Raw genomic sequence first — 243,686 nt, 5'->3', positions numbered from 1 at the left:
AGGGGCCGCGAGGTAGAGATGGAAGAACCAGAGGAGGATCTTTCTTTCCGGTGCGAGCCCCTCGAGCTTCCCATGCAGCGTCTTCGCCAGTGCAGTATGCTTGTTACAACCTCCGGCCCTCTAAGTATGAGCATGGTGTTGTCATATTCGGTGGGTCTGACGATGATAATAATGCCGTGTCCCTTGCAGCATCGGAGAATGGTCCATGGAGGATGTTGCAGCCCCTCCCCCCAGCGAGGGTGAGGAGCACGCACCGGCCATTGATACGAGATATTCCATGTCATTGTGTGGGCGGTCGAGGAGCTCGGCTTTGAGTGGTCGCCTCCTGTCGAGCCTGAAAATTCTCATCTGAAATTGATTCCTGCACACCGTCTGCTGCCAAAAGACCGTGGTTTGGAAAGCAGTGTCGTTCTTCCCTGAGGTTCACACGGAGCTTACTGAGATCTGGCACAAGCCCTACTTGGTGCATGCCCAGATCGTAGGGGCTGCCATCCTCAGGCAAATTTTAGCATCTTTGTAATGTGACGCAAATAGCGTTGTCAGTCTCCAGCAGGAAGAATCCCCCTGGAAGTATAGCGTTTATAGGAATCTAGAGCTCCTGCCTTTTTATTTTATGTTTCGACTTGCCCTTCCCTGCTATTCTCGCCAGGAATGAGTCAGTTTTATTGCAACGCTTCCTTGCATTGCTTGAATAGTGCACGTACCTCGTAGTGGCTGCTCGACGCGAAAAAACTCTTTCTTCCTCTCCAACCAAACTCTCTTTCCGTGATAACCGTGGGTGATTGGTGTCTATTGTTAGCTCGCTCGAGCCTTTACACTATTAGCGCTGTGCACAGATGTGTGACGTGCTCTGAGTGAGAAGCTGCCATCTGATAAGCGGTAGCTATCCGTGCCCGTTATCCGCACCCACTCGTGTGATCGCGTGACGTGCTTCTGGGCATCTCAGAGAAAAATCAATCCACACTCCACACAAAATGCTCCCGTCTTATAAACGGCAACTCCCCTCAACACACGCACAAAACTTGACCCACCCGCGCATTATGTGGTCGCATTCAGTGTGTAAATAAAACAAAAAACTGTAGTGTGCGGTTATACAGTGCATCCGGAAAGTATTCACAGCGCTTCACTTTTTCCACATTTTGTTATGTTACAGCCTTATTCCAAAATGGATTAAATTCATTATTTTCCTCAAAATTCTACAAACAATACCCCATAATGACAAAGTGAAAGAAGTTTGTTTGAAATCTTTGCAAATTTATTAAAAATAAAAAAACGAAAAAAATCACGTGTACATAAGTATTCACAGCCTTTGCCATGACACTCAAAATTGAGCTCAGGTGCACCCTGTTTCCACTGATCATCCTTGAAATGTTTCTACAACTTGATTGGAGTCCACCTGTGGTAAATTCAGTTGATTGGACATGATTTGGAAAGGCACACACCTGTCTATATAAGGTCCCACAGTTAACAGTGCATGTCAGAGCACAAACCAAGCCATGAAGTCCAAGGAATTGTCTGTAGACCTCCGAGACAGGATTGTATCGAGGCACAGATCTGGGGAAGGGTACAGAAAAATTTCTGCAGCATTGAAGGTCCCAATGAGCACAGTGGCCTCCATCATCCGTAAATGGAAGAAGTTTGGAACCACCAGGACTCTTCCTAGAGCTGGCCGCCTGGCCAAACTGAGCAATCGGGGGAGAAGGGCTTTGTCAGGGAGGTGACCAAGAACCCGATGGTCACTCTGACAGAGCTCCAGCGTTTATCTGTGGAGAGAGGAGTACCTTCAAGAAGAACAACCATCTCTGCAGCACTCCACCAATCAGGCCTGTATGGTAGAGTGGCCAGACGGAAGCCACTCCTCAGTAAAAGGCACATGACAGCCCACATGGAGTTAGCCAAAAGGCACCTGAAGGACTCTCAGACCATGGGAAACAAAGATTGAACTCTTTGGCCTGAATGTCAAGCATCATGTCTGGAGGAAACCAGGCACCGCTCATCACCTGGCCAATACCATCCCTACAGTGAAGCATGGTGGTGGCAGCATCATGCTGTGGGGATGTTTTTCAGCGGCCCGAACTGGGAGACTAGTCAGGATCGAGGGAAAGATGAATGCAGCAATGTACAGAGACCTCCTTGATGAAAACCTGCTCCAGAGCGCTCTGGACCTCAGATTGGGGCGAAGGATCATCTTCCAACAGGACAACGACCCTAAGCCCACAGCCAAGATAACAAAGGAGTGGCTCTGGGACAACTCTGTGAATGTCCTTGAGTGGCCCAGCCAGAGCCCAGACTTGAACCCGATTAAACATCTCTGGAGAGATCTGAAAATGGCTGTGCACCGACGCTCCCCATCCAACCTGATGGAGCTTGAGGTCCTGCAAAGAAGAATGGGAGAAACTGCCCAAAAATAGGTGTGCCAAGCTTGTAGCATCATACTCAAAAAGACTTGAGGCTGTAACTGGTGCCAAAGGTGCTTCAACAAAGTATTGAGCAAAGGCTGTGAATACTTATGTACATGTGGTTTTTTTATTTATTTTTTTTATTTTTTTATATAAATTTGCAAACATTTCAAAGAATCTTCTTTCATGTTGTCATTATGGGGTATTGTTTGTAGAATTTTGAGGAAAATAATGAATTTAATCCATTTTGGAATAAGGCTGTAACATAACAAAATGTGGAAAAAGTGAAGCGTTGTGAATACTTTCCGGATGCACTGTACATTATGGTTCGCGACGTGGCTGCCTCGCTTCAACAGCGTTCTATCCTCCACGTAACAGTGCAGGACATGCCCATTCTGCGCTGAGGTAGTAAATCTCCTTGTGAGAGACGCAATAGGGGTCATTCCACGTATGGTGCACAGAGAGAATATTATTATTTTCTCTTTAACACGCAGAAAGACGGTGGCTTCTGGCCTATCTGCATCTGTGACTTGAACTGAGCCCTCTTTGGGTTCTGTTCATAATGATCACATACAAACAATTCTCTATCTTACGTTTGCACACTCATAAACCATACCATACCTTAGTGTACTTATTAACTTTGGCTCAGGCCATTCTTGAGAATTTGCCTTGCTTCCCCATTTCACACACTGGGCACAACCGTTTCCCAATGGTGAGCGTCAAGCTATCAAAATTAGTGTCAAATATAAAGCTCATGGGCATGTCAGATATGGTGCTAAAAATGCCAGTTCGCATGCAGACTGCCTCACTTCAACAGCGTTTTGTCCTCGACGGTTCCGTCATGGGCCGTGCCTGTATTACATGCAGAAATTCACAATCTTGCAAAAGATGCAATAGAGATTGTTCCGAGTTGCCACACCCACAAAGGGTTTTATAGCTGCTACCATTTCTTTCCAAAGAAAGGCGGCGGACTTCGGACGATTTTAGATCCGAGACACTTGAACAGCGCGTTTGAAAAACGCCCATTCAGATGTTAACTCAGAAATGGATCTTATCGCACATCTGCCCACAGGACTGGTTTGCATATGTAGATCTAAAGAATGCATACTTTCATATCCGAATTGTACTGCATCACATGCTATTCTTCAGAATCGCATTCAAAGGGATGACCTATCAATTCAAAGTCCTTCCCTTCGGATTGTCTCTGGCCCCAAGCACGTTCACAAAATGTGTCGATGCGGTGCTCGCCCCTTTGAGCGCATTCTGAATCAACTTGATGATTGGCTATTACTGGCCTGATCAGAGGATCTGCTATGAGAGCACAGGGGCTTGATACTTCACCATTTGTATAGCCTGGGTCTCATTGTCAACTAGGTGTAGGATCGGAGTAGCCCGACAGAAGGAAATTAAGAATTAAAACAGAATTTCACCAAGATGGCCTAAAACACCGGAAATTCTCAAAGCCATAAAACTAAGAGATGCCAAAATGGCTCCCTAAAGTCTGGCATGGCCAAGCTAAATAAGATGAACCACATCTGGCCAATAAAACAAACAAAAGAAGATCTGTGAATGCAGAGGACCCCTTCTCGTACATGTCGTAAATCATGGAATATGACCCCTATGAGGTAGATCACACTCCCTGGAGGCCCCGGGAGAGGCTAGGACACTCTACTTTTGTCCTTCAATATAAACCAATTTGCTACACTTAAACTAAACTGATCAGAAGACCCCGAGACATCTGATCATTATTCTGCAAACAGCAGCTAAAAAAGAAGTCCCTTTGTTTCATCCATTAAGTAATACACGAACACTAAAAATGAGACATTTCATGTATCACATGGCCATCATCATTGTTCAAGACACAGAGATTGAACTGACTGGATCTGAACAGTTGAACTTCTCTTTAGGAGGACAAACTAATGCTCATAACTCCAAATGTACAAATGAACTTTTCAAGTGTATACAAGTGTATGTCAGGACATCTCATCTTAATACAGAAACATTTCACACAAAATCACAGCACTTCGCTGAGTTAACCCTATAAAATGCACAGAATGCATTTGGACCAAAATGTACACAATACCTAGCCTTGCTAGATAATTCTGAAAATGATGTTATGACCTGTGATCACTTTTATAACTGACAAATTAGTGATTATAGCCTGATGTACCCTTTAAAATATGTGTAGTGATTTGTAATCACTTATAACTGACAAATCGATGATTATAATCTTTAATCTTGTTATTCATGTCATTTGACTAAGAATGGTACCTATTCATGATAACGCACATCATGTTGTAGGGCTTTACTGGTTGTTTAGATCAGTGTTACTGTTATTAATTAATATTTAAATTAATCAATTGAATCTAACTCATTAAAACCTCATATGGGGCTCCAGTAAATGTAGTGTGCTACGTTTAAGAGCAAGTTTGGTTATTAGCAATAATTAATAATTATCAAAGATAATTATTAATTATTAAAATCAATAGAACATTGATGAGAATCAATGTTAGCTTTTTTAAATGCTTTAAATCAACAATTATCAAAGATAATCGTTAATTGTTAACATTGATGAAATATTAATTAAAATTAACACTAGCTTATTGATCATTCATCAATTATCAAAAATCAATAGAATATTAATAAGGATTAACATTGACGGGGCACCACCCTGAAATCAGGGACTAATAACCAGATAGTAAAAAAGTCTCAATATTAGATTGTTTTCTTAGGAAAATCGACATCCGAAGAATATCGATTTTCCAGAAAAAACAATGAATGAAGGTTTGAATCCGAGCACTGACATCCCGTCAGCATGACACAGGCGTATGCAAAACAAACCAAAACACTTCTCTTTGTAATATAAACAAAGTTTATTTATGCAGTAATATCAATTAATAATTAATACAATGCAGTCAATAAACTTCCGACTTACAACTACAAACTAAACAGTGATATGATTAGATATGGAAATAAAATAATCCTATAACACATAAGGTGTGTGTGTGTGTGTGTGTGTGTGTGTGTGTGTGTGTGTGTGTGTGTGTGTGTGTGTGTGTGGTTAGTACGAGAGAGAGAGAGAGAAATGATGGCCCTAAAGCCGATTTCGTGATAGTGGGAGAGAAAACAGCTGTCAGTTTATCACTCAGAGACACGGTGGACGGCTCGTAAAAGTCCTGCATTATTTGACTCTTTAATGGATGAACTCAGTTGCTGTCTCACCCGCGATGGCGAAATTGCACAACAATCCAATTTGGTTGGACCACAATACAGCAAAACAAACTTGTGATAATTAATACCCTGAGTATTAATAATGAGCGGACATGGCGGTCCGTAAACTGTACAAGCAAAAACCTTGAATCGCAAGAACAACACACTATAATATTCTATCTCCGCCCCGACGTAAACCTCTTACTTGAATTGCATGAGGACACAGGTAAAATATGTTTTCCTCCGTCCTTTAACTCTGACCCGGTTCCTTGAGGCTCAGATGATGACGGGAGGCCGTTTCCTCGCTCTGTCGGTGGGCGGTACGGCTGTTGATTCTCGGCGGGCTGGCGGAGAACTCAGAAATGTCGACTTGATTGAAGATGGAAGAGAAATCTTTAATGTCTTCACTTCTGTAGGCAAACGGATGAAGATGCGAATTGCTCGGTGGTCTCCTTCGGATCCGTTAGAGTGTTCGGTTGAACACAGAGTAATCTCAACTCTTCCAGCGAGATGGAGATTGTATGGCTACAGTTTCAAGTCAGATGTTACTTCCTTGTGCCACGAGGTTGCACGTGAGAGCAGCGTTGAACTGCGTCCACACACTGCAAGCAAAGTCGCTGGAAGTGAATTCCGGAAGCATTTCAGAGGTATTTCAACTCCTGATGATGTCATGTTTGAGGGACGTTCTGTTATGTGCCTCATCCAATAGGAATTGAGAGTTCGATCCTTTAGTGAGCAAGGCTTCATGGATTTGTAGTCTGTTTTGGACTCCCTTTGTTTGATTTTGGCGTGATTTTTATCAGTAAGCTTTACGACTTGGAAGGTGGGGCCTTGAGTTAGGTTTTTATGACTATGTTAGGCCTGCCTTTGTCTTCTATCTGAATACATGAGGCCCAACAATGTTTACTATCATTGAGATTCTTTTGCATTTCAGGAATGTTTATTTTAATACATTTTGATGTATTCAGTTGTATCCAAGATATAAAATGTATGGTTAAAACGTACTATTTCAAGTGGGAATTTTTAAGAATCCTTTACACAAAGGATTGTAAATCATCTTTGAAAAGGAAGGAGGGAATTGGCCATGTGACTCTGAATAACCGTCTCTGACTGGCTTAGAGCCTCTTTGGGGTGTGAACAAACCGAATGGGTTAAAAACCAGCTTAGACAACCCCAAGTTGAGTTCTGACTTCTTCTCTTGCTCCGAGCTCTGGCCTTCATGGCTTGTAACTTCTTGTCCCTCAAGTTCCGTGCAATGTAGAAGTCCAGGAAGGTTCGGAGTAAAGCTCAGAGGAAGCCTTCTCTTCTCTGCGCTACGACACACACACATGACGGGAGTCGCAAGTCTTCCATGCAGAAGACCTCGCTTCAAAGCCCTCCTCCTCATCCATCGACGCAACAGACAGCAAACTATCCACGATCTTAACAGATGTCCCAAAACATCGATGACAACCCAAACTTTCTACAAAGAGCCAAAGTACATGCAAGTGCAAGTACATCTCCAGACTCTGCTGAAAGTGCTGGTGTCTCTTTAATATAATTAGAGTTACCCGATTGCAAATCGAGTTAGACTGAATTAAGTATCAGTGGTTCTCAAGGCATTGTCTACAGACTCCGTAAAGTTCATTTTCTCTGTATAGATCATTTTCAGTCAAGCTACTCTGTTCACTTTACTCACCAACCTGCTTCATGTTTGTATGTGTTAGATTAGTTTTATGTTTAGATTAGCAATAAAGTCTTGTTTGTATTCAAAGATAGTTTGACTGTGGTGTATTTTGATAAATAATCTTGTCACTGATTTTAAAAGATCTTGCAAAGCTCAGAACCATACTTAAAATATGTGTGATATTATTTTAAATAAGTCAGGGGCACGTGGCTTCAGCCCATTCTAGTTCTGAGACGCTTGAATTGCACGCTCGTGATTCACCCATTCAAAATGTTAACTCAGAAACAGATATTATCGCACATCCGTCCTCAGGACTGATTTGCGTCAATAGATCTGAACGATGCGTACTTCATGTACCAATTGCACCGCGTTACAGGCGGCTTTTTAGATTCGCGTTCAAGGGAACTGCGTATCAATTTAAAGTCTTTTATTTCAGTCTGTCTCTGGCTCCCTGCATGTTCACAAAATGTGTCGATGCAGCGCTCACTCCATTGAAAATGAATGGTGTGTGTGTGTGTTTTGTATTACCTACAGAGACTTTCTGCTTTGCCACATGGAAAATCTGGTCTAATGTCAACTGGCAAAAAGCACACTTTTCCTCAGCCAGTAAATCTCCTTTTTAGGAGTTCATGCATGCGCATCTCATGAATGAGTGCATACAGACCATTCTTTGGTGTCTGTTTCAGTTCAAACTGAAAAAACATTGCCACTGAAAACATTTTATTTTCATGTGCATCGAGGTAACTCGACACTGTCTGGCTGCTCTAGCACCGTGGACAGCACCAGCCTTCTACCAACAGGGTGTTATGCTGGGTCAAGTTTTCAGAAAGAAAGTGCTGAACACAAATGCATCCAACACAGGTTGGGGTGCAGTGGTAATGGATGCCCGACTTTCAACACCTGGAAACAGGTGTGAAACTGCCGTGACATTCATCCACCTAGAGCTACTGGTTGTCTTTCTAGCTTTGAGAGCTTTTCATTCCGATATTATGAATCACCACATTCTGATTCGTTTGGGCAACACAACAGTAGTGGCGTATATATGTTGCCATGACACGCTGGCGACATATATGTATGGCCGGTGAAACGCAAGTATGCGCTTCCCCCGGTGCACCTCCTTCATTCTAACATCAGTAAAGTCGGAGTGGACATGGAAACAGTTCTGTTAATTGTGCCAAAATGGCCCAATCAGCCATGGTTTCTGGAAATGATAGAGATGTTATACAGCTCACCATGGGAAATACCAGTGAGGAGGGATTACCCAGTAAACTTCCCCATACATGAAATTCTCATATTTCTTCAAGAGCTATTAGACGCAGGACTCACTCCGTCAAAGTTTATGTGGCGACTATATCTGCGTATCACTCACCTGAAGCTGGCACCACAATAGGCAAGCATGATTTAATCATAAAGTTCCTTAGAGGAGCAAGACGATTAAATCCACCTTGGCTGACTATAGTCTCAACTTGGGACCTAACTTTGGTCCTAAATGCTCTTGCAGGGCCCCCCTTTGAGCCTTTGGACTCTGTTAATTTGTCCATGCTCTCCATTAAGACCGCACTACTGCTGGCTCTGGCCTCAGTAAAATGGTTCGGTGACTTACATGCATTATCAATTGACAATTTATGTCTGGAGTTTGGCCCCAGTCTTTCAAAAGCCACTGTCAGACCCAGAAAAGGTTATGTGCCTAAGGTTCTTACCACGCCCTTCAGAGCGCAGGTGGTTCACCTTCAAGCTTTATTCCCTCCTCCATTTAATTCAGATGAGGAACAATCCTTGCATTTGTTAAGCCCTGTGCAGTCGCTACACGCATAGGTTGAGCACACCCGCCAGTTCAGACTGTCTGATCAGCTCTTTGTATGCTATGGAGGACGCACGAAAGGAATGTCCATCTCCAAGCAAAGGCTTTCTCACTGGATTGTTGATGCGATTGCCCTGGCTTATGAGACGCAGGGTAAGATTTGCCCAATTGGTGTTAAAGCATACTCAACTAAAGGCATGGGCTTCTCATGGGCAAGGATGAATGGTGTGTCTTTACAAGACATATGTTTTGCAGCAGGATGGTCTTCTCAAAACACATTCACAAGGTTTTACAACCTAGATGTAACATCTCTCTCTTCACAAGTCCTCTTTGTTTAGAGCGCTTGCTATTCCGTTTGCCAAACATATACTTATACCCCTCCCCTTAAGTACAGGCTTCCCATCATTTTACACAACTGATTGCATTCAGGCCATTGTAATTTACCATAAAGTCACAAGCACTTTCATCATAAATAAACTCCCTTCCCGACTGGGTTCATGAAGTGGTTAATTCACACTATATGACTATAGTTCATATATTCATTCTGAGTGCTCCCCCCCTGGCCCAACATGAGGGTCAATCACTTGCAGCATACTCATGTCGGTTGCCGTCCCGCGGGACTGTGGCGTCATGTTTCCTCTCTGGAAGGATATGTCGTGTAGTGCGGTGTGATGGGATTCTGTCCCCATTTGCGTTAGCACGCAATGTCAAGTGTACTGAGTTGTAAGGGAATGTCTCAGTTATATACGTAACCTTGATTCCCTGAGATGAAGGGAACAAGACATTGTGAATGCTGGCCACACTACAAGACTCAGAGTTCTTCTGAGGTGTGAGCAATGTACTCCTTGTCCCTCAGTCAGAAAATTCTGAGGAATGGTGTTTGCGCACCTGCTTTTATATCAGACAGCTTCGCACCTAAAAAGGCGGGGCTCAAACACTATAGCCAGTATTAGAATATTGGCGTTATTGTAGAGAGGTTTCAACTAGGTTGTGTGGAAGGACACTCCCCATATGCGTTAGCACGTAAATGTCTCATTCCCTTCATCTCAGGGAACCGAGGCTAAGTACGTAACCGTGACATTTTCTTCCCCACGAGCACTCATTTAATATCTTCCTCTGAAGCGTGTATTCTATCGGCCAGAATCAAGAACTTAAGGGTCAGGATCAAAAGTTCCCCTCATTCACAAATCATGACGGTCCGTCTGTGACAATCCAAGTAGACGATCTAGGCCGTTTAAACTATCAGGAGATTGAGGCTCTTGGTGGATCCGCACAAGTGCATGAGTGCAACTTCAGAAAGCATCCTCCGGAGGCAGCATTTTCCGAAACCAGGAAAATGCTGCCTCTGGAGGCTGTATACGGAGGTACGATGAAAATAAGGTGCTTTTCAAACTGTTCAGAGATCAGGGGCCGGTTGCACCAGCTATACATACGTTACAACTTAGCCTAGTTGTGGCGTAAATGGGCACTAAGTCACAATTTACGCATTACTAAATATTTGAGCGTTGCACCATTAAATTTAGGTAGGATGTAACCCTACGTATAAACTAAATATTTACGGAAGCCTCCGACCAGGAGTAATGGATGGAAAAGCAGACTCATGTAATTACATCAATGAGCTCATGTTTTGCATGACAGGCATCAGTCATTTCGACATATATGATGATGTTGGCATTTACACTCATTTACATTTATGAGAGAGAGGAAAAAACGTACTTTTAAGTGGCTCTTCAGTATAAAACCATTCTAACGGTGCGGTTTTCAGGATGCGTCACCGGTGTCAAGTTTCAACATATACGAAATATTTAAGATATTAAAATGAATAAATTTCTATTTTTCCAGCCTGGTGTATTAGTATTTATTTATCACCCCTTATTTATTTTTGATACAGTTCCTATTTATTGTTATTTACACAGGGCAAATATACTATTTATCAAATGTAGCTATTTTTATTACGTATCGTATTTTAATGGGGATATAATTTATAACATCTGACAGTTACGGGTTACAAGGTTTGAACATCAACCGTAATTATATAATACTGAAGTTCACTGCTTTTTAACACTTCTGTGTACAAATTTGAAGGCTGCTTATTGGATCAATACAGGTAAACGTCATATTATGCGACTACGCATTACTTTAAGGAGAAATTACGAATTACTAGTTAAGTCTTGCCTTAAGAACAGGTGGTGCAACCAAATTAAGCACTGACTTAGTTACAAACTAACTAGTAGTCACTAAGCCCTTAGTGTGAACTTTACGTCTTAAATTACGTGAGAACTTACGCACAGCTGGTGACCCTACCCAGTTTCCTTAAGAGTTCCATTCATTCAAAACAGCTGTCAGTTAAGCCATAACTGAATAGGTAGCAAGTCAGCTGCCTACATTTTCGGATGCAGCCCAAGGTAAAAGCACTGCACGTGTGCTACAAGTAAATGTCTCATTCACTATGCCCTGTATGTACAGTTGGATTGACTCTGTATTTTTTTTGAGTAAATGCGATAGCTAACTTGGACATGCCATCCATGGTTGCTGGACTACTGTGTGTACTGTTATTTCCTTCTTCCTAATACATTAATAATTTCTTCATGTGCAAATGAATTACTAAAATTTGATGACTATACAGAAATCTGAAACAATTGCTATCTACCATTTAAAATACAATATTATTTTTATTTTGTGGAAAATTGAGTAAATATAGTGCTAAATAAGAGTTTACAATTTAAAAAAAAACAATTTTTTTTTTTTTTTTTTAGCAATTTTATGTTTGTTTACTTTATTAAATGTTGTGATATATCGGCCATCCTGCTCTCTGGATATCGGCATTGGCCATTAAAAAACCCATATGGGTCGACCACTAGTCTCCAGATGTGTTTTTAAAAGCTCGTTATTTTTAACGTGACAAAGCATCTAAAAAAATGCGCCGCTCCTTCGTGAAAAACAGTGCAACGATCAAAGACATCCGTCTAGCGCATGTTTACATAGAAAAACTATTAAAAACATTGCAAACCGACACAAATACGTGTTCGTATTTAGTTCATAAGTCCAGAATGCTTTAAAACGACACCTATATTGTGTTGAGTGAGTAGTTTTTAATTAATTAACTAGCAAATCCAGTTAAGGGTTAAAACATAAAAAGTAAAATTATCAGTTTGGGCCTTTAAAAGCTGATAGTTATTTGTTATCGGTATTTGCCAAAAAAAAGACCATAAGATTCTTCTACTGACTTTTAAATGTCATTATTGTGTTGGCCCTAAAATACCCACTGAGTGCATAATATCATCATTTTTTAAATTTAAGTTCCATAATTTCAACATAAAGTGGTTGTAAAGGGCAGAGACATTAGACCACATAAAGACCACAGTAAAGGGCAGAGACATTATTTATTAAGCACTGACAGTTCAGACAAATAAATATGACAACTGATAAGAGCAATGATGTCCAATATATTCACCACTGAAGTACCAATAATGTTTTAAAAGCAGACTGTTTCCTAACAATGGTTTTGCTTTTGGTTTTAGACTGTTCCCCCTCCAATATATTTGCCAACATCAAATAATTAGGTAACACTCATTGTATAGTGCATGGCAGCTCGAAGTGTAATCTTACAAATATCCTGTAATACAAGTACAAAGTGACAGAAATCCTTCTTTGTTTTAAAATCGTCATGTGACGGGAAATCAGGATATTACAGGAACCGGATACCAGCCCCAAACTGCACTCCATCACATATCCTGAGATACAAGAGATGTCAATAAATTGCATCACAATAACTATAAGTCAAGATGAAATAGAAATGCTAGTATGTTACAAAAGGTCCAGAAATGGTGAAGCCCTGACAAGATTTTTGATTGATGGTGTGTGTGTGAAAGTGTATACCTGTCTCCACTCTGGACACCCATGGGAATGCAATAGTTGAGCTCCAGTCGAGCGATGTTCCCAAGACGCAACACAATGCCCGCTCCATAAGACCAGCGGATACGCTCGGCCAGCTTGCTTAGATGTGCTCTTGGCCCTTCCCCTAGTGGACCATAGAAAGTATAGCAACAAATGTTAAAAGCAATAGCATGATTCATAAAGCAAGAGAGAGGATGGGAATCATGTGATATACCATGTATACAAAAGTGTGGGCACAAATTGCCTCCTCTGTAGCTTTATGGATCTCACCATAGTTGAGGTTACACAGGTTTCCTGAATTGAGAAAGAAATGTGTTCTGAAAAGGTCTCCAAAGCCACCTCTGCCTGGCCTGAATGGGAGAGGGGTGTACAGATGAAGCCCCCCAGCCCAGAACGCTTCCCCACCAAGGTAATCGCCTATTGCCAAGATGAGAAAACAAACCTTAGTCACAGAGATTTTAACCTTATTAACTAAACATCCACATTTTCTATGAAAGTACATTCTAAAATTCTAATGACCATACCTTCACTTTGAGGACCAATGCTGTACATGCTGAAGCCCCTCACACTAGTGGGGCCACCCAAATAGAATCTACAAAAAAAAAAACAAAAAAAAAAACACCATTACTTTAAGTGAATGATTTTGCCAACTTTGTCTTGTTGCTTAGGGAGAAGAGTTTGTGAGTCTGTTTTTTATTTTTACAATGACACTGGTATGAAAATGCATTTCGGACTATACGATTACAAGTGGCAGCGCTAAATGCAGGTGTAAACAGAGTGCAAAACATATGCATGTATAATATGTATAAACTATGTAGGTAGTCAAAAAAATGTGATCACATTGCATTTTAGGTGAAAATGCTAATCCATCCCAGACAGTATTATTTTATGACCAAGTGTAAAAACCTGTGATCGAATCACCCAAAACACATCTTCATACCAGGTATAAAAAGGACCTTACCTGTCAGCAATGCAGGACGGCTTATCTCCGAGGGGCAGCAAAATACCACTCCACAGAGAGGCAGAGAGCACCTACAAGCGAGATAAAACCCATCTCAGAATACTTATTACACAATAAAAATCAGTTTATTACAACAAACAAGCTTTTAAGAATTTCCAAGTCTCTTCTGTAATCTACTGAGCAAACAGACAAATGTTACAAAGTTTCTTCCGAAGCATCTCACCGAGTCCCAGAAGAGAGTCTTGTTAAGTTGAATTTCAAAGTCTTCCTTCAAGAAACTGACATCTCCTCCACTGTAACCTGCCAGTTCCTGACAGACCATAAAAATTAAGTTCATTTTCAAGTAGAACTATGTTTTCAAACATCAAAAATCCCTTGAGTTTGTTGATCCATACAAACCTGGTTGATCTTCAGTAAGGCACCTTTCCTTGGAAGGATGGAAGAATTGCGTGTGTCGATGATCATTGCATGCTGCCAGAAAAACATTGTATTTAAAGTCACATTTGAGCTACATTTAGTCTCAGTGACTGTAATAACAAAGCTGAGACTTAACACGATAACATATACAGATAATCTGACAGAAAATTATAGAGATAGGGTTCCCAGTGTTTTGAACCTATACATTTCCATGATCTTTCTATGACATTTCAAGTAATAAAAGGTATCTCTTCAATGTTTGTCAAGTTTTAGACAGACTAATGTTATTGTAATGTTTTTACTCACAAAGAGAAAGTAATATAAAGGAGACGTACAGAGAGTGAAGACTTCAGAGAGTGACCACTCTCCTCCCTGACAGCGAAGGAAGCTGTTCGGGCCAGGCAACCCAACTCTCTCCACACACCCTCCCACTTCAGAGTGTGGTTTGTCCTCCAGATGGGGAACTAGTGATCACAGTTCAAACAATAGATAAATTCAACTATAAGATGTTATACAATTTACCTGTGTCTACATATTAGCAGCTTATGTATTATATAATTTACTTAGTGGAGAAAATAAGAGCATTGTAAAAATATTCACGTAGAAAGTCCTTACACTGAGCTCTGTTGAAACTCCTCTGTCGGTCTCTCTGAGTGAGCTCCATGGGAACTGTCCCGTAACTTTATACAAGTTAATGGCAAAGCTGAAAAGAGTAACGTAAATGTCATAGCAAACACTGGATTGGTTTTGTAGATATTCCGATTACAGAGTTGCACAGTCAGCCCCTGCTGGTAGATGAGTAACTGCGGGCAAAAAGCATCTTTCTCCATGGACGGCCATTCAAAAGTTGCATATTCTGACAATTTTTTTCAAGCAGTATATAAATTGCAAATATTTCATTATATTACAGTAAATGTTAACCATTGGCATTTTTGGAGGGCTCTTAAAAGCATGAAATGAACTTATATTTTTGAATATTTTTCCATCTGCTGCCTTTGATGGCACAGCTCATGCACTAGACTGGAGCAAGGAGTTCTAATTCTGTAGTCATCCTTGAAACAACCAATTAAATCTGATTACCAATTTCCTACCATGCAATACATTTTCATATATGTTACATATCATATGTGTAAACATATTGAATAAAATGTCATTTATTTTAACCTCTTCAACTCTGGGGTATATTTGGGCTACCGCCTTCATCTTTCTACACTAAAATTTAAAAGCTCACCATTTATACACACTGTGCCAAACATTGGTCTTGTTTATAAAAAAAGAAAAAGACTGATTATTCATAAATAATATTGTATATGTTTACAATCTTATGATGAATAAAAATGTATTTTTTATTTATTTTTTTGTCCAAACTTTGTATGTATTCTGGTTCCGTTCACTCCAACTCCCACCAAAAGGTCTTATTTTATTCCACTAGATGGCAGCAAGTACTTGAAATATTTTTGTTCCTCTATCACCCTCCATCACAAAATGCCGATATGAAATGTAGGTGGTGCTCTAATGCATTTCAGCCCTCACAGATGTGCTCGTCCACAGACATTCAGTCCAATTTTCCATTCATTTGCGACAAATGTTCTCAGGCCTTGTTATTTTATGTAAAATAAATGCAGAAGTGACATTTATCTATGAAAAGTTCAGATTCAAAGCTTTCAGACGATACCCAATATATCTGACTTATGTATTCGGAGACTTGAACATTTTAAGTGTAAACTTTATTCACGACATAGCGTCCCCTTTTGGACCCACCGGTGAGTTCGCAGAGATGAAGAGGTTAATCGCAATATAGCAGTTAGGTGAACTTAATAGTGAATTTTAAATATTTAACTTCTTACAAATACTCTTTTAAATAATGAAACTGTATATGAATTGTAAACTGTTAGTAATCTTCGCTGCCAGGCCAAGAAACGTACTTCCGCTCAAAGTGTCCAGGCTGGGGCTTGAAGAATGACAGGCCATATGATGTTTCCTTAGTGCCATAAGAGAACTGGAAAGTCAGCTTCTCAGCACGACCAAAAACATTGGGCAATTTCAGTCCCAGCACCTGAGATGAGAATCACACCAGTTCTACTTAAGTGAACCATCCATTTAACAAAATCAAGCAGTAAAATAAAAGAAACAAAGTATTTGCATCTGGATGCAATGATGTAGTCATCAGTAGCTCACCATGCTTCCCTCGTTGTTCCCAACCATGGTGTTGTAACTTCCTGTCATCCTTCTTAGCTCCTTCACCTCAAACGTCACATCCAGCCCATTATGCAGTGCATCAGCACCTAATGTTGTGCACATTTTGAGAAATTCAGACTTTGATGCATCATTGTGATTATCAGTCTGAGATAAGTTGTCCTGTTTGAAAAATTGCTGTACCGTCAGCCGTATCAATGACAACTTCCACCTGTCTGAATATTCCCATACGCAGGAGCCTCTGTCTGGCCTCATGGGATTTCTTCATTACCTATAACATAATTGTAAATATAAACATAGCTGGAAACAGATAGCCCCGCCCCAAACTCACGCCAATGGTTATGTCAGGATGCTCAAAAAAGGAGCAATGTTTTGATAGTGCCACAGAGCCACAGTGTTTGCACTTTCCAGGGAAATCAGCCTACAAAAGGCTTACTTACAGAAAGCATCTTATTGAAAATATTACACCAAATGATCCCAAGCAACTTTTGAACAATTTAAATTCTGTTATAAGTAAAGTGTATACACAGAAAATGCAAACTTAGAATACTCACATCAATCAAGTTTTTGGCATGGAAAACATCTGCAATTTCATACGTTAAAATGTCTTCCTTTGTTCTTCCAAGACCGTCAATATGCACATGTTGTACTACAACCTAAACCATTGAAAAACATTTGAAAACACAAGTATGCCTACAGAAACAAACCTTAAACACATGCATGCGTGTACAAGCATTAATATACCAATCATAAACACCTTACATCTTTATTCTCAAGAACTTCTTGTTTCTCCTCGTGCTCTGGTTCCCCCAGGTCCATGTCATCTGCTTGAACCCCCAGTTCAGGTCCTTGCATAGGAAGGGGGTCCAGACTCTGGCCAACAGATATTTAAAGTGAGTGAGCTATAGTGTTATTAGACCTACAATATTATTATACAAAGCATAGTAAGAGAGTGTGATTTCTCCAAAAAATTAGGTTAGAATGAAACATAAACAAATGCCAAACTGAATATATACTATGAATGTCTGCATATACAAAGACCGTGACCATGAGGAATGCATTTTACAGCAACTAGAGATTGTCCAAGCACATATTAACCTGTTTTATAAACAAATCTGATCTATGTCCCCATTGATCAATCCATTTAACAGTTGTAATAATCTGTTGAGCTAAACCTCATATTGATCTCGGCCTGTCATTCACATACTTTTTTAAGGCTGTTCAGAGGTCATTGCCCTGGCTTTTTCCGATAACTCTGAAAAAATGTACTTACCCTGGCATGCACAGTCCCCATATTTAAAAGTCTTTTTACATTCAAATGTCACCACTATGACAATAAAGACAATTCAGTCTATGAGAGAAAATATCCACGCACGGTCTCTCTCCGGCACACTACCCTACAACAGTGTCCCTGCCGCCGCCATGACACTTGGTAACCACGCCCAACAGCATATTGATTGGCTGAGGAGGAAAGAACAACTTTACGTCACATTCTCTTCACGGTAGTAATTTTTTAATGCATTTATTTTTAGAAGCAGTACATGTGTATAAAATACAGCAAAGAGCCAGACATTTTTTAACTAATCATCACATCATCACAGTGTTCTATTTTGGGGTAATTTTCAATGAAGGCTGCAAAACTTGGGCTTAACTAAAGGCCCAAAAGATGTTCTGACACCTGAAAAAAGAAAAGAAAAGGAAAGGCCATGTTTTAAAATCCATAATCGAGTCAGACTAGAGTTTTATTTGTTGTGCTAACTATAACCATACAAATGTACACACATGCGCGTGCATTGCAAGCATTCCAGTAGGCGGGGTCACCTCCTGATTGACAGACAGTTGACAAACCGTCTTCATGGCAACATTGGAGCGTCCTTGGTTGGGTTAAGTGTTATGGTAAACTTGTCGCCTTCAGTTAAGTTACAGTAGTAAGTCTGAAACAGGACTCATGAATTTCAAACAAGAATTCAAGAAACCAATGCGTCCACAGTCAGCTGTGGAGAGTCGGGATAGATTTTTAGCAGAAGATGAGTAGGGTAAACAAAATAATAGTACTGCCAATGAAATAGGTTATCTTATAACCTTACTGGTAATTGGTCAAATGTTAATAATTAATTGTTTGGATTTATTTAAAATGTTTGTACATTATAGACTGATATAAATAAAGAAACGACAAAATTATAGAAAGAAAAAAACGGGCCATTTGGATCTGAGGCCTTTAACACTACAGCTTACCATCAAACCCAGAGCAAAGAGTGCCTCATGAGTACTCCAGATTTCTCCAGAAGGAACACTCTCAAATCTGTCTCTGGTATGGACTATTCTGTTTTTTAGTAGATTATGTTGAGGAAATAATCCATTTTACATCCTTTTTTATTTTATTTTTTACAGCCTTCTCTGTGAAGTCAGTGGCAGATGAGAATCTTTCTTTGGTGGAGATTGAGAACCTACTCTTGGAGAGAATCAAGGACCAGAAGGATGACTTGAAGGCTGCTTTTAAAGCTTTTGACTAGGAAGGCAACAAGATTGTCACCAAAGGAGAGTTCAGACGTGTAACTGAGGGCTTTCTTGTAGCTCTCACAGAGTCTCAGTTTAAGGGTCTGTTGGCTAAGGTTGGTTATATTACAACAAACACAGCAACTAGTGCACTTTTTGTATTATATTGCTGTAGCAGAAGTTTTACATGCTCAATGTATCTATAAATATTTCAACCTTATACATTTCTTTTTAATTATTATATTAGGTTGAAATAATAGAAAATGGAACAGTTCCCTATATGGAGTTTCTTGGGAAATACTGCAAGGTTTCATCTGCTTTGGGCAGGTATGTACTAATGCTATTGTAGATGTTTCCTTCAAATATTTTTAAAATATTTTTAACGTTATGTTTTAGAAATGAAGATGGCATAAAGATGGTAGACCCGTTTAGAGAAATTTGGTGATATGTCTCTTAAAATGATAGTTCACCCAAAAATGAAAATTCTCTCATCATTTACTCACCCTCATGCCATCCCAGATGTGTATGACTTTCTGTCTTCTGCAGAACACAGAGATTTTTAGAAGAATATTTCAGCTCTGTAGGTACATACAATGCAAGTAAATGGTGACCAGAACTTTGTAGGTCCAAAAAGCACATAAAGGCAGCATTAAAGTAATCCACATGACTCCAGTGGTTAAATCCATATCTTCAGAAGCTATATGATAGGTGTGGGTGAGAAACAGATACATATTTAAGTCCTTTCATTTTAATATTCTGTCACTTGTCATGTTAAATTACTTTTACTATTTTAAGCTTTGATTATGGTGGCACATATTTAGTTACTGTCTCAATCAGAAGAGATTCTGCGCCAGCAACTCCAGACATGAACAGTGCTGAAGCAATTCTTCCAAGACTGTGTCAACAAATACTTGATAAAAAGTCTCTTCTGATGGAAGGTTTTCTGGAATTAGACAAAGTAAGTTTGGGGTTTTATTAAATACATATATAAATACAGATAATCACAGGTGTTCGTACTGTATTATAACTATTCAGCTTTTGTTTGTGTTATTCCTGTAGAACAGGTTTCATCAGTAGAAATTAATTGCATAGGGCTTTGGAGAATGGTAAAATGGTCTGCACTTATACAGCATTTTTTTTAACCGTAGCTGTTCCAAAGCGCTTTACACTGTGACTCGTTCTCCCATTCACGCACACACTCACACACCAATGATGGGAGAGATGCCATGCAAGGCACTAGCCTGCCATTGGGAGCAACTTGGGGTTCAGTGTCTTGCCCAAGGACACTTCGGCATGTGGAGTCATGTGGGCCAGGAATTGAACTGCCAACCCTGTGATTAGTGGCCAACCCGCTCTAAAACCCGAGCCACAGCTGCCCCATATCAGCTTTTGTCTCACAGATGAGAAGTTCAGAGTTCTTCTGGGTGCAGAGCATGAGGATGTCATCATTTACCAACAGTTTCTCGACTTCCTCCACCAACAAAGGCCAATTGTGGTATAAAATGTGTCAAGTAATTTTTATTTGTATAGCGCTTTACACAAACCACATCTTTTCAAAGCAGATTTATCATGCTTTAACAGAAAATGTAACTGTAATATCTATAAAGTCTTAGAGTCATCATTGTGTAGTTTGATTAAATATGATTGTAAATTGTGTATAAAAATAAATAATTAAATAATAATGGTATTTAGACCCCTAGTGAGCATGCCGAAGGCGACTGTGGCAAGGAACACAAAACTCCATAAGATGTTGGTTAATGGAGAAAAATAACCTTGGGAGAAACCAGGCTCACTGTGGGGGCCAGTTTCCTTCTGGCTAAACAGCATGAATATAATGCCAATATTAGTTATTTGTGTGCAGTGCAAGTCATGGTTTAAAATTTGTAAACTAAATAAGTGTTACGGGCCAATGTTTAAACAAAGATTTTGGATGAACTGTAAGATTAATGTCTTTGAAGTCCATCCTGGATTAACTGCAGAAGTTCACATAGATGCAGTGACCTTTGTTAGTTGGCTGATGAAGGCTTTTGTTGGCAATTAATTGATAGTCTGTGTATTCCATTTCAAGAGTGTAGTCCATCAATAGACAAAGGTGATGCAGGCAGAGATCAAATGAGGTGTATCGCAGTTCACCCGGCAGGTCATTTCTGTGAGGTTCAGTGGGGTCCATCCTAAGTCCAAGATTCAGGCAGTGGCATATGAAGTATCCCATGTCTTACAGTTGAAGTTGGCATCAGTTCATCCTCTGAAGTTCATCGTGAAAGACTGAAGTGATGTCTGGCTATCACCGGCTGCAGTTAGTCGTCATCACTCAGCGACACATAGCAGTGGAGTCCGACACCAAGCAGGAACTAAGCTGAATCTGATCGGCACTGGTAACCTTGGGATATGAATCCGGAGGTTGAGACAGGGAAAGAAATAGAATAATATTAGTGTAGATGCCATTCAATTTATTGCAGATTTATAGATTATGAGAAATGTTTCTGGTTCCGGCAGACCTAACTAAAGCAGCCTAATTGTGAGTTGATGGATACATTAGGTGTATGCCTGGCTAAATAGATGAGTCTTTAGTCTAGACTTAAACTGAGTGAGTGTGCCCACTCCCCAAACAGTATTAGGGAGTCTATTACATAGTTTTGGAGACAAATAAGAAAAGGATCTACCTCCTTTTGTGGATTTTGATATTCTAGGAACTATTAACAGGCCAGAATTTTGTGATTGTAATGAACGTGATGGAATATGACGTGGTAGAAGGTCACTTAAGTACTGTGGAGCTAGACTATTCAAAGCTTTGTTTGTAGTTAACAGAATTTTAAAATAAATACGAAATTTAACAGGTAACCAATATAATGACGATAAATGGGGCTAATATGATCATATTTCTTGTTTCTAGTCAGAAATCTGGCTGCTGCATTTTGAACCAATTGAAGTTTATTTATTGAACTTGCAGTACATCCTCCTAGTAATGCATTACAACAATCTAGTCTTGAGGTCATGAACGCATTAATTAGTTTTTCAGCATCAGAGAGCATGTGTCATAACTTAGCAATATTTCTGAGGTGGAAGAATGCTGTTCTACAAACACTGGAAATTTGATTTTCAAAGGACAGATTGGTATCATATAACACGTAAGTTCTTCGCTGTAGAAGATGATGTAACAGTACATCAATCGAGAGTCAAATTATATTTTAGCAGCTTATTTTTAGAGGTTTTTGGTCCAATAATTAGTACCTCTGTTTTGTCGGAATTGAGTAGAAACAAATTTCTGGCCATCCAATCTTTGATTTTCATTGATACAGAATTGTGAAATTTCGTCAGGTTTAGAAGAAATTTAAACAGTGGTATCATAGGCATAACAGTGGAAACTTATTCCACGATTCCTGATAATATCTCCCAGGGGATGCATATATAAGGAGAAAAGCAGAGGCCCTAAAACTGATTCCTGTGGCACACCATACTTCTGTCTGATCTGACAATTCCTTGTTTACACAAAGTAGTAGCGGTCTGCTAAATAGGACCTTCATTCCTAACCAATTTAGCCACAGTACTGAATAAACACCTAGAATTGTTGTGGTTATTTTCTATGAGTTTGCTAAAATATGCTGACCTGGCAGCTTTTAGTGCCTGTCTGTAGCTACAGACGCTATTCTTCCATGCACCACTAAATACCTCTAATTTTGTCTTCTTCCAATTGCTCTCCATTTTCCGAGCTGCTCTCTTGAGAGCATGAGTGTGATCATTGTACCATGGTACAGGGATTTTTTCTGTAATTTTCTTTAATCGAAGTGGCGCGACACTATCAAGCTTGCTAGAGAAGACTGTATTTATATTTTCTGATATTACTTCAAGTTCTTCTAGACTTTTTGGCTTACTGAGTATGTGAGACAAATCTGGAAAATTATTAGTGAAGCTATCTTTAGTGGTCAAAAGAATAGTTCTACCTATCACTATTAAGACTATGAGCCAAATTACTAGAGAGGAGAGCAGCACCTTCCCTGGAGGGATTGGATGGAGTCTGTGTCTCTTTAGCAGGTCAGGTCTACCCCAAAAACTCTTCCAATTGTCTATAGATCTGAAGCTATTCTCCGGACACCACTCAGACATCCAGCCGTTCAGTGACCCTAATCTACTATAAACCTCATCACCACGATGAGCAGGGAGGGGGCCAGAGCATATTACAGTGTGTGATATCGTTTTTTGCAAGTTCACACACCTCTTTAACATTATCTCTAGTGATCTCTGACTGGCGAAGCCGGACAACGTTAGTGCCGACATGAATAACAGTTTTAGGAAATCTACATTTAGCATTAGCCAGCACTTGTAAATTTGGTCAGATGCCCAAGCCCCCGAAATGCATTTAACAATAGTTTCTGGAGTCTCTATTTCCACATTCCTTACAATAGAATCTCCTATAACAAGGGCGCTTTCAACATGATTCTCAGTGGGTGCATCACTAAGTGGGGAGAATCAGTTGGAGACCCTAACTGGAACGGTAGAGTGGTGTCACTTTGCTGAGCGAGTATGCAGCTGAGACGTCACCCAAACACCCTGCTTTGAGGGGTCTACAGCCAGAAGTGTGTGTGTTGCTTGCTGTTCTACCCGCATCCAAAACAGTATCTACCGGCTTCTCTTTCTCACTGACCTCCACTAGTGTTTGGATGCGTGCCTCTAACTCATTAACCTTCTCCGTCAGCCTGACTAATTCCTTACATTTATCACATGTGAATCCCTAACTACTGATAGAAGAAGCTGTAGTAAACATGTGGCATGCAATGCACGAAGCGATAACATGAGCGGATGCCATGAATTACCACAGTTGTTTGTTTGTTGTTGTTGTGGTGGTTCTTGAGCAGCGAGGATTTGAGATTCAGATACATTGCAAGAGTACTTGACTGTAATACCTCAACTAACACATTTTGAACATCACTTACACAGGTGCATAACTACATGTTTGGGCCACCTAATCGCAGTGCACTATTTTGTATAATATGAATATATTAGTGTTTATACCTGCTATATGAGTGAAAACTATGTATGAAATCCAACAGACACCAAAGCTCAGTAAAAAGGCTCCAATGTAGTTGCCTTCCACAACAATAAATACACAGAATGCAGCAAGTATCCTGCATAGCAATGACTATAATACATTTGTCACCAATTTTTTCTGCTTCTTTTTGTTTTTACTCAGGTATAATTGTGTTATGCATACCGGATTTTATTATCTGTTTCAACGTCCAATATTTTTATTAATCAGTGTATGTGACTTACATTACTCCATAATCATGTATTACAGTTCTTGAGAGACTAATTCACCCTTGATTTATCTATGATCAGTCTTAGTTCTAGCCTATATCATGTACATGATTTTATCTCTATTGGTGGAAGGGATTCTGAAGGAGAAACTCACTGAGAAGTATGACATGCTGATGGAATATATCAGCAACACAACCTAAAGTCAAAGTGCCACCATCCCTTTAGAAGACTTGAGGAGACTGATCCAACAATACAGACTACCGCTGACTGAACACCACTTCAGCAAGTGAGTCTCACTTCTCTGCCCTCAGCGTGTTTTCAGGATCCTCATACTGACTAATTTCTCTCTGTTTGCTCTCAAAGGCTCTGTGAACCATTTTTGGAGGATGGAAGTGTAAACTACAACCTGTTTTTGAAGAGCTTGTGTGTTCCTGAAAAGACAGGGAAAGAGAGCATCGACAAAGCACTCAGTATAATTGAAAGGTCTGTATTGTCAATGAATATATTCAGGAACTTATAACTCCCAATTTTGGGTTGCATCCCACCAGTTGAGAACCACCTATTTAGCTTACAAGATAAATGACCATGTGTACAGAGAGGAAGAGGTGCATAAGGCTCGCATGTTGAACATAAAAGCACAATCAGTAGAGGACGTTGTTCTGAGGAAACTTTGGGACAGGCTTCAGAGGTGAGGGATTGTCTTCATGACTGTCTAATGTCCACCAGCATAACCTCGACAGGAGTGCTCACTGTCAGAAATTTCTGTAAGGTAGGGCCTGAGACTGGATGGTGAGAAGCACTATTTGTCTAAAATATCTTTGTATTTAAATATCTTTGGGGTAGTTTAAGATAATTGTACATGCTTTTTAGGTTCTGGACAACTGTGGTATTTTCTTGGAAGGATCCTGTTTTCAGATGCTCATCGAGTCCCTTGGTTTTTGCTGTGGACAGATTTCTGTTACTGACTTGGTGGCTAAATATGAAGGTTAGATACAGAACAAACAATCTGTTGTGAGAAAGAGGTCATATCATGAGGAATCAAACTTTCCTTGATCTTTTGAGATAAACGTTTTCATTGCACTACGAAAACATACTGTAATTTTCACAACTCGAAACTTCCTCCCCAGTCTAAAATGACCATTTCACGAGTTCACTGGTTCTAATAGTCCTGGAGCACATTAAGGTAAATGGATTAGGTGTGTTGACCATAATGGAGGGGCTCAAGCACAGGACTGGGCTTGAGCTCTGAGACCCTTGGATAAACAAGCTCCTCCCAAACTTATCTTTGAAACTTCACTTATTGAAAATTGGTTGCGAAAATGACTCGTTCTGAACTTTTGCAACTTTCTGGTTTTGCAAAGAGGCTGTTATTTAAAAATATATGGCAGTAACAAAACTATATATTGTTTTAGGACCTGACAACAAACCAGCAAACTGTGTTTTACTGTTTCTCATTTCACATGTGAGGGGGGCATTTCTTAAAGGCACAGCAGCCAAAAAAAAGTGGTAACCTGGAATTGTTTCCTCAAGGATCTGTTTCTACTTGATCTAACCTGTAAAAATAGCTTTCGTTGGTGTAACCTAATTTTCAGGTAAATTTAGCCAGAATACATTACATTTTTGAATTAAATAAAACCAGTAAATTTTACCACATGAAGCACATTATTTAGGTTACCTCACAAAAAAAAAAATTATTTACAGTGTATGCATGCAAAATGTTCATAAATATACATTACTGATGTCTCACCACAAAAAAGACTTTGTCTAGCATAATAAGTGGACCTCATTAAAAAAAATTAATAGTCAAAACATTTATGATATGACCCCTTTAAAAAGCATTTGTCACAAGCAGGAAACACAAATTTATCTGTGCACTCAGCCACAGCAAAGAAGAAGAACGAAGAGCCAGACACAAGGACCAGAAATGTACAAGCTAAAACCCTTTTGTCTGCAGAGGACTGCTTAAGTCAACTTAAAAAGAGGATCCAGGGTATCAATGCAACTTTACGCATTTACAAGTTAAAGGTGCAGTAAGTGTATGTTTTTATGGAATGGTATGCATAAAATATTCCTACTCCAGCACTAGACTGTAAATAGTGAACAAAAATGTGTCCGCAGGCACATTTAGTAACAGAGCTCTGCAATTACATACAATACTTACTAGTAAAAAAATCAGATGTTTAATTGCAGAACTCTAATTGCATCACACAGCTCTGCAATTACATTCTTACAAGTAAGAATGCAATTGCAGAGCTTTGTACTTGGAATTCTTTCTAGTAAGGATGTAATTGTAGTGCTCTTTAATTTGATTTTTTTACTAGTAAGAATGCAATTGCAAAGATCTTCAATTGAATTACAGAGCTCCACTAATACATTCTTACTAGTAAGAATTGCAATTTAAGAGCTTTACAATTACATCCTTACTAGTACTAAAGTAATTGCAGAGCTGTGTGATTCAATTACAGAGCTCTGCAATTAAACATATCTTTAATGTGATTTTTTACTAGTAAAAATTAAATTGTAGAGCTCTGTAATTAAAATTATTACTATCACATTTATTCAAGAATCGTTTACTGGGCTATTAACATCATATGCGTAATGTTATAGAATTCTGTCTGTTTGTAGGAAGTGGATCAGGAGTGACTTTGAGAACGTGAGTGGAAGCCTTATGGCTCTGGATAAAAACAGAGATGGTCACGTGACCATGATGTACCAGCAGTCTCTCCTGCACAGACATGGCTTTCAGTTAATGGAAACACAGTTTACACATCTACTCAACCTGTAGGTCTAACCTTCAAAAACAAAACACATTAATTAAATCAAATGTTTTCTGCATAAAATAATTATACTGTAGCAACCATATTTGTCCACCTTCTTTATATTTTTTCAGCCTTGGATTTGATGCCTGTCATAAGAAGCTGCCATACCTTGATTTTGTAAAGCAGCTTGCTGGACCTCCAGTCTCCAGTGGTTCTGCAGTTGAATGCCCATCTGAGGGTTCTCCAGAACCAGTGGAGAATGTAGAGAAGCTAAGCCCTGAAAGAGCCATACAAAAGCTCCGGGAGCTGCTTACTGCTTCCTCAGATACTCTCTACAAGGTACAGACCATTAATAAAAATGTGGTAGTATTAGTAGAAAGGTGTTTGAACTAAAAAATACTGCAATAACAGAGCTTTGTGTAAATATTCCATCCTTTTTTCTTTCTTTCTTTTATTTTTTAATTGGCAATTGAAAAATATAGGCAATTGTGTCTTCCAAAGTTCAGTGGATCAAGGTCCATGCTAGTGCCTGAATTTGTGTTCAAGACACTGATTCACATTTTAGGGAGCTAAGAAGTGAAATGACACACCCTAACAAAGTAAATGTAAATTAAGTGCTTAGTTTACCAGTTGGCTTTCAACTTGCATTTAGAACAATGAATTTAGCCCTATGTAAAACAGCATCAAAGTTGTTCCTCATTAGGGGTAGGAAAAATATAGACTTAGCAAACTTAATTTGAAAAATCTCGATATCGATTCTTAAATCCCATGAACGATCTTTTACTCTATGCCCAACACTTCACTACAATGAGAGAAAAACACTCACATTTGCAACCAAATTTCACGCTATGCGACTAAAATGGCAACTAGCTGGTAAATGTTTACATTTCACTCATCAGTAATTGTGTAGTATAGTGGTGGAGTATTCAGTAGCAAGATCCTTTCACTGTTTGTTGAGAGTAAAAGTTGTTCCATATAATGTGTGTCCAAAGACAAGATCCACTTGACATCCATTTTTCATTAAATAATGTCTCTTTTAATACCCTTTCTGCTGTCTACAGTCAGTTGTTGATCAAAAACAACAAAAAATAAACATTTAATTCTTATCATGAATGGCACATTTACTGTGCAAATGTTTTAGGCACTTAAGATGTTTCACAAAAACATTTGTCTTAAGATGGTTATTTATATCTTCAGCTTTAGTGTATCAATAGGAAAAATACATTTTAGACTCCCAAACATTACTTTTGCAAATAGAAAATATTAGAATAGAAGAACAGGGCGCTCTGCAAGAGATGGCATTGCCCCCACAGAGCCCCCCACTGAACATCGAGTCAGTCTGGGGTTACATGAAGGGACAGAAGCAATGAAAACAGCCTAAATAGATAGAAGAACTGTGGCGAATTCTCCAAGAAGCTTGGAACATCCTATCTGCCAACAACCAAGAAAAACTGTATATAGGTGTACCTAGGATGTTTTAAAGGCAAAGGTGGCCACATTAAATACTGATTTAGCTTTTTTATGTTTACTGGACTTTGTATGATGTTAACTGGTATATGAAATCTATTTATGGCATTATTTTTGAAGACATCCTCACTATGCAACATTTTTCACAAGTGCCTAAAACTTTTGCACAGTACTGTATGTCACTTTTTTTTAATCTTTTTTATTTTCTAGGCCTTCTCTTCTTTTGATAAGACTGGAGATGATATGATACAAAAAGTAGAGTTTCGTCAAATGCTGAACCATTTCTGCGTGCGTCTCTCAGATGTGCTGTTCAAGAAGCTGCTGTCCAAATTTAGTCTGAGCAAAAGGGAGGAGATTATGGTTGACTGGAAGGAATTCCTGCAAGTCTTCAACCTCCACAAATAGGAGGTCAGATATATTGCTGGTTATAATTTGATAAATTATTTCAAACCTCCGTTATATTATAGAACCTATGGTCTCAGTTGCATGCAAAGTAAATTGAAGTGCAATGTGTATTGAATGTGTGTTAAGTTTACTTCCATGACAAACAGCAGAAGAATGGCTGAAGAAAATCCATCAGATGCGCTTGTCCAACCAGACTCGCCCTTATTGATCAGCGACATCCTGAGGCGGATACAGGAAGTAGTGACAGCCCGTCTCTACACCATCACAAAGAAGATGGTGGACCTCGACTATTACAATATAAATGCGATCTCTAAAGAGGACTTTAAGACCATTTGTGGTCGCCACTTCATGAGGTTTACTGACGATCAGGTAATTCTAAGACTTCTTATGCTGTAAGCTCAATTTACCTCCAGCAAGTCTCAGACTACATATCTTTACTAGTTCCTTCAATGTGTTATAATTTAAAACATGATAATCCCTTCCAGTTTCAAAACCTTTAGAATATGCTACCAGTTAACCCCTTTGGAAATCTGGAGTATCGAGAATTCCTGAAGAAGTTTAGTGGGGAACAGAAAAGCTTGGAAAATGTTGGTAGATCTTTACCAGTTTCTGCAAGATCAACATTGGATAGACCAATGTCCCTCCGACGGCCCAAAACAGCACCCTGCACATTTGGACACTCTTTGGTACAGTGCATTACTTCATTTTCTAATATTGGTTATTTCCTCCCTTTAAAGTTAGTTCAATTAAACGGAAATGTGTTTGCTCAGCTAGTGCAATGTCATTTGTATCACACCAATGGTCCTTTACCCAGTCATTAGGCTCAGAGCAGTTCAAGAGGCCTTCCACCTCAAGCAGGGGGCAAACACCACTGCTGAACTGTGAGGATGTGGAGATGAAGTTGCGTCACAAGATCCAGAACTGTTGGAGGCAAATCCAGAGAAGGTGCAGGGAGGCAGACACTGAGAGGACAGGGGAGATTGATGTTGATACCTTTTTAGGTAAATTTTTTAGGCCAAGTAGGCCAGATACATTTATTTAGAAGAAACATAGCAAAAACCTTTCAAGCTAAACATTTCTCGTAACTTATTAGTTATGATTGTTACAATGTTTCTTTTGCTACAATGTGAATTTTTCAGAGATACTCCAGCACCATCTGTGCTTGAGCAGCTGGCTGTCAAATATGTCATCAACAACAACTGCTGTCTCTCCTACCTGGACTTCCTGCGGCACTTTGTGGTGATGATCAGTCCTCAGGTCAACACCTCAACCTACAGGCTCAAACTGCATCCACCCAGGATGCTAGTGAGTTCACTGAGTGAATTACTCTTACTTTTCCAATTGGCTGCTGTAATCTTGAACTGTTATGGGCCAGTATATGTGATTAAAGCAATGTTCTGGGTTCAATGTTGAGCCGAATCAACAGCATTTGCAGCATTTTGATTACCACAGAACACTATTTCGACCTGTCCCTTGTTTTAAAAAAATAAAATAAAAAGCAAAAATCCCTGTTACAGTAAGTCACGTACAATGGAACTGAATGGGGCCATTCTATAAACTTTAAAATACATACTGTATCAAATGTATACGTAAACACTAAAGATAAAATCACACTAAAGGGTTTTGGAGGGATTACTGATATTGCTTCATGACAATTAAGTTGTAATATTGAATATAACTTTACACAGATAAGGTTAGAAAGCGATTTCATACTAAAATCATGTTGATGTACAGTGTTTATGTCTTGTGGCTATATTTTTGAAAACAATTTGTATTTTAACCTCCTCAACTCTGCGGATCTGCCAGTGGGTCCAAAAGGGGATGCTATATCGTGAAAAAGTTTACACTTAAAATGTTCTAGTCTCCGAATACATAAGTCAGACATATGTGGTATTGTTTGAAAGCATAGAATCTGAGCTTTTCAGTCACTTCTGCATTTATGTTGCATAAAATATTAAAATAAGGCCAGAAACATCCGTGTCACAAATCAGCGCCACCTAGAGGTCATGTGGTAGAAATATTAATATGAATATAAAAGTATTTCAGATAGCACTTAAATAGACAAATCATATATCAAATGAAAGCTCTTATTTTAGGAATGTACAGATTACATTGTTACATTTTGTTTCCCTAATATCACAGTTTGAAAGATTTAAAAAAAATCACAAAGTAAAATATGATATCTGTTTTTTCTATGATAGCATTTTTTTATGTGCCAATCGCTGCTGCTGTAAGCCCCAAATAGCTAAAAACTCTATATCTGCTTTTACTTTTCTACAAAATTTGCCATTTTTACTTGTCTGTGAGCTTGTTTGTGTGAATAATCCAATGTTATATCTTAGATTTCCTGAGCAAAATATGTAGTCCGGCAGTAAAAGCATGCTAAACAAATCATCAGAAATATATGTGTGATGAGGAGGAGGGTGTGACCAGGCAGCGAGGATGCACACCCGGCGCTGAGTTGCCCAATCAGTGGGAGAGAGATAAAGGAGGAGCCGGGGATGCCAGAGAGAGAGAGAGAGACACACACGGAGCTGTGTGTATGTGTTGATGTCTGTTGTTATGTTTCTGTTCAGTGTTTGTGTTGATTAAAATCTTGTTAATTGTTAATCCAGTTCCCGCGGGCACACCACCCACCCAGTCCTCAGCATGCTCCTCCACCCCCTGGCAGACTACAATGGGCTTCTCCACCTCCTGCTGGCCGGCAGCGGCTCCTCCATCCCCTGACAGATGGCAGTGGTTCCTCTGCCTCCCAGCGGACACAGCGTATCCTTTGTCCCAAGGCGGACGGCAACGGCTCCTCCGTCCCCTGGTGGACGGCAACAGCTCCTCCACTTCCTGGCGGACGGCAGCTTCTCCTCCATCCCCTGGTGGACGGCAGCTTCTCCTCCGTCCCCTGGCGGACGGCAGCGACTCCTCCATCCCCTGGCAGACGGCAGCGGCGACTCCATTCCCCTGGCGGACGGTAACGGCTCCTCCGTGTCCTGGCAGATTGCAGCGGGCGGATGGCAACGGCGAGTTCTCCCGGACAGCATGCTCTTCCTCCCTTCCCGGGTTTCGACACCAGTGTAGCAAGGTACAGGAAAGGAGGAAGCGGAAACCGGATTAAAAATGAACAAGACTTTAATCAACACAAACGCTGAACTGAAACATAACAACAGACGTCGACACACACACACACACACACACACACAGCTATGTGTGTGTCTCTCTCTCTCTCTGGCATCCCCAGCTCTTCCTTTATCTCTCTCTCTGGGCAACTCAGCGTCGGGCGTGCAACATCGCGGCCCGGCCACACCCTCCTCCTTGTCACAATATGTTATTACATAATGTTATAAAAGCTTCTAGTCTAGTCCACTCAGAGGCCGAGATATTCGATGTAACAATGGGGGTGGTGCATGAACTGAAAATTAGACTGAATGTCTATGGACGAGCACATCTGTGAGGGCTAAAATGCACTGGAGTGCCACCTACTTTTCAGATCGACATTTTGTGAAGGTGATAGAGGAAACAATATTTTTTCTAGTACTTGCTGCCATCTAGTGGAATAAAATAAGACTTTTAGGAGCAAGATGGAGTGAACAAAACCAGAATTACAAGCTTACAAAGATTTTTTTATTATTCCATTAATCATAAGATTGTAAACATACTGTATACAATATTATTTATGAATATTGAGTCTTTTTTCTTAATTTGGGGGGGTCTGAAAAAATTTGACAGATTTTGTCAATTAGTCCACAGTATGTGTAAATGGTGAGCTTTTACATTTGAGTGTGAAAAATTGCAGGAGGCAGCCCAAAAGTGCCCCAGAGTTGAAGAGGTTAATGTTTATGGCTGGCCCCATTCACCTTCATTTTAAGTGCCTTACTGTAACCGTGTTTTTCTCTTTTTATATTTTTTAAATGAAAGAGAGAACTTGTATTGAAACTGGAACACTTCATTTGATTGTGCGTATTTACACACCTGGTACAACATCTCTGTCATTCTCTGCCTTTAACCATTAGATGAGTGCTGGACTACTGAGTGGCCAGTGTGTTGAAGCCATGCTGAGAATTTCCAGGCCCATCCAGCTCTTTTGGAGGCAATTGAGGCAAAGATTTGTCTCCTTTGACAAAGAACGCACTGGAAAGGTCTCTCATCAGGACTTTAGAAAGGTACATGGGTTAATTCTATTTAATTTATATCACTTTCAGTTGTTTCATGTCTTTTCTCAACTTTTTTTGACAAAAACATCTCTGGAAAGATTTCATACAGTGATTTTCTATGTATTTTCCTAAAATGAGTGCCAACTCCTTTATTTCTGACTATTGAATGTGGGTCTGCACCGATTTAGCTGCACTGCTCACATATTTGGTTTCTTTTGTTTTTATTCATACCATGAAAATAAGTTTTTTGCTCATAGTGTATTAAACATTTTAGACTATGAAACTATTAAACTATAAAACACTCCGGTTATGCACCATTTTCTTCAGAAATTGTAAAAAAAATAAAAATAAAAATCGTATGCAGTAAGTAACAGCAAAAAGAATATAGCAGCAATTTTTCTGAAAATGTACACATGAAAACTTAAAAAAAAAAAAAATTGACTAACAATAACAGTTTTTAATCATTCTCTGAGATGTATCTAACAGTAAATAATTAATGAGAGCCATTTCCCGGAGAGAAACGTTCCATCAAAACACAATTTAAAAAAATAAGTATATGGGAGGGTAAAGGGCAACATTTTCAATAGAGTTCAGAAATGTTCAATAATGATTTGAAAAACAAAATCAATGTCCTATGATAGCAGTGACCTCACCACAGAATGTTGTTTGTACAGTATATGTAGCCTGACCTCTGATTTCAACACTATGGGTAAAGCTCAAATATCAGAGTCATACCCTGTACTGTTACGTAACAGTAGAGCATTTCCAGATGCTATCAGTGCTACTGACAGACTTTTAATTGGACTCATTTGACTTGCACTGCATAACCTCAGATATCAGATGTTGAAGAACATGAAGGAGTCTGCTAAAGAATGGAATATTTCTTTTGCCGGCTGTGGATTTCTGATGGCGTACTACTGTGGAGTTTATAGCTGTTTATTTGAACGTGCACGGTTTCTACTTGAGGGGGTGACAAAGATTTGTGGGGCTTCATCTGGTGCCCTCATGGGTGTAATATTAGCATGTCAAATGTCTCCAAGTAAGTTTCAACAATTATTTTTGGTTTACAAAACTTTGTAAAATTATTACTGCAGTAGGCATTTGTCATGATACAAATGAGAAATCTTTCACATAGACAATTCAATTTTATACATACATATATATATATATATATATATATATATATATATATATATATATATATATATATATATATATATATATATATATACATACATATACATTTGTTACCTTAAGTTATTTCTACCTGATCTGACCCTTAAATATGACTTTTGTTGGTGTAACCTAATGTAGTCCTGTTGATTTTTCAATATTAAATTATATTTAGACTTTAATTTATATATGTTACCACATAAAGTACACTATAAAAAGTTGGAACCTGCAGTTTCTACCTTAAAGGGATAGTTCACCCAAAAATGAAAATTCTCTTATCATTTACACATTATCACCCTAATGCCATCCCAGATGTGTATGACTTTATTTCTTCTGCTGAACACAAATGAAAATTTTTAGGAGAATATCTCAGATCTGTAGGTCCACATAATGCAAGTGAATGGGTACCAACATTTTGAAGGTTCAAAAAGCATATAAAGGCAGCAAAAAATTAATCCACAATACTGCAGTGGTTAAATCCACACTTTCACATTCTTCTTTTGTTTTTGTCAATTTGCATTCTTTGTGCATATAGCCACCTACTGGGCAGGGAGGAGAATGTAAAGTAAAAAAGAACTTAAATATTGATCTGTTTCTCACCCACACACCTATCATATTGCTTCTTAAGACATGGATTTAACATCTGAAGTCTTATGGATTACTTTTATGTGGCCTTTACGTGATTTTTGTAGCTTCAAAGTTCTGGTCACCATTCACTTACATTGTATGGACCTACAGCGCTGAGATATTCTTCTAAAAATCTTAATTTGTGTTCAGCAGAAGAAAGCCAGTCATACACATCTGAGATGGCATTAGGGTGTGTGAATAAGAGAATTTTCATCCGACTAAATCAACCTGACAAATTAGGTTACACCAACGAAAGTAATTTTAGATTAGATTAGATTAGGTAGAAAAATCCTTATGTTAATTATTGCAAGCTACCACTTTTTTCAGTGATGTTTTTTCACTGTCTGCATGTATTAAAAATCAGTAAGATTGTCTCTTGCACAGAGTCATAAAAGCTAGAAAACACCCTTTTTAATTCATTTTGATGAACATTATGGTGATTAAGATTGGTGGTCATAAAGGAAGTTCCTTTTTGAAGCCAAATGCTGTGAAAATTTGCTGGAAATGTCCCAAGAGGCTCGAAAAGGCACTCTGGGTGCCGTACATCCCTCCTTCAACTTGTTGAAGATAGTACAAAACTTCCTGACCCGAGATCTGCCTGACAACGCCCACATACTCGCCACCGGACGACTGTGTGTGTCCCTCACACGTGTGTCAGATGGAACAAATGTGTTGGTGTCCGAGTTTGACAGCAAAGAAGATCTCATTCAGGTGAACCCAGTTCTCTGTCTACGTCTATGCCAACTCTCAGGTTTTTATTTCTCTGATGAATAGATAAGGTTTAATCATGATCATTTCAGATTTGTGATTCACACTTTGTTCCCTGTCTGCAGGCGCTGGTTTGTAGCTGTTTTTATCCACTGTACTGTGGCGTGATACCTCCAAGCTATCATGGAATTGTATGTAGCCATTTGACTGTAGGCTATTTTTACTAAATTTTTGGTATAAATTTTGCATACATTTTCAATGTCATTTACCAATATTTTTTTTCACCCTCCATTTTTCATGCTTTTAGAGGTATGTAGATGGAGCATTAAGTGATAACATGCCTTACTCTAGTCTGAGAAACACAATCACCATCTCCCCTTTTTCTGGGGAGAGTGACATCAGTCCTTATGGCAACCCCTTTTACTTCCATGAAATACATTACAATAACGTCAGCATTCACATCAACTTCATAAACGCATATCGAGTGGTCATTGCGTTTTTACCTCCAAAACCAGAAGTAAGTTTCAAATCCGTTTGATTTTACGTACATTTTCAAAAATCATACACGAGTTTATATAATTTTGTTGTGCTGTCTACTAAGGTTTTGGCTGACATGTGTCAAAATGGCTATAAGGATGCTTTCATATTTTTAAAAGAAAATGGTGAGTAGACCTTTTGGGTGTGCTTGTTCATGTTTTGGTTCCTTTTGGTTAGATCTAATATGGTTTTTCTTACCAGAACTTCTGAAGGTCCAGTCACCGCTATCTGAGTTGACCTTGACTAATGACTGGGATCATTTTCCATCATCTTGGAGAAATGTTACAGAACACAAGCCAACAAAAGATGAAGATTATTATATTACAAGTTGGTCAAAAGTGAACAAACATTCTAAAAACATCCTTCCAGAGTCCATCAAAAAAGGTAAGACGTCAAATAATTGACAATTGCCACAATGAACCTCTATGCTGAAAACTATTTAAAAAAAATGTTTTTATTTTTTTTAATCCAATCTAGTGTTTTGTAAGGCCAGGATGAGGGAAAATGAAGAAATGAGATGCACTCTCTCAGGAAAGCTGAGTTGCTTTGTAATGTGGTGCATTCTGCCAGTGGAGATGGCTTACCACATGCTGCTTAGGTAAATCTGTTAATAAGCAAAAAAACTCTTAAACTCTTAAAAAGTTCAGTTCTCTGGATACATAAGTCAGGCATATGTAGTATCATTTGAAATCTTAGAATCTGAACTTTACATAGATAACCATCACTTCTGCATTTATGTTACATAAAATAACAAAATAAGGCCAGAAAACATCTGCATCGCAAATAAGCACCACCTAGAGATAATGTGGTAGAAATATAAGTATGAATATAAAAGTCTTTGAATGTATTTTAAAATATGCAGTTCAGCAGTAAAAGCATGCTAAACAAATCATCATAAATACATGTTACTTGTTGACTATTGATGATAAAATGCTATACATCATCGCAAAGGGGAGGAGCTTTCTCAGCTTTCTATTGACACCTAGACTGAGCTTCTAGTCCACTCAGAGGCCGAGATATTCAATGAAACAGTGCATGAACTGAAAATTAGACTCAATGTCTATGTACGAGCACATCTGTGAGGGCTAAAATGTGTTAGAACGTCACCTGCATTTAAGATCGGCATTTTGTGATGGAAGGGGATAGAGGAAAATTTTTCTTGCACTTGTTGCGCAGTTCTTTTTTCCCACACTTGCTTGCCATCTAGTGGAATAAAATAAGACTTTTTGGAGGGAGATAGAGTGGACAGCACAAGAATTACATGCTTACAAATTTAGGACAACAAAAAATAAAAGTTTATTATTTCAATTCCTAAGATTGTAAACATATACGGTATTAAGAATAATTAGTAGTCTTTTTTATTTAATTTTTAATTGGGGGGGTTTTCTGATAATTTTTTTGGCGATTAGTCCACAGAATGTGTAAATGGTGAGCTTTTAAATTTGAGTGTGAAAAAGGAGGCAGCCTAAAAATGCCCCAGAGTTGAAGAGTCTGCTGAATTACATTAGATGTTCAGACTGTTTTTGACTGTATTCAGGCTTGCTGAATGGTCTCCAGAGATGTGGTCTGATCTGAGGTGGATGTGCCAGATGACCAGTGAAGTTATTAGATGGGTGTGGAAGAAAGCTTTCTCAAGAAGGTTCTAAACCAGATTCTCAATTATCTAAATATATCCATATACAAAGAAGTCTCAAAGGTTGTTCTGTGTGATAAATCTGTGTTTTCTGCCCTCAGTCATTTACAAGCACACAAGTCTCCAGTTCTTCATCACAATGGCTTTTCATCTTCTGATTCAACTGACTGACCACAACAACCCCATCGGACTAGTCCTTCTCTTCCGATATGCTGCATCATTAACTTTTTTGTAATATATAAACAATCTATTTTATTTCTCTTCAAATCTAGTCTTTAATATGACTCCCACAATGCTTCACTTGCAAACCCATTATCAATACATTTGGCTCAGCCATTTAAACAGGTTTGAATGGCCTCTAAATCAAAGATTACATACAGTATAATTTAAAATATTGATGCCAAAAACAACTTCTTGGGTTTTCAATAGCAATTTTTTTATTAAGTCATAAATTGCTATTGAAAACCCAAGAAGTTGCAATATAAAAGCTAGGTGTTTGTAAGAACTGGATACATCACTGATCACTTATATAGGGTCTAATTCTAAATTATATTAGAGAAATAAATGTGCACAGGCAGAATTAGCGATAATTGTATTTTAATTAACAAAAAAGATAATCATGTTTACAGCAAGTAAAAAAAGCACCAAGCAAGAGCATTTGGTTACTCAATTATTCAATGTCTGATATTCAAATTTAGTTCAGCCATCTTCACTTGTATAATCTGTCACACCATATTGTGATTTACAGTACTGTAGAAGGCAGAGAGGTGGTTGTGAACAGTTTTTAAACTTTGATAGCATACTTCCTCACATGGGACATGGCTAAATATAGTGTTAAAATGTACAATCATACTTAATTGTAACTTTGTCTTACTGTGGCATTATAAAAGTTACCATCTAAAACCAAGGTGGCATCTTCCAACATGTAAAAACACCTATTTGTCACATGACACTTTAAAAGAGAAACAAAAAAATATTTAAACTTTATCCAGAGGAATTTTGCATTATGATGTAAATGGTCTTTAAGATTGAGTCCTTAAAAGGATTGTGTAGTAATATTTGAAATATAACTACACAAGCATTCAACAGTACATCCCATCTAAAAATATCAAATGAAATACTCTACTTATAAACAAATCAAGCTAATCTCCCTGATTTCACATAATGTAATAAACCAGTGCTCAGAACTTCATACACTATACTACTAAAAGTAACAATGACTCTAAACCATTAATGTAAAAGATGAGTATATATTCCAATTCCATAGAAATGCTACTTCCTAAAAGTTCTAATTGTAATTAATTGCAAAAACAGTTTTCAAAGAGTGTCTTCTTTGAAAAAGAGATATCCAAGATCTTAAGGGTCTCCAATTGAAGTTCTGAGGTTCAGTCTGAGCATAGCAGCTATTGAATTCTCCTTGTGCAAGTTGATTTACTGTGATTCCTTGAATGATTCCTGAAATCCCACCCATCTACTCAATGTGGCGTACCACACCGATCACAGATTGCGTAATTAAAATGTAACGGGCTGTCACAGTAGAGCGCAGGAGAGACTCTAAGACTCCTGGGTAAAGTTTTGAGAAGAGCTCTTCCTGGAAGAGCACAGGAACTCCCCCAAACAGGCTTCATATGAAATCCCACACCTTGGCCCGTCTTCATACACCCCAGGTTTGGCCTTGAGAGATGCTGCAGATGTCTGGGATCTGATCAGCGAAAGACTGTGTCATCCACTGACCATCCTGAACTTGGTCGACTGGGTTTGGGTTCGTAGGTGGCCTCTCAGCTGCTTGAGCTGATGGTTAAAACACATGAACAGACATCAAACTTTGCCACAATGGCCCAGTAACAGCTATAAATGTTTTAGAACTGATAAAGATTTAAAATGCAGTAGTTTCAACACTCTTGACTGAATTTATGTTTCTCTTGACCTTGAAAACCTTATGATCTAAAGGTTTAAATGCATGAAATTAGTTTTGTATATACAAAAATAAATTGCATCCAAGTATGAATTTCTTTACAAAACACATATTTGAATAACTATAGATGGTATTTGAATACAGCATCAAACAAGCCCCTGCCGCCATGACATGGGGAAACATCAGTAAACATAGAGAAACATTGTGAACGCTAAAATTATTTAATTGTATATTTAAATGTTGGATAATATTTCACAAAGGTGTTGTGAGAAAATAAACTTAAACTTAATTGGTGGATTGGATCCTCCCAACTTACAGTTCTGGTACAGAAATTGACCATGTGCTACGATATACTCTATACCTGATGCACACCGTTAGTGCTCAGGAAAGACATTTAAGTCTCTAAAATCATGTATTGATTCATCTGTGGATGGGTGCTGGACATTACATGTTTTCCAGTGGGTTATTATTTATTTGTAATTTGATGCCATATCAGCAGTAATGGCTATATTCAAGGCAAAAACAACAGTGTTTCAATTTAAACACTGTTTACAATAATTTAACAATTTTATCTTAAAAACAATACAAATATATACATTTATAACAATAATAACAAAAGTAATAATAACAATTATATAGAATCTTTCAGTTTAATATATGATAGAAATTCTAAAATTATTCCAGGAGAAACCTTTTTAAAAATGTCCATTAATATATTTTCTGTAATAAAAACACTGTCTAATATCATTTAGATATGGACATTCTATTAAAATATGTTTTACACTCAAGCAATTCTTACATAAATCACAAACTGGTTTCTCTTCCCCTTTCAATAAGTATGAATGAGTGAGTCTTGAGTGACCGCTTCGACATCTCGTATATATGACCTGGTCATATCTATTTTCAAAATAATAACAAACTCCTTGATTTAGTACTGGGTTCACCTCATGTAGTTTGTTATATATGCATTCATTCCATTCGCCATTTGTTGTGAATGTAAGATTCAATATGGGTTTAATGTCAGATGCTGGTATATTACATTCTGTAATTTCCAACTGAAGTGCTTCCTTTTAAAGAGTCCACTTTTCCTGTTATGCTAATAACTGTAGGATGTTCAGTTTTTAGAGACTCAAGTGCTTGCAGACAGGATTTAGAATCTGTGCAAATAAAAAAAGTGATGTTGTTGTTCCTTTTCTATTTGTTCTAGAGCTAGAAGTAATGCACAAGCTTCAGCTGTGAAAATTGAACTTTGTCCAGGGATACACTTGCCAAAACATTTTGGACCAATCACTACTGCTGCAGATACATGACTGTCTGACTTTGATCCTTCTGTGTACACTGGTACATGGGATGGTAAGTTGCATCTTATGTCCAGAAATTTCTCCTGATAAGACATTTGGATGATTTATCTTTTTTTTTTTTTTATACTGAGCCAGGTTCATCATGATAGTTGGTTTTTAATATTCCAGGGCGGTATAGGGCACAGATGTGTCGATGTTAGGATTGTTTTACAGTGGGAAAGAACAATCAAGAAGAGAACCGCATTATTGCCACAGCATATGTATGTTACTAACAACAACACATTGTAGCTCACACTAAGTATTAAATAATACAGCTAAATGTTTCTTCTTAAAGATGTGTGCAAACTTTATTTATGCAAATGCTACTCTGTACAAATAAAGACATAAAAGATGTTACTCTGTCTGGCCTATGTATTTGTTAACTTGAATTAATTGAAATCAAAACAATATTTTAATATTTCTATACTGAAATATCACTTTTGCATGTTTCTCAGGTCAAATGCCTTCCATGGGATCCTCAATTGTAAATGTGCTGTAAACTGTTTTATTATGTATAGATTTAGCTTTGCTGTACACTGTTAGCTATCTTAATTGACCGAGTTGTAGGTCTAAACAATGGAAGTGAATGGTGACTAAAACTTTGAAGCTCCAAATAGCAGATAAATGCATCATAAAAGTAATCCATACGACTCCAGTTGTTTAATCAGTGTCTTCTGAAACGATCCAGTCGTTTATTTTTGATCATGATCAAGCTTGATTACAATTCTTAGCGCCATCTAGCTCTGTGCATGCATCAAGTGCTAGGAAGTGTAATCAAGCTTGAAATCATGATCGAGCCTAGAGACTGCAATGACAAGATGTACAGTAAAAATGGAGTTACATTTTGGTCTGTTCTCACCTAAAACCGATTACATCTCTTCAGAAGACACTGATTAAACCACTGTAGTCTTATGGATTACTTTTATGCTGACTTTATCTGCTTTTTGGAGATTAAAAGTTTTGGTCACCATTCACTTGCATTTTATGGAGCTAAGAAGCCGAGATATTCTTCTAAAAATCTTTATTTGTGTTCTGTAGAAGAAAGAAAGTCATAAACATCTGGGATGGCATGAGGGTGAGTAAACAATGAGAGAATTTAAATTTTTGGGTGAACTATCCTTTTAATGAAGTACTCTGATCCCAAATATATAGTCATAACTCTTACGAGGCTACCAACCTGTCTCCTCGGATGTGGAGAAGTTACAATATCCATTGCTTTGGCCGATATCAGGAGCAGGATCTCCATAAGTTCCCCCAAAAGCTGCCTCATAACCAGGATCATACTGCTCCTCCTTGACGGCAATCCTTTTAGCATCCTCTGAAAGAGAGCGAGAGTAAGACACAGTGGTCAAATACAGTCCATAATTGTATGAATATGATTAATGATTCTTACTACCTATGTAAGAAAATGATGGGAATCATAAAATAGACTGACTCAAGAGCAATGCATTTACCTTTGGCCAGGCCGAGATCAAAGCTATAGTTCACTTCCTCAATCTCCTTGCTCCTGATTACACCCTTCAGTTGGTCCCTGAGCTCTCGCAACTTGATGTAGAAATGCACTTTGTCCTGAGCACGTGGGAACTGAGCACAGCGGGCACTGGAAGAGGGCATCAGGTACAACGCCTACAAAAAAGCAGAGGATTGGACTGATATCCTCCACAGAAGCTAATCAATGGGGAGTTTTGCTCCATTGCAAATTTTTCATGTAACGAACCAGTGAAAATGGTGTCTTACTGTCTCAAAATCCGGAATCTTGTGAGGCTGTAGGCCAAATTCAAGTGTTTTGGGCTTTTTCCCAAATATCTCTCTACAGAACATTTCATAAATACCTGAAACAAAAGTAACCATTGAATGAATGTGTTTTCCCCCCATCATGTTTATACTTCACAATCAGTATCTATGGATAGTAATGGAACGTTTAAAGGGTATATTCCGGGTTCAATACAACTTAAGCTCAATCGACAGTATCTATAACTACATTTCCATCCAAGGATTTTTTGCGAAAAAAGTTTTAGCGCATCAGAATAAAGCTGATGGAAATGCAAATTATCGCTAGAATTGACAAAATATTTTTGTGTTTAACTCTAGCGCATAAACTCTATGTCAACGATACTTCAAATGTCGTGAAAAACTGGTTTGGAAACACTTTTTGTAGAGAAAATTGGCATTAACACAAAAATGTCGTGTCACATGACACAATTTACCCCAATCGTTAGCCTGTGTTAATCATGATGACAAGGTATATATCCTTGAAAGCCAATTTATTGTATGTGAAGAATTACTCGCACTGATATGGATTGGTCTTAATGCATACCTGCACAGATCCAATGCTGCAAACAGATCTGCGTCATGACACTTCCAGGAGTGCCAACACAAATATCTCGTATCATGCACCTGTCATCGACAAGTGCACGAAGAACAAATGAATGGCTACTGTTTGCGATTACTTTAATCGCGGTAGCCATCCGCTTATTTATTAAAGTTGCTTTTCCACACCATTCACAATAATAGACGGCAGTCACGGAATTAGCCCACAATACAAAAAACATATAATTTCTGTGCACAAAGATGTTTTAAATTAAAAATAAATACACAATAAGAGAAAAACATCAGTGTGCTTTTTTGGAACACTAACAGCCCAATTCTATTAAATTATTGATTAGCTTACTTTTGAAAAAATGCAGGCAAAATTCCCTGTATTAAATCAAATTATCAAACGAAAAAAGCATTAAATTAAAAAAATTACCAAACAAAAAATGTGTATTTTTAGACCTATATATGCCTTTTCTTTACACAAACTTAAATTAGCCTTACCCTAGACGAAACAAAGTCCGCTGAATTACATTATAAGAATGTTCTGCACTTTTTTCAAGACTATAAACCAGTAGCGGATTTAGGCATGGGCGACATGTGCAGTTGTCCAGGGCAGCATCTTGCAGAGGGGCAGCACGAGGCAACCACACAGAACCCCCCCCCACCCCCCCGGTCAACAACTTTTATACAATCACCCCACCGTCAACAACTTTGGGGGCGTGTTGAAGTGGGTTTCGTACAGGGTGCCATACAAGCTAGAACCGCCACTGCTATAACCTATCAGAACTATTTGTCCAATGCTGAGTTCACTTTCAGAAAACGAGCTTTTGTACATTTTAAAACTTTTAAATATTTTAAATCTAACCCTCTTTACCTCGGATCACATTTGCTGAGCTTCTTCAGAAAATGTAAATTGCATTATGACGCTAAAATTAATTTTAGATGACAATCAATTTCAGTTGGTCGTTAAAAGTTGCTGGACAAATATGCGGGACATAATGCAGTTGTGATGATAATGCTTTAGATTAGATGATTATTCAAAATAGCCTATTGAATATCAGGAATGTATCATATGTAAACCCTGATATTACACCACATACATTTTTCTTTAACAACTGTGCACACAGCATATACACATCGATGGATGGTCCTTATACTAAGACCGAAAGTTTCCTCCACTACTTGGTGCAACCTGCGATAGGCGCAACATCAGGACCAATATTACAGTCCTATCAGAAGGGCAACTGCTCCCTTTTGATTTCAATTGCTCTTCTTCTGATTTCATTTATTTGTGAAATTAAAATGACAGTAAGCTGGCTAATTTCAATAAATTGTCTCAATACTCTCCCTATTTCACCAAAACTTCGGAGGAAAAAATTAGGGACATCTGGGAGGCGAATTAGCGATAAACACACATTTCTGTATGGAAACGGCTTAAGGGCAGATTTCTTTTGCGATAAACCAAAACTTATGCAACAAAGTGTTTTTTCAGGCATGACGTCATCACGCACACCATTTGTATCGATAAAAGGCCATTTGAATGGAAACAGGCAGAAGACGGCAAATTTCGCAAAATTTGTTTTATGCATTTTCACTTTGTCGATAACAAAACAGCTCGAAAATGGGATGGAAACTAGGCTTATTTTATAATGTTGATTACCACAAAAAATGTTTTGACTCGTCCGTCCTTTTCTTTAAAAAAAGCAAAAATCTAAGTGACATTGAGGCACTTCAACTGAAGTGAATGGGGCCAATTTTTGGAGGGTTTAAAAGGCAAAAATGTGAAGATTATAATTTTATAAAAGCACATTAATTCTGTTAAAACTTGTGTATTATCTGAGCTGTAAAGTTGTTTAAATCATCACTTTTTAAGTCATTTTAGGGTTTAGAGTGTCAAATTGGATATAGCTTTACACAGAAAAGGTTAGCAAGCGATTTTATCGTATTAAAATCATGTTAACACAAAAATAGTTTATGTCTTGTGTCTATATTTTTGAAACAGTGAGTATTTTAACGTTTACAGATTAGCCCATTTCACTTCCATTGTAAGTGCCTCACTGTAACCCAGATTTTAACTTTTTTTAAAGGAGGAGAGACAAGTCAAAATACAATTTTGTGGTAATCAACATTATGCCATAAATGCTGTCGATTGAGCATAATTTGTATTGAACCTGGAATATTTCTTTAATCTGACAATATTTGGGAGTTTTGAGATTATCGCCATCTGCAAATTAATAAAAGTGCTCATTTTGCATATTGTTCGTTGCAAAATCTACCAGCAGCCTTTTGAATAGTGTGCACATTTTGGCATTTAAAATTTGTTTCTGTGAATTTTGAGTAAATATTGTGTATAGTTGTTTAATTTACACCATTTTTTGTATGTCTCATTTGCTAACATTAAATTGTAATTAATGTATTAAATCAGCATCGACCACATACTTACATTTCCCATTAAAAACTGCTATGAGTGGCTTGAATTTCTTTAATTTTTCCACTAGGATTTTTCCTCCTTCTCGAAGCTCTTTACTGCCAGGAGGTGAATTTAAAAAAAAAAAAGATTAGAGGAATATTACCATTTCACCAAGTCATGAATGAAAGCCGCACATGTTTCTTGAATTACCAAGATTACCATACCTTGAGAGATCTTTGCTTCCTGGCGTTGCTCTTTCCACCATATTTGTAAAGCCGATGCTGTATTTCTCAGGCAAACTCTGATCATCCATGTGATTTAGCAGCTTCTCAGTGAATCCTGACAGGAAAAGACACTTCCCTGAAAGACAGACAAAATTACAGATTTTACAGATTATGGGTGCTTAGGTCCAACGATCAGTAGAGTACTAGCCAACTTACAAAAGTGGTTTCCTGGTCCAGGGAACCATCTTCCGATGTAGGCTGCCATCAACCCTGGATTAATTCCAATCTATATCGTTAAAAAACAAGTAATGTGTCATTCCAGTCTCTCTTTGGGCACACTTAAACACAGTACATATTTTACCTGATTCAAAAAGTTATTCCAGACTAAGAAGAATGTAAACTTACAATGACATAGTCAAGGTTGTAAGTAAGGATGTCAGGCAGTGTCTTCTTCATGACTTCCTCCTCTGACATTCCCTTAAAGCGATCGACTTTCCTCTTCACTTTCTTGAAGGTCTCATCAATCTTTTCCTGTCCCTCAGCAGGTGGGGCCTCCTTATCGTCCTTGGATTTTTTAGGCTTGGGTCCAGGTTTAGCTTTAGCTTTAGGCTCTTTGCTTGCTGGCCTTCCTCTCTTACCTTTAGCAGGTGCTAAAGGAGGACAAAAAATGCCATCAAATATTGATATGCCAAATTAAACTACATTCTACTGAATTAACATATACAAAACTGGGCAAACTACCTTGCTGTGGAGCACCAGGTTCCTGTTGAGCAGCATCTTCTGGGTACACAGGCATCTGCTGCATGCCCCTCTCTTCTCTTGGTCCTTCCATCATAACGGCAGCATTGCCATTAGCCATGTGGGGATATTGAGCCTGAAGGGCTTGCAGATGCTGCTGAGCTGACTGAACCCTATTTAAAAAATAAAACAGGCCCTAAAGTCATCAGTCCAAATTAAAATACCATAAAACATACAGTTAAACATTACAATCATATACAGTACTGTGCAAAAGTCTTGACCATCTTAAGACAAATGTTTTTGTGAAACATCTTAAGTGCCTATTTACTGTATATCCTAAGCTTTAATGTGTCAATAGGAAATATACATTTTAGACAAACATTCCTTTTGCAAATAGAAAAGAAGAACAGGGAGCCCTGCAACTGAACATTGAGTCAGTCTGGGATTATATGAAGAGACAGTGGCAATTAAGACAGACTTAATAGAGAGAACTGTGGCAAATTCCCCAAGAAGCTTGGAACATCCTATCTGCCAACAACCAAGAACATTTGTGTCCAGGTGTACCTACTGTAGGGGAATTGGTGCTGTTTTGAAGGCAAAGGTGGTCACACCAAATATTGATTCAGCTTTTTTGCTTACTGGACTTTGTATGACGTGAATTGATAAATGAAAACTATTTATTTCATTATTTTTGAAGAAATCCTCACTTTGCAACATTTTTCAAGAGTGTCTAAAACTTTTGCACAGTACTGTATGTTACATGAATATACTGCCTACATAATATATAGAGTTAGACCGATATATCGGTTTTACAGATTAATCTGTGCCAGTAGTTGCTTTTTGGAACTATCGTTATCAGTAAAAATCTATGCTGATAGTTTTTTATTATTTCTCAGCGTTCCTCTGTGGCTGGCACTATTTTGATTAGATAAGTAATCTAAAACATTATAATTGGGATTTTGGTTGAACAATAAATTGAATCTGGGATTTTATTAATTTTGGACTCTTGCAGCCTCTTTGTCTGTGACCGTTATAGTATAGTAATTTTTTAACATTCTTCAAATCTAATTTTAAAACTCTCAGCCGATTAATCTGTTATTGGCCCTTTCCTCCACCTTAGTTATTGGTATCTGCAAAATTCACTATCAGACGAGCTCTATAACAGACGGGGTTGGGAGGGTTACTTTTAAAATGTATTCCACTTCAGATTACAGAATACATGCTGTAAAATGTAATTTGTAATGTATTTCATTAGATTACTCAAGGTCAGTAATGTAATCTAAATACTTTGGATTACTTCTTCAGCATACATGTTTTCACTTGTTTTGACCATAAGCAGGTTAATAACAAAGTGAAAACAAATATGCCAGTACAGTAAGACCAAATACATATTTTATGCAGTGTTGGTTCTAAAATAAGATGAAGTAAATGTATCTTGATTTAAGGATTTTAAGACATTTTGTACAAGAAAACAAAACAAGAATAAGATTTTTGCTGCCCTAATATCAAAGGTCTAACTAGAGGGAAAAAAATTATATAAAGTGGATTTTTTTGATAGAAAATATTTAAACGTGCCTGGTAACAGGTGCATGTAAAAGGGCTAGAAATAGCATTTTAGCTTAGCATAAAGCTAAATGTTCACATGGCAATTTACAAAAGGTTAACTATTTCTGCTGCTCCAAACTTACTTCACAACCCCACAGAGTGTACACAATGACATCTTTTTCTGATCTTATGTGGATGCTCTCTATTAATCTCCCAAAGGAAAAGTTCCTTAATGACGTCATATTTTCACTCAACAGTGTGAGAGCATACTGTATGAAAGTATGAATGTAACATAAACATAAGAAACGGTTTTCCCGCTGTTTAAACAGTCCTCGGATCATATCATCTATAGAGATAAATGTTTGAAAAGACTAAATATTAAATGAAACAAATGACAATATTATGCAAAGTAATCTCTTCAGTAATTAAAATACTTTTTGAATGTAACTGTCATCTGATTACCAACTACTTAAAATGTAACTGTAGTGAAATACAGTTACTAAAATATTGTGTTTTAAATATGTAATCCCGTTTCATGTACTCCGTTACTCCCCAACCTTGATAACAGATATAAATGTATAGTTTATATAACTGATATAAACTGGGTGACACTTTATACTTTGAGGAATGGAATTATTAAATTATTAATGGAACATGGAACTTATTTTTGCTGCAAAATTAATTCATGTTAAAAAGCATTTTATGTTTAGGCAGGACCACAGCACATCAGTAATCCTGCAACCAGCATTTTCAAAACACAAACACAACTGGCAACACAAGTCAATTTCCTTATAATGTGAACAGGGCAGTAACTGTTGTTTTTTTCGTGCATGGTGACATAGACTGGTTAGTAGCATACAAAATCAGACAGAAATGCTGAATGTTATTGGGTAATTCATGAAACTGGTCAAGACAATGTCCTGGTCCTATTTCACTCCAAACTAAAAAAAGAAATAATATGAATAATACATTAATTAAAGTAAAACATCCAGACATGTTACATTAACTAGAACTTGGGAGTAAAATATGCTTAACTGTGCTGAAAATAATGTCACAATGCAAACAGTCTTAATAGTGCTTCAATTTTTTTATCCAAAATATTACTTGTGTGTGTGTGTGTATATATATATATATATATATATATATATATATATATATATATATATATATATATATACACACACACACACACACACACACACACACACTGGCAGCCAAAAGTTTGGAATAATGCACAGATTTTTATCTTATGGATAGAAATTGGTACTTTTATTCACCAAAGTGGCATTCAACTGATCACAATGTATAGTCAGGACATTAATAATGTGAAAAATTACTATTATAATTTGAAAAAAAATGTTCAGCACTTCATAAACTACTACAAAGAGTTCTCATCAAAAAATCCTCCGCGTGCAGGAATGACAGCTTTGCAGATCCTTGGCATTCTAGCTGTCAGTTTGTCCAGATACTCAGGTGACATTTCACCCCAAGCTTCCTGTAGCACTTGCCATAGATGTGGCTGTCTTGTCGGGCACTTCTCACACACCTTACAGTCTAGCTGATCCCACAAAAGCTCAATGGGGTTAAGATCCAAAACACTCTTTTCCAGTTATCTGTTGTACAATGTCTGTGTTTCTTTGCCCACTCTAACCTTTTCTTTTTGTTTTTCTGTTTCAAAAGTGGCTTTTTCTTTGCAATTCTTCATATTCATAAGGTCTGCACCCCTGAGTCTTATCTTTACTGTTGTACATGAAACTGGTGTTGAGCGGGTAGAATTCAATGAAGCTGTCAGCTGAGGACATGTGAGGTGTCTAATTCTCAAACTAGAGACTCTGATGTACTTATCCTCTTGTTTAGTTGTATCTGGGCCTTCCACATCTCTTTCTGTCCTTGTTAGAGCCAGTTGTCCTTTGTCTTTGAAGACTTTAGTGTACACCTTTGTATGAAATCTTCAGTTTTTTGGCAATTTCAAGCATTGTATAGCCTTCATTCCTCAAATCAATGATTGACTGATGAATTTCTAGAGAAAGCTGTTTCTTTTTTGCCATTTTTGACCTAATATTGACCTTAAAACATGCCAGTCTATTGCATACTGTGGCAAGTCAAACACTTGTCAAACACAAAGACAATGTTAAGCTTCATTTAATGAACCAAATAGCTTTCAACTGTGTTTGATATAATGGCAAGTGATTTTCTAGTACCAAATTAGTAATTTAGCATGATTACTCAAGGATAAGGTGTTGGAGTGATGGCTGCTGGAAATGGGGCCTGTCAAGATTTGATCAAAAATGACTTTTTTCAAATAGTGATTGTGCTGTTTTTTTTACATCAGTAATGTCCTGACTATACTTTGTGATCAGTTGAATGCCACTGAATTAAAGTACCAATTTCCTTCCAAAACAACAAAATCTGTACATTATTCCAAACTTTTGGCTGCCAGTGTGTGTGTATATATATATATATATATATATATATATATATATATATATATATATATATTGTATTGATTTGGGGTTAAATATGACCAGAACACTTCCTTGACATGTTTCGTGGGAATCACTGTATTATCACAGCATAATAAAATTAATGGGATCGTAATTAATCTTGGCGCCAACTGATGACAAATGGGGGACACTCACTCACCATTGTTGGAGGTATTCCGAGGGGGCATTTGGCAAAGATCCATAGAGCCTTTCATCCATCTTTACGGGATTTAAATAAATCAATATTCGTGTTGATTTCAAGAGCAATTTCAGTGGTATTCTCATAGGGGAATTCTCATGTCTAACCAGCCTTTATATATAAGTGGCACTTTAATGGCCCCATATTAACTATACTTTTCAGCAAAAACAGTTCAATATACTAAGTATATTACTTATAACTTTATATAGCATATATATATATATATTTTTAATAAATAAATAAAAAAACATATACAGCCCCGGGTGACCAATAAGTCTGTTACAAAAACAGAGGTTTGATATGTTGGACACCACGTAGTCATCCTGGACATCTCACACATCTGATCCTGATAGGCTATTTTACCTACCAACTGCTAGTATATGGCGATATAAAACTACATTTAGCAATTACATATCAGTGCAGCATTAAAAACACAGGTAAACTTCAACATAATCCTTTATTTCACGTAAACAAAAGCAATGTGTTACAATGTTTAGCATGCTCGGCTAACACTGGCCTAGTGTGCCAGTTCATTGAGTACAATGAATGATCGCTAACTGTGCAAAACGCTTTCTATCGAAGTAAAATTCCTTTCCATAGTGTTATTAATTCAGTAAAACTATATTTGGTATGAAAAAAATAATACATACCGTTGTGATATGATTAGAACGATAATCCAATGAAATGCTGATTTTCGTGTTTTAGGAACAAAACCGATGAGAAAGCAACAAAGACAAGACCAACATCGAGAAATCAGTTTGACAGTGGAGTGTACCAAAGCACGAATACAGGGGGTATACTGGGAACAGCGGGCACTATTCTTTCGGTTATATGTTATAAATAAAGTTGAATTGCATTTTTATTGTAGCATTTTATATTTAAAATTCCAAACGTATAACAAACATTCATCGTATTAATTTTGTCTCAATTTCTTAATGACATTGAAAAATCGTCCCCCCCAAAAGTGTTGGTATATAAACACCATCTCCTATGACGTTTAAACGGCTCAAAGCGAATCTCCCATTGGCTACGCTTAGATCAAGAAGAGACGCCTGTTTCCCGTTCAGCTAATGTCAAAATAAAGCTTGTCAAAATAAAGTTTAGCGGTGGCCACTCGTCGTCTTGCTTGCTTTAAAAATAAATAAACGACAAATTAAACGTTCGACTGAACAGTGAAATGTATTATCACGTCATTTTAGATGTATCAGAAACAGACATGGACCGTCCTAAATAAATACAATTCTATGGAGTACTTGTTATAGTCATTAATTTTTGTGTTAGGTGTAATGTAATTACAAAGCAATTAGTAACTGTAATCTAATTTCTTTTTAGTCAAAAAAATACAGTAATGCATTACATTTTATATTGTAATCAGATTACAGTTACTGACTTGTCAATTAATTTAATTATAAGTACTTTATAGGGTTATGCTTATTTCTAATAATTAATAATAATTAATAATTTAATAATTGTATTTATTTATCACACATTATACATTTTGCACATATACAGTGAAATTCTTTTTTTCACATATCCCAGCTAAGCTGGGGTCAGAGCGCAGGGTCATATTATTATATATTTAATAATAACATATATTATTTATGTAGAATACATGAATTATGGCCCTTAACGAGTCATTGTGAAGGAGAAATGTAAGGTGCTGAGTGTGACTTGAGTGTAACAATAAACAAGGAATAAATATAGACATTACTTTGAATTTGTTGAGTAGAAAAGTATTTTAGAAACTTAAAAGTAATCAGTAATGTGATTACTTTTTAAATGAAGTAATTAGTAAAGTAATATGATTACAACTTTAGAGGAAATTCATTAGTAATTTGTAGTAAATTACTATTTTTATGTAACTTACCCAACACTGCTTATTTTTGTCTTACAAAAATTACCTTGGTTTTGTCATAGTAATTGTGTTACTAACTATGGTACTTTGGTAAAAATTACATTTGTGTTTTGCATTTAATTGCTGCATTATAAATGTACAATGTACAAATATACCAATGAGAAAATAAATAGTTAATTTTCATCATTTTTGTTTTTCCCATATGTTTTTATTTTCCAAAACAATCCATCAGTAGGCTAATACCAACATATAAAAAATAATAAAATACACCTTAAAGAATGACATACATGACACAGAATGCATTCTCACAAGCAACAACAATGCCAGATTGTTATTATGAGGTAACAACATGGATATAAATGCTACAAAACACAGTTATTACACATAATACAGGTATGCACTCTGGTTGTGTCCATAACAATAAAACACAATTCTAAAAAGTCTAAAAATAACATTCAAATTGAGGTAAATTGTAGTCATTAATATTAAATAAGCACCATAATGTAGGCCTGAGCATGCCATCTGCAGTACTACATAAAAAACATGCATGGAGGGCATGCACAGTGATACACCTCTAGAAGACAACTACCTTCTAGAGTCCAACAGTGGCTTGCATTAGGGATTTCTTGCACTGACAGTCTCTGTGTGCAAACTGTAGGAGATCCTTTCCATCTATAATTTCAGTATGATAGACATAATGTATAATGTATAAATTCAGTACATGTGAAACTGTCTAAAACAAAACAAGATAACTTGTTTTAACCTGTCATATTCGAGGGAAAATTATAGAGAGGTACAAATTGAACAATTCATTCATGTTAAATCCAGCTTTCATGGAAACAAAGCTTTGTACCTCCACACACAAATTGAAAGCACACATAAGCAAACGTACCAAACATAAAATATCAATAATAATAACAAGAAAAAGTTCTTGTTGGTCCTCCTCTATACATGCAGTGTAGACAAGGGCATAATAAGCCTTTTTCCAATAACCTCTTTTCTCAGGTAGTTCCATTGTTGCTGCTACATCTGATGTCTGGAATCTGGTCTGCAAACGGCTGCAGTGTCCACCTGTGGTCCGTTACCTGGTCTACACATACGTTTCTATTATTACTAGCACTTGACACATGAAAAAACGATGAGTCAAAAATATTTATGATGCAAACAGCATAGGAAACTAGTAACTTATTTATTTATGTTCATTCTGAATCAGGGTTCCCAGTTTTTAAACAGTGAATTTCCATGACTTTTTTATGGCCATTCCAGTTGTAAGTGACTATTGGATAATGATTTGAAATCTTTTAGAGATTACACTCACAAGAGCAATTTCTAGCAAATTAAATATTCTAAGGCTGAGCATAACAATAAATAAATAAATAAATAAATAAATAATAATATATATATATATATATACAGTTGTGCTCAAAAGTTTGCATACCCTGGCAGAAATTGTGAAAATGATTTTGAAAATATGACTGATCATGACTTTTATTTAAGGATAGTGATCATATGAAGCCATTTATTATCACATAGTTGTTTGGCTCCTTTTTAAATCGTAATGATAACAGAAATCACCCAAATGGCCCTGATCAAAAGTTTACACACCCTTGAATGTTTGGCCTTGTTACAGACACACAAGGTGACACACACAGGTTTAAATGGCAATTAAAGGTTAATTTCCCACACCTGTGGCTTTTTAAATTGAAATTAGTGTCTGTGTATAAATAGTCAATGAGTTTGTTAGCTCTCACATGGATGCACTGAGCAGGCCAGATACTGAGCCATGGGGAGCAGAAAAGAACTGTCAAAAGAACTGCGTAACAAGGTAATGGAACTTTATAAAGATGGAAAAGGATATAAAAAGATATCCAAAGCCTTGAAAATGCCATTCAGTACTGTTCAATCACTTATTAAGAAGTGGAAAATTCGGGGACCTCTTGATACCAAGCCAAGATCAGGTAGACCAAGAAAGATTTCAGCCACAACTGCCAGAAGAATTGTTCGGGATACAAAGAAAAACCCACAGGTAACCTCAGGAGAAATACAGGCTGCTCTGGAAAAAGACGGTGTGGTTGTTTCAAGGAGCACAATACGACGATACTTGAACAAAAATGAGCTGCATGATCGAGTTGCCAGAAAGAAGCCTTTACTGCACCAATGCCACAAAAAAGCCCGGTTACAATATGCCCGACAACACCTTGACATGCCTCACAGCTTCTGGCACACTGTAATTTGGAGTGATGAGACCAAAATAGAGCTTAATGTTACAACCATAAGCACTATGTTTGGAGAGGGGTCAACAAGGCCTATAGTGAAAAGAATACTATCCCCACTGTGAAGCACGGTGGTGGCTCACTGATGTTTTGGGGGTGTGTGAGCTCTAAAGGCATGGGGAATCTTGTGAAAATTGATGGCAAGATGAATGCAGCATGTTATCAGAAAATACTGGCAGACAATTTGCATTCTTCTGCACGAAACCTGCGCATGGGACACTCTTGGACTTTCCAGCACGACAATGACCCTAAGCACAAGGCCAAGTTGACCCTCCAGTGGTTACAGCAGAAAAAAGCGAAGGTTCTGGAGTGGCCATCACAGTCTCCTGACCTTAATATCATCGAGCCACTCTGGGGAGATCTCAAACGTGTGGTTCATGCAAGACGACCAAAGACTTTGCTTGACCTGGAGGCATTTTGCCAAGACGAATGGGCAGCTATACCACCTGCAAGAATTTGGGGCCTCACAGACAACTATTACAAAAGATTGCATGCTGTCATTGATGCTAAAGGGGGCAATACACAGTATTAAGAACTAAGGGTATGCAGACTTTTGAACAGGGGTCATTTCATTTTTTCTTTGTTGCCATGTTTTGTTTTATGATTGTGCCATTCTGTTATAACCTACAGTTGAATATGAATCCAATAAGAAATAAAATAAATGTGTTTTGCCTGCTCACTCATATTTTCTTTTAAAATGGTACATATATTACCAATTCTCCAAGGGTATACAAAATTTTGAGCACAACTGTGTGTATATATATATATATATTCACTATAGACATTTCCATGACTTTTTAAGATTTTTTTTTTTTTCCATGACTTTTCCTGGCCTGGAAATCAGCATTTTAAATTTCACTCACATTTCCAGGTTTTCCATGAACATGGGAATATGTACCTGTCCCGTTAGAAGGATGGACACTAAACATTTGCTGTTGTTCCCCCCATGATCCATGGCCACAGGTCTCCTCATACCCAGGGTCATGCTGTTCCTCTTTGATTGCTAATCTTTTGGCATCCTCTAGAACAAAATGACAACAAATAGTTGGCTAAATCTGATGTATGCATATTTCATTTAAAGAACTAAATACATGTTTAAAGGGATAGTTCACCCAAAATTTAAAATTCTCTCATCATTTTGTCATTGCAGTCTTTAGGCATGATCATGATTTCAAGCTCAGTTACAATCCCTAGTGCTTAACACATGCGCAGAGCGCCAGATGACACTACTGGAAGTGTAATCGAGCTTGAAATCATGATTCAAAGGAGACTGCTGTCAAGATGTAAAGTGAAAAAGAGGTTATATTTTGATCAGGTCCAACCTAAAACTAACTGGATCGCTTCAGAAGACATTAATTAAACCACTGGAGTCTGATGGATTACTTTTATGCTGACTTTATCTCCTTTTTGGAGTTTTTGGAGTTCTGGTTACCATTCACTTGCATTGTATGGACCTGGAAAGCAGAGATATTCTGCTAAAAATCTTCATTTGTGTTCAGCAGAAGAAAGGAAGTCATACACATCTGGGATGGCATGAGGGTGTGTAAATGATGAGAGAATTTTCATTTTTGGGTGAACTATCCCTTTAAATAAGAGGTACAAAATATGTGGATTGGATATATCTAGCATCTGGATTAGGACATGATTTTCCCTGATAATAGCTTATATATACATATATATATATATATATATATATATATATATATATATATATATATATATATATATATATATATATATATATATAAAAGAGTTACGAGATGAGAAGTAAAAATAGAACTTTGAAATTCTAAATACATCAAGACAATCCAAAAGTCTTAATCATCTCTTTACCTTTGGCCAGAGAAATATCAAATGTGTAGTTTGTCTCTTGGATTTCTTGAGTCTTGTCCATTCCCTTCATCTGATCTCTGACTTCTTTTAGCTTAATATAGAAGTGCACTTTATCCTGAGCACGAGGGAACTGTGCACAACGTGGACTTGATGATGGCATCAGGTAGCAAACCTGGACAAAAGAACACCATATCAAATCAATTCACAAGAAGTGGTATTAATGCAGGGCTCTAATCCTACCACCAAAGTCTTTTCAGCAAGTCAGTCCACTCAGCTTCCATTTTTGGAAATCTCTCAGGCAGCTATTTTTCTATGTAAACAAGCATTCAAGTGCAGCTTCTATCTCCTTAAATGAATGAAAAAATGGCTATGGGGAATACACATAATGTCTTGTGCTTGAATTATTTAATTATGTTTCCTTGGTCAAAGGAAACATTTGGGGGCATTTAAATAGTTGTTATTAAGAATTCATAGAGGTTTTAGCTCTTTTGAAGTATTTTTTTTTTTTTAAATAGTTGTTTCGTGTAATGTCACCATTCGAGTGATTTCACCAGTCAAGTTGTACCCAGTTAACTCAGTTATCTCAGATATCTCAGTTCTCCTTATGCATGTGCATTTCTGTGGAGAAATAAATTTATTTAATGATTAACCTAGAATCAGTAATAATCTGTAAACTGATATTTAAGCTGTTTTATTCTATGACCTAATTTTGAGTCCATTCAATTAAAATTATGAAGTAGAAACAACAACATTTAAATAGCAAATCCGAGTTGAGTCTACTAACTTGCATCTAGTTACCTAATCTTAAATAGTTAAGTTAATTCTATATAATCGGCACGTAAAGCATACTTAATTACACAGGTTATGGAGACGCCATTACTCAATGCAATTGAGTAATGTCAACTTATATTAGGGTTTCGGTGCATGAAGTAAGAAACTCATACCGTCTCTGTGTCTGGCACTTTGAAAGGCTGCAATCCGAATTCTAAGTTCTTGGCCTTCACTCCAAAAACCTCCTTGCAAAATATTTCATAAATGCCTGAAATATCAAACAAGATTAAATTATAGCTTGGATAAAATGAGTATAAATGTTGAAATATCAAAACGTTGTAATCAAAGCCTTACCTTTGCCATTAAAGGCAGCAATTAACGGTCTGTACTTCTGAAGCTTTTCCAAAAGTTGGTGACCGCCTTCACGAATCTCTTTGCTGCAGAGAAATAACCGTTTTGAGGGTACACCTTAAAGTTGCACTATGTAAGATTTTTTGGTTAAAAATAAACAAATTGCCATTATTGATTGAGTACATAAACAATCAGTGTTCAAAACATTGTCCTTACCATACCCCGATTCACTACGGTAAGCCTATAAAATGTTTTTGCATTTTGAGCTGTCAGGTTCGATTTGGTGCAAAATCACTGGTTTATGACGTTCATCCTTGCGCTATTACATCATGTCTGCACACACAGGAAAGAAGTGCCGGCTGTCTCATGTTCCAGCTGGAGAAACTAACTATGCTGTTCAGCTCAGTTCAGTAACACTCACGCAGTTCAGGACAGCATCGCTGCAGTCTAGAGGGATGTTTATCTGTTATCTGTTTGGCGATGTTGTTTACCTGCTATAATGCTTGGATGTTTTCTGGTAGGGTTGTTGAAGTTAATATTGCTTGTCATGCTTTTATAAATCGAACTTTACTCGTGTGTCAACCGATCACGATGTATCTACGTTGTCCGGTTAAGTTACTGTGACATGTTTAATATTTATGACTTCTGAAATTGACTTCTTGTAATTGTTATATTGCCTATTTAAGCATATTGTTTTTACATTTAATAAAGTATATTTTATCCCCATCATTATTGAATCCTCTTTTTAAGTTTTTAGTTTACGTGTTATTGTGTGCATTGCATAGACATGCTATTGTAGTAACTGGACAATATAGTATAAAATAATAAAGTCTTCTATTGAACCCGTATCAGCCATATCACGAGTTTAACCTCTTAAATTGAAAATTGTAGTACAATTCAAACATTTAAAGTAGATAAAACATGTGAATAATCATATTAAGATCTACTGGTGGTGGCTGAGGAGAGTCCCCTGTTCTCTATTTAAAAGTGCTTTGAGTGTAGTGTCAGAAAAGCTATTTAAGTGTAAAATTCATTCAAATATGTAAATAACGGTGTTGTTCATCTTCATCAAAGCAAGTAATATTTCCATTTCAAATGTTCAAACATATAACATAATATCAACATGAAAATAGCATGTTATGACTCCGGCTCCAGTCATGATCACACATAGGCAATGTCCAGGTAAAGCTCAAATTGGGAGATTCATCACCAGAAGAGCAGTGCCAGAACACGACTGACGTAATGTGTTCTTCCGCAAATTGCTTGCAATTTTAAGTTTCAACCACAGATGTCGCTAAAGAGTACAAAGGTACATAGTGCAGCTTTAATCAGCTGAAATATTTGCTTATTACTAAACCACCCTCTTAAAACATTAAACTCATATCAACTCATTCTCATTCACTGCTGATTTTACTTAGCCTTTGGAAAGACAACATTATCGAAACATCATAGTTTCTTTACATATAACAAGGTGAGAGTGTTACATTTTTACTTTGATAGGTCTTTACTTCCTGGTGTAGTCCTCTCCACCATATTGGTGAAACCAATGCCATACCTCTCAGGCAAAGTCTGATCGTGCATGTGATTAAGCTGTTCATCAGTCAACCCAGAGAGAAACAAGCACTTCCCTATGAAACAATCAAATAAACATTCAGTAGATTTGAAAGGCATGCATAAATATATAAACATCCTTTGCAAAGAATAAGATCAGCTCTATTAAACATACAAAAATGGTTCCCAGGATTTGGGTAATGCCTCCCTTTGTAGGCTGACAACAGTCCAGGATTGATCCCGATCTATGAAAAAATCGTTATTATATTTGTTCATTTCAAATATTGCACAATAAATATAAGTTAAAGTCACAGACTAGGTCAATTATGTGGTTACAATGGAAACTCACAATCAGAATGTCAAGATTATGGGTGATGACGTCTGGCAGCTTTCTAGCCATGACTTCTTCCACTGACATTCCATTGAATCTGTCTAGTGTCCTTTTAGCTTTCTTTGGAGAGTCTTCAGCCTGCGCCTGCTCCTTTCCTTCACCTTTTGGAGGCCGCCCTCTTTTCTTCCCCTTTCCTGGTGTTGTCGGAGGGGCTACAAAACAGATATTCAACGAGACACATAGTTGAGCTGCAGAAATGTCACAGTTTTAGTTACATTTGCTGGAAGGATCAAGGTTCATACCTGGTGGCAAGGCCATATCTGGTGGCTGGACAAAGAGTTGATTGGGCTGTTGAGTTTGATCCAGATATGGATCTTGATGTACTGCCAAATCAGTCATGACTTTCTCCTCCATGGGTCTCTCAGTGTATTGGGCATTGTTAACCATCTGGTGGTACTGTGGCACCTGCTCTGGCTGAAACTGCTGATGAGCTTGGTACCTGAGAAAACAAAATCGCAATGAAAAAGAGAGAGAAATATTTTTTTTTTTGATGGCATAAGAATAAGTTTGGAAGATTACCTCGCCAGTGTTTTCCACATTTTTCTCTGAATAAATGTAATACACCTACTCATCAAAGTTTCCGGATGAGCGCATTTTTTGGATTGGGTTAGATTTCTTAATCACATTATATGAAAACACTGACGTTTTCAAAACAAGTATTAGAGAAAGCGGTTAAAGAATTAATCAAACTTATTGAGCTGAAAACTCAACTGGGTTCTTTTGGAGCTATGCAAACTCACCAGTACTGAAGATAATCCATAGGAGCCGTCAGAGATGAATACTGCCTTTCTTCCATCTTAATTGTAGTCTTACTTTAATAGATTAATATTCATGTTTATGTTACTCATATGCCAGCTGGTAAACCACATCTCCCTTTGTTTAACTGGTTCTGGTGCATTTCTCTCATTTTCATTCGTAGCATTTTAAATTAAAAGGCAGAACATTATATTTTAAATGCATTTTAACTAGAAACATACGGACATTTAACCAGTTGCTCAAATTTTACACTATTAGCAGCTAACTAGTAGCTCATTGCACTCAATAAGCTAGGAGCTATGTGTGAATCCGTGACTTCATACAAACATAAAATCACTCATTTTGATACCTATAGAGACATTTGTGGGCAATACAATTGCAATTCTTACCTGCCATATATATCCTTCAGACCTTTTCTGGCACATAACAGAATTTAGAGCAGAAATCTATGGGCCAAATTGATGCTACACATGATGCATGAAGCCGGTGTACGTACAAATGTCAACAAAGCTAAAGGCGAAATTCAAAATAAAAGTCCCTATTTTACCTCATTTTATTTTTTTTATAAAAATCCCCCCATTCTATATTTATTCATTATATAAAAAGATCGACTGGTATGCTGTTTATTTTAGAAGAACATAAAATAAGATAAGAAAATAAAGGGATAATTCACCCAAAAATGAAACTTCTCTCATCATTTAATCACTTTCATGCCATCCCAGATGTGTATGACTTTCTTTCTTCTGCAAAACACAAACGAAGATTTTTGGAAGAATATTTCAGTTTTGTAGGTTCATACAATGCAAGTGACTGGTGATCAGACCTTTCAAGCTCCAAAAATCACATAACGACAGCATAAAAAGTAATCCATACGACTGGTTTAATATATGTCTTATATGTCTTCTGAAGTGATGCAATCACTTTGGGTGAGAAACAGATCAATATTTCAATCATTTTTTTACAATAAATCTCCACTTTCACTTTCACTTTCAGAGCTGAAATATTCTTTTATAAATCTTTGTGTTCGGCAGAAGATAGAAAGTCATACACATCTGGGAAGGCATGGGGTTGAGTAAATGATGAGAGAATTGTAATTTTTGGGTGAACTATCCCTTTAAACAATATATTTATGCTTTTTTTGTAATGAAAATAATAACAATAAAAAAACTCACATTCTAGATATATTTAGTGTATGAAACAATCGACTGGCATGCTGTTTATGTTAGAAGAACATAATATAAGACAAGAAAATAATGTAATTATTAGTAGTAATTGTGGTTCAATAAAGTCTATGCTTTTATACTATGAGGCATTGAGTTAAAAATGTCTGGCTTCCTATTTAGCCAACCTGTCGCGACTTTTTGGAGCGTACCATTATTTACAAAGGGGAGGTCGTATGTTTCTCATAATTCTTTTCATTTCAAACGCATTTGTGGTGTACATGGAATTTTCTGAAATATTTAGGTACGTTTATATATTTGTAGTAATTAAGATCTGAGTGTTTCATCAATTAGTTAGTTTTGTTTATGTAAATAATAAATTGCATTACTCCCTCTTATGCTTACCGATTAATAATTTTCCATATGCGAGCTAAACATGCGTGGCTCCACAGCAGTTGTGAAATGAAAATAACCCCTGTGCAACCTTTGCTGCTGCTGAAACATACTTGTATAATTTTACATCGGCTAAACATTACAGAGGTTAGTATGCATTTCTGTTGGATTAAATGTGTAACTTGTGTCAATTGTAATAGTATATTACAAGTTAATAGCACATATGCACTTGTATGCACAGTTGTTGCAAAAAACAACTGATTTGACAAATGAGTCTCTTTGGCAGCGGCGCATGAAATGAAATTAAAGGTTCATTTTTTAATTCTGTATAAGCAGTGACTGTCTTTCATGTATGATATTAGCTTTATCAAGTATTTTTATGATGACACTGTATTTACCCACTTGCTAGCTGTGGTGAGTTAATATTGTAATGGTTTATGTGAAAGTATCAACATTACAAAGACACTGTGTGGTTAGCAGGGCAATTATAAGTGTTTTCTTTCCTTAGGTATAAATAATCTCCTAAGTGGCAGAACCAGTCAACCAACTGTGTTTCAGAGATGCCAGCTGGTGTATCTTGGCCAAGATACCTAAGAATGTTTGCTGCCAGTGTGCTGTCAATGTTTGCTGGAGCACAGGCCGTTCATCAGTATTACCGTCCAGATTTGGTAATTATCCAGATGAATTATTGTGCATTTCAGTTCCATCCATAGATGTTTATTTGTGAATGTTTCTTCATTAATTAATGTGTACATCATAAACGATGTTCCTCTGGCATTTTAGACCATTCCCGAGGTCCCACCAAAGCCTGGAGAACTGCGAACAGAACTTCTTGGTTTGAGAGCAAGACAGACAGACTCAGAGAAATAATGACCCACTGACCCATTTGGGATTACTGTATATATGAACAATGGTGTTAAAAATGGCAGATACGTTTTTCCCAAAGCCTGTGTAAAATTATAAATAATTCTTATTTATACTGTGAATAAAGTTATTTGTACTTGTTCTTTGTCTTCGTTGTCATGTAAAACACTTCATAGTTTGAGACTGTTAGTTTGAAGATTTGAGTTAATCTGAAATGAAAATAAATAAATGCAGATTTTTCCGTTGAAAATCACTGCCTAATTATATTGTGTCATTTGCAGTTTTGTGGAAGAAGCCAATAACTCTGTTTTTATGACTTAATTATTTAATTTAAAAGGTAAATAATTTATTGAATTAGTCCAAAAAAATCCATCATAATAGTAAATATACAGCATATTTATACTTATGGGTGGATGTTAAAACATAAAAAATGCAATTCACAAAAAAACAATTATTTAAATACACCTCTACTATGATGACATTTTTTTTAATTATAGTTCAAAGTTACTTCTATATTTCTTTCCTGTGGCTTAAAGTCAAAATTGTCTTGGTGTAACAATCCAGAGACATTCAGAGACTTTACTTTTATAAATAATAATAATATTAATAATAATAAAAGTCTAATTAAAAGCTGAAATTCTTAAAATAAATTAATGTTTGCTTAAGTAGTTCAGAATAATCTTTGATGACTATTTCATTAAAAATAAGCAGTGAAACAATTTTTTTTTTAAACTTGAATTCTTGAAAAACATTTGTCCACACAATTAAAAGTCAGGTGGTGTAACTAACATTCAGGTTGCAATTCTGTAGTCATGTGACCCCCCCCCCCAAAAAGTAGACCCTCATGACTGTGTGTGTGAAGTTAAAAATAAAATTAAAAAAAAAAAATTAATGTAAAGGTGCATTCTGTTCCAGTCAAATGGTTTAACCCCAAGAAAACTTGTTGATAAACTTGACTCAAAAATTCACGATATTAAATTAAACTTTTTGGATTGAATTTATTTCGTTGTCTTTATTCATGTGTATTCAAAATGCAAGGAAAGTATTTAATACCTTTTTCACGATGGTTACACCACTTGACATTTTTAAAATAATTAAACAATTTATAGTTGAAAATGCTATAAAGTCTTTTTCAAAAATGTATGACACCGACATGGACTCAAAGGAAAAACTTGACACATTTGTTTTAAACTAAATTTGTAAAACATTTGTCATTTTTTTATTCGTCAATGACCCATAGATCAAGATGGGACCTTTATTATGAAAAATACCTATTCAATGTGAAAACGGAAGCCTGTAAGCTGTTTTGTACATTGACCAGCACTTGCCTGTTATTCTGAAGGCAGTTCTGGTACGGTTCCGAAATATGCCGACCTTGTTCTTGCCCCTTTCAAACCTTGTCCGAAATAAGGATAGCTTTCGGAGTCTAATAACACACTTTAAGCATCTGCACACTAGAAGCAGGACATGGTCTGTAAACAGCAGCACGCCGTGGATGATTCGCTCCAGGGGACAGAAATTTGGTCCCGTGTCCCGGAGACAGGTCCCTGTGGAGCAACTGACAGCAGCGAACATGTGCACCGGCTCCTGTAGTGAAGAAGACAAGACCAGCTGGCTCTGGTCCGTTTACAATGAAACCAAAAAGCAAACGCAAGGTTAGTTTTATTATATGTCAATTGTCAAAGGTGACCATAGAGTATATTTTTTGGATATTGTAAATGGCAATACATAAGAAGATTAAGCAAATGTTATAGAATATTTCAGAACGTTTTAGTGGGTATAATCATTGAAGTGAGATCTCTACGGAAAGCGTGAAAAACAGATTAAACAAGCCTAATACTGGTTTGCTCCAGTCTGGTCTGGTTGGCTGGTTTTAGAGGGGTCTTGGACATTTTTCAGCTGGTCAGGCTGGAAGACCAGATAGACCAGTGTAGCTCAGCTTAAAGGTATTTCACCCAGAAATTAATCTCATAATTTATTTTCTTTCTTCTGCTGAACACAAACGAAGATTTAAAAAAAGCTCTGTTGGTCCTCACAGTGCAAGTGAATGGTGACCAGAACACTGAAGGTCCAAAAAGCATATAACGGTAGCATAAAAGTAATCCATATGACTCCAGTGGTTAAATCCATATCTTAAGAGGTGTGGGTCAGAAACATATAAATATTTAAGACTTTTTTTTTCTTTTTTTTTTTTACTATAAATTCTTCTCCCTGCCCAGTAGGTGGTGATATGCAAGAAGAATGTGAATCTGCAAAAACATAAGAAGAAGAAAGTTCACATGATTCACATGACAGTGGGAGTGAAAGTGGAGATTTTTATGAAAAAAAGGACTTAAATATTTATCTGTTTCTCAGCCACACCATCATATTGTTTCTGAAGACATGAATTTAACCACTGGAGTCTTATGGATTACTTTTATGCTGCCTTTATATGCTTTTGGGACCTTCAAAGTCACCCTTAGGTATACTATTTAAAGGTCATGATTGAAAATCATGTTGATATATGAATGTAATACAGTTATGTACTTGCAAAATGACTTAAGAGCTGTTTGCATAGCAACTCATGAAAGCTATTCAAAAATCTTCACATAAGTTCTTTTTATAAAGGTGTTTTTCTTTTTTATTGCATTTTTAGCCAACAAAATGTAGACGTGAATGGTCAATTATTTATTTACATGCAAGTTTGTTCCTCTACAGATTTAATCCCTGTCATATCAAACAACTTTGTGAACCCCGACACCATTTTTTCTAATAATGAGATGAGTCTGCAGGACATAGAGATATATGGGTTTGACTATGACTACACATTGGCTTTTTACTCCAGTCACCTACACACCCTAATTTTCAGCATCGCCCGGGACATCCTCATCCAGGAGCACAGGGTGAGAACTGTAGATTTATGCTTAAATTAATAATGTTTATACAAATCATTGTTAAATCATAAATATTACACTATTATTATACCACAGGTATATTATCAAATGTATAGAAATATGTGCATATTAGTCATATGTCAGCTGTGTAAACATATCTATGATGGTGTAATTACTGTAAATTGCATTTAACAAGAAATGCATGTGTACAAACCGTTTTAAAAGCAACTGAACAACTCTGAGATTTATTATCAGATTGTCCCATTGCTTTTGCACAAATAACATATTCAGTTACTAATGTATGTGTACATGCATTCGATTACTAATGTACATGTACTAATACTTAGTGCTAATGTTCTAACTTGGACATTACACAGATATTTAGCACATATGCAACAAAACCTGTTGTCAGTTTGACAACAAGTACAGTTTTAAAGAAATAAAATGAGTTGATACTTTCAGCAATATCTTCTCTCTTTTTTGTCCTCATCAGTATCCAGAGGGACTGAGGGAGTATGAGTACATCCCTAATTTTGTAATTCGTGGTCTACATTATGATGTTCAAAAGGTACAGTACTTGTCCATTTCTGCTTCAAATGCATCAGTCATGCCAATTTTTTCTGAGGTTTAGCTAATCTTTACAATCTTTGCTAATCTCATCTGGAACCAGGCCTTACTGATGAAGATTGATGCCTTTCATTATATCCAGTTGGGTACAGTATACAGGTAGGGTGCATATTTACTACAGTGTCCAGGTCATACATTATTTGTCTAAAGAGTCTTGTTTAGGTATAGTGTCTGGTTGCTGTTGCTCACTGTCATGTGAATTTTTCCATAGAGGTCTTAATCCTGTGCCAGATAAGGAGGTCATCGCTATGTATGAGGGTTCCCACGTACCCCTCGAGATCATGAGTGACTTCTATGGCAAGGTCTGTAGTCTGGTCTATCATCTAAAAATTTTAACAGATCTTTGTAAAGAGACCTAAAGTTTGAGAACACTTGTGAAGCTTCTATATTGCTTTTTTCTAATTTAATATTTTTTTGATTACAAATTACAAGCATAACAATATGAGTGAAAAGTTGCATTGAAAATGTGATGTGAACCATATCCTAATGTGTCCCTCTTAATCTCTCGCCCCATACAGAGTTCTCACGGTCACACCATGAAGCAGTTCATGGATATATTCTCCCTGCCAGAAATGACACTACTCTCCTGTGTTAATGACTACTTCATGAAGCACAATATCGACTACGAACCTGTTCATCTTTATAAAGACGTCAAGGTATATTTTCAAGACAAAGCTGTCATTCATCTCAACTTATCATGTATCAGACTAGGAAATGCCAGTAACACTTTACAATAACGTTGTATATTAAGATTAGTTTATAATAATACATTTTAAGTGTATAGCACCTTTCATACATCAAGTGTGGCTCAATTGCTTCACATATCAGAAATTAAAAGTCAAAGGAAGTGACTGTTTGGCCCGTGCCGAGAAAAAAATTATTATCAAAATATTAATAACTACCGTCTTGACCAACACAAAATAGGTATAGTTGTAAAGCTTAGATGCTGTACTTTCAAATGCATGTAGGCATTATTACCAAAACTAAACAAGTGGTTTGAAATTTGCAGACAAATCAGAAGTGTTCCGTTTCAATAATTTATGAATAATTTTGCACTGTACATATTATTGTAATCAGGAAAAACATCAAACTGATCAAATAGCCATGTGTCATATGTCGTTGGAAAGCTCTCAAAGAGTAGAATACAACAGCCTATTTGTTTTACAGAAAAAATATAGCGAGTAATAGCTTAGTACATGTTTTTGACATACATGTTACATGTAAACAGTTGTTGCTTTTAAGCTGCGTTTTCAGTTGTAACTTAAACAGAACATAAAATAGCACAATATGCATATAGCACATAACATTCCCTTTCCTGAATCAGTTTGCTTCATCGGACATGAAGTAGTACGTTGTCCAGCATCATGGGATGCTAAACCAATCATATTAGGATTCAGATCACTGCAGTCAGAGGTGGAAGTCATTCAAATATGGGCAGGGAATCTCATATATACTGCTACTCTAATGAGTGAGTGTTTGCTAGCCCTTGAAGCATGACAGAGTGGCTTTTGGAGGGTGAGTTTTGGCAATTCTAAGCATTCATGAATTATTTAAACTTTCAGACATGATGTAATTCACACGAATATGCCGTTTTGTTTTTAAAAATGTGTAAGAATTACACGTGTATGAATATTAATTTGTGCATTTTCTAGAGTCATTACGGTAGTTATTCTGACTTGCTGCACAGTGAACAGGAAGAGGATAAAGAGGCTGCAAACGGGTATAAAAATTAAACAACAAATAAACATGCAAATACAAATCTGAGTACACGTGATGTAACGCAAGTCGTGACAATCAGACGTTGTGTTGAGCGATAGAAACTGAGCCATCGTGAGCACTTTTAGCTTCACTCCCTTCAACATGAGAGCTCTCGGTGTCAAGTCAAACATGCATGCTCTCAGTATCTCATCAGTCACTCATCTCAGCGCTATTCTGTGAGGATCCCAATTTAAATCAGATTAATGCTGGTTTTAATACCACTTATAACAGATGTAACTGTTTAACCTTCAATAACGGCACCACGTCTTCAAGCATTTCCTTAATAATTAGTGATGTGTTACAACAAAGGCATAAGACAGTAAACAAATCATAGATATTAATGATTTCTCACTGGTGCAATTTTAGAGCTTGTAATGGATATATTTATATTCTTTTTGAAAGTATCTCTGCTGTGTGTGATGCTCTCATGGTTTTTACTGGATGCCAGTGTGTCACAATGACCTTTTGATATTTACAACAGAACTATTCATAACTGTTTCAAAACAAATAAATGTTAGCAATTCACAATTAATGTAATTTCGATATAATTTTGGTAACACTTGATAAATAGGTTTCATTTCTTTAACATTAGTTATTGCATTAGGTATCATGAACAAACAATGAACAATTTATTTTTACAGCATTTATTAATCTTAAGTTAATGTTAATGAATAAAAATAATATTGTTCATTGTTAGTTCATGTTAGTTCATAGTGCATTAACTAATGTTAACCTATACAACTTTTGATTTTAAAAATGTAATAGTATACACTACCGTTCAAAAGTTTGGGGTCACTTGACTGAAATGTTTCACATGATCTTAAAAATGTTTTGATCTGAAGGTGTATGCTTAAATGTTTGAAATTAGTTTTGTAGACAAAAATATAATTGTGCCACCACATTAATTTATTTAATTAAAAAACTAAAATGTTATTTAAAAAAAAAAAGGTTTTGAGTAAAACCCTTAGTTCATAACTAAGTAAAACTAGTAAGTTCATTAGTTCATGTTAACTGCAGTAATGTTGTTAAATAATGTTAATAAATGGAACCTTTTTGTAAAGTGTTACCGTAATTTTACTGTGTGGGGCATAAACATATAACTGCAGCATATAACTTGCAAAAGTGTGGCAAAGGGCACTTTAAAAAAAAAAAAATGGTATCGGTATCGGCTGATCTTAGTGTTAAAAAATCAGAGATCGGTATTGGCCTCAAATTGTCTGATTAGTGCACCACTAGTTTTATTTGTTTGGAGAGGCTTTTAGACACTTGGAGACGTTTTTGGACATTAGGCAAAATTATTTTTGTAATGCTATAACTTTTGATTGATTTGTCGTGTCATAACAAAATTTCACTCAGTTACAGGTGACATGACTGGGAACAAAACAAAAGTTTTTAAGAGCTATCTTGTTTAAACCCTGAAATATATCATTTAAAATCTCTTTTTACTCAAGTTTTTCTTTTTTTCAGCAGTTTCTTAGGCTGCGAGTCTCAGAATTTATCATAACCTATATCATTAAAGAATTTGAAAAGTTTTCTTTAAAATTATACCAAACAGTTGACCCTCTTTGTTTTATTTGTAGAGTTATAAGGATTTAATTTTGGACATGATACTGAAACAGAAAATCTTTAAAAACACCTTCAGAGCTTAAAGGGTTAATGTTAATTTCTACATACTAATACATATTTAACATTAAAAGTCATTTATGTTAACATTAGCTAATGTGTTATGAACTAACAATGAACCATATTTTATTTTATTTTTACAATAACCAAGATAAAAAAATCATGTAAAATATTATTATTAATTTTTACTTCATGATACCTAAAGCATTAACCAATAAGGTGACATATAGACCCTTATTGTAGTGATAAGTGTTATTGCCATGATTCTTGTTTCCAAGGAGACTTAATACTGTCATTTTAGGGTACTGCTGATGTCAGAACCCTCTATATTCCTCCCTGAGCACATATTTTCAGGTTTGGATAAATATGGCTCCTGATGTTTCTATTTAAGTTTGTCGTGAGCAGCATGGAAAGCAACAGTCTAATTTTAGAAAGAATGTTTGGAAGCACCATCTGTCTCAATTGCCTGGAGAGAAACGCCGTTACAGATGGGTTTATATCTTGTAACGGGACTACAGATATGTGAAAAAGACACACTTGTCTTGCTCTTGCGTTCAGTTATAACCATCATTAGGAAATAACAAGTCCCAAAGGTTTGTTTGCAAAGTCTCCATGCACTGTCCCTAGAAACATCATTGTCCCCAGATCAAATTAATGAGAGCTTTCACAGGAGGTGACTGACATCATGCCCTTGTGTGCTATTTCACTGAAGAACATTGATGTGCATTCTGTGCTTTGATATTACGCATCTGGTTTGTTTCTCCACTCTCAGGAAGCCATAGGAGACGTCCACGTCAAAGGAATCATGTATCGAGCGGTAGAGGCTGATATTGGTAAGATTTTATTTCTTTCTTCTAGTTCTTATACCTGTTCCTGCATGTGTCAATCAGCATCCAGAACTAGAACTATCTGTTTTAATGTATAAAATATTTATTTTGTCATCATCACTGAAAAAGACACAATAGAGATGCTCTCGTCACACCCTGTTTACTTTTTTCCTCAGAGAAGTACATCTGTTATGCTGAACAGACACATGCTGTTTTACAGAAGCTCGCTAAGAATGGAAAGAAGATGTTTTTGATTACCAACAGCCCATTTGATTTTGTGTAGGTGCAACCGAGACTAATTTGAGAATCAAAATAACCACATTTGTACTTCTCAATTATAGACTGATATCACTTGAAATGGACCTTCCCACAAGACACAGCCATTGTGACTAACTACTTTTCGTTTAATGCTCGCCATGGTGACTGTGTTTAGAATGTCTTTTGATTTCCTTATTGTAGAGATCGAGGCATGAACTACATAGTTGGAAAAGACTGGCGGGACCTGTTTGATGTTGTCATAGTGCAGGCTGACAAGCCGGGCTTTTTCAACGACAGGAGGAAGTAAGTTCCGAAAACCATGGTAACGCCCTCTCCGAGTCAGTTCACTGGCTACGAACGGTGAATTAATCATACAAATGTCAATAAATGTTTACGGCCTATTTACGACATAATTATGGCCTTCCGCACAGATTTTTTAAAATAATAACAAATGACCTTCATGAAAGTATTAAAAGTCAACATGAAGTCAAAATTGACCCTTTTACCCTCTTAATATGTGTTCATGTTCTTGTGCACAATTAATCAGTGCACGTTATTTCAATGAAAACAATGCTTGTCTTCATAATCTTTTTTCAAACTTGCTCCGCCTCTGAAACATCTTTCCTTTTGGGATGACATCACCTAGGCTGAGTGGGCGGGGAACATAATGCTAACCAATAGCCAAATAGCTCTTGAAGCATTGTTTTAAGCTACTTTTCTAGGCAGTGCATGCTTTCTTAAATTTTGTCAATGTCTACATGCTCTCGAGGGATAAAAATCCAATCATTTCCCAATATGTTTTTTTTGTTGTTGTTTGTTTTGTGTTTTGTTTTGGTTTTGTTTGTTTTTTGTCGTCTTGTTTTTGTTTTTTGCTTTTTTGGTCTTGTTTTGTCTTGTTTTTGTCTTGTTTTTTTTTGTCTTTTTTTTGTGTCTTTTTTTGTCTATTTTTTGTGTTTTGTTTTGATTTATTTTTTTTCCCCCTGAATATTCTCTGTTACATTACATAAGAAAAGTGCTCTGCAAACACAGTTTCATATTGACTTTAACCATGCCAGCTTTTCTATGAAAAAAACAACAAAACAATAACATTATGCTTTATGCGGTTTTCTGGTTTCTAAAGGCCATTCAGGCGAGTTACTGATAGGGGCGTGTTGTTATGGGACAGAATTCATCACCTTGAGAAAGGGCATATCTATAAACAGGTAAGGTTTTATGCCCCAATGCTTAACTGCAAGCTTTTTCTATTCAATATTAAAGATCAAGGAATGTGATCTGTTCAATTTGTCTGTTGCCAGGGAAACCTGTATGAGTTTTTGCGGCTTACAGGCTGGAGGGGCTCAAAGGTCTTGTACTTTGGAGATCACATTTATAGTGACCTTGCAGTAAGGATAATTTTTCTTCTATTTGAACTCAAACAATATTTTGCTGTCGAAGCTGTTAGCTGAATCAGTTTTGAGAAATTAGGCCATTTTTGTGCTTTGCTGTCTGATTTGTTCTGTTGTGATGTGAATATTTATTTGATATGTGTCTAGCAAAAGAGTGGTAGGTTTTGGCTTATTACGAAATGCAATTTACAAGTCTACAATCAAATGTGTCTCAACAGGGCCTATACAGATACAACAGACAATGATTTGGCTACTCAGTGCTTTTGAAGGCATTGTTTTGGGTGCATGATTTTAAAAACAATTATGTAATGAAAGTTATGTAATATATGATGTCTCTACACATAGGACCTCACCCTGAAACATGGTTGGAGAACAGGAGCTATCATTCCTGAGCTACGAAAGGAGATAAAAATCATGAACACTGAGGAATATGTCCACACTATGACCTGGCTGCAGGCCCTGACCGGGCTGTTGGAACAAATGCAGGTCAGGCCACCAGGGGGCGTGCTTAAGGAAAACAAGAGTTTAAAATCACTTGCTTTAAACAAGAGTTTAAAGTCAACATGCAAAGAACATGCAAACCCATTTACTTGCATAATCTGATGGATTTTAGAAAGTAAATGGGGTAAATTTTATTTCATATTGACATTATTGCTATCTCCCAGTTCGATCTAATGCAAATACCTGATAAACCTCTTGAAATTGATATGATTATTCATATTAGTGTGTTTGTCTTCAGTTTTCTTGTGGTCAAAGCATTTGTCCACTCACTTTAATACAAAGCATGACCAGTTATCAGTTTTTATCTTCCACTGTTTGACGGTGCTTGCCTGATCTGCCCTAGTTTTAATGAAGTTGTGTATCTGTCTTTATCTGGCAGGTGCACAGAGATCCTGTGTCACAAACAGTGATTCAGCAATGGATCAATGAAAGGGAGGATATGAGGTAACTAATGTTTAGACTTTAACGCATCACACCGAAAAATACACACGTTTGGTTTTATTATAGAGAAACATGACATTTAAAAGCATTAATTGATTACTCTTTCTTTTACCAATATATTGATGACATAGAGTAAATGATAAACAAAATTTTATAGGGATAGTTCACCCCAAAAACTTAAATTCTGTCATCATGTTCTCACCTTTATGTTGTTGCAAACATGTTTGGCTTTCTTTATTCTGTGGAACACAAAAGGAGATGTTAGGCAGTAAATTTCAGACTGCTTTCTTCCTCCTTTTGTGTCCATGGAAGAAAAGAATTCATGATTTTGCAACAACATGAGGGTGAGTATGAGTGAACTATTCCTTTAATTGCATTGTTACTTCTATTAATAATTGTACACAAATTTTCCTTGCTTTAGCCCATATGATGTAGTTGTGATATCCAGTCCTTGTTTTGGCAGGTTACGGACTAAAGACATCTTCAACGCCCAGTTCGGGAGTCTTTTCCGTACGTACCACAACCCGACCTACTTCTCGCGTCGTCTCTCACGGTTTGCAGACATCTATATGCCCTCCCTCAGCTGTCTGCTGAACTATGACTTCCAGCACACGTTCTACCCTAGACGCACCCCCCTGCAACATGAGTCGCCCATCTGGCCAGAGCAAACCAGCCTCGGAGCAATGAACATCCCCTTCCAGAACCACAGGACAAAGACTGGATCAGAGTAGAGAGACTCAACGGGACAGTTCACCCAAAAATCATAATTTATTCACTATTATGTCGTTCCAAACCCACAGGACTTTCTGTCTCAGTCACTGTCCCCTTTCATTGTATGGAAAAAGGATGCAATAAAAGTGAATGGTGGCTCTCATTCTGCCTAACATAAAATGGGTTTGGAACTACGTAAGAATGAGTAAATAATGACAGAATTTTCATTTTTGGGTGAACTATCCCTTTAATTGGCAGATGCTGTATATTATGTGAACCACAGAACAGCAACTATTATGTGTACTTCAGTAGATAGACATCAGATATCAAACTCGGAGTCTATTATCAACAGTTTCGAGTGGTATGCTTTATGTGGTAGTGGGAAATTGGTTTAGGCATTACTACGTTGCTCAAAAATGTGTTTAATATCTCCATTATGTTATATTTTGTTATAATGAGGTAAATGCTTCACTTTGTACATTACTCATACAGTTGGACAAAATTGTCAAATCACAGTTCAAAGGGGCAGTTCACCCAAAAATGGAAAATCCTGTCATCTCATGTCACTTCAAACAGATAATCCTGGTAGAGCCAATGTTGCTATGTTGGGCTGGTCAGGATGGGATAGGAGAAATTTTTTTGAAGGGGTCATGACATGCCTTTTTAAAAAAAATAATTTTAATAAGTTCCTTGAGGTTTACTTATCTTACAAGTATTTTTTATTTTATTTTTTTTGTACAAAAACAGTCATATATTTGTAAAACATGATCATTTTCCACCCTCATTCTGAGCCTCTGTCAGAAGCACTCTTGTTTTGGTGCTGCTTTTCCTTTAAGACCTGATAGTAAACACCCACTGTTCTGATTGGCTCTCTGCTCTCTACTTGCCATTGGGCTATGGATGTGATTGAGCCCATTTACATGCACACCAATATGCTGATAACTCTCAAAAATCAGCTTATTTAAAAAAATCAAGAAATCTGCGTTTACATGACACTTGAAATAATCACGTTATTCTCTACTTTTGACATCAAACCGTGATGAGGCATGTGCTCAATACGAGCGCACATTGGATGAGCCGATAAGAACACCGGGTAAGGTGGCATGCAATATTGGCATAATGGGCAAAAATCTACCCTTGTTGATCGTGTTATTCATATGCCGTTTATCGCCTTTACGGCGATAATTGAACATGGTTTATTGCGTTTACATGACTGCACGCATTATCGGCTTATTAAGCATAATCGGTGTAAGAACGTGCATGTAAACGCTCACTGAAGGTGAAGTAGTCTTTGATGTGTCATTGAGGAGGTGGTCAGATGCAAATGTCTATTACAGTGTGACATCACAATGTGGAGGAAGTAGAAAACGAGTCATTTTGGCAGCTTGGTTTCAACAAATGCTCTTTTTGCAGTGAGGAGGAAGTTTTGAGTTCTGAAACTTACAGTATGTTTTTATAGTACAAAAAACAATTACCTCTTATATGTCAAAAGATCAAGGAAAATTTGATTCCTCATGTCATGACCCCTTTAACAAAAAAAATAATTACACACTTCACCTTTAAGAATCAGATTCAACTCTGCTGGGACACACAGGTATGGAATTGAACTGTCAATAATTTTATTTTTATGTTTGAAGTTCTCTTGATACCATGTTAAACAGTTGGGGATGAACTGACTGAATATGGACAAGAGAGTATTTGACAATTGTTTTTGCTGTTTAAGAGAATGTGCCTCATCTACAGTAGTTTAGATTAGGTTATTTATAGTTTTTATATGAAATTGAAGTAGTTTTGCTTTCATCATTGGCCTTCATAAGTCCACCTCCATTATCTTTATACAAAGAATAAGGGAGTGAATACTTGATGTCACACATGCCAGACTGCTTTCTTGAGTACTTGCTGAAGAGCAAAAAATGAAGTCACCTCTGAGCTAACCTTTGACCTTTCCACAAATAGAAGTAATAGGTTTCTGATTTCTGGGACAACTAGAAGAGATTTCAGATTGCTAATGAAGAGAAGGCTCTATTAGAACCAAAAGGGAAACTCAGGAAGACTAGCAGGCACTTTATACAGTGTATATCTTGAAAGGATCAAAGAAAATTTCAGTGTTCAATGTTTTAAAGGCCTTACATACTGTGTTTTTGCAATGTTTGATAAGGTGTTCGATAGGGTTGAGGTCAGGGCTCTGTGCGGGCCAGTCAAATTCTTCCACACCAAACTGTTGCAGCATGACTGTGCCTCAGTGCACAAAACAAGGTCCATAAAGGTATGGTTGGATGAGTTTGGTGTGGAAGAACTTGACTGGCCCGCACAGAGCCCTGACCTCAACCCTATCGAACACCTTTGGGATGAACTAGAACGGAGATTGCGAGCCAGGCCCTCTCGTCCAACATCAGTGTCTGACCTCACAAATGCTCTTATGGAAGAATGGGCAAATATTCCAACAGACACACTCCAAAATCTTGTAGAAAGCCTTCCCAAAAGAGTGGAAGCTGTTACAGCTGCAAATGGGGGACCAACTCGATATGAACGCCTATGGATTTAGAATGGGATGTCATAAAAGCTCCTGTAGGTGTAATGTGTAGGTGTCCCAATACTTTTGTCCATATAGTGTATATTTTTGACTTTTATTATTTTCATTTAACAACATTGAACACGGTATTAAATTTTCATCATACTGTAAAGATGCCATCATTGGATGTATCTTGCTTTATTGAAGTTTGAGATTGCACAACAGTTTTCTGTCTGTTTTTAGTGAATGGGGTTACCTTTTTTTGTGATACCGAAGAGTGAATTGGACTTTTTTTTATACATACACATTCAGCATTGTTCAAACTGTTATGTTTTTTTTTTTTATTATTTTGTGTTAATGCTTATTTGAAGTGTATTTGTGATGTTTATTACAAATTGAATCAAATTCCTTCTTCGTCTCTGCTCTGTTGTTTTGTAAAAGTTTGATATGTGCTGTTGATAGTGAGAGCTGAAATATAACATCCAATCCTAGATGGTATGTCAAAGTGCCTTTTTCCAAGGCCGATTTTATTAATAAGATGATTTATTAGGTAACACAATGTAATTTGACAAATGGCTTGTAACTGAGATCAAGGGGATAATGGTGACCAGATGCTTCAAATTACATCAATGCTTTCTACTTATATAATGATAGATATCAGGTATTAGGTGTAGCCAATACCTGATCCCATTATTAAATCCAATAATATGATGGCCTGATCAACTCAAACAAAACACGTCCATCTGACTTCAGGGTTGCCAGGCTTCAAACTCAATCACAGAGAGCATAACTGATATGGCCATGATGGTTCGACCTACGATTTTTCCACGTGTGGGATACAGCATACTTTCGTACCTCATGTTTATAAACACATTACTTTCTGTGTTTAATAACTCCTTGGTGATCACCGTAATGCTTAAAAATAAGCATTTTCTCAATGCGATGAATGTCATCATTCTCAGCCTTGCCGTGTCAGATCTTATGATTGCCACCTGCGGCTCTGCGATTGTCACCATCACAAATTATGAAGGATCTTTCTTTTTAGGTCACGCATTCTGTGTTTTTCAGGGTTTCGCTGTGAACTACTTTGGTGAGTAATTATCTAACTTTTCATTTATTTTATTAAAAGTATTGTCACCAGTTTCATGAATTATATAATGAAATTGTAGAAAACAGACAGCATTAAGTCACTGACTCTTGTAAACTTGAAACAATACTTTGTCTTATTTATACAGTAGACTACTGTTATGTAGGTAAAATGAAAAACATCTTTTAGACAACTGTTAATGTCTTCTCCCCAGGCCTGGTGTCTCTGTGGACTCTCACACTGTTGGCATATGAGCGATACAACGTTGTCTGCAAACCCATGGCAGGCTTCAAGCTGAACATCCGCAGGAGCTGCCTGGGTCTTGTATTTGTCTGGCTCTATTGCCTCTTCTGGGCCGTCCTACCTTTGCTGGGCTGGAGCTCGTATGGGCCAGAGGGGGTCCAGACGTCATGCTCTCTATGCTAGGAGGAAAGGTCCTGGAGCAACTACAGTTACCTCATCTTCTACACCCTTTCCTGCTTCATCCTACCCACTGCTATCACTGTATACTGCTACAGTAATGTTCTTATCTCCATGAATAAGGTATGGAGACTCATTTGATCATGCTGATGCCATAAAGCAATTACCATATTAGTGAGGTTCAGCTTGTGTGCAGAGTCTACAGTATATGTGTTTAAATTCAGGTAACTTATTCATTCCTTCCTTTCCTGAATCTTTTTTTTTTTTTTTTTTTTTCCCCAAGTCCTCGTGGTCGCGTTGTGATTTGCCTCAGTCCGGGTGGCGGAGGACGAATCCCAGTTGCCTCAGTGTCTGAGACAGTCAACCCGCGCATCTTATCACGTGGCTTGTTGAGCACGTTGCCACGGAGACATAGCGCGTGTGGAGACTTCAAGCCATCCACCGCGCAACCATGCTCAGCTCACCACGCGCCCCACCGAGAACGAACCACATTATAGCGATCACGAGGAGCGACCATGTGACTCTACCCTCCCTAGCAACCTGGCCAATTTGGTTGCTTAGGAGACCTGGCTGGAGTCACTCAGCACCACCTGGGATTCTAACTAGCTAGCTAGCGAACTCCAGAGGTGGTAGCCTGCGTCTTTACCACTGAGCTACCCACCATGCCGCCCCCCCCCCCCAAATCTTGATTCCTGATTCCTGATTCCTGATTCCTTTCTTTCTTTCTCTCTCTCTTGATATGTTTCGTCCTTTTCTTTTTTGTTTCTTTTTCATTTTCATTTATTTCTTGATATATTCCATCCTTTCTTTCGTTCTTCCTTTTTGTTTCCTTCTTTCTTTTTTGTTTCTTTTTTCCTTCCTTCTCTCCTCCCTTCCTTTCTTGATTCTTTTTTCCATTTTCCTTCCTTCCTTGATTCTTGATATGTTCCTTTCTTTCTCTTTCTTTCTTTCTTTCAGACAACTCTCATACTTCAATGCAAGTGATATCCCATAATTCTTTTAAAGGGATGTAGTGAATGCAAGAGGTGTCACTCATGAACTTTTATTAGTTCCATTCCTTCCCCATCTTTAGATCAACAAAAGCATTGAGCTTCAGGGAGGTAAAAACAGCCTGGAGGAAAATGATCTTGTGACCCGGATGGTCTTGGCTATGTTAATAGCTTTCTTTATCTGCTGTCTGCCTTACACGGCCATCTCGGTTGTTGTAGTTGTGGATCCAAAGATCTACATCCCACCTCTGGTGGCCACCATGCCTATGTACTTCGCCAAGACTAGCCCCGTTTACAATCCCATCATCTACTTCCTGACTAACAAGCAGGTTTGTACAGTTTATTTAGCTTGTTTCTAAATACTATGTTGTACATTATGTTTATAGTTATTTATAGTTACAGTATAGTAAATTAGGCCATCTATAGAATGGAATACCTAATACTCCCAGTTATGCTCTTTTCAGTTCCGAGAATCCTCTCTGAAAATCCTGTCCTGTGGTCGACACATACCCCGAGACACTGGCACAGGCAGTCTAAAGATGTGCAAATCACAGAAGAGCAGCAGGGTCATTCCAGTATGATCAGAGGTCTGTGGATTACATACTACTCTATGTACCGCACTGTAATGCTTCCCTGATTTAAAGTCTGTGAAGCTGAACTATGGATAAAGCTGAACACCATGTTTTTGATTATGAATTTTTATAAGTAAATAAAGACACTGCATGGTAATAATTTCATAGAACTTATCTTGAATTATATTATTATTTATAATTATTAATTACATCACATTTTGTTGAGCCAAATGTTCAGTTTTAAAATTTGAACTATTTGTTTTATAAAAAATGTTTTACTAAAAAACTAACAGTGTAGACACTTGTAAAAGAATATTAAAAAACAAGTGAAATAAAAGGTTTTGAATATATTAAGTTCCAAATTATAAATGTACTACACTTATGGCAAAGTTATTTTATAAAATGGATGCAGAGCAGTGACTGAAAAGGTCACAAGTGAGCATCTTAATTCCAGATTTAGAACTAAAGAAGTCTTCTTGCATAAAGATTGTAAAACCTTTCCTAAATTAATCTCCTCAAAATAAGATTACCAATGTGTTCATCACTATGACAACCAGAGCATAAAATACAGCCATCATTAAAGATGTTTGCTAATTATGTATATTCTGTTGAGAATACAGTACTTGTTCACTTTTACATATAATGTTTTCATTTAACTCAATTCAGAAGTGTGAACTTCTTAAGATAAACAGAGAAGGGTTTATTATTTCATAGTTAAACTGGTGTATATGAATACATCAAATCAATTTTACAATAATACAATATAAAACCTCAAAGGCAGAAATACTGGAAGGGGAAAAATGATTAAATCACCCCCTTGGATTGTGCTGTAATTGGCATTGTTCTGTCTGGATATGACATCTAAAAACCAGCAAGTTGCCTGATAAAAAATAAAAATCCCTGGTGACCAAGTACCCTGTAGGGTGTTAATTGAAAAACGCAAACAACTTAGAGCCATGGTGATGTCAGTTAGCAAACTATCTTTTTCTCTGAAAGTGTAAGGTAAAATTCCTCTTACATGTGATAAAAGGAGTGACAGAAAATGACAAAGGTTGAAGATGTGCCTTTTAGGATATACAGTATGACTGAAATTTACTGTACATCTTTATTAAATGTAAATTGAAAGTAGGCTTCATTATTCTTTGTTTTGCCTTAACATTAAATATAGATATGTAAAGAAGTAATATTGTTCTGAGCAGTTTCATATAAGTAGGAAGGATGTTGGATAGATGCCTTCTTCCATTAATAGCATCAAATCTTGACAACATTACAAAACTAATTGTTCCCCACTGTATCTTTTATTGCCTTGTCAAAAAACAGTTATGTGTGATCACAAAGATTCAATTAAAAATAGAAAATAATTGTCTTTTTCAAATAGTTAATACAGGCCTGGGTAGCTCAGTGGTAAAATACGCTGGCTACCACCCCTGGAGTTCGCTAGTTTGCTAGTTCGAATCCCAGGGCGTGCTGAGTGACTCCAGCCAGGTCTCCTAAGCAACCAAATTGGCCCGGTTGCTAGGGAGGGTAGAGTCACATGGGGTAACCTCCTTGTGGTCGCTATAATGTGGTTTGTTCTCGGTGGGGTGCATGGTGAATTGAGCGTGGTTGCCGCGGTGGATGGCGTGAAGCCTCCACACGCGCTATGTCTCCGTGGCAACATGCTCAACAAGCCACGTGATAAGATGTGCGGGTTGACTGTCTCAGACGCGGAGGCAACTGGGATTCGTCCTCCGCCACCCGGACTGAGGCGAATCACTATGCAACCACAAGGATTTAGAGCGCATTGGGAATTGGGCATTCCAAATTGGGAGAAAAAGGGGAAGGGGAAAAAAAATACAGGTCAATGTAACATACAAGTACTTGTAATCACAAATGATTCACTGTGCAAATGCCTTCAATTGATCTCTCTTTGGAAACTTCATACAGTAAAATGATTTAAAATACAAGTAGCTTCAGTTAGGGACTGTACCAACACACTAATTCCTAAGTGTGCATTGAGAACACTCTAGCTCAGCACATAAAACTTGACATTTTCTTTTGCAAAGTACCTAATAGGTTAATAAAATATGTATTATTTTTAACCATAATAAAATATAGTTTTAACTATTATTTCTGTACAGTCCAAAATAAAATTTCTTTGTGCGCCTCATTTTCAATAAAAGCATAAATTATTTAATCCATTTACAAAAGACTGGTTGTGACACTGCATATACACAGTAAAGTGCTCAATCAGGTCCACTCCTTTTGGAACAGAATAGAACAGTTAATGATGTTACAAAGGAACAAATATTAATAGAATAACCGAAAACACACAGTAACACTAACATTAATCGCAACATTATAGTAAAATCATACACTGGAAGCAGTGAGCTGAAGTAGCTTTTCCTCTCAACAGCCAGCAGGAGATGGGGCGAAAAAATACAGTGCAAGAAGAATGAGATACACCACCACCAGAGCAGAACCTGTGAATAAATACACAAACAAAGGAAAATAATTTTACCACTTTGAAAGCTTCTATGAAGCAAAAAAGGCAGTAGAGAACAACTGTGGTACTGAAAAAAAAATACTCTTTAAGCTACATTATGGATATATAATCACAAGGGCACTTGTAATATTGAGTTTAACCCAACAACTGCTTTATATTTCTAACTGTTAGAAGTCTTGATTAAATCAACACAGGTTTACAGAATACAACTATTACCTTGAAAGTAATCCGACTTTCCGTCCATAAAAATAAAATTCACGAGGATGACGCTAAAGATACTGGCCCACAAATGCAGGTCACTGAAGATGAGTACAAACCCAACATCCTGTTATGGAAAGATCACTTTTAAACACAATAATGACCCTTATACACACATTACCCAGCAATATACCACAAACAATAACATTGCTTTGGGCTTTTGATATTTGCGACAGTGAAATACAGTATATTAATATTTAGCTAAATAAGATATATACTAGATGTCTCAAATGTGTAAAACAAAACACCCAGGATTAGAAATATACAGTTGTTGATGAATTTGAACCAGTAGTTAATGACTGTTTTTAAAAATATGTGTAAGAAAATGGGATTTCCAAGACGACTTACGTAAAAGAAGTTGAATAAAATCAGGATGGGGATCTGAATCATGCACACCTGCACGGCAATGCAGCTTCCGACTTCTAAACTGTAAGAAAATTACAAAATGTAAGCATCTGTGTCTCTGGCTAGATTGCCACAGTGGCTTTAGTGTAGACTTGAAATAGACATTACACACAGACATATACAGTGGCAAGAAATAGTGGCAAAAGTATGTGAACCCTATGGAATTACCAGCATTTATATATACATTTGTCTTAAAATCTGGTTTGATCTTCGTTTAAGTTACAGTGAATAACACAAAATCTGTTTTGACTAATAACACACAAATTATTGTATTGTTCTTTTAAATATTGAATACATCATTCAAACATTTACAGTGTATGTTGGAAAAAGCATGTGAACTCCTAGGCTAATGACGTCAACAAAAGCTAATTAGAGTCAGGAGCTGGCAAACCTGGCATCCAATTAATGAAACGAGATTGGAGGTGTGGGTTAGAGCTACTTCGACTTATAAAAAGCACTCAAACATTGTGAGTTTGCTATTTACAAGAAGCATCTGCTGACATGGACCATGCCTCGCAAAAAAGAGATCTCAGAAGACCTATGATCAAGAATTGTTGGTTTGCATAAAGCTGAAAATGGTTACAAAGTTACCTCAAAGATCTTATATATTCATCTGTCCACGGTTAGACAAATTCTTTATAAATGGAGATGATTTAGTATTGTGGCTACTCTCCCTAGAAGTGGCCATCCAGCCAAGATGACTTAAAGGGCACACTGCAGAATGGTCAATGAAGTAAAAATAAAAGCCTACAGAATCATTGGAACTGGTTAAAATCTCTGTTTATGAGTATACTATATGGAAAACATTATACAGGCATGGTGTCCATGGCAGGACACCACGAAGGAAGCCGCTGCTTTGCAACAAAAACATTGCTACACACCTGAAGTTTGCCAAAGACCACCTTGACACTCCATAATGCTACTGGGAAAATGTTTTGTTGGCTGATGAAACTAAGGTTGAATTGTTTGGGAAGAACATGCAACACTACGTATGGCATAAAAAGGGCACCGCATACCAACATGAAAACATCATCCCAACGGTGAAGTACGGTGGAGGAAGCATCATGATTTGGGGCTGAATTGCTTCAAGTCTGGACTGCTTGCCATCACTAAGGGAAAAATTAATTCCCAAGTTTATCAAGATGTCCCACAGGATCATGTCAAGATGGCTGTGTGCCAGCTGAAACTTAGTATAAGTTGGGTGATGCAGCAAGACAATTACCCTAAACATCGAAGTAAATCCACAGAATGGCTTTAGAGTGGCCCAGTCAGAGCCCAGACCTTAATCCAATAGAGATGCTGTGGAATGACCACAAGAGAGCCGTTCACACCAGACATCCTAAGAATATGGCTGAGCTGAAGCAGTTCTGTAAGAAAGAATGGTCTAAAATTCCTTCTGAACGTTGTTAAGGTCTAATCCGCAGCTACCGGAAATGCTTGGTTGAGGTTATTGCTGCCAACGGAGGATCGACCAGTTATTAAATTCAAGGGTTCAGTTACTTTTTCCACAGCACTGTTAATGTTTAATGGGATGTGTTCAATAAAGACATGAAAGATTATAACTGTATGTGTGTTGTTAGCTTAAACACATTGTGTTTGTCTATACTTGTGACTATGATGAAAGTGAGATCACATTTTATGACCATTTAATGCAGAAAACCAGCTAATTCCATACACATACTTTACATACACATACTTTTTCTTGCCACTGTAAAAGAGGAACCAGGTCAAAGTGCATCATTCTAAAAGAGGAACACAAACACTATAAATTAGATCCAACGCTTAAGTTTTAACTCTGGAGTTTATCAACTGTAGATTTGAAGAACAACCGACCTCAAACTGATTTTATTCTGCAGAGCAAACTGGATCCCATTGACTATTTCTGGTATTTCCGGGACCATGGCTAAAAGAGTCACACCTATGAAATACTGATACAAAAAAAAGGGTCAAAACATATCACTATAAAATAGTATGTTTGTGTGTGTGTATGTGAGGAGTACTAACCTGAGATATAGATGAGTGGCTGAGTATTGGTTGAATGTGTTCTGAGGTCAGATCAGCACAGGCTGACATCAAAACTGTGGCAATGATGAGAATGAGCAAAGCTCTCCATCGAGACCAATGCACTGATGCTCCGTGATGACCTGCTGTGCACACATACATTCAAATGCCATATTTATTATGGTGGGGACCTCCCATTGACTTCTGTTTTTTTTAATTTAAGCTAATTATAATCACTACTGCACCCACTACTGCAAGGACATTCTTATATATGTCTGCACTATTTTTTAATTGTTGATCTAAGTAAACATGCATTCACGTCTTTGACCGTTGCAAGACATCTTGCGCCATGAGTGCTGTATTTTTTTATTTTTTTTTATCACCCTACAAATGGCTTACTTTTAGATGTCTCTGCATATTAAAACATACTTCAGCTTTAAAGGGATAGTTCACCCAAAAATTTAAATTCACTCATCATTTACTCACCCCATCCCAGATGTATATGGCTTTCTTTCTTCTGCTGAACACAAAAGAAGATTTTTCAGCTCTATAGGTCCATACAATGCAAGCGAATGGTGTCCAGAACTTTGAACCTCCAAAAATCACATAAAGGTAGCATTAAAGTAAACCATAAGACTCCAGTGGTTTAATCCATGTCTTCAGAAGAAATATGATAGGTGTGGGTGAGAAACAGATCCATATATAAGTCCTTTTTTAACTATAAATTCTCCACTTTCACTTCCACATTCTGAAAAGGTCAGTGAAAGTGGAGATTTATAGTAAAAAAGATTTTAAATAATGATCTGTTTCTTAATCAAAGTGACTGCTTTGCTTCAGAAGACATGTATTAAACCACTGCAGTATGGATGACTTTTATGCTGCCTTTGTAAGATTTTTGAAGCTTCAAAGTTCTGGCCACCATTCATTCGCACTGTATGGACCTACTGAGCTAAGATATTCTTCTAAAAATCTTTGTGTACAGCAGAAGAAAGAAAGTCATACACATCTGGAATGGCATGAAAGTGAGTAAATGATGAGAGAATTTTCATTTTTGGGAATCCAATATTTCTTTAAGGTCACTTAATATTGAGCATAGATGTCAAAGCACCCTATCAATTCTTTTATTACAGGGTTTAACAAACTAACCCGTTCCATCTCCAATTTGAATATCATAGATGTGTGAATGAGTTTTCAGAGTAAAGATGAGGCCAATGATATAGGAAACCGGGAGGAGAACAGAAACAGTGTACACTAGAGGCCTGAAAGAAATAAACACACAACAAACAGACAAAAAAAAAAAGTATAATGACATTAAATTACAAGCTTCTAAAAATATTGCATCTAGAACTTTGACTATAGAGACTGATAACATTTTCTCCCTAAGAACTTACTCAATGTGACTGTGAAACAGGCTGTAGCTGTTTTCACTCTAGTGAACCAAAAAGAAAACACAAACAATGTATTGAAAATGACTTGGTCTTTCATATCTCATGTGCAAAAATGTATAATCACTGAACATGATGCATGTCTGAAATCTCACCAGATCGTAGTGACAGTTTTTGCACATGAAGGACCCACTACTGTTGGTCCCTGTGGAGTTAGTACAGTCCTCACACACTAGATTCCCATAGGCTTTAGAGAAGAGTGTAGGGGCAAACACTCCTACAAAGACATCAACAGTCATAATCAAAAGTAAACCATTTTTAGTAATCCTGTTTGCAAAAATAAAATAAAAAATAAATAAATAAATTTTCACATTTTGGGACATTTAAAAGACAACATGAAATCAAAATCGACTCTTCTTGATAAATGTCCCTGGTATAGTGTACAGTATTCTACAGGAAAAAATGTTTGTTTTCATAATTTTTCGTTGAAATGAAACTTTTTCAGTGTCTGAAACAACTGGAAGTTGTAGGGCATTATATCCACGCTACTCTTTTCCATACAATGAAAGTGAATGGTGACCAAAGATTAGAGGTCGACCAATATATCGGTTTTACTGATTAATCGGTGCCGATGGTTATCGCTATTGGAAAAAAATCAACGGCAATAGTTTCTGTTTTTTTGTTTGTTTTCTTCCCCTGTGGCTGGCGCTAGAGGGGTCTACAGTTGAAACTCCTTGGTTCTACAGTATAATAGTGCCCTCTAGAGGTTAACCCTCCTATTGCGTTCGGGTCATTTTTGACCAAGGAATGGTAGATAATAATTTTTAAATACATCGTTTTTTTGTACAGGAACCAAACTTTGTGACTTTTGATAATTTTTTAGTTATTTTTTTTATAAAATTGTTTGAGATATAACCATTAAAAAAAAAAATCATATCTTTGCTTTGCAGGACAGTTTTGTACATCAATACATTCGATTTGTTTTTTTTTATAAACACCACTTACATTTAGAATCTTTCCCATACTCTCTCACACACTTTTTCTCTCATTGGGACTGCATCTTGTTTGCAAATATGCACACACACATACAGTCACACACACATTCCTGTACAAAACAGACATTACAGATGTAACAAACACAACAAATAAACTAATAAAAGGTACTATGGGCTAAAGGGGGTGTGGCAAGATTTTGTTCATGCACACATTAGTCTAAATAGAGCTTGAAAGATGAAACTGTCCACCTTTTACTCTGTAGCCATCTGATGGCGAACCAGCTTGCAGCATAGTTGCGCATCAACATTCGGCAGTTCATGCGAGTAAATAGAATAGATTTTGCTTAAAAACATAGTAAAGAAGTATTAATACTGTAAACTTGAGTTTTACAGTTGTTTTGATGAAGTTTATTTGACAAAGAATATGCTCGTTTTATAACTTTTGACCACCAAGTTGTTTTGAGCAGTTATGAGTAATAGGAAATTCATTAAAATTACTAGTAATTCTCACATTAGATGTTAATATAAATTGTATATTATGTTATATTTAGATAAAATTCCACAGAAATGTTGATAAAAAAGATGTCTTTACATCAGGGGTGAGGCCAGAAATCTCCAAATGAGTGGACCTTGGTGAAACAGGGTGGACCTCTATTCTGTGCCTAATGTCATCGTGAATATAATGAAGTGTGCCCCTTTCCTCAGCCGTTATTAGTCAATATTCGCTCATTTACACTTACCTTAATATTACTAGTTGCATAATTACAGGTACAATAACAATAATTATTTGTTTTTGAACAATTATTAAGTTATTAATAAAATCTAAGTAATTTAACATGCAATGAAAAATGAAATGACCATAGAAATAAATACAACAAATTAATAAGAGATATGATGCAATAAACATTATTATTAGAAACATTTCAGTCCTCCTGCTTTGCACAGGTGTTGGCTATTTCCCCAAAGATCGAATTTTTAATTAAGCTGACTCTTTTGGCTGACGTTCTGGGTTTCGTGGAGCTGCTGCAATGTCGCAAAATATTTATTTTGAGTAATAGTCTATGTACAATAAGAGGTCTGGTGAAAAACGAGAGTGAATAAGATGTTCTATTTAACAGCTGTCCTATAGATTTGGGGAATGTTACATTCAAATGGAGGCTAAAGAGTAGACAAGCACAGAAGAGAAACTTCTTGTTCAAGAACCATTTCTGAGGTTATAGCTGCTTAATTCTGACACATATGACAAATCACCTGTCATCCCAATGTCATTGCATCATGAGATGGTCAGAGATCATATTCAGTGTTCTCATAGATGACACTATTCCTGCAAATTGTTCCCAGATTATGGACAGAAGAAATAGTGAGAACTAGTGATATGCACGTGTTTCGCGAGACACGGTGGCCAATAAACCTCTGAACACAGCGAATCGGAGACACGCATCGATGGCTTTTCTTCTGTTTTTCAAAATATGATCAATTGTGCTTCTTCAAATGCTTGTATTTGTGTCTAACAGCGTTTCTTGTGATTTGTCACTCTGAGATGTCTTACAGGTCGCCTGCCACAGTTGCGGGTAGACAACGAACAAAATTACCCACTAATTTCATATCCTGCCATGTCATCTACAGAAAATCTACCACACTCCCACATAAAATAATAATAATAATAAAATAAGTGAGAGATATCATGGATAAATTATCTTGGTGCTAAGCGGATCTGTTTACAGGCATGACTGTATAGTGCTATGCCATGCAGAGAACATGAGCAACTTGGTGAGAAGTTCACCATAATCATATCAAACTTTTTATTTGAAATAAAAAACATATTTTTCAAACAGCATGTGAGCTATTTTGCATGTGACAAATGCAGTTTCTTTTTATTTGCAAACTGTTAGTATATTCCTGCAGTTTTGATTGGGTGGACCAGCCGTCAATCTGGGTGGACCAGTGCCACTCTGGCCCTTATGTGGTCTCACATCTGCTTTACATGTATCACACTGGTTTTGCTGTAGTTAATGTATATTTTGACATGTCAAAGAATTTCTACATTTTATTATTTAAAAAAATGGCATATTAATTAATTTGTCAGTAAAGATGCCAAAAATATCAATATTTTTTACATGTATTAACAGTTAAGAACGTATTAATGACTTACAATATAGTTTTAGAAGAAAACCATTGGGTTTCAAATTATTTATAAGCTTAAATTCCACCGGGTCAAAATTGACCCGCGAATGTAAAAGGTGTATGCAGATTCTGAACGCAAAAGGAGGGTTAATTAAAAAACAAAGTCTGACTCCATGTGAAGTTTGTTGTCACTTGTCTAGACTATGGAGAGAGACGGACACTTCAGAAGCGGGTTTAAAACATTGACAGAGAAATCCAAAGTATGTATACAGTATAGTACATGTTATTATTACAGATAGTCATGGTATAATAAATAAATAATTTAAAACAACCGAAATTTTATAGTAGGTGGTTTGATAATTCATTTGTTTATAACAAATTGCTGCACTGGAGAACTGCATTGCCGACAAACTGCTTACAATGTCAAATCTGTTAGAAAATAATCAACATGAGGGTATGTTAATTTTGTTATAAAGTTCAGCTCTATTTTACATTGAGTGGAAAGTTTTCATTGAAAATTATCGTCCGATTAATCGGCTATCGGCCTGTTTTCCCACCTTTGTTATCGGTATCGGAAAAACCCACTTTCGGTCGACCTCTACCACAGATGTCAAGCAAAGGGGCTGGGGAAAAACTGACAATTTTTCTTCCTTTTTTAAGCTTGACAACCCCTAATCCACATCCACGTTGTTTGAAAAAGAGAAGTGTGAACATTCTGCCAAACATCTCCCATTGTGTTCCACAACATAGTTTCGGTGAACTATTTCTTTAACCAAAAGTATTGCCAGCCCAATACAATTTATCCAATTAAAACTGACCTATGAAATCAAGTCCCTTTCTACATTATTTACCACCAAAAATGTCACATTATGTATGTTAATGAATGTGAATACTGTTTCATATAGTCTTTACTTACAACAGAATGAAAGAGAAAACAATGATAAGTGACAGAGGCAAAATAACAAGCAGGGTTGTGCCAGCTCACAGTAAATGACATCTTACCCCCTATTGATATGAAGAGCAGAGAGGAGCTGACCCCTGCTGAGCGGCTGTTAAACCTCTGCTCTGTGTACCTGAGCCCTCCAATTATCATACAGATCCCCTGAGAAAAAGACAAAAATATATTGGTTGTGTATGGTTCACTATAAAAGAGTCTTATTAGGTAATCTAATAAATGGCTTATGGGTAACAGATCACATACTGGTATAAATAGGATGCAGCCCAGCAATGTTCCGGTAAGAGCAGCCTTCACTATCTCATGCAGACACTTATTTCCCTGGTGATGACCTCGGAGCAAGGCTGTGATGTAAAAGCTCAACTCCGTAATGGAACCGAACGTGGCGTTCACCACTGCCCCAACAGCAAAATTACTCTGAGCGGAAATACTAAGAACAGTACAGTACTGCATTTACAGTTGTGCTCAAAAGTTTTCATACCCTTAGAGAATTGGTAATATATGTACCATTTTTAAAGAAAACATGAGTGAGCGGGCAAAACACATTTATTTTATTTCTTATGGGATTCATATTCAACTGTAGGTTATAACAGAATGGCACAATCATAAAACAAAACATGGCAACAAAGAAAAAAAATGAAATGACCCCTGTTCAAACGTCTGCATACCCTTAGTTCTTAATACTGTGTATTTCCCCCTTTAGCATCAATGACAGCGTGCAGTCTTTTGTAATAGTTGTCTATGAGGCTCCAAATTCTTGCAGGTGGTATAGCTGCCCATTCGTCTTGGCAAAATGCCTCCAGGTCATGGAAAGTCTTTGGTCGTCTTGCATGAACCGCACGTTTGAGATCTCCCCAGAGTGGCTCGATGATATTAAGGTCAGGAGACTGTAATGGCCACTCCAGAACCTTCACCTTTTTCTGCTGTAACCACTGGAGGGTCAACTTGGCTTTGTGCTTAGGGTCACTGTCATACTGGAAAGTCCAAGAGCGTCCCATGCGCAGGTTTCATGCAGAAGAATGCAAATTGTCTGCCAGTATTTTCTGATAACGTGCTGCATTCATCTTGCCATCAATTTCCACAAAATTCCCCATGCCTTTAGAGCTCACACACCCCCAAAACATCAGTGAGCCACCACCATGCTTCACAGTATGGATGGTATTCTTTTCACTATAGGCCTTGTTGACCCCTCTCCAAACATAGCACATATGGTTGTGACCATAAAGCTCTATTTTGGTCTTGTCACTCCACATTACAGTGTGCCAGAAGCTGTGAGGCGTGTCAAGGTGTTGTCGGGCATATTGTAACCGGGCTTTTTTGTGGCATTGGCGCAGTAAAGGCTTCTTTCTGGCAACTCAACCATGCAGCTCATTTTTGTTCAAGTATCGTCGTATTGTGCTCCTTGAAACAACCACACCGTCTTTTTCCAGAGCAGCCTGTATTTCTCCTGAGGTTACCTGTTGGTTTTTCTTTGTATCCCGAACAATTCTTCTGGCAGTTGTGGCTGAAATCTTTCTTGGTCTACCTGATCTTGGCTTGGTATCAAGAGATCCCCAAATTTTCCACTTCTTAATAAGTGATTGAACAGTACTGACTGGCATTTTCAAGGTTTTGGATATCTTTTTATATCCTTTTCCATCTTTATAAAGTTCCATTACCTTGTTACGCAGGTCTTTTGACAGTTCTTTTCTGCTCCCCATGGCTCAGTATCTGGCCTGCTCAGTGCATCCACGTGAGAGCTAACAAACTCATTGACTATTTATACACAGACGCTAATTGCAATTTAAAAAGCCACAGGTGTGGGAAATTAACCTTTAATTGCCATTTAAACCTGTGTGTGTCACCTTGTGTGTCTGTAACAAGGCCAAACATTCAAGGGTATGTAAACTTTTGATCAGGGCCATTTGGGTGATTTCTGTTATCATTATGATTTAAAAAGGAGCCAAACAACTATGTGATAATAAATGGCTTCATATGATCACTATACTTAAATAAAAGACAGTTTTTTTTGCATGATCAGTCATATTTTCAAAATCAATGCCAAAATTTCACAATTTCTGCCAGGGTATGCAAACTTCTGAGCACAACTGTATGTCGATTTCAGTGATATTTGTAACCTTTTGATGCTGTGCTGGCATTATCACTCACCTTGCAATGCCCATGCCAATGTAATATGACAGTGGGATGATGGAGCTGACTGCTGTGGCAAACTTGACTTCAGAGCTGGCAAACTGGTTTGTTTTGTCCACATAACCAATTACCAATGACACAATAACTAATGGTAAGAGATCTACAAGAATTATATATAAGGAAATAAATGAAAAATGTCTTGCCTCACAAAGCATTAAAGGGATAATTCATACACGTCATCATTTATACACTCACATGTCATTCTAAACCGGTATCACTTTCTTGCGTGGAACACAAAAGGAGTTGTTAGGCAGAATGTTTGTCTCAGTCACCATTCATTTTTATTGCACTTAATTTCCTCTGCAATGACATGGAATGGTGACTGAGGCTAACATTCTGCCTAACATCTTTTTTGTGTTCCACAGAAAAAAGAGATTCTGGGTATGGGTTCGGAACAACATGGGGGTGAGTAAATAATGACAGAATTTTCCTTTTTGGGTGAAGTATCCCTTTAATCATAAATAATAACATTATTTATGATTAAGTATTAATTATTAATTGTCATCATTTTCGGTAACACTTTACAATAAAGTTCCATTTGTTAACATTAGTTAATGCGTTAGGTATCATGAACTATCATTAAACAATACTTTTTTTTTTACAGCCTTTATTAATCTTTGTTAATGTTAGTTAATAAAAATACAATTGTTCCTTGTTAGTTCATGTTATTTCGTAGTGCATTAACTAATGTTAACAAATAAAACTTTTGATTTTAAAAATGTATTACTGTATGTTGAAATTAACATTAACAAAGATTAATAAATGCTTTAAAAGTATTGTTTATTGTTAGTTCATTGTAACTAATGTAGTTAAATAATGTTAACAAATGGAACCTTATTGTAAAGTGTTACCGCATTTTCATGCTAAATGAGTGTAGTCTCTCTCAGATAACATAGTAATAACCTCACAATCTTCTGTTCATGCGACATCGAGACGTTACAATCGAGACATTAAAATGGCAATTCACTTCTATGTGTTTGTAGATTTGACGTTGAGGATACTGACAGCAAAAACATTGATCCCGTCTACTGTGTATTTATAGTAGTAGAGGTTTACTGCATGGTAGCAGCAAAGAATAACTTGGCATTCCTGCTCTTGAGCCTAAAAATAAAAAGCAAATAGAAATAATCAAGTTCTTATTAGTCTTTTTGTAGCTATAAGACATATAAATATTTCAATTTATTGACTTCACTGGTTTATAATGACAAAATTGTGCTCTAACCACTGAAGCTGCACTGATCTGAATGCGTTCAGGAGGCATGAGTAGGATGCTGTGTAAGGTCTTGCTGCTCATCTTGGCCACAGGGATGGTGAAAACCAGAAGCCAGGAGAGCAGACACACTACAGAGTGTGTGAGGGCCAAGAGAGGATAACCCACCAGGAGCCAAACATATGTGCTTATACGACACTGAAATTAAATGAGATACACACAGAGGACATATTTGAATTGAGTTTCCCTGATACTCAAAGGTTAAGTGAAGTGCATAAGGGAATGGTGATAGCTCATTGATTGTTACTTGTAAGGTCTGAGCCTGCAACTTTTTGGTTATTAGCCCAGAACCATTACAAATCTTAAAGTATATCAGTTTATGTGGGTCGTTGACAAATAAGGTGATAAAATTAGAAATCTTTTAGAAATGTAGTTTAAAACACATGTATCAAATTCATAGAAATGTAATATAGTATATGTGGTTAAATTGATTTCAAACATTTTGGAAAAATATTCACAGCATTTTCTAAAAAATAAATAAAAATAGTACTTTTCAATTTCAAGGGGTGTAACCATCAGTTAAAAAGTATTCATACATTGCTTGCACCTTGAACATATGCAAGTGTATATGCAACTTAATTATGAATTTCTAAAAATAAATAAAGATTTCAAGGTACTTTTTTTTTATTTTTATAAATATTCATTTTTGAGTTACGAATATCAAGAAGTTGTCTTAGGGTTCCTTCATTTGACCTTAACAAAATGTGCCTTTTCATAAAAAAATCTAAATATCTGATATTTAGCAGTAGTGTAGTCTAGAGCAGGGGTTTTCAAAGTGTGGGGCGCGCCTCCCCAGGGGGGCGCTAGAGCATGTCAGTGGTAAAGGCGCGGAGAGTGGTAAAAAAAATTATTAAATAGTTAAATATATATTAAATATTAAATAGAGTTGAACTATTACATTATATTTAAAACATTATTTAAACAGTTCTGAAAATAATAGGCAAATCTTTGTGAAGATTCTCTGATATTTGTCAAGCCTGCCAATAAAGCAGATGTGATGTATTAGTCTGTAATTACAATGGAGCGGTTTCTGAGACCACCAAATTCGAATCCTTCAGTTTCAGGGATCAAACACAAAAGACGACGATACAATGAGCAATATTTTAGTTTAGGATTTACATGGACAGGATCAGTTGATGCACCACAATGTTTATTTTTCGTTCGTCAGGAGATTTTAGCTAATGACAGCATGCGACCTGCTAAACCCCGCAGACACCTTGACACCAAGCATGCTGAGGTAGCGGGAAAACCTCCTGAGTTTTTCCAAAGAAGACTTCAAGCCTTTCAAGGTCAGAAAAATGTTGTTGGAGAATTTGTCAAATTAAATGCAAAGGCCGAGGTCACGTGACACCATGTGAGGATCGGACGTGTGTACGGCGAGCTCTGCGCACTTTGCTAGTTTTACTTTTAATGATATAAACCGGTGAGATTCGATACACTCTGTTCCATAACTGTTCTAGTAGGACAATATGTAGAAGAATTTAAAATCCTCGGGCTCTGGAGACATTAAAAGACACTTACATGCTCAAGTTGACACCCGAGCAGGCCACGAGCCAGGGAGTCGATTTAGACGGGGAAGTGCGAGAAATGCGGCGAGAGATGTTGAACATGTCGGCAATGCAGACGAAGGTCGTTGCTGACTTGGAGGATCTTGCTGTGATACGTCGATCTTTCACCCCCATGGAGGCGAAGTTTACTGATGTGGTTACAATAGTGGGGGATGTTGAGAAATGGATCGATTACCTGTAGTCATCGGAGAGGGAATTATCTGCTAATCCACTAGCGGCCAAGGTGGATTTGGAGCATATCTGGGAGAAGTTGGAGGACATGGAGAACCGTAGCTGGCCGAATAACGTCCGTATCGTCGGAATTCCAGAGGATGAAGAGGGACAGGATATGATGAAATTCCTGGAAGGGATCTTACCGAATCTGCTCAACATAACAGGCCATAAGCTGGAAATGGAGCGAGCTCACAGGGTTCCTGTTCAGCGATCCGCGGAGGGAGGCAGGCCCGATCAATTCTGGACACATTTCTGAGATCATTCGATAAAGATCTTGTGTTACATGAAGGCGAGGAGTAAAGGAAGGCTTTCTTGGAAGAACCACAGCACTTTCTTGTTCCCAGACTTTGCGAATTTGACGAGAGAATTCAATCGACGTGATCGATTCAAGGAATGCAAGAAACATTTACATCAACGGAAGGTCGCTTTTTCACTGATATTCCCGTCCAAATTGAGAATAGATGCTAAGGATGGCCGTAAAACATTCACATGCCCACAGCAAGCGTTGTCCTTCATAAAGTCAATGGAGTGAGTAAGTCATCTTGTGGTTCTCACGTTGCAGCCGAGAGGACTGGCACACTGAACATTCGCTTGACTGTTTGGGAAAACAGTTTTTTGTTTTTCTTGGTGGTTCTGCCTAGCGGCTGGAATTTATTATGTGGAGTGGCACAAATTTAGGACAGTTCTATGGATGAATCTACACCCTCTTTGTACTTATTCCTCATTTTGGCTGGAGTTTGTTTTATGGAGTATTTCTTGCAAAGACATTGGAGTGATTAAGTCATTTGTTTGTACTCATGTTGCAGCCGAGTGGACCGGCTCACTGAACATTTGCTTGACTGTTTGAAGAATCTGCGTGCCTTTTTTGTGCTGGTTCCGCCTAGCGGCTGGAGTTTATTTTGTGGAGTAACACACCTTCAGGACAGTTTTGTGGATGAATCTACACGCTCTTTGTGTTTATTCCGCCTATTGGCTGGAGTTTGTTTTATACATTGTCTTTTGCCGTGTAATTCTGTCTGACAAAATTTGTATAGAAACACGGACTTGAGTAATCCGACGGCAAAGTTGTCATGGGGGCTCTCGTAGGCGTACATGGACTGTTTGAGTTTGGAGGGATGGGCACCAGTTGGCACTGTCGTGCGCGGGGTTGAGCACGTTTTTCTTTTTTCTATTTGTTTGGTTTTGGGGGATGTTTGGGTTCTAATGGTTGCACTAATGTTGGAATGCGATCTTTATAATTTTGTTTTTGACACACAATCTATTTTTTCTTATATGTCAAAATGTCAAATGTTAATATGAGTGGATTGTCTCTCTCCACGTGGAATATGAATTATCTTCTTTAGTGTAAGAAATATGATATAGTGTTTCTTCAAGAAACACATCTTTCTCTGCAGAAAGCTGAAAAAATTGGGAAGTTATGGGGTGGGCATTTTTTTTATAGTGCTGGCTCGAGTAAGAGCAGGGGAGTCATTACACTGATAAGTAAACATCTACAATTCAAATGTCTCAAACAGAGTAAAGATAAATAAGGAAGAGTCATTATTGTTTTAGCTGAAATTCAGGGACAAAGTCTTATTTTGGCTAATATATATGCACCTAATGTTGATGATCAGGGATTTTTTATAGATCTTGAAGGGATGTTGCAAGCTGCTGGCACCCCCATGATATAATATTAGGAGGAGACTTTAATCTTTTGATGGGTTCAGTCCTTGATCATAGTGAAGCAAAAATGTGCAAGCCCCCTAGAGCAACATTGACGCTCCACAAAATCTTGGTCTTACAGATATTTGGAGACTTTTGAACCCATCTGGTAGGGACTATAAATTTTTTTCATCAGTCCATAAGACTTACTCTGGAATATATATATATATATATATATACAGTGGTTTGAAAAAGTGTTTGCCCCCTTCCTGATTTCTTATTTTTGCATGTTTGTCACACTTAAATTTTTCAGATCATCAAACAAGTTTAAATATAAGTCAAAGATAACACAAGAAAACACAAAATGCAGTTTTTAAATGAAGGTTGTTATTATTAAGGGAAAACAAAATTCAAACCTACATGGACCTGTGTGAAAAAGTGATTGCCCCCTAAACCTAATAACTGGTTGGGCCACCCTTAGCAGCAACAACTGCAATCAAGCGTTTGCGATAACTTGCAATGAGTCTTTTACAGCGCTGTGGAGGAATTTTGGCCCATTCATCTTTGCAGAATTGTTGTAATTCAGCCACATTGGAGGGTTTTCGAGCATGAACTGCCTTTTTAAGGTCATGCCACAGCATCTCAATAGGATTCAGGTCAGGACTTTGACTAGGCCACTCCAAAGTCTTCATTTTGTTTTTCTTCAGCCATTCAGAGGTGGACTTGCTGGTGTGTTTTGGATCATTGTCCTGCTGCAGAACCCAAGTTCGCTTCAGCTTGAGGTCACGAACAGATGGCCGGACATTCTCCTTCAGGATTTTTTGGTAGACAGCAGAATTCATGGTTCCATTTATCACAGCAAGTCTTCCAGGTCCTGAAGCAGCAAAACAGCCCCAGACCATCACACTACCACCACCATATTTTACTGTTGGTATGATGTTCTTTTTCTGAAATGCGGTGTTACTTTTACGCCAGATGTAATGGGACACGCAACTTCCAAAAAGTTCAACTTTTGTCTAGTCAGCCACAGAGTATTTTCCCAAAAGTCTTGGGGATCATCAAGATGTTTTCTGGCAAAAATGAGACGAGCCTTAATGTTCTTTTTGCTCAGCAGTGGTTTTCGTCTTGGAACTCTGCCATGCAGGCCATTTTTGCCCAGTCTCTTTTTTTATGGTGGAGTCATGAACACTGACCGTAACTGAGGCAAGTGAGGCCTGCAGTTCTTTGGATGTTGTTGTGGGGTCTTTTGTGACCTCTTGGATGAGTCGTCGCTGCGCTCTTGGGGTAATTTTGGTCGGCCGGCCACTCCTGGGAAGGTTCACCACTGTTCCATGTTTTCACCATTTGTGGATAATGGCTCTCACTGTGGTTCTCTGGAGTCCCAAAGCTTTAGAAATGGCTTTATAACCTTTTCCAGACTGACAGATCTCAATTACTTTCTTTCTCATTTGTTCCTGAATTTCTTTGGATCTCGGCATGATGTCTAGCTTTTGAAGATCTTTTGGTCTACTTCAGTTTGTCAGGCAGGTCCTATTTAAGTGATTTCTTGATTGAGAACAGGTGTGGCAGTAATCAGGCCTGGGTGTGGCTAGAGAAATTGAACTCAGGTGTGATAAACCACAGTTATGTTTTAACAGGTGGGGCAAACACTTTTTCACACAGGGCCATGTAGGTTTGGATTTTGTTTTCCCTTAATAATAACAACCTTCATTTAAAAACTGCATTTTGTGTTTACTTGTGTTATCTTTGACTAATATTTAAACTTGTTTGATGATCTGAAACATTTAAGTGTGACAAACATGCAAAAAAATAATAAATCAGGAAGGGGGCAAACACATTTTCACACCACTATATATATCTTAGTCCCTCATTTCATCTGTTGTTGACTGCTCAATTGGAAACATTTTAGTCTCAGTTCACACCCTGGTGTTTTTAGAGGTGTTGCCACATATTCACCAAAAAATCCAAAGCACAAGAACTTGGGAATATTAAAAGTGCTGAGGCAGAGCTGAAGCACCGAATTTCGTCTAATGGCCTCAGAGAATTGACCAAATTGAAATAAAAATATAATAAAAATTATTTTGTCGCGGAAGGAGGAGTTTTGGCTATTCAGGGCAAGATAGTCATACTTTGAGTAGGGGGACAAGGCAGGAAAACTTCTGGCTAGATATATAAATCAGAGAGAGTCTTTTTCTACCATTCCCTCAGTGAAATCTGCTGGTGGTGAAATATTTACCTCAGCCATTGATATTAACAATGCTTTTAAAGAATACTATCTTGATCTTTATAGCTCCACGTCTTCGTCTACTGAAGAGGATATTAGAAACTTTGTGGAACCAACTGACGACTGAGCAAAAAAATTCTCTTGATTCTGAGATAACTTTGGAGGAGCTCTGCGAGGTAATTAAGGCATTGCCTACAGGCAAGGCTCCAAGGCCAGATGATTTTGTTGCTGAATTTTTTAGATATTATGCTACAGAACTGGCTCCACTTTTGTTCGAAGTTTATAAGAATGTTCATCATTAAAGAATGGAAAGCTTCCGCCAACCATGACACAAGCCCGGATCAGTCCGATTCTTAAAAAGAACAAAGATCCAAGGGAGTGTAAGAGTTACCGTCCAATTTCCCTGATCCAGCTAGACATAAAAATATTGTCAAACATCTGGCTAACCGATTAAGTAAAGTTATGACATCTCTTATACATACAGATCAGGTGGGGTTTATTCAGAGCCGCAGCTCTTCTGATAACATTTGGCTCTGACAGCATACTGCCCGATAACGGCTCTTCAGCCAGGCGCCTTCCAGTGGCCCAAACAGGGCATTGAGTATTTGGGTATTTTATTCCCAGCAAATTTGCGTGATTTAGTTAGAGTTAATTTTGACCCTTTAATAAAAAGGTTTTCGAGTGATGTGGGCAGGTGGGCTTCATTACGTTTATTGATGATTGGGAAGGTTAATGTTATCAAAATTAATTGTATTGTAAAATTCAACTACCTGCTACAGTCACTCCCTATAGATGTCCCCCACTCTTATTTCAAGCAATTTGATAGCATAGCGAAGTCCTTCATTTGGAATGGGAAACGTCCCAGATTACATTTCAGTAAGCTGCATAGGCCAATTGATAAAGGTGGGCTAGGCCTACCCAAGATTTAGTTTTATTATTATGCGTTCGGTCTCAGACATTTGGCTCATTGGTCGCTTCCACCTGAGAGAGCCCATCCCTGGTTTTGTATTGAACAGAAAGTTCTTGCCCCTATTTCGCCATTGCAAAGCCTTTCTATCAAACAAACCAGAGAAGTTAAATTACACCCCTTTATCTCGCATTTACACCCGGTATGGACAAAAGTGTCCAGTGTATTTAATTCGGACATTTATTTAAATGTTGCCTCATAATTATGGCTTAGCACCAAATGATGTATTAATAAATCCACTTTCTGCTGGCCAGAGTGGATTGTGAGGGAGGTTAATACACTCGGTGACCTATATGAGAGCGGAGTGTTGAGATCCTTTGAAAATCTGATTCAACATTTTGGGATTCCCAGATGTCAGTTCTTTAGATATTTACAGCTGTGCCACCTGCTCTGTACTATATCTGGGAGTAGCATACACCCCTTAAAGCGGCAGATACTCTGGGAGTGGTGATTACTGCTTTTGGAAAAGGTCATAAGGCATCAGTTTATTACTCCATGCTAATTTAGAGTCTGGGGGACGGAGCTTCAACTTCTCTCAAGAGATTATGGGAGAAAGATTTAAACTTGGTATTGGAGGAGGGAGAGTGGGCTAGGATTCTAAAAAAACATCAAGTCTGCATCTAGAGATGCAAGGGTGTGCCTTAAGCAATTCAAGATTTTACATCGATTTTATTGGACCCCCTCTAGATTGCATAGGCTTGGTCTTAAAGACACACCCACCTGCTGGCGATGCCAATCAGAGGATGGAGACATAACCCATGTCTTTTAGGGGTGTGTTAAGATCCAGGAGTTTTGGTTGAAGGTTCAGAGTCTTGTGTGTGATGTATTGGGCACTCGGCTTTCATTTTGCCCCAGACTCTGTATTTTGGGCGATGGGGCGGTCATCGACATAGAGAATAGACACATAAAGAGTTGGGTCCTAACTAGCGTCATGATCACCATACAGATTTTTTTAAGGGGTTTGAGGTCGGCTGGAGCGCCCTCATTTCAGGAGTGGTGCTCGGAGATGGGGAGGGTGGCGGCCTTTGTAGAAGGGTCTTTTAGAAGACTAGGAAAATGTCATTTGTTTATGGAGAAATGTGGCGGAAATCTGACGTTGCTGTACGTGTAATTATTATTATTATTTTATTTTTTTATCTTTTTATTTTTGTGTGTGTCTATAATCATGTGTGTATACTCATATGTGACCACAGGGATGTTTGTTGGGGGTCAGGGCGGGGTTGGGGATTGAGAGGGGGAGGGGTGGTTGTGGGGTTTAAATGTTGATTCCATATATACAGTTGTGCTCAAAAGTTTGCATACCTGGCAGAAATTGTGAAATTTTGGCATTGATTTTGAAAATATGACTGATCATGCAAAAAACAAAACAAAAAGAAAACTGTCTTTTACAGTGCATCCGGAAATTTATTTCCCTGCTACAGCGCTTCACTTTTTCCACATTTTGTTATGTTACAGCCTTATTCCAAAATGGATTAAATTCATTATTTTCCTCAAAATTCTACAAACAATACCCCATAATGACAATGTGAAAGAAGTTTGTTTGAAATCTTTGCAAATTTATTAAAAATAAAAAACGAAAACAAATCACATGTACATAAGTATTCACAGCCTTTGCCATGACACTCAAAATTGAGCTCAGGTGCATCCTGTTTCCATTGATCATCCTTGAGATGTTTCTACAACTTGATTGGAGTCCACCTTTGGTAAATTCAGTTGATTGGATATGATTTGGAAAGGCACACGCCTGTCTACATAAGGTCCTACAGTTAACAGTGCATGTCAGAGCACAAACCAAGCCATGAAGTCCAAGGAATTGTCTGTAGACCTCCGAGACAGGATTGTATCGAGGCACAGATCTGGGGAAGGGTACAGAAAAATTTCTGCAGCATTGAAGGTCCCAATGAGCACAGTGGCCTCCATCATCCTTAAATGGAAGAAGTTTGGAACCACCAGGACTCTTCCTAGAGCTGGCCGCCCGGCCAAACTGAGCGATCGGGGGAGAAGGGCCTTAGTCAGGGAGGTGACCAAGAACCCGATGGTCACTCTGACAGAGCTCCAACGTTTCTCTGTGGAGAGAGAAGAACCTTCCAGAAGAACTACCATCTCTGCAGCACTCCACCAATCAGGCCTGTATGGTAGAGTGGCCAGACGGAAGCCACTCCTCAGTAAAAGGCACATGACAGCCCACCTGGAGTTTGCCAAAAGGCACCTGAAGGACTCTCAGACCATGAGAAACAAAATTCTCTGGTCTGATGAAACAAAGATTGAACTCTTTGGCCTGAATGGCAAGCGTCATGTCTGGAGGAAACCAGGCACCGCTCATCACCTGGCCAATACCTTCCCTACAGTTAAGCATGGTGGTGGCAGCATCATGCTGTGGGGATGTTTTTCAGCGGCAAGAACTGGGAGACTAGTCAGGATCGAGGGAAAGATGAATGCAGCAATGTACAGAGATATCCTTGATGAAAACCTGCTCCAGAGCGCTCTGGACCTCAGACGTGGGCGAAGGTTCATCTTCCAACAGGACAACGACCCTAAGCACACAGCCAAGATAACAAAGGAGTGGCTACAGGACAACTTTGTGAATGTCCTTGAGTGGCCCAACAAGAGCCCAGACTTGAACCCGATTGAACATCTCTGGAGAGATCTGAAAATGGCTGTGCACCGACACTCCCCATCCAACCTGATGGAGCTTGAGAGGTCCTGCAAAGAAGAATGGGAGAAACTGCCCAAAAATAGGTGTGCCAAGCTTGTAGCATCATACTCAAAAAGACTTGAGGCTGTAATTGGTGCCAAAGGTGCTTCAACAAAGTATTGAGTACATGTGATTTTTTATTTTTTTTTCTTTTTTTCTTTATAATAAATTTGCAAATATTTCAAACAAACTTCTTTCACATTGTCATTATGGGGTATTGTTTGTAGAATTTTGAGGAAAATAATGAATTTAATCCATTTTGGAATAAGGCTGTAATATAACAAAATGTGAAAAAAGTGAAGCGCTGTGAATACTTTCCGGATGCACTGTATTTAAGGCTAGTGATCATATGAAGCCATTTATCATCACATAGTTGTTTGGCTCCTTTTTAAATCATAATGATAACAGAAATCACCCAAATGGCCCTGATCAAAAGTTTACATACCCTTGAATGTTTGGCCTTGTTACAGACACACAAGGTGACACACACAGGTTTAAATGGAAATTAAAGATTAATTTCCCACACCTGTGGCTTTTTAAATTGCAATTAGTGTCTGTGTATAAATAGTCAATGAGTTTGTTAGCTCTCACGTGGATGCACTGAGCACGTTTGATACTGAGCCATGGGGAGCAGAAAAGAACTGTCAAAAGACCTGCGTAACAAGATAATGGAACTTTATAAAGATGGAAAAGGATATAAAAAGATATCCAAAGCCTTGAAAATGCCAGTCAGTACTGTTCAATCACTTATTAAGAAGTGGAAAATTCGGGGATCTCTTGATACCAAGCCATGGTCAGGTAGACCAAGAAAGATTCAGCCACAACTGCCAGAAGAATTGTTCGGGATACAAAGAAAAACCCACAGGTAACCTCAGGAGAAATACAGGCTGCTCTGGAAAAAGACAGTGTGGTTGTTTCAAGGAGCACAATATGACGATACTTGAACAAAAATTAGCTGCATGGTCAAGTTGCCAGAAAGAAGCCTTTACTGCGCCAATGCTACAAATGACAACACCTTGACACGCCTCACAGCTTCTGGCACACTGTAATTTGAAGTGACGAGACCAAAATGTTTGGAGAGGGGTCAACAAGGCCTATAGTGAAAAGAATACCATCCCCACTGTGAAGCGTGGTGATGGCTCACTGATGTTTTGGGGGTGTGTGAGCTCTAAAGTCACGGGAATCTTGTGAAAATTGATGGAAGAATGAATGCAGCATGTTTTCAGAAAATACTGGCAGACAATTTGCATTCTTCTGCGCGAAAGCTGCACATGGGACGCTCTTGGACTTTCTAGCACGACAATGACCCTAAGCACAAGGCCAAGTTGACCCTCCAGTGATTACAGCAGAAAAAGGTGAAGGTTCTGGAGTGGCCATCACAGTCTCCTGACCTTAATATCATCAAGCCACTCTGGGGAGATCTCAAACATGCGGTTCATACAAGACGACCAAAGACTTTGCATGACCTGGAGGCATTTTGCCAAGATGAATGGGCAGCTATACCTCCTGCAAGAATTTGGGGCCTCATAGACAACTATTACAAAAGACTGCATGCTGTCATTGATGCTAAAGGGGGCAATACACAGTATTAAGAACTAAGGGTATGCAGACTTTTGAACAGGGGTCATTTCATTTTTTTCTTTGTTGCCATATTTTGTTTTATGATTGCGCCATTCTGTTATAACCTACAGTTGAATATGAATCCCATAAGAAATAAAATAAATGTGTTTTGCCTGCTCACTCATGTTTTCTTTAAAAATGGAACATATATTACCAATTCTCCAAGGGTATGCAAACTTTTGAGCACAACTGTATATATGTTTTGCTCTTGTATATATGTTTTGTAGGAATCAATAAAACATTTTAATTACAAAAGAATGTGAAATGTCAGAATAATAGTAGAGAGAATTATTTATTTCAGCTTTTATTTATTTCATCACATTCCCAGTGGGTCATAAGTTTACATACAATTTGTCAGTATTTGGTAGCATTGCTTTTACATTTTTTAACTTGGGTCAAACATTTTGGGTAGCCTTTCACAAGCCTCTCACAATAAATTGCTGGAATTTTGGCCCATTTCTCCAGACAAAACTGGTGTAACTGAGTCAGGTTTGTAGGCCTCCTTGCTCACACAAGCCTTTTAAGTTCTGCCCACAAATGTTCTATCAGATTGAGGTCAGGGCTTTGTGATGGCCACTCCAATACCCTAACTTTGATGTCCTTAAGCCATTTTGCCACAACATTGGAGGTATGCTTGGGGTCATTGTCCATTTAGAAGACCCATTTGCGACCAAGCTTTAACTTCCTGGCTGATGTCTTGAGATGGTGCTTCAATATATCCACATAATTTTCCTTCCTCATGATGCCATCTATTTTGTGAAGTGCACCAGTCCCTCCTGCAGCAAAGCACCCCCACAACATGATGCTGCCACCCCAATGCTTAACGGTTGGGATGGTGTTCTTCAGCTTGCAAGCCTCACCCTTTTTCCTCCAAACATAATGATGGTCATTATGGCCAGAAAGTTAAATTATTGTTTCATCAGACCAGAGAACATTTCTCCAAAAAGTAAGATCTATGTCCCCATGTGCACTTGCAAACTGTAGTCTGGCTTTTTTATGGTGGTTTTCGAGCATTGGCTTCTTCCTTGCTGAGCAGCCATTCAGGTGGATATACATACTTTCTGTTTCCTCCAGCATCTTCACAAGGTCCTTTGCTGTTGTTCTGGGATTAATTTGCACTTTTCGCACCAAACTATGTTCATCTCTAGGGTACAGAATGCATCTCCTTCCTGAGCAGTATGATGGCTGCGTGGTCCCATGGTGTTTATACTTGCATACTATTGTTTGTACAGATGAACGTGGTACCTTCAGGTGTTTGGAAATTGCTCCCAAGGATGAACCTGAGGTCTTGGCTGATTTCTTTTGATTTTCCCATGATGTCAAGCAAAGAGGCACTGAGTTTGAAGGTAGGCCTTAAAATACATCCACAGGTACACCTCCAATTCAGTAAACCTCCCATCAGAAGCTAATTGGCTAATTGTCCAAAGGATTGACATCATTTTCTGGAATTTTCCAAGCTGCTTAAAGACACAGTTAACTTAGTGTATGTAAACTTCTGACCCACTGGAATTGTGATATAGTCAATTAAAAGTTAAACAATTTGTCTGTAAACAATTGTTGGAAAAATTACTCGTGTCATGCACAAAGTAGATGTCCTAAACGACTTGCCAGAACTATAGTTTGCTAATATTAAATCTGTGGAGTGGTTAAAAAATGAGTTTTAATGACTTCAACCTAAGTGTATGTAAACTTCTGACTTCAACTGTATATACAGTATATATATATATATATATATATATATATATATATATATATATATATAATTTTTTAAGTGTACAGTGATTCTCTCGAAACGTGCACGGAGCTGCGGGAGCGCAACTGATGGCACTGGCAAGACAGAAAATTTGACTAAGCTGATCCACCAATCAGAATGTTCATTTCAGACGTGATTGGATATTTGCTAACCAATAATATTTTCTGTTTCAGTAAGGGGTGGGACATTTCCAGCATCTAATGCACTAGCATCTCTGGGGTAACCATAATTTGCACTGTAAATTTATTTCCCTGCCAAATGTAAATATATATATATATATATATATATATATATATATATATATATATATATATATATATATATATATATATACATAAATATATTTCAATGTAACTTATGTAATTAAACTTGAAAATACTGCATGTTTTTGCACCCCTGCTAGTTTTTGATGCTCTTTTTTGCCTTTTACTGCTGTTTGTGGTGCCTTTTTTGCATGATATCAAATCATTTCAATTTATATTTATAAATAGGCAAACAATTTCACTATACACAAAAAAGCACATAATAGTACACAAATAAAACAAACAACCATTAATTTTTATGTAGGCTATATATGTTAATACAAGATAACATGTTAACGTGAACATTACTACACTCATATTAGCTACAATGCTTAACAATTTATTATTATTATTATGTATTATGTATTTATTGGGTCTTTCATAAATTCACAGAATGCCCACCTCTTCAAACACTACTACACCACTGGTCATAAGAGTCTAAAGGGGTTCTACCAGGATGTTGGTCACATTACCTGACTTGATATGATGGAAAAAGGTATTTCAAATCTTATTCAAATATTTTTATTTTTTTATTTTGAATCGGGCAGGGGAAGAGTGTGACGAGGAGGAGGGCATGGCCGGGCCATGATGGTGCACAGCTGGCACTGAATCAACTGATCTAAGGGAGAGTGAGATAAAGGGGAGCCGGAGGCGCCAGATTGAGAGAGAGAGACGCACACGGCCGCGTTGCATGTGTGTCTGTTTCCTTATGTTTTATGATGTTTTAAGATCATTTAATTTTACGTTGACTGTTCAGCCGGTTCCCGCCTCCTCCTTGCCCATCCTTATACTGTTACACATGCTTTTTGCCATCGGATGGTGTAGTTACCAGCAGGTGCTAACAGGGACCTGCTAACCAGCCAATTCCTGAACCCCTGCGCACGCACCACCTAGATTTTCTTGACTCGTGCATGCGGTCCTCGTCTGTGTGCGTCGTCTGCACATGCACTGACCATTGACTGTACTAAAAGAGTGTCACAAAGTAGTTGTTGTGCGCATGCGTCGAACGTGTTCCTATTCGTTCGCGGTCAGAAAAGTTTACTCACAAAGGCAACTCGGTCGACCGGGCGCGAGGCGATCTCGACAAGCAAAAACGAAGTAAAAATGGGCCTTAACGCATACTAGTCTACTAGACAACATCACCATGCTTTAATGGTGATAGAAACAAGATACAGGGCTGCACACACAGACCTTAACACTTGGTGCATAAAACACGATGACAATAACAATCAACATGTATTTTCGATGTTTTTCATCATGAACAACTTTAGACTTCACAAAACAAGAATTTACCAATCATAACAACAAAATCAACAATAAAATGGGTGTAAATCAGCTTGCATACAGTGAAACTATGCAAGCTCATTAATTATTGAAGCTCGGTGCATGCTGGGAAAAACAGCTTTGAAAAGTTAAGTAAAAGTTACTTATTTTATTTACCTGTGAAACTTACTCAAATTAGTAAATAAACATGACAAAGTTTTCTCCTTTAGGATTGATACATGATGATGCATTGTAAAGATAACAAACAATCATAAATAATATTTACTTATGAGTTAGAGCATACATTTTTACATGTTTGAATTGAGTACAAATGTAGAATTGACTTAATATTTTCAAGTTCACATATAAACTAACTTATTCAGTGTAGAAAGAACTTAATCTTTTAATTTTTTTCTGCTATATTTACTTTACCACAAAATATATTTTTTTCAGTGTAGTAGAGGTATATTTAAGTAATTGTTTTGTATGAATTGCATTTTCAATGTTTTATGAATAAATTCATAGATCTGGACCAAAAAATGACCATCACGTCACTGAACTATATACATCTCACCCAGAAGCGGTCATCCTGTGGACTTCCTGTGGGCTCTTCTATCGTCTCCTCCACAGGTGTGGGCAGTAAGAGAGGAGAGGAAGGCTTTCCATCCTCTTCTGCCTTTAGAGAGATATCACCTTTAAAGATCTTCACACTGTATGTTGGCAATGAGATATTAGCCTGAAAACAGCAATATTTTGTTCAATATACTTCTCAAACTTCTAAAGCCAAATTACAAAGCACCCATAGCTAGTCCTGTTATGAAAGCAGTTTAGCCTGATTTTAATTTCTTTGTAAACAGAGAAATGAACAACAGTAAAAAGAGACATTGCGTGTGAAGAGCCACCACATGACTGATGAAAACACATTTGCATTTATGATGATAACACAGTGTGACCAAGCATAACACATTGAATTTTGTTATGAAAAGAGAAATATAACCTTTTCGATTGATTTCCCAAATGGCCACAGAAAATAGCAGGACAAATGCCAGCAGAGTTTCCCTGAAACAAGAAAATGGCACCTCTGTGATCCTTTGAAATATGGCACTCAAATGTTCTGTTAATGTTACTTGGGCAACTGCTTACCATAGGGGATTCCAATGACTGTGAGGAACATTAGGACACCAACAAGAGCATAAACCAGAGAAATCCACCAGCCAAACAGAAAAACGTAAAGTACATTGCCACAAGTGAACAAAGAACCTACCGAAACCCAAGAAGAAAATCAAAAATCAAAATCAAATCACTTTATTGAGAGAGATGGATATCATTACAGTGAAGAAGAAACAAATTAGTTCTGCAAAATTGAAAATTCCTTTTTAAAGACAATGGGGATTTCCTATTTTGCACGATCAAGAATAATAAACATTATGTAGATTAATTATTAAATATAAAACATTATTAAATGGATTTGGTTTGTTCGATTGCAATATACAGTGTTAGTTTAAAAAGTTTGGGCACATCGGAGTGAATTTATGTTTCTTGTGATGCTAAAAACCTTTTGATATCAAGGCTTGTTTAAATGCTTGAAATTACGCAGACAAATATAAGTTGTGCCTATATATGAATTTCTTTACTAAACAATTTTTTTTAAATTTATTAACTTTTTCAGATGATGACCTTGGTCTAACCTGAGTGTGGTTTAATAGCATTTAGCTCAGAGTATAGTTCCTTCACAATGTCTGATCTGACCTCTAACGGCCGCTCTGTCACATGGCTTTTCCATTTCCTGAATCCAAACTAAACATGTACACAGGTAAACAGGACAGGAGAGATAAGAGGCAACATCAGAATCAACAAAATGCAAATTAAAACAAAGTTATAGGCTATGTAGAATATATGTAGTACATTTACCTTATAATTATTTGCGAGTTTTTGGGCCTCTACTTCATTTTCAGCACTTATGGTGGTCTTGCACGGGTTCTCGTGAAATATTTCATCACCAAGGCTGCGTGCTGAAAACAGGTTGGGAACAAAGGGAAAAAAGACAAACCAATAGCCCATTACTCATCAAAGTAAGAGACAAGCAAAACACTTCCAAAAAAACAAAAACAAAAAAAAACTCACTTCTCTGTGGCCATTTAGGTGTGAAGGTGCTGCTTGTTTGTTGTAAACAGGGAGAGTGCCCATCACCAGCTTCAGTGTGAATGTGAGCAACACAAACCCTTTCACCGGATGAGCCCGGGAGGTGACCTCCAAAATCATCATGATCCTCTGAAGGATCTGTGGAAATTTTTTTATTTATTTATTTATTTATTTTTAAAGAAGCTTAAATCACACATGAAAACCATTTTAAATGCGTTTATTCAACCATGAAAAATGTGTGAAGAGCTTATGGACACCTTCATGCAAACTTGATCTTAAAGAGATAGTTCACCCAAAAATGAAAATTCTCTCATCATTAACTCACCCTCATGCCATCCCAGATGTGTGTGACTTTCTTTCTTCTGCAAAACACACAGATTTTTAGAAGAATATCTCAGCTCTGCAGGTCCATACAATGTAAGTGAATGGTGTCCAAAACTTTGAAGCTCCATAAAACACTTAATGGCAGCATAAATGTAATCCAAATCACTACAGTGTTTTCAGAAGCGATATGATAGGTGTGGGTGAGAAACAGATCAATATTTAAGTCCTTTTTTACAATAAATTCTCCTCCCTGCCCTGTAGGTGGTGATATGCACGTTGAATACTAATCGCCAAAAACACAAGAAGAATATCTCTTAGGAGAGAAGAGTGTTTAGGAGGGCTGTTTGAAAGTAGTGATTTATAGTAAAAATGGAATATTAAGCTGTTTCTCACCCACGCTGATCATATTTTTCCTGAAGACATGGGATTAAATCAGAGATTATTTAGCAGAGATGCCCCAATTCTATTAAAATTAATGGGAGAAATTGGAATGCCTAACGGTCAACAGATGTAGAAAGAAAGTCCCACCTTACAAGCCAATCACCTTTTAGATACAGACATCATTTGTCAATCCACTCGAGAATGCGCATGCGCATAAACTATACAAGCCAGGAAAATTTAGTTTTTTAGCATAATCTGAGGTAAAGATGCACAATTTATGATACCAGTGGTGTCAGAGTTTACTGCTGATTTGAAATATGTTCTTTGATCGTAATCTTGACCAACCGTTTTGGAGATTTCCCTATTCAAGTAGATAGGAGCTACACTGTCATGACTGGAAATAGCCTCCCGAGAGTGTTCCAACGATGGCCGACAGTGGACTGACTTGCTAGAAAGACTTTGATTAAACCACTGGAGTTGTATGTGTTACTTTTATGCTGCCTTTATATGCTTTTTGGACCTTCAAAGTTCTGTCCACCATTCACTTGCATTGTGAGGACCTACAGAGCTGAAATATATTTCTAAAAATCTTCGTTTGTGTTCAGCAGAAGAAAGAAAGTCATACACATCTGAGATGTCATGAGGGTGAGTAAATGATGAGATAATTATCATTTTTGAGTGAACTATCCCTTTAGAATGATGCTTATGTACAGATTATTATAATGTCACTACATATTGAATAGATCTTTTCTTTACGAGATGCCATGTGTTACATTGATTTTGCCACGTTCTTATCTCACAGTAAAAAAAAAAAAATTAAAAAAAAAATTCGTTATGTAGAATGCAAACACGTCCAATTGGGAATATTCTTGCAAAAGCTGACAGAGATGCCACCTGTCCGTCATTAAGCAATTTAAACATGATTTATTGACAATACTTTCAATGTCATCAACAGATGTTTTCACATTAATTCAGATATAGCCAAAGATATGAAGGCCAACGAAAGGAATTAGTGTACAGTAAATGGAGAAGTGTGATCTGGTGCGGTCTCAGGGGGTTTCAGAACTATTTTACAACAGAGTAGGCTACCAACTGAAAGCAAATGAATTAAAAGCAAACTTTTAAATTACATCATATTGTGTTGCATATGGCAAAAACCCAAATTAATTGTAACAAGAAAGGTGACTAACTGCGTAGACACCGGAGCTATACTGTAGAATAATACATTGTAATATGAGCAAATTCCATAAAGCAGCGCGCGCTTAGAAGCATTGCGTCGTTCTTTTGTTCTTGTTCCGTTTACCTTGTTTTTCTGAGTCTCCGCAGAGTTGCCTTCTTCGCGTCTCTATATTCGTTGTCATTTCAGCACATTCCCTTCTGTTATTCCTCGCAGTCTTGAATGACAGCTTTTCAGTAATACCCTCATGTGATTCAAACGCACTTAGAGCGCGCGAATGACTTGTGGGAAGTGTAGTTCAGCTGTGATTCAAGAGCATTTCTGTATAACAAACAAATTGATGTAGGCCTACAGTTTGTATTATTCAGAGTAGTGCCATATAATACATTTTCGACGGGAATGAATACAAAGCTGTGAGGGCTAGACTTTAAAATTTTTTATTTTAACATTTTAACTTCCACAAATCTAAAATAGATGCCAGAAAGCATTCCAAAATAAGTTATAAATTCAAAAATCCAGACGCTCATATGCACCCAGCCAGTTCTCAACAGTGAACTTCAATGGTATAAGCGATAGTTCCATTGTGAACAAAAAAACTAAATTTGAACTTGCTTACAATGTGAAACAGTATGTATTCAAAATGAATGTCAGTGACCATGTCAATCTCAGCATCACAAAACAAAGTCACTGTACAATCAATTCCATTAACATGCATAGATTCTATAAAAATAGGCGGACCCACTTTATATTAGGTGGCCTTAACTACTATGTACTTAGCCATTTGATACAATGTACTTATTATGTACATACATGTTGTTGCATTGTAATTACCTTTAAAGAACTTGCATTTAATTACATTTGTAGTTACACTGTTAACTTTACCCCTAACCCAACCCTTACCCCAAAACCTAACTCTAACTCCTAATCCTAACCCTACCCTTACTCTTAAACCAACCCGTACCTCAAACTCAGTAGCAGCAAATGTGGACATTTAGCAGAATACATAGTCTTGTATGTATTTAATGTTAGTACATAGTTGTTAAGGCCACCTAATATAAAGTGTGACCAAATAGGCTACCTGGGTCATTAATAACAGTGTCACCTGAACAAGTTTTCTCATTCAGTGGTAAACTTCTCTTATATTATGTAGCACTGAAGAAATACTTATTTTTTCAAGGCATATCCAAAACATTTCTGAAAGCATGCAAGTCCTTTCCACTACTAGTTTGGATATCCAAAGCACTTAGTGTGGCAAGAGAAAATACCTGCGAGCTTGTAATATTCATTCAATTGGCAAGTAAACAATTGGCAGTGGAGATGTTCTCAAAGGGTCTCTGACAGGGAGAGTCTGTGGGATTCACAAATATCAACAAACATTGCTCAAAACACCTGAGGGAGTAAGCTGAAATACAGGCCACAACATATTCACATTTCCAATCAATTTTTCAACACATCGTTTTGAGAGTGTACAGGTGCAATATCTACATGAGCTGCCTGTTTTCAGTACAAATCAAACCATGCTCCACTAAGGAATTAAAGCTAGGTTTTTAACTCTGAGTTCTAACATTTTAGTAGGAAAACAAGCTTGTGTCACCTTCTATACATAGAACAAGTATAGAGGGTGAATAATCTATAAGGTACATCCAGTGCCTGGCAGGTAAAGGCAAAGAGAAGCCTAAATGTTATGTGAGGAGTCTGGCCACTTGCGTTGTCACCTCCTCATCTGTGTGGTAGAGCAACAGGGGCAGCTTGCGGTGGAGCTGAGAGGAGCTGTCTAGTAGAACACAGTATAGAGAGTCCTGTCGTCTCCTCAGAGCTTCAGCCACCTGTGCAGAGGGCCTCCATGCCCGCAGGTTGCCCACAAAATATAACAGGTGGAGAAGAACGGTGGTGCTTGTGCAGCTGTCAAACAACAAAATCAAAGAGGCTGGAGCCTGTGAACACAGATTTAAAGGGAAAGTTTATTAAGATCACATTTATTAGGATGCCAATAATTTTTGTTCTTCTTCTTATAGTTTCAAAAGCCTTAAAAGTATTTTATTTTTTGTTTTTTTGGGTTTTTTTTTTGTCATTAACAATTTTTATTGATTCCACACAAATCAACATAAACAGCATATGAAAACACAGAATCAATTTTTAACAAAATTTACCCCGCTCACTCCCTCCTTCCCCCACCCACCCAACACACATCCCAGTGGTCAGACACCGAATAATAACAGACACACATACAAGCACACAGTCCAAAAAAATACTTAGACATAAAAAAAAAACACAAAAAAAAAAACACAAAAAATTGCCCCCCCCCCCCAAAAAAAAGGTTTCCACACATCAATTAATTACATACACAATATTTAAACTGTCCCTCTCCACTGTTCCTCCCTGGCACCCTCCAAGAAGGCCAAATAAGTGAACATTTTTTTGGTCACAAGTATTAACTGTTGTGTATGAGTGAAAAAAGCTGTTTGAAGATTGTTTAAAAATGATTTTTTATGTTCCACTGAAACAATAATAGCATATGGATTTGGAACGCATGAGGGTAAGTAACTGGCTGAGAATTTAGTTTTAACTACAATCATGACCAACACAAAATAAGTATCATTTTAAATCTTAGAAGCTTTACTTTATAATGCATTTAGGCATCATGACCAAAACTGAACAAGTGCTTTGAAATTTAGAAACAAATCAGAAGTTCCGTTTTGATAATTTACTAATAATTTTGCACTGCACATATTATTGTATTCGATAAATACATCAAACTCAAAAAATAGCTATGTGTCATATGTCCTTGGAAAGCTCTCAGAGAGTTGAATACAACCAGCCTACTTGTTTTACTCACAGACAAAAATATAGTGAGTAATAATAGCTAAGTATAAATCTTTGACACCTTACAAGTTACTTATATGCAGCATTTTTGATTATAACTTCACGAAAAATAAACAGAACATAAAATATCACACACCATTACTAAGAGGTGATTATCTTTAAAAAGAGCCCACACACAACATAGCCAGGTGCATAGATCATAAGATAATCCACACAATGTGCACACAACACATAATGTGCTATACAGCTAAAATCACATTAACTTTCCTGGATCAGATTGGTTCATCGGAAATGATGTAGTACGTTGTCCAGCATCATGGAGTGCTAAACCAATCATATTAGAATTCAGATGGCTGCAACCAGATGGAAGTCATCCAAATATAGGCAGAGAGGATCGTTCACTATAATTCCCTGTTCTTCTATTCTAATCTTTTCTATTCGCAAAAGTAATGTTTGGGAGTCTAACATTTATATTTCCTATTGACACACTAAAGATGAAGATATAAATAACCATCTTAAGACAAATGCTTCTGTGAAACATTTTATGTGCCTAAGACTTTTGCACAGTACTGTATTTCAATCACCATTTTCCTCATCATTTCTTTCGACCTTGGCATAGTGTGCTACTGGGTGAGACCTTTTAACCAACTTCGTGCTGCTGAAAAAGTTCTATTTAGGTGTTGATTTGATTGAACAGGGCTAGCAGTAATCAGGCCTGGGTGTGTCTAGTCCAGCTGAACCCCATTATGAATGCAGTTTCATAGATTTGGGGATTTAGTAACTAAGAGGGCAAATTATTTTTCACACATGCCCAGTTGTTATTGGATAACTTTTTTGTTTCAATAAATAACATCATTTAAAATCTGTATTTTGTGTTTACCTGGATTGCCTTTGTTTTATGCTAGGTTTTGTTTGAATTTTTGAAACAATTTAGTTTGAGATATACACAAAAACAGAAGAAATCAGGATGGGGCAAATATTTTTTTCACAGCACTCTATAATTTAAAATCAGAAAAAAAAAAAATTTCAGCAGTTTCTTAGGCTGAGAGTCTCAGAATTTATCATATTCTATGTCACTAAAAAATGTGAAATGTTGTATTTAATGATACCAAAACTGGACCCTCCTAGTATTTTGTTGTTGTTGTTGTTGTTGTTTGTTTATTGTCAAGTTATAAGCCTTTTATTTTGGGTAAACCACTGAAACAGAAAATCTTTAAAAACACCCTCAGAGCTTAAAGAGTTAAAGGGTTAAAAATAGATGTATGGCATCAACAGCAGGCAATGAGACAAACTAGGACTATTTATAGTAAACTGTATCTATTTATACATTATAAAAACAGAGAAAAAAAGAAAAAACAATTCTGAAAGAGACGAGTTTACTCACCTGGGCTTGTACAATATCATCCATCAAATCTGGATTAGAGGAAAGATTTACTAGAACCTTCAGGACCTGGATCTGCAAGAAAACAATTTTAAAACATCTTGGTGATTTGCATGAAAATGTCCTGGTCATATTTACCTCCAAATCAATGCAAAATAATTATGAAATTATATTTTGCATAAAGAAAATAAATCCTACATTTAAGATTTTTTGCAATGTGACATTATTTTCAGGACACTAATGCACATTTAAGCCCCCAATATTCATTACCGTAACATCTAAACATTTAGTTTTTACTATTCCCATTGTTTTCAATTAGGATTCTCATTACCATAACAGTCATTTTACAGTAAAAAGATACTGCTGTCCAATTATTAATTTTTTTCTTAATTTAAATCAGCAAAACTGAAAGGAAGTCCCAAGAGAGTACTGCTATGATGTATAAACACTTCACAATTTAAATAATATATAATTTTTTAACATGCAGTAATGAGAATATAAAAATTACCATCTTTTTTGCATTTCAGTAATGAGAATTGAAGGGTAAAAATTCATGAAAATAATGTCACTTTGTAAAAAAATCTTAATACCCTGAAAAAAAAAAAAGAAAAAGCTTTTCTTTTGATTTTGGAACTTCCATCTCATGATTCAGACAGATTTGCAAACATCATACAAAATGTTACTTCAAAATTACCTGTAGGTCTTCATTGCTCACTATGAGTAGTGACAAGAGGAGGGTGATGGAGCTCTTCATCAGATGCTGATGATTATCAGTGACAGACAAGTTAGTAAGCAATCTCAGTGCTGCCAGCTGAAGGTCAGAGTTCACCGGTGACATCTCAATCAGCTGCATTACTGAAGGGATATACACCTAAACAACATCATATGAATTAAATTTGTAACAATAGGGCACCTAACAAACATTTGCCCCTTTCACATTTCATATTGTGCCAGTGCCCATGCCCAAGGGAGAACAAGCATCACAAGTTCACATGAATGAAACATTACCTTCAGCTGCTCTTGATTACAGATGTTCATGCTTAAATTGTTCAGTGCATTTAGAGTCTGCACCCTTATCTCAGGTAAAGGATCTGAAAGGAAGCTGGCTATAATGTGAAGGCCTCCAAATTCTCGCAGAAGATTCTAATGAGGAGGAAAGGAGTAAAATGATTGTTAATAAAATGAATCGACAGCATATGACATTTCTACTGGTCTGCAAGGCAAAACATAATGACTGATTGAAATTATTATCTCTTTATGATCCAAACAATGATAAGAGGACCTGGTTTACTGTGAAGGCAGCAGCATTTCCTAACGTAACAAGAACTTTCCTCCTCTCCTCAGGGCCGGGGCTGCTCTGCAGCAGGGAGAGAAGCATAGTGAGATGTCGAGGCTCCAAGCTGGCTGCAGATTTTGAGTGAACGTCACCTATGGAAAAGACAACTGAACATATTAAGCTTTGCATAAAGGAGGCATCTACTTCCATTCCTTTTCTGTGTTGATCAAAATCCTAGGACACAGAAATGAAGTTGACAAACTGTCTGTACTTAATTAACGCAATATTTAAATGTTATTATGACACTATTTGTTATTACACTAACAAATGTTACAAAGATGAATACAGTTAGACAGCCAAACATCCAATATTTCCCCATTATTTACTTTGATAAGCTATCTAGTTAGTGTGTTCTCCCTGTGAAAGTCACTTACTCGATTCAGTATCTGCAGATGCATCCAGATTATCAGTCTTGCTGACAATTTTAAATCCAGACACTTTGGCCATCAAACTCCCAGGCTGTACAGTTACACTTTTAGACTTTTGTCTGTTTCCTCCATCTGCAACACGACCAAACACTAGTTTATAAATGCCATACGAGGCTCCAGCGCCTGCTACAATCCCCAAGAGAGCCTTCAAACTGCCGAGCCGAGATATAACATTGTCATCTCCCATTCCGCGATATGCGCAGATTTCATGCATAAAAGTTAAAACATAGTACTTCTTCGACAGGAGAAATAGCGAAGCTTTGTGACTCTGATCATACTCGTCATTGACTGTTTAATTATCATGATGCTACCGGTTGCTACCTATTGCATCAGTGGCCGACCGAAATCTTTCATGGAGTTGAAGCTTGTTACTTGAAGACAAACACTTGAGTTTTTATACAAGAATACCTTCAAAAGTGAATGCAATACATTCCGGTCATTTTGTTTGTACATGAGGGTTGTGCCAACTAAATTTGAGAATGCGTTTTAAAGGGATAGTTCACCCAAAAATGTCCAGACTGTGAAAGTGAAAGTGAAAGTGGAGATTCATAGTACAAAAGGACTTCAGAATTGATCTGTTTCTCACCCACACCTATAATATCACTTCTGAAGACATTTAGTTATCCATTGGAGTTGTATGAATAACTTTTATGCTGCCTTTATATGATTTCTGGAGGTTGAAATATCTGGTCACCATTCGCTTGCATTGTATAGACCTACAGCGATGAAATATTCTCCTAATAATCTTCGTTTGTATTCTTCAGAAGAAAGAAATTCATACACATCCGGGATGACATGAGGGTGAGTAAATGATGAGAGAATTTTCATTTTTGGGTGAACTATTCCAATTAAGTTCCTGAATTTTGAATTAGAATCTGAATTTGAATGAAGGCTATTCAGAATACAGGATACAGATTTGCAATTCGAATTTTAATTTAATGAATTAGAATATAAATTAATATATCGTTGCAGTACCCCTGGGATTATCTCTGCTGATCAACCATATATCTATGTTATTAAGCAACATGAATGTAAATATTGACAGAAGCTACAGGTGTGTCAGAGATTTTAAGGGCTATAAATCATTAAACCATCGCGGTTATGTCTTCTTTACAAGATGCAGATCCAGTTTTAAGAGACTGCATTATTAAACATTCACTTCCTCAGATTTACAAGGTCATTTATATATACATAATACAAATAAATAAATAAATAAAAACATACAATACATCTGGAAGCAGTGGCATTGAACATTATTTAAAATAGTTATTTATCATCTGGAAATGATATTACAAAACTGTGATGAATTCAGTTTTCAGCATAATGTTAACAAATTGACATTTCAGAAATTAATAAAAGTGGCTTTTAATAAAAATATAAGTAGTTGAGAAGCTATTAATTTAGGGTGATTTTTATGAAGATATATTTTTCTGTTTATTTATCTGATTTCCAACCAGGCTTTACTTGCTGTATTATGTGTCTCATGCCCTGAAGATACTCTGAAATTTATAGAGGAGAAGATTCAAGCAATTCTTGAGAATCAAGATTTTGAGATTTACTGGTATTTGAGTTTCGGTATCCTTTTCGACATAATATAAATTATATAATATAAATTATTTTTCTCTAATGTAAAACCATTTTTAAACAGAAGTTTTAAAGAATATTCTGGGTGCAATACAAGTTAAGCTCAATTGACAGCATTTGTGGCATAATATTGATTACCACAAAAATGTATTTCGACTTACCACTCCTTTAAAATAATAATAATAATAACACAATTCTGGCTTACAGTGAGGCACTTATAATGGAAGTGAATGGGGCCAATCAGTAAATGTTAAAATCCTCACTGTTTCAAAAAAATAGCCACAAGACGTAAACAATATGCGTGTAAACATGATTTCAGTTGGATAAAATCACTTAATAACAATATCTGTGTAAAGTTATATCCAATTTTACTACTTCGTGAACCTAAAACCTTAAATTGACCGTAAAAAAGGACGATTTAAACAACTTTACAGCTCAAATAATACACAAGGTTTAACAGAAGAATGAATGTAAGTATTTTTATAAAACTATAAGATTCACATTTCTGCCTTTAAACCTTCCAAAAATGGCCCCATTTACTTCCATTGTAAGTGCCTCACTGTAACCTCAATTTTTTGCAATTTGTGTTTTAAAAAAATAAGGGACGAGTCTAAATAATATTTTGTGGTAATTAACATTATCCCATAAATGTTCCTTTAATATCGTAAACATCAAATCACCTTACTTTCACAAGTACTGTACACAAGTGTAACATAGTCCACCAACATTGCAGTCATATAGTGACAGTATATACAATATACTCACTATACATAGGATACGGTACACATAACATCCATATAATACTCATAATATACACTTTATACAAGTATTTAGCGGTTCTGAAACAGCACTTGCAGAATGTCTTATCATTTACCTTATATACAGACTGGGTCAGTAACATAAAACAATAGCATAAAACATAATATCTCTGCTATAAAATTTAAAATCATTCTGCTTTTTACAGGCACACATTCATTGACAAAGACAAACAAGTCTCCTTATTGGCAGGAAGTCTTGTGTGTGATATTTTTGGACATCTAGAAGACTGCCTGGTAAACCATTCTGTTTATATTCTGCATTCTGAGTGAATCCATTAATTTCTCATGTATGTGTTTTCCCTCTCTCACATTGTTGGAGAAAGCATACTCTTGTTATAAAAAAATAAATAAAAATAAAAAACCTGACCAAAATGTGTTTCACGTGAGTATCAAAATAATGTGATGTAATATCTTGTGACGAGTCACAAAATGTCAGTCTTTAGCTTTTGATACTGAAACACTGGGCTTGTATGTCAGCTACATCAATGTCTGACTTTTTTTATTTTAAAGAGCTGGGAAGAGTTATATCCTGAAGAAGAAAATGATGGCTGCCAGGCTCCTAGAGAGAATGAAAGAGGCTGAGCTGTATCACACACAGAGAGGAATGAGATTGGCTTTCATCAAGTGGACTGTGTGGGTTCGAATTCGCAAACAGATGCAAAATGGTACTCAGAGCTATAGACCTTTTTCACACTCCGGGTTCTGGAACACGGAAGTAAAAGTTTGCAGGGTAAATTTAGACAACAGTGAATGGGAGTGAATGGGAGATCACATCAAAGATTTACACTTACCTATTTGCTCCAAGACTAAAAGAAAAAAATCCACTATTACATTTGAATGACTTTCCAGAAGAGGAAAAAAATAGAGAGCGGTGGATTAAGACAGTCAGATGGGAGAAGATGCCAAATTTACTGTCACTCTCTCAGCAGCTTTAATCGAAACCACTCGCAGCTGTGATAATTTGATTTTTAAAACTAATTTCAGGGTAATATAACAATAAGCATAATGTTATAAATTTACACTCAATATTTAAAAAATGTATAATAAAAAAATAATTGCGAGATTTACTCTGCTTAATAAGGCGGAAACGCGTCATCACAGTCTGTGAAAAAGGTCTATTTAGGATTGTGTTGAATTCAAAGTAGGAATAATTAAAAGCTTTACTGAATTCAGTTGGACCTTTGACAACTTGCTCTCTTAGGGTTTGGTTTAGTTAAACAGTGTAACTACAGATGTAATTAAATGCAGGTACTTTAAATGTAAGTACAATGCAACAACACTAATGACACAATAAGTAGATTGTATCAAATGTTAAAGTACATTGTAGTTAAAGACACCTTCCATAAAATATAAAAACAAAAAAACAAAAATAAAAGTGAGACCTGGTATTTTTTTAAACATTAAGGTTGTGTCTGTGTATGTTTATGTGTTCTTTATAGAGGCTAGAGAGAAATATGCAAGAAAACTAGAACTAAGAGATACCACAGGGTGAATATCAAGGACAGAATATCATTGCTGCCTAGCAAGCTCTCTCTTAAGGTATCACCGATATCACCATTCGATCATTGTCAACAACTTAATTATTGGTGCTTGCCAAGTCATTTTTTATAATAAAAACGTGGATAGTGATAATATTGATAACTGCAGGATTTTGGCACAGATCGTCCAAAGTTTAGGTGTGGGTGACCTCCTGAAATGTGCTCAGGTGTGTTGTTCTTGGAAAGTGATCACTCAGATCAGCTCACTGAGGACTGAGGTCAGTGCTGCTCTCTTAAACACTCTGAAGGTAGCTTTAATTCTGCTGTGTAGCCAGTATAACCTTGAAGATGTGTTTCACAGATCAGTCTCTCACCTGGGAGCTGCTGGATTACAGATAAGACTGTGGCAAGAATACTGCGGGCACATCGTGTCTGTGTGATGTTGATAAACTTGTGCACCTGCACCATGGTGGAGGAGTCAACTTTGAGATGAATCAGTAAATATTCTCTGATCAGACTTAAAATTGCATACATTTACAATGTTATCAATACGTTTTAGATGCAGTGTAAATTGTCTTTAATCTGAATTCAAATGGCCTACATTTGCAATTTAGACAATGCAATTTTGATTGATTGTAAGGATATTTTTTCAAAGGTCAATGCAAAAATCTACATGAAATCAATATCAGTGAATGTCCAAATGTTAATGTAAGTGGAGTACAAATCAGTTTTGGTACCTTTAATGATCAATTTAAAGGAATAGTTGACCCAAAAATGAAATTTCTCTCATCATGTACTCACCCTCATGCCATCCCAGATGTGACTTTTTTTTTTTTTCTCCTGCTGAACACAAACAAAGATTTTTAGAAGAACTTCTCAGCTCTGTAAATCCATACAATGCAAGTGAATGATGGCCAGAACTTTGAAGCAACAAAAAGAATATAAAGGCAGCATAAAAGTAATCTCCAGTGGTTAAATCCATATCTTCAGAAGTGAAATAAAAGGTGTGGGTGAGAAACAGATAGAGTTTTAAGTCCTTTTTTCTATACATTTTCCACCCTGCCCAGTATGTGGCAATATGAACAAAGAAAGTGAATCGCCAAAAACAAAAGAAGAAGAATGTGAAAGTGAAAGTGGAGATTTATAGTAAAAAAAGATTTAAATATTGATCTGTTTCTCACCCACACCTTTTATATAGTTTCTGAAGGTATGGATTTAACCACTGGAGTCTTGTGGATTACTTTTATGCTGCCTTTAGATGCTTTTTGGACCTTCAAATTTCTGGCCACCATTCACTTGAAATGTATGGACCTACAGAGCTGAAATATGCTTCTAAAAATCTTCGTTTCTGTTCAGCAAAATAAAGAATATCATACACATCTGGGATGGCATGAGGTTGAGTAAATGATGAGAGAATTTTAATTTTTGGGTGAACGGTCCCTTTAATGATGTTATGTTTGCAAACACTCAGGATGAAATTATGATGGTGATTTTGGAGGGATGTCACTCTATAATTCATCTTAATTTGGCCTACATCCATATTACCAATGGCACTATGAGAGTCCTTTCAAGGTATACAAAGCCTGCATTTGTATTAATTCCATTTTAAAATAAGCATTCGCTGATTCTAATGTTTCTTACAAACATATATTTCATACTGTACACACATTTTGTCTGAACATGAAGTTGCTGCTTGACAATGCGGTTTCTGAATATTGCATACTGAATGGACTTCTCTGACAATGGTCTGCAGTATGTGACTACAGGGAAGGGCTGCCACAGACTTAGCCATCTAGACCTCTCTGGCTGTTCTCAGGTTAGTTAAGTGCTGACATGTACAGTGTATGCAAACTGCTAAAAGTAGCTAATTATCTAATATGTAGAAGTACAATTCTGTTGCCACATGGAAATATTATGGTCATTTTACTTGTCAAAATGTCCTTCCAGAATTTTTACATGGTATTGTATCCTGTCATACAGAATTCACAATAATAGAATGCTTACTTAGAACTATTACAACACAGAGCAAGTGGCCTCTCGCACAAAAAATTCAAGCAAGCCTGCGTGTGATTTGTTGTCTGTACAGCTGCACATTGCCTATCCAGCTGGAGTTTCACTTACTGCCCCCTGCTGAAAACAGGTGGTACTTCAAGCTGAGTGGAATACATCACATGGTCTTACCGAGTCTTGTCGGAAGTATGTCATGTGGAGAGGTCCCATGGTAGGTCCTACCTGAAGGGGGAGGAGTTTCTACAGAGCATGGCAACCGGGGGCAGAGGGGCCTCTGCCCAAGGAAGATGCAATTTGCCGTCAGGGAAACAATTTTGCGGATGATATCACATGGGGTCGCCTTCGGGGAACCATCACATGTGGAGCACCTACCTCAGTACAGGGGCTCATTAGTGCACGTACTGGGCCAGTCAGCGAGTTTCTCCGCAAACTTAGCTGCCAGAGGGCTAAGGAGGAAAGACATCCAGGGATCACAGTCTGTGAACATGACTGGGAGTCAAGAGCGCACGTCTTCACCTCAAGGGAGGGGAAAGGCGCTATGCGCAAGCAGTACACCCGGCCAATTGTCCCGGAACTTACCTCCTCGTGCCTGCCAATACACGGGATGAGACCGGCTCAACCCGGAGATTATAGAACCTCGCAAAGGTGTTGGGTGTTGGGTGTTGACAGCCCACTGCTCTGCAGATGTCTGCCAAAGAGGCACCACTGGCCAGGGCCCAGGAGGCCACCTCACTCCTGGTGGAGTGGGCTCGTAACCCCGCAGGGGGTGGCACATCCTGAGCCTGATATGCCATCGTGATGGCGTCGATGACCGAGTGGGCGATCCTCTGTTTGGAGACAGCACCTCCTTTCCGCTGTCCACCAAAGCAAACAAAGAGATGCTCGGAGATTCTAAGGCTCTGCGTGCTATCCAAATAGATGCGTAAAGCTTGCACCGGACACAGCAATGTCTAGGCTGGGTCTGCCTCCTCCTGGGGCAGCACTTGCAGGTTCACCACCTGATCCCTAAAAGGAGTCGTGGGAACCATGGGCACATAGCCCGGTCGGGTCTCAGGATCACGTTAAAGTAACCCGGACCAGGTATGACTCGCTGACAGAGAACGCCTGCAGGTCCCCTACCCTTTTTATGGAAGTGAGCGCAGTCAGGAGGGCAGTCTTCAAAGAGAGTGCCTTAAGCTCAGCTGACTCCAAGGGCTCAAAGGGAGCTCCCTGTTGAGGACTAACAGGACTATGGAGAGGTCCCATGAGGGGACGAGGTGCGGTCTGGAGGGATTCAACCTCCAGCCTCTCAGGAACCTGATGATCAAGTCGTGCTTCCCCAAATACTTACCATCTACTGCATCGTGATGTGCCGAAATAGCACCGTGGCTGGTAGGCCACTTAGGTCTTCCACGTCCCGACGTGGAGATTCCAGAGGTCTGGTCGTGGGTGCCAGATGGTGCCCTGTCCCTGAGAAAGAAGGTCCTTCCTCAGGGGAATTTGCCGGAGGGGGCTGTCGCGAGGAGCGTGAGATCCGAGAACCACGTCTGGGTGGGCCAGTAGGGTGCTACTAGGATGATCTGCTCCTCGTCCTCCCTGACCTTGTGCAGGGTCTGTGCAAGTAGGCTTACTGGGGGAAATGCATATTTGCGTAGTCCAGGGGGCCAGCTGTATGCCAGCGCATCGATACCGAGGGGTGCCTCGGTCAGGGTGTACCAAATCGGGCAGTGGGAGGATTCCTGGGAAGCAAACAGGTCTACCTGTGCTCGACCGAATCGACTCCAAATCAGCTGGACCACCTGAGAGTGGAGTCTCCACTCTCCCCTGAGGGTAACCTGACATGCCAGCGCATCCGCTGTGGTGTTGAGGTCGCCCGGGATGTGAGTGTCTCGTAGCGACTTGAGGTGCTGCTGACTCCAGAGGAGGAGACGGAGTTGTAACATGCAATGGGAGCATAGACCGCCTTGGCGGTTGATGTATGCTACCGATGCTGTGTTGTCCATCTGGACCAACACGTGCTTGCCCTGGATCAATGGCCAAAACCTCCACAGGGCGAGCAGTACTGCCAACAACTCTAGGCAGTTGATGTGCCAACGCAGCCGAGGGCCAGTCCAGGAGCCAGCGGCTGTGTGCCCATTGCATACGGTGCCCCAGCCCGTCTTGGAGGCGTCTGTTGTAACCACGACGCACCTGGAGACCTGCTCTAGGGGAACCCCTGCCCGTAGAAATGCAAGGTCGGTCCAAGGGCTGAAGAGGCGGCGAGAGATCGGCGTGATGGCCATGCCCATCTCGGGACTCAAGTCTGAAGCCAGTGCTGAAGCGGTCTCATATGCATCAACCCGAGCGGTGTGGCCACCGCTGAGGATGCCATATGCCCCAGGAGCCTCTGAAAATATTTCAGTGGAACCGCTGCTCTCCATCTGAATGCCTTCAGACAGTTCAGCACTGATTGTGCATGCTCGTTCGTGAGGCACGCTATCATCAAGACTGAGTCCAACTCCAGGCTGAGAAAAGAGATGCTCTGAACCAGGGAGAGCTTGCTCTTTTCCCAGTTGACCCAAAGCCCCAGTCGGCTGAGGTGCCAGAGCATGAGGTCCCTGTGTGCGCACAGCAACTCTCAAGAGTGAGCTAGGATTAGCCAGTCGTCGAGATAGTTGAGGATGCGGACGCCCACTTCCCTTAGCGGGGCAAGGGCAGCCTCTGCGTCCTTTGTGAAGACGCGAGGGGACAGGGACAGGCCGAAGGGGAGGACCTTGTACTGGTATGCCTGGCCTTTGAAGGTAAACCGCAGGAAGGGTCTGTGTCGAGGTAAGACCGAGACATGAAAGTACGCGTCCTTCAGGTCTACCGCCGCGAACCAATCTTGATGCCGGATGCTCGCTAGAATGCGTTTTTGCATCATCATCTTGAACGGGAGTCTGTGCAAAGCCCGGTTCAGTACTCGCAGGTCCAGGATTGGTCGCAACCCACCTCCTTTCTTCGGTACAATAAAGTAAGGGCTGTAGAACCCTTTCTTCATCTCGGCTGGAGGGACAGGCTCTATTGCGCCCTTGCGCAGAAGGGTAGCAATCTCCGCACGCAAGGTAGCGGCGTTCTCACCCTTCACTGAGGTGAAGCGGACGGCGCTGAACCTGGGCGGGTGCCTGGCAAACTGAATCGCCTAGCCGAGTCGGATGGTCCGGGTCAGCCACCACGACGGGTTGGAAAGCGCGAGCCACGCGTCCAGACTCCGGGCGAGGGAGAACAAGGGAATGATCACATTGGACGTACTGGCGGATGGGGCCTCGCAGCAGGGCAGAGCTAGAGGTGCCATGTCGAGGGGATTTGAGCCCTGTGGCCGTGCTGAGTCCAGGGACATTGAAGCACTTACCTGGCTCCTGCCACCCACCATAAGATTGACTGAGGAGGGGGAGGAGGAGTCTCGTCCCCGTAGTCCACCGGACCCAATCCCGTGTGTGCATGTTTGTGCCACAGCTGGGCGCACAGGAGCGGGGGGACCGCCGCTGGGGTGCCATACCTGCAAAGATGGGATGGTGGACGGTGGTCGTGAAGACGGCCGTGCACACCAAACATGTGACCCAGGGAACAAGAAAACCGCTCTTTTGTTGAAATTTTAGGTACTGCAGCCTCTTGGACATGCGGCGAAATTAAATGAAAACGAAACAAAAGATTCTCCTCCCAGCCCTCCACCGGGGGATGGAGTGGTCTGCTCACCAGCTCCGGAGAAGCGGGTCTCCTTGCCCCTGGGTCGCCCATCTCAGGGGCGCTTCGAAGCCTTCCTCGGGTTCTTGGCGGCTGGCCGTGAGATGGGTGGCATCTGCTTCCTGCCCTGGGCTCCACGCCGGGGCCAGGCCACGTGGGCGGGCTACGGCGGAGCTGGTGTTGTAGTTGCAGGAGGACGCCCTTGGCGACAAGCAGACGGGGTGCGGGGTCTTGAGCCGCACCGGGGCAGGATGTGCTGTATGGCCTCCATCTGCTGCTTCACCACCGAGAAATGCTGGGCAAAGTCCTTGACGGTGTCGCCGAATAGGCCAACCTGGGAGATGGTGGCGTCAAGGAACCGTGCCTTGTCAGCCTCACGCATCTCAACCAAGTTGAGTCAAAGGTGGCACTCCTGGACCACCAGGGTGGACATCGCCTGCCCGAGAGACTGCACCGTGACCTTCGTCGCCCGGAGAGCAAGGTCGGTCGCCAAGCGCAGTTCCTGCATCAACCCGGGTCAGAACTACCCTCGTGCAGTTCTTTTAGCGCCTTGGCTTGGTGTACTTGCAGGAGAGCCATGGTGTGCAGGGCGGAGGCGGCTTGTCCAGCGGCACCGTAGGCTCTTGCCGTCAGGGTCGACGTAAACCTACAGGCCCTGGACGGGAGATTCGGGCACCCACGCCAGGTGGCGGCGCTCTGCGGAGAGCACCCAGGGGCATTCTCTACACTCCACGGATGCAGAGGGCGAGAAGCCGCTGAAATGCGCCGTAGAATTCAGCAGATGAGGTGAATGAACTTCGCGGATGAATTCAGCTTCAATGAATAGAACCGCTCGGCTCCAAACAGAAAATCTGAATGAGTGGTTGCATACCAGCTCCTTTAATACCCGTATGTCCGGGGCAGTGGCATGCAAATTCCACTTGATAATTCTCATTGGCCTTTTTTCAAAAAAGCAGAGGTGTTTGGGGCTCCCAAGAGTGACCTCTATTGTCACTACATCGACACAACTTCGAGTGAGTGACAGATAGGGAACAAATTTTAAATGTGCAAAACTGTTTCCATCTTCACTGGGTATAACGAACCTGTGTCCTTGTGAGTAAGTGTTTTTCCTCTTAGCGTTGAGTCCTTGGGTGAGAGTCCCAAAGTGGCATAGTTGGCTACATCCAAACTCCTTTAAGTCTGCCCTTTCAAAGTCCCAGTCTAAATTATCTCTGTTTCAGAACCACACACACACACACACACACACACACACTAACATTCATACAATAAACCCTGGAAACTGTATGCCCATGCCTAATGCAACATTTTATTAAATACCTCAAGTTCAGTCCATTGCCTGTGTTCTATCAGACACCCGGGAGTGATTACCACATTAAAATAGACTCAGCAATAGACTTCTTAAATACAGTCCTTTAATTCTCTACCCAACAATATACATATATATATATGTATATATATATATATATATACTGTTGGCCAAAAGTTTGGAATAATGTACAGATTTTGCTGTTTCGGAAGGAAATTGGTACTTTAATTCACCAAAGTGGCATTCAGCTGATCACAAAATATAGTCAGGACATTACTGATGTAAAAAAACAGCACCATCACTATTTGAAAAGTCATTTTTTATCAAATCTAGACAGGCTCCATTTCTAGCAGCCATCGCTCTAACACCTTATTCTTGAGTAATCATGCTAAATTGCTAATTTGGTACTAGAAAATCACTTGCCATTATATCAAACACAGTTGAAAGCTATTTGGTTCGTTAAATGAAGCTTAACATTGTCTTTGTGTTTGTTTGTTTTTTGAGTTGCCACAGTATGCAATAGACTGGCATGTCTTGAGATCAATATTAGGTCAAAAATGGCAAAAAACAAACAGCTTTCTCTAGAAACTTATCAGTCAATCATTGTTTTAAGGAATGAAGGCTGAAAAACTGAAGATTTCATACAAAGGTGTACACTACAGTCTTCAAAGACAAAGGACAACTGGCTCTAACAAGGACAGAAAGAGATGTGGAAGGCCAGATGTACAACTAAACAAGAGGATAAGTACATCAGAGTCTCTAGTTTGAGAATAGATGCCTCACATGTCCTCAGCTGACAGCTACATTGAATTCTGCCCGCTCAACACCAGGTTCATGTACAACAGTAAAGAGAAAACTCAGGGGTGCAGGCCTTATGGGAAGAATTGCAAAGAAAAAGCCACTTTTGAAACAGCAAAACAAAAAGTAAAGGTTAGAGTTGGCAAAGAAACACAGACATTGGACAACAGATAACTGGAAAAGAGTGTTATGGATCTTAACCCCATTGAGCTTTTGTGGGATCAGCTAGACTGTAAGGTGTGTGAGAAGTGCCCGACAAGACAGCCACATCTATGGCAAGTGCTACAGGAAGCATGGGGTGAAATGGCACCTGAGTATCTGGACAAACTGACAGCTGGAATGCCGAGGATCTGCAAAGCTGTCATTGCTGCACGTGGAGGATTTTTTGATGAGAACTCTTTGAAGTAGTTTATGAAGTTCTGAAATTTTTTTTCAAGCTGTATTAGTAATTTTTCACGTTATTAATTAATGTATTAATGTTATTAAATACAGTTGAATGTCACTTTGGTGAATAAAAGTAAAACATTTTTTCCATTATTCCAAACTTTTGGCTGCCAGTGTGTGTGTGTATATATATATATATATATATATATATATATATATATATATATATATATATATATATATATATATATATCAAAGGATACAGCTCCTGCCAGGATGCTGCGGGAAGCGGGTAGATGTCTCGCTGAAGCGAAGAACCCGATGTCGGCAGCGAGGCAGAGAAACTCTTCGCAGGAACACTAGAGGGGGTGGGTGAATCTTTCGCTGCAGGCACCGAGAGTCAGGCAAAGTATGTCCTGATGCATCTGCAGGGAAATCCCATCCGCTGGAAGGTGTCCGTCGATGGTGAAGAGAGGGCTGATCAAGACGAGATGATGTCTTGAAGGAATAAAATTCCTAAGATTGGAATTATGATATAAGGGCTTCAACTAGGTCAAGGAAAAGGAATTTCCCAAAGAGTTTCACTGCAATGTCGAGTAAACTGAATTGATAGGGAACTCAAATCATATTAATGTACAGTTATCTCATGTCTCAAGTACACATGCACACATAAACCTTTGAGGCACACTTGTTAAATGCAGTAGATGGAATGCGCTACTGTGTTGTAAGTAGGTCATAACGATAAGGTTACGACTGTAGCCATGGTTCCCTGAAATGAGGGAATGAATGCTGCATCATAGCTGAGATATGGGGTTATCCCTGCAGGCGTAGTCAATCTCTGAAACTTTTTTAAATCTCACAAATATTCAAGAGCTCTGTTGTGTGTTGTCTCTGGTGATGTAAATAGATCTATTTCAGCTTCCCCAAATTGATCCCATATCATCAGAATTGTTTGAGTCGTGATCGAACTCCCCCTTAGCAATTTATGTAAGCCACGACCGTCGTGTTGTCGGTTCAGATCAAAACATGAAACCCCTGGATGGCTGGTCGGAAAGTCATTGATACTAGAAACTAGAAAATACAGAGAGTAGTTCCAGACAATTTATGTACCAGGTCGCTTGAGCATTTGTCCAGGTGCCAAAAGCACAGGGCTCCCCAGTCCGTGTTTGACGCATCCGTCATGACCACTTTGCGTCTGGACACTTGACCGAGTGCCACGCCCGTTTGATAGAATGTGGGAGTTTTCCAAATGGTTACCATGGCTAGACAGCGGCACGTCATCAAAAGATGTAAGCGGCCGTGTCGACATGAATGATGGGGTACCTTCAATCTGAGCCAGCACTGAAGTGGTCTCATCTGCAGTAGTCCCAGCGGGGTGACTGCTGTTGCAGAGGCCATGAGGCCCAGGACTCATTGAAAAAGTTTCAACGGAAACATTTTCCCAGCTTGAAAATGTTCAAACACCGGTGAATGGAATGAACGCGTTCTTCTGACAGGAGCACCATCATAGATAGTGAGTTGAGATTCATGCCCAGAAATGAAATCTAACAGCTGGGCGTTAACATGCTCTTCGACCAGCTGACTTTCAGTCCTAAATGCTCCAAATGTATAAGTAACAGGTCTCTGTGTTTGCAAGCTTGTTCCTTTGACTGTGCTTAGAGCAACCAGTCATTAAAGTAATTCATAACGCGAATGCCGCTCAGCCTCAGCGGAGCGAGTGCAGCATCGACACATTTTGTGAATGTGCGAGGAGCCAGAGATAAGCCGAATGGCAGGACTTTGAACTGGTAAGCAGTCTGCTCGATGGCGAATCTTAAGAAAGGCTTGTTATGAGGGGCAATGTGGACGTGAAGAAAATGTCTTTCAGGCCGATCGATTCAAACCAAGTCTGGCTGCGCGCCACTCACCCTCGGGGAGCGGTTGTGATGTGTGCATTGTGCTGATGCATGAATTGGAAAGGATCTCTTTATTGTGAATATGTTTGTGCCCCAAGCAATCGCATCGGGGCTTGTATTCTTTATTGGTTTGTGACACACTCTTGACACAAAGCCAACAACATTGGAAACATGAACAAAATTTTCTTGTCGCTCCCGGGAACCATCCGGGAACCAGAACGACTGAAGCTCTGTGGGGACCCTGGATGATCCGGGTCCTCTTGGCATCCGGAACAAACACTTCCATGGGCTCTGGCCCCTGTTTCATGCCAGTAACATCAGGAACGCTGCTCTGGTTTGATGGACGGTCTCTCACCGGTACGAGGGCTCCTCGAGACTGCGATCTTGCGCTTGGGCCAGGGGCGGTGGGACATCACTGGGGGCTTTGTCTCCGTTTTCCGCGGTGGTGCAGTGGGCGTGTTGAATTTGTGGGGACGTTGACCCGAGGAGGAGCATGAACGAGTCGGAGGCACTACAGAACCCCTCGGCAGAAGGTGCTTATAGGCTTATGACTGCTTCTGCGCCATCTAAAACCTTTCGGTGAAAGTGCTAATGGTGTCACCAAACAGGCCCTGTTGAGACACCGGGGCGTCTAACAGCACGGCTTTGTCCCTCTCACGCAGCTCTGAAAAAGCCAGAGATGGCGCTCAGCAGACACCAGGCTACCCATGGACCTGCCAATGGCTTGGGCGGTGATCTTGGTAGCCCGGAGAGCCATGTCAGTGGCACGGCGCAGCTACGTGAAGGACTCGTGTCTCCTCTCAGCAGGACAGCCTGGTAGGCTTGCAGCACCACCATAGTGTGCAAAGCCAAGCCAGCCTGACCCGCCGACTGGTAGGCCTTGTCCAGTAGAGTGGATGTCATCCTACAGGGCCTGGACGGGTGAGGGGGCCTGGATTTCCACGCCGGGATCGAGGAGGGGCATAGGTGGGCCACTACTGACTCTTCAACCGGGGAATCAACATACAGTATATCCCATTCCTCAGCGTGGTTCAGCGTCGTGAAGGCTGCAGCTCCCAAGATGAGTGTTCTGCCGAGTATGACGAATGCCACATCTTCGTGAGCTTTTCATGCTGCTCAGGGAAGAATGGCACCGGCCGGCGGGACACGGAGTCGCTCTCCTTGGAGAGAAGCTCATCCAACGACTGTGTCCAGGGCTCACCTTCCAACAACATATCGTCCTTATCCTTGGAGTGAGTGCCGAATGTAATGGAGCCCTGCTCCCCGATAACGGGATGCAAGTCATCACGGGCATACTCCACAGGCGAAAACGCTTGCGGATGAGGTGAGGAGACACGCGAGGCTTGTGCTGGCGAAATCTCCTACACAAACTCATCCAGCTCATACTTCCCTTGCGCATCTCCCTCGTGTGGTCATTCGGGAGCCACAGAAGGAGCATGGTGGGAGGGGAATGGACCGGACTCATCCCTCAGAAAGAGGGAGAGCCAAGAGCGCAGCGTTTTGAGTCTCATGTGCTTGCAGTGAGCGCAGTCTGACCATCCGAGTGCCGCCTCTGCGTGAGCTTGACCCAGGCAGAGGACACAGCACTCATGCCCGTTGGATAAGGGGATATACCGTTCACACGGCAGAAAACATTTACGAAACGCCATATTTAAAAAGATGTCGTTCAGTAAACTGCTCTTTTAGATTGTGCACAGTATACAGATACAAACACAATCAGGCTGTAGCGCTTATGTTACATGCTACAGAAAACAGTACAATACAATATATGAATAATCCAAAGGATTATTTCCGTTGAGGCCCACGGGCCGTAGAATAATCCCAGCACTGTGATGGGGTAAAAGAATATGTCTTTTCCACCCACTGTCCACAGGAGGAAAAATTACAACACTGCTGTTCAGCAGTGAAAGTTTAGTATCCGCTATCGCCGGAGCACTGCAGGGGATAGAAGAAAATCTGATCCATCTGCTGTGAGAGGTGCAAATCTTGATTGCGATTCTTTGTAGAAGAAAATCCAATTTTCTATGCAGAGTACGAGAGAGAGAGAGATTATCGGCACCCTGAAGGAGATAATTCTGAAAAGATAGCGCTGTGCACCACTGTTATATATTCCCGCTACGTGCGTGAGGGAGGCAGAGCACAAAGCGCTATCTGCTAATTAAAATTGGCAAGATTTTAAAGAGTTTCAGAGATTGGCTACGCCTGCGGGGATAACCCCAAAGTGTCAGCTATGATGCAGCATTCTGACTGAATTGATAGGGAACTGTCATATCATGGTGATTTTAAAACTCCCAATGAAGGGTAATTTTTGAGCTGAGCAGACAGAACGTCATTTTTGGGCTGATTTTCCGTCTGGTTTTCAAATAGCTGGGAGCGAAGTTATTCATGACACTACCTCACTGCTTGTGCAACTTGTCGTAATTCTTTTAATGAAGCCCCAAGGAGATGCATTTCTTCCTGAATGTAATTTTTTATGCTCAAACAAAATAGGCCACACTGGTGAAAATCATTATATATATATATATATATATATATATATATATATATATATATATATATATATATATATATATATAAATTTGAAAACAATCAAACAAACACAAACAAACCAATCCATATTTACTCCCTTGGCCAGCTATTATTACTGTTATACAAGTATAAATCGTCCAGTGGGTGGCAGTGTAGCCATTTTGAATGAAGGGAAGTCACAAGTGTACAATAGGGCTCTTTTTGACGACAGAAAACAGTGCATAGTGTCTCATGTCCTCCTCCAAGTTAGTTTATAAATTAGTGTTGAGTTATGTGAAGGGATATGGATTTGTCCTCTAAGTTAGGACATTCAAATACAGTGGAGTGTTTAAAGTTGGTTAAAGCTTCAATATACAAATACAGTGTGTGGGTAATTTTCATTGATTCAAGATATTCAAGTTAGGCATGACATTTTCAATTCACCAAATGCATTATGCATTTTCAGGCCTGTATTTTAAATACATTTAATGCATATTACCTGAATTGTTCTTCCTTAAGGGAGAAATCATACTGCAGTACTCTTCAATAGTCTTTAAATACTGGAAAGTATGGTTAACTATCTTACAGGATGTATGCATTGCATGTGATACCAGCAAATCATAATATTTCATTCATTTAGCCAGAGTACTCCTTTCAGACAGGTAGTATTACCATTTTTTTTTTTTTTTCCAAGAACAGACCATAAAGGAGGAGATTAAAAAGCCTGTCTAGACGACAATGGCTGAGGGTCGAGCACTGAGGGTAATCAGAAGGTCATGGTTAAAGTTCACACTAAGAATCAGTGGGATGTAGTGAGACTCAAAGGACTCATATATAGGGAATTTTCTGAAAATAACAGATAGCATAAATAAGTATTTACAGTTATATTTATGCAGTACACACAAACACGTGTACACATAATTTGTGAAAACTTTATTACTGTCACTGAAACAACAGAAATATTGAAATACAGTATGTACCATCTCTGAGTCATTTCTCTCTCCATATAGGGACATCACAAGGAGACAAAAACAGACAGATACTGTAAAGGGTCAAACATAAAGTGTTTTACTAAATTATTTAAGATTTAACCTGTTATTGTTCAGTTGTAACAAGTACACAAGTATTTTAGCTCGCATAGAGATAAAATTGAAATGTTGATTGACCTAATGAATTATTTGATTGGTACCAAACTGTCTAAATTGTATACTGTGTTCATAGGCTATATATACATGTAACACACAGTGAGTCAGACAAGAAGGGTAGTGAGAAAAATTATTTACATCAACCAGTAGTCCAATATGGCAACACACATTCATTGTCATCTTCCCTACAAAGCAATTTCCAGGCCTGCATGTAATCTGTTACTGTCATTCACATAGTTCTACAGACACCTCTTGTTTATTAATGTTTTGGCAAATCTGATACTAATAATTAAGTCCTCTGTGCTCCATTTAACCATATTAAAGTCAACATGAATACAGTACTTTCTTAAAGACGCACTCAGCAGTTTTTTAAATATGTCATCTTGGTCTTACACTGACACTTTGTGGCTTGGATGCAGCATTATTCAAACGCAATAGTTTTCAGTTGTCGATGCCATTGCAGAAGTTCACAATTCACAGTCAGCCAGGATTAATTTAATCCCTGAGTGAACATGTCTAATAACGTAATTATATGGTAGTAGTAATCATATGGTCAAGTGCTTCTAACATGGCAGCCCCCATAAGGAGACCCTCTCCATGTAGAATAAAACAGCTTTTACTTATATGACTGGAGCCTCAATCTCATGTGTGTTCTCATGATTTTATACATACGTTTCAAAATTACAATTAATTTCTTTAAAGTAAAACTTTTTACATGAGGAAAAAATTACTGAGTGCACCTTTAATGCACATTCCTGGTCTTTTTGAGAACAATTAATCCATCCACATTATTCCAAAGGAAATATTCGTCTGCGATCTTTCATCAAAATGTAATTCTCTCTCCGCCTCTGAGTCTGACACTAATTTACCTTTCGGCTGATGTCACTAAGCCCCCTTATTTTTCAACCTCTCTTCAATTACTTGGCTCCATTCTGGTATGCAAAGGGGAACACCCCCTTTTCATGACCCAATCAATTCCTAATGGATAAAATAAAGTACTGCCCCACTTTTTTCTCTTTGAATATCCTTGTTCACTCAAAATCATGTCACATAAAGTGAGTAAAATTCATTGTAAATGCTGTTTCATGTTGACTTTAAATTTATTCAGCACTTTCCTGCACAATCAGTGCAGGAAAGGTGAGTAGGTTACATGTAGGCCTAGTAGTATGCTAGCTTTGACACTAAGGTTAAACAGATTCTATAAAAATATAGAAGTCTTCTTGCAAAGATTAAAATGGCAAGGTTGTAAAAAACAAACAAAAAAACAAAAAACAAAAGAAAGAAAGCAAGAAAACAGCAACAGATTATTCATAAAGAGGCATTTGTCTAACTGACCATTCGGTAAGACCCGCCCTTAAAGTGTTTCTGACCAATTCTATTTTAACAACTATTGCAGTTCGACATTTCTCTGACAAGCGCTTGCTTTTCCCAACGAGAGTCTACGGGAGTAATACGTGTTTGACCAGTATTAAGCAGAGTTTTATAGAAATTATGTACAAAATGTAAAAAACTTTGTTGCTGGGTCACTTGTAATAGCCTCACCTGGAACAGATAGAGGAAACACAATTTTTTTCTTTCTTTTTCATTTTATTTGTAATAAATCTTGAGAAGAGCATGCTATGGATTAAACTGTATAATTCCTCATCCTCAAATGAACATGTATAATATCAAGAAGGACACCTATACATTTACTCCAAGGTAAATTAAATTAAACTTAACGTTAATTAATTTAGGTCTTAATAAAGGCGATAGTAAATAAAGAGTTTACAGCATCATAGTGAGTGTGTTATGAGATGTTATTAGCAGTTGTGTCCAATTACACTAATGTTTTCAGGTGTATAATCGCCATCAAATGACACTTTTTGTTGACGATAATGACGATAATTGTTTGCCTCGATTCTGATTCACAGTCTCCACAGTTTTCAATCAAATTACTATGTAATTTAACAATTTATTTTAAAATAAACATCTGGTAAACAAATTTATTCAGCACTTTCCTGCACAATCAGTGCAGAAAAGGTGAGTAGGTTACATGTAGGCCTAGTAGTAATGTCACTCTTCGTTCCAGCCCACGTAAGAATATTATCAATGTTGTTTATGAGAATATTTAGCCAAAAACGACAATCTCCCATTCATTCCTATGGGAAGTTCTGCAAAGCTTGTCAGAGCAAGTATAACGGGAGCCAGCTGCTTGGTAGCTGTGCAGTATTTAAACCTCACTCCCCTGGCCTTAAGAGGCACACTAGCGACTGACGCTAGAGGCTGTATCTTTTAGCCTCCACGTTAGCACACCCGCCTTCCATGCAAGAGACGCCAGTTCGAATGCTGTGCGGAGCGGGTCGAGCAGGACCGGTTTAAATGGTGCCGTGACCTGGATGGGAGTGAGGTTTAGGGGGGCGAGTGTAACGGGAGCCAGCTGCTAGGTAGCTGTGCAATATGTAAACCTCACTCCCCTGGCCTCAAGAGGCACACTAGTGACTGACGCTAGAGGCTGTAGCCTTTAGCCTCTTCGTTAGCATGCCCGCCTCCCATGCCGGAGACGCCGGTTAAAATACCGCGTGGAGCAGGTCGAACAGGACCAGTTACATGAGCAGCGGTAATCAAGGGGGGCGGAACTTAGCAAAGGGTCAATGAATGCCCTTTTCCTGAAGTACACAGCCACAAAAGAACATTGACAGGTTTAAGGGCAAATTTCACATGTAACCTGTCCAGTGTTCCAATGATAACTTCATCATTATGCTGCGTTCAGTTCATAGTACGAATGCATGCACAACGTTATATTACATTTTTCACAGAAAATAAAATGAACAACATACACTAAGTTACCCCAGAGAGCACAATGCAACTGAAGCTTTTCTTGATTGAGCAATCAGAAATGGTCTTGTAGTCGTTTGGTAGGACAGCGTCTTCTAAAAGTATTAATGAATCAGATGGGCACAGACTTCAAGAAGCATCTGAATACAACTGTACAATGAACAGATGAAACCAAAATGGGGTGACAATTGATCAATGAGCAAATGCTCACTGAAGTCTTTCAAAAAAAAAAAACCCTTACATAGACACTCCACCATTGAAACAATGGTTTTTACTACAGCAACCGCTCTAGGCTGTCAATCTAAGCCTGGACTTGCTACAGGTGCAGTTCAGTCTCTGTCCCAGGGGAGCACTACCATCTCATGCTTGAGTGGAGAACCTCAACTCCACAGGTCACTGTTCGTCATAATCTATTTACAGTGATTAAGGGAGTGTTTGTGCCTTTTAAGTCTTTCACAGTGTCCTTGGGCAGCTATCCTCCTCTATTAATGATGAAAGCTATCCCTGGCAGTGAGTCCAGTGTCTTTCAGAAACAGCAAATAAGTCCTTTTCCTCTCCCTCTCTCTCTGTCCCTCCCTCTGTCTGGTCCTTTTCTTTCAGGTGCAGCAGTCGCGGTCCAGGTTACTCTGAGAGGAGATGAGAGAGGGGTAGGGTGTCATCTTATCGATGTTGACATAGGTTGTGTTGAGGAGGATGTAGTGCTCGCCGCTGAAGCTGGAGAAGATAGCAGCAATGCGGGACACTAGCTCTGAGAAAGTGGGGCGGCGCTCTGGTTTAGGGTGCCAGCACTCGATCATTACGTTGTATCTGCAATGAAAAGAAAACAAACTACAAATTAGTAGAGCTGTTAGAATTAACGTGTTAACGTATTAAATTAAAAAAGTTTAACGAGTTAATTTGTCTTAATTGCGATTAACGCATTTACTGTTACTACAGCATAAACACTGGTGTGAAGGGTGAAACCTTTGTAATGTGTCCGCCTGGAGTCATTACACTGATGCACATGCCACAAACAGACACACAGCAATGCTAGAGCCCTTCTATAAAGGGAGCTTACAAGCTTAGCATAAAATAGAATAACGCGGCAGTCCCATAGACATTTTTGGGCAGTATTATCATAACATGCTAGTTGACCGTTACACGCTCTCCTATGATAGAGTCGTGGAGGTTGTTATCTCAGTAAATAAAAGAAGAAAATAAATTATTTGATGTACAAATCAAGCCCAGATGGGACTTATGATTTTTTTTCAGCCTATGTAAGATGCATTGTAATTACCACAGAAGCACACCAAATCTTAACTATCACTAAAACGCAGAATAAGACGTGTTTGTTTGCAAGCGCTTTTCATGGTGAGTTCAAAGCAGCGCTCGGCGCTGGTGTCGACGCTCTGCTGCGAATCGTGAACGCAGCTTCATGACTGCTGTAACAAAGCAGATAGCCACAGTCTACCTACATGTGAGCGAGCTGCTTGGCTAACAGATAGCAAGTTCCAAGAACCTGTAAGCTTGTGCCATTCAGAGTTTCATGCCTGAACTAAGTAATTTCAGTCATGACAACTCTCTGAAAGGTTTAGCATGTTAATGTGGGTATGAGATTGAAAGGATATTATCAAATGTTGGTAGCATAAAATGCTTCATCTGTGCATGTTATTCCAAATAAAATAAAATATTTGTCTTTATAATCTTTTATCAAAACATAATAACTTGCTCCATTTATGAAACAACTTTGCTTTTTGGCATAAAGACAACTTTGCGTGATCCAGTCAATTCCTGATAAATACATTATTTCCAGCATAATTTCAGTCAAAAATGTCTTCTTCAGTATACCAGTGTTGTTCAGTGTTGTGAATGCTGTTGCTTTTAAGGTGATGAATGACTAAATATGAATGGTGCCTTATAATAAATATTATACTATGGTACATATCATATACCTATTTGAATCTGACAGGCTGATGGTGCATAATCCTATTTCAAGGGCAAAGAGGAACTTTCTATTACAGACAGGGCTCAGGAGTTGGAGGACCACTGTTGGACACCACTGTGCCACAGAGACTTCAAGATTTAAACCTCAAATACATTGATGGTGTTGATGGAAACTAATGTGTGTTTACTATGAGCAAAGAGTCATGTGGAGTGTAAGTTCTATAATTTTTCCATTCTCATCGGCTGTTTGCTTTGGCAGTGCGAGACACCGGTGCCTTGAAATTTATTACCTATTGTGAAAACCTTCATCGCATTTCAGAACAACTTTCCATTGTTTTTCCTGCAATAGTCTAGTGAGCAGAGCAGAGCCATGAAGACCTGAGAGAAATGAAAGCCTGACAGCTTATTGTGCGGCCCATAAGGGCAGGGAGTGATGACCCACATATCTCTATTCAGAGTGCCACTGCTGGTTATTAGAATGCAGTGTGTGAAGAATGTTTTGTGGTTGACTCATATCATAGAGACAGAGCAGGGAGTCAGTGTGTGCCTAGCTCAGGTAGTCATGCATAGCTGAGTTGGCCAAGAGTTCTGATGAACTACTACTGCTTGACTGAATCTGAGGGTGGTTAACAATGGCTCTCTGTTTTATGCTCTTGTGTTGGTGCGCCATGGCTGACCCCAAGAGAGACACAATGAAGTGTGTGTCATGTGAGTATGTGTATTTTGACAGAAAGTGGTGCTGTGTTCCAAAACCTAGTGAACTGTCTACGAAGGCAGCATTTTAAGGCATCATTTAAAAGCTAAATCGATAAAAATAGTTTTTTAATTGCAATGAAATTCAAATTAATTATTTGACCCAGTACTTGTGAGTGCTATTTATTTTTATGCTTATTACAGGGTTCGTACAGATGCTTCAAAGTTAAATTCAAGGACTTTCAAGGACTTTTCAAGCACAATTTTATTTGTTTTCAAGGACAATGCTTGAGATGTCTTTAAAATGTATTCTTTGTTGATTTTAAATAAAAATATTTTATTCATTCAGTTAATTTATTTTTATAAAACACCACTTATTACAAGTACAACATATCTCAATGAGCATCTTTAACTACATATTCTCAGTAACAATTCTTTGTTCATTTATGACGAAATTGATGTGCAATTGTAGTGTGCTCCCTTAAAACGCACTTTGCTTTCCAACATAAGTGAATAACTGGGTCCGTAAACAGTAGTCTATATGACTCATGTGCTATGTTCCATGTTTTCTAAAGTCACACCACAGATTTATGTGAGGAATTGACCAAAACTGCAAATGGGTCATTCTCAAAAAATTGTGACTTTCCAACTTAAAAAATATTGACATTTTCTGTTCAGTTCAGTTTTTGCCTATAAACGCTAAGGGTAAACATTTTGTAATATGATGACATTAATTTTTATTCATAAAGGACAACTTGGCTGTTGTTCTTTTATTATTTAATTGTGTTTCACAAATGAAGCAAATTAACACTAAGTTAACACTAATGAGGGTTAAATGGGTTACAACACCACATTTTGAGGCTTCAATGGGGTACAAAACCAAATATTTTTGTGTGAAAATATTAGTTAAAATGTGAATTAATAACTTTTTAACATGCTGGGAAAAATCACTATATGCATATTTATGCAGCCTCTGAACTTTGACCTTAATTATTTTCTACAACATTTTGTATTTAAAAAAAAAAAAAAAAAAAAGGTTTTAATATTGATAACACCAATGCCATAAAATAAAGGGACAAACATTCTTTTTAAATTATTTAAATGATTAATAATAATTTTGTTTTGCTTTTTTGCACACTTGTTTGGCCTTGAACTAATGCTTGTATTAAAAATAAGTACAAAATAAACACATAAATAACTTAACATGTCATAGAAGTGGTGTACCAGATGAAAGGGACAAGGATTTTTTTTAGGCAATAGACAATTTCAAATATATTAAAAAAAAAAAATTAGCAAAACAGAATCAAACTATTTCATATCATTAAAGGTTAGGTTATAGAATGATACCTTTCAATTTTTTTTCCTGCTTTTTGAAAGCTTTTTCATGACTGAAAATGTCAAGGGACATGTTTGTCAACATATTTTGATACTGACCCAAATGCTGTCAGAAATATCCTATTTTGTGAGACACAAAGCTTTCTTTACACAAGGGGGCGCTAGTCTGAATCCTCCATTGATCTGCATTCAAATCTCAGAACGTTTTACATCTCATCTAATTTTTTCACTCTGGAGAGTAATTTTTAATTAAAACAGATAATGATTCATACTTGTTAAATCCGCGACAGCAGTATCTATAAAAAGTTTTTTTTAAATCCTCCAGTAACAATTGATTGTGATTGACCCATTCTGAACAGCGCTGCCAAAAGTAACAGGTGCCACGTGATGGTGGCGTCTATGCGCTGCCTGCTTCAGCAGTGGTCTAGTGGTCTAGTAGTCTGTCGTCATGTTTTTCAGAAAATAAATAAATACATTTAATTTATTAAATGATTTAAGCGACGTATTTTAAGATTTTTTATAATTCAAGAACTTTTTAAGCACCTCTTGGTAAAAATGGCAATTTTTAAGGGTTTTCCAGGACTTAAATTTGAAAAAATTCAAATTCAAGTACTTCAAGCACCTTGTATGAACCCAGTTATTAGAGTATTGCGCCATTAGCTTAGCAACATGCTAATGTCAAACTGTTTTGAAATAAAATTTCGAGTCTTTCATGCGGAACACAAAGTGCTGCTGCCTTTGTAGAACATTCCAAATTGATAATTTTTGAAGTTCCATGACAGTTAAGATGTTACCTTAAAAGGTACAGTAGCTCCCTATGTAGTTGTTAGGCTAAATGTCCAGATATACTTCCAACGAAACTGAAGAACAAACAGGTGTGATGTTATTTAGAACTAAATCTAAAAAAAAACAAAAAAAAAACGTGTTTTTGAGTTTGTTACGGTGGTTCGTGACAGCTTGCCTGGGCGAACACTCAGGAAAATGTATTGCCGGCTGCTAAACACCTCGCTGCCATTGGTCCATATCATCGGTAGATTCTTGAGGCTGGCAGCTAATTCCCATTCACAGCGTTTAGTCAGTTAAGATCAGTCAACATGAACACACCGGTGTGCAGTTATTAGCGAGCTGGTGCAAACTGACCTACATCAGTGCGATTGTTCGCGTAGAAACATTTTCCAAGAACATGTCATGCATTGTTTTTGTTTAATTAGTCTACAAAAAGAATCAAATCTCTTAAGTGCCCATTTTTCTAATTTTTTTTATATGTTGCTTCACTCATGTGCCATCTGCAGCGAAAGTCATTCACACATCTGCCAAAAGTAAGATATGCCTATCATCAATCTTTTGTCATTATTCAGCCCATTAATACACTTTTATACACCAATTTTTGCAGTAGTATCAGTGTCATCATAAATGACAATAACAGAGTGTAATCGGGGCATATTATGGCCGCGTATAGCATGTTAGCACATTAGCGTCATGAATATAAACAAGACAAATTACGCATTTTCTATTGCATGTATATTACTTTAAATAATCGAGTGGTTGAAAAAAGCATCTTTTACTGATCTAATGTGAATTCTACTCATATAATGAGGCATAAAGTCATTGATAACACATTTTAATATCACATTAGTTAAGGTTTTACATGTAGTCTTGTTCGTCCTCATATTTAAACGCTCCTCTAAACGCCTCCCACAGCAGTGTGGCGGGTGTCCTAATGTTGTTGCTCAGCTGTTTTTGAACTTCTTTTAACCCCTGAACGAAGAAGAACTACTCCGGAAGTATATCAGGACTTTAAATGTCTCGTGTGTGTGTGTGTGCTTACAGTGCATCTGGGCAAAACTCTGGCTGTAGTAGTCTTCGACCTTGAAGGAGGAAGACTGTGATGTCAAAGGAGTTCACATCAGAGTAAGGTGGGGCACCCCGGGTCATGAGTTCCCATAGCAACACGCCAAACGACCACTGTGTGAAGATCAAACAAAAAACAATAATGTAATAGGAAAGCAAGTGAACACCTATCCAAACAGCTGTCATCTGCATGAACTTTGGGTGACTCTAGCATGTCATCAATTGTTGGAGGCCAACAAAAAGGCATACAATATGCCAAAGAGAAGTAATGCTGAACACATTGATCCATTTAAGCAAAGAGTTAAGTCAGTATTTACAGAAATGTCGGGAAATGATTTTCCCCAGAAATGGCCGAGTGTAGTCATCTATTTTATTTGAATGTAGGCAGGTTAGAAAACAGGACATGACTCACGACACACCTTGAACCTAGCATGTGCATACATGCATGAGTCAGTGTGATGGAGAAAGATACCGCTACTTAATGAACTCAAACATACAAATTCAGTCAGAATGACTCAGAGACAAACAGTGGTTTATAGGCTTGGATACTTATAGGCAAAAAAAAAAAAAAAAAGAGCATCTTTGTCCTTCCTGGTGAAAATATGTAAATATTCTTCAAGTATGATCATTTACTAAAGAAGCAAAATTACATAATATATTAAATATCCAGAGAATGTCTAGTTCCATTGGCAGATTTTTTGTCACTTTTTATCAACATACTGCTCAGCAAATTCAGGTGAAAAGGTCTGTCAGTAGAATAAGACCAAATAAAATATACCTTCATTTCGAATGCAACTTTACATATGCATATAAGAATAGTTTTTTTAAGAATTGTGTTGCCAGTGCCATCAGTAGAATTACAATTAGGACTGACTAAAATCTGAAAACTAGACAGTGTTTCAAAACCAAGTGAAGTGCCTACCTAGACAGCATTTTTGGGCACCATAGGCACACTGTAAACATTTGATTCGATGCCTATGAAAATGCGAAAATGCTTGATTCACACATGCCCAAAAATGCTTGATTCGAATGATTGATTGTACCTATGATGTATAGAAAATGCTGTCTAGATAGGCAGCTCACTTTTGAAACAAACAACCTATAAAAAACATGTGACGGGCAAGATTCTTTTCCAGTAGTTTAAAGCCCATAAGAATGGATCTTTTTTCAGATGCACTGCAGTACCAATAGAATATACCAAGAAGAAAAGCTTGATATTTGAACAGATGAAAAACAGGTCCCGTTTACAGTAATTCTGTTTCACGCATAAACAATTTAGCACAGAAACATCATCAATAAAACATCAATGTATTTTTAAAAGAAATGCTTATTACAATGTTCTGAAATATTATTTGTTAAAATTATGTGTCAGTTTAATGTGAGAAAGATACTCACCACATCTGATTTGGTGGTGAACTTGTGTGTTTGAAGACTTTCTAATGCCATCCATTTGACGGGCAGCTTCACCCCATGTTTGTTGTGCACACTGTAGTATTCTTTATCATACACATCTCTGGCCAGACCAAAATCAGCCACCTTTACTGTGTAGCTCTCATCCAGCCTGAGAAGGATATTACAAACATGTCACATGAGACAAAAAGAAAATCACACTCACTATACATACAATATATCAGGCACATACAGGGCTTCAAAAACAATTTTATGTAACTTGGCACAGAAAGAGATACACTAGATTTGTTGATAAACTCACATGCAGTTTCTGGCTGCAAGGTCTCTGTGTACAAACTTCTTGCTGGCAAGATATTCCATTCCTTTAGCCACCTGTAGCCCAAAACCCATCAGATCCTTCACTGTGGGGTTCTGTGTGGGAATTAAAATATTTTTTAAATAAATACATATAAAAACAATATAACAAGGCATTTTCCCATCTTTTCAAGTTTTGTCCACTGTAGTGTACATCATACATATGTAACAACAGTCTGACACTTAAGTTCCATTGAAAGACAGTATTTGATATAAATTTGAGATGTTGGCACCACATACGTGAGTCTCGTCTCTGATAAAGTTGCGCAGATCACCGTGTTTCATGTACGGCAACACAACAAGAGGTGAGCCCTCGCTGGGCAGGCATATTCCCAGCAGAGAGAGCACATTGGGATGGCTGAAATCTTTCATGATGATGCCCTCCTTCAGGAATTGAGATACTTCCTCAATATCAGTGATTCCTGCATGCAACATGATTTTCACAGGTTGAGTTTCACAGGTTTGAGTTTTAAAGACTTTATTTACTCACACCATCATGTTGTTCAAAAACTTCCTTGGAACACAAAATGTGATGTTTGGCAGACTGTTCACACTGCTCTTTTCCATATAATGAAAGTGAATGGGGATGGATGCCGTCAAGCTCCAAAGAGGACAAAAAAGCACTATTAGGGGCCGTTTACAGATGCTTTTTAATTGTTTTTCTATGTAAACATGCGCTAGACTGATGTTTATGACTGTTATGCCACATTTAATTTTTTCAGCATCTTGTGCATTGGTGCCACATTTGAAAGAAAATGTATTAAATTTAAAGAACAACTTTTAAAAATGCTTCTCAAGACACCTGCATTCTGTTCCATTCGTTGCACTGCATCTAGCTTTTTTACATTTTTTTTATTGAACATGTTTGGTCTGAACGGCCCCTAACCTTACCATAAAAGACTCAAATGCAAGTTTTCTTAAGCCATGTAATAGGTTTTTGTGAGGATATTGATGGTGCTTTTTTGTTGTTTTTGGAGCTTGACAGCCTGTGGGCATTTTATACTTTTATTGTTTGGAATATAGCAGTTTGGACATTCTGCTACACTTTTTCTTTAGTGTTCAACAAAAGAAAGAACATCATATGGGTTTGGAACAACATGAAGTTGAATAAATAATGAGATAATTGTTAGTTTATTTGTGTGTGTATGGGTTGGGGGGGGATTCTTTTAATGGCATAATATTGATATGGCAAAGCAGCTCATAAGTCTGGCTCAAACTTGCAACATTTTTGGTATCAGCCCACTTATTTCTCCGTTATGCTACCCCGCCTGTGTTTACAAGGCCGTCCCAAATGACTCTTGAACTTAAAATCTATCCTGCTATACGTTTCAATAAACCTGCCAAATTGTCAGTGAACCATTCACCATGACATATAAATTATCCCCAACACTATCAAGTGTTTTATCACACACGGCCTGATATTTCACCCGGGAGGACTGCTCAGTTTCAGAGCAGCGACTTAATCCACTGTGACATGACCGTGCCATTACTAGCTGAGTTCTCAGTCTCCACTGGTCCTGCCATTTTAGCTTTGTGCCTCCCTTTAATCTTGTTGGGGGCGCTTTCACATTTTGAGAAGATTAAACAGATGTTTAACCTTTCACTAAGAGGGAGAAAGCTTATCGGTAAAATAACACACCAAAAGAAAAGGCCTGTGTATACGTGTTTAGTCTACAGTAGACTGATCTTGAGCGATGAGGCATCCTATGCAACACAGATCACTGCTGGTATCCTCAAAAGACTAAAACTGATCTGGGAACAGCTCCAAAGCATTTATTTGATCAATTTCTTTCATTATTTATTCAATATGTATTTTCTAACCCTTTGACTTGATTACTAAACAAATACGAAAAACAAAGCTTGTTAAAATGCTGTTCAGTGCTAAAAAGTAAGAAGGACTACATTTATAGTTGGGCAACAGTTCCTGTTGAAACAAGCCTTAATTCTACAAGCAAACAGAGAAAAAAAAACAAAGCTCAGGTCATAAATCTAAGTGCTCAGAGTGACATGTTACACGATTAGAGGCATCTCTAATGTGATACGGCTCCTCTGCTGTGCATTCATCATCATCACGCAGTCATATTAAAACAGCCTCATGTCACACATCATATCTCAGTAAAGAGATAACTGGAAATAGAGCCATTATAAAACAAATGGGCAGCATAACTTTGTACATACAAAACTAAAATACAGATGAACACAGTTTTATAATTTTTTTTATTTTTGTTGGACATATGAGGTATATTTATTTCTATAAAATAATTTCAGGGATTTTTGGGTTGTTTTAGAGAGTTCATTGAAGTAATTAGCTACTTAAAGCCATGTGTTACAGTGATTTTACTATGGTAAATGCAAAATGGAATGCCTAAAACACTTGAACGCTGAAGTATGTAATTTATGTGCCACTAGTGTCATCAAATGGAATCTCAAAAATACTGATTGTTTTCAAACCGGTTTCCAGAACACTCCCCAGTCTTCCACTGGTCACCAAACAGATTATCCCACCCCAAACTTACGACATTGGTTGGGCCAATGTTACTGTGCCAGTATGCTCAAACAAACAGAGCAATGTTTTGACAGAACCACAGAGTAAAATTTTTCAGGTAAGTCAGCCCACACATGGTTTACTTATAGTTGTCTCTGCTTATTAAGCTGGGATAGGAGAAAATATTTTAACATCCAAAAATTACACCAGTTTTAACTGAGGTAAAAAATAAATAATAAAAAAAAGTGGCTCATCTAATAGGATATTAAAGAGTGACTGAATGTGTTTGAAATGTCCAAAATTGAAATACATCAACACTCGTGTTGTCAAACTCACGGTTTAAGGACTTGATGGCGCAGTGCTGCTTTTGACCATCTGGTTCGAGCAGTGTTCCATGGAACACACAGCCAAAGTGCCCTGGTGCACACAAAGACAGGAAAAGATGCAGAGCTATGATTAATACATCAATCTATCAGAGGTTTTTCTGTCTGAACAGTGTTGGCATGGCAGGTGTGTATTGTGTATGGCCAAGAATAATGAAAGCTGCAACAACTGCATCAGTGTGAATATATTGTGTTGGGAGTGCACTTGCTCTGTCTCAAGCATTATGATGATGGAGTGTTGAATGATTGCAGAATGCTGCATATGCACAGGCAGCAATATTGATATATGTACTCTCTTATCACAGAAAGTGATATCAACACTAAAGGCACCAAATATGCCATCTAATATTAATGCAACCTATGAATGCAGTTCAGTTAAGTTCAGTTCAATACAACTACTGGAATTTAAAGAAACTCACCCTTACCGAAAGTATTAATCTTTAGACATGAAACTCGTCCTGTACCATTTGTGCTATGGACATGAATGATAACTCAAATTGTGCGGCTTGTTGAGTAGAGCAGATCTATTTTTTTTTATGCGATTGGACTTCCAATTTTCATCTGGTGGACGTTAAAATGGAGAAAGATTGCATAGACTTCCCTTATATTGAAGGAGGGGACCCATACCATTTCAAGAACCCAGAATATTATAGAGACTTGGGGATGGGCTCTTTTGACTTGTACCAGTGAGCTACAACCTACCACTCAAAACGCCACAGCATTTTGCTGGCGAGTTTTGCACGGCCAACGACCACACTACCAGAAAGTGTAGAAATCTAGTTTTTATTTTTGGCCTTTTTGCCACTTTTATTAATAGGGGTAGCAGAAAGAGGACAGAAAACCATGGGGAGAATGGGAACAGGAAATTATGAAAGCCAGATTCGAACTCACATATTGCGCCATGACTTAATGTTGTGGAGCACATGCGCTAATCACTAGTCCACGGCTGCTGATTTTTTATAATGTACGATTTATTGTTCTCAATAGAAGTGATAGAGGCTTGATTGGAACTTAAAGCGATAATTCAACCAGAAATGAAAATCCGGTCATCATTTTCTCACCCTCATATTGTTCCAAACCTGTATGACATTCTTCTGCTGAAAACAAAAGGAGATGTCAGACAGAATGACAGCCTCAGTCACCATTCACTTTCACTGTATGGAAAAAAAAATGCAATGAAAGTGATTGGTGACTGATGCTGTCCCTAACATTCTGTCTAATATCTCCTTTTGAGTTCCACAAAAGAGAAAATATTCATACAGGTTTGGAACAACATGAGGGTGAGTAAAGTAAAGTAAAGTAATGTACTGGAAAGTACTATCAAGAAAATGAATGCAGAAAAATGTGGAGCTAACTCTAACAGAAATCTGGAGTACAGTGTGGTGTTTCACTGAAAGATTAACCAATTACGAGTGCATAAGCTGGGTGTTTGCTCTAATGAGTGCACATAGATCCTGTCTGAATAGAGGGTGAGAGAGAGCCGGAGTGTTGTGTCGAAATAATTGAGCGTGGAGTGCTGTAATCTCTCTCCACTGCTGCTATCACGTCTTCCCAGATGGCAGCCGAGTCAGATTACCCGCCGGAGACCTGAGACGGCCCAACAATGAACCTGGAATTTAACACGGGAACAAATCACCACACATGCCACCCCAAGCACCCCAACATACTCACATGCAAACATACACGCATGGCCTCTTCCTCTCTCTCGATAAATCGCTTTGCGTCACATGCACAAACACACACACACGCACACACACACACTGGGCTTGGCTTTCCCACTTGGGTGGTTGTTTTTTTAGGCATATTGTGTAGGGGAGGACTAGAGAGTGGTTTTCACCTGAGCCGCACTGTAAATTTGATATACACGTTCACACCCCCACATCTGTAGTACAATAAGAAGATGGGCAATTTCAAACGTTCAAATGTCACCCGCCAGGCTGATTGCCACTATTTAACCTTTTAACTTTTCGAAGTTTAACCACGTCTGAAATGTATTCCTTCTTCTAAATCACTAATTTGAGCTATTGGATTTCATGTAGCCAGTGATGGGAAGGTTACTTTGGAAATGTAATAGGTTACAGATTACAAGTTACACTATTTAAAATGTAATAAGTAGTGTAACTATTTCAATTACTTTATTAAAGCAATGTAACTGATTACATTTGATTACTTTTTGATTACTTTTCTAAATTTCTAATGAATGTTTTCAACTGTTAATCATTTTCAAACATTTAAACCAGGCAGGGTTAACCTCACAGTAGTACTCAACACTGATTACTGTCAGACTTTCAAAATCCTTCATCACTTGAATTAAGATTATAATAATTAAATTTTAAAGCACAGCCACCACAAAATCAGACTTTAGCACCTCTTTTTACTTTGAGATCGTTCTGAGGTTAAATACAGATTTAAAATCAAAAGACACTCAAAATAAAAATGGGTTAGTGGTAATGTTGCTTTGGCCAGGGGAGTCTGTTGATGCCCTGAATTTCACAAGTCAATGACCTCGTGAGTCATTAATGTAGGTTATGCTACAATGCTGAAATAAATGTAATATTAGATCTGACATGGTTACCAAACTTATTCAAGGAGGAAAAATATTAGCTATATATTTTCTGTCAAAGGGTTCATAAATAGAAGTGTGGCTGGTAAAGACGTCTTTAGCTAGCTAGCAGACTAGCTAATTTGTTATGAATGGAGATTAACATCGTTAAATAAACTACTGGACAAGTACCAAGCAATACAGAGCTAAAATATGTATTGAACACACATTAGTAGCATGGTGTGGCAGGCAGAAGTAGGCAATAACTTTCCTACTTTATTTAATGACTGCTTACAGTTAACTGTAGGCTAAGTTACATACCTGCAGATGCTTCCTCAGGTTCGACATTTAAACCTTCGATGTCGATAGCATTTTAATCGTTGGCAAACATGTTTTGCACTGAAATGTTATATTTGCGCCCTTTTCTGATTTCTGGATGAAATTATTTTTACATTTCCAGCACTGGAATGCATTTTTATCACTTGCCATTGTGGCAACTCTGTCTCAGACAGGTTGTCGCCTAAAGCTTTCAGCGGCAATGTGGATTGATGTAATTGGCAGACGTGGTGCGCTGCAAATTCAAACAAGAGAACCAATCAAAAGCATCAGAATAGCATCGCTTTACTAAACGGCCTTTAAATGGCAGGAGGCATCGTGCACATCAAAAATAGGCAAAGCAACAAATTAATATTATTCAATATATCCTAGCTTTTTACAGAAAATATTCAGATGTAACCCCCTTTGTAATCGTTAACATTTTCATATGTAACTGTAATTTAATTACACATTTTTTCTCAGTAAATATAACAGATTACAGTTACATTTATTTTGTAATTAAATTATGTAATGCCATGACATGTAACTAGTTACTCCCCAACACTGCATGTAGCACACCGTTTTTCAACTTATCTTCACCGCAGATGTGTTTGTAGGTTACATTTACAGTAGATTTTTTACTAAATTTTTCTGAAGAAAATCTTAGTGTTGCTTGCCCATGCAAAACTTGCAGCCATAATGCTGGAGTGATGTGGGTGGTTGAATTCAGTTGCTAAATTTTTCTAAAAGGTTTTTAAAATCTTGTTATGAGGTTGCTAGGGTGTTCTGGATGGTTGCTAGGTAGTTACATTGCATTAATATTAGAAGGTGACAGATTTGGTTTGTTGAAATTCCTAACCCTGAGTATGAGAAATAGTAATAGTGATGCTTTCCTTAGCAAGCACCACTAACAAATACGATAATAGTAAAAGTAGACCTGTCGCAATTACCAAATAATCGGCCGATCGCAATTTTTTGATCTAACCGCGATTATTTAATTGGATTATTGTGCACTTCAAATTCCAATCACATTTTACTACCCAAATAAGGGAATTTTAGGCGAATATAGAGATGCCATTAACGCTGTGATTTTATATAAAGTTTTTCATTGTTATATTGCAAATAATATAATATACAGGTATGCATATAATGAGAGAACTCTGAATGAACTCCAACCGTCTCACCAACCCGCACTAAACTTCAAGCAGACTTCATGTGAAATAAAGGCTCATGGGTTAAATAACATATAAAAGTGAATAATATAATATAATACAATAATATTCAGGTTGGCTGGGTTCCAAAGACAAAAGTGTAAATGTTAGACTAACAGACAATACAGACTAAAGTTGACCAAAATTATACATATTTTAAATATATATATATATATTTTATTTTAGACCGTAATATCGGAGTTACTTTTAAATAAAGTAATGTGTTGATTTTGTACACCTCTACTGTCCCTGTATTGCAAGAAATCAGGAGTAAAAGTGCATGATGGGCATTGTACTTCTATAGAGTGTGAGGCCACAGACTATTTAGCAGAGACGAGTCACACGCATTTAAATGAATGGGAGAAATTGGAATGCCCAACCAAAAAGCTCTATCACCCAACAGTCAATAGATGTAGAAAGGAAGTCCCGACTTGCAGGTAAAAAGATCCAATCGCTTTTTAGATACAGACATCGCCTGTCAATCAACTTGCTAACGTGCATGCGCATTTCGTGTTTTAGGTATATGAGGTCAACATTCGGTTGAGTGAATTGATTCATGTGTTAATACATGTGTTTAATGCGCTGTGTTAATACACACCGCATTAAAAAATCAGTATATGCGTTTAGGCAGAGGGATTATAAGACTAGTCTTCCACTGGCTGCGACATGATACACAGGTTGAAACACTCACTCAATTCACTAACTTATGCAGCAGAACTGCTCTGTGTTAAAGCTCCCTGTAACTGGGAGAATGGGATGAGAAAGACTCTGGATCAACATTCTACATCGACTGTGTACACAGATAATTTTATAATAAACAAATAGTTTGATTCATGAACCAACCCGTTTTTATGATATTTTGGAAGCATTAAAAACGATTCCATTCAAGTTGTATCAATATGCACCTCAAAACAAGCGTGCACTGAATATATTCATTTATTCATCAGACTTATTCCTTGAACATGTTAGGCTGGCATTCCCCACTGAATTTTATCCTAACTTTTGAAAAACATCTCAAGTTGACTCTGGCATTGTCGATGGGCACAGCACATGATGACATATATGATGCAGGTTTAAGTGTTGGACTTTGCTGCTTTAGGTAAGACAGTGGTTATCCTTCATTATTCATGTTGGCTGCCATGTTGATGGAAAAACAAATCATGCATATTCATGTTATTGATTCTTTATTATAAATATGACGTGAAGGCCTACTTTCTAAATATCTGTTTGTTTACTATGTTGTTTTGACATGAGTATTGTATAGTAGCTAGCATGACCTGTAATGTCTCTTGTATGCAATGCATGGCTTATTTGTATGGAATACATAGCATAATAAAAGAGAAAGTGGCTGTGAGAAAAAGTAACACAAAAGTAATGTAACGCTTTACTTTCCATAAACAAAATTACTTTTTAATTACATTTTGTAAGCAGTAACGCAATATTCTAACGAGTTACTTTTAAAAGTAACGTTACCCAACACTGCACACAAGCGATACTAAAGGAAATATTAAGAGTGGAAACAGGAAACCAGATGGGAAAAAGAGTGGGAAAAAGGCAGAATCAAACCCCAAGTGCCTGCACTAAAATACACATTCAAACCGTTTTTACACCCTACGTCACTACGGCAACACCTATAGCCCAGTTTGTTGGATATTTCTGTGGTTTTACCAGATTACTGGGGTGCAAATAGCTATGCTATGTGGCGGGTGCTATTTACACCTGGGTGCAAACAGTCACTCCATTTATGATATGATTCCTAAGTAAATAAAATAAATCACTTCTTGCGGTGTGTGTGTGAGTTGGTTTTGTTTATGAGGACACCCCTAGTGTCCCTGTAATTCAAATGGCTTAAAAAGCATACTAAACAATATTTTTTTTGAAAATGCCAGCGTCGTGCGCCGCTTTAAACTCACCACGAAAAGCGCTTGCAAACAAAAACGTCTCATTCCGAGTTTTGGCGATAGTTAAGATTTGGTGTGCTTCTGTGGTAATTAAAATGTGTCTTACAAAGGCTGAAAAATACTTGATTTCTATCACAAGTCCCATCTGTACTGATTTTTGCACATCAAATAGTGTTAAGAGCTCCTTTCTCCACCATTTTATCACTGACAGGAAAGCGCTGTAAGACTTTTTTATTTACTGAAATAACAACCTCCTGTCTATCATAGGATATCAAGGATATCAACGGTCAACTAGCGTGTTAAGATACAGTAGTTCTGCCCGCGTTGTGTTATTTTATGCTTAACTTGTAGGCTCTCCTTGGTAGAAGGGCTCTGGCGCTGTGGTGTGTGCCTCAGTGTAATGACTCCGGACGGACACATTACAAAGTTTCTGCCCTTCACACCAGTGTTTATGCAGTATTAATGGTAAATGCGTTAATCGCGATTAAGAAAAATTTACGCATTAAACTTTTTTAATTAATCGCGCATTAATTAATGCATTAACGCTCTAATTCTGACAGCTTTCATTTTTTCCCTTATTAAAGGGTGCCTTATTAAAACTGTTTACTGTTACTATACTGTTACGAATATTGCTTGCAATGCTTGCATGAAATACATCCTTTTGCAACAAATGTACTTGCTTGGAGAAGAAATTATAAGGAGAGTGATTGATTTTGAGTATCAGATTTTATTAACCATTTAGGAAGAGTTTAAGAACAGTTCAAGAATAATTTATTTGATGTTATAGGATTTATTTAAAAGAATTAAAAGAATAATTTGATGTCAATCCTTTTATTGTCCATCTTGTCAAAGTTATTATGGGTTTTAGAAAAGTTATTTGTAATTAGTAATTTAATTACATTTCAGACAAAGTAATAATACAGTAATCTAATTACAATGCAGATGATGTAATTTGTAATTAATTACTTTTTTTGGAGTAACTTACCCAACGTTGGTCATCAAGCAGATAAGATAATAATTTTAACACTGATAAATAAATGCAGATATTTCTGTTCCCTCACCTCTCCCGATGATCTCATTCACATGCAGGAGCAGATCTTCCCGGGCAATGACCACATGCTGAACCTCCTTCAGCAACTCAGGGTGGAGGCTGCCCAAATCTATGGGTGCATTAGTTGGCAACAGCGGAGACGCCAGGTCCCCTTCCATTGCCCCGAGCATGGGAGACAGATCCACATGGGTATGGGCATAGAGATGCGGCCGGCAAGACTCTGTCTGCGACAGAGGTAAGTTTTGGTCTGCAAAAGCAAGGGGGTCGAAAGGTCAAAGGTCAATGACTTGTTCGCAGAGGCCTTGGGTCACCTGAACAAAGCGGAGAAAGTCTGGGAGGCACAGTCATTACACCAACTACAAAGAGAAGAGGAAATTCTATACCCCGCTATACAGATGAGAGGGTGAAAGGCAAAGTTTTTTTTCTCTTCTTTTTAGAGAAGAAAGGAGGCAAAGCAAGAGAGCATGCACTCTCTTCAAAGAGTGTGGAGAGTAAGTTCAGAAAGTTTGTGTGTTTGGAGAACTGGATAAAAGTTGCCTTTCAGTGGCGATCTAAGACCAGCCATTACTATCCAGATCCTAAGCCAAGACATGGTAACAACAAAGCTGGTCCATTATAAGGATGAGAAGGGTCATTTTTAAACATATCCAGTGGGTATCCAACCAGAATGACATTTACTATAATACTATGTAAATAGAAGAAATCGTAACACGAAATATGGCATCTTTCCCACCTTACAGTTCAAAGAGCCAATCATCTTTTTGATAGAGACACTGCCTGTTTACTCGATATTGCACATGCACATTAGCTGGACCAGCCTGAAAAATAACATTTTGAATTTGCATGTTTTGCTGATTTGAAATATGTAATTTAAATTAAATCTTGACTAATAGTTTTGGAGATTTCTGTCTTACCCCTTCATGTAGATAGAAGTTGTATTTGCATGACAGGAAAATAGCTGCCCGGAGGCATTACGAAGATGGCCCCTGAGTGACCTGACATGCTTTTAAGGAACTTTGGCTGGTCTGCTGATCAGCTGAGATGGCAACCCTCCACCAGCAGTGTGTTTTGAGCGAGAAGCAGTGAAGCGTGAGAACATACCCTCAAGCAAAGTGGTTCTATAGTCCACCGACTCATGAGAGACCATTTCATTAGTCGGACTGACACTCCTCGCGTTTGCCAACATGTCCAAGTGCGGAATGTGAGCCCGGCCGTCATACCAAACCATAGCCTTAGCTAAATCTACAACCAGAGAGAGACAGAGGGTGAGAGAGAGACAGAGAGACCGAGGGAGAGAAAACCGAGAGGTGAGGAAAAAAAGGGACAGAACGCTCCACCATGGACTTCAGCAGTGTCAACCCCCACAGAAACTCCTATATCTCTCTTTCTCTTATGCTTTCATTCCATTCTCATTAAGTTATTTTTAAATAAAAAACAGATTGAGCAAGGAAGTGCAACTTCTTTGGCAATAAAAGCAGCTGGAATCAGAGGTTGTCGCTACGCTTACCTAATTCTTTATGAAAGGCAAGCTATGCTTCAAAATGCATGTAACGGCTTCACAGGCTTATGCATTACAGTGTATCTATTTTGAATGATAAAGTGTTCCAACCAGCAATATTTGCATTATTTCTGATAGATATAATTGATTTAAAGTAAAACTTTACAAATGATCTGGAACATTTGTGTGTGCAGAATGCCACATTTAGATGGAATAGTCACATGAGGCCATAGAAACTGATACAACCCCTATCACACCACCCCCCCCCACACACACACACACGGCTTCACACAAACACAAAAACACACAGTTGCATACCATCAATATGCTTCTTCCTCTTGATCCAAACAAAGATTCCAATCAGGAGCAGCAATAAGATGGATACACAGACGCCTCCTGTGATCAGTATCCTATAGTCCTGGTCCTGAGCCAATATCACACGACCCAGGATCACAGAGGATGTGGCCTGCTTCCACTGCAATGCACACACATATTATTTCAGACTTTTGCACAGCAGTAATGCAAATTTTCTAGGGATGCACGATATGGTCAGTGACCATAAAAATATTGGCCAATTTTAGTGACATTTTACCAACATTGTTAATTAAAACATTACTGTAATTATCAGCATCCACCCAATATTGCAAGATATTATCACAGCCAAAAAAAAAAAGAAAAAAAAGATTTTTTTAAATATAATATATTACAGTATATATATATATATATATATATATATATATATATATATATATATATATATATATGTTTTATGTAGTAGTATTTGTTTTATAATATTGTTATTTTATTATATTAGTGCAATATAGTTCAATAATATTAGTCTTCATATCAACTATCAGCCATAACATCAAAATAATTAGTTCTACTCCATATACTTTTCTTCCATCACTAATTAATTTCAAATGGTGAGACAAATGAATATGATCATGAACAAATGAAAAAAGTATAAATGTTGCATGAAGTCTCTCAATTCATATGAGGTCATGAGGGCATGCATAATAATAAAAAAAATATTGAAATGCTTTTAAAAATCATTCTAGATGTATAGAGTATAACCGCAGGACATGTCAACTTCCAAAAAGTATTTAATGTCTATTACCCAGGACAAAATTTCTATATCGATGCATCCCTAACATTTTAGGCTACATCATTGATGTAGTTTTCAAACAAAGGAAACCTCCACTTGCTAATTACTGTTCTTAATTCAAGGAAAATCAGTGTCGAAACAGACAACAGCAACCAAATAACCAGGGATTTCCATGGCATCGCATCTGCAGCACATTTGTTTCAGATTTCATACCCTGCAAAGTGTTTACATTTGAACCTCCAACATCACAACAATCCATCTTGAAAACATATCCTGAGGGAGCGTTTATGCTCAAAGAGAGGCCTTCATTGGTCATAAAGCAGCATGGCAAAATGAAACGCACACATCCACTGCAGGCAGGAGGGGAAATTGGATCAGAGATAAAGTTTCTCTTATGTGGCTGAGTGTTATTGAGTTTGGGCTGAGATGAGCTTCACCGCGCAGTATTGCAATGGGGTCAGATTAGAGCATCATGTCACACGCACACTGTCCCTCTCTAACAGATAAGCACTTTATGCTGAGGCCAACGTTTCCTTGATCTTTGTCCCAATCATATAAGTCTGTCTGGGGCTGGCATCAGGCCCTGAAACTTTTTTTTTATGTTCCTGTTGAACTAATGGTGATCAGAAAGGAAATGTAAGGAAGGCATCTTATCAGGTGGGGCTTGGTATATAAAAATGACAATATAAACACCTTTGAGGAAATTAATTATTGATACTACTACTTATTCACCTTATGCACCAGAGAAACAAGCACACAGCTATTTTGAAAAAATTTTCTTTGAACTTCTGGTCTAGTGTTTTCTATATAGATATGGTGTTGATGTCAAAGTGTAATTAGCTAGCGAAGTGGAATTACAGGTTGTATAGTTGCAAAAAGTTATCATGAGTATTTTAAAGTATTCAGGAGACATCATAACAACTGGAAGTAGAGCAGGGAGATTTTAAAACAAGAGTACTTCATTCATAAATACACATCCTACCCTTACTCTGTGGACTTAATGATACAGTATGCCTCTGTGCTCATGAAACTCCAAGAGACAACATAAAGTCATTAAAAAAATACCTCTGGCCATCTTCTCGTGTCATTCACTCATCGTGTTATAGTGTAGTTAAGGAGAGCAGATTTTCTGAGTGTTAAACCGGGATGGGGAAGGGGTTCTACTATATTTATAGTGTACATTTTATTTTATTTTCCATTTACAACCATTTTAATCACAGTTAATTCTTTAACAATGTGGGGTGACAAATTAATTTTAAAAAGTGCAAATGTAATTTCCTTTAATATTATGAATTTGCATGTGAAATAATATGAGCTGTCTATGTTTGAAAACTACACATTTTCACACAAATTAAAAACTAAAAAAATGAAGCAGAATTACAAATATAACAATTAAATTCTTGTATCATGAAAAAGTGCAGTGTGTCATAGCTGTCTGAATGTGATTTGCCAGGTTCAGTTTGGAAAAACGAACATTTACAGTGACAGAAAAACACCTCACAAGCATTTTCACATAGTAAAGGGGTAGTGTCGACTCACACCATCAACTTGTGTTGAAAAATGCTTTCTGTGCTCCCACACGAAACCCATTTTGATCTACTCTTCTCAGTAGTTTCAATACAATTCGGAAGCTAAGAGACAATACACAGAAGAGCAAAGTGCTGAATTGGGGCGGTGCTATCCAGGGTCTATTAGGAGGAAATCTGTTGAGAAAATATCTGTAATGGAACCAATCTGGCAACCCAAACTATGTGTATAGAGGCCTTTGTACATGGCAGCCCTACAGATGTCCAACAGTCCATTTACTGACTGTCTGATGTATATTGCTCACAAAAATGGCTGGAGCTGGCAGAAATTGGAAGTTCCAGTATGATTACCTGGCTTTATGCAACCTTTGAGGGTAAGAGCAAACATATTTTTAAGCAGTCAATCTAGAAACAAAGTCATGTTTACAAGGTACCGGGTTGATACAATTAATGCTTTTGAGGAAAAACTAAACACTGGTTTTGCCAAAGTTTTCTCTTCCTGTCTAAGTGGCCAGTTTTTAGCCAGAATAAGCTGTAATGTGGACCATACTTCATGCCGCAAGTCAAAATTCTGGCTATGGGAGTCTATCAGATGCCTTTCTAGGGGAGGGTCAGAAATATTTAATGTTTGGTACTTTAAGAGGCAGAGAGACCAAGGCAGTGAAAGGCTGCTGGAACAAGGGCGTAATAGGGCAGAGCTGACTCTCGAGTCTCGACACAAGTGGCTCTTACGGGGGCCAGTCTGGATTGAAGTGGTCTGAAGTGGAAAAGAGAATGAGAGAGAGAGAGGGATAGAGAGATGAAGTCTTGTACCTCCACCTCCAGCTCTTTAGTGGCTGTCTGGAGCTCCATTGGCACGGTGCATTCAAGCGTGTCACCCACCAGAGTGACGCTCTCACAGGTCCGGTTTGAAACTCTCAGCACCTCTCCATTTTTCACTGCCTCTTGATTCACAGGAGGGACCTGTTGTGGAAATATGAAAAGAAACAGAAAGATGAGACATGAGTTCTGTTGCAGCACAAAAATAGTGCTTAGCATGGGAGACTCGACTTGCAAATGTTTAAAAAAAAAATGTAAACGCTCTAAAGATGTAGTACTCTAAGGCAGTGTTTCTTAACCTTTTTGACTCCAAAAAGAGTCTGTTGGAGAAAATATTCGAAGGCTCCCTATGTAGGCAATTAGATATTTATATTATAAGATATATCTATTATAAGATGTTTCATTTTATACTTCTACTGTATTGATGACAAAGCTTGTTTTCAAAGTTTTTTAATGAAAGAAACTACTAGCGTAAAAAGATTAAAACAATTAATCATGATAAATATGTGATTCCAGAAATGTCTAGAACTGTCTATTCTTCATAAAAAGCAAGCTGTTGAAGGGAGATATTAAATTTTTAGCATTTTCAGTCGCTGAATTATAATAATTATATAAAAATTATAATAATCTACCTTATTTTAGAAAATATTAAGAGATCTTGAGGCCCCCATGGAAGTGAACTGAGGCCTCCTAGTGGGTCCCGACCCCCTGGTTGAGAACCACTGCTCTAAGGGACAGTTCACACCGAACGCATTGTAGCATCCGTCTGTGCTATTTTTTTAAATAGTTTTTCTATGTAAATGTACGCTACATGCACATTTTTGACCACTGTGTCAGGCCTTGCAGTTATTTAAGTGTTTTTTTTAAGATGCAAATTTTTATTTAACACAAGCACGTGTTCGGACTGAATGGCCCCTAATAAGCATAAAAATACATTGCAAACGCAAATATTGTGTATTTTTATCAATACTTCTAAGTATTAAATTGAATATACATTAATTTATCGTTTACTTGTATGGCCTCGTCCATCATCTAGGATTTATTATTTTATTGAAATTATCTTAATGAAATATGAGATTGTCTTTCCACCAAGGATACATGACAAACTGGGGTATCTTAGGAGGCATATTTAAGTTGCCCACATTTTGGAACGGCCTTCGTGTCAGGAGCATGCCAATGATGCCTTAAAATGCTGCCTCCTTAGCAAGCTTTCTATGTTTTGGAACAGAGCAATGGAAACATATACTCCTACTCGCACACAAGCAGACACACTGAACTAATCCACGAGACGTAAACATTTACACTCATTTACACCTTTTCAGAATGGAAAAGTTGCCATTCAGTCTGTGCCTTTCTCTAAATTGCCCCATGACTAAGAGGCGTATATGGAGCGTATAAATTGCTCAGCATCTATTCCTCTGTGCACTTTAAAGTCAGTCAGTATGGAGCAGAGCAGAAGGCAATAAAGAGAGTGATCACATTCCTCACATGACAGCCTAGGCTTTGCAGATTGGACACACTCCACTCTTGCACCTGTTACCATATAGTGCAGGCCAGCCTGAGATCCATTGTGAACAGACGTACATACACTCACACACAAGACTTGGTTTTCTGGAGAAATTTACAACCATTCACAAAAAGCAAATGATCACAGCATCATATAAAAGGATAGTTTCTCCAAAAATGAATGAATATTCAGTCATCATTTACTCAACCTCATGTTGTCCCAAACCCGTTACTTATGAAAATGAGATGAGATATTACAAAATGAGATGTTAGGCAGAACACACACAGTTGCCATTCACTTTCATTGTATGGAAACAAGATGCAATAAAGTGAATGGTGACTGAGGCTGGCATTCTGCCAGACATCATCTTTTATTTCATGAAAGAAGAAAAAAAACATACAGGTTTTGGATCAACCTGAGAGTGAGTAAATTATGACAGGTGAATAACTGGAATTACATTTAAGCATTTAATTGTGATTTAAAAAGTGGGAGATCCACAAAGCATGGATCTATGAAAAGTGATGATTATCGCCAAGAAAGATGGAGAAATAATGATTCCAATGCCCCTTGATTGTGAAACAAGAATTACACAAATAAGAAAACTTCAATGGAATTAAGCCAAACTCTCCATGACAAAATCCTTATTCTGACAGGCCCTTTTAACAATTTCTGACATTTTGATAAACCCCTTAAGCATCAGCAGTGCTGCCAAGTACAATTCTGTTTCCCTAAAGAAGGCCTTAAGTATCAAGCTGCAAAATCTAAACAAACAAACTGCATGGAATGAGAGTGCATGATCTGAGCGATAAGGCAGTTTAATGACAATTAAGCTAAACGAAGCCTGCAGTTGTACCCATTATTGAATATATAGTGCCTTTAAATGGGCCTGATAAGTACATAATGCCTAGTGTGTGTATCTGTGTGTCCAGGGTCCCAACGGGGCATGGAGGGATTTGAAACTGAGGTCTTGCATGGGAAGAAAAAGTAGAATCTCATGTGACCCTGCTGCCCCCCTCTGCACAACAGCTGCGCTTGTCTATTGAGTGGCAGTTTTGAAAAAAAAAGAAAGAACATAGAAAGGAGAAAAACACTACTCTTCTATTTCATTGTTTAAAATGCTGGGTTTTTGACCAGCCAACCCTCGTGAATGTAAAGGATCTCACCATCAATGTGTCAGAGGCTGTAACCTTCAGGGGTTGAGAACAATGTAAAAGATGAAGGGACAGAGGAGGGGAAGGTCCAGGAGGTACACTAAGGAAAACACACTAAACTTCCTGTTTTGTTTCAGTATTGTTTCCTTCCAACTCAATGAACAGTGTGAATCACTGTGTGTGTGTGTTGTGTTTTGTCTGAAATCAAGTTTAATGATATGTGTCCATTGGCACTGAGTTCAACGACCATTTTCAATTCATTCTGGGAGCTGAGAGGCAGGTTCACGCATCAAAAAGCTGAGAAATCATTTATGATGTCTTTCATAAACATTTAAAAATCTGCCCATAGTGCTAGAGTTTCTAATGGAGTCAGTGCTTATTGTTTATTTAGGGGATAGTACCCCCCAAAATAAAAATTGTCATAACCTACTCACCTTCATGTTGTTCCAAATCCGCTAAACAATGCAAAGTTGTTGCATGACCACGCAAGGCCCTGTGAACAAACTTACTTATGACGCTCACAAACGCACAATGGATGTCAAGATTTTCATTGAAAAATTGCTTATATTTCAGGTTGTTTCTTATCAATCAAAACGGAAAAATTATTATTTTTGGTCCATTTTTAAGCTTGAAAGTAAGTTGCTATCGACTGCAATGGTATTAAAAGATGATCTACTGAATATACTGGTCTCATTTTGTGTTCCATATAGCACAGAATGTCATACAGCATTGGAACGACATGTGGGTGAGTAAATTTTCATTACTGGGTGAACTATTCCCTTAAATCACATTTCTGCCCGGATATGTGAAAAGGGTCTATTGAGCAAATTTCTTTTGTGCCAGTGGACATGTACAGTACCATACTCCTGCAGAGCACCACTTACCTTAATCTCCAGAATACTCTTGTTGCCTCTTGGTATAACGGTGGGCTTCTGAAACTCCTCGAACTTGGGATCCTCCACATACAATAGGTCGTATTGATCGGTGGAGAAACCATCTAGTACAAAGGTCATTTTCGTGGCAACAGGAGGCTGAACATTGAGGCCCTTCAGGGAAGGAGTGATACACAGGATATTTTGCTTGTCCTCATCGTGGCTGCAGGTCTAGGCAAAGAAATGTACAAACACAAGCATTAGCCATCTCTTCCATTTAAACTCTGTGCCAAGTCATTGCTGAGGCATGTTACATTTTGCAGTACTGCACTTTTTTACATAGCCAATTTACTTAATCTTTTGTTTGTTTAGGAGCATGGCAACTTCATATCTAAGACTTCTAGAAAGCACTAGCATTTTTTATCATTTCAGTCATTTAAATTTATTTATTCAGTTCAAGATTTGTTTTATTTTCTCTATTGGACTAAAGGTCAGGGTTCATTACTGGACTGATATTCTCCAGATCTATTTTAATAAAGTTGATTTCAGAAATTCAGATTTCAGAGACAGAGCAAGCATTAAACACCTCTACTGCAAAAGCAATGTAATATGTACAGTAACAGTCCATTATAGCTGCTTATCTTAATTTAAGTGGTTGCCAGTGGTTGCTATCTGGTTGCTAATATGTCCTGAGTGGCTTTTAGCTTACTGGCCCAACTCAAAAGAGGCCACCCCCAAGTCTCTATGATACTCTGGTTTCTAGATATAGCTTGGGTCCCTCATTCAAATTAAGTCTAAGAGATCTTTACACCCAATTTATTGTATGCCAGGCCAGTATGTCCAATTACTTAATGTCAAATCTCTCTTCAAAAAACTACACAATTTGAGGTTTCATTCATGTTCGTAGCACAAAAGGTTTGGTTTGAGTTATGCATTAAAGTTTAGGACGTATGAGCAATAGTAATAGAGATGTTTGACTTAGCAAGTGCAACTATTAAAGTAAAAGGTGTATTTTACAATTTTTATTAAAGGGCATGTTGAACATTCTGTGCATTTAATTAAAACTCACAGTGATTGAATCCATGCCAGAGTACATAATATTGTTTCAAATAATTTCAATATATTTTCATCGTGCCTTTGGATACTTTCAAGCATTAATTTGAACTCTAAATCCAAGCAATGCAAATGGTGTCATATAAAATCATGCACTGAATATATAACCTCATCAATCCAGATGTGAGACTTATTGGTTTGCATAGTATGTTGGGGGCATGTGCATTGCAGTGGACAAGAAGTCTTTGTGAGACTGAAGATGTGACTCAATGCAATTATGCATGAGTTATACAGTAACTCAAAGGGTTCACAAGCCAACTGTGACTCCATCTTTTGGCAGCCCTCTCAGGTCTATCCACACACTATTTTCATTTCAAATAACACCAAGGGATCTTAATTGGCTGTTTTATCCACATGGCTGTCACTTGCTTGTCCCCCATTTAATATGCTGTCCACAGGTGAATGTTCCACGTTCTAAGTGTGTTTAAAGGAATAGTTCACTTCAAAAATTTAAATTCATCATTAATTCACTCTCATGTTGTTCCAAATCCATATGACTTTCTTCTGTGGAACAAATAAGATGTTATGCAGAATGTTTGCTTCAGTCACCATTCACTTAAAGTCATTAGAAAATGTTGACAATTTTAATTTTGTTTGGTGAACTATCCCTTTAAGACATAACCCCGCGGTAAGAGCGACATCCAAAGTGTTTGACACCATTATTTGTGAACATAAGGCATGTCAGTCCTCTCTGCTCCAAGATTTCCAGCCAGAAAACCCGGGTCTCTCTTAGCACACTTGGCAGGTTAACAATGCTGCAAGGTTCTAAAACAAAATTTGCAAATAATTCTTACTTCACAAACATGAATTATTAGAATGAAATGCCACTACTTTTAGGTCACAGTTAAGTTTTTAACTCATAAGAAAGGCAATCATTTTGCTGAGCTGGGAGCTTTCAAAAAGACCAGACACTAAGAGAAAGTTTAGGAAGAATGGATGATGACAAATAAATAACAATTGGCTTCAATTGCTTATAATCACTATTCACTAATATATAATATTTAAAAAATGGTGGCAATTGGTCTCATTCACTAACTTGCATTTGCACATATTTATGCGTAAAAATCAATGTGCGTAAATTTTCATGACTGATCAATAAACTCACACATACAGTACACAGACTCTTTGGGCCCTGCAAACATGGAATGTGTTAAGTGTCAAATGTCATGTGTTTATATATATATATATATATATATATATATATATATATATATATATACACACACACATACATATATATATATATATATATATATATATATATATATATATATATATATATATATTTATATACCGTATATACAATATATTAGAATTTGAATAACTATGTGACTCTACAATAGACCAATCTTTTGGCAACGTCACCGCCTACGTCACGCACGGAAGTGGTGGCCGGAACCGTGCGCAAACGATAAACCTTTATCAGATTCCGTTGTTGAAAAATTACTTTGAGACTGGACTGAGGTAATCATTTATTTTTTTTTCTCCCCTTTTTCTCCCCAATTTGGAATGCCCAATTCCCAATGTGCTTTAAGTCCTTGTGGTGGCGTAGCGACTTGCCTCAATCCGGGTGGCAGAGGACGAATCTCAGTGGCCTCCAAGTCTGAGACTGTCAATCCACGCATCTTATCACGTGGCTTGTTGAGCACGTTACCGCGAAGACATAGCGCGTGTGGAGGCTTCACACCATCCACCGCGGCATCCATGCGCAACTCACCATGCGCCCCACCGAGCGAGAACCATATTATAGCGACCACGAGGAGGTTACCCCATGTGACTCTACCCTCCCTAGCCACTTTTGTTGCTTAGGAGACCTGGCTGGAGTCACTCATCACACCCTGGATTCGACCTCGCGACTCCAGGTGTGGTAGTCAGCGTTGATACTCGCTGAGCTACTCAGACCCCCCGAGGTAATCATTTAAACTCAGGGCTTTGCAGCAAACATTTATAGTGAACATTATTTCAGGTATCTTATTAACCAGAGGTGTATAGTAATGAACTAAAAATACTTCTTTACTGTACTTAAGTACAGTTTTTTTCATATTTGTACTTTACTTGAGTATAAATATTTCTTTGTACTTTCACTTTCACTTCACTACATTTTGAAGAGAAAATTTATACTTATACTCTGATAAATTTCTCCAGACCCTTTTGTTACTTTTGCAACATGATAACACCAAAAAAATAAAAAATAAATAACAGCTGTACGTGAAAAAATCTGAATTAAAATCATAAGCGAAGCACGTGCCAGATCACATGTTCCATCATCTGTCTCCTCTGGGGAAGACAAGAAACTGCTCATGTAAGTTAAATTAGTTTTTTGACTAATTAATTTGATAAGTTTAGGCTTAAACTTTATGAAAGCTGTGAAATAATGAAGTTATGTGCAGGGTTGGAGAGTAGCGGAATACATGTAATGGGATTACATATTTAAAATACAAAATATAAGTAACTGTATTCCACTACAGTTACAATTTAAATCAGTGGTAATTAGAATACAGTTACATTCAAAAAGTATTTTGATTACTGAAGAGATTACTTTGCATTTTATTGTCATTTGTTTCATTTAATATTTAATCCTTTCAGATGGAAAACATTTATACATATAAATGATGCGATCCAAAGTGCATTTGAACAGCGGTGAAACACTTTCTTATGATGTGTTACATTCAGACGAGCAGACAGAGAAGTAAGTTTGAAGTAAGTTTGGAGCAGATGAAACAGAAATAAACCTTGTGTAAATTGTTAGCTTTACGCTAAGCTAAAATGCTATTTCTAGCCATTTTACATGCACATGTTACCAGGCACGATCATATTTTTTTATCAAGAAAATTCACGTTGGATCATAATTCATTTTTTTCTAGTAAGACCTTTGATATTACGGCAAAAATCGTATTCTTGATAATAATTTTTGTATTGTTTTCCTGTAAAAATATCTAAAAATCCTTAAAACAAGATCAATTTGATTTATCTTGTTTTAGAAACAACACTGCATAAGATATTTAGGTTTTTCAGAGAATGTATTTTAACGTGTATTTTGTCTTACTGTATTGGCAGAGTTTTTATAGTCAAAACAAGTAAAAAATCTACCAGTGCTGAAGAAGTAATCCAAAGTATTTAGAATACGTTACTGACCTTGAGTAATCTAACGGAATATGTTACATTTAACCAAGGTGCGATGTGCATGAATAATTACTGTACCAGTGCTCATGAAACTGTCCAACAATATTTATTTTTATATTTTATGAAGATGGATGAATGGTCTTTGTCTAAGCAAAACTAGTTTTCTGGTGGTTGCTAAAGTGTTATATTTGCTTTGGAGCACATTTATGCAACAGTATGTGCTTACTAGGGTTTTCTGGATGGTTACTAGGGCATTCTATACAGTTGTCAAGGCGATCTGCTGTGTGTTTTAGCACATTGCTACAGTATGTGGTTGCCAGGTTGTTACTGTGCTGTAGCTAAGTTGTTTTCAGTGTTTTTAGCACATTGCTCTGCAGTTGCCAGGGTGTTCTAGGTGGTTGTCTGGTTGTTGCTATGCTGTTGTTAAGTTGTTTTAACTCTGTTTTTACCACACTGCTATGCAGTTTCCAGGGTGTTCTGGGTGGTTGCTTATTGGCCCAAATGAAAAGAGCCCACCCTCACAAGTCTCTGTTCTGGTCACTAATATGACTCAATTCTCTCCTTCAGTGTTCCAATTTTTATGGACTGTGGTGTACATTTATATATGATCATTCTAATGTGACTTGAATGCGCCATTAAAGGGATAGTTCATTTAAAATTGAAAAATCTCTCATAATTTTCTCACCCTCATTCAATCCTAGATGTGTATGACTTTCAGACAAAAAAAGATTTTCAGAAGAATATTGCTGTTATGTCGGTCAATTCAATGTAAGTGAATAGTGGCCAGACCTTTAAAGCTCCAAAAACCACATAAATGAGACACAAAAGAGTAATCCATATCTTCTGAACAGATCCAATTAGTTTTGGGTGAGAATAGACCAAAAAATAAATCCTTTTTCGACAATAAATCTCGACATTAGCAGTCTCCTTGGCGATCAGGATTTCAAGCGCGATTACACTTCCTATAGCACCACCTAGGGCTCTGCGCATGTGTCAAGCACTAGAAAGTGAAATCGAGCTTGAAATCATGATCGTGCCTAGAGATTGCAATGGCAAGATATCCAGTGAAATTGAGTTACAATTTGGTTTGTTCTCATCCAGAACCGACTGAATCACTTCAGAAGACATGGATTTAACCACTGTAGTAGTATGGATAACTTTATGCTCCCTTAATGTGCTTTTTGTAGCTTGAAATATCTGGCCACCATTCACTTACATTGAATTGACCTATAGAGCTGAAATGTTCTTCTAAAATCTTTGTTTGTGTTCTTGTCACGGATGCAGAGACAGGGCCCAAACACAGAGGTAAAAATCAGGGAATTTATTAAATACAAAAAATAAAGGGAAACTCAAATTCCCACTAGGGGGAAAAACAATAAACATAAACTACCAAAAAAACAAAGGAAATTTAATCCAGGCTGGGGTAGAGGGTAATGGGGAATCAGGACCAACTGGACCGAACAGGAACAGGGCTGATAAACAGGACCGACATGAACTAGACTAACAAACAAGACCAACTGGAACACACAAGACTGGAAACAAGACAAACTGGCCGTGGACAGCAAACACGAGGAGACTAAAATAGGGAGAGAAATCAACAGGTTAACAAGACAGGGCAAGTGTGACTAATAAACTAATAATGGGCAAATAGGCAGGGTATGATGTAAGACAGAGAGACATGCGGCGATAGAGAAACAAAACAAAGCCACGTGCTCTCACAAGACAACAAAACACCCGAATGTCATGAGCGCACATCGCCAAGACAATAAGGCAATATACGGCCATGCCAACCGACAAACAAGATGGGAGAATGCGTAGCAACGGCAAACAAAGCGATGCAAGACGGACCGAAGAGCGCACGGCAGGAAATACAACCGAAACCGTGCACTCACACAAAGACAGACAACGAAACACAAAACAGACATGGGACAATGATGCCACTGTGACAGTTCTGCAGATGAAAGAAAGTCATACACATCTGGGATGGCATGAGGGTGAGTAAATGATGAGCACCAACAATCAAATAAGTTGCCATGGGTTTAATGAACTGTTCCATAATTTATGCAATTTACTTCTCCTTTTGATTCTTAAGTAAATTTAAAATCAGTTACTTTAATACATTTACTTAAGTCATTTTCTCATGAGCTACTTTAACTTTTACTTGAGTCAATTTCCATGAAGATATCTTTACTTTTACTCAAGTATGACAAATGAATAATTTATACAACACTGTTATTAACACATATCATTCAATTAATTGTACAGCTAAGAATATTTGAGTATTTATGATGGTTTTGTGTTGTACTTTCGTTTTATCGTCTAATCTGTCAAATCTAACACAGCAGTTTGCCTGCTTTCTGCCACCACTTACTGTGCACACGCTGAAATTTTTGAAAACAATGGGATTAGTCTGTAAGTATTAATTATTTCAGAGTAATGAAGATAATGTGCATTATAGCTCGATCTGGGATAGATTCTGCATAAAATGCAGCTTATCAAGTGTAGTCAGTGCCTAGTGTTGGGTTTGAGTCCACTTTAGTCGAGTGCGAGTCAAGTCCAAGTCTTTAAACAATCGAGTCCGAGTCGAGTCCGAGTCCAAAAGGGGCCGAGTTTAACTCGTTCATAACAGGCCGAGTCCGAGTCGAGTCCGAATGAATCTGTTCATGAATCTGAATTAAAATTGAAACCATAACTCAACATCAATATTTTAAGCTTATTTTAACCTTCACAACTAAGAAAAACAATTTGTCAATATAAATGCAACAAAAACACCTCTGCTGCATTTTATATTCACATTTTATTAGTATCCTGCTGAACACATTTCAAAGTGGTTTCAGAATGAAAGCATATGCTTTAGGTATATGAAGACAAAACTGTCCTTCAACACAATTCTGTTGACTTTTTCAATTATTTGTTGATTTTTCCCCTCCACTCAAACATAGACTAAAGAAAGTGAAAGCTGCATTATTCATTACAACCAGAGTTATTATTATTTCGGTCATTTTTCTACTTCATTTTCATTTATGCATTTGGCAGATGCTTTTATCCAAAGCGACTTACAGTGCCCTTATTACAGGGACAATCCCCCTGGAGCAACCTGGAGTTAAGTGCCTTGCTCAAGGACACAATGGTGGTGGCTGTGGGGTTTGAACAAACAACCTTCTGCTTACCAGTTCTGTGCTTTAGTCCACTATGCCAACACCACTCGTTTTCAATTTGTCCATTCAATTTAGTTTAGTTTTATCTAGAATTATGGGTGAAATACATGTAATGTAATTTATTATATACATTTTATGTGTTTATACATTTAATAAATGGTAATATTAAAACATTTAATAATGCCTAAATTAAACAGAAAATAAAAACCATTATAAATGTATTTTATATTCTACTACACTTCACACTTTTTAGTCCTCCTGCTGTGTCCAGGTCTAGCCTACTTCCCTAAAGTTAAGATCAATTTTTTTATGACAAACTCTCCTTGTGCTGACGTGTTGTTCTTTTCACATTATATTTAGTATGGATAATAGGTGAATAGAGACTTCTCCCCTCACTTGTGTTCTACATTGTAGATTCTGACTTTTTTTTCCATTGAAACGCAAGTGCCAGCTTTACAGGTAACACACAGAGGTTGCACTACAAATATGTAACGGACTGAGTTGTAGGATTTCCATGGTCTATTTCATCCGTCATATTAGTTTCAATATGCAACTTATGCATACAATAGTCAACATTTTCAGTAAGAAATGGCTTTGCGTATTAATGTGAGTCTGATAAAACATTTGTTCTATTTAATAATTTGCAGAGTTGGGGAATATACTTTTAAAAGTGTACTTATGTTATTGATGTTTCTGGATGAGAGCGGCAGAGCACGTGTGGCGAGGGAGAAAGTACTTTAAATGAGTACTTTTTTAATGCTCTCAGCCAGAATAATCACACGTAATGACATACACAGTTCGTATGAAAACTGATGTGCAGTATCAAATACACAGAATGTTTGATAGTACTAACTGTAGAGAGCACATCATTATGAAGACAAAGCCAAATCCCGGACATTTAGAGGCAATTTTTCTGGTCTGAAAAAGAGGACTTGTCCGGGAAAAAGAGGATGTATGGTCATCCTATGTTACGTTATTTGTTTGCTTGTTTGTTTATCATTGCATCACAAAAGCAATGGAATCGGCTGGACTTGCAAAAAAAGTCCAAAAGGCTCGATTCAAAGTCAAGTCCGAGTAAAAATGCATCCGAGCCCGTGACAAGTCCAAGTCCATTAAAACTGGACTCGTGACTCGGACTCGGGTCAGAGTTCAAACTTGAGTGCCCCAACTATATTAAGGCCTATGGTGTATAAAAGGTGTTTATGGTTTCAAATAGTTTAGAGAATAACACACTTAGTTTTACTTGATCTTGCTGTGTGGGGTCTCAGGCAAGAGCACATCTTTAGAAATTGTAAGCAAAAATACTTTTGCCATGAGTGATGAATGGCCTTTGCCCACACTCTCTGTTGAGTAATATGCCAAATGCAAAGCAACGCACTGCTCCATGCTTTCAGTCACATGAACATACACAGCCTCCCGTCCTGAACTTTGAAACTGATGGGACTGAACTATGGAAAAGTCCATGCAAATTAATGCAGATCTTGTGTATTTGAATAGCTAAGTATTAACTCTTTGCATATTTAGAGGATTGAGGACCCATTCGCTGAGGCTATTCAAATACTTTTGAAGCAGTTTGGCTTGGTGTGCTGCTTGATAAACACAACGTTTAATTGTTTAGAGTGGATCAAGTATCTCAAAGGGCTTAGGGATGTGGGGGTGGGGGTAGGGGATAACAGCTGCTAAAGAAAGCAAGATGAGGGGAGAGACTAAAAACATTTCAAATTGGTGTTTAGGGAATGGAAATTCTCAGAGGGATTTAATGTGACGTCTTATTACAGGATTTTGATGGGAAATTTTCTTGAAGGTGTTCATAGTGCTAAATGGATGTTACCTAACCCTAACCCACACCTGATTTTACATGGACTTCACACTATTTATCCAAAGCAAGAATAGAAATCTTTAAAAACATTTCTATAGCTTAAAGGGTTAGTCCTCAAGATCTTTTTCAAGATCTTCTTCAGGATATCTCAAGCAGTGGATGTATCGCTTGGAAGAACCTTGGAGATGAGAAAGTCTGGTTTTGTTTGTATTATCAAGAGGGATCTGGAATGGAAATTACACCTTTTGAATCCCAAAAACAGGTGTTCTTCATGCTAGAAACCCCACTGTGGTGTCTGGAGTATGTTAGTGTGCCATTATCACCACTCACCTCCGATAGGCAAGTACAAGACAAAGCTTAACTTGAACATGACCCTGGGTTTTAAACATAGCGCCTTCTAGAAATTGTGGATAGGAAGATGCCATGTGCCTAAACAAAAAAAAACCTTCCTGTATTCTCTTCTGATTGTGGACAGTGCCAATGCTCAGCGACAAGCTGCAGCCTGTGAAAAATGCTTTTTTTATATTGGTGGGAAAGGCGAGATCGGCTGATCCATGGATTTAGCAGAGATCTCAGAAGTAGATATTCAAGTAAGCTCTTGAGTTTTCTTCCCTGTTTCGCTGAGCCCCAAAATTTGCCTTGGTTCTTTGCACTCCTTCGTTCTGGCTGCAGAGGTTTTCCATGAATGATTACAAAAAGCTACTGATGGTTAACAAGGATGGTCACGGCGGCCTTCTTCTTGAGGAATATACAAGCAATCAGTGTCCACTTTTCATTCGTTTCAGGCCTGTCAACAGCTAGACTGTGCCTGCAGCCCACAAGAAACCTGAGCTACTGACCACATTTTTGTTTCCGCCATCGTTGATCGAAGCTCAGTGTAACAGATGACAGCTCAGCTCAGGTTACACAGTCGTAGTCGGTATGATTGAGAAAAAAGCTGACAGAAGACAGGAAGTTTTCAACCACACTGTTCCCCAATAAAAACTGAGGGGGAAAAATACACCTATTGTGCTTTACAATTTGGGACAGTAATATAGTCCCATCCCCCACTGTTTATTGAGAAGAATTTAATGTCTAACAGCTGCAGAGCCATCCTAAATCATCTGTAAGCCTGTGTTTCATACAATTTCAGCTCATTTCATGTACTTGATGCCTTATTAAGAGCAAATGCATCTATTGGCAAAAGCCGGAAATATTCCTCTTTCAAGAAAACTTAAAATCCTGAGACAATCCATCGGGAATTATTAAAAATTACACTGTCCACTTCAATGCTGAAAAAAAGTCTTTTGGATACTGGTTTCCAGCATGGGGTGCTAATGCGCTTGTTTTCCTTGCAAAGTTTATTTTTTAACTGGGTTAACCAGCAAAATGGTGGTTTGACCAGCTAGCTACATCATCTAAATTTTGCTGATAAACTGTAGCTATGCTGGTCAACCAGCTAGACCAGCCGTGACCAGCATGGATATTTATGTTGGTCTAAACTGGTCTTTTCCTTGTTGGTTTATGTAATCATTGCTGTTCTGCTTTTTTAAGCTTCTTTGATTTGATCAACAGGTTTGAGACAAATGAGATAATTAAGTGTCTTCTTGAAACTTTGAGGAGGGCAGAAACTGTGAGAGTGAATGGAAATTAAAAAGAGACAATCACAATGAAGACATGTGTTACAAGCCCTTGTCCTGGGCTATGACAAGACATGCATGCTTAAGATTAGATAGTTTGTTTGCATATAGCATTGTAAGACCACACTCTGCTTCCACAGATATCAGATAAGGGAAAACTGTGTGTAAATTAGCATGTCTGGTCTCATTAACAGGGGGGCAGTTTAGGTCAGCCACAGCACTCAAGAGATAAGATGTGGAAGTGTTTTCAAATGGATGAAGAAACATATATGGATGAAATATACGTAAACAATAAATAAAAAACGTCATGGTTACTGGTGTAACCTCCGTTCCCTGATGGAGGGAACGAGACGTTGGTGTCGATGTAGTGACACTAGGGGTCACTCTTGGGAGCCCGAGACACCTCTGGTCTTTGATAAAAGGCCAATGAAAATTGGCGAGTGGTATTTGCATGCCACTCCCCCGAACATGCGGGTATAAAAGGAGCTGGTATGCAACCACTCATTCAGGTTTTATGCTGAGGAGCCGATATAAGGTCCGGCAATTTCAGCGGGTAGTTCAGCGTTGTGGCAGGAGGGACCAACGTCTCGTTCCCTCCATCAGGGAACGGAGGTTACACCAGTAACCATGACGTTCCCTATCTGTCACTCACTCGACGTTGATGTCGATGTAGTGACACTAGGGGTCCCTATACGACCCCTTTTTGGGGACAAGTCGACTACCCAAAGATAGAGACGGGCTTAACCCAGTCGTGGCCCCTTTTCCCCTTCTCTTTTTCCACTCCCTAAAAAAAGAAGGGGGATTATCCGACTGGGCCGCCAGGTCTAGTCGGGGGGTGTCCCTCCCAAGGGGAGGACACCGCGGAGACCACACCTCACCCCAGAGAGGGGGGGGGGGATATTTAAGTGGAAAAATACGTCACATGGTCTTTCCAACCATGTGGAGAGCCTTCAAGGTAGATCCTGCCCAATGGGGGAGGAGGTACTACAACATGGAGACTGGGGCAGAGGGGCTCTGCCCAAGGAAGAATTATTTGGCTCGGAGGAAGTCAACCAGGGAACAACTTTTGTGAACACTACTGGGAATTAACAGCGCACGTCTTCAGCTCAAAAGGAGGTGGAAGGTGCTATGTGCAAGCGATACACCCGGCCGGCTATCCCAGGCTTATCCGCTTGTGTTGCGTGCCACTACCTGGGACGAAACCGGTTCCACCCGGAGGTTGTAGAACCTTGCAAAGGTGTTGGGTGTTGCCCAGCCCACTGCTCTACAAATGTCTGTTAGAGAGGCACCTCTGGCCAGGGCCCAAAAAGCCGCTACACCACGGGTAGAATGGGCTCGTAGCCCTACCGGGGGCGGCATGTCTTGGGCGAGATATGCCATAGATATGGCATCAACAAGCCAGTGGGCGATCCTCTGCTTGGAGTCAGCGCTTCCTTTCCGCTGTGCACCAAAGCAGACAAAGAGCTGCTCAGAGAGTCTAAAGCTCTGCGTGCGATCCAAATAGATGCGCAAAGCGTGCACCGGACACAGCAATGCCAGGGCTGGGTCTGCCTCCTCCTGGGGCAGCGCTTGCAGGTTCACCACCTGGTCCCTAAAAGGAGTGGTGGGAACTTTGGGCACATAGCCCGGTCGGGGTCTCAGGATCATGTGAGAATAGCCCGGACCGAACTCCAGGCACGTTTCACTGACAGAGAATGCTTGCAGGTCACCTACCCTCTTGATGGAAGTGAGCGCAGTCAGGAGGGCAGTCTTCAGGGAGAGTGCCTTAAGCTCAACTGACTGCAAAGGCTCAAAGGGGGCTCTCTGTAGGCCCTGAAGAACTACAGAGAGATCCCATGAGGGCACGAGGGGTGGTCTGGAGGGATTCAGCCTCCTAGCGCCTCTTAGGAACCTGATGATCAGGTCGTGCTTCCCTAAGGACTTACCGTCAACTGCGTCATGGTGTGCTGCTATGGCAGCAACGTACACCTTCAAGGTGGAAGGGGACAGCCTCCCTTCCAACCTCTCCTGCAGGAAGGAAAGCACTGATCTGACTGCGCATCTCTGGGGGTCTTCGTGTCAAGAAGAACACCACTTAGCGAACAGACGCCACTTCAAGGCATACAGGCGCCTCGTAGAGGGGGCCCTAGCCTGAGTGATCGTGTCTACCACCGCGGGTGGTAAGCCACCTAGGTCTTCCGCGTCCCGTCCAGGGACCAGACATGGAGATTCCAGAGGTCTGGGCGCGGGTGCCAGAGGGTGCCCCGTCCCTGAGAAAGAAGGTCCTTCCTCAGGGGAATTTGCCAGGGGGGAGCTGTCGCGAGGAGCGTGAGGTCTGAGAACCATGTCTGGGTGGGCCAGTAGGGTGCTACCAGGACGACCTGCTCCTCGTCCTCCCTGACCTTGCACAGAGTCTGTGCAAGTAGGCTCACTGGGGGAAACGCGTATTTGCGAATGCCAGGGGGCCAGCTGTGTGCCAGCGCGTCTATGCCGAGAGGAGCCTCGGTGAGGGCGTACCAGAGCGGGCAGTGGGAGGATTCTTGGGAGGCGAACAGGTCCACCTGTGCCTGACCGAGTCGACTCCAAATCTGCTGGACCACCTGGGGGTGGAGCCTCCACTTTCCCCTGTGGGAAACCTGCCGTAACAGCGCGTCCGCTGTAGCGTTGAGGTTGCCCGGGATATGAGTGGCTCGCAGCGACTTGAGGTGCTGCTGACTCCGGAGGATGAGACGGCGGGCGAGTTGTGACATACAGCGGGAGCGCAGACCGCCTTGGCGGTTGACATATGCTACCGCTGCCGTGTTGTCTGTCCGAACTAGGACATAATTGCACTGGATCAACGGCCGGAACCTCCGCAGGGCGAGCAGAATTGCCAGTAACTCGAGGCAGTTGATGTGCCAACACAGCCGCGGACCCGTCCAGAGGCCGGTGGCTGCGTGCCCGTTTGAAACAGCGCCCCAGCCCGTCTTGGAGGTGTCTGTCGTGACCACGACGCGCCTGGAGACCAGTTCTAGGGGAACACCTGCTCGTAGAAATGAGAGGTCGGTCCAAGGGCTGAAAAGACGGTGACAGACCGGCGTAATGGTCACGCGGTGTGTCCCGTGGCGCCATGCCCGTCTCGGGACTCGAGTCTGGAGCCAGTGCTGAAGCGGCCTCATATGCATCAACCCGAGCGGGGTGGCCACCGCCAAGGATGCCATATGCCCCAGGAGCCTCTGAAAAAGTTTCAGTGGAACCGCTGTTTTCTGTTTGAACGCCTTCAAACAGGTCAGCACCGACTGGGCATGCTCGTTCGTAAGGCGCGCCATCAGGGAGACTGAGTCCAACTCCAAACCGAGAAAAGAGATGCTCTGAACCGGGAGGAGCTTGCTCTTTTCCCAGTTGACCCGAAGCCCTAGTCGGCTGGCGATACCCGGCGGAGGCGATCCCATTGAGGTCCCCAAATCGCCCCCAGCGCCAGCCGCACTGACCTCAAACCCGTAGGTAGGAGGACCAAGGCGGGGAGCTGCTGGGGTGGCTTGCTTCCTTACGAAAGCAAGCAGCGACCGCAATGTTGCCATGGTCATGTTCTCGCAGTGAGAACATGAACCATTCATAAACGCTGCCTCCGTGTGGGTCACGCCCAGACACGAAAGACAGCGATCATGACCATCCGAAGTTGAGAGAAAACGATCGCAACCAGGAATAACACACGAACGGAAAGGCATCTTTAGAAAGACGCGTCTTTAAAAAGACGTTCCGTGTGTGTGCTCTTTTAGAGAAATATACTCTTTTAGAGGGGAAAAACGCTCTTTTAGAAAATATACTCTCTAGTTTTTCTGCCGAAGCGCCCAGGGGCGTTCTCTGCAGTGCACCAGTGCAGAGGAGGGAGAAGCCGCTGAAATGCGCCGTCAGATCCAGCAGAGGTGAATGAACAGTGCTATTCAGCTCAATGAGCATGACCGTTCGGCTCCGAAGAGAAAATCTGAATGAGTGGTTGCATACCAGCTCCTTTTATACCCATATGTTCAGGGGAGTGGCATGCAAATACCACTCGCCAATTTTCATTGGCCTTTTATCAAAGACCAGAGGTGTCTTGGGCTCCCAAGTGTGACCCCTAGTGTCACTACATCGACACCAACGTCGAGTGAGTGACAGATAGGGAACAACTGTTAAAATCAACCAATTGTTAAAAATGACATAAACCAAGTCAAGGGAGTAGTTGGGAATTGAGTTCTTTGGTGAAGCATTGAGACCTTTTGATGCAACTGTTATTCAAGCAATTAGCCAAGAGAAGCCATGCGATAAAATGACTTTTCCATGGTTAAAAGATTTCCTTAGGCACAATGTGAAATAGCAGAAACAGCATTATGACATCAAACACCAATGCTCAATAAACAGTAAAACATCTTATTAATAAAAATCAGAATAAACAATTATTTGGCCAATTAATATAGTTCATTAGCCTAAATGTAGGCTCTTGTCAATTGCCAAGCAACGTGGCAACTTGCCACAATAATATAGAATTCTACTGATATACAGTCACAGGTGTGCACTTGTCGCCATTTTACAATGGCTTCGAACATGGCTCATCTAATCAGAGTTTAGAGTCAGATCTATCTGTTTTATAATGAATATTATAGCTGTTGCTTTAGGAGCCAGATGTGATAATCAACTGGTATTTTCCACTTCCTCTTCACAAGTGCAGTCCTGAAACATTGTTTCCTTTATTACTTAGGACTGCTTTTCTGTTCAACTGTGTTAATGATAATAACATGCCTGTGGCATGGTAGGGGAGGTATTTGATGTGTCGGCATACTGTGTGGGCTGTGCGGACTCACCACTTGGAAGACTTTGCCCTCTGTGATGGCGGTGAGAACCATCTGAGGTTGAAGGGCTGATCTGAGGAACATACCATTCACTGTCACTGTGCTTCCTCCACTGGAGACGTGTGAAAATAAGACAAATTTGCTGTTAAATGCAAATCTGTACTATTCTGTCATGTTCCCTTCCTGTTTAACTCATACCTCCACCAGATGCCTTATGCATCCCAATGGCTAAATCAATCCTGTCTTCTCATGTTCTTGTTCCACCCTCAATCTATAAAAAGTTCTCAGAACTCCTTAACCATGTGCACACAACGTTGAAACTCTGAATGGCGCAAGCTGATAGGCTTTGCTCAAATGTGATATGCCAAGCCAATCTGCTCACATAGTGTAAGCTTATAGGTCTTTTGAAGTGTAATTGGGTAGCCAATCAACTTGCATACTCTCTCATTGCCTAACATTTAAATTTACTCAGTTTGCAAGTAAGCCGGTTTCACTACAGCGCACTGCAATATTTTTCTAAAAATGCTACTTGCTCAGGTGGTTGCTGGGGCTTTTTCTTCTATTAGCTTGCACGGCAAAGTCTGCATTTTTGTCAAGGTATGTCCTAGCCAAATCAGGCACTGACAAATCACACTCTTTTTATACCTTGAATCTACCTACCTCTCTCCTTCTGTTAATTCTCTGTAAAGTCAAACCTCATTCTCCTCAACTTGTAAATTTTTGCAGTTCTTTTTCTTCTGAACTCTTCAGGAGGGAATTCACTGAGAATGAACTGGGCCCAGTGTTATTTGCTTACGCTGTCTGTATTGTTTAACTGTCCAATTCACTAATGGAATTATGCAAAGATAACAGCGCAATTGCACTCACAATATTAGAGCTGAAAGCAATTTGCATTGCACAGTTGGAGTTCTGACTGCTAAGTACAGCATCGCTCCACCGCTGAAATACAGACACCTGAATCGGCTTTTAAAATGCTGAAAGTGGGCTCAACTAGTCTGGATACAGTATACTGGATGCCTAAATATAACATTCTTCTACATCATTTGATCAACAAAAAAAGTTCACAAAATCTCTTTTTAATCAAATGTAGTTTTACTGTCTGCTTTCCGCAGGACAATAGTGATACATTTTGTGGATAAGGCACAATTTATATGAGCTTTAGCATTGAAAAGAAGGATACTGTCTTCAAGTAATAGTTCACCCAAAATGAAAATTCTGTTATAATTTACTCTCATGTCATTCCTAATCCCTAGTGACTCATTTTAAAACTTTAAAAAAGGACCCAAAAGTATCATAAAAGTAATCTGTGTGACTCGTTGCGCGGTCATGAGTGCTATTAGAGAAGCTTGTGTTTTTAGTGCTAAACGTTCTCACAATGAACATGCTTCTCTCTTAGTGCTCATGAAAGCCCAATGGACATTAAGCTTTTTACTAAAACCTGACGAATGCCTTGAAATAAGTTGCATGGACAATTATGATACTTTTGGGTGCTTTTTAAAGCTTTTTAATTTTTGGATGAACTATTTCTATCATTAAAATATTCATGGCACAGCTCTATTTAAGCGACTGTTTAATTTAGCACCTGGTTCAAGTGGACTGTCAGTAGTTAGTGAATAAGGCCCCGTTTCTACCTGGTATTAAGATGTGTTTTGGGTGATCCGATCACATGTGGTCAGCCCTAAATACATATCTAAACAGGGTCTAAAACGGTTTGTGATTGGATCACAAAAACCACATACGAATGTGGTCAAAAACGCTTGTGACCGCATCACATCTGAGGTGTAAATGCTAATCCATCCTGTATGCTTCCCGGTAGCAGTGACGCACCTGTCAATCAACCGCTGCGCTAAAACGAGAGTTTAGACTTTGCTGCTTACAAGCAGCCTTAAAAGGAAATAACCATCAGATCGGAAAATTTTAAAAAGCAGATACATACACAATCAAGAGAACTTCACGGATCTTCTTTAGTGTGTCTGATATTAAAACAGATGAGAAGCATGAACACCTAAAGCTCCTTTAATACAGGTAATCCACTAAAATAACAGATAATTCTGCTTGGCATGTTGCGTTTGTACTTAGATTAAATTTTAACCACAACTGGGAGAAACAGCGTGCCATTTTGTTGTGCTTTCTTTGACTTTTCTGACTTTGTTGTGCTTTATTATCATGCAGTAACACACTGACATAGTGACTGATGTATGTCGTCATGAAACAGAGACCCTCCCCTCCAAATCCGAACACAAGTTGTCACAGGAGATGCATTTACGTGACCATGTGTAAACAGCGATGTGTCTCACCTGACCACATGTGATCGGATCACCCGAAATGCATCGTAATACCAGGTGGAAACGGGGCCTAAGACCCAGGTTTTTGTGCTGAAATACAGCATGCAAAAGTGGTGTAACTGATTAGTGAATTCGCCCCTGAGTGTCCTCTGTTCAGTTTCCTGTCAGTGATGTCTTTCAGAGTTTTCTGAGTGTAGGGGTAAGTTGCAGCAGTGCTGACCTGATGAAGGAATGCTTAGGCTGGACACTGGAGATGTGTGGGTTCTTATTGTAGGTGTAGATGACGGGAGCTTCACGGATCACTCCATCGATGTGCAGCAGTACCTTGTTTTGTTCAGACTGTGATGGCTGAGGTGGAGTCCGACATGTCAGCATTGTGGCTGATACACTGCGGAACACACACACACACACACACACACACACACACACACACACACACACACACACATATACACACACACACACACACAAATAAATGTTTAGAAAATGCTGTAGACTTTTTTTTGCAGAATATACAGAGGTTATGAGATACCTACACCCACCTCTGTAGCACACAGGTAGCATTTCCCATGGTAACCAGTTGCACATTTCCACTGTCCAGGAATGAACCCCTGATAGTAAGCACCGTTCCTCCAGACTTGGGTCCAAACTCTGGGAAGATCTCTATGATAACTGGGTTCTAGACATATAAAACAAAGAGACAAGCCTCTGTCTGTCAGGAAAGTAAAACTGGACCACACATTGAGGGTCTTCAACAAAAATCACATCCATATTATATATCATCTCCAGACCAGATGGGACAAGTTTTGTCTTCACATGTCCTGACCGCAACAATATGCTTGGTTTGTATTTTCAACGCATAGCGCTAGGTGGCCCCACCCAGAGTGAAATCTCATTGGTCCAAAATCCTGCTGCATATAGCTGTATATTACACATCAGTTATACTCTTATTGGGCCTTATTCATGAAATACGACCAAAACAAACCAGTGTGTAAATTGTTAGTAAAACATTCTTATGTTAATTGTCCACTGGATTTAATGGGACAGTTTATAAAAGAATGGATTCATGAACAATATTAAAAAATACATATTTTTGCTCATATTGCATGAATAAGACCTATTGGCTCTAATTATGCGCACTTTCAGTAAGGCTAAAAGATTAACTTGATGCTGGAAACTGGTTAGGACATGGTGTATCCCTAACCCAACTCCAAGTAAGTGGCAAAAAATAACATAATTACTTTGATTGTTTTTTCAAAGTCCTTGTGCATTTTGAAAACCGTGGTACTGGAACAGTGTAAAATATAAATTGCTCAAATGTGTGTTGAAATACTGTGATTTGTGAAAACTCTTACCACAAATGAGAAACCGTCTTTCTTAGCTTCTTCCTTGCCACTGCGCACCCTGACCGCAGAGTCAACGTTGGATGCGTCATTCACATGATCGAGTCCGCAGACCAACCTAACATACAACACAAAGACATAAACATCTCCCGCCACAAAAACAGCAAACAAGACTTGGTTGTAAACTAGTGGAGTAAGCAGGCTATTAGTCCACACTAATTTAATGATAACCATACTACCCGGCAGAAACTACATAGGAGCTATTCTCTAAGGGAATTTCTCCTCTCCTCTCACAATAGGAGGGCTGTAGAGTGGTATGTCCGGGTGCACAAAGGTTCATAAGTTTTGAGTGTTCATCGTATGATAGTTTAACATGGAAGACCAAGATGCACAATAGAGCACTTTTGCAAACCAATTTAATGTTCTGCAGAATTGCAACACGAGCGCTATGTTAAGAATGTGACCTAGGGTCTCTCTGAAGTTGTATTACAGAGTCTATAAGAGAATTTGCTTATCTTCACTTATTAAACCACATGAGAACACAAGATAATGAACTACCAGTAAATTCAAATTTAAATGCACAAGGTTTAGAATTAAAAGCATAGCTCACCCAAAAATCTAGATTCTGTCATTATTTACTGTTATTTACATTATTAACATTGTATTTTTTCCATATAAATTAATTGTGACTGAGGCTAACATTCTGACTTACATCTGCTTTTGAGTTCCATGAAAGCAAGTAAGTCACATGGGTTTGGAACAATATGAGAGTAAATGATGACATAATTTAAATTTTTCAGTGAACTAAATAACTAATGTCCATTTACAATAAATTACAATATGAAAAAAACACATCTATCATTAATACCAAGAGAATCTGAAATAATACTCAGAACTAAATTATTTATAAACTTACCGATTACTGCTACTGTCTTTCCTTTCCAATTTACACTTTGTTCCAGCAACCATCACCTCGATCAGCTTGGTATCAAAGCGGTCTTTCTTATTAAAACCAAAGTTTTTGCCACAGATTGTCACATTGCTGTGGCCTCCGAGCGGAGCAGAGGAAGGAGAAATCTATGGAAAAAAAAGGTTGTGAGGTCAAATTGTGACAATATTTTCTTTTAAAGTTTACCCTCCTACTGCGTTTCTTTATGCCAGTCATTTCTCTGCACTCATGAGGTTGGTTACCACCGACAATAATTTGTTTTGGTTGTATGGACACTCTGAAGGCAGGAGGTCTTCCAGTAAATAGTAATGGAGACAAAAAACAAGAACAAAAAATAAAAACTTCCCATCTCCATCTGTGCTTTAATCTCTTGGGTTTAAAGTGCTCTTTAAGTTGGGCCACCAGCTGTGGTTAAGAACCATAACTTTGGCTGTGTCTGAAACTAGAAAAACACTGCCTTTGCAGGCAGTATATGGAGGTAGGACGACACCAAGGCAAGCCCGGATCCAATGTTTGAGGAACATCCTGTTTACAAAAGTGCCTTCATCTGGTCAGTTTTTTAACATTCAATAAAACAATGATAGATATAGGTATCCTTTACTGCCTATTGCCTTACTGCCAGTACAGACCGTTTGGCAGTTGATGGAAAGACTAAAAATGCCATCTAAATGAGCATTTGAATTTGATGAAACAATTGAAATTGTTCTAGATCATTAGGCAAGATGTTGCGCCTTTTAAGTCTGTTTCCTTAGGATGTACTTTCATACAGAAATGCTGCCTGTTTAGTCATTGACTGGGCAGTGAAGCTGCAAGGCACCTGTCTTTGGTTTTGTCACAACCGTTGTGTCAAACAAAAAGGATTTGGTGACCAACAGTACAAAAGATGTCTTGATCTTCTTTTAGAGGTTCATCACTTTTTTTAAGTACCTCCCAAACCGCCCTTTACTGTCTGCTGTGGGCTAAACCACTATATCCGCTTCATTCGAAGAACTAGCTGCCAATTTTTGGTCTACAATCATTTTGTTATAAGTTTCAAGCATTCATTATGCTGCATCAGTTAGGTTTTGAACTTTTTATGCTGTCTATATGGGATCTCAGAATCCTGGTTTTAAGATCTTAGTTCTCTGCTGATAAGCAGATGGTGTTGTTTTGTACACATGGAAGACATGGCCTCATTTTGAGTTAATTATTAAGTGTTCAGAGCACCACTTATCATAAAGTAAAGAGCTCTTACACAAATCCAAATATAGTTCAGGCCACTCTGCAGCAATGCATGTGTTTGGAGGAGATACACAGCACACATGCCTACGCTCAAAAGGACAAATGAATACTTTCTGATATTTAGAATAAATTTTAGCCTTTAAAAGAAAACCAAAGGTCTTTGAAATCCTTGCATCAGTGCCTACCCCTGAAAATACTGCAAAGCAGGCAAAATCAATAAAGGTCAGAATTTTATATGTGATCCCTTTACTTAGAAAGCACTTATTCTATTAGCTATTTGCTATTAGTTGCTTTAAAACCGTGGTAATATGGTTTGTGGCAGGGTGGGACAGTTACCTTGGTGATGAGGAGGGGGCAGAAGTCCTGGATCCAATGGGAGAGGGAGCAATGAGGAGCCCTTGTGCAGCGATCTGCAGTCTTACACCATCCACAGCCCATGAAGGCTGGAGCCAGGAGACAAGAGCTACAGGACCACAACTGTTCACAGCCAGGGCCTATCAGAGGAACCTTAGTAACCTGAAGGTCACACACAAACATAATCAAGACACATGACATATTAGAAAACCTCCTTACTGAAGTAAAGTTACTCTCTGTCCCAGTCATACCCTGTTTACTTTATGACTTTTCCTAATCACCAGTAACTATTTCCCTTACACATTTTGAGAATGGTTGTGTCTTTCACCTTGTTTCCTGTCACCAACAATAAGGAGCCGTCCTGACGCTGTGGAGACAGCAGGGCCATCTCTGCAGACACAGGGAGCGTGTCCAAGCGGAAATCGACATGCGGCTCGGTCTTGCCAAAGCGGGAAACCACCACCTGTAGAGGATGCCAGCAAAAATGGGTGGCCTTTCACATCAAAAGCCTGAACGTTTACTGCACGACCTTAATAGAGCATGTTTACCGCTACAAAAAGACATCAATAGAGCATGTTTACCATTTACTGGAATAAGACTGCATTTCACATCGATGATTAAATGCTGGCATTGAATGATTTAAAAACTCTTGGCTCGTGTTTAAGCTATTTATAGAGGACACTGTTCCAGTTTTTAGGAAGTTCAGGAGTAAGTCAAATGCTTGATATAGGTCTCATTTTTCTGTTTCTTTTTTGTTTCCTAAGTACATCTCACAAAGAAATGGGTTAAATTTCACCCCAAAATAAAAAATAATACACACACACACACACATATATATATATATATGTATTATTTTTTTTATATGTATTATTTTTTTTATTTATCCAATTAATGAAACGAGATTGGAGGTGTGGGTTAGAGCTACTTTGACTTATAAAAAGCACTCAAACATTTTGAGTTTGCTATAAACAAGAAGCATCCGCTGACGTGGACCATGCCTCGCAAAAAGGAGATCTCAGAAGTAAAAAAAAAAAATTGTTGCTTTGCATAATGCTGGAAAGGGTTACAAAGTTATCGCAAAGATCTTAGATATTCATCTGTCCACAGTTGAGGCGATTTAGTACTGTGGCTACTCTCACTAGAAGTGACTCAAAGATGACTCAAAGGGCATACCTTCTTATTTCTGTTTTGTTATTTTATTCCTAAAAAAAAAAAAAAGAAACATTCTACATTGCGTTACTGCAACTTTTAAATCCCTCTTATTTCTTTTCTTCAAGTGACAAGTTATAAAACATTAAATTACAGATCATGCCTGTAACTTTCCTCGGAAAAAAACAAAATCAAAGGAGAATGGAATCTAGAGGCAGTTATTGTAAAGGGACAACCTCTGCTTGTTATGGATACTGGTGTCTCAGCTTTTCAGGGCAAAAGATGACAGATTGAACTGCAATGACTGCGGTTCATGGCAGGGAGTGGGAACAGACAAAAGCTCAGGCCTGTAGGCAAGTGCAGACGTAAAGACCTCTGTCTATCTGGCATGTTGGGAGGTGTCAGAACAGTGGCTCCATCCACACACCTGGACTAACATTTATCATGGTTACATTGCAATTACAGGCCTCCAAGAAAGCCCAAGTGTGAATAGAGCTTGTGCTCCATTAGCGATCAGTGAATCACATCATTAATAGCCCTGGGCTTCCAGTGTGGGGCATCTGGTGTATGATGGCAGAAGGTGGGGAGTATGTCATTACTGTGGTTTTAGTAATTTTGGGTTAGTGTGCGTGAGATATCTCCATCTCACTCACAATAGTGCACTAATGTGACTCCTTTTGCAGTCAGGATTTGGAAAAACTTCAAGAGTGACAGGCTATTCTACAAAACTTAATCTTGAGTAATTAAATGGATAAAAGGCAAATATTCTAGCTCATTCAAAGCTCTAAGTAAAAATGTACAGGAGTCTCTCTCAATGTACCAGGGAAATTTCTCTCAACACATACCTTTCATAGACACTAAAGCATATTCTAATGGAAATAAAACAGAACAAACTGTGCATAAAGAGATGGGTCATCCAAAATGTTGGAATTTTCTATTCTTTCTCCTCTTATTTAACTAATGAACTTTTCTTACTCAGATCAGCCAAAAAAAAAAAAAAAAAAACAACTTCAATTGTGCAATAATTTTATTTACAGTATACTGATCAGGCACAACATTAAAACCACCTGCCTAATATTGTGTAGGTCCCCCTCGTGCCACCAAAACAGTGCCAACCCGCATCTCAGAATAGCATTCTGAAATGTAAATTTTAGAAAATGTTGTTTGTGAAAATCATAATGGTCCAAATCACAGAGATTAAATTTTTTCCCCATTCTGATGGTTGATGTGAACATTAACTGAAGCTCCTGACCCGTAACTGCCTGATTTTATGCACTGCACTGCTGCCACAAGATTGGCTGATTAGATAATCGCATGGATGATTGTTGGTGCCAGATGGGCTGGTTTGAGTATTTCTGTAACTGCTGATCTCCTGGGATTTTCACACACAACAGTCCCTAGAATTTACTCAGAATGGTGCCAAAAATAAAAAACATCCAGCGGGGGGCAGTTCTATGGATGGAAACACCTTGTTGATGAGACAGGTCAACAGAGAATGGCCAGACTGGTTTGAACTGACAAAGTCTATGGTAACTCAGATAACCACTATTCTTGTGGTGAGAAGAATAGCATCTCAGAATGCTATTCTGAGATGCAGGTTAAGGCTATTTTGGCGGCACGAGGGGGACCTACACAATATTAGGCAGGTGGTTTTAATGTTGTGGCTGATCGGTGTATATGCTGGGATAAGGGATCAAATTGAATGTGACTAGGGTCTTGAAAAGTCAACAGAACAGTTGAGTGGTCCTTAGTTAATGGAGACTGTGTCTTGGTGCTGGGCAAATGTGATGTGATACATTCACAGTTCCAAAGCTGAACTAAAACTTGGCAAGTCTCTTGTGGACCAGAAAGTTTCCAATAGCATTAAGCCATAAAAGGATTTTGAGCCCCATAAGCAAACGAGCTAAGCCAGGCTTAATTAAGCCAGGGCATGGCAGAAAATGGCTACAAATGGACCCGTTATTGAGGGAGGAATGTTACGCACTCTGGGGAAAAATACATGCAGCCGAGGTCTAATAACTATGTGAATTACAGCTCATTGTGTATGTAAGGGAAGTCCTGCCTACAAACACAAGGCAAGGTGTTGAGTTTTTCTCACCAATAGTGTGACAGAGTGGGAGCACTTCCTAATTCAGAATAAGGACCACTGGGACTTTTGCCCTGCTGCCACCACCTCCCATCTCGCTTTTTAAAAAACTCACGGGGCTCTTATAACTTTCATTCACATAATTACCCTTGTTACTCAGCACTCATTTCACTTGCATTCCATATTTTATCAAACTCTTTTTATTGTCAAGGCCTCTTAAACACTCACCCACTCTCTTTGTCTTTAAAAAAACTCTCCTCTCCTTCTCAAATGGGACAGCTGGACTAGCACTCACCATTTACCAGGCCTCAACATCCAGACAAAAGAGGCGAGAAAAAGTTGAGAGGAAAAATGTAAAAAAGGAAAAGAGAGAGAGAGGAGACGACAGCTGCAACTGTTCCAAGAAAATGCCATGCGAGTACGTGTCATCGATGCCTAGTGCTTTTACTATTAACGTACCATTCGTGTTCCTCCGCCGAGCTTCCGTGCAGCTGTCAGCCTTTCTATCGCCACTCATTTCTCAAAAATTTTCTTGTGGTATTTGTAAAACATGAATGGAAGGTTCTGTAAGGTTGCATTGCATTCTCTAACCAAGACTTCCGTGAGCAAATATGCCCATATATCTGGTGCACATGCAGCAGAGATTCAATATTTGAGTGAGTCTGTGCCATTCCTGTGGTTTCCGAACAATGAACATGTTGAGAAAACATTGATAGGTGAAAGTTGAAATGTTTAACCTTGTGTGCTTTTTAGATGGGAGAGCCAGTGTAATGGTGCTAAGGAGTCAAAGATGACTAAAGAGCAAACAGGAAAGGACCAATTTTCCAACCTGCCACTGGCACCTGCATTTTCCTTCTTTCAGAGATGTTTTCACTAGTCACGTACTGACATCCTGCCTATTTACATGCACAATAAAACAGGGAAACAGTACTGGCAGCAGCAGGACTTTGACTAAAATATTTGATTTACTTTTAGATTCTGACTACTGCAAATGCATTGCTCTTTGTTCTTTTTCTGGAAAGAGGTCAGTCATACTTCTCTATGATTCATAGGGAAGGAAGCATTTTAACTGTTCACACCTGTTCAATATAATGTCTGGATTAGAAAGTTAGCATTTATGTAAAAGTTCAGCATTATAAGGGATAGTTTGCCCAAAATGAAAATTCTGTAATAATTTACTCACTCTCATGTTGTTTCCAATACGTATGACATTTTTTCCGTGGAACACAAAAGGAGATGTTAGGCAGAATGTTAGCCTCAGTCACCATTCACTTTCATTGTCTCTAAAAATATGGAACACCATGAGGGTGAGTAAAAGATGACAGAATTTTCATTTTGGGGTGATATTTAACAACTTTATATGGAACCAATTGGCTTTAAATACACAATATTAAACTAAAGCTAAACCTGGCATTTTATTGGTATCTCACCTGGATGACCCGCCCTCCAGCTGTGCCTAAGCTGACCACTGTGTGATTTTGAATTGGTACCACAGCTATAGAAGTGAGAAGAACATTCCGGAACCGTCCATGAAAGTAGTCCCGACGTGGGTTGGTGCTCGTAACCTGGAGCCGGTAGCCCTTTTCATGTTTCCCACAGCCATAGGAATCACCCACAAAGCTCTGGCAACAAAAACAGAAACATTATTTTATTAATACATCCCTATTACACATGCATAAATGTTAAATCTACTTGGCAACAATCCTAAATTCTTACTGGTGGCACATAAGAATAATGATAAGTGGATACATTCTGCAACACTGCTGTTTTTCTGCCAGAGTTTACTGGCCTCAAGTCCACCATACCAAATGCAATTTGATGGTTAGATGCTTGTGGAAAGGAGTGACTTAGTCCCCAAACAGTAAAGCTCTATCTAAGCTCGGCATCTACTGTTTCATCCTGGCCAGTGCAGTTGCGCATCTTCTCCAATGGTGCTTGGATCATCCTTGCTGCATTCTGACGGCTGTGATCACAGATGGCAGGAATTCATGGGAAACTGCAAGGAACGTTGGGCTTGCTGTTGCTCTGTTAGAGCTCTGATTGAGGCCAGCTTTGTTTGGCTGGGATTTCTACAACCTGTGGAGTTTTGTGGCTATATTGTAGTTCTGAGGGTTTCAGAGAGACTGTGTAGTTGCTGAGATTAAAGAGGGCATATTCTATTTATTTTTTTTTTCAACTTACAACATTATAATGTCTACTTATAATGTTACTGTAAAAGACTTTCACCAAAAAGTGAAATTGTAATTTAGTTTAACATGACAATTTTCCACCCTATCTCTAAACTTGGAATTACAAAATGCAATTTTTACATATTTAATATTTATTGATTTCATATTTTAACAGAACAGATTCTTGCAAAAGGTGTGTTTACATGTACTTAAGATATTTTATTCAGTATTTTTCTTTTTGAAATACCACTAATTACCACAAAACGTATAAGTATGAGCACTGTATGTTTTGCACGGTAGATTCAGAAGACTTTCTGCTTGTCAATCATTGTGCATGCACAGGTTAGCACATACAGTATATGCCCACTCCAGAATGACTAAAATCGCTTACAGCACCTTTAACCGAATCAAGTCATGAAAATCATTCAGTTCCGGTTTAAAAAAAAAAAAAAATCTAAGAGGTTCTGAATTAGAACCTTTTTGCGGTTCCCAACCCTATATAGTTTTTCTAATTAGAATATTGAACTCTTTTTATTTAAAAAGTGCTGTTTTCCATGATGTTACCCCTTTAAGAGATAGTTTTGAATACAAGCTACTTGATTTCCATGGTTTAGTCAAGTTAGAGTTTACTTTAGAGGACTCAAAGTCAACTGCAATCAAACACAAAGGAACAAGGCACCCGAGGGCTACACAGTGGTCAATCTCAAAGGGTCACCGACCCTAGCATTAAAGAAGTCATTAATAATTAATGAAACCAGACCCTGGCACCACAGGCCATGACTAAAAGGCCTGTTGGAGTACAGAAATCAGGCAGTTAATGATTAACACCATGCTCACTCCAACTCTACTCAGATGGTATACTGTTACACTTTATGGTGAAGACACCCTGACAAAAACACTAAACACATCCATGAAATGTTAGACAGGCATAAAAATAGGAAACTGTAAAAAATGTAAAAACTCACTAAAATTGAAAATTTAAGTTTAATTGCTTCAGTCAACATGCTCTTACATTGTATGAAAAAGATGTAATGAAAGTGAATGGTGACTGAGGCTAACATTCTGCCTTACGGCTTTTGTGCTCCACAGAAGAAGGGTTTGGATCAACATGAAGGATGTACACTCAATGAAAACATTATTAGGAACACTATGGTCCTAATAAAGTGCCTGATGTGGTCTTCTGCTGTTGTAGCCCATCCGCCTCATGGTTCGAAGTGTTGTGCATTCTTAGATGCTATACTGCTCACTACAATTGTACAGAGTGGTTATCTGAGTTCCCGTAGCCTTTCTGTCAGCTCGAACCAGTCTGGCCATTCTCTTTTGACCTCTCTCATCAACAAGGCATTTCCGTCCGCTGAACTGCCACTCACTGGATGTTTTTTTGTTTTTGGCACCATTCTGAGTAAACTCAAGAGGCTGTTGTCCGTGAAAATCCCAGGAGATCAGCAGTTACAGAAATACTGAAACCAGCCTGTCTGGCACCAACAATAACACCATGGTCAAAATCACTGAGATCAATTTTTTCCCCATTTTGATGGTTGATGTGAATATTACTGAAGCTTCTGACCCGTATCTGCATGATTTTATGCACTGCACTGCTGCCACATGATTGGCTAATTAGATAATCACATGAATAAGTGTACAGGTGTTCCTAATGAAGGGCTCAGTGAGTGTATATAATGACAGAATTTACATTTTATGGTTGAACTATTCTTTGAGTAAATTAAAAGTGGTGCCAAAGTTATAACTTAAGTTTGTTGCACTTTTTCAACCAGTTCGAATGTAATTCTTGATAAAGTTAAAACTGAAAACTCAAAAAATCAATTAGCAAGTAGATAAATTATTGCAACAAGTTAAACACATGGAAACAAAAATTTTGTTATTCTAAAATAACAATTAAAACATTTTACTGTGTGTGCCAGGCAGGTGCAAAAGTTAAGAAAGAACAACACTTATAATTCACCCGCTCTCTCTCCCTCCCTCTCTTTATCCTTCTTTCTTTGCCAGAGTGAGTAAGATGCATGAGTCAGTGGCATTGCTGTGGTTGCAGCTTCATTTTGAGGGCATGTCTCAAAGGGGAGCTTTGAAGATGTGGAGAACAATACAGGTTGACGATAAATCAGGCTGAATGAGCGCTGAGCCCTGCTCTCATTACAGGGCTGAGTGGGCTGGCTCAGATGCACAGAATCTGTATACACAGCCAGGTGAAAAGGCCAGGAAGATGGTGAAGGAGGATTACAACGCAGCTTATTCCATCCCCTGGAGGTAGAGGAGGGCTGCTGCACCAGTTGTAAAGGGCCTATTAAAGGAGTGATAGAACAAGACAAGCTACGAGAGAGAGAGACATGTAGCATGAAGCTGAAAGGGAGATGGTTAGGAATATCGTAACCTGTGGACAAGCCAGTCTTTGATGTGTCTTCGGCTCAAGCAAGTTTGCTTTGCTGGGTTATATAAGCCCACCGTGATCCATCATAACAGCCTGGCTGCCATTCACTTTCAATAGGACTTGCGTAAGCATGCGTAAGAAAGCACAGTGGTTTGGAATTGATTCGTTGGGCTCTCTGACGCCTGGCCCACCACCAGCTGAGAACACCCCTGAAAGTGAACACCTGTTGTAGGGGGAAAAAAGCGGGGGGGGGGGGGGTGTCGTTGGGTATTATTTTCATAGCAAATAAACTTTACGTTTTGCTCTGTTTGGCTAGGAAGTTAGAGAAAAAATAAGGAACTGTTAGAAGGCACAAAAAAAAAGAAAACTGCTTAGCACAGGGTATTGCAAGGATCAAGGGTAGAAAATGAAAAACATGGGCAGTGTTTTGACAAGTTTCGGTTGAAGTGATTTTGAGGCTTCTCCACCAGCCTGGAGTCTATCTTGCAAGGTCTGCTGTTGTCAAAGTGGTCAAGGTTTTGTCATTGAGCAGGGGGTTGTTATGGGTAGTTTTATACAAAACCATCTTTCTCATTATTTTTGGCATACTGTTTTACTACACCAAAATTATCAACTGTAACTCCTCCAAGAGATTTCAAGCTACATCCACCAAACTTGGCACAGACCTTCTGCCTGTTCTGACTTGGGTTGGGTTCTAACATCTCCTTTTGTGTTAGAAAGTCACACAAATTTGGAACAAACATGAGGGTGAATCAATGATGTAAGAATTTTCATTTACGTATGAGTGAACTAATCCTTTAACTTGTTACCATGACCTCACAGTTGAGTATATTTTGAGTATGAATCAGGAGAATGCAGAAAAATATCCTACAGCAATGTGCTATTACAGCAGAGCAAAAGACGAATGCAATGGAATGGTAGGGCCAGCGCATAGCTCCTCTTCGACACATTAAACAGCTCTCATTGTGTCCAGCACAATGTAGAGGTGATAGGGTTACTACGCCCCACCTTTGGTGCTTTACAGCTTCGTGGCCTTTGGCATCACCTCCAAGAGGCCTTATTTGAGTGAAAGGAGATCTGGACGACCAAATGTCACCTTCACACACTTTTTGTTAACCCTCGGGCCCTGGTACAGTGAGGTCTGTTGGAATCACGTACAGAGCTATGTGCTCCTGAAGATTTCTGGAACGGTGTTGCTCCACACTGCTGCACCTCAGCTGCTCCTTGACGAAAATAATGTGACTTTTGACCTAACATAGCCTTCAATGCTGATGTGCATGTTTATGTGTGTGAGATATAGAATTTGCTTACGGTGTGCTCCACCTGTGCATTTATACGGCACGTCGCAACGCAACCTGATCCTTATATTTGTGTGTCTCTCTTGGATTACTGGGTCAAGAAGGTCATTAGTCTGGGGAGAATTAGAGAAGCTGACAATAATGTGGGATTAGAGGCTGGCAGTCAGCATGCAGTGGGTCAGGCCCTGGTGCCTGTCTGCTGGTTTGTTAATACCTGTGGAAGTCTTCAAGAAAATTTGAGGAGCCTATTGTACACTGTCAAAGTCACACCTGGCTTTTGAACAGAAATGTAGTTTAAGTCACTATTCACTCACAAATCAAATCATTCTTTCTCCCACTCTTTCCTTCTCTCTGTCCCCCTCTAGACTCCCTCCCTCAACCCAGCAGTCAAGTGATCTGTCAGCAGGGAGCTTTGCTCCTCACTAGAGTTTCCATCATGGGAAACAATACATGGTCCAGTTCAGCCACTCATATGTTTGCTAAAAACTTCATCAGTTTATTCAACTGCTCACAGTTAAATCCCTGCTTGTCTTGTAATTTGACTACACTTGTTAGTGCATGTTATGAGATAATTTACTCAAAAGGCACTATGATTAATATGCTTGGAACAAACAAGTGAGACAAAATATCTTTCTGGTGCAAAGTCATTCATCAAATTGGAATTGTTATTAAATTGCAATTAATCAAAGAGATTTGTTAAAACAACAAAGCAGGATTAATAACTTCAGTTCTCACTGGACAGAATACTTGATTGTTTTTCATAGTACCTATGCAGTTTAATGTGCCATAAATCACAGTTTAGGCCAACGCTACATGAGTTACATCAACAAAAATAATGACAAGCACAATGTAGCTATAGGGGTCGTACACAGCGAACGTGTTTTTGCATCCACCTATACTGTTTTTACATTTTTTTTTCCTATGTAAAAATGCGCTAGACGGACGTCTTTGACCACTGCACCATACTTCACTGTTTTTTCAGCATCTTGCACAGGGGCACCATGTTTTAGATGTCGCGTTAGGTTACAAAAAAACTTAAATTGTTAAAAACGTATCTCAAAATATTTGTCTTCTGCTCCATTCTTGGTACTGCTTCCAGCTTTTTTAGTGCAAAGATGCATTCTGTGTAAACGACCCCTCAGGCTTAACTGCTGTCTGAATTAAGCGTCTATTTAAAAAAAGCAAGACAGAAGAGAGAACTATTGCTCTAGTGACTAACACTGAAACATATTTATGGAAGTGCTTATGAACCATGCACATCCATTCAATTAGATAAACGGACAAAAGAAAAAAAGGGGATAATTTAGTGTGGAGTCCATTCCAGAGGCCTGGTCTGTCATTATTTACTTCTGCAGCGTGGATCTATTCAAAGCATTAGTGGAAACACCCATTCATTAAACCAGACAAGACAAACATGCTCACAAGCATCCCTCCTGCTGCTACAGTTCACAACTATGTTGTGAAAAAAAAATCTCCACCCTTATATAAGGAGCATGGATCTGATATCAGGGTAAAGAGCACGACTTTTAAAACATGAAGCATTAAGACTCTTTAAAAGATCAAATCCAGCCCTTTATGTAAGAGAGGGGCGGCAGAGCATTTAAATGCCTGGTTTGCAGTTGGCCAGAAAAATCAATTCCAATACTGACTGTAAAGGCTTGGCAGGGCCTGCTTTTCTGTGATGATCTTATGGTTCTTCATATGCATGAGAGAGCAAACCGTGCCTCTGACAGGACAGATCAAACACAAGCTTTTTATTCTTATTTTGAGAGCTGTTTAAAGGGTTTTGCAGAATTTCATATTCCTGCTAATTTATTTTCATCCGAGACATTCTACAGAGAACTTTGCTTCAAACAAATGTCCTTACACTTGTAAAAAAAAAAAAAAGAAAAGAAAAAACAAACAAAAAAAAACCCTTAAACTGAAGTTGAGAATGAACATGCTAAGGCAATACTGACAATTTAGCGTATTTTCAATACTGTAAAAATAATCTGATAAGATAGCAATATATGAACATACATATAAAATTATAATTTATATGTGGGCATGTACATATTTCCAATTCCAATATTTTTAGTGACATATTCTAAATGTGCAAACAAAATAGAGAACATGTTTTTTCACACCACGGTCACAGCAGGCAAATTCAGACACTGCAATGGGCAGGATATGTTGTCATGCTCAAGAGTTTCTGGTTTTAATGAATAATACATCACAAATTACAAATAATACAATGTTAAAATACACTCACTGAGCACTTTATTAGGAACACTATGGTCCTAATAAAGTGCCCGACGTGGTCTTCTGCTGTTGTAGCCCATCTGCCTCAAGGTTCAACATGTTGTGCATTCTGAGATGCTATTCTGCTCACTACAGTTCTACAGAGTGGTTATCTGAGTTACTGTAGCTTTTCTGTCAGCTCGAACCAGTCTGGCCATTCTTCAGTTTTCTGTATGGTATATGATTAAATCCTTGAGTTGATGATTTTATGTGCATTTGAGCCTTTGCAAAAACACACACAGCGTACACAAAATGCTCTGAGCATAGATCAAGGTCTTTACTCACAAAATACCCTCTTTCTGCCAAAAACACAACAAACGTGATAAGGGAATGAGTACACAGTAAATTCTGTCCTTCGTAGTCATCATATTTCTCATTACTATGATTCAAAGAGAGCAAGCAGGTGTCAGTCAGTCAGTCAGTCACATTTATGTTGACTGTTAGCCAAAGTGATGTAAAATTAAACTAGTTAAAAAGTAAGGTATGTATTACAAGAATACCAGAACAACATTCACAAAAGGAGATAAAAACAAATACACAAAACAGTAAAATTACTAATGTTACAATTGCAAAGTATCAAATGCTAAAACAAACAAGTGCATTTTAAGAAGTGATTTAAAATCATGAAGAGTTGGAGCAGACTTAATATGTAAAGGCAACTTATTCCAAAGCCTTGGTGCTGCAACTGAAAAGACTCATTTTCAGGTGGCATCCCTGTTTATGACACACTAATTTAGTACCAGTCAGCTATTATGCAAATTGTTTAAAATCACGCAACAAATAGAAACAAACAATCAAGCATGGCAGGAGTATGTAAAGAATGACTGCACAGTAGAACAATGCATCATTGTGCTATCTTTTTGTATTTGCAAAACCACTGGAAGTTGGCATCTCTTTTTATTGCCTTTTTTGTTCAGATATCTTCAAGGATTAAGGTCAGAGTGAAGCATTAATGAAACTCATCTGTTTGTTTTTCAGACATGGGTTGGGGGGGCACTAACCCACCTCTGCCTACAGACTTGGTAGAGGGCTTTGTAAGTTGAATTCAATAGTTAGATAGGGGGTAACTCTTTTGTCCTCCTGTTTAGATGAGCAGTATTTTGAATTTTACTTAAGAGACTGTGGTTAAATGCAGGTCCATAACCACTATAGATATTGATTGTGTTTCCATACACACCAATATGCTGATAACTACCAAAAATCTGTTTATTCAAAAAATCTGACAATGCAAGAAAACTAATGCTTCCTTTACCTTGGATACAATCACATATTCGTGACTTGGGGGACCAAATGTGATAATTTAAGAATCACCATTTAAAAACCCTTATCGGTCGAGCATTAAAGGAATATTCTGGGTTCAGTACAATTAAGCTCAATCAACAGTATTTGTGGTGTAATTACCACAAAAATAATTTTTTAACTAGTCCTTCCTTTTCTTTAAAAAAAGCACAAATCTGCATTACAGTGAGGCACTTACAATGGAAGTGAATGGGCACAATCTGTAAAACATTTAAATACTCACCTGAACAATGTGCATGTTAACATGATTTCTGTAGAAAATCGCTTATAAACTTTTTTTCTGAGTAAAGTTATACTGTATTACATTTTTTATCATATAAAATCATGTTAGTGAACTTTTTTACTATTACCTGTTCAAAACTAATATATATATAATAACTATTTAAAGCTGTATAACATCCAGAAAGTCTGAAGTTGAACTGGTTCTTTCCATACTGGTCAAAAAGTCCCAATGTAAAAATATAAGCTTCACATTTCTGCCTTCAAACCCTTAAAAAATTGGCCCTATTCATTGTCACACTGTAACCTCGATTTCTGCTATTTTTTAAAAGAAAAGGACGGACGAGTCTAAATTATTTTTTTATGGTAATTAACATTATGCCACAAATGCTGTAGATTGAGCTTAAAGGAATAGTTCACCCAAAAATGAAAATTTGCTGATAATTTACTTACCCTCAGGCCATCCAAGATGTATCTGAGTTTCTTTCTTCATCAAAACAGAATTTAAGACTTTTAGGATTTCATTTCAGGCCTCCTCCTTTAAACAATGCAAGTGAATGTCCTCCATTTTTTGAGGGTCCAAAATACATATTTAGGGTGCATCAAAATAATCCACACGACTCCAGTCGACAAATAAAGTTCTTCTGAATGCAAACAATTGATTATTTTTAGAAACAAAACAATACTTATATACTTTTTAACTACAAATGTTCGCATCTCTGTGATGTGCGCTCATGAGAGGGATGATGTAAGCTTGTTGGTAAGGTCACGCGTCACGTGGAGGAGTCAGGAAGCGCATCATTCTTTAAAAACCTATGTAAACAGGAGCTTCCTGACTCCTCCACGTGACGCGTGACCTTACCAACGAGCTTTCGTCATCCCTCTCATGAGCGCACATCACAGAGATGTACGGAAGCGAACATTTGTAGTTAAAAAGTATATAAGTATTGTTTTGTTTCTAAAAATAATCAATTGTTTGCATTCAGAAGAACTTTATTTGTTGACTGGAGTCGTGTGGATTATTTTGATGCACCCTAAATATGCATTTTGGACCGTCAAAAAATGGAGGACATTCACTTGCATTGTTTAAAGGAGGAGGCCTGAAATGAAATCCTAAAAATCTTAAATTCTGTTTTGATGAAGAAAGAAACTCCACATCTTGGATGGCCTGAGGGCGAGTAAATTATCAGCAAATTTTCATTTTTGGGTGAACTATTCCTTTAACTTTTATTAAACCTGGAATATCCTTTTTATCTGAATATTAGGGGGGACATGTCCAACTCAATGAACGCAACCTTACACCGATTTTGCTTAATAAGTGACTACATGTTTGGTCATGTAAATGCCTTAAACAGTTTTCTTCTATCAGCACACGACCAGCATGAGTAGATTTTTGCCCATTACCCCAATTTTGTGTGGCATTTAAACACCTTTACCAGAATTGTTACCGCCTTATCCAATGTGCACGCGCGTGTCTGTTTATATTTTGCGGTCAAAAGCAGAGAATATCCAGATGGCAGAAGTCTCATGTAAATGCAGTTTTACTTATAATATGCTGCACCATCAAATATCCCCTCTGCGCTCACATTGCTTTAACCCTCTGCCTTGACTGACATTTGAAAACCATTCCATTTGCTGACCAAACATTGTGCATTATGCCCCACAAAACCCACAAGTCAGGTATCAGGTAAAAGCTTGTTCCCCTTTGACGGACCGATCACACAGGCTGTCTACTGAGGGATAAGCCTAGAACTATCTGACTGACATGCTGAATGAGGTGGAAGGGAAGCCGTAGATAAGCTCTTATTTGCGGTGCATTGTTGAGTTCTCAGCAGGTGATAAAGCAGAATAGTTCCTTGCCAATCCAATCCGTTCCATTACTTAAGCACACAATCATTCAGTCTACATCCCATGGATCCATTGTGCTGGTATTAGCACCACGGTGACGGTAGTGTAGAGTAATGGCTCTTTTGAACTAGCGGGGGAGTTTCAGGCCTAGTATACCCCCAAACGTTTATTTGTGGTCCCCACTGTGTAGGCCAAAACAATTAGTAGAGGGTCTTTGAACTGCACCAAACAATTAGTCTGGATCGGTCAACTCCAGTCATTTAACAGTGTGGGCTGATTGAATATCCGACCTGACTGGTGCTCATTAAATGCTTCAGTGGGTATTGGTTTACACCTGGTCAGGATCCCTTTAACTTTATAGGAGGTGGAAAAATTTAGTTATTTAATAAACCCTCGTGCTCACAGACCTGGAGAGCAGGAAATTACCACAGAGACTAAAAAATGAGGAAGTGGAGGTATGGCGAATGCCAGAGATAGATCAACATGCCTGTGGGTCACTGACTCATCACTCTCACCAAAGCAATCCTTTCCTTCATCTGACACTTACACATGTTTGTGAATTATACCCAGAGAGCAATAACAAGTATTTCAAGCCTGAAGGCTGAATAAATGTTGAATATGGGCCAGTTACCTCAACACCAAAAAAGCAAGCTGTGGTGCAATAAACCTGTAAACAGTTGAGCACTAGCCAATCATACGTTTGTTTGTATGGGAAGTTCCTCCCAAAGGACAGATTGTGAGTGCAGGCATTTATCAGTTATGGTTGTATGCTTATTTGCTTTATGGGAGTATTTAAGACATACACACACATATGCATTAGAGTGGGAAAACAGTCATTTTTGGACTTGGAAAACAAGCTATTTACAACAGGAATTATAGCATACATATCATATATATATTTCACTGTATATTATATTTTTTAGACTGAAAGAAGTTGAAGGCAGCTAAAAATAAGGACACAAAGGTCAGGACAAATCCCCAAAGGTGCTTCCCTCCATGATGGAGATGAAATAAGAGTAGATGTCGACCGATAGTGGATTTTACCGATACTGATAACTAAGTTGGGCAGTATCTGCCGATAACTGATTAACAAACCGATAGTTTTTAAAACTGATACTGAATTAAAAAATAACACTCAAAGTAAAATATTGCTGAACTTTATTACAAAAATAAACAGTACTGACTGAACCATGAAAATGTATAGTACTTTTTTAAAAGAAATAAATATATAAATATTTATATATATGAACTAATATTTGAATTTTAAAGTCAGCTGATTTTTTAATTGACATTGTTTCCTTAGCCCACAAGAAGGCGCAATAAATACATAAACCATTCGGCACCATTATATTATTGCATAGAACATTCCTACCCTGGAGGTTAAAAAAAGCATTTCATTTTCAACTAATGTGCATAAAATCAGTAAATAAAAAGTTTTAGTCGATCCATATTCTCAAATGTTAAGTCAAGAGTAAAATGAGGGGGGGAAAACACTTCAATAAACAGTTCACCTGGTGTTACACTTGCACTGATTCCTGCTACTCCAGACTCAAGCTTCATAATAACAGCGAAATACCACATTGTTTTTTATTCAGTACAGTTGTATGTAGAGTAGCAATATTCACAGATAGCAGTGTTATTAGGCTGAACTCGGTGGTGAAGCGGCTCAGAATATGAGCCCAGGCCAGGGGCTGTTCAAACAGACGGAACACAACAGACTGGAACTAAATGCAAGGATCTCGAGACACATGTCTCCAAGTTGAACATCTTTCCTTACAAAGCATTTAAACAACTCATTGCTTAATCTGAGAAATGCTTATAAGAGGACAAGACGCAATGGCCAAAGACCTCCACCAACTGTAAGGGGCTGTTCAGACCGAATGCTTTTGCAACCATCCATTTGTTTTTCTATGTAAACACATGCTAGACAAACTTCTTTGTTTCCCTTTGTTTTTGTTTATTCAGTGTCTCATGGAGGAGCACTGTTTTTTAGATGATGTGTCTAATTAAGAATAACTTTAAAAGCATATTGAGACACCTGCTTTTTGTTCAACTGTATTTGTTGCGCTGTGTCTAGCCTTTTTTAGCGCAAGAACGTGATCAATCTGATGTCATTGTATTACAGTAAGGATAAAAAACTTTAATTGAAATCAGGTGCGTTTCTGATTTGTTTACACATTTCTCTCGGCTGCATGAAGATATTAATTAGCTTTCTCGTGTCACTAGCTTTAAATGTGCAACTTAGCTGGCTAACGAATGCATAAACATGACCAGCTGTATATAAACTAATGCAAATAGATGGTAATAGATGGTAACAATCGTGACATTTAAACATTTGGGAAGAATGTATTTTTGTCACATTGTTCCAACCGCTTGAGGTTAGCTTTAATGTTAGCGTCCTCTCAGCCTTGTCGGCAAACATACTGCTGTTCTCTACTAATGCAGCATCTAGTCAACAAATTAATTACTTTATAATGATATGACAATGTGTACCGTAGTGTACTGTATGCATACCTTTTCGTTGTTTTAAATCCGCGTCTAATGTGTTCCGCTCCATGCAGATTGTGCACGTGTCAAAACAAATACCACAAGGCATCAGTGAAGTAATAGTTTTCATTTCACCTCTAGAGGCCGCTCTCATTCTATATAACGACAGCGGACCCTTCCCAGCCACTCCAGCACTGGAGCAAAACTATCGGTGTGGATTTTTGCCAACAACCGCTAGCTTCAGAAATCTGTTATCGGTGCCAATTAATCGGCAAAAACGATATATCGGTCGACCTCTAGATGAGAGGATTTTGCACCTGGATGCCAGCTGTCCGGTCTCCACTGGCTACCATTATGGTCCACAGTCACGCAGTTTTCCCGCCAAGGCAAAGCTGCCAACATGAACTCACTGCAGGGGCTTGACATTTTGAGAAAACACACAGATGTACACATCCACCTGCCCCCTGGTCAGAGCTGTTGGATGTGTGCGTGTGTCTGCTTTTGCCAGCAATGATTCAGGGTAACTTAATTCCTCAGTACAAACCACAAATCACCCACATAAAATAATTTTCTCTTCCATACATACTCACAGAAAACCCAACCATGCAAGCAGCTTATCTATGCTTTTTTCAAGAGTCAGGGGGAGGCAGGACACAACAAGTACTGTGTCTTTCAGCATTGTTTTGCATCCTTGCATCAAGTCACCTTCCAGATCTGAGCCTGCGCCTTACAAACAATCTAGGTTTTGCCATTTTTGCGCAAACACATCAGGATACAGGCACAAACAGGCCATGGCACGCATTTATTTATATGTGCCAAGTACAGCACATTAGTGTAACACCCTGTACTTACATAATGAAAACATACATAATGCGCTGCAAGATTGAGTGTGGGACATTCCATAAACTGAGTGTGATTTATTTCTCTAAAGAGCTCAACTATCTGATTTACATTGATATTTGGTTATGCACCGCAGTCAAAAAAAGATGTGGGAAAATGTTTATAAAGTAACTTAAAATCAATGCTCCACAACGCCTTTCTTTAAACTTTAAAACTTGCTATCTAAATGTATGTTCATTCATGTTCATTTCACAATGGCTGTAATAATTAAAAAGGCTGTCGATCAAAACTCCCTCTTCAGGAATTATATTACAGTCTGCAATCAGTCAAGCTTCAGATTCAATTTTAAAGTAATCAGCATTTGCCAGTTGTTCCCCTGATCAATTATAATCTAATGATAATTTTGACCTTAAATGTGGCTGTTTGTTATTGCTGGTCTCAAGTGTCCCCCTCCCTATGCGCTAGGCTTGTTGGGGTGGTTCCAACTGTGACATATCCACAGTATGCCTCCATTATTCCTAACAATAAGGACTATATTTCTGCCTGTTTTATTGACGAATATTGCTGAGCAAAAGCAGACTGGTAGATCGATAATTTTGAAAGAGTGGGTTGATGTCTGAAAGCTGTGGTGTCTTTCTCTCGAAGGGCAAGATTCTATTACGGACTTTGGCAATTTATCAGATATGATATTCAAATAACCATGGCTCCACATTAACAATAAAACTGGAGAGCAAACCCAAATTCAATCAAAACAGAAGCACATTACAATGTCTGATATCCAGTGTTTCCACAGGCAAAGGCAACCCTGCTTGAGCCTGGTTTGTGAAATCAGTAGTCTAAGCACAAAAACAAAACAAAATTACCATGTCTCTATACAATGTAATTGTTTTACGGCACTGTGTAAATTGCCCCTTCATGAGATGATAAGTCAGACTCTGCATAACATATGCTACTGGTATCATAACTCTCAGTAATGGCACGATGATTTACCATCAGCCTTAACACGCTAAGAGAAACACACACAAAAAATAAATATTGTTTTTCCACATCTTGCCTTGTCATCTCAAAAGATGCCTGGATCCTTTAAAGCTGCAAGTAAACACACTTTCTAAGATGCCCAAGGAAATACTTTCAAACAGACTTGTGAAAAAGTATAGAACCAGAGCTGACTCTGAGCAGATGACAATGTTTGGAACAAAGATCCACATAACAAAAATATTTAAAATATCTGAGTGGAGTCTGTAGCACTTCTGCCATAATAAATGACTGAGAGCACTTTGTAAGTTTGGACAGATAAAGTTCAGGGCACTGAAACACGTACAACAGACTGGAGAACTGTTTGACTCCAGGACAAGGCCAGAAGCGCCGGTCTGGCCCATATGAACTGCTAAAGTACAAAGACTGTTAGAGACAGTTGAAGAAACACCTGCTGGGTACTGGTCTTGGCTTCCCCGCTGTACAGACTCTGATAAGACAACACATGCAAACTGAAAAGTTCAGAGAACAGTCAACATGAGTTATGCTTGTTCAACAAGCCTGATTCTTACAGACCTCAAGCAAACACCCTATAAACGGATAGAATTAAAAAAAAAAAAAATTCTGTCATCGTTTACTCAGGCCATGGACAATGACGCTTTAGACCTGTCAATCCTTTTGCATGTTCTCATAGTGTTGTAGTTGCAGCAAATTATTGAGACTTACTGCCATTTTTAAGGCATGATGTTCATAACAGTTGTCAGTTGAGTGCACTATTTTGCTGTTGTTGTTTTTAACAACCATTTCTGCACAATGTCAGTCTCAATAAAGCTCAGGTAGTATCTTTGGAGGGCGGGGTTTTGGAAAGAGGGGGCATGGCTAATCCAACGGCTCAGTCTCGTGGAAGTAGAATGGCTAAAATTGCTTTTAACAAGTAAATAATTCAAACTTTTATTCAGCACAACAGCACTCTTGCTTGTGATATATTGCTTATTTTTATGATTATTATTAATATTACAACAGAGAATATTACATTTTACTATATAGATGTAATATATTTCTGTTGCAATTTCTTCCATTTCAGGCATGTAGTCTTTATGTTGAATTGTGATTGTTTTATACATGAGCTTTTATTTGACGTGTGGTTTTATTTTGATGGATAAACAGTTTGCATCATGGCCCATTGTAATCCTTAAAGCGCAAATGCTATGATTTAATTATATAAATATTTAGTGCTGTCAGCTGATTACATTTTCTAAATCATGATTAATCACATAATTTTTGTAGTTAATCTAAAAAGTGCTGAAATTTGACACTATATATACTCATTTTGTCAAAGTGCATTTATTTCCATCTTAGGAAAGAAAACAATATGTAACAGGGGCCTGGGTAGCTCAGCAAGCATTGACGCTGACTACCACCCCTGGAGTTGCGAGTTCGAATCCAGGGTGTGCTGAGTGACTCCAGCCAGGTCTCCTAAGCAACCAAATTGGCCCGGTTGCTAGGGAGAGTAGACTCACATGGGGTAACCTCCTCGTGGTCACGATTAGTGGTTCTTGCACTCAGTGGGGCGCATGGTAAGATCGTGGAGAATAACATGAGCCTCCCGTGCTTCTGTGTCTCCGCAGTGTCATGCACAACGAGCCATGTGATAAGATGTGCGGATTGACTCTCTCAGAAGCGGAGGCAACTGAGACTTGTCCTCTGCCACCCGGATTGAGGTGAGTAACCGCGCCACCACGAGGACCTACTAAGTAGTGGGAATTGGGCATTCCAAATTGGGAGAAAAGGGGATAAAAAAATAAATTAAAAAAACCAATATGTAACAATATAATCCTTTATTAACTTTAACTAAATTAACTAAAGCCTTCCACAGTATCTAAACAGAAATACACTTAAATATCACCAATTCAAGTAACATAAAACATTTGCCAAAGTTGAAATGGGAGTTTGACTAATTGAAAGAACTATTTTCCCCATAGGTTGCGTATTCATTGCAATGGGCATTAAATCTCTTAAACTGTCATCCTCCACAATATTAATTTGCCAGTAGACTGTGGCTATCCGCTTTCCCACAGCAATCATGAAGCTGCGTTCATGATTCGCATCAGAGCGTCAACAGCATCGAGCACCAATTGGAACTCACCATGAATAGTGCTTGCCTACAAAAACGCCTCATTCTGTGTTTTGGTGATAGTTAAGATTGTGCTTCTGTGGTAATTAAAATGCGCCTTACATAGGCTGAGAAATACTTGATTTCTATCACAAGTCCCATCTGGGCTAGTTTGGTATATCAAATAGTGCTAAGACCTCATGTCTCCATCATTTTATCAATGACAGAAAAGCACTGTCAGTGATTCTTTTATTTACTGAGATAACAACCTCCGTGGCTCTATCATAGGAGAGAGCGTAACGGTCAACAGCGTGTTATGACCAGTGTTAGTGGTAACCAGGGTAAGTTACTTAATTATTAACTACTAATTACATCTTCCAAAGTGTAATTAGATTACTGTACTAATTACGTCTGAAAAGTAATTGCATTACTTATTACTAATTACTTTCTAAAACCCTTATCAACCTCAACCAGATGAAAAATGCAAGGATAGACTGTTCTTTTAATTCTTTCAAATAAATCATTCATGAACTGGCCAAAGAATTTAATGGGGCTGCATTAAATTAGAAAACATATATTTTAACATTAGACGTTAAATTTCGATTTTAAATTCACTATTGTTTTATATAGAATTGTTCTATAGTCTATACAGTATTTAACACAATTACATCAGAAGTAACTGTAATTAAATTACTGAAAAATTAAGAGCAATCCCTTTCTTTTTAATTACAGTAATTAATTACTTAGTAATGCATTACACCGAACACTGGTTACAACAGTACCATCCATAGAATGTCTATGGGACCGCAGCGTTATGCTATTTTATACTAAGTTTGAAGGCTCCACTTGGTAGAAGGGCTCTGGTACTGTGGTGCGTGCATCAGTGTTATGACACTAGGCAGACACTTTACAAAAGTTCTGCCCTTCACACCAGTGTTTATGCTGTATTAACAGTAAATGCGTTAATAGTGATTAAGAAAAATTAACGTGTTAAACGTTTTTAATTAATCGCATGCTTTAACGTGTTAATTCTTACAGCTCTAATAAATATATAGTCTACATGTGCTGAGCGCTTCACAGTGGATTAGTGCTCTGCCTTGTCATTTCATAAAATGCAAATTATTCTTAATGTATGTGGAGTTTCCAGTGTATGAGCAGTCAGCTTCACACATTAATTTAAAGCACGCAGCTCATTCAGACTAAGATTGCAGCCTTTTGTGGTTTAATAATCACACTAGGACATACACTATATTGCCAAAAGTATTCGCTCACCCATCCAAATAATTGAATTCAGGTGTTCCAATCACTTCCATGGCCACAGGTGTATAAAATGAAGCACCTAGGCATGCAGACTGCTTCTACAAACATTTGTGAAAGAATGGGCCACTCTCAGGAGCTCAGTGAATTCCAGCGTGGTACTGTGATTGGATGCCACCTGTGCAACAAGTCCAGTCGTGAAATTTCCTCACTACTAAATATTCCACAGTCAACTGTCAGTGGTATTATAACAAAATGAAAGCGATTGGGAATGACAGCAACTCAGCCACGAAGTGTTAGGCCACGTAAAATGACAGAGCGGGGTCAGCGGCTGCTGAGGTGCATAGTGCGCAGAGGTCGCCAACTTTCTGCAGAGTCAATCGCTACAGACCTCCAAAGTTCATGTGGCCTTCAGATTAGCTCAAGAACAGTGCGTAGAGAGCTTCATGGAATGGGTTTCCATGGCCGAGCAGCTGCATCCAAGCCATACATCACCAAGTGCAATGCAAAGCGTCGGATGCAGTGGTGTAAAGCACGCCGCCACTGGACTCTAGAGCAGTGGAGACGCGTTCTCTGGAGTGACGAATCACGCCTCTCCATCTGGCAATCTGATGGACGAGTCTGGGTTTGGCGGTTGCCAGGAGAACGGTACTTGTCTGACTGCATTGTGCCAACTGTGAAGTTTGGTGGAGGGGGGATTATGGTGTGGGGTTGTTTTTCAGGAGCTGGGTTTGGCCCCTTAGTTCCAGTGAAAGGAACTCTAAATGCTTCAGCATACCAAGAGATTTTGGACAATTCCATGCTCTCAACTTTGTGGGAACAGTTTGGGGATGGCCCCTTCCTGTTCCAACATGACTGCGCACCAGTGCACAAAGCAAGGTCCATAAAGACATGGATGAGCGAGTTTGGTGTGGAAGAACTTGACTGGCCTGCACAGAGTCCTGACCTCAACCCGATAGAGCACCTTTGGGATGAATTAGAGCGAAGACTGCAAGCCAGGCCTTCTCGTCCAACATCAGTGTCTGACCTCACAAATGTGCTTCCGGAAGAATGGTCAAAAATTCCCATAAACACACTCCTAAACATTGTGGAAAGCCTTCCCAGAAGAGTTGAAGCTGTTATGGCTGCAAAGGGTGGGCCGACGTCATATTAAACCCTATGGATTAAGAATGGGATGTCACTTAAGTTCATATGCGTCTAAAGGCAGATGAGCGAATACTTCTGGCAATATAGAGTATCATGATCTTAATTTGATTAATTGTCCATTTCAATGTAAAAGGAGTAACACAGCACAAGCATGTGGACATTTGAAAGCAGCCGTGTGTCAGTCAGACAGCGTGCGGGAACTGGATTGATACCGGTACTGCAGAAACACTGGTATCGTGACATCTTTTTTATTTTAGTATCGACTTGGTATCGAAGTACCGGTACTTTTGACTAGAGGTAAACTGATTGTTATGCAAGAAATAAAGTTCATACAAAAGAGAAAAATGTGTGTTTTAAAAACAAAGCAATAAAAGGACATGATGAGGCTAGTTTTATTTTTGATCTTGAGTAGTTTTGATCATCTGGGCATCTCTGTATTCTTTGGCTTTATATATTCAGTACAGAACATTAATTACTGTGTCTTACCATGCAGATCTGTGGGATGTATGTGCTTAGTGGCAAAGCTTTATGACTATGTTTTGTAATGGACTCAGGGAAGTAATAGCCCTGCAGTTATTGACGGGCTCCTCAGGGAGTCATCAGCAGTTAAATTCATGTCATTTATCGATCAACATGATTTACCGATTGATCCAATGAATGGTGATGGATAAGTAAAAAAGATGAGAAGGGTCAGTGATTTATGATAGGCAGAAGATAAAGGCTAGCAACTGGGCTGACAAGAAGTTAGAATTGCTCTCTGATGGCCAGTGTTTTGAAAGGGTCAGCAAATATCTTGTAAACAGTAGTTTACTAGATGTTGCAAAATGATACATTCACTAAATGACAAGACACTCTTGTAGCTTAGCAACAATTGACTGCTGATAATATATGGTTTGTTTACTTTGTTCACCCAAAAATTAAAATTCTGTCATCGTTTACAACCTCACATTGTTCCAAAGCCATCTTTCTTCCGCAAAACACAAAAGGAGATAGTTAGAAAGAATGTTGTCCTCAGTCACCGTTCACTTTTATTTGATGAAAAAGAGAAGCAATGAAAGTGAATGGTGACTGAGGACAACATCTTTTGTGTTCCACGGAAAAAAGAAAGTCATATAGAAGACCGAATTTACATTTATGGGTGTATTATCCCTTTTAAATAATTGCAAGTTCTTCCGCTCTTACCTGGTTGTAGGTTTTCTCTTCTGATCCTGTAAAGTGGTAGAGCTTCCTTGTGTAACCCTTCTGCATGAAATCCCTGAAGAAGTTATTGATGTCCGTGATAGATATAAGGCACACTGCAGAGCTTGCGGTGGGCTCCGGCGAGTCGGGCTTACTGCGGGCAAAGGCAGCAAACAGCACGTCCTCGCCCTCTTTCAGGCCCATCTCTTGCTGAAAGTCATAGCCGACTTTGGCCACATGTGCGGCCTGGAGGACATTGAAAACCACCTGTGCTGAGCGCTTCTTTCTCCTTCGCTCTGAGTAAATGCACTCGAAGGGCATTTCTACGTATCGTAGAATCTCCGGATCTGATGAGCACATGCGAACAATTCGCGTGTGAAAGGCGTTCAAGCTCCCACCTTCCCGTTGGACAGTGAGGAAATACACGTATGGGCCACTCTGGAAGGAGTAAACGTAGCGTAGGGGGTAGTTCCCACGCAAATCTGGAGCTAAGTCCATATAGGATTGCTCGGAAAAGAACTCAAAGCCATCTTGAGTCTCCTTCATCTTTCTAACAGAAATAGTGTGGTGCAGAAGGGGGCCGGTTGGGTCAAGAGGTTCTGAGTTCGCAACAAAGAACCTCACCACGCCACTACTCATCACGTTGAGGATCTGAGTGCCTGAGGCCCCAGCCAGGCAGTCTGGGCAACCATGATTACTGTCTTCTTTCTTCTTTGAATACATGCAAGTTACTTCCGCATCCAAGGGACCATCCTCTAACACGTGACGGCTGCAGACACCATTCCCAACCGAGCCACAGCTGAAGAGTTCAAGATCATAGAATGTCTCCATCAGCAGCGCCATGTTGGTGTTGTTAGTGTTAAGGGGTATGTCTTTGCAACCATCGCATGGACTTGCCGCCTTGCAGTCTGGACTCTCATGCACCGGTCCGGTTTTATACTCTTGTATCTTCTTCAGATGTTTTGACAGGGCGTAGAGCTTGTTGACGGCACCTATGTACACAGTTCCATTGAATTCCAACAGCTTCTGGATTGGAGTGTCAGACACAAAGTGAGGGAGGTCATAGGTCACCGAGAGGTTGAGTTTGGAGCTTTCGATTGGTTCTTCACATTGACTATTCAAGCCCCACCACAGCGTCTGAAGAATGACTAGGATGCAAGTGGCTTCACAGTAGTTTATTCTCATCTTTGTTTCTCTGCAGAGTAAAAAGAAAATGGAAATCAGTTGTGACAGAGAGAGCATACCAAACATTTTCTCACTTTGAATTTGCACCATCAATAAATATCCCGCAGTTCCAGTGTATTATAAAAACAGTGGCTTCAGACATTTGTTTGAGCATATCAAAATGAATAGCATACTAAAAAGACTTCTGGTAAGATTCTATATATAGAATCCCTTAGTGCATGATACAAAGACACAAAAGCTTTTTGGACTTGTGACTGAGACAAGCTACTCTGGACAAATGACACTTGTAAATCACAACCACACACACCGCAATAACAATGATATCACTAGTTTGGATGCATTGTAGTGGCATTTCTTGAGCACCATAAGCCTCAATAATTCACCACTCACTTTGTATGACCAAGCCATGGATAAAAGAAAGAGGGAAACAATAAATGGTTCTTGTGCCTCTGACTTAGACAGCACTTTTGTGGCTGTGTACCAGAAGAGGCGAATCATCAGAGACACTGAGTGCACTGCGGTGACGAGTCTAACTTTAGACAGCATTCTCAAGGGAGTGGTTGATAAACTCAATTAAGCCTGGTAGGCTGCTGCTGGAGAAGTGATTTAACGTTGGTGTACTTAAATGCTATTCCTCTAGGACTAGGAGGGCGCTTTTAAGGTTTAGAGAGAGAGAGAGAGAGAGAGAGAGAGAGAGAGAGAGAGAGAGTGAATGAGAGAGAGAGAGAGAGAGAGAGAGAGAGAGAGAGTGGTAATGGGATTCACCCTTACAGTTATCTAAGCAATTGGAGTGGACTGAGTACTACTATACTTCACTGTAAAGCATATGTTTAGAAATGAGAGAGACTGATGAAAAAGAAGAGGAAACTGCTGCACTTTGCCACTATTTAATGTGATATTAATGATTTCGTCCATATATTTTACTGTTTCAAAACACCTGATAAACGTGTTTTCAAATTTCAGAAATGTGCGTCATGTGGTAACATATCAACGAACTGGTTATATTTCAGTACATATTATTAAAGATGATTTATGCCAGAATAAACCTGACTTAACTGGGTTACACAAGTATAATTTTAATGGTCAAACCAGGTAGAAATATCTCCTGAACGGTAAAACTGCAGTTTCACATTTAGCAGCGCATTTCTAAACCTAACCACTTCAACTTCAAAACAGTTTCAAAACACTTCACTGAAGGTCCACTCGCACAACCGCCTCAAGTTCTGAAAAGACTGTTCTCTTTGCAGCCTTAGGCGTTTCTGTAGGGTGTTAAGAGATAAATTGGTGAATAAAACTACTTTTCAAACAAACATTACGTTTAGAATTCCCCAACCAAAAGCTTCTGTTTTCTTACCTGCGCTTCAACGAAACCTACAGCTTCAGATAAAATGACTCATATTGCCAACACTAGCCATACCAAAATCGAGAAAATTAGGTTTATGTTGATAGTTCATAGACATACTCTATAGAAAGTGAGGTAGTTTAATATTATAGTCAACAACAGCCCACTAAATATCACATTTTGGTGCCAAAATTACTCTGGAAAGACATAAGATTCCTTAATACATCTTATCATCAACTGTAAACAGTCAAATTATAAAACTGACACGCACTCACCTGTAAAATAAAGATACCTGTCGGAGACAGAAAGAAAATATAATCACATCTTTTAACGGTCCGTCTCACTCGAGACGTGCGCGCGCTGTTTCTGACGGATGCCAGCAGTCTTGAGGTGGGATGCAGCGGTGAGTTTTCTCTCTGGTTAAAAGTTACTCACTCTCTCTCTCTCTCTCTCTCTCTCTCTCTCTCTCTCTCTCTCTCTCTCTCTCTCTCTCTCTCTCTCCTCAACCCTGTAATAATTTACTCACTCCAACGGTTGACTCATGAATGGGTCACATCAGTTTAAAGGGCTTGTTATTTTTTTTCTCTCCGCAAACGCTGCGGGTCGTTACTCCGTGATGCGCATGCCATTGGATGAAATGGGTCTTTCAGGTGTGTGCATTCAGATCATTGACAGTTGCGTCACTGGCTGTGGTGCAAGAGAGTTCGATGATTGGCTGTTGATGAAATTCACCGAAACTGTAATTATAATGTTGCTGAAAATAAGATGAAGACGAAAAAAAATATAAAAAGAGATTAAAGGAATATTCCTTTTGATTACCTCAAAAATTAATTTTGACTTGGCCCTACTTTTCTAATAAATAAATAAATAAATAATAAATAAATAAATATCTGTGTAAAGTTATATCCAATTTTATCCATACAACTACGTTCCACTTCATTGCCAACAAACCCAAACATGACAATTTAAACAACTTTACAGCTCAAACAATACATGAGTTTTAACAGAAGAATTAATGTAAGTGCGTTTATAAAATTATACGCTTCCTTTGAACCCTCCAAAAATTAGCCCCATTCACTTCCATTGTAAGTGCCCCACTGTTACCCAGATTTATTTATTTATTTTAAGAAAAGGAGGGAGTCGATTGAGCTTGACTTGTATTAAACCTGGAAAATTCCTTTAACCTTGTGCGACCCCGCTGCCTCATGCGAGGACTCGTTATTTAAATTCATTTAAACCCATTGCATATGGTTCAGGATACTCTAAGGAGTCATTTAAATGGTTAAACTTCTGACGCACGGAGTCACGTGATTTTTTCACTGAAACCTGTTTGTTTGTAACAATGTTTGATATGCTGCTTTAAAAATTCCATTAATTTTTCGCATTTAGCGTGCTGGTAAACATGAAGGACTCGGTGGAGCGGTTTTCTGACAGACATTCCAAAAACATGTTCATTATTTTTAATAACTTTTCACAGTAACAAATCTGTGGGTCAATCTGCTTCATTTTAATATAAATTTTGACATACTGTACAATATGGTTCTATTCATTAAAATGTGTAAATGCATTCATGTATATTTACTGTGCATTTTCACATTGGGTATAAATGTATTCATGCAAAAGCTGAACATTTTTGCTTTCAGAAGCTTTATATAGAGTTATGATATGGTGCATTTCGAACTGTTCTGAGACCAGTGCAGACAGACAACACACTGGAGGTTAAGTCATTCACTAAATAGGGAGCAAGGGTGCATCCTATAGCTTTCTATGCAGCTAAGTGCATTCACTCCTAAAATCTGAACAAAAGTTCAGTTTCAGGCTGCAGATGATGTTTGGACCACTCAAAATGTTTGGCAGACACGGGACATTGATAATCAGTACATAAATTCAGAATTTTATAATGCAAAATTTTATTTAACATGGTTGGTAGTGATTTGATGATGCTGGCCATTACTATGAATCAGAATTATTTGTTTAGCTTTATAGAAAATCAGCTGTAATGTCTGTAACATCTCAAACACATGTATAACCAACACTCTGGAAACATAATAAACTACTTGATGAAAAAAATCTGACTTTCTATAGCTTGGTATTATTTAAAATGTCACAACTTAGTCCTGCTGTCCACATATGTGGACATAAATTTTTAGTAAAACTATTTGCTCTAGAAAATTATTATTATTTGTGTGCTTGTTTATTTGGTGCTACTAGTTACAAATCAAAAAGGGAAGTGCACACAGCAGTCACGCAGGGATCTCAGGAGGTTAAGAGCAGGAAAATACTGACTTTTATCAAACCCTCTAGTTAGTCAATTGATGTATCAAACTTTCCATTTAAAGACAACAGAAATAAAAAGACTGTAATTCTCTGGCTGTAATTTTAAATTTGATTTCCATCTAATGACCCAACTGTGTAATTGTATGTACAGTATATTGCATTGTGTAACGTGGAAATTTATACGCATTGACCTTCCGTCAGTGAGCAATTGAGCTCAGCAAATCAATAATAGTCCTCTATGTTTCTGATAACGAGTTTGATTCCACTGTATTACAAACAAAGACTCAGTACTCTGCATTCAGTGTGTCCATTGTCTCAATTTATAGGGCTTAACGAAGTGTATCCCACTGTGTTAGACTTTATTCATGGGCATTTACAGTAAAAACAAATCCTGATTGTGAGAAAGCAGATGGACAGAAAAAGGGTACTGCTGTGGGCAATTTTACACTGCCACTCAGTAATAACTAAACACCAAAGTGTGAAATTCTGGACCTATGACTTTCTCTCCAACTATGCAGTATTTATCCACCATCTGCCATTGTATGTTACTGTTTTTATAACAGGTCTTGTGAGCATGACACATTTCAAAAATATTTTTGTGGTCAGATTTGATCAACATGTTATTGTAATAACTCCAAATGTGAATATTATATGTCATCATCAAGTGTTTGTGCCACAAAGTTCATACACAGGGTTACTCAGTCTAGAGATTATGATTATGTTTATTCAAGGCCTTCTAACGCCACCTAATGGTGACCTGGTGCATACAGTGCACTCTCTTACTGTCCCACATTAGATTTAAACTCATCAATAAAAGGTGTGATCTGCTGTCTGACACAGAGTGAATGGAGGGAGGACACCAGAGATAATCTACAGAGCTGATCCATAAAGATTTACCACCCACACTATTCATCACCTTGAGCCTAACTTAGTCTCATGTTTAATTTATTACCACCACGCTCAGTAGAATCCAGGTTACTGCTGACCTGGTCATTCTCCTACTGTAAACCCTGATTGATGGCTGACCATTTAAACCTGTCATGGTTCATTTGAAAGGGGGCTCTTTGCTTTTGTGCTCATCAGCAGAGCAGTAATTTAACCATCCTCTCGACATCCATATTGCATGACCATTTCAAAGATTGGCTGCTGACAAGCACAGATTGATCATAACAGCAGGACTTAGTATCTTGCTACAGTTTATGGTATTTAATGCCGTAAACAATACACTGATGTAAAGATGCAGTTTTACTTCTAATTTGTATCTGTCAAACTGTAAGTTGTCAATTTTAAGAATCCTTGCCAGAGAGGAAGCTAAGATGATGTATCTATTAATAAAAGCAATATTGGGCAAACTTCTCGAGTGGGCAGTTACAATATCATAATATATTGAGAAATGGAATGGAGATTGTTATTGCAGGAAAGGTTTAGCCCTTAAATGCATGGGAATTTCACCAAACTCTCTTACATATTCTGGTCTTTAGAGACCTGGCATCAGGGGCGTAGCAAGAAATTCTAGGCCCCCTGACTGTATATTGGTCTGGGCCCCTTTTGTATAAAAAATACAGTTTAAAATTTGTTGTAGGCCCCCTGGACCCGTGGGCCCCTAGAATCGTTACCACCTTTCACCTCATTAGCTACAGCCCTGCCTGGCACTTATATCTACCACAAACGGATCACAAAATGCCCAGATATGGTCAAATTTTCAAAAACATCTTCAAGGCAGTTAGAAAAAAATTAATTAAATATATTTTGATGTATTTTAATATTTTATTTTTAATATAGCAAAGAGATAATGCAACAAATCAGGACAAACCTAGAACAGGATTAATTACTTTCACAATGAAATTTCATGAGATACCACTGGCTGTCAAACATATTTTGAGCTACACATAACACATACAATACACATACATATTTTCTCAGGCACTTACTGAGTCTAAATAGATGCGCAACTTACATAATTTCAGTAGTACACCCAAATGACAATAGCCATATCCTACTGTGAATGTGTTACACTTGCTATAGTTTACTTCCACATTGTTTCTTCATCAAATAGCAATGTCAAATGTAAATTAAGTCAATCACTGAAACAACAGTGCCGCCTTGAGTAACCAATAGCATATATAATATGTATGTGTGCACATTTATGGGGTACAGATAATTCCCCATTGTTGCACTGAAAATCAACGCGATATAGTACTTATTTGTATGAATATAGTACTCATTTCTCTTGTACTAAAATTAATAGTTATAATGTGATAGTAAACATATATAAATATGAAGAAATCATAAAAAATAAATATAAGAGAAAGACTGAAGAATACTAAAGAGGTGTGGGCACAACTCCAAAAAATGGATGAGGTACAAGGGGTGGAATGAGGTCCCGTTTCACTAAAGACCCGAGGTATGCACTTAAGGGTTAACAGGGAAACTGAGCTAAACTTTAAAAACTTTAGGGTTAAAGATATGCTCAAAACAAAGTTTTAGGGCACTTAAGCTGATTAGTTCACCCAGTTGGCATTGTTTGAAACGGGGTCATTTGACATAAGTTCAGATGTTAAAAACTGCTCCACAACAGGCCAAGAAGAAGAAGAAAAAAAAAAAACCATCTAATTAATGTTTTGAACTTTACAGTCTTAGGATTTATTTATAATCAGATATCCTTCTTTTTTGTTCACTTGAATGGAATGAAGCCCATACAGAAAACAAAGAGCTTTCCATTTAGTCTAGGTTATTACCCTTCATCCCAGTAAGGTCATTTTTTCTGGTCTTGTTACATTTTTACAAACAGCATTAATCACTAAAATCCTTCTTTTGTTTATTCAATGGGTAATTTTCCTAAAAAACTTTGGAAAACAAACTAGTTCCACTTCAGGGTGCAGGTTTGACAAACACAGTTATCACAAAAAGACACCATGTTTCAAACATACCTTTAATCCTCAGAATGTCAAAAACAATAGAAATTTGTACTAGGAAGGATAACAGAATGACAGAAGGATGACAAAAGTTGAGGGCATTTCCACTGATTAAAATTTTCCAGGCAGCTGAATATACAGTGAACAGGAGGTATACTGTTTTTTTTTTTTTGTTTTGTTTTTTCTGGTGTGTTTGTTTCTATGGTGACAATGATTCAACTGTGCTGCCAGTGGAAATGAACACCTGGTAGTAGGACTCTGTGGGGGTATACAGAGAAAGTTACCATCCGTTCTGTATCATAGAAGACGTCATTCTCTGTTGAAAAAGCCATAACGTAATCACAAACAAACCTGGATTGTGACTATTGTCTTTGTTCTATTCAACGTGTGATGTTTACTATGAGATGTCTACAGTTAACTTAAAATGATGACTCTACATGGCCAAGTACAAATCCACTTTTGCACATTGACAGAAGACCTATGACCCAGTGCAAACCTCTGCAGGACACAGCCAAGTTTTGTGTAGATTCATATTCAGACGATAACACCATCTGAAAGAAATTGAATTGTACTCTCCAAAGCTATAAATCTTCCATGTTATTAGGTAACTGCACTTTCACAGGGTGTAATAGAAGAAGGCAATGTAGTACAAGTGATATCCTGTATTCAGTGTCATTTAAATACATTGTAATAGTACATTTAATCAACCTAGTGACTCTCAACTCCATGTGAAAACAATGGATTATTAAAAAGAAAAAGTGTATTGTACGGAAGCCCTGAACCGCAAAAAAAAAAAAAAAAAAAGAAAGAAAAAATAATCTTTGCAAATATTTATTTTTCTCTCTCTGAACACATTTTTTTCTCTGAATTTTTATATTCTTTGAAAAAAATGTATCTTAAAATGTATTTTCTTCTCAAGAGGCAACACATTAGAATTTATTTATTTTAAATTTTTTTGCTAGCTAACAATTAGCATGTGGTATCTACCTCAGCCACCAGGTGCCACTGTAGTAAGCATGACATCTTATTTTGACAAGGTGACAGAATGTGTTGAAGGTCATCAAACAAGAATAACAGGAACAGAAATAACAGAAAATAACTCTCGTTGTCTGTCAACTTGTCAGCATAAGATTTCATGCTTACGGATAGTGGCATTTGGTGGCCGATATTGGTACCACATGCTAATTGTTAGCTAGAAATAAAAACTTACACATACAATATCTACTGATCTATGGGTAATTTAACCTAATCCTGCAACATGACCATTTTCAAAAACATTCATCAAGAGATAGGCTACGGATTGCAATCAAGTCATCAACAACCAGAAATGAGATATAGTTACTCCTGAGGCCTGTACCATGAAGCCAGTTTCGGTGGCTAGCCAGGTAAGTTTTAGTTTAGTTTGCCTCAACCCCAGGTTTTAGGTACCATGAAAGTTGGTCGGCTTTTAGCGGTGTTCATCGCCACAGCAATTTACGGCCCACGGCCAACCTGCTCCATAGCAGCTTTCGTTCTGGATTACAGATCGCTAACAGATTCTGAACCAATCAGCTTTGAGTAAAATGACATCTCTGACACATCTCTGAATCAAATCACTCTCCATGTCTCTTAAATCCACAAAATCGACTCTTCATGATAAATTATTTATTTGAGAATCTAAATGTAGATTTTCAGCAGATAGAGTGTTGTATTTTATAAAAAATGTAATTGCATTTCATTTACCCTCTTTAACCAGTGCAAAAAATATCTTTGAAAATATAAACAAAATATATTAGGGTATCTATAAAACAGCCAGTAAGATGGATTAATATGATACCTGCAAAAATAATGCGTTTATAAAATATTAAAAGCTCAAGCCCTTCTTTCTTTCATGGACTCGAGATGAACATACAGTATTTTACTTGAAGTTATAATAATATAAGCAATAAGCAATATAAGCAGTACACAAAATACGTCTTATTATTGCATACCAATTTTTGCATACAGTATTCCAAGTGCTCACTTTTTAATTAATCAGTAGTAGCCTTTTTTATGCTTTTTATTTTTGCATTTCAATTTTTTTTTATTTGTATTTTTTTTTTTACTAAAGACAATGTACAAATTGTACATCAAGAAAGAGAAATAAAAAAACACGATGTTATTTTAACCATATCAAATAACCATTACAACATATTCTATAAATAACGTGCAATTCATTCATTACATCTTATATTTTATTTCAAATAAAATGGAAAGAAAGTTAAGGCATCACGTCCTTTTTTAAATATTAAATGAGATAGGACATTATACCCCATATTTTAACTAATTTTGTTCAAAAATCAAGAATCTGAAGGAAACAATCTGTCTAAATTAATTAATAATATTTTTAAGCAAATCCTATTTATGTTCACATTCCAGACTTTTATTATTATTTTTAAATGTTGCTTTCTCCATTTGGTATATTTCTGAAATCTTTTCTCTCCATCTTTGAAATTGTGGGGGTTCTAGTTTAAGCCAATGTTTTGTCATCTGTTTCACAGCTGCTATTCTGTTACCCTAAATATATTTTTTTCAGTTTTATTTCTTAAGGACAATGGCATTTTACCCAAAATTAGGTTTTTTTGATGTATTTCTATTGTGTAGTTAAATATTAAATTAACCGATAAATTCAATTCAATTCAATTTAGAGCACTCATATAGAATTTGAGTGTAATGAGCTTTTTTTTCTCCACAATTTCTCCAACAATAGAAAAAGATATTTTGAATATATGAATGGCTGATACTGTCAGTATCACCCAATATTTTACCTGCTACCTTTTAGCATTAAGCACTGGTTCAATACTTGCAGTCCAAAGGCTCACTAGGGGAATATAAAAGATAAATAAGCATCCTTGTAATTTATTTCACTCCACTTTATTTCAGTATCCATGAGCCTAGGTGCTTATTTCTGTTTAACTGGCTACACTTTAAACATTGCCTAATGTTTACCAAGCAATATTAACTGGCATGTCTTCAAGGACTGTGCCAGTTTTGTGCGTGAATGCAGAGAGCTTTAAAATGACCACAGAGAGTTTCAAGAACCCCAGAAGGGCTTTAAACAAAGTCCTAAATCTAAAGCAAAGCCATTTAATCAAATTGTTCTTTCTTACAAGAAAGCAAGGCATGTTTCTAAATTTTCAGTAGCCTCACTACTTGAAAAACACAAATAAATTCACAAATAAAGACAAATAAAAATCAACTTAATTTATATTACATTTTTTAATGTGCACAGCATTATGTCATTTTACAGTAAAAGCAAGGAAAGACAATTTTAGTTTTCATATAAAATATGAATAAAAATATGGTCTCATCTACAGAGGCAGACTAATTTAAGAACATGTTTTGCAATAGATACTAAAACAGCAGGTAGACAAAGAGGTGACTGAGTCAAAGCGGGTGGACAAAAAGGTGAAAAAAGTGAGCTTAACGTCAGTATAAAAAATAATATACCCCAATTTAGCAGCAGCCTGTGAGGCCGGTTACTTTAGTTTGCTGCCAGTCTTTGTTAGTGTGTGTATGTGTATGTGTATGTGTGTGTGTGTTTGTGTCCGACAGTGAACCAACGGAGAAGCAGACGGGTTTGTTTATGTTTGCAGGGACAAAATTCCAACCCAAATGACGTCACTTTGTCCAGCAGAAGCAACAATATAAAAATAAAAATCCATAAAAACAAGTTCTTCATCTTCAAAGACCGCAAACATGTGTTTATGTCTGTGTTAATGCTGTGGTAATGTGCTTTCGCATTATAAAAAATTTTCAATCTTCACGGCTGCTAGAAGACCCCACTAGGTTTATGTCCTTGGTGTGGTTAAGCTGAGTAGCTAAATTCACATAACATCTCTCTGGAAGGTATACAGACATTCTCTGTCAATCATAAAGCTGTTGCAATGACAACCAGTTTGAAGCGTTATGTGTCATAGAGCCAGGAACAGTCTCTTTGTTAGTATATGCTGAGTTGACAAAGGGTTCAGTGAGTGCAACTCTTTTGCCCCGTGTTTGGGCCATCCACCATTTTCAGTGGCAACATGCAGTGTGACGGGCAGTCTTGACATCAGCAGGGCCATGCCTACTTTTTCACTAAAATTCAGGCAATCTCCCAAACCCCAGCTACCAAAAAAAAAAAAAAAAAAAATTTAGATTTCACAAACCCCAGTGATGACCGCAAATAACACAGTGTCCGAACCAGGTGCAGCACGTTCAGGCGTAAAGCAATAAAAGCTGTCTCTTCTATGTAAATCTGAAGTTTACAAAAGGCAATTTTGTCAACTTGATTGTACAGCAGGGCTGAGTATCGATACAAATTTTCTGATTTGATGCAATTCTGATTCATAATCTCTCGATTTGATTTTCTATTAAGATTACAATACAATTCGATTAAATTCTGATTTATTTGGGAATATTTCAGTTATAATAACTATTTTACTTACATATGAAATAAATTCTCAAATTATGCAGTTCAATTGCTAAAATTATTGAACACATATAATAATGGACACAACCAAAACTGAAGTAAACTTTAAGGTAAAAGTAAAAAATCTGTTATGGGATTTTAAGAATCAATAACCAATATGAATCAATGAAGATCGCGATTATATTCATTGATTCTTATTGTACAGGGTAACCCCTCCCACCATGAAACCACACTGGTCCAAAATCAAATGTCGACTGGCTGTGTCACGTGGTGCAGCCATTTTGCGTTTAGTGTGGACAGACAAATTGTTTGTTGCCCAAAACTTGTTGCGCCTGGTAAGGACATGTTCTATACTTCGTTTTACTGTGTGCCATTCCATCTTGCACACTGTCAAGAGCTCAGCCTTTCAAAGTAAACTCTTTTGACCACAAGCGCACTACGACTGCTTTGCGATACTCTTTTAGCACAGTTAACAGCAGGCACATGCACGATGACGTGCATGTCTTAAAAACTAGGTTGGATGTGGAGAGTCCACACATACGGTGCTGATGACAAAATTTGTGTCACGCACACTGTGCGTGAGACGTTCCAGCAACGCGGACACCAAAGTTTGGCCTTAAGGGTGAGAGTACACATATACCAAACGGAAGACAGACAGAATACCGAACAAAGCAAAACTATTAGTTGTTTAAGCACCACAACGATACTACCATTTAACTACGTTGTTACACGAATGAATAAAAAGGTCAATAAAACAACAGATTCAACACAAGTAAGGCAGAATTTTTTTTTTTTTACGATGATACAGGCAAACAAATAACAAAAATATGAGAATTTTTTACAGATGTCCCCTTGGAATCCAAAGTGGAGAGGATACTAAGATCATGGACTTGTTGAACAGAGACAGTGAAGAGTGTCTTTTCTTATAGCCACCAAAATACAGTGCAACCGCTCAAAAGCCAATCTCTGTTCACTTTTGTGTTGCCCTCTTTATTATAGAGTTATATTTTCTTTAAGATTTATCGCCCTGTGTTGGACATTGGTTTCCATTTCCCCATCCCACCCTATCCCTCTGGCTCTTTTCATTTCCCTGTCCTTACACCACCTTGGTGGTGGTGACCCGGACGCTGCTGAAGCACTTTCCGATGGCCTCGAACAGCGGGTCGCAGAAGGTGTGCACACAGATGGAGTAGACTCGACTGACACAGTGGATCTCAATTAGGTAGCTCTTTACACAGGGCACCACTGCCCAGATGTGAATGAAGGAGAGGATGGCAAAGAAGATGCCCCATACGAGGGCGAGCGGAATGCCCACCAGGGCTGTCAGAAGCCTGTAGCACCAGTATTTGGTTACTGTGAAGGTGGTGAAGCTGGCTTTCCACACGCCGTCAAAGCTGTAGGTGCCAGCAGGCTCAGCGATCACGTCTTCAAAGTCAACCTGTATGCAAAAGAGAGTCCAGAATTAACTTCATAAGAATTAATTTATCATTAGGTCAGGCTTCTCTTTTTTAGAAGCTGTTTTCAACACCTTTGTAGACTATGAAACTTTCCTTTGTGTTGCAGGTCATTTTTTCAATTGTTCTAAAAAAGCCCAGCAACACCAAGGAAGGGTTAAAGTTTCTGGACCAAAAACAGGCTTAGTTTAGTTTTACATGATCATTATCCACCATCTCTTTGATTCTTCTTATTAAGCAGACAGTTTTTGCTGCTGTACCTTATAAGTCCGAAACATAGTCTACACAAGTATATGAACGCAGATGCTTCTATATGGGATTAGAATTGTTTCTAATTAACATACAAATGGAAAGAGATTCACAAATAAAAAAATGGTTCTCAAATAAATTGAATGAGATCCACAAATATATGTAAGGAGTTTCACAAAAATGAAATAAATTAACAAATAAATAAATAAATTTGATTTACAAATATATGTTAGGAGTTTCACAAAAATAAAGTGAATTCACAAATAAAAAAAATGATGTACAAATATGTTTTAACTCACAAACACAACTCTGTCCAGCATTCATTTGTGGATTGCTTGCTGTGCATTTGTGAATTCTGAAACACTTCTTGCATGAGAGCTGCAGGCAATCCACAAATAGGTGGACTCCACCCATCGTCTACTCAAGCCAATCAGATAACGGCCACATTACTCTGACCAATCGTAGCATGTTCTATCTTCAACCAATCACGCTTCGTTTTACTATCAGGCTGGGACCAGAGTCACAGCGCTCTCATGAGCATGGAATCAAGCACATACAGATATGCTCCAAGGCCGCAAACTCTTAAAGAAACGGACGCCATCATAGGAAAACTGTGACTTAAGGTTCGTATCATTTTCTCTCAGTTATAAAAATGTGTATGTCTTGTTAAAGGTCGACAGCTGAAAATTGTCCATTTGTAGAGTGTCCTGATCATTAGCTTTATAGCTAACCTGGCTGACTGTATGAGTCTGCTATTTTAATTCAAACCAAGTTTCTTGACTGAAACTCCTAGCTACATAATGGAATTGTATATATGTGTCATCAAAACCTTTACTCTTAATGTTACATGGCAGATCCAAACAGACACACTACTACACACTACAAAAGATCAGTAGTACAGATAGTGCCTTTATAAAACATGAATCATAGATTATATTAGGAGCTCAAACCATAAATTAAACCCTATATTACACAGTGTACAAGATCTGCTATGGCAATAATTTACACATTATGTTAATGTATTAAAAAAAAATTACTGAAGTTATATTTCAAAGGATTTATATTTTTAGCACTTAGTGTTATGGCAGAGCAGTCCAGTGTTACTCACAAGAAATAATTATGTTAACCCTGTAAAACAATGCATGTTTCACTTATTTGTTCAGTTAGTATATGGGCTGTGAGATACAGGAGGACAATAATAATAATAATAATATTAAGAGTTGCAAGGATACTGGAGAACTGGTGATCTCTGCTCCACATCAGTGTTATTATAGTTATTTAGTTATTTTTAATTTAGTTCTATTTTATATCAATCTGTCATTCCAAATTAGTTTTAGTTTTAGTAGACAGTTTGTCTGTTAGTTATATTTTAGTTTTAGTATTTTTCATGGCTGCCAAAGCAGAAGCATTTACTGGTATCATTTAAAAATGTCTAACATAATTACACTTCTCGGGGCAGTCTTGTGTTACCTCTATCTAGTTGTATTATCATGTTTAATTTGGATTGTAAATGTTGCAAATTTTATAACATAGAAACCATATAACATTAGGGTAAAGTGACAAAGGACATTTAAACTTGATCCCCATTGTATCCATATGAATTTCCTTAGATGATTATAAATAATTTCTTAACTAATCTTTGTGAAGTAAACAATTAAAAGGATAGTTCACCCAAAAATGAAAATTCTCTCATCATTTACTCACCCTCACGCCATCCCAGATGTTTCTGACTTTCTTTCTTCTGCTGAACACAAACGAAGATTTTTAGAAGAATACCTCAGCTCTGTAGTTCCATACAATGCAAGTCATTATGGTAAAAAACCTTGACGCTCCAAAAAGCACATAAAGGTAGTATCCTTTTTTTACTGTAAATCTTGGCATCAGCAGTCTCATTGGCGATCTTTCCTGTAGACTGCAATTGCAAGATTTATAGTAAAAAAGGAGTTCTCACCCAAAACCGTTAAGATTTCTTCAGAAGACATGAATTAAACCACTTATGGATTAACTTATGTTGCCTTTATGTGCTTTATGAGCTTCAAAGCTTTGGACCCTACTGACTTGTGCTGTATGGACCTACAGAGCTGAAATATTATAATATCTTTGCTTGTGTTCAGCAGAAGAAAGAAAGTTAAACACATCTGGGATGGCATGAAGGTAAGTAAATAATAAGAGAATTGTCTTTTTTGGGCAAAATCTCTCTCTCTCTCTCTCTTTTCTTTCTTTTCTTTTTTTTTTTTTTTTTTTTAATCTTTTTGAGGTTTTAAATTGATTATTTTTACATTGGGATGTGTGGCAAAGCTCATTTCATGACCACCGGTGGGAAAAGCAATGGAAAAGAAAATAACAGAAATTTGAGGTGAATTGTTTGTAAATGTTACATAATGATTTATGATGTAAACATACAAAATATAAAAAATGTATTCTAAATACTTAGATACTTTCTAGAGAATAATTTTTCCTCTTGGATTTGGTCAAAAGAGGGTTTTCAAAAGTTCTACTTCTCAGTATTAAGAATTTCTGCATTTTTGCTTTTGTCTGAGGAAGAAGACATCCTAAGCTTTCTTCAAAGGTAAAATGTCAGGTTATGTGTGTTTGGATCATAATTATAAATGAACCAAGAAATGCAAAATTTCCAAAAGTGTCCTACTTTGCCCAAAACTAAAACTAAACTAAAACTGAAATGATTTTTTCATTTTTATTTTTATTTTAGTTAGTTTTGGAGTTAAGAAAAATTATTTGTTTAGTTTTTTCAAATAATTCCAGTTTAAATTTTATTTTAGTTAACGAAAATGGTTTTAGTTAGTTTTCATTTTAGTTTGTGTTAACCATAATAACACTATTCCACATCACAAAAAGATGGAAACAATTGTGGGACTTTTGTGCCACTGGTGGTAAGACATCACAAAGCTCCATGGCCCAATCTTGTTTGTGTAACATGTTCTTTTCTATACAGTAATGGATTTGTTTTTAATGTGTAACTATTATTTTTTCCAATAATTTGTGCAGAATGCTCCCTGACTAGGAGTATCTGTCCCAGACAAATGATACAACACCATGACGTGGCAATAAGGATATTCATGTACAACAAAATCGAGAAAAATGCCAGCACTCCAGTTGTAATGTTCAATTCCAGTGTTTGCGTGTGTAAAATGACCTAAAATTGAATGTTTTTTGTAGTTACATACATGACAACCTGTAATTTGTAACAAAAAAAAAAAAAAAAAATCATGCCTTTTAGCCAACAGACTTGCTTTAAAGTGTTAAAATACAAAAAAAACAGACACTCTTTAAAACCTACTAACAATGCCTTGCTAGGCATTTGAGAACTCAATAAAAGATTTGCCAACTAAATACAAAAAATATTTTGTCAAATGAGATGAGTCATCATTTATACTCATATTCATGTTGTTCCAAACCCAAACGACTGACTCTCTTCTGTGGGAGGAATTCAAAAGGAGATGTCAGGAATAATGACAGGGACTGACAGACTCACTTTCATTTCAGCTTCATTAGCAGCACCTACATTTTACAATGTATTCTCATATTCCACAGAAGAAACTAAATAGTACAGGTTTTTAAAAAACATGAGGGTGAGTAAATGAAATAATTTTCATTTTTAAGTAAGTCAACTCAAAGACAATGTTATGGTTTATTTAAATTTTGTATTGCACTTTTATTTCAAGACATGACATTGTAACTTAAAAGAAATCTGACATAACAGAAAAATAAAGAATCTCATCTTATACATTTTAAAAGGTGTCCTGTATTGGAGCAGGAACCAATGAGTTTTGAAGCATGTGAGTCAAGTGCTCAAAGTTGATGGGCAGTACACAGGGGAAATAACTAATGAGTTAATTATCACTGTCAGAACATGAAGCTGTATTTTAGACCTCGTCTATAGTACCTCCTAAAACATTCACACAAAAGTGCTCAAACGCAAAATTCTAATAAATATTACCATACAACTGCTTTTATTAAATACATTAACATAATGTGAAACCAAATTATTGCCATAGCAGATCTTGTACACTGTGTAATATAGGGTTTAATTTATGGTTTGAGCTCCTAATATAATCTATGATTCATGTTTTATAAAGGCACTATCTGTACTACTGATCTTTTGTAGTGTGTAGTAGTGTGTCTGTTTGGATCTGCCATGTAACATTAAGAGTAAAGGTTTTGACGACACATATATACAATTCCATTATGTAGCTAGGAGTTTCAGTCAAGAAACTTGGTTTGAATTAAAATAGCAGACTCATACAGTCAGCCAGGTTAGCTATAAAGCTAATGATCAGGACACTCTACAAATGGACAATTTTCAGCTGTCGACCTTTAACAAGACATACACATTTTTATAACTGAGAGAAAATGATACGAACCTTAAGTCACAGTTTTCCTCTGATGGCGTCCGTTTCTTTAAGAGTTTACGGCCTTGGAGCATATCTGTATGTGCTTGATTCCATGCTCATGAGAGCGCTGTGACTCTGGTCCCAGCCTGACAGTAAAACGAAGCATGATTGGTTGAAGATAGAACATGCTACGATTGGTCAGAGTAATGTGGCCGTTATCTGATTGGCTTGAGTAGATGATGGGTGGAGTCCACCTATTTGTGGATTGCCTGCAGCTCTCATGCAAGAAGTGTTTCAGAATTCACAAATGCACAGCAAGCAATCCACAAATGAATGCTGGACAGAGTTGTGTTTGTGAGTTAAAACATATTTGTACATCATTTTTTTTATTTGTGAATTCACTTTATTTTTGTGAAACTCCTAACATATATTTATAAATCAAATTTTTTTATTTATTTGTTAATTTATTTCATTTTTGTGAAACTCCTTACATATATTTGTGGATCTCATTCAATTTATTTGAGAACCATTTTTTTATTTGTGAATCTCTTTCCATTTGTATGTTAATTAGAAACAATTCTAATCCCATATAGAAGCATCTGCGTTCATATACTTGTGTAGACTATGTTTCGGACTTATAAGGTACAGCAGCAAAAACTGTCTGCTTAATAAGAAGAATCAAAGAGATGGTGGATAATGATCATGTAAAACTAAACTAAGCCTGTTTTTGGTCCAGAAACTTTAGCCCTTCCTTGGTGTTGCTGGGCTTTTTTAGAACAATTGAAAAAATGACCTGCAACACAAAGGAAAGTTTCATATTCTGGGTGGACTGGGAAGGAACCTTTGTGATGTGAATAGAGTATGTCTATACATAATGCAAAAAACTGTCTAAAGAGAAAGGATACACATATATTACCTGCATTAAACTTAAGTATTCTCATATAGGACTACTAATTTATAGAACAAGAAGCTTTAAATTGGAGACTGCCAAATGGAGCATATTACTATTCAATTTGTGTTCTCTTTCAGTTCAAAACTGATTTTATGCCATTCACATTTTACTTTTTAACAAATTCACAGTGAATTTAACTGGGATGCTTTGTTTCAACTATAGGTATAGAACTCATTATTTACATATACATTATAGTTTTAATCAAAACCAATTTGACCTTCGCATTTTATATATATAGAGCAAGTTTCCTTCATCCATATCAACTCTTGAACTCAACTGACATTGGAATAAACAGTGCCATTCCTTCTCCTTCCCTTCACCCATCTCTACATTCCTCATAGACAGCTTCTGTACATTGTACAGTACCTTGCTCTGCTTCATCCAGACTGGTACGACCTGGCTCACACACATGCTTTATAGTTTATATTTTAAACCTTATGCATCATAAACAGATTAGACTTGTGCCTGACACCAAACATTAACATTTAGAAAAGGCCTCTGACTAATATACTAAAACCATTTATTCAGCCTTACATCTTAAAGGGATAGTTCACCCATACAGGTTTGCAACAACATAAGGGTGAGTAGATGATGACAGAATTTTCATTTTCAGTTGAACTATACCTTTAAGCTTAGTTTAGGTATTTGTCGAACAGGCAAACATTCTATCTGTGTTGCAGTACACCTGCTTCTATATACAGATGTGTTTATTACAGCTGTGGCACTGCTGATTATACTTATAAAAAGAACACACTCTGTTCTTCAAAGTCACCCTTGAAAGTCAAGATAAAGCTAATATTTATTTTAAAAAAAACTTTTTTAAAAGAGCATGTCCGCAAGATGGTTTTTGTGTCAACGAAACCTAAATAAACTTATACTAAGCAATGCTATGTTTATGAAGATCTTGCAAAAGATAATGCCTTAAAATGAATGTTTTTAGAGTGAGTGTTGTTGAAGTTATGTAATAGTAAAATGATAAATTACAACTTATCCAAGAACTTGAAACCATCATGGCTAAAGTTGGCAATGAAAGTCCAAATTAAATAGTCTATATAAACCCAGTCCTCCCCATTCATTTATCTCCAGTATATCCCAATTGGCTGGATGCATAGTTTCCATTACTTGAAAATTACAACTATGAAGTTAAAATAAACAGTTCTGGAGCAGACTGCACAGTGTTCTTCGATAACGCTCAACTTGAATTCTTCAAACCTGAGGACCTGTGATAATATATGACCTGTCTACTAAGCTAATAAATCACCAGTGTACAGTGCAGATTATGCATTGAAATATTATATTTGGAACAACAGTAGAGCCAAAAAAATTACATTGTTGAGGACGTACAACTACATTGTTTAGTTTTTTTCTAAATCATAACCATGAGGACAAGTCATGTGACTCATTTCAAAATATAAATATGCAGTGACTTATAAAGGGGATAAATCACCTTGTCATCATTTACTCACCCTCATGTTATTCCAAACCCATATTACTTACTTTCTTCAATGGAACACAAGAGGAGAAATTTTGAAGAATGTTGGCACTGCACTTTTTCCATATAATGAAAGTGAATGGTGACTGAGGTTATAAGTAAGGCTGTAAAATTCAAATTTGAAATTTGAATATTTGTTGAATTTAAAATAAAAATGCACATTAGAATGCTAAAATGAGCATTCGAATTTTGGATGTGTGCCAAGCACTGATGATCACTTACATTCTTGGGCTATAACAGACGCAGTGCAACAAACACAACAGAACGCAGGTGTCTCGAGACACATTTTAAAGGTTGAATTTCCTTTTAAATTGACACAGCATAAAAAATACATCATTACTGCACGAGGCACTGAATAAACAGCGAGACACGGCACAACGGTCAAACGGGGTCTTTGCGTGGTCTGTCCATAGACTACCCACTATCTAGATTTTCATGTGGAATCCTGCTCCAGTGTGCTATTAAAAGAATGCACTTTTATGAGAGGAAAATATTCTGTTCCAAGGGAAAGCTACGCATGTGTTTCAGCACACAAGGATCTTTGATGTGGATGTCTGTGGGAGTGCACTTAGAATTTGTGTGCATCATGGTCTGGACATCCCGCTGCAGGAACGCCCTGTGTGTGTGGGGGGGGGGGGGTGGTACGTGCGTGTAAGAAGAATTTGTGAAAAAGGAGATGGGAATTCCCTGCTACGCTCTCCTACGGAAGACCACTGCGAGACGAACCCTTTTAAGGAAAAAATAAAAGGTTTTGTGCATTCACGGCACAAAATGAGTGCGACTATTCAATCCCTTGTGACATCAATCCCATAATCTTCAACAAACCTCACATCATAAATAGACATATTCTTTCAGTGCTCTCTGTGTCTTCTGGATCCAATTTACAGCCAAATCATAAGAACTATTCAATTCCATGTATCCTCAGGGAGGTGACTCAGTGTCATATTGTGGTGGGAGGGAGAAAGAGATAGAATGTGAAGGAGAATAAGGTAGCAGAGGTGGGAACACAGGGGTGGATCAGCTATTAATACGGTAGGTGCCATGCATTCCTGTATCATCGGGTCATCACAACTGAATCCCTAAATGCCATTCAAAAGAATTCACAACTTTTCTTTTTTCATGGGAAAGCTTGCTATGCAAGGCATTATCCCACACGCCCAGGAAAATGTTTTGTTAAGAATGTTAGGTGTACAACCTTGTCTCCAAAACAGGAAGCTCTTAATATTTCCTCTATAAAAAAGGCTTTACTTTCCCATTGAAAGCTCGTCAATAGGAATTTCCACAGCAGTATGTCTTGAGCGTATTAAACTTTCACAAAGTCATGCCACAATCCAAACATTTCACATTTCAGAGATCTGCTTGCATTAATTGTTTCCAGTGCAAGTGACAAATAGTGACCACTGACTCCTGTTATAGACATTTCTATTCTCGAAAACGTTATTTTTTGCAGTATATAAAAAGTGCATTCTCTTAAAAACACATTTCTTAAGTTACTTGAGAAAAACTGCTAGCGGATGCTTCATATAACCTACAGTATATTATTTCATGCATTTATCTAGCCTATAAATAACTTAAATTATATATATATATATATATATATATATATATATATATATATATATATATATATTTTTTTTTTTTTTTTTTTTTTTTTTTGTATGGACATTGACTCTTTAGAAAAACAGGGGTAAAAAATGCATAATGCAAGGAAAGTGTAAGTTTTTGACCTACCTTGACTACATTGTCATTTATATGCTTTGGGTCCCGGTTGACCAGGTCAATCTCCTTGGTGTGGAAATCGTGAAGTGTCTTTTCGTTGATGCTGTCGTTATCCATTTCTTTATTATTGGGTTTGTAAATGTTCCCCTGTTTCCTGATGAATGGCAAGTGTGCGTATTCCTGCGGTTCCAAAGAAAACAGAAAATGAAGCAAAGTTCATAAGCGTGGAGGGGACTAGCGCGCAACTCTGCAGACAGCCCTGGCATGGGATGGTTTTAAACGGATAGAAGTGAAGCACCACACCCCTCTGAAACCGACTTACATCGTAACACCGCAAGGGGGCGTCATTTAACACTTTGCGCACGCTCATGCAACATGCAACGCTCTCCTCGCTAATACAGTCAAAAAATATGGAAAACACACTTACAATTAAAAACATGTGCACATTAGAAAGTGTTTAAAACTTTTTTTTAATTTACTTGTTTCACATTAGACATAATATTGGATGAGAAGTAACTGTGAGCTGCTCAGTTAACAGTAACAAGCACATATTCCACGCGCAATAGCTGGATTTATTTTAAATTTACTACTCCCAGCAGTTCTATGTTTGTGGAAATATGTCCTTGCTCAACGAAGGAGGTGGGAGGTAATGTATTACAGTACTCAGGAACGAGTGAAGGTTTGCCACAGATGAAGAAAGAATGTTCGCAAGTGCGTGCCAGAAACAGATAAGACGGCAAATTGGCCAGCAACACGCGCGAAAAATAGCCAATACTGGACCAAGCTGCCAATACACCGCCTTTCAAATATATTTAAGAACCAACTTCAATCAGCTTAATTTCTATTGCATTTAAAAATAAACGAAAGCGTGCTCCTGCTCCATGAAGGCTCATAATTGACATAAAATTAACAGATTTCTGAGGTAAAATAAGCGTCATCCTTACCTCTTCAGGTGTCCCGTCCTTGTATCCGCTGGTCATGCTGTCCCGTGCCCGAAGAGCAATCAGATGTGTGTGGAAACAAGACAATCACTCAGTGTGGGAGGCGTGTGGACTGCTCACAGTGGGAAGTTCACTCGAGAAACTCAATCGACCTCCACTTACAGCACTCCCGCTCTTTTCTTTGTACTACAGTTCCATAATGCACATCTTTTATTTACTGAATGACGTTTTATCTGGTCCGTATGGCACGGATTGGGAGTTTTTCTCAGTCACTTATGAGGACAAGCTCTGTGAGACCTAAACCCTTCATTAGCCTGCCACTCACGGTACTTAGCAGTATTAGTGGTGGAGATTTTGACGTGATTTTTCCCAAATTGGGCAGGATAGAAGCGAATCACTCAAATAAGATGCATGGCCTGTGAAGCTCACTTGAGGTATATAAACCTGAAACTATACTGACTATACTGGGGTCGGTTTGCATTCCAGAATAGCCTGTAGGCTATTTTAAGACACATTGGATTATTTTCAACAACGAATATTCTTGTTTTTGTCCCCACACTTGTCCAACTGGTTATTTCTTGATCTATAATCACTTACTTTATTTATACCTACATTTTAGTTTAACTTCTTTAACTTTTAGTGTTAATTTATTGGCGCTAACAAATATTTGTCTACCAAGATCAGGTGCTGGCATGGTGAGGAGCAATGCAAAATATGCAAACAAAAAGGACAGTGATAGTGGACAAAGGTCGTTTTAAGTTAGGTAAAATTTGCAGGGTTATGCATGGGCAGGTTTAAGAGAAAGAGAGAGCACTTAAGTTCTTTGTAATCCATTGTATAATAAATATAATTATTTTATGGTATATTATATGATTGTGTATCGTAACAAAATTTATTCACAAAAAAAAAATAGCGCTTTTACTGAACTTGATTCAATTGTGGACAACATTTCTACATGTTTGAAATGAGCTTTCTTACATTAAAATTATGATGTAACCTCAACACAAACAATTTGTGTAGAAATAACCGTGTAGAATTGGGTAAACTCAACAAAATAAGACACGTCAAAGGTACTCAAATAAATCTCTTATTTCTTTATGTACTTTCTAGGGAAAGTGTATGCAAGCATGCAAAATAGATACTGGTTGGAAGCACTATAGAGTTTGGTAATTTACGGTTTGAACAGCAATTGCCCAATGAAGTAAGCAATAAATTTCATGTGCAGCTTCTACCTCCACCATTATGGTTACCCCTAAAACTCCAACATAACAGAACTCTTCTAAATCTGAACATAACAAAACTTTAAAGACTAACAAGTATCCCCCTTTATATTCATCTTGATTAAAAAAAAAAAAAACACACAAAATAACACTTAATTTTAACATTTACTCCACATCGAGTCTATTGCAAAGCATGCTGGGAAATGGAAATCCCCTGCCCACACTGAAAAAAATTCTTTTGTGGTGTAGCAAATATAGCAGAAGCAATTAAGTACTTTCTACATTAAATAAGTTAGTTTAAGCATGAACCTGAAAATATTAAGTAAATTCTACATCCAAATCAGAGTATGTGAGTGGAGTGGAGCGGCAACAATTTCCCCTCCGCGCTCAAAGCAATCTTTAATCATTCTGCTTCAGCTCCACTCCAGGTTGTCCAAATCCCGCTCCTCGCTCGCTCTGCGCTCTTGGATTACAGAAACCCCGCTCCGTGTTCGCTCCATGGCAAAAAGTAGCTTTTAAATATCACAAACTTCAATGCAGAAGATGTATTCAATGAAAAATAAATACACAATAGTAGAAGAAAAGCTACAATGTGCTTTATTAGAACACTAACATTAGCCCAAGACTAAATTAAATAAATGTTATAGCTTACTTTTGAAACATGTCGGCAACATTCTCTGGGTTTGATCAATTAAATAAATTACTAGATGAAAAAATACAAACATTAAAGTAAAAAATAAAAATTACCAAAAAAAAAATACAAAATAAAAAAAATAAAACTTATAATTTATAATTATATAACATATGTATTATTGCCTAATTATTGCCTGTTATTTTCTATTATTGCCCTTCTTTTAATTAACCTTGCCCTATAATTCTGTGAACAAAAAAAATACATTCTTAGAATGATCTATACATTTTTTTTAATCAAAACTAGATAAAACTATCAAAACTATATGTCTAATGCAGAGTTCACTTTTAGAAATACTAGCTTTTGAAATTTTTTAAAGATTTTAAATCTACCTCTATTCGCATTTGCTGAGCTTCTTCATCTGCAAATGTATAACGCATAAATTAGCCTACGACAGCAAAATAAATTTAGATGGCAATCAATTAAAGTCAAATATGCAATATTAACATATTGATTTGTTCAGTTAATAAGATCATTAAAAGTTAAATTCTATTTAACGTGGGACATAATAGCCAGTTAAGATTGCGATGCATTAGATTAGAATGATGATATGATAATTCAAAATATTTAATAGAGTATATATATGTGTGTGTGTGTGTGTGTGTGTGTGTGTGTGTGTGTGTGTGTGTATTACTGACCTTTAGATTTTCTCTCCACATGTGAACGGATTATCATCGTGTTTTCTGGACACATCTTTTAGGATTTCACAACAAACCTTTGATCGTGGCAATCACCTCCCCACTCGTGTTCTCCCTCACCATCCTATCATTAATTTTCAATATACAGCAGTTGATGTAGGAATAAAGAGACGAGACATGAGCATGTAGTTAAGTCAAGCTTTACCGCAAGCTTAACTCAATAATAGGGAGCGTGAAAGTAACAGAAAGCAAAAGTAACCTTCGTGCTGGAGGTCTAATAATACCAAGTGCTGCGAGATTTTACATTTGTATTTTTGTTTATTACATTCTTTCTGGTTATATCAGAAATTCCATCATTCCTTCATGCGAATAGTGTTTAACATTGTTTAACATGTGGTGAATTACTGCATTAAGGGCCGTTAACAGGTGTTGTGCCTATGATGGAGCATTAGTGGAGCTTCTGGACTGAGAAAACCATGATGCTCTGATTTTTTAAAAACCCACTCCTCGCTCCAGGCAAAACATGCCGATCCACGCCACTCCGCTCACATACTCTGATCCAAACATGTAACAATGAATACTCTAGCTTATAAATAAATATTATTTATGATTGTTTGTTATTTTTACAATGTGTCGTCATGTATTAGTCCTAAACTAGAAAATCTTTTAATATTTATTTGCTAATTTTAAATAAATTTCACTGGTAAATAAAATAAGTAAATTTTACTTAACTTTTCAAAGCTGGTGTTCCCAGCATGCACGGGGCTTGAATAATTAATGAGCTTGAATTTTTTCACTGTTTGCAAGTTTTTATTGTTAATTTTGTTGTTACATTTGGTAACTTCTTGTTTTGTGCAGTCTCAAATTCCTTTTCTACACAAAATTAGCCATTCATGATAAAATAATAATAATTATCTGTTGATTGTCACCCTCATGGTGTTTTTTGTACCAAGTGTTGAGGTCTGCATGCTCTGATATTTGTTGTCTATCATCAGTAATGCAGGGTGATGTTGTTTCATAGACTTCATAGCATACATTAAGATACCCTGTGGAAGCATTCATATGTCATGTAAATCATGATTAAACATGTTGTTAAGGAAACTTTAAAACATGACATATTGAAATAAGTCATTTCTTTAAAATTAATTACATTCATAGATTTTACTTAGTTTTATACCACTGAGATTTACTTAGAGCAACTGTGAATTTAAATAAATTTTACTAGTCATTTTTTTTTCAGTGCAGTTTCATCAGTGCAACATTACCACCACAAAAAGTATTCATGTAGTCCCAACTCAAATGGATTAAGTAAACTTGGATAGAATGCAATGAAATCAAGTTGTGACAAAATGTTCTAGAATTGGGTTGCTTTAGTTCATTTTAATGAAGTAAATTCAAGAAGCAGGAAGAGTGTTGGTCTAGTCCAGGGCTATTCAACTTCATCGACAAGTGGACCAGATGGAAAAAAATCTTTGATGCATGCGTGCCAGGAATATTTGAACAAAAGGCTTCTATCAGATATCGTGTTATAGTAGGTCTATAATATTTTTTTTACAAAATATACATACAATATAAACTTTTTTCATGCGAACAATTTTCAAGCAGAAAATTCTAAAAAATAAATAAATAAATAAATAAAAAACATAACTAAAAAGTGCTTTCAAAAGTGGTCCATAACAGAGAGAGTAATTAAGACTGATAATAAAATTTTTATTAAACAACAACAATGAAGTTTATTATTGTTTGCGATGTTGCATCCGACATTACCCAAGTGTAAGTTTGTTATATATGCAATGATTTAAACTTTTTACTTTTTAAATCAAATGTTTTCTTGACCAAATTAATGAACATAACTTTTTTGTTTCGTCAATCTCACGCTTATCAGTCACCATGATTTTAGTTCTTTAATCTTCCCATTCCGTCAAAATGACGGATAATTATCATTCGCAGCGCAACCTCTGAAAAACTCTAAAAAACACAGTGCTCTTGCACAAGACACTGTAAAAACATTGAAAAGCGGCGCAACATGCATCTAGCTCAAGTTTACATAGGAAAACAATTGAAGAACAGCATGAACAGACACAAAACAAGATCAGTGTGAACAGCCCCTAAGACAACTGACAACCTCAGATGGGCCACTGAAAACTTCAGACGGGACCGGAATTGGCCCATGGGCCGCCAGTTGAATAGCCCTGGTCTAGCCTATATGGTTTCCCATTCTAAATTATTTCTGCAACATGCAGACAAAAGCTGATATAATATCTCCAAAAAAATTATTGTGCAGCTCATAGTAGCCTATACTTAAAAGTACTCTGCAAAAGAATCAGAATACTTAAAGAGACTTAATAAAAATATGCTGTCAAGAACTAGAGATTGCATGTCTAGGGCCAGACCCTTCTCCAGGAACGTACTAGGTTTTTATTTTATCTTAGGTTCGGGTACACAGTCATCCTTAGGCAGAACTGCTGCGTTCAACATTTCACCTGAAGGCTTTCTCATTACACAAACAGCACGCTAAATCGCGCACTTTAACATCACAGCTTCTGTCTTGTTTCGTGATTTCCATGATGTCTCAATAAAGAAAAAAACCCAAAGTCCATCATTTTCAAAAAGAGAAAACACATCTTCAAGTTCAAAAAAATATTTTTTATTTGGTGAACTGAGAGCCATTCAGTTTAAGCTGAGTTGTGTTCAGCATGTTTGCTACATGACATCATTGAACAGGGGGTGAGGAAATGGCACCTGAGCTTCTAATGTTCCACTGCACACTCAAAAATTCCATTTACTTGGTGGAGCCATTAACAAAGCACAATCGATGGCAAACAGCATGTAAAAAGCAACTTTGCAGGCAAGCTAATCACCATTATGAATGGTTTATATGAACATCATTATAAAAAGAACACACAGAGAATGTGTTAAATTTGTGCAGAATGGACTCTGTAACAGGCATGTACCTGTAAATCATAGTTTGTACACTGAAATGCTGTGTGAGATCAGAGTAGCCCTGCTAATATCATACAAATCCCAACAACATTATCTTGTTTTGATAAAAACCTGTCCACTTAACAATATAAATATTAACTTAGAACCACTACAGCCCAATTGGAAGTAGTTGCACAATTTTTTAGTGTTGCAACTCTATAGCACATCATGCACTTATTGCAATTGCACAATATCTTAATCTTAAGGTAAAAATCTCTTTATATATAACACAAATGCTTAATTACACTTACATAACAGTACTCAGGAAGCATATTCACACTGACACCACCCATTAGGAGTTTATGTGTCAGTGGCTTAACAACGGAATGAATATTGCAATTGTGTAATGGAATATAAGAAAATTCTTTCATTTCGGAAGTAAAGGATAGACAATCCTTCAGCTAATAACCCTCAATAAGGAGGCCTTTATCCAAGAAATACACCACCCCTCCCCCACACACACACACCTAATAGTGAGATGGATAGTCACATAGAGCAGTATTAGGTGTGATAGATCAGAAATTTTGCATAACCCAGCTCTGGCTTTCAAGCTGAGTGGTAATTTGCTGTTACCATGCAACACTTCAATGTAGAGTGTGCTTACATACACCAAAACATCTCAGTTTTGCACAGTCTTGACACTGATGGACGACAAGCATCTTCCAATGCTGAAGAAAAGAGGCCCTATAAATATGTCCATCAAGCTGGTCCAGATCACCTGAATGGGGGGCAAAGTCATCATGCAACCCTGGACCACAGGCATCACCACCCTGTAGACAGAAAAGAGCTCATTACTATGTTTACTAATACATAGGAATTACATAATGATCATATTTTGGTGAATTTGTTTCTCTGTTTGTAAAAATGCACTCTGAAATGTTTGGAAAGTCTGATGTTGTAGACATTCTGTACTGAACATATGCTAGATCTGTCAGGCATCATTATTTGCTCATAAGGAATGAATAATAGGTGATATATTGTACCATGCTCATATACTGTAAAGTGTGTTTTTGGTATCTACAGCACACGTCCACAGCTACATGTTAAAAAACAAAATGTATAAATATTTAAATAAAAATATTTTTATAAAAGTTTGTAATAACAGTCTAATAATTTTAAGATTTTCTGGATGGTTGCCAAGGGGTTTGCTATGCAATTGCTAGAGTGTTCTGGGTGGTTGCTTTGATCTTAATTTGTCAGAACCTCTCATTCCTAAGCTAATATGGTCACCACTGTTACACTGGGTTGTAAAGTTTACGAACAGCCACCTGTGCTAAGAAGCAGTGTATAACTCAGGAACATTGATCACTAAAGTGCTGCTGACCTAAACATACAAAGGTCAATCTTCAACTTTTACAGAGGTTCGACTTGCATGTGTCAAACTGCTAAAGAGGTCGGAGGAAAACACTTGACCAACAATCCAGTGTGAGTTATGTGAGGACTTTTCCACCATTAGTGGAAATACATTACACTACTATGCAAAAAAAAAAAAAAAAAAAAAAAAAAGGCTTTACATTAATGTAAACAAATGCTGCTGGAGCTGGAAAATATACAGTATGCCTGCAAATGCCTATATGTGCTGTACAAAACTGAACTTCAATTAAAACTAAAATTAATCTCAATAATAAGAAAAAAGCTAAGCTATGAAACCAATAACACTTTCTCGGTGGCATTTCTTCTATTCATAGCTTTTGCAGTCGTTATCTAGGTGGGAAGTGGCCAAGGCAAATATTCTGCAATTGGGCAATGGAAAATGTAACTGGGTGCCCAACAAGAATCCTTTCATACCAAATATGTATACAGCTGAGAATCCCAAAAACAATCCCTCCAACAAATGCCATTGGAACGGCCAGAAACGTCGTGAGGATCCTGTAGAAGACATATTTCATCAGCTCGAACACAGCATGACTGCCAATCCACACTCTGTCAAAACTGTGCGTGGAGATGGGCTCAGCAATGACGTCTTCAAAGCCAACCTGTGGAGCCAAATACGAAAAAAATACAAATAAAACAACAATAGACAAAAGTGCGCAAAATACTTAGACTAACAAATTACATGCACATGCAACAGTATACCTAGTCGAAAATAACTTGTTTACTCACTATGACAAAATGAATTATAAAGCACGTAAACAGAGGCGCGTAAAAATAAATGTGTATTTCTAATGCATGCTAATATGAACTTGTCAATATGAACGTTTATTGCACCAATGTTTATTCCGACAGAAATAAGTAATAAGAAATGAGTGATAAAAAGCTGTAACCTACCTTTATGTATGTGTTAATATCTTTAGGGTCCCTCTCCGGTGCCGGTGTGTACGTATTCGTTTTCTTTCCAAGTATAGGTTCAATCGATTTATTGAATTCGTCCTCATCCATAATGACACTGGTCTCCAATTTTCCCTTTTCAATACCCATTTTTTTTAAAATATATTTTTTATTTTATTTTTTTGAGTCGGACAGGCGCAGAGTCCTCTCTGTTGCGCCTGCTGTCCGCGCACTGCGCGCTCATGGCAGGACGCGTCCACGCCCCATACGGAAGGACGCGAGCGGCGCAGACAAAACACAAGCGCTTAATTAAATGCTCGTAGCAACAAAAATGTGGGCCAGCGACACGGGCAAAAAAATATTATAATTAAATTAGGGTTAAATCCTTGTCTAGCCTTCCTTATCTTAAATACCTTGCTGATTGAAAAAGAATGTAAGGAATCTCAACAGATTGTTATTGGTATTTACTCATAATAAACCAAGTTAACTTTTTAAAGTATTTTCCTCAGTAATTTCCTCACCTTTCATTCATTCATTCATTCATTCATTCATGCATTCATGCATTCCTTTATTAATATACATATGTGGAAAAAGACTGCAGCAGGTGCATATGTGGAAAAAAATATAAAAACAAGTTAATATATATATATATATATATATATATATATATATATATATATATATATATATATATATATATATATATTTTAACATACCCGAATCAACATGAATATATTACACTAACAAAACATTTTTAAGTGTTAGGTCAGGTAGAAGTATCTCCTTACGGTAGCAATTGCAGGTTACCACATTAACCCTAATGCTCAAAATAATTAATTGTTTTGAGTAGGGAAAAAATAAATCATACAAATTAGTTCAAATAAATGAACCTTGATGAGTATTTAGATTTTTCTTTTTCTTTTTGAGTTCACGAAACTGACACCTTTTAAGTAACCCGAAATGTTTTATTGTTTTGAGTTTAATGAACTTGTCTCTTTAAATTTACAGGAACTTAAATTTTACTGAAACTGGGCAGGGGATTTCTATTTCCCAGCATGCTTTGCATGGCACTCGACAGGGAGATAAAAGCTTTGTCTCATTTCGAAGGCTGTATGCTAGCTAGGATGGTCCTTTGAAGGCTGCAGTATACCGAGCGGGTAACACTTCAATAATGGTCCGTCATTAATAGGTAACTATGCAGGACAAATGAGTAGTTCTACATTAACACTTTAGTTTCTACTATTAACTAATGTGGAAACATGATTAATCAATCAGTAAATAATAGTGCACCGATGACTGAGGTAGTTCACAGTTAGGAATAATAATAATTACTGAATTTGAACTATTAACTAACTATTAAAGAACTATTAACTAACTATGGCTAATTTAAAATGATTACTAATTGCTAATCAAAACATTAACGTGTCTAAAATGTAAATGATTATGTTTTTATTGCGAACATGATCATGAAATGCGCCTTCAGACAAATATGCGCCTCACGTCTGTTCTTTGTTGGAATTAATTTATGAATGTAACAGCTCTCTAAATCAAGGCTACATTGTCTGCTAGAGTATCATAGTCAAGGATGTAACCACATATTCAGGATTGATGGGGACCAAATGTAATAATGTAATAATTAACCATGGAAAAACCCATATCAGTAGACCAATATTATGGATGGGGGTTATGGTGGTTATGGCCATGATCATAGTCAGCTT

General features: G+C 38.1%; 11 protein-coding genes and 2 pseudogenes across 26 annotated transcripts; 5 read left to right on the top strand and 8 right to left on the bottom strand.

Annotated features, from left to right (window-relative positions):
- Positions 1-12,440: 12,440 nt before the first annotated feature.
- Positions 12,441-17,984, bottom strand: LOC127435648 (sorting and assembly machinery component 50 homolog A-like). Its single transcript, XM_051689272.1, has 15 exons — positions 17,821-17,984; positions 17,310-17,420; positions 17,102-17,203; positions 16,731-16,818; positions 16,530-16,636; positions 16,277-16,407; positions 14,967-15,054; positions 14,687-14,815; positions 14,334-14,405; positions 14,158-14,244; positions 13,935-14,005; positions 13,498-13,565; positions 13,244-13,390; positions 12,956-13,097; positions 12,441-12,810 (listed from the first exon to the last, which is right to left on the bottom strand). Exons 1-15 carry the CDS (start codon positions 17,839-17,841, stop codon positions 12,765-12,767), a joined length of 1,410 nt encoding a protein of 469 aa, XP_051545232.1. The 5' UTR covers positions 17,842-17,984; the 3' UTR covers positions 12,441-12,764.
- LOC127435698 (EF-hand calcium-binding domain-containing protein 6-like) lies at positions 17,970-33,209 on the top strand (annotated as a pseudogene).
- Positions 33,210-33,807: 598 nt separating this feature from the next.
- Positions 33,808-41,930, top strand: LOC127435650 (patatin-like phospholipase domain-containing protein 2). Of its 5 annotated transcripts, XR_007896274.1 has the most exons (11): positions 33,808-34,111; positions 35,351-35,583; positions 35,706-35,771; positions 35,888-36,097; positions 36,182-36,242; positions 36,319-36,501; positions 36,595-36,715; positions 37,655-37,756; positions 37,852-37,981; positions 40,873-41,018; positions 41,135-41,930. XR_007896274.1 is itself a non-coding variant. In XM_051689276.1 (9 exons), the coding sequence occupies exons 1-9, from the start codon at positions 33,913-33,915 to the stop codon at positions 37,919-37,921; spliced, it is 1,245 nt and encodes a 414-aa protein (XP_051545236.1). In that variant the 5' UTR covers positions 33,808-33,912; the 3' UTR covers positions 37,922-38,017. The 5 variants fall into 5 exon arrangements, 1 of the variants encoding a protein (XP_051545236.1); XR_007896273.1 differs by having other exon boundaries at positions 40,873-41,930; XR_007896275.1 differs by having other exon boundaries at positions 33,810-34,111; positions 35,334-35,583; positions 40,873-41,930.
- LOC127435649 (G/T mismatch-specific thymine DNA glycosylase-like) lies at positions 38,331-51,708 on the bottom strand. Of its 2 annotated transcripts, XM_051689273.1 has the most exons (11): positions 51,571-51,693; positions 50,882-50,940; positions 46,697-46,866; positions 46,361-46,605; positions 46,172-46,241; positions 45,956-46,091; positions 45,765-45,847; positions 42,743-42,837; positions 42,460-42,631; positions 42,183-42,323; positions 38,331-39,541 (listed from the first exon to the last, which is right to left on the bottom strand). In XM_051689273.1, exons 2-11 carry the CDS (start codon positions 50,938-50,940, stop codon positions 39,405-39,407), a joined length of 1,308 nt encoding a protein of 435 aa, XP_051545233.1. In that variant the 5' UTR covers positions 51,571-51,693; the 3' UTR covers positions 38,331-39,404. The 2 variants fall into 2 exon arrangements, with proteins under 2 accessions (XP_051545233.1, XP_051545234.1); XM_051689274.1 differs by lacking the exon at positions 50,882-50,940 and having other exon boundaries at positions 51,571-51,708.
- A 1,261-nt stretch (positions 51,709-52,969) lies between these two features.
- On the bottom strand, positions 52,970-61,225 carry LOC127435651 (G/T mismatch-specific thymine DNA glycosylase-like). Of its 2 annotated transcripts, XM_051689277.1 has the most exons (11): positions 61,091-61,225; positions 60,686-60,757; positions 60,188-60,384; positions 59,904-60,097; positions 59,730-59,799; positions 59,496-59,631; positions 58,007-58,089; positions 57,826-57,920; positions 56,882-57,053; positions 55,947-56,069; positions 52,970-53,865 (listed from the first exon to the last, which is right to left on the bottom strand). In XM_051689277.1, exons 2-11 carry the CDS (start codon positions 60,739-60,741, stop codon positions 53,777-53,779), a joined length of 1,215 nt encoding a protein of 404 aa, XP_051545237.1. In that variant the 5' UTR covers positions 60,742-60,757; positions 61,091-61,225; the 3' UTR covers positions 52,970-53,776. The 2 variants fall into 2 exon arrangements, with proteins under 2 accessions (XP_051545237.1, XP_051545238.1); XM_051689278.1 differs by lacking the exon at positions 60,686-60,757 and having other exon boundaries at positions 61,091-61,212.
- Positions 61,226-64,408: 3,183 nt separating this feature from the next.
- Positions 64,409-74,142, top strand: LOC127435647 (5'-nucleotidase domain-containing protein 3-like). The gene is made up of 14 exons (XM_051689271.1): positions 64,409-64,773; positions 65,816-66,000; positions 66,485-66,559; positions 66,662-66,717; positions 66,830-66,920; positions 67,137-67,274; positions 70,772-70,832; positions 71,003-71,105; positions 71,286-71,387; positions 72,205-72,286; positions 72,380-72,466; positions 72,815-72,955; positions 73,350-73,414; positions 73,875-74,142. The coding sequence occupies exons 1-14, from the start codon at positions 64,485-64,487 to the stop codon at positions 74,140-74,142; spliced, it is 1,743 nt and encodes a 580-aa protein (XP_051545231.1). The 5' UTR covers positions 64,409-64,484.
- A 3,100-nt stretch (positions 74,143-77,242) lies between these two features.
- Positions 77,243-107,171, top strand: LOC127435654 (pinopsin-like). The gene is given in 5 exon segments (XM_051689284.1): positions 77,243-77,724; positions 77,936-78,264; positions 79,214-79,459; positions 79,595-79,717; positions 107,147-107,171. Coding segments are annotated over 4 exon segments (987 nt in total). The 5' UTR covers positions 77,243-77,429; the 3' UTR covers positions 79,712-79,717; positions 107,147-107,171.
- Positions 80,216-112,298, bottom strand: LOC127435646 (uncharacterized). 10 transcript variants are annotated; one of them, XR_007896272.1, is made up of 21 exons: positions 112,167-112,298; positions 110,141-110,296; positions 109,928-110,028; positions 109,705-109,813; positions 109,160-109,276; positions 109,014-109,075; positions 108,591-108,752; positions 93,723-93,908; positions 93,502-93,601; positions 92,459-92,600; positions 90,557-90,740; positions 90,358-90,457; positions 86,392-86,513; positions 86,243-86,280; positions 85,998-86,110; positions 84,855-84,997; positions 84,684-84,778; positions 84,547-84,592; positions 82,794-82,872; positions 82,404-82,512; positions 82,016-82,164 (listed from the first exon to the last, which is right to left on the bottom strand). XR_007896272.1 is itself a non-coding variant. In XM_051689267.1 (20 exons), the coding sequence occupies exons 1-20, from the start codon at positions 112,222-112,224 to the stop codon at positions 82,091-82,093; spliced, it is 2,187 nt and encodes a 728-aa protein (XP_051545227.1). In that variant the 5' UTR covers positions 112,225-112,298; the 3' UTR covers positions 81,939-82,090. The 10 variants fall into 10 exon arrangements, 9 of the variants coding, with proteins under 9 accessions (XP_051545222.1, XP_051545221.1, XP_051545225.1 ...); XM_051689267.1 differs by lacking the exon at positions 82,404-82,512 and having other exon boundaries at positions 81,939-82,164; XM_051689263.1 differs by lacking the exon at positions 84,547-84,592 and having other exon boundaries at positions 81,939-82,164.
- A 202-nt stretch (positions 112,299-112,500) lies between these two features.
- LOC127435653 (armadillo repeat-containing protein 10-like) lies at positions 112,501-118,659 on the bottom strand. Its single transcript, XM_051689281.1, has 6 exons — positions 117,955-118,659; positions 117,527-117,672; positions 117,253-117,387; positions 116,939-117,115; positions 116,248-116,319; positions 112,501-113,974 (listed from the first exon to the last, which is right to left on the bottom strand). Exons 1-6 carry the CDS (start codon positions 118,220-118,222, stop codon positions 113,723-113,725), a joined length of 1,050 nt encoding a protein of 349 aa, XP_051545241.1. The 5' UTR covers positions 118,223-118,659; the 3' UTR covers positions 112,501-113,722.
- A 450-nt stretch (positions 118,660-119,109) lies between these two features.
- Positions 119,110-130,570, top strand: LOC127435697 (dynein regulatory complex subunit 6-like; annotated as a pseudogene).
- Positions 130,571-135,395: 4,825 nt separating this feature from the next.
- On the bottom strand, positions 135,396-213,784 carry LOC127436260 (hepatocyte growth factor receptor-like). The gene is made up of 21 exons (XM_051690306.1): positions 213,665-213,784; positions 210,866-212,057; positions 190,798-190,989; positions 186,461-186,595; positions 186,115-186,294; positions 184,525-184,685; positions 183,621-183,726; positions 182,808-182,944; positions 182,486-182,653; positions 179,993-180,092; positions 164,374-164,592; positions 160,826-160,975; positions 157,700-157,856; positions 156,985-157,125; positions 155,894-156,130; positions 148,817-148,897; positions 146,236-146,417; positions 145,943-146,052; positions 145,627-145,792; positions 144,209-144,345; positions 135,396-139,236 (listed from the first exon to the last, which is right to left on the bottom strand). The coding sequence occupies exons 2-21, from the start codon at positions 212,045-212,047 to the stop codon at positions 139,026-139,028; spliced, it is 4,152 nt and encodes a 1,383-aa protein (XP_051546266.1). The 5' UTR covers positions 212,048-212,057; positions 213,665-213,784; the 3' UTR covers positions 135,396-139,025.
- Positions 213,785-221,788: 8,004 nt separating this feature from the next.
- LOC127436269 (caveolin-1-like) lies at positions 221,789-234,371 on the bottom strand. Its single transcript, XM_051690319.1, has 3 exons — positions 234,173-234,371; positions 233,241-233,408; positions 221,789-224,448 (listed from the first exon to the last, which is right to left on the bottom strand). The coding sequence occupies exons 1-3, from the start codon at positions 234,206-234,208 to the stop codon at positions 224,107-224,109; spliced, it is 546 nt and encodes a 181-aa protein (XP_051546279.1). The 5' UTR covers positions 234,209-234,371; the 3' UTR covers positions 221,789-224,106.
- Positions 234,372-239,343: 4,972 nt separating this feature from the next.
- Positions 239,344-242,232, bottom strand: LOC127436270 (caveolin-2-like). The gene is made up of 3 exons (XM_051690320.1): positions 241,969-242,232; positions 241,489-241,676; positions 239,344-240,470 (listed from the first exon to the last, which is right to left on the bottom strand). Exons 1-3 carry the CDS (start codon positions 242,116-242,118, stop codon positions 240,320-240,322), a joined length of 489 nt encoding a protein of 162 aa, XP_051546280.1. The 5' UTR covers positions 242,119-242,232; the 3' UTR covers positions 239,344-240,319.
- Positions 242,233-243,686: the final 1,454 nt, after the last annotated feature.

Source organism: Myxocyprinus asiaticus, chromosome 46 (assembly GCF_019703515.2).
Source record: "Myxocyprinus asiaticus isolate MX2 ecotype Aquarium Trade chromosome 46, UBuf_Myxa_2, whole genome shotgun sequence".
NCBI classification, from domain to species: Eukaryota; Metazoa; Chordata; class Actinopteri; order Cypriniformes; family Catostomidae; genus Myxocyprinus; species Myxocyprinus asiaticus.
This window is presented reverse-complemented; position numbering and strand designations above follow the sequence as displayed.

Excerpts from the sequence above, each read along its gene's own strand:
- LOC127435653 (XM_051689281.1), bottom strand. The coding sequence starts at position 118,222 with ATGCATGAAATCTGCGCATATCGCGGAATGGGAGATGACAATGTTATA. Across the intron at positions 117,388-117,526 it reads CTGCCTTCACAGTAAACCAG|AATCTTCTGCGAGAATTTGG; the intron begins GTCCTCTTATCA and ends CCTCCTCATTAG. Across the intron at positions 116,320-116,938 it reads TGAGCAATGAAGACCTACAG|ATCCAGGTCCTGAAGGTTCT; the intron begins GTAATTTTGAAG and ends GTTTTCTTGCAG.
- LOC127436260 (XM_051690306.1), bottom strand. The coding sequence starts at position 212,047 with ATGAGAATAAACTACTGTGAAGCCACTTGCATCCTAGTCATTCTTCAG. Across the intron at positions 182,945-183,620 it reads AAGACGGTTTCTCATTTGTG|AACCCAGTTATCATAGAGAT; the intron begins GTAAGAGTTTTC and ends TTATATGTCTAG. Across the intron at positions 157,857-160,825 it reads CTAAAGAGCTGGAGGTGGAG|TGGAAGCAGGCCACATCCTC; the intron begins GTACAAGACTTC and ends TGTGCATTGCAG.
- LOC127435646 (XM_051689261.1), bottom strand. The coding sequence starts at position 112,224 with ATGACAACGAATATAGAGACGCGAAGAAGGCAACTCTGCGGAGACTCA. Across the intron at positions 86,514-90,357 it reads GCTCTTCATATCAATAGGGG|GAGTGTTTGCCCCTACACTC; the intron begins GTAAGATGTCAT and ends ATGTCTTTGTAG. Across the intron at positions 82,873-84,683 it reads CAGAATAAAATCAGTTTGAG|TTTAGAAGTCGGAAGCTGCA; the intron begins GTCGGTTGTTCT and ends ATTTTCTTACAG.
- LOC127436269 (XM_051690319.1), bottom strand. The coding sequence starts at position 234,208 with ATGACCAGCGGATACAAGGACGGGACACCTGAAGAG. Across the intron at positions 233,409-234,172 it reads AGGACGGGACACCTGAAGAG|GAATACGCACACTTGCCATT; the intron begins GTAAGGATGACG and ends TTGGAACCGCAG. Across the intron at positions 224,449-233,240 it reads TAAATGACAATGTAGTCAAG|GTTGACTTTGAAGACGTGAT; the intron begins GTAGGTCAAAAA and ends TTTTGCATACAG.
- LOC127435648 (XM_051689272.1), bottom strand. The coding sequence starts at position 17,841 with ATGGGGACTGTGCATGCCAGG. Across the intron at positions 17,421-17,820 it reads TGGGGACTGTGCATGCCAGG|AGTCTGGACCCCCTTCCTAT; the intron begins GTAAGTACATTT and ends TCTGTTGGCCAG. Across the intron at positions 12,811-12,955 it reads GGTGTCCAGAGTGGAGACAG|GATATGTGATGGAGTGCAGT; the intron begins GTATACACTTTC and ends CTTGTATCTCAG.
- LOC127435650 (XM_051689276.1), top strand. The coding sequence starts at position 33,913 with ATGTTGAAGAACATGAAGGAGTCTGCTAAAGAATGGAATATTTCTTTT. Across the intron at positions 35,772-35,887 it reads CTCCAAGCTATCATGGAATT|AGGTATGTAGATGGAGCATT; the intron begins GTATGTAGCCAT and ends TCATGCTTTTAG. Across the intron at positions 36,243-36,318 it reads CATATTTTTAAAAGAAAATG|AACTTCTGAAGGTCCAGTCA; the intron begins GTGAGTAGACCT and ends TTTTCTTACCAG.
- LOC127435649 (XM_051689273.1), bottom strand. The coding sequence starts at position 50,940 with ATGGATGAAAGGCTCTATGGATCTTTGCCAAATGCCCCCTCGGAATAC. Across the intron at positions 46,606-46,696 it reads ACCTGGTGCTCCACAGCAAG|CACCTGCTAAAGGTAAGAGA; the intron begins GTAGTTTGCCCA and ends GTCCTCCTTTAG. Across the intron at positions 39,542-42,182 it reads CTCCACATCCGAGGAGACAG|CTCAAGCAGCTGAGAGGCCA; the intron begins GTTGGTAGCCTC and ends TTTAACCATCAG.
- LOC127436270 (XM_051690320.1), bottom strand. The coding sequence starts at position 242,118 with ATGGGTATTGAAAAGGGAAAATTGGAGACCAGTGTCATTATGGATGAG. Across the intron at positions 241,677-241,968 it reads ATATTAACACATACATAAAG|GTTGGCTTTGAAGACGTCAT; the intron begins GTAGGTTACAGC and ends TTGGCTCCACAG. Across the intron at positions 240,471-241,488 it reads CTCAGCTGTATACATATTTG|GGTGGTGATGCCTGTGGTCC; the intron begins GTATGAAAGGAT and ends TTCTGTCTACAG.
- LOC127435647 (XM_051689271.1), top strand. The coding sequence starts at position 64,485 with ATGCCGACCTTGTTCTTGCCCCTTTCAAACCTTGTCCGAAATAAGGAT. Across the intron at positions 64,774-65,815 it reads AACCAAAAAGCAAACGCAAG|ATTTAATCCCTGTCATATCA; the intron begins GTTAGTTTTATT and ends GTTCCTCTACAG. Across the intron at positions 66,921-67,136 it reads TGAGTGACTTCTATGGCAAG|AGTTCTCACGGTCACACCAT; the intron begins GTCTGTAGTCTG and ends CGCCCCATACAG.
- LOC127435651 (XM_051689277.1), bottom strand. The coding sequence starts at position 60,741 with ATGGAAGAAAGGCAGTATTCATCTCTGACGGCTCCTATGGATTATCTT. Across the intron at positions 59,800-59,903 it reads ATAATCTTGACATTCTGATT|ATCGGGATCAATCCTGGACT; the intron begins GTGAGTTTCCAT and ends ATTTTTTCATAG. Across the intron at positions 53,866-55,946 it reads CCATCCTTCTAACGGGACAG|ACCAGGTAACGGACCACAGG; the intron begins GTACATATTCCC and ends ACGTATGTGTAG.